We start from the raw sequence: 288,358 nt of genomic DNA, 5'->3' as shown, positions 1-288,358 counted from the left end.
TGACCCTGCCAAACACACGTAAACTGGAACTGGCAAGCACACGCCAGTAAAATTCTTTTCACCCCCGCACTCCCTCTCTGAGCAATTTTACTTTTAATTTCAGTGCCGCTGCAATGAAATTACTAATAGCATGCAAAAATATATTCAGCGTGCATATTGCACTTGCAGATTACATTATTGTGCAATAGTCTGGACTTCTCTGATAGCGAGGCATGTAGGAACATGCTAATGTCAAGTTGTGAAGCTGTCTTACCTTTTTTATGTAGAAACAAGTAAATCTGTTAATACCAAGTGTCATTTACTTGTAATTAATGCAATGAAACAAATCTTCACTGGGGACTGACATGAATACTTGTAGGTATGCTCTCTCTTCTGAAGTGTGCACATCTGTAGCTTCTGCTAATTGACCCTGAGCAATGCCATCTTAGCTTGGCTCAACTGGTAGCACGCCAGGGTCTGAGCTTGGCAGAAACTCCAGTGCAGTACTGTGGGAACTCTGAGCTGTTGGAGATGCTGTCTGTCTTGTCTGTCTGTCTGACTGTCCGTTGAGGTGGATGTTAAAGATTCTGCGCAAATCAGAAAGGAAAGGGTGCTTTATTCTGCCTCCTCAATCATTGCTCATTCACTTCACGGCTGTCTGTTGCCGTGTGTAAATTGGCATTTGCTTACAAACACACAGTCACTGCACTTGACAGCAATTACTGGAGAAGCGCTTTGAGAGTTTTTTTTTATCATTTGGGTGGAATATCAAACGCAAGGTATATTATTGTCTTCACGGGCCAGTTCTTTACATAGATCTCTTTGCTTCCTCCTTCAATTGGCAGAAAGCACCACCCAGTGGCCTGACTGAGAAATGATGATGTTTGTCCCTATCACATCGGATAGACGCTGTTTCGGTACACATAAATATGCATCAATGCAATTGACATATTCCATTGAATTTCCATTATTTCCATCTCTATTACTGTCACATTTACTTTAATTCTTTTTTGATTATTTTCACTACCTTTGTTTCAGTGTCACATTGACTCCTTTGCTATTATGTACACAGAAGAAAACAAGATTCGCCATAATACATTTACAAGTACTTATACTCTTTTCCTTAAAAGAGTTATATTTTACTATGTTCTTGTCTCATCTGATGTCAATGCTGTCGGCTCCCTTTTTAAATGGAAATTTAGGCACACTCTCTATCACATTAAAATAGCAGTAACAGAGGAAATGTTATTATAAAATTGTTCTTATCAGTTTCTTTGAAGAATAACAGTACTGAAATGAAACAAAGGTAGTGAAAAAATCCAAAAAGAATGGAAGTAAATGTGACTTCTGCAGGAGATAACAAAAGTCAATTAATGAGATCAAGTGTATCAAATAACAGATTCACCTCACATTCTTTCAGTGGAGTATCAGCCTTAAAGTAAAAAAAATTGGTCACTTCAATCCGCGGCTGATTGTGGGACACTGCTGTGCGCAATTGGCTGCTGCGTTTCGCCCACAAAATATACAGTCAATTCACTTTACAGTATATTCTGTGAAGCGCTTTGAGACGTCTCGAAGACTTGATAAGGTGCTATACCAAATGCAAGGATTATTATTATTATTAACTCTGTTGTCGAATTTCTGTAAATTCTTCAAAGAAACGCACAGAGAGCTGGCCCCAAAATGAACATTGTATTTAACAATTTGCCAAGTTCTGCTCGCGCAGAAATACTTCCTAAGTAGACCCAGGTGGAATTTGTTGGAAGAGTTATGTTCTTAAGAGGATTTGAAAGGTAAACATGATATGCACATGTACACAGTGGTCCCTGCACTTTTACTTACCATTTTACCAATGTGTCACCTGAGTAAAAAATATAGAATTCATTCAAGAAAGACTAGCAATTTTAATATCCAGGTTGTTCACTCGAGATCAAGACCAGGGATTGTATTCAACGGATAGCATAATTTGCGCACATCAATCAGCATTGCTTTGCAATAGGTGTGTATGCGTGTGATGTGTGCGTTTTAAAGCGTTAAATTACCATTGAATGCTTTATTTGTGAAAATAAACACAAAACAAAACATCAAGAAAACATTGCTTATGTGATGGGCTGCGAGCAAGTAAATAATAAATGGGTATTCTGAATATCATATGGCTGGTGTTCGCTCTATGTACATAGATAAGGCTGTTTTCTGTCAGCTGCTCAGACTTTCGTTGAGCACAGAACAATAGCTGAGAAATGTGATGTTAATGCTTCTACACCTTCACCTAGAGCTATGTGAAAATTGAACATTTTGACAGCCTTTTTGTTTCATCTTTGTCACCTTGTTGTGAATGTGAGCCGTGCAGCAGCTGATAGTTTCTCCTGACACAGTCGCTGTTAACGCTGCCAGCGTTCTGGAGCTGTCATTTTTCACAATGAAGACTCTGCCCCTGGAGATCATTGCCTTGGCTGAACAGAATGGGACCGTCTTCAGAATTCACATGACACCCCCTGGTGATTGTGGTCCATATGCTCCATAGGTAGATTCAATTGAAATTGAACATATGTTCGAGTCTTCCTGCGGACAATGGAATATTTTTTCTGCCCGTTTCTGTGTTGTTTTTTAAACGTCGGAAATGTTTCCATTTGCAGTTTTATTTGGGTCATCACGTTCAGGGTCTTGATTTGCTGCTGTAATGTGTTATTGTTCCCCCTTTTTTTTAGTGTGTTACAACACCCTGAGGTTAACACACTTATAAATACTACATGCATTTGATAGAGCACCTTATCAAGTCAATGTCTCAAAACGCTTCACACAATGAGTTCCTCTGAAACCTCACAACACACACTTAGCCACATAGTGAGGCAGATGGAGAGAAGACTGTTTGCCAACAGCGTGGGTAGGCTAGAGGAGGAAAGGAGCAGTGGACTGAGAGCAGAATTCCCTGGATGCTGTTAAATGAGCAGGAAAAAAAAAAAATCGATATTATGAGGCACTCACTTCTCATTTAGTGTAAGATTTAGCTACCTAATAAAGGGGATTTGGAAACAACATTGAGAACACAGTTCTCTGATCTGGCTGCCCAAATAAACTTTCCAACCGGGCTTTCACTGGATAGCAATTGGAAGGAAAGATTTCCTCTCCTAAACTCAGGGAGATTGAGATTTTAATGCTTCTAAATTTTAATGTCCAAATGAAGCCAATTGGTGATATCCACAGTGACCAACGGTGATGTCAGTCAAGCAGCATAGATTAATAAATAAACATTGGACCAGAGCACACAGTAAGGCCTGAAATTCCACCTAGTCTTAAGCAGTAAGGTCACTTTGTCTTAAAATTTAAGATTGAACAGAAAACTCTTAAATTCAATCTTACTTTGGAAGTCAGTCCATTTTAATACCTGCAGTAAACTGGCGTCCGAGTTAGAAGAGAGTTTAAGAATTTTCACAATTCTAGGTGGTCTTAAATTTCAAAGAAGGTAAGTTAAAATATAATGAGTTATATTCGCTTGTGCTCTCCTAGAGGATACAGCTTGGACCTAAGGTAGAGTGATCTGGAGTTAGGCAGAGTAGAGAAAGTAAGGCAAAGGACCACGTTATTGTGAGGGTGGCTGCTCTCAAGGTGAAGAGCACTGTATTTTTTACAGCTTTCGTACCTTGAAATGTTCCTCCCTCAGAGAATTGTTCGGCTGACGTCAGGGGTGATCGCTCTTGCTGATTGGCTCCATCGAATCAGTGGGGATTTAAAGCCTACGTTTTAGCTTTGGATGTTGATCCGGAGCCCATCAATCACGTTTAAATTTAGTGCAGATCGAGTATTGGTGTCCTGGGGTGCCACTGGGTTGGACTCTGCTCGTTCATACATGGCTGTCTCTGAAAGTGGAGTAAAAGCCGTTCCACTTCATGTTGCTAACATTAATAATCATTGCATTTGATGTAGCATCTTATCAAGTCATTGAGATGTCTCAGACCACTTGAGACGTCAGCTAATAACCTCACAAAATAAAATTGGTCATTCACCTCGCCGCTGTTTGTGGGGCATCGATGAGCACAAATTGGCTCTCATGTTCACCAACAAAATACACAGTCACTACATTTTACAGTGAATCCCGTGAGGCATCAAGAGAATCTTTTGAGACATCCTGCAGATATGAAAGGCACTGTATCAACTGCAAGGTTATAATTATATTAATAATAATAATAATAATCCTTGCATTTGATATAGCGCTTTTCACGTCGGGAGGACGTCCCAAAGCGCTTCACAGAACACACTGTAAAGTGAATTGACTGTATATTTGTGGGCAAACGCGACAGCCAATTGCGCACAGCAATGTCCCACAAACAGTCTTAGATTGAAAATGACCAATTTATTATTGTTTTTGGTTTTTGGAGGGATTATTATTAGGCTCTGTGTGGAGTAAGGAAACTTGCCCAAGGTTTCGCCCTCTGCCTGGAATTGAACTCAGGTCTCTCACTTGCAAAGCGAGTGCTCTAACCACTGAGCTACAGGACTCCAATAAGAATAATGATAATCCTTGTATTTGATATAGCACCTTAGCACGTTGTTGAGGTGTCTCAAAGTGCTTCGCAGAATATATCGTAAATAAGATTGACTATGTATTTTGTGGGCGGAATTCTTCAATTTGCAAACTCAGGCTGTCACCTGGATAGATATTTGTTAGGTCAGGGTATTAAGGAATATAGGGCAAGGACGGATAATTCGACTTGAGGTACAGATCAGCCATGATCTTATAAAATGGCAGAACAGGCTCGAGGGTTTGAATGGCCTACTCCTGTTTCTGTGTTTCTATGTAACCGCTGTCAGGTTGAGGGTGAAGTGACGGCATTATAGCTGACCTTTCATGACAAAATGGATATGATCAGAAGTAGGATTCCTTCCTTGGAGTCCAAGTTTCTACATCTTTAAATCCATCAATTTAATCAGTGAACGATGTAAATCATCCTTACGTTCAATAAAAATTAGAGATAATTTCTCTTCCTGTGCTTTGATTGTATTCTTATTTTGCTTTCTTTTGCATTTTATTCATTTTAATCTGAATTTTGCGTAAATAATCAAGAACCGTCAGCAGGTTAGAAAAGAAATCATGGTCAAATGTGCCATGTCAGGATTGTGTCACTAGGGGTCAGCAAATCTACAGATATCTCAGCCAGTTAAGCTGCAATACACTTTTACATTTATATTTCACATTGGGAAAGACGTCTCAAAACTGAAAGTGGGCTGATTTTCACTCCTCCTTAGCCCCTGGGCACCGCGGCTCATTGTGGTGCCCTTATTGCTAATCTGTCTGAGATCGCAGAGATTTCCTTCAGCTTTGAAGTACAATGGAATAAGGAAAGCTCATTTGGTTCATCATTCTCCTTCCTGCCACTGCCTGCAATTTGCCTTGTCATGGATTATTTGCTCACTCCGCTTGTTTAATCCCTGGCTGGAGGTGCCCCACATAATGTCTGGTCCAGTCGAGGAGGAAAAGCTTTGCCAAACGTCTTCCTGTTTCTCCAAGGCAATTTTGCAAACTGCAGGTTATAAATCTAACATTGCACCAAGTCTGGACTCTTCAATCCTGACTTGTTGCATTCCACAGATGGCACTTACTTGGATGAAATGTAATGAAATGCGCTGTATCAAATGCAAGGATTACTACTATTATTATTATTATTTTGATAAGTAGATGCATGGAAAGTCCTGTCTCTCCTGGGCTAAGCAGTTCTGTACATTTGTGGCTCGCACACCGGAATGTTGCAAAAATATGACTAATATTATTATAGAAGTATTTATTCATTTTATCTTGGGGACTGTTGGCCAAGACATCGGGCAAAACTCCCTTCTCTTTTCAAATAGAGTCACGGAATCTTTGACATCCATCTGAACAAACACAGACAAGACCTCGGTTTAAAACCTCATCCGAAGGACGGCATCTCCATTAATACAATCCTCCCCCTGGCATTGTATTGCAGTCTCAGCCTGGATTGTGACTGATGCTTACAAACACAGCCAACTATCAAAGGAGCAAGCGACCACTTGGGCAAAATCTTCCTCGGGTCTTGAAGAGTTAAGAGTTAATAATTCATCTTTATTAAGTAATAATCTGTGTTTTGGGGGGAATATTTTCTCTCATCTCACTGATGCTTGTTAATTTCATACACGTGTCCTGTAGTTCGATGCAATTGGGACAGTTCATTTACATTATGTCCGCCTTTCACTCACTTTAGAAATCTGAACACGTCCCTTATCAATCCTTATATTTGCTTCCAATGAAAACGAGTTCAGTTCCCTTAAAAGCTGCCAAGTGAGTGAGTGAGAGTGAAATCTCTCTCCCCAAGTGAAGTTAGAATAACACACGGTGAAATTTGCGACGTCTCAAACCGGTGAATAAATGACTAATCCTTGCAGTTGATACAGCGCCTATAATGTCAAGAACACCTCAAAGCGCTTCCCAAAGTGTTTGTAAAGTGCAGTGACTGGGTAGTTGTAGGTGAATGCGGCAGCTAATATAAACACAGCAATGTCCCACAAACAGTTGTGGAGTGAATGCACAATTTTATCTGGGGGTTTGTTGGTCAGGACACCGGGAGGAACTCCCTTCTCCCTTCAAACAGTGTCATGGGATTTTTATTGTTCCCTTGAAGAAATAGATGGGACATTGGTTTAACAACTGATTCAAAGCTCAGCACCTCTGACAATCCAATGCACTCCCCTGGAGAGTTGACCTGGATTGTGACCGTAATGTATATTGATTACATTGCTTAATGAAACACTAGAGGTGACGATTGCTTCTCGAGCTCTGCTGATTGGTTTCTTGTGGCTAATATCCACCGATTTGTAATTGGCTAACAGAAGGCAAGTGAACGCTCCATCCTGGAATACAGTGTTACCAGTCACCGCCTGACATGACCAAATTTAATCCATCTATGGCAGGGAGACTGTAACAAATGGTAGCTAGCAAACAAGCACGACTGCACTGGTGTTTGTGAAGCTCGCAGTTTGCTGTGGGAAATGGAAGCCTTGATGGGATGCTGTTGCTGTCACTGGGTTGTGTGTTCCTTGACCCAATTGATGGGCAATGAGTCCCCCATTCCCCAACTCACCGTCCTTCTTCAGAAATCAACCTTGACCAGTCAATGTGTAGGCTTGCACCTGGGCAGTTGCTTCAATGAGGAAGTGGCTGCCATAGAAACAACATTGAAATATAAATGGCGTGGTTTCTACAGCAACAGCGGGAAGATGAGTGCAGCAAGAACAAGTAAACATCTAAAGGCTCGGCTAACGGAGAACAAGCAAAGCCTGTTGCTAGGCTAATGAGGTCCTCATAGATTGTTCCCTGTTGCCCTGGTGATATGATAAATAGGCAGGTTATTACCAATGGACAGATCCTGAAAGTAGTTCAGGATTTTTTTTTGCTTTTCCTGAAGTTGCAATTGGATGAAATTCAAGTTCATTAACTCCCAGAGTTTGCTAAGCGTGGATGCGATTGAGATCAGGAGTGGGAATTGTGGCTGAATTTTCTCCTCCCGAACCTAGAGCGCTGAAGCCAATTGTGACTCACCAACTGGTGCCCTGGCAGAAACAACAACAACAACTTACATTTACATAGTGCCCCTCATGCAGGGTAGTGTCCCGGAGCTCAGCTAACTCAACACTGACTAGGATTCCTAACATGCCTAGCTCTACAACAGCCAGTGGCTTCACGCACTGCAGGCCAAGCAGAAGGGGTGACAGCTCCCAGTGTAAATCCATAATACAGGGTTTTATTTTAAACCCTTGCACACAACTCCAACTTGCGTTTCTGTGCAGCTGCTCTAACTCCTGGGTAAGATGCTATCAGGTTTATTCTGCGATTAAAAAGAAAATACACCCTCACATGTGTGCGCGCACACACACACACAAGGATGATTGTTGCAGTAATGAGTCCGTGCAGGCCTCATTAAAAGCAGGATTGAAGAAATTAAGTGCAATCAAGAGCCTTTTAATGGCAAGAAATTAAAATTATCACTAAACTCAGCGAGTGCCACTTTTTCAGTGAGACATTAAGGCAAGAGAAAATTGTGGAGTTTATTTGGGCCCAAGTTTTGTCCGAAAAGGAGCTGTCGTAACGAAATGTTTTGCTCCTTTACTCCTATGTGTTTTCTCTTTATTATTACATAAAGCGGGGGAGTGATTTATGTTCGCTAAGGTTATGGAATGAGTGTTTGAATTCCACACTAGTAATCGCTTGTTAAACCTACTGGCAATGGTAAACACCCACTGATTTCTAATCCCTCGGAGCCAGGCTGGTCTGGCCTTTCATTAGATGGCTGGCGAGACAATGCTCGCTCAGGGCTGGGGAAGGGATTAGTTGCTAACCGATATTCCAAAGAGGGTCTGATGGAGGGGATGGTATGGGAATTCTGCGGGATATTTATCAACAGAACTGTTGAACAAACCTCTCTGCTTGGGAGTGGGTGACCCCAGGGTTGAAGCTTCCATACTTTTGTAACTTTTAATTCACAGAAGGCAGGAGTTAGTTACTCCTTTTTTTTTTGTTCAGCCGGGTGTCCGACACATGCAGAAACCCGTCACCGTTGCTTAAGAGTAACCAAACCAGGCTGAGAATTCCAGGCATCCCACCTACACATGGAAATTCCGGAGATAGATTGTTGGAAAGGAATGCGCCCTCTCTCCCTGGAGGGATGCAACCTGCTTAACTAATTCCGGAGAGTATTAGGCGCAGGTTGGCAAGAGCCAAGGCTTGGGGACCCCGGAGTGTGTGTTGGGGGTATCTGCTGGTTGTCTAACCAGCTAAAATCGGATTGCTTGCCATTGATATTGCTGTCTGGCAAGCTTTCCTGCTGCTTGTCCATCTAGGACCACCCTACCCATTACTGCCTTGAGCTGGGAACTGTCTTTTCTGCCCGGTTAGAAGTAACACGGTTAACTCCTGCAGCATTAGTGTCCCAGTTCAAGTAGACCACTTTGCAACTAAAAACTAAAGTGTTTTTCCTACCAACATCCAGGACTCCAAACGATAACTGGGCTGAGCTTCCTCCTCAGTTAAGATTTACTCTTATTTATGTAGCAATTTAGAGAGTCCAGAATCTGGCAAATTGTTTAACTGAATCTTAACTTAATCTTAAATTAAATTTCAGTAATGCTTAAAAGAATCTCATCTATCCAGCATCCATCCCACTGATTTGCTATTACCCCATCAAAGCTGCTTCTTAAATGAGTTCAACATCCTAATATCTTACTATCAACATCTCCATTATTGTAGAAGGTGGCAGAAGGTGAACTAGGTGGACCTTGGTCTTTTTTCGCCTATCAATTCCTATAGTCTTATATTCCTGTGTACCTGATGATCTGCTGCAGCTGGTAATTCCCCTCTGTATACAAAATACTTCCTGGTGTCTGGCCTAAAATGACCTTTCACAGCACCTGATGTCCGTGCTACCCTGATGTCCACGTTGAGAGCGAGCGGAGGAGCCTTCCTCCCAGCTACAGCCTGGTGTGTGCCGTGACAGTCAGTCTGGGTGGCCTTGTGCGAACAATCGCTTTTCACGTTGAAAAAAAAGGGAATGGTAATTACCGGAGTTCACCGACTCAGTTACTAATTGCGAGATTATATTGACGAACAGCACAGCACACCATCTCCCTTTGTGCTGCGTCTCACCCTGTCAGGACACGCACTCGGCTTTGCTGAAGAAGCCCTTGAGTGAAGCTGTGCTCTTCTTGCTGCAGGGGACTGTCCTTCAACCTTCCTGTTTACTGAGAAGACTTTTATTTTCGTCTTTGGAGACAGCTTTATCACTTTGTTCAACTTACAAACTCTTTCATCCTCGTCATCGACTCCCCAGGGGAATACCTCTCTGCGTTTACTTAGTGTTCTTCTGAACAAACTTCAAAGTTCCAGGTTTCTCTCTGAAAAGACCTCATCCTTAACAATAGTGTTGGATGCCGCTGAAAGTTGGCCTGCAGTTGAAAGTTGGTTGAGGCTTGCAAACCGTAAATTGGTGCACGCAGATAATCTTGAAGTAATGAGAAATTTTCAATAATCTGTGATAGTCATGTACAGCGTCAAAGATATGTCTTTAAACAAACGTACTTTATTTTTAATTATTGAAGACCAGGTTTGATTTAGTGTGCACCTATGAGATCAGCAGTGCAGAGTATAAACTTTTCATCAAATGACTTGCACGTTATAATTCAATATTTTCCCCTTAAAATGAAAACTTGAACCGATATACTGTATATCATGTCAAAATATCTTCACGCCTTGAACAGAGTGAGATACTTTGAAGTGGTGTGATAGTTGGTGACCCCGGCAGCTAATCTGCACCAATAAAATGTGATAAACCGTTTTTCAATAACTGCCTATTTCTTTATTGGGGGTTGAAACTCAACGATGTGCTAAGGCGCTATACCAATGCAAGGATTATCATTATTATTATTATTATTATTGGTCGGAGCACCAGGGAAACTCCATCCTCTTCTTTGAAATAGTCCAGTGGAAATCTTTACTACCCATTGGAAGCATTCAAAGGGAACTTGTTTAACATTGGATGTGAAGGTTGGGACCTCCACCGGTAGTTCTCATCTGGTGTGTCAGTCTGTAGTCCACGTCCTGGTATTATTGTACCTTTCAAGACTTAACCTTAAAACTTTATAAAAAGTAATTTTGAGGTGTTATATTTATAGTTATATGTCATAGCAAATGGCAGCAAAGAACGCTTGAAGCCTGAAATTCCATTTAGTCTTAGCCTATTAGACTACTTTGACTCAAAATTTAAGATCGCGAAAAATTCAAGAAAATATTGTGAAGAAAATTCGATCTTAATTTACTTTGACTTTTTCAAGAACTGCAGGAAACCAGTTCCCAATGAAGACTGAATTGAGAGTTTTACACAATTTTAATAATAATCCTTGCATTTGATATAGCGCTTTTCACGTCGGGAGGACGTCCCAAAGCGCTTCACACTGTAAAGTGAATTGGCTGTATATTTGTGGGCGAACGCGGCAGCCAATTGCGCACAGCAGTGTCCCGCAAACAGTCGTGGATTGAAAATGACCGATTTATTATTGTTCTTGTTTTTTTGGAGGGATTATTATTAGGCTGTGTGTGGAGTAAGGAAACTTGCCCAAGGTTTCGCCCTCTGCCTGGAATTGAACTCAGGTCTCTCACTAATATTTTAAATATGAAGACAAAATGCTCTTACAAACTAAGACGAGATGGAAATTTCTGTTAATTCTTTTAAGAACTGCAGAAAATGATCTTCAAAGTTAAGACTGATTAGACATAAATAGAGCAAATCTAGACCTAAGCAGAACTTCTTCACAGAAAATTGATTGCGGTTATCAGAAACAGGTCAGGAGATGTCAAATATATGATCTGATAATAATAATTAATACTGTTATGATCTTATTAGAGGTAATTTTTGCCAGTCATGCCAAGCCCCAAGTCTGAAAAAATATGTTAAAATTTAATGTTACTTCAATGTGGAAAGACTGACAATATTTATATTTTTAGTCTATTTTTGTAACACAAAACAAACACACACCTCATGTTATAAATCATTCACTCATGGGAATCTTTCTAAACCCACACAGAGCTATTCACAGATAACAATTTCTCTTTTAATGAAGCAAATTCGTCCGGTAATGAGACTAATCTGAAAGATGTAGCTGTTAACACGCTGAAAGTGATGTGCCAGTTAAGATCACGTTGTTCCATGATGAAAGATGTGAGAGAAGATTATTTTATTTACTGAATTATGGCCAGTGAGCAGGCAGCTAACTTTATTGGAGGTTGAAATTTACCCAAGCACCTGCTGCTTGCTATAGTGGAGCATAATTCAGCACAGCATTGCCAAGCAATCAGACACAGCAATAGGTGCAGGTCTGTGTTGAACATAAAAGAACTTAACAGTTTCCTGCTTTAACCTCAAAAGATGTAACTTGGGATTGTTGATTGAAAAAATATTGAGGTGAAGTGACAGAAGAGGCGAAGGGAATGGACGTGATCCCTAAAGCGGACACTTCACCTCCTATTAAATAGTTAATTAACACTGCTGCTTCCAGGATGGGGCAAAACCTCACACAATACCAACTTCAAAAGAGTTTCTTCATTTCCCTAGCTTGACAATTTATAGCTTCCACGCTTTTATCCAAGGTTGCCAGAGGCTCAACTGTTCCAAGAAGAGGAGAGAGCTATTTTCCTCTCTCTCTCTCACTCTCTCTCTCTCTCTCTCTCTCACACACACACACACATACATCCACGTTAAGAATGTTTGGACAATTTTAACGTTTCTTAAGGATAAAAGAACTCTTCCAGCCTGGCACAGACACGATGGGCTGAATGGCCTCCTTCTGTGCTGTATAATTCTATGATTCTATGACAAGTTGATTTCTGATGCGGTCTTAATGATAGTGCGTAGCTTTCCTTCCCCTCTGATTAGCCAGGGCTCTGGTTTGCACCATGCAACCCTTCTGTCTCATCAGCAGTCTGGTTGTAATGCTTGACGTCCACTCCTGGGTCCCACACTGTAATTGGAAGAGAGAGGGCTATGTACTGTAGCATTACACAAAAACACATCAACCCCAGTGTCATTACACATGAGTACATGCCCAAATCTTGCTCTCAGCGGTTCCTGAACTTGAGATCTATAGCCTTTGAGGGGATCACTTTCTTCTCTGCCATGACAAGGCACAAAGGAACTCTGCAGCCTTAATAAAGGAGGAATGGCAGCTGAACCACAGGAACCGGTTCCATCTTAGAAATTAGAGTGGGTTTGAAAACCACTCTTTTAAACAGGAGCTCTGTTGTCACTGATAATCTTATAAGACTGAATCTGACACCAAGAGAGACAAGAACATTTCGAGGGCTATCCAACCTGGTAGTCGTTTTCACCAATTAAAAGTGTTCCCTCCCTCCCACACGCACCACACACGCATACATTTTTCTCCCCTTTTCTCCCCTGGTGGTTGGTTTCCTGATCCACCGTATATCCTCCAGCATGGCGTATGTCACCTCTGCATGAACATCTCAAGACGTACCTTGTTAAATGCGCTTTCAGTCATCTTCCTCCCCACCCCCCTTACTCCCACCCATTTTGCTTCCCACCCTCCCACTTGGATGTGGGACGAGATGAACTGCCAATGTGAAAGGCAACATTTTATAATCTAAATTGTACTCATTGTATTTGACTTCCCTGTCTGACTGCAGCCATGGTCACCTCCCCCTCCTCCTTGTCACTCACTCAGTGTCCAACCCCTCCACTATGCAGCGCTCCGAGATACTGGATTTATCACCCCCCCCCCCAATCCTTTCCTAACTCACTCTCCCCGCACGGGGACTGATATATCAAGAACCCATACCCCTGATTTATCTCCCTCTTTCTAGCCTGAAGCAAACAAGACCAATTACGGTGTCTTTGAGTTGCTTCTTAAACAGCATAAAAATAAGAGCCTGATGCAGTTGACACTGGTGAAAATAGGGACTGAAAGGATTATGTTGTGGGATGTGAGGGGTAGATTAGTGTATAGCAAATCAGGTGAAGGCTTTGCGGTCTCAAGCCCATTCCTCCACAGACCACTGCGTGACTCATATACTCCTGTACAACCTCCCCTAATCCCACCTCCCTGCTATCCTGCCAAGACCCTTAATATTTTTATTTCCCCGAGTATCTATTCCATCTCTCTCTTAAATCCCTCAACCGATTTCACGGTCACTTATTCAGACCAGCCAGACGGACCGCAATGTTTTTTTTATTCCCAGGCCCATAAAATTCCTCTGTTCCTGGATGGTTAGGCTCCTCGCCACCATTGGATAGCCTCGAATCAGCCGCAGAATTAGTCACGCAAAGGTTGGCTTCAAAGATGATGCAGCCCTTTTAAATGAGCTAACTAGAAGTGCTTCAATAAGTCCCAGATCAAACATAAGCAAAGAAACTGCATATTTCTGTGGACACAGCCACATCAAAACTTATAGAGATATTTATATATAGGTACCTTTTATAAAGGGCACAGGGAGTGAATCCCAGGGATAATGAACCGAAAAATGTGCTTTAAACCAGTGTAAGCATGTTAGTGTTTTCTTTGTTAAGAGAAGAAGGTACAACAGACATGGAGGGGAGAGAGAGGGAAGTTATTCTTTCCCTTATTGACTTAGAATAGCGGGAAAATAGTCCCTGTGGTGTGCTAATACCTAAATAAATGAACACCTTCACATTTACTGGCTTGTTATTTAAAACATATTAAAATCCTTATTTTTCTTTCATTGTATGACTTGAGAGCAGCAGCTTTGATCCCAAACAATGATAGTTTCTGAGGCTGTGTACTTATTATGGATGCCCAGTTCTTCTGAGACTGCCTTTGATGAATTCCTGTAATATAATCTCAGATAAAGACTCAAGTAGGGCACTGGTTAATTGCACACTATGTTAGGTCCTTTCACATGGGACATGGCTGATTCATTGCATTGGAACATTGTCTTTTATCTCCAGAACCTGGGTTTGAATCCGACCCAGACAAAGGGTCCAAATACCTTGTTTATTAGTTGCAAATAGAAACTGATGATTTTTTTTTATTGGTGAAAATCAAAGACTGAAAGGTTCAGCTCTCACTCGCCACTATAAACATCCAGGACTGGGTGACGTAAGGAGAAAGAAAACTGAAATGAGGACAGGCAAAGGCATGGAATGAGAACAGGCCATTTAGACCATTAATCCTGCTGCTTTGCACCCCTGAGGAAGAAGGGAATAGAAGGGTATGGGAGAGGAGATAGCAGGGGCGAAGACTCACGTGGTGTATAGACATCAGCACACTGTTGGGCTGAATGACCTGTTTTCGCCCTGTAACGTTCCATGCAATTCTATGTTCTGTGTAATTAAGTCTCTCTGTCCTAGCATGGATGTATATCTGTTCTCGCCTATTCATGTCGGGTATATATTGTGTTTTTCTCGGTGATTTGAAACCTATTGCAAACTGCTGATTGCAATGAATTCTATTGCAGTGAGAGCTATTGCAGTGAGTTCTATTACACTTCAAATCCTATCTCTTTGAACCTCTGTGACTACTTCTTTCTTCCCCTGCCTCATCTCCCTTGCTCAGTGTCCAATTCCGTCCCTGTAAAGTGCTCCGAAATGTTAACCTACGTGAAGGGCACTGTGTAACTGCAAGCTGCTCTTGTTGTTGTTCTGCACAGACTTGAAGTTTAAGGCAGAAACGCCTTCCAGGGTAAGACTAGATGGAATTTTCAGGTGTCAGGCAAACCAGCAGCTGCCATGTTCTCCTTTGACCGACCGCCGTGATCATTTCTCCCTCTCGTTTGTAAAACTGAATTAAAGTTTCTCTCGTCGCAGAGGCAACTCTTCAATGCTTAAGGTCGACGTCCAAACAGGTCACTTAATGTAACCGAGCAAATTCTTCTCTGATAGAAACTAGGTGGTGCATTGCGACCTGTCACCTTTGATGCCTGGGTTTGAATCTAGTCTAGTCCCAAGGTGGTGACAGCCTTTCTCTCTGATGCCTGTTAATGATTGTAAATTAAATCAATGATTGAACGGTCTTTTAAAGGCACGTGGAGTCTTTTTTTAGGGGAAAATACAGAATTCTCACAATCACCTTGGACAGAAACGGTTAAAGAAAAAGAATCCGATCATCAACTCTAGCATAATTTTTCTTTACGGCTAAAAAAAACTGTTTCAACGATATATTTGGAATACCGTCCCATGTAAAAAGTACTCACAGGCTTGTATTGCTATGAGCATTATTAAATACAATAATAATAATCGTTGTCTTTGATATAGGGCCTTATTACATCGGAAGGACATCTCAAAGCGCTTCACAGGATTTACTGTGAAACAGAGAGACTGCGTATTTTAACACGCACAGCAGCCCAATTGCACACAATCATAAAGTAAATAGTTTGGATGAAGAATTAATCATTAATTCCAATAAAATTGGTGATTCACTACATGGTTGTTTGTAGGACGTTGATGTGCATAAATCGGCCTCTGTGTTCGCCTACAAAATACACGGTCACTACACTTTAAGTGAAGCTCTTTGAGACGCCCTTCTGACGTCAAAGGCGCTATATCAAATGCAAGGGTTATTATTATTACTTCAGATACTGCGTATTTGTTGACGGTTGTCTACAAGTACACAGACACTACACTTTACAGAAACTTTGTGAAGTACTTTGAGACATTCACAACATTACATTACAGGTGCAAGGATTGTTATCATTGTTATTAATATTTCTTATCATATTGATGTTATTGCTAGAGGCATTCATCTGGACCTCATCAGACACATCCTAAGCCTTCCCGCAAAATTCAATCGATTGTAACAGCAGTCGCAAGACTGTGCAAGACTGTGACTGTGTCTCGTGCAGTTTGGTAACTTTCACTAAAATAGTAGCTCCACAGAATGCCTCCAGGGGTCAGTGCTGCATTTCATTGCTCTGTTGCCCCCACTCGGTACGGAAAAATGTTGTACTGAAGCAGATTTTTCATTCCCTTAGGAATGGGAAGTGGGAGATTTCTGAGTGAGAGATTTCTGCCACTCCCTCGACATGAGTTCAAATGTTTAACTTTTTTCTCCAACCAGCTTTTCGCCCACAAAACATAAGAGTCAATTCGCTTTAGTATATTCTGTGAAGTGCTTTGAGAAATCTCGAAGATGTGATAAGGCGCTATATCAAATGTAAGGATTATTATTATTTATTATTGTTATTATTTGGAGTTTAAAGCGCTAGGCTTTCAGCCCTGTCCCCAGCCCCAAACCAAACTCATTTCAATATATTTTGCCAACTGAAATAACATGGAACCCAATTTATTTTGTCCCCAAAATACTACAAAAAGAATCAGGCAAGGCATTATGTCCCACACTGGGACTTTGAGCTCCTATTCTAGGCTGATGCCTCCAGTACTGTGTCTTCCTGGGATAAGGCTCGGTGGAACCTCAAACCTTCTTTGGATATTTACTTGAAAAGAAAACATTTGCAAGGCTGTAGGGAAAGAGCGGGGGAGTGGGACTAATTGGATAGGTTGGTAAAAGAGCCAGCACTGGCATGATGGGCCGAATGGCCTCCTTCTGTGCTGTAGGATTCTATGATTCTATGAGTCCTTCTGCAGGTGCTTCACAACTGGCTAACGGCAGGTGCCCCAGGAGGGGGTGAGACCTCCTCAAGATGGAGCACTCTGTACTCTCATCCAACGACGTAACCGAGAACTACTAACCGTGTGCTCTCAAGAGCCGGGTGTGATGAAAGCCGAGGCTGGGCTTTGAAACCAGAGCTGTGGTTTGCGGTTTTAACTCCCTCTCATTGTTACCTGCTCAGTGTTTCTCCTCCAGCCACGGTATCTTGTTCTTTTGCTCTCGTGGCTTCAAAACTCTGTTTGGGCGCGACTGAATTTGCTCTTTTTTTTTACTCTGGGCTTTCCTGGAGGTGAAGCTTTTGCGTTTGCGTTTATAAGAAATTCCGGGTTTTTTCTGGGTTTGTGTTCTGTGCATGTGAGAAACATCCCCACATCAATTTCGTCAGTAAAGCAAAGCTAACATAAGAAAGGATGAAATGGGAGAAATTTCCTCTGTTATGGAGGAATGGTTAAGATTGGAGGTATTGAAGACATGGATCAGGGTCCCAGCAGCCCGGTGGAGGTCAGGGAGGGAGTGTTGGTAGGGAGTCTGGCTCCAGCCTGCTGCTTGTCCCTCGTTCCCCTCTGCTCCACCATCCATCAGCCGTGACACTCCAAAACTTTAGAGCTCCTTCCCTCAGCCTTGCCCCCTCCTTCCCCATTTTCAGATCATGCCTGAAGACCCTCCTCTTCAACCGTGTCTATGGCCACTTCTCGCCTCCCCCTTCAGGCTCCGTCACTGTTAAGCGCTCTGAGACGCTACCTGCGTGAAGGGCGCTATATAAATGCAAATTGTTGTGATTGTTGTTGTTGTTGTGGTGGTGGTGGTGGTTGTTGTTGTGGTGGTGGGGTCGGACTTCGTTACGATGTTACACAGTATCCACAAAGATAATCAAGTAAAAACTCCAGAATACTAGTCCAACTTTACTGTTGAATTAGAGCTGGACTTCCTGCAGAAATAATATTCCCAAGGACTCCAGAAGCAGCACATACACACACACACACACCGTGGTCTCTCGGAGTGGCTGACCCTCTCCGTCTGTGTGCTATTTGCACAGCTTTTGAATACGAATCCAATCGTCTTTTGAAGGAGGTAATCTAGATGGAGTGAGCTACTTTTGCTGAGTATCTGTTCCAGTACCCTGTGGCAATAAGGCGGCGGGGTGGGGGGTGCGGGGTTGGTATTTTCAAATTGGTGCAAACTGGGTTTGAGACCTGCTATGTCCTTACCAGTTACACTCCTCCTCCATGCAGAGCAGAGCAGAGCAAATTAGCGTTCTCTAACACTGCTGCAGGTGGTGCTCTGTGATCAGGCAACTGGCGGTTTAGTGTGCGTACTTACATTTCCCCCTTCGCTCCCGAGATGCAAAGCTTTGCTTTGCTTTAAGGATAGATTAGCGAATCCCTTTCAATGCAGCTGTGTAAATAAGATACAATACAAATCAACTGCTTCACATGAGAAAGAACTTTCTATTTTAATAGACTGAGGCGGAGTAAAGATCACAAGATCAGTTCAGGTGAAGAAAACACATTTGATCTCATCGTTCCAGAATACCCACTGTACCATCCTCCCATCACAGCATTGAGACGCTTCTTAAATGAGTCCAGAGTCCTGGCCTCAATGACCCTTCCTGGTAACCCTGTTCCAGTCGTTAATTACCCTCTGAGTAAAGAAATCTTTCCTGCGTCTGCGATGAAATTGCCCTTTACGACCCCAATCCCGTGCCCTCTTGTTCTGCTGCCTTGGGTTATCTGAAAGTATTATTCTAGGTCAACATTTGGAACTACTTACATTAGCCAGACAGACCTGTATATTTTTTCTGAAGCTTAGGATTCATACGTGTCCATTCTTTCCCTATCATAAACACTTTCCAAACTCAGCACATCGAGTTTGAACAGTTTTCCGTTTCTATTTCACAGAATTCCTTTATCCAAGCCTTTATTCAAAACAAATTCCTTTATTGTGAATTTGCTGAACCATAACTATTGCCAGTCCATTGCCTCACAGGAAGAGAGATTACACCTGGCTGTAAATTTACTCTACGTCCTTCAGTATTTTGGAGCGATTAGAAGCAGCAAATTCTTAAACTCAGTCTTAATTGTGAGGCTTCTTTTCTGTAAGTTCTTCTTTGAGAACACAGGAAAAACTGCTTCAGAGTTAAGGCTGGATCCAGCAATTTGCCAAATTCTGCACGCTCTGTAATGCTAAGAAAATAAAGTGAATATGGAACCAGGTGGAACTTCCACCTCCTCCCCTCGTTTCTAAAAAATCAGCAGCAACGTGTTCAAGTTCTGCTCTGTCACCTGCGATCACCGACTCACGCGTGAACGATTGTTGCGGGGGATAATGCGGGAATAAAAAAAACTCTTAGGTTTGGTTGCAGAATGAACAATAAGTTAATACTCCTCACAGAATCCACGCAGAAATATTGCAAACAGTAAATTTTCCATACACCACAGATGGAAGGCATAAATAAATAAACACCCTACAATCCAAAATGTATTAATCTTTAAATTCAGTGTATTCCCACCGAACACAGTTTTGTAAAAGGCTCAATTCCCCCCATTTGTTCTATAGGCATCCTCCGTCTGTTAAGTCTATCATATATTTAAGCCATTTTCCTTTTTAAGTGTGTATTTTTCCCAGTTCCTACGCACACTTAAGCAGCAGATTAATGCCCCTATTCTTACCTTTGCATCTGCTAATCTGTTAATTGTTTTTTTTTCTAAATGGGTCATTTTGACACTTCATTATTCACTCAGCAGTGGAATCCAAAAAGAGTGGTTTTCTAAATAAATTAGTGTTTGTACTACATTGTACTGTATCTGCAGCTTTAGGTCTCCTTGAAGTGATGATCGAGAAGCAATCTGGGTCAAATTAAGACCACCCAGACATTCGAGAAGACTTAACCCATCGATGCCGGCTCTATTCATTCCTCCCACCGCTGATAAACGGGGACTTGCTTGAATTATTTAATATTTAGACTTAATGGGATTAGAAGCGCCTTTCCCTCTGGAGGGATAATTATCCTGGGCTACTTTAAAAGACTTGCTGTGAATTCTATTTGCGCAAATTATGACCTTAAAACAACTCGTAAAAGCGCTAACTATAGAGCGCTTATCTTAGGTTCTTGTGAAAACCAACTCTGAGGATTTGATCGGTCTAGTAATTTAGTGGCTCCTTTAGAACTTCGGATTACATGTAAAACGGGTGGGGGGGGGGGGGGGGGTGTGTGGAGCCATCCAAATGTCTGAGCGGAGATTGCATCTGTACAGAGGGTCACTTGTCACTGCATTGCAGGCTGGTTCTGTTTTTTTAAGCCTCAGTGATAAGCTAACACTGCTCCCAGCCTGCTCAGGTGTCAGCCTGGCTCATTTGGTATCACTCTGGAGGCAGAAGGTTGCGCTATACAGTGTGATAATTGTCAGTGATGATGATCACATCACCCACCAGATTTTTTTTACCCCTCAAAATGGAAATCATCTTGACAGAGAGGCGAGGGGGAGGGAGGGGGGAGGGGTTTGGGAGGGTGGTGGGGGGAGTCTAGTATGTGTGCTTCAGATGGGGGATGGCAATCCTATTTTTTCTGCTGTGTTAAACAACTCCATTCCCTTTAAGCCAGATAGCTACCTACTTGTACTAGACTGAGCAGAATAAGGGTCTCGCGGAGGATTTTCTTATGATATTGGTTGTTCAGAAACCATAACAACAACAACAACAACAACGTGCATCTGTACAGCGCCCTTGACGCAGTATAGCGTCCCAGAGCGCTTAACCACTGTTTAACTAGGCACTGGTCCTGTCTGAAGATACTCCACCACTGGCCAGATGTGCCTCTCTGATTCTCTCTGAGCTGTCTTTTGCAAACTGTAAAGAGCAAAATACAACAAAGGGCAACAGAGGCTGAAACCGCGACCAATGCTCAATAATGGATTTTGATCCCGGGCTGAGAACAGCGGGGAGTTAGAAAGACTCACCCTATGGTCTTAATCATTCTTACATTTGATAATGCGTCTTTCACATCTGGAGGATGTCTCAAAGCGTCTCACAAGATATACTATTAAGTGTAGTGACTGTGTTTTGCTGGCAAACACCTTGCTTTTTAACCAATGTGTCTATCCTTAACTCCCGAGCCCGGTTAGCTGACCATTGCTACTTAATACTTCAGTACCCGGGTAAGTCTGGAAGTCTGCCAGATTTCTATCCCAAATCAAGGCGAACACACCAGTAGTCACAACAGTTAGCAGGGTGCACAGAAGGTATATGATAGGGATATAAGAGGGTTTAATGAGCAAATAGACCCTTGTGTAGGTGCATCAAAAAATCAGCCAAAATCAATTCTCCCAACAAATTTAATTCTGCAACTGACATAGAAAAAGCTATGAGATTGTTTCCATTGTTATTTACCCCAGAGCTTTTAACCGAGTCAATTACTGGGGTACTTTTAGATGAAGTGGAAGGTTATATCCATCTCGCCTTTGTAAATTGGACGGGCAGTTTCCTTTCGAAGAGGATTTAAAGGAATACAATTGCTTCAATATATTCAAATTGGAATCGAAAGCATGGAGGTAACCCCCTCAGGGATTTGCATTAGGTGCTCTGTGTTTCCATTTATGATTAATGACTTGAAATGTGATTGCCAAATGCTGAAATACATTGATGACACTACAGGGTTGGAGGATGGCAGTCATTTTTCAAATTCCCTTTTGCTGAGTTCAGGACCACCCTGAATGTCTGAGAGCCAAGGAGGTGATTAGGAATCTTTTTAAAGGCAAAAGGAGTGGATTTGTCGTTCACAAAAAAACAGCGCACTTCCAAGCTTCATTGAGAATTTCTCCGCCAAAGAGCGGCTCAACACGGTAATGCTGAATGATGGAATTGGATGGCACGTGTAGATTCACTGTGTTGGAAAGGGAGGATGTTGATTGCAAGTGCCTTAGAGAAAGCTGGTCTTAGTCCTGAAGATTTATTATTCTTTTACAGAACAATGAATGAATCCGTCATGAAATCCGGCCAGCTTTTGGCATTTTACATTCACATCTGGAGTTAACACCCGATCATTCGGAGTTAATCCAGAAACCAATCTGTGAGATTTGAAGCTTCGGAGGTGGGGAAAGGTCGGAAGATTAAATTGCAAAGAGAACAAACTTGTACAACAAGATTATTTTAGGGCACCACTTATTGGTGAAAGATGAGGTACGGATTGTAATCTGACAAACCAGGACAAAAGGATAATTCCGATTTCAGAAAGGAGAGCTACAATCAGGCCTCTTGCTGATGCTTTAGTCAATGCATTGATGTTGGCAAAATCTTCATTACAATCTAAGTAGTGATCCTTTCATGAGCAATGTCCCAAATACAACTATGATTAGTGCGTGACCAATTTTTTCTAGGGGGATTATTGTCCAGGACACCGGGACAAACTCCCTTCTCTTTTTGAATAGCGGATCTTTAACATCCACCTGAACAGGTAGACACGATCTCGGTTGTCCCATCAGAAGGACGGCATCTCCAACAATGCAACACTCCCCAGTACTGCCTGAAGGTCATCTTAGACTAGTTATCTCTTAAAGAGAAGTTTCAGCTTTTTAAAAAATATTTTGTCCTCCCTGTTTTAATACTAATAAATAATACTAATATTTGTTTTTGATATAGCGCCTTATCTCTGTCTTTGAGACGTCTCAAAGTGCTTCGCAGAATATACTGGAAAGTGAATTGACTGTATATGCTGTGGGTGAAACGGGGTTGTGGGTTTTCACATAGATTGAAATGTTTCTTAACCCAGTGTGGTTTCTGTATAATCTAGGATTTATTTTGGAATTTGTACATAACCTCAGCCTTTAAAAAGATTTAAAAACTGTAAAACAAACAGTGATGGAAGGGAGTTTCTGCCAGTATCCGAGCCAACATTCCCCCCAGATAAAACTGGTCATTCACTTAACAGCTGTTTGTGGGACATTGCTGTGTGCAAAATTGGCTGCTGCATTTGCTTACAAATACACAATCCTATAAATTGCTATGAGACGATTCAATGGCATGATAAGGTGCTATATAAAATGCAAGGATTATTATTATAACAGCCATATGTTGTATCATGTTCTGTGGGTATGAGTTCATAATCTAAGGAGATGATTTCCTGTTAATGTCATTCTCCTGTAACATGATGTTCTTTTCAATAAAAATGTGCCTGAATTTTCCAAACCCCATAAACAAAAGTATGAAAATCAATCCAAACAGCATTAGTGCCTCCACAATTGCACCTGTGCCAAAATTCTCGTGTCTTAAACTTATTTCTTCCACCCCCCCCACCCGCTGCCACCCCCCCCCCCCCGAAATTGCCAGTCGCGATTGATATTGAGCATTTCACAGATGAAGGTTCGGAACTCGAGCTGAACAGCTAAAATTGGTCGTTCACCTCCTGCCTGTATAAGGGACATCGCTGAGCCTAAATTGGCTGCCACATTCACCTACAAAATCCACAGTCACTGCACTTTCCAGAATATCCTGTGAAGCACTTTGAGACGTACTCCTGGCCTTATATCAAACGCAAAGATTGTTATTATTTTATCATCAGTTGGGGGTCGGACTGTTTAATTAAAACTTCGCTCACGGTGCTCTCATTCAAACATACTCCTGATGCTTAACCTATGATTATGGGCTGGTTTGAGGTGTGACTGACTTCCCTCCCTCCTCGATTTAGCCACAGTGTTTTGACCCGAAGCCACCATCGTTGATATTGCTGCCAGCATTTCAGCGTCACTTCACTGAGCACCTTAACTCAATCAGAAACCCCTGAGTTGCGCAGGTTGTGTCAGTGAGAGTTCACCTTACTTCAAATTTTAGAAAATAGATGGACATTTAAAAAAAATGTACTCTGCAGGATTTATCAAGGGTATTATGTTTTGGCGAGAGAGAACAAACTTTTGTTGAAAGCAAAAGTAAAAGTGCGGTGGCATGTTTTGGATTGGCGCAACCACAAGAAAAGCATTCAGGCACACTGAACCTTGCCTGAAAAGTGATACAGCTTTACAGAGCTTTCCTTTTAAGTGCTGGGACTTGAGCTCTTAAAATCTTGTAACAAATGCGTGGTGTAGCGAGTACTTGCACCAATTCACTCTCCCAAAGAACCGAACCTATAGTCTTGGTCCTGGCAAGCTAGCACGGGGGGACAGTGATCTCAGGAACCCAGTCCTTGGACCTAATGTATCGCCTTATTTTTTGAGACGTCGCAGTGCTTCACAGAATATACTGTAAAGTGAATTGAGTGTATATTTTTGGGGGGGCAAACACTGCAGCCAATTGTGTACAGCAGCGTTCCACAAACAGTCATGGAATGAGTGACCAAATGATTATTATTGATTTTTTTGAAGAGATTATTACCCCCGGAAAGCGATCAGCCATTCGACAAACAACCAGGTTCCTCCTTACTGGTAGATAAACAGAGGCATATGGAGTGGGGAAATTGCCTTAGGTTTCGCCCTGCCCGGGAATCAAACCTGGGTCCTCTCACTTGCCAGACGAGTGCTCTAACCACTAAGCTACAGGACACCACAGGGTTGTTGCTGCTGATTGATATCCAATGACCCTTGCTGGAAAGTTTTCCAAATGGTTTGCACAGGAAACCCACGCCTGGTTCCAGTCTCACCCAACGCCCACATTCCAGGTGGAGTCTCTGTCTTATGATCAGGGGCAGGAACCCTGGGTGATGTTTTCCTCCCTAACCAGGCACTGAGAAGCCACGAGCAGGCCAAGGTGCTGGTCTGAATTAGATCAGCTAACACAGCAGTGAGTGACGTTTGAACTTGCTGCCTTTACCATCCATGGAGTTAAGGGAAGGATTTTTAAGTCTCCTTCCAAAACCAAAGCAGTGTGAGGCATTCCTCCAGATGTGTCATCGAACACCCAGGTGGGAAGTGAGATATCATTCCTGTTTAATCTACAATGTTCTGAACTATCACTTGGTTACATCAGAGCTACATTACCGCACCAGTGACTGATCCATTATGTGAAGCCTGGCAAGCAGCCCTCCGACACTCCACGTTTGCATTCGGTCACTAACTCAGATTAAATAAACGTTCATTAAGCGTGTGCACCCTGTGTATGCCATGTGCAGGAGTCGAGATGACCTCAGGCTCGTACTTTCCAATATTCCTCGTAGATTTGGAAGCAGACTTTGGAGTAGTTTCACCAGCAGTCTGACACACTGGCACAAAGCAGAGAATAACCCCAGTCCTTGTGTGACTGACCTCCCCACAGCCATTTTTGATCTTCACTGACCGTCTCCAGGAAGCAGTGGTTCTCCATCACTGCTGTCACTTCCACAGCTGGAGGCTGAGCCCTAGACTGAGTGATTGAGTTGTACCAAGATCCAAAAACTCCATGCCCACTGCCGCCCTGATTGTCTCGGCTTTGCATGGACTCCTGCCCTCCTGCATCAAGGTCTTAAGGCACTGTGCCTCCCGCCCCCTGGAACCCTCCCAGTTTCACTTTACCTTCACCGCCCGCCTTCACAATTCTCCAAAATTGGACCCCGTCAAAGCACGCTGCAGCTCGGATACAACGAGGGTGAGTTGTGAAGCTGCAGGACACCGGATGTGCCGTACACTGATCGTCCTGTTTCCTGGGCACAGCTCAGGCTTGGTAACATCAGCAGCGACTCAGCCACGGGATTAAGAATGTGGTACTCGCTGCCCGAAGCGGTGGTTGAATCAGAGGAAATAAGAATTACATTTTAAAAATGCACAGCATTTCTGTACAGCAGGGAAACAGGCCATTCACCCAATTATTCCTTGGTGTTTATACTCCATGAAATACAGGGTGACCGAAAAGTTTTATTTTTCAGTTACCCATTTTCTAAAAATATCATCATATCTTTATGACTTATTAGACATTGTATTGGGATCACAGCTTTTTGATCACCCTGTATATGGTGTTTATACTTTGAGCTACCCCACGTAAAGGGTGCTATATAAATGGAAATTATTGTTATTGTTGTTGAGTCTCCACCCTCTCCTTACTCCCTCCTTTACTCTTCTCTTCCCTTCTCCTTCACGTGTATATCTAACTTTCTCTTAGATGCATCTCAACAGCCTGTGAAGAGCTTTGAGGCGTCTCGATAATATGACAACGCATTTTAACAAATGCAAGGGAACCATCTCAGCCAGGCTGACAGCTAAGTTAATAATAATGATGCTGTAATCATAATAATGATAATTTTATATAATGCCTTAACATGTGGCTGTGATCTCTCAAAGCGCTTCACAGGATATACTGTAAAGTGAAGTAACTGTGTGTTTTGGGGGTGAAATGTGGCAGCCAGTTTGCACGTGGCACTGTCCCACAAACAGCCATGGAGTGAGTGACCAATGTTATTTGGGGATTGTTGTCCAGGACACCGGGAGAGAGAAACTCCCTTTTTTTTTAAATAGCGCGGTGGGATCTTTGACGTCCACCTGAAAAGGCAGACGGGACCTCGGTTTACTGTCTCATCCAAAGGATGGCACTTCCGAAAATGCAGGCTCCCCCAGCACTGCATTGGAGTGTCACCTTAGACTACGTGATTCCAAGTCCTGACGTGGGGCTTTAACCCACAACCTTCTGACTCGGAGGCAGCTAAGTTAGCAGCACTGCAGATGAATGGATAGTCCTCCTTTCCACTGTGAAGCACTGTAATACAGTTTTTGTGCCTGCGCAGAAGAACAGATGTTAATAGCAACCATAATATTCTGCCCTTGATCCTAGTGTTCAGGAGACAGTTATAAACCACTCAGGCATCACACTTTCGGTCTTTAACATTATCTATGTTTGTACCAACATCTTGTAACTCGTTTCCATACATCTGTTATTCTTTCCAGCAAAGTGTGTGCTGCGTTTCGTTCCATGCAGCAAAAGATTGAGTCGTATGATAATTTGTCGGAATATATCAATCCACTTGGCTATTATGCTGTGACGTTATAGTGAATGCAAGATACAAGATTCCGTGACATAACTAAGTGCAAGATATCAATCACTGTAGGTTGTTGAAGGGTTTTTGTGGGGTTTGTTTTGCCCGTGAGGGAGATTCATGCCTCTATTGTAAATGAGGAAAACGCAAGGATTATTACGATTGTGACAGAGAGGCGTTCAAAAAACTTTAGCCTAATAAAGGATCTTGTGGCATAATAAACGGCAGGATTGAAGTTGAAGCCTTTTGAGAAGTGTTTCACCGTTTTTCTCTTCCCTAATCCGAATCCAGAGTTTAACTCTCTCCCATTTGTTAGCCAATTGTTTCACAATTAAAGTTGTACGGCGCCTGTGTACATGCTACGGTTCGACGTAAAAGGTGGAACTCACAGCATTACAGGGATTGACGATGTTTGGAAGCGGTCCAGTGTCACCTTCTGGCTCACAGACGTTTTTTCAGCACTACACAGTTTCATTAATCCTGCAGGGCATAACACAAATAACATCTTGGGGAAGACTATAAAGATAAGGATTACTTTGTAGGGGCACTGATTAAATACTATTCACTCCTCTCCATCTCCTCTTTGTGCTATACTAGAGTTTATCCTGATCATCAATCTTCCAGAATTATAAAAAGGTCATTCCCTTATAGATTCACAGATAGTATAGCTCAGAAACAGGTCATTCAGCCCATCGAGTCTGGCTGGTGTTTATACTCCACACAAGTGTCTAATTTGGATCCTATCCCCAGTCCGCGTATCCTACCTTTTCCCCCAATACCCCACTTCACGGTTGTTCGCGGGACATTACTGTGCATAAATTGGCAGCTGTTTTAGTTTACAAGCAAACCATCACTACACCTCACTATGGCATTACACTGTAATAAGGAGTTGGCTTTGAAATCTGCCTGTTATTGATATTTCAGTAATTTTTAAAAAAAAATTGTTAGTATTTATTGAACTTTATCTGTTCAATTTTCTTTACTCCCTGAACACTACCAACTCGATTAGAGGTTTTATTGATTGCACAAATCAAGAGAGTGAGAGTACAAACCTAACTAAAGGTTAACATGATCTGGGAGGCATTATTTTTTTGGCTTGAAGCATCAGTGAGGGTTTATTGCAGGGGAAAGGATTCAGCATTATTATTATCATTATTGGTGACTCCACGCACGACTGTTTGTGGGACACTTCTGCGCGCAATTGGCTGCTGCGTTTCGCCCACAAAACGCAGAGTCAATTGAATTTACGTTATATTCTGCGAAGCGGTTTGAGACGTCTCAAAGACGCGATGAGGCGCTCTATCAAATGCACGGATTATTATTAAAATAGCGCAAGTTGAAGAGCCCGAAGATTTCAGCAATGCAGGGGTTAAGCCCGAAGAGCGGAGAACAAAAGGGTTTCGCGGCCAATCTGCGTCTGCCAAGGTTTTGAGGCGCTGGGAATGGTTGCAAAGTGCCCTATCAGGATGTTCGTGGGCAGATGTGTCAAAGCCACGTGGGGGTAAGATTAGCTCCAGCTATTTACACAGCATCTCAACCCCTTAGACAGCTTGACTTGTCTGTTACTCGCATTCAGCTGAATGCCTCTCTGCTCGGTGGCTAGACAAATTGTCATTTAGTGATATTTTAAAATTCATTCTGAGATATCTTTAAAATATTTAGGAACAGCTTTAAAATCATTTCCAGGGTTTTTCGTGGTTTTACTTTTTTTTTATTGTCGCTTGGATTCTGTCCACATACACGCACACCCGCACCCGCATACACACGTACACACACACACACACTCTCACACACACACATAACATGACAATAAGCAAGACTTGACAATGTGGAATTGAAGGATAATCCCTCGGAATCTACATCGATTCAGGAATAAACTGGGCTGGATTATAAAAACGTTTTGAGAGCATTTTTTTAAAAAAAAACCTATCCTCAACGAAATTCATGTCCATTAAATATTTACAATACAAACACAATGCAAGCTGGATCCTGAACCTGTGAATGTTTATTTAAGAGACCTGAAATTGGGAATTTTTTCAACATGTATTTTGGAGGAGCTGCAAATCTCCAAGCGAGACTGAGGTAGTGCTGGAATAGCTTAAAATACTGACGATACCTCTAAAGGATTTAGGCTTAAATTACTCTTAAATGAAGTGCTTTTTAGTGACCTCATTGGCAGTTGCGAATGTGCAGCTATCGATACAAGTGTACGCCTCACAGTGTTATGAATGCTGATAATATTTGAGTTTCATTTGGTGCCTTTCACCAAATGCGGAGGATGTCTCAGATGGGCTTCACAGAACTGTAAAGTGTCCTGACTGTGGGCAAATATGGCAGCCAGTTTCTGCACAGAAATGTCCCACAAACAGCCATGAAGTGAATGACTAATTTTTATTTGGAGGATTGTTGACCGGCAGAAAGACTTACTCTTTTGTAGGACTGCCGTGGGATCCACCCGAACAGGCTGAGGGGACCTCGGGTTAACATCTCATCCGAAAGACAACACCTCCGACAACGCATTGTGCCCAAATTAAACGTTTAACATATTTCTTTCTGTTCAACCTAACTGGATGTAGGCACAGTGGGATGATTTCTGATGTGTTTGGTCAGCTTGCTTCAGAGACTGTACATTAAACTACTTTGTGAAAATACACATTCTATTTTGTTGTGGAGGGAGTTTTTTTTTTCCCCAGGAACTTGTTATGTGGAATCCCGTAACGCTGTGGTTAGCTCGCTCGTCTCGCAAGTGAGAGGACCTCGTTTCGAATCCCGGAGGGGACAAAACCTTAGGCAAGTTTCCTTATTCTTCTGCTTTCTTAGCAGTAAGTAGGAGCCTGGTTGCTAGTGGATCACTTTCCAGGAGAAATAATCCCTCCAAAGCAAAACAAAATTTGTCACTCAATCCACAACTGTTTGTGGGACACTGCTGTGCGGAATTGGCTTCTGCTTTTCTCCCACAAAATACACAGTCAATTCACTTCAGAGTATATTCTGTGAAGCACTTCTCAATGACGTGATAAGGTTCTGTATCAAATGCAAGGATTATTATTATTATCTTGTATTTACCCTCCAGGATATCTGCTGTTCCAGGGTTGCATTAACTATTTGCCTCGCTCGTCCCTTTTATCGAGATTCCTGTCTAAACCACAAAACGTGTAAATCATTTCACAGCAACAACAATAATGATTTAATAACAATAATAAAACCATGTGGAAATATGGGCCTCGGATTACCTGGGCAGAGTTTATTGGGAAGAATGTGAGGGAACCAACAACTAAGCAAGTGAATACAGGGAGGGTGCCATTGCCTGGACATTCTTGAGCACATAATCATCAATAAAGAATAAAGAATAAGGGCGGCTTTCTCAACTGAAAAAAAATATTCCTTAATATTCATGTCAACACACATTTGACTGTTTTGACTCTCTTGTGCAAAGAGATAAATCTGATGAAAGTACAGAGCGCTGTAGCATAGAAAATCAGACAACTTCTATTTTATTGGAAGAAAAAAAGTGATAAAGTTATCATAGGAAACCCCGTCAGAGAGGTGAATGTTTGCTCATTTTTACTCTTTCAGCTGGTCTTAAGTGCTTCTTTTCATATTTCCTCGCGTGCCAGTATTATGAAAATATGCTGATTCGGAGCTATTTTACGAAACAAAGCGAACTCCTGCAGGGTATGTAGGGCTTGACGGGCCCATTGTAAAAGAAAAAGGAAAAACGCCAACTTTTAGTAACCCTTAGAGCTGTTGGTTAACCCAATCTCTTTCTCCTCTCTCCATCATGCGAACCCGCTGATGTTGGGAGCGTGAGAAAGCAAACTGAACTGTCTTTCATGTTGTAGGTTATTTAGCTTATGTGGGCTTTCGTGCGTTGATCAAGTGACAGCATCAAGTGCTCGCAGGTTAAATATGCCACAGGTCAGAAGCAGCACAGAACTGCTCCTCAGGTGTGGACTGATGACGAGGGAACGAATCTCACTCCCTAATTTCTCTCCGGCAATTACAGCACACACCTGCGCGGAATAATTGGGGAAAAGGCCAAGGTGTTTGGGATACTGCCGTTCTTCTACGCACTCGGTGTGCCCATATTTGGTGTAGCGAGGTTGCCTTTGGAATGGCGTGCATTGAGCATAAACCGTCTATTGCTCAAAAGAAAGAGGGTGTTCTTCTCAGTGTCCCTAATTGCCAGCACGTATAATTATTTTTGTAGGTGAATGTAATAGCTAATAGGCCTAGAGCAATGTGCCACACACAGCCATGGACGCCGGGAGAAACTCCTTTCTCTACGAAGCAGTTTACTTTGAGCTGCAGTGATGGTCACGTGGGCCAACGCAGCTTTTAATCTATGGCAGTGACGCCCCAACAAACAGAACTGAGACGAGCAGCCAATTGATTGCGTTGCAGAAACAAACCCGATTGAAGGAAACACACAGCGATTCGTGGATCTGTGTTCCACACGTGTTTTGTGTATAAAATTATGCCTGTGAAAACCTGATGGAAATATTTAATTCAATGCAGTTGCCCCACACCCCCCCACCCTCTCTACGCTATGATGAAGAACATAGCACTGTGTTCGATGTAGCCTGGTGTTGGTTTTCTTGTCGATCACTGAACGCTGTGTACGCAGACATGCTCTGAATGCAGAGTTTCCAATATTGTAAACTTGTTCTTATCAGCAGTGTAGTGTATTGCTAATGCTCTCCTTTCACGCCAGCGATGGCACAGTGCGGTGGGAGACTGGATTTCGCAAACATCAAAACTCAAACTCATTAGGGGGGGGAGGGAATCTCTACCCTAATAACAAGCCCAGGGAAATAGTAAGCGATCACACACGTTCGTTAAGTGTTTGTTTTAGATACAATTTCCATGGCAATGACCAGGGTCCCTGCTGTGACTGGTCATCCCCATGGAAATCCTGTTTAGCCAATTACAAAACATTGATAATCTCACAAGCAAACACACGTTTAAGACACCGAATCAATCACGGGCTCATCAGCGACCACAGTCAATACCTTTTCATCCCGACTGAAATTACACCAGAACCAAAATACCAATCGCGCACAGCAGTGTCCCGCAAACAGTCTTGGATTGAGTGACCAAATTTTTCTTGGGGGAAGGCGAATTATTACCCCTGGAAAGTGATCTGCCAATCGACTAACAACTGAGTTCCTGCTTCCTGCTAGGTAAACAGAGGTGGGTGTGTGAAGTAAGGAAACTTGCTTAAGGTTTCGTCCTGCCCAGGAATCGAACCTGGGTCCTTTCTACGCTATGGTATTCCCATGGTACTATTATAAAAACATGTGGGGCCTAATTTGCGAGTTGTGCTAACCACCAAGCACGGTATAGGTGCTTCAATTGTGGAATTAACTACCAATCAAAAAGGATTACAGAATTCTCCATTAACATTTTCATTGGCTTTGAACGACACAATTGAGGTAGTGTATAATTCCCTCTTACACGTGTGCGAAAACACAACTCGCAAATTAGATCCCAATGAAAAGATCACAATTTTTTGCTTGTGTTGACAGGAGAAAGAGCCCACTGTCCAACACGTTGCGAACATTTTCCACTGCTTCGCTCTGCAATAAAGTAAAAGGCAATTTGTGAAATAAGATTGAGACTGCATGGGGTGATCTGCAATTTCTAATTTCTTCTAACATGCCAGTTTCAGAGAAAACGGAATGGTTTTCAGCTGGTGGAACGGATGTCAATGTTTCCAGTGCTTGTTAAAAGAGCAATTATGCAGCAAAAAATCAGTCCTTTTCTCATGAACTATTGTCAGGATATATTTGCTCTGCAAATCATAGCCTTTCAGGAAACTGGATTCTCGCTGTTTTACCTGGCAAAATATCAAAGTGTATAATCTATATAGGTTGACATTTAACAGAATAGAACGAGGATTAGCTTTGCAATTTGTATCCTTCCAAATCTGCACACACGTTGAATCTGTGTGCTGTGTGCACTTGGTACAGTGAGTTTAGAGTCTGCACTGTTATTACAATGCTGGAAGGGGCGAAGTGAGTAACAAAGAGGAGTTTTGTGAGAGGAATTGAGCTTGTGGCGGTAAAAACACAGCCACGCTCACTTGACTGGAAAATACACAGTCACTACACTTTACAGTAAATCCTGTGAAGCGCCTTGAGGTGTCCTTCTGACGTAAAAAGGCACTATATCAAGAGGCGAGGATTATTAGTTGATTGGCAGAACGCTTTTCCGGGGGTAATAATCCCTTCAAAATTAAAAATATATTAATTATAATTTGGGCACTCAATCCACGACTGTTTGTGGCTAACTGCTGCGCGCAATTAGCTGCCCACAAAATATACAGTCAATTTACTTTACAGTATATTGCTTGAAGTGTTTTGAGACAACTCGAAGATGTGAGAAGGCGCCATATCAAAAAATGCAAGGATTATTATTATTAACTGTGGTACTGTCTGTGTCACTGTGAGATCTGTTTATCACGTGGAGTCCTATAGCTCAGTGATTAGAGCAATCGCCTCGCAAGCAAGAGACCTGGTTTGGATTCCTGACAGGGCAAAACCTTGGGCAGGTTTCCTTACTCCACACATCTGATAATAATCCCTCAAGAAAAAAAACAATAATAAATCGGTCACTTCAATCCACGACTGTTTGTGGGGACGCTGCTGTGTGCACTTGGCTGCGGCGTTTCGCCCACAAATATACAGTCAATTCAGTTCACAGTATATTCTGTGAAGCACTTTGAGACGTCTAGAAGATGTGAAAAGCGCTATATCACCATGCAAGGATTATTATCATTAGTTGCTGATTAACTATGGATTTCCTGATATAAACTCATGCCACCAAGGTCCATAGATTTATTGACCAGTGGGGGATGTGATCTTCTCACCCATCAACGTTAATAATAAATGTACCAACAACTAAAGATCTCCCCTCACCCACCCCCCCACATGTGTAATGATTTTGCTGGAAGACCAACTAGATGTGTTGGTCAACCATCCAACCTGGGTACCCTAGGGACATTATAATAATAATAATAATCTTTGCATTTGGTATGTCGTTGAGACATCTCAGAGTGCTTCACAGAAGTGTGTAGTGGCTTTGTATTTTGTAGGTGAACAAGGCAGTCGATTTGTGCACAGTGAGGTCCCACAAAGAGCATGGAGTGAGTGACCAGTTTTATTTGGGGGATTTAGGCAACACCATGAGAAACTCTTGTCTTTTTTCGAATAGTGCCACGGGATCTTTAATATCCACCTTAGCAAGCAGAGAGGACCTCGGTTTAATCTCTCACCTGAAGTACAGCATCTCTAACAATGCAATCCGCCCCCAGCACTGCCCTGGAGTGTCAGCCTAAACTACGTGAGTTTAGTTTGTCTGGACACGAGACTTGAACTAACAACCTTCTGACTCATAGGCTAGAGAGCTACCAACCAACATTTACCAGGCTAACATTTCAGCAAAAAGTAAAAACATAGCCCAAGTGATTAGTATCTCAATCGAACACTGAACCAAAACTCATTGAATATATCTTTCCCTACATTATTTTCTCAAAGTGAGAACAAGCCAGTGAGTGCCAAGAAGCAATTACTGTACAATGGTGATCAAAATCCACCGGCCAACTCTGGGTCTAAACATCGCTGTCATCTGGCTTTTTACTAGGGAGTTCTGATTCTCTCTGGATTGTAAAGCTCCGTGTAAATAGTACAATGGAGACGCGAGGTGAGCCTCTCACTAATTTAGCTTAAATGAATTAGCCGGATGAATATATTTCCCAGACAGGTTTTAGTGTGGAGCCCCTTACCTTCCAAACACCACCAAATTCCCCCTCCTCCTCCTGCTTCCTTCGTCCCCCCCTGCCCCCCTTCTCCCGTCTCTCCCTGCATGTTTCAGCTGCTTTATTAGCCTGTCGGGAGGCCGTTATAAATCTCCCAATCTGTTTGACCCAGGGCTTGCACACGGCTCCTGCCTTGTGTAGCAGCCCTCGCAGCCAGGCGTGATGGATGCTGTCTCAGCGTGATACTTCCCTTCGGAGCTCTCCAAACAGGCCGGCTTGGGGAAGGAGTCTGTTGGCTTGTTTTGGCACATGGGATAAAATATTGTAAACCTGCTCCCCTCTTAGCTATTTGTCTTCCGCCGTCTCCTAAATGAAGGAAAATTGGTCAATTTGCGCGTTTGCCTGGCTCTTTAGTGTGCTGTAAACTGTGTGAAGACATCTGAATAATTTTGACGGCGGCTGGATGGTAGTTCCTTTGAGGAAGGCTGTGAGGATTGCCTGTGTACAGACTCACTGTGGAGCTTGCTGTACAATAGCGAGCCTGATGTAAATCATCCTGTCACTCAGGCTGAAACATGCACTTAGTTCATCAAAACAGAATACTTATTACAGACTAGCTTTAACAACTTACTCTGTGATTCCCTCTCCTGTTATTTTCTTAACCCTTTCAATACCTCACTTGCTTCTGCAGTCCAATGATTCCTTACCCGAGCAATTCAAGCAAAGGCAAAAGAATTAAAAGCTACGGAGTTTAGAATGTTATCCGTTTGAACAAATGTCTCGCTTGCAAAAGAGATGCTGTGTTACATCTTCCTGATAAAAAAGAGCTTTGGAGAATGTTCAATCCCACTCTTGTAGGTCAACTCAAGAAAATTAATTTGTACTGTATTTATTTACAAATCTTTTATAATAGAATGCATTTGCATTTTTAAATCTGTACGTTGACTGCATTAGTCCTATTGTCTGACCTGGAACTGAATGTTTTTCAATGCAGTGTGGTTGAAGCGGTTATTTAATCAAGTTTATTAATAATAATAATATTCCTCGTATTTGATATAGCACTTTTCATGTTGTGAGGACTTCTCAAAGCGTTTCCCAAGATTACTGTAAAATACAGTGACTGTGCGTATTTTTTAAGGTGAAAGTGGAAACCAATTTACCCAACTTATAATGCCAGACCAACTAAAGCCCTGAAAAGATTTGAAAGGAAAAGTTAGAACAGACACCAGGAAGTAAACACCGTAATGTGAAGACAGTAGAGTTTGGTATTCCTGAGGGAGAAGATCAAATCTCTCTGTGACTTCTTCGTCTAAACCTCTTTTGTGATCTTGTGAATGGACTACATACCTGAACAAATATTAGCTCCTTTGTTTAAGTGCTGCATTGAAGTTGTTCACGTGCCTGTTAATAATACAGAAACTGGTTTGAAGGGATATATCAAAGCTTTTCCTGTGGCAACATAATTTTATGTCAACATTTCAGTTTGTGCGACTTGAGATACTGAGTAAAGAATCCATACGGTTTGTAATGCAATTCACAGTTTAAACAAAGAAAGACCAGGTCAGGATATCCTCTTGCAAGGTGCAGTGTAACATCAGCCAAGCCCCAAGAATAACATTAAAAGTCCAAAACGCTATCAATTCATTATAATGAAAAAAGATTTATTACATAAAAAGGAAAGAGGTAATACCTCTTAATCAAATGACTACAAAAGTCAGGCAGCCACATTTGGTGTTACTGTAGCGGTGGAGATTTTGATCATATCAGCTTTAGGAAAAGCCTTTGAACATTCACCTCTGACTGTTGGCACCAGGAGGAATTATCTATAATACCAGTAGATAAGAACAGTTTATGTAGAGCAAAAAATAACAAAAGTGAAGGAATTAATGAGCAACAACAACTTGGATTTATATAGCGACCTTCACGTAGGGTTACATCTCGGAATGTTTTACAAGGGATGTGGCTGGACATTCAGCAAATGGTGAGGTGGGCATAGTTGGTTCAAACAGGGAGGAATTGAGGCGATACGTAAAGACAGAAAGAGAGAGGGCCAGGACGGAATGGTAGTTACAGAGATTTGTGACGTAGGAACTGATCAATAAAATAACGGAAGTGAAGTGAATGAGGTTGTGTCTTTATTAAAAAGTACCAATTAATTAGGACGTGCAAAACCAATTAACAATGGGTGAAATGCACCATTAGGTCTCAAATCGCACACGTGCAGTGTGGCGCACACACCTTAATCCAGCAAACAAAGTGTCGAAAGAACCGACTGAAAAAAAATACTTTCCCTTTTTTTCTTGGGTGCTGAGAGTTTTGAAGCAATAGGCAATTCCACAAAATCCAAGGGAAAAAAAATGCACAGAGGAGGCGATGAAAGTTAATGGGTGCAGCAGAATAATATGGTGCTTTGGATCAATCATTATGTTTCTTAGCATTAAGCAGCAGCTGCAAATGACAGCAAAGCCCAGACTCAGTGGTGAAAATAGCCTCTAGGATCAGGGCTTTAATTTTAAGACCATATTTTACCACAAATGTATTCAGCAAAGCCCATATTTCTATTTGCTGTGCTTAGATTTGACTGATCCGAAGGCAGAAAACAACAACAACAACAAGATTACATTTGTATAGCGCCTTTCACGTCGGGAGGACGTCCCAAGGCGCTGGACAGAGTATAGCAAAAAGTGAGACAAGAGAGAGAGAAAGAAAAAAAACTACTTTTGTAGCACCTCAAATGCTGAAATGCCTCAAAAGGCTCTACAGTAATTATTGGCGATTGTAATGACTTTCTTGGTAGTTAAACGCTGCAACCATTTTGGATGCAGCAAAGTTCCACAAACTGCAATTAGGCAAATGACCAGTTAATAATAAATAATAATAATAATTATAGTGTAATCTTGAAGGATTGTCAGAACATTAGATAAACAGGTATTTTTGTAGAGTCTTTTGTATGAAGATAATAATACTAATAATAATCCTTGCACTTGATACAGCACCTTATCACATCGTTGAGATGTCTCAAAGCGCTTCACTGAATATATTGCAAAGCGGATAAAATATATTGTATAAGATAATTTAAGAGCTACCACAACAACAACAACAACAGAGAGCTCAGTCAGTTAATACATGGGGTGAGAACCATAAGTGAGGATGAGTGGTAAATAGGGGAAGCGGACACTAACTGCAAGCGCAGCCCCTAACAACCCCATTAGAGGCAATGGGTCATGCCTGTTTAGGCTGCTGAGGTTTTCCCTTGGGTTAATTCATGTACCAAACCTGTTCCTGTGCGCATTCAGTATCTAAGGTGTGCAGATCTGTTGTGTCAGGCTTCTGGAGAAAAGGGAGGTGAAAGAAAAAAGGTGACACTTTTGCAGATCACCAGACTTTCCTTGGAAAGACCGTGGTGGATTCTTCTCTCATTGCCCCTTTTTGATTGTCCCCGGCCTATTCAATCACTACAGTAACAGCTTATATATTTCTAAGCTATTATGTTGATATAAAGGTCCCTCCCTACCCTCCGAGGGGATGATGCATCTTCACATTTTGAAAAAAATTAATAAGCGGCAACATTTGGCTTCAAGCTATAATCTGAACTGAATTCTTTTTTGACATGACAAACAAATGATAGAAAAGAAACAGGGTGTAACCACAACATGGTAACCAAGCAGCCTGTTTTCTCTGGTATCTTATTGGTAATACAACAAATAGCAAGTGGATGAACGCACATATCAGCTCATGTTTTCACCTCTGAAAATTATGAGCAACAATAATAATAATATTCCTTGCGGTTGCCTTGCCGTTTCGTAGAGATATCTCAAAGCGCTTCATAAGACACATTGTAATGCGGGGAGACTGTGGGGATTTTGTGGGGGAACACCCTTGAGAAGCCTTTTTAGAAGCTTTGGAAACTCACCTTTTTTTTCTCTGGGGTTCTGAAAGCCTGAAGTACGAGACACGGCATCAGGTTTTATTATTCTGTAAAAATTGGTGATGGCAAAAGTGAAGTGGTCCGGGCAAACCGGCACAATCACGCACGCGCGAACACATTCACACAGCAGAATTAAATCCTCTGACGTTACATGAAGGGGAAAATTGCAGAATATGTTATTATCCCGGTGACATTATCACATTCTGGAGTGTTATAATTATTAATAATAACAATCATCCTTGCATTCGACGTAACGTCTACAACGTCTAAACTGCACTGTGTATCTTCAAGCTTCATATTCTGTAGGGTGTGGGAATATTTTAATGTCTGGCTTTGCCTCAGTGTACAGCTATTGCTGCTCCTGAGCTGACTCTTACTCCTGCTCTCAATGCAATTACTTGTTGTTGACTCGAGAAGCCTATAAACTGAATGACTTTGCTTTTCAGTTTCACAGTGAGCTCCAGTTTTACAAGACAGCAGTCTTTGGTCCTTGATTGACAAAGAAACTTGTTAGATTGATTTGTGGTTGACGGGATCCAGAGTAAATGGAAGTGCTGCTCCGTCTGTCCGCAAAAAAACTTTAAGATGAGCAAAAGCCAACCTGTCCAACTTTTATGTTTTTATATCACTATTTTTCCCCCCCCATCTTCCCTAAAGTGGGTCAGTCTATCTCAGCTTGGTAGCACTCCTGTCTCTGGGTCAATAGGTTGTGGGTTCAAGCTTCAAATCAGGGACTTTAAGCTCACAGTTCCTGGTGAGAGCAACTTAGAACAAGCATAAATCAGGTTTTCTGCTCTGAACCTATGTACTGAGGGACGTGATGTCAAATCAAATGGCCCCCAGCAGTATCAAAGGGCTATTGAACACTACCAATGCCCAAAACTGGCTGGACAAAGGTGACTCAATCTATGCAAACCCCTTGAATGTGCAATGATGGAGCAGGAGAGGCTCTCACGTTGTGGTGTTGACAAACGCCGTGGTTGGCAGGAAAGGAGAGCATTCATGATGATAGCTCAAGTAGTCAGCCGAATGGGGAACCGCAGATAAAGGCAGGCGACCCAATGGAAACAACGCCACAGAAGTGGGTAGTAAGGAAATTATCGGTCAACACAAGTATTCTGCAAAGAATATGACTACAACACTTGGGCAAGTGTAGATCTCCAATGGGAGATTTCTTCTCCGCTTATTAAGTCTAAAAATATACAGTCAACTCCCTGTACAATATATTCTGTGAAGCGCTTTAGTTTCAACGACGTGATAAGGCACTATATCAAATGCAAGGATTATTATTTTATTACCAAGGTCCTATCTGCTGTTCAGATGGACATTAAAGATGCCAAGGCACTATTTGAGAAGAGATGGGAGTTTCTCCTGGTGTCATGACCCAACAACCCCCCTCTCCCTTCCCCTCCCCAGTTACAATTAGTCATTCACTCCACAGCTGTTTGTGGGACACTGCTGTGCGCAAATAGGCTATCTGCAAATACGCAGTCACTATATTTTGCAGCAAAGTCCCGTGAAGTGCTTTGAGATGTCACGACCACGTGACGAGGTGCTATATCAAACACAAGGAGTAATATATTGTAACGTGGTTGGTCCCCAGTAATCCTCGTGCAGCATGTAATTCGATCCGGTACAACTTCACTCCAGAGACCTTCAGTGAAAAACTGAAGCCAGGCCTTGCATAAACTTATACTACTGGCTTTCAATCGCAGCTCACAGAGCCCCCCCACCACCCACCTCCGCGCTGAATCTTACGGTCCTGAGTGTGGGGAAAAGAGAGATGATGCTTGGGAGTTTGGGGGTGGGTTCTTGTCCAAGTCTCTTGTGTGGCCGAACATATCTTTTTAATTACAACAGATACTGACTGTGCTGGTGGGATTGTCCGTATACAGATGCACTTTTCGATTACCAGTTCTCTTTGACGGGGGTGGGGGTGGGGTGGTGTGGGGGCTGCTTGTGGGATATCGCTGTGTGCAAATGGGCTAATGTGTTTCCCTGTAAACACGCAGTCACTAAATTTTACGGTAAAGTGCTTTGAGGTGTCTCGGTGCTATATCAAACATTGAGGGGTGGGTGGGGGCTGTCTGCTATGGGTCCCTACCCCGCATGAAGGGCGCTGTTATAAATGCAAGTTGTTGCGGCTGTCACATCCACCAACAAGGTGCTCCACAATTAGCTATTTCAAGAAGCACTTAGTCTTAGAGCTGTGAACAATGTTTTCTCCCCCTTCCTTCAGGCCAAGTCACTCCACTCCCACCTTGTGGCCCAGCTGAGAAAGAGTGAGACTGATCTCTCTGATCAGCGGCACAGAGCCGGGGAACTCAGAGCTCTCTGGATTGTGAAGCCCGAACTGCTTTGTGCAACACCACTGGGATTCTGGTTCAAGAGTCTCCAATGTAAGCATATAATGTGTAACAGAAGCTTCCAGGCATAGAACAGTTAAAGTGTACTAGATGTTCACAGGACCTACAATTCTATTATTGGTGTAGCACACTAGGATCAAAGGAATCTAACAACAAGAATGCTCCTGTGACCACCTGGGCTTTGGTTAAAAGGTTGTAAAGGAGCAGAGCAATAAAAACACTAGGGCCTAATGCTGCTGAAGCATTTTACAACAGGCACTTGGAGTTAACCTTATATAAACACTACATCACTCTAGATATCTTCATTAAGGAAATGGTTAACAGATTTAACATGGTAGAGTATTGGTATTCTTTTCTTTCGCCTTCTGTCCATCCTAACCCTCCTCCCCTTCCCCCTACCTCCCCACACACGTGTATTTTTCTTAAAAAAGAGTCGAAATAATTGTTTTGCGATGCAGTCATCACAAAAATAACCTATTACCTCAGTGCGTAGAACACCCTCGCCACAATCACAAAAGCATCTGAATCAATATGTCCTCTATGTGTACATTAGAGCCATGCTATATTGATTTGATCACGGCAACATCCTTCTAGCGGTCATGCGTTCAATATCATGCATTACTTACACTGCAACACTTGTGACATTACAGGGAGCTCGGAAAACTGGGAATATCATTAGGAATTACAAGATAATATTCACAATCATGCATTTAATATCTGGGTTGGAAGGATGTAAGGTTCAAGCCCTTACAACAACAAGATTACACTTGAATAGTGCCTTTCACGCAGGAACTTGAGCTCAGAGTCTAGACCTGGGCTCTCCAACACGGTACTCAATGAACAATGCATTGTCATAGACACTGTTGTTTCAATGAAGCATGTTCACCTGTTCAGGTAGACATTAGAGATCCCGTGACTTTATTTGACACAAGAGAAGCGTGTTTCTCCCAGGGTTCAGACTCACCATCCTCCATCCTCCAGAAACATTGATCATTCACCTCAGGGTTGTGTGTGAGACCTCGCTAGTTCAAATGACTGTCTACAAAAATAACCACTGCACTTGGCACAAAATGGCTGCAAAGCACTCTGAAATCTTTGATGTGAACAAGGTGATGTGATAAAAAAAAAGGTCTTTCTTTCCTTGAGTTATAACTGTATAGAAACGGAGTCGGGACTTGCATGTAATTGGAATAATCTCTCAGCTCTAAGCCAGAACAATTTTTGGAGTAGCGGACACGAGTGGAAATATAATCACCGTAATAAAATCCATTAACGTCACACCTCTACCATACCTACTGCAACGTTTCATGGTAAAGATATAACATAGGCGCTCAGGCTGCAACAGATGAACCATTTGACTCCAGGCTGGAGAGTCAGTAGTCCTCAGGATTCGTGGAACCACACTTGGGTCCTGTTGACAGAGTATTATGAAGCAGCGTTATTGGAGCTCTGCTCCAGACGAGACCAATATATTGCTTTATCTGCACGAGTGCAGATGAGTGGTGCCAGTGGTGGCTGTAATTCGCATCGGATTTGGGTTAGTCAGGCCCACTGAGGTTGGCCATTGTTAAACTTGGATTTAATCTGTTTTGATCAACGTAATTAAACCGTGTCCCTTAAACCAGATGCCTACATCTTCTGAGTGGCAAGACTATGCTGAACAGTTCTGTCCTGTGCGGCCAAGATCACCAGGAGCTAAGGTGAGAGTTGCTCATATTCACACCACATGTGGGACATTCACAGACAGCAGACGGAAGAGACTTTCACGACCGTCTTCAAGCCCAGCTTCCAGAGGCAGAAGGACAGTGAAAGGACATTGTGGCATTCTGTCTCCCAGCAGCCCGCGATTCAACATTAAATATTAATCACTGTTCCATTTACACTTTAGCAATCTTAACATAATGTAATATAACAACGACATGGAATAAACATTGTTTAATAGGCATTTTCATGTTTAATATTCATGATCTCTCAACTCGAGCTTAATAGAAACACACAGAGTCAGAACGCAGTCTACAAATGAGTAATGAGAAATGTAAAGGCTGGCTGTTAAATATTGCAAGTTTATTCTTAAACTTACAGGAAAGATAGGAAAGCATGTAAACTGTTTAATATCACAAATAAGCCAGAGACATCTGGATACTATTTCATCGTTAGTTATTTTAACGCCTAGGGCCCTTTTTTTTAAATCAATCAAAGTTCTTGAATATCATCCATAGTCAATGTCCCTATGTGCAACTTGCTATACTAAAAGGGATTTGCTAATGTTTCAAAATGATCTAAAAACTGAGACATAGGCATTACCTTGTAGGGCTCTCATGCCCACTGTAATATATATTCCTGTTTGCAAAGCTTAGAAAAAAAATTATCATTTGAGCTTGTGATTTTTAGTTGGGATTCTACATGTGAAGTCCTGTAGTTCAGTGGTTAGAGCACTTGCTTTGCAAGCGAGAGACCTGGGTTCGATTACCGGCAGGGCGAAACCTTGGGCAAGTTTCCTTACTCCACACGCCTGACAATAATCCCTCAAGAAAAAAAAACAATAATAAATTGGTCACTTCAATCCACGACTGTTTGTGGGACACTGCTGTGCGCAATTGGCTGCCGCATTTCATATACCGTCAATTCACTTTACAGTCTATTCTGTGAAGCGCTTTGAGACGTCTAGAAGACGTGAAAAGCACTATATCAAATGCAAGGATTATTATTATTATTATTATTATGTGACAGATAACCCAGCTGACCAAATAATACAAATAAAAGATGTCCTGGTGATGTTATGTAATCAGGGTTATTGGTTACTTAATAATGTCTTTGGCATCAATAAGAATCTCGCACTGGGATTATTTATTGGAAAACTCAATTTGCTCGTGTTCGTTCACTAATCAAGCAGAATTCACTGTAAGATTATTTCCTTTACGCCCATTCTGGAGCCTAAAGAGCCAACATGAGGCGAATGAATACCTTCTCAACGTTACTGAACAAACCAAATCCTTTAGCACTTTGTCTTGTCCTGTGTCAAACCTGAACACAAGTCCCCCCAGGGATGTTGCTCAGTATTAGTATGGATACAGATGTCTCCATGCGTACACTCAATACAGCATAATATATTGACAATTCAGATCGGGAGATGGCAAGTTTAATGCATGGTGTCATTGGTGTTGTACATATTGTGTTCCATTTAATTTGGATATAAATTACGCTTGCACATTGCTCTTTAATCCCACCTCTGTTGCCCAATAGAGTGACCCTGTCTCTTAACCAGCGCGGACATGAAACACAGAGTGAGTTTAACGTTAATGAAAAACTCCCTCACATCTCATTAGAAGAAGATACAAGGCCTTGTTTAATGAATAATTAAAGTTCCCCATTGGTTTGTGGTAGTTAAAAACTAATTGCATTCATCCTGTCTTGTCATTTGTAACTGATAGAACATCACATTTATTGATCAAAGATGTGCGCTGTCATAATGTATCTTTGTTCGGTGTTTTTCGACACAGAACACTTCATCTCAATCACACGACTCAATGTTTTTGTTAATTTTTGGGTGCATTTTTTCATTTTCGTTGAAGGAACGTTACAAAATTCTAAGGTTAAAACCTTCTATTTTGGGTTGTCTTTGGACCGCCTGAAAATATACATTCCTCGGAGGAAGTACAGGGCTTGGTTGATGTCAAAGTTCAAATTGAGTTGTGGGCCAGTCTCACCAATGGATTGTATTTATCAGAGCTACGGACTGTGTATGACATATTCTACTTGTCAGCCTGGCAAGGTTGGTAGCACTCTCACCTCTGAGGTTGTGGGTTCAAGCCCTACATTGGGAATGTGAATTCACAGTCTCGGCTGACACTCCAATGCAGTGCTGGGAAAATATTGCAACATCAGACATGCTATTCTTCACTAAAGACCTTAAGTCGAGGTCCGCCTACCTGTTCAGGTCATTTGAAACTATTCTATAAGAGAAGAGAGTTTCTCCCAGCTAAATTAACTACCGCGTTCGCCTACAAATACACAGTCACTCACTTTACAGTATAATGCTGTGAAGTGCTTTGAGAAGTCTCGACGACGTGATAGGGTGCAATATGAAATGCAAGTGTTATTATTATTATACATACACCACATATTGTTATGAAAAGGCTAAATTAATTTAGTAACCTTAAAGTGATTTTGTTTTTATTGAGGGCCAGGGTGGGAGACTGAATTCTGATGCAGAGGAGGTCTGGTGGCAGAGGTTAGAGGTTAGAGGGAAGTATAGGCAGGCAGAGGAATGCATCAGGGAGTTAGTTTACAAGCTCTGCCGTCAGTTTATTATTGATGTCAGGAAGCTGCAGACAACTCCTTACAAACAGTTTGACAACAATCCCTATGGATGACTATATCATTTATCCTCATTTCATCCCCTAAGTAAACTGTTACATTAAACACAATTAATTTAGGAATTCTATTATTACATGTGAATTCTTTCCATGTTATCTTTCCCTCCTCCCTAATGAGCTTCCTCTTGCAGCTCTGTTTATAGTGACTAAAGCTGTCCTCACAAAGTACAGTCTGTGAAGCGCTTTGAGACATCTCAACCAAGTGATATCAAACTATATCAGACGCAAGGATTATTACTGTATGATCTCGGCCTCTAGAATTCCTACTTTACCTTATTCCCATTACAGTATAAGCAAATTCTTATTTATAGTAAGAATAAACCGTTGCATTTGGTTTGGCTCCTTATTATGTCTTTGAGACATCTCGAAGCGCTTCCCGGGATTTGTTTTACTGTGAAGTATTGTGAGCTTGTATTTTGTAGGGAAACACTGCAGCTGTTTTTCGCACATCAATCTCCCACCAACAGTCATGCATTGGTTATTTGGATTGTTGGCCAGCACACCGGGAGAAACATCTTTTTCTTTTCAAGTAATGCCATGGGATCTTTAACGTCCAGCCCAACAGGCAGACGAGATCTCAGTTTAACATCTCATCCGAACGACATCACCTCCGATAATGTAGTGCTTCCCCCAATACTGCAGCTTAGACTGTGAGTTCAAAGTCCCAACTTGGGGCTTGAACCCACAAACTCCTGACTCAGAGCCGAGAGTGCTACCAACAGAGCCAGGCTGACGTCCAATTCTTAAATGAGCCGAGATTTTTGGCGTCCATCACCATCCCTGACGGCCAGTTCTGGCTGTTCACAAGATTGGTTTGGATGCTGAAGGCCCTTCAGCCCCTCTGATCTCATTTCTTTCAGAATACCCACCCTACTGTTCCCAAGTGCTTTGTTACCCTTAGTAACAAAGAAAATCAGCCAAGGAGCAGTAAGAGTTTTCCCCCAATTCCCAGAAGACTCGAAGATAGCTACAAGGGTGCAAAACAAGTCCTTGTGGCCTTACAAATGTGGTTGCAGATTTCCGCAGCAAAGGAACACATCAACTTGGGTTCATTATTAAAGATCAGACTGCGGTAGCTTTGATGCAGAGCAACAGTAAAAGTTGAGAGAAAGAAAAGAAAATTATGTGTCTCTTTACCGAGCTTGAAAGTCACTGAGTTTGAGAGTTAGGGTTCCGCTACATGTGAAATGTCTTCCTGGGATATGAGTGTGAGCTGAAAAACTCAGTGACTGAGTTGCTATGAGTGGATTCCATTGCTAGCAGTTACTTTATCAACCTCAATATGAGAATTGTATAATATTGTACATAAATCTGTCGATTCACATTGATACCCTCCTCTCAGCCTACAGCGGCCTGTTTCAACTGCTCTTTTCGTCATCTTTTCCCCCTCTCTCCCCCCCCCCACCCCCCGCAAGCTTGGATTCCCAGTCAGCTGTATGAAGCACATTAGGAATTCCTCCTGACGTTAAAGATGCGTTAGAAATATAACTAAATTGTTGTTCACATCCTTTGCATTGGCCTTAAGACTCTTTACTTTCAGCCGGTACATTTCGAATGCTAGTTTGGAACTTGGTAGGAATTTCAGGATTGCCAAACAATTGATTGATCCAATATCGCTTCTCCCAGCATTTCTTCCCGTGCGTCTACATTTCACTGATGAGTTAGCGACCAGAGGATCCTCTGAACCACTGCTCTTTGTCTCTGAATGCTCCTCCCGGTGTTAAATTTACCTTTACCTTACGGCTCTCCAATAAATGTTTTCCTTCGGTTTCAAGTAAGGGTAGAGTGGAATAGTTAACTAAAAACATGCAAGCGGGAAAAGCCAAAAAAAAAACCTGAATTTATTGCATCCCAAGTAGTGCAGTATACTCTTGAGAGTAACAGGCAATGAATCAGTCTTAATGTGCATTACCATTTGAGAACTGCTGACCTTGGTTATTGGGGAAGCGGAGGGGAGGGGGCGGGGTTGGGGTTCAGATCAGCCTGACATTCCCCACTGTTATGCTGGCAGACGTCCCACGTATCAGATCCGACGCCAGCATGAGACTTGCCTCTCACGGGTGTTTACGCCAGTATTGATTTGCAGTGTGAACGCGAGGTTGCTTATAGAAGCAAACGGAAGGACGATCTCCAGATTGAACGCGACCTGCCTTTTTTTTTGCCAAAGTAAACAGAGTCAGCCGCAGAATAAACTGAGCTGCGGTCGCTCGATCGATTGCGCGAAAAGCAACTCAAAATGAAATTGAATTCGAAACGGCCTTCGGGAGAACCCAGAGCACAGTACATCCAGTCTAGTTTCATACACATGGTCATCTGGAGTGGTTTAACAGTGTTTGTGAATGGGCCTCGCTGCAACCGAACAAGTTTGGACAATTAATTCCACAGCTTGCGGTGCCAATCCCTTTCATTGCAAATGAGATAATTGACATTGTCTCTGGTTACCTTGCAGTAACTAGGAACCCGGTTGTTAGTTCTTGGGTAGATCTCTTTCTGGTGGTAATAATCCCTCCAAAAAAAAATGTGGTCACTCAATCCACGACTGTTTGTGGGACACAGCTGGTCGAAATTGGCTGCCCACAAAATACACAGTCAATCCACTTTACAATGTATTCTGTGAAGCGCTTTGAGACGTCTCAATGACGTGATAAGCCACTGTATGAAATACAAGGATTATTATTATAATATCAACTGCATTGTTGTGGCATTCAGAATGTAATTGCATGACACGTCAGTGTGAGAGCAGCTAAAACCTTCCTTGACTTAAAGTTGCTGTGCGCAAATTAGCTGCCAGGTTTGCCTACAAATACACAGGAGCTTCACAGTAAAATCCCTGTAGGGTGCTTTGAGAAGTCCTGATGACTTGATAAGGTGCCATATCGCATGTAAGGAAATACATTATTATTATCAATAATAATAAATGTGCCTGATGATATCAGGGCTAAATGCACCAATAACCACAGTTTGGATAACTGGCTACATTTCATGTATTGTATTAACCCCTAGACTTTTTTTTTACTCCTGTGGAGAAATGGAAAACTGTTATATTCAGTTCATAAAAGCAATTAGGAGGAGGGGGTCAAAGCAGAAGTATAAATTATCCAACTGTTTTGAGCCTGAGAGTGACAACCGAGATTTCTAGCTGTTTTCATGACCACACCTATAGTCACCTCCCCCTCCCCCTTCTCCACTGTGCAGCGCTTTGGGATGCTTTTCTACGTGAAGGCTGCTATATAAATGCAAGTTCTTGTTGCTGTTGAAAGGTTCTGGAGATAGTGCATTCAATTTATTCCCGGATGTCACGAGCGTGACTCAGAACTATAGGGCTTCAGGAACCCTCAGTGTTTCAGTCTTTCCTGCAGAGTTGTCACGCAGAAGACAATCTAGTGCATTTGCACGCATTAATAGGAATCCAGCAACAATAATAATTGGAGCCAAATGCTTTGTTTATACCGGAGCTCTGAAGCTGTAATCAGGCTTTAGCATTTGCAATTATTGTCGTCGGTTTCGGTGGAACTGCCCTGGTTCTAGAGCCAAGCAGTTCTAACGAGAAGCTAATCATGTGCTTAACCACAGGAGCCTCACCTCTCTATCACAAGGCACGCCAGCCCATTTCCCAGTCTCTCCAATCCCGTGCGGCCACTGCCTCTCTCACCCAACGTGCAACATTTTAGAGTCGTGATCTGAGGGCTTAAATATCTCATTGTTTTAGCCTAAAATCACATAGGATACCACATTTTGGGGAGGCGTCATTCGGATCAGACGTTAAACTAAAAGTCCGGTGTTCCCTGTTTGGGTGGTGGTTAAAGATCCCGTGGCCACGATTCAAACAGAGAAAGGAGTTTCTCCCTGTGGTGTCTTGGCCCACAGGCCTGCAGATTAATTTGTCATTTCACTCCCGGCTGCTTATGGGACGTTGCAGGTGCAAAAGGCCTGTCATGTTTGCCTCCAAAAATAACAGTCACTGCGCTTGAGACGAATTCCCTGAGAAGCGCTTTGTAACATAACAAAAATGCAATTTCTTTCTTCTTCAACAAACTGGTGGCTCACCAACGTATGATTCTTCCGCGGACGGAGCTTTAAATCCCTGTTTATTTTTCATTCCTCTTCCCCCCACCCCCCACCAGATATTCCAGGGCTGAAGCAAGGCAGGCTCCTCTGGATGGTCTCCAGGCTACAGCATCTGTAGCAGTCAGTCAGTCAGTCACACGTCACCGGGTTATGAATCACTAATCCTCACATCACTCCTCACTTGGCCGCCTATCACTCTTCACTCAATCATTCAACCACCGAAGTCGACGTAATCCCCACAATGTCACTACGCCTTGAACTTTGGCTCCTGATGTCACAGTTTCTTACTGAGCTCCCACTGAACTGAATTCACTGCTGCAGAGGGCCTGCTGCTAAGTAATTTCATGTTAGAACAAAAGATGGCTTTATTCTGCTCTGAACTTTGACTCCCAGCATTGAAAGCACTGTTGCTCACTTGTGTAATTCCAGGATTAATATACAGTATTACTTTGCAGCCCAACAAATCCATGTTGTATTTAGATATTGTTTCCAGGTGCACAAGTCTAAATGGTGCTACTTGCTACCTATGCCCCCTTTGTGTAGGTGAAGCCAGTCTGTAACCTTTTAATTGCTCAGCCTGTGCTGGTTCCTATTCTCGAGTCACTTAAACTGGTTGCTAACCCTAGCAATTACTTTCCAAATTCTAGACACACAGGCAGATCTCAATTATATATAACAGGCTTTTTTTTTGTCGCGCAAAAGGAAATGTGGTCCTGAATTTTCACACGACCGCTAAGCATTGCTCTTGCCTGTTCCACAATATCAAAGGCAAGATTTCATTTGTTGTTTACTTATTTTTTGCGGCCCATTTAACTTTCTGAAAAAAAAACTCCCAGCAAAAATTTAGTAAAATTCAATCCCAGTAAAATCAGAATCAAAACTCCTGTAGTCTGGCAACTCTTTGTTTTGTCACAATTAAGGTCTGGTCAGGATTGACTGAACAGATACTCTAAAGCATAGTGATAGGTTTCTGCATGTGTCGGACACTTGGGTGACCCCCCCAAAAAAGCGATGATGATAATTAAAGTTGCTCCTCCGACAATGCAGCACACCTCAAGCACCGTATACATTATAGACTGTATGGGTTCCAAGTCCCATATAGTCTATGTTGATTTCCAATACTGTGAACCCACAATTTTCTGACTCAGAGGCACGAGTACAAAAAGGATATTGGAGAAATCAAGACGATACAGAGGAGGGCTTCCAAAATAATGGAGGGAATGGAAGGACTGGACTATGAGGAGTGACTACGTAAATTGGGGATGGAAAAGAGAAAATTGAGAGACATGATTGCTGTCTTTAAGATTCTAAAGGGGCAAAATAATATAGATCATGCCAGGCTGTTTCAACTTGTCCAGAATAGTAAAACCAGAAGGCCTGTGATTAAAGGCGGGTAAAATTCAGAACAAATCTACGCAAACACTGTTTCAATGAGCGAATAGTGAACCTGTAGAACAGGTTCCCTAGGGAGACGGTTGAATCAGGAAGTGTTGATTCTTTCAAACATAGTTTTCTTTTAGGAAACAACATTATGGGATATAGTATATAATAATTTGGGACATATATGCAAGCGACCGCCAGGAAGGTGGAAGGTGAACTAGATGGACGTTGGTCTTTTTTCGTCTAGCATTTCTTATGTCTTTATACTACCAATTGAGCCAGGTCCCATTCCCTTGATGCAGACAACAGTGAAGTTCTCATTTATTCCTGATGCTAACACAGCTTATCTCTTTCTTTTTGTACATCGCCCAGCGAACCATTAGTCATCGCGTTGGACAGACACCTTGACATTCAACTTTATGAACATTGTGTAACTATGCTTAAACATTTCCTGGATCACCCTAAGGACAAAAAGTGGCCAAACCATTGTGCAACAATATTGGCTATGATCATAACTCAAGATTATTAATTCAAGTTTTACTAACTGCCTAGGTCTTAAAGGGAGTGTTCTTGGAGCTTTACTGTAAACGAATCCATTATAAAATTCCTGCAAAGAAAGGCATCTTCAGGAAGTACATATTGTTTCCCAAAAAGCGCAGTCTAAAATCTGAAGCCAATAATATGAATGACTCTGGTGCAAAAAACATTCCTGGGCCTTAGTCAATGTATTTCTCCAATTGATGACATTGCCTTGAAGGGGTCTACATTTTGGCTACTGCCATTCAGCCCTGGTGGGTGGGGGGGGGGTCACTGTCTATGGATTAAATATTTCACAACAAAGGTGGGAAGCAATGTCAGATTTCTGACATACATGTATGGAAACACTGTTCAACATCTGTGTCCTCAGTCTTTATCCAGATTATTTAATGTCCTGGAGAGAATTACTCTTCTTTCTGAGCACATTTTGCATAAAGCCAAGTCTCAGCAAAGGCCAGATAGTCCAATCAAAACTCCCTCATTTAGACCTTCAGATAAATTCTTATCGCCAGATCACAGGACAGGTTTCGATGAAAAAGCCCTGTCAGCTCATTTGATCTCATGCATCCAGAGTACCCAACCTCCTAAAATCAACTCAGAACATAGAGCTGCAGTGTGTTCATTATCACCAGTGTTCATTGTCACATCATGGATGAATGCAGTCAAACCAGTTAATAAACTGAGTACCAGGAATCCTTACCCCCCCAAACAAAACTTTCAGGAAAACCCCTTTGCCTTAGTTATGTTCCCATTACACTCACTGAATTCTTCCTCCTTTAGCTGTAGGGAGGAGTGGGTAGGACTGTGGATCTATCTCAGTGGGCCATGTGGGTGCGGTCCCATGATCAGCTGATAGGGGGAGGCCTTTTCATGGTGGTGGGTGGGGAGGTGAATAGGATGGGGGTGGGTGAGAGGGGTCAAACCCTACAAGTTATTTCGTGTTCCTCAGCTCAAACTTTCTGACACTGCAGAGGGCTCCACCTTGTGGTCTGCAGGGAAACGGGTGAAGCTTGATCGGCGACTTTCAATATCATTTCAATTAGGGTTTCCGAGTCCTGCTCTCCTCGAGTTGGGAATGCAGCAGAAAATCACACCTGGACGAAAGTCAATCGCGGGCTTTTCAAATTGCATGGGCATCCCAGTGAACCCAATATAACTGCAGACAAGCTTCTTACGGTGTCTCATTTTCAACTTACAATTACACAGGTGGACTGGAGGAGTGCCTTGTGAGCAATGAGATAAAATGAAGTTAATACCCACAATAATAATTGAGATGAATATGCTTTTTATTATTGGGAGCATCACTATATATGTTCGTTGGCCTGTTGGGTACCACTATCGCCATTGAGTCAGAAGGTTGTGGGTTCAAGCCCCATGTCAAGACTTTGAGCTCACAGTCTAGGGCGACATTCCAGGGCAGTGTTGGGGGAACTGCATTGTCGGAGATGCTGTCCTTTGGATGAAAAGTTAAATGAAGGTTCTGTCTGCCTGTTTGGGTGCAAGTTAAAGATCCCATGGCGCTATTCAAAAAGATAAAAGGAGTTTCTCCTGGCCAACAATCTCCCAGATAAAATTGATCACACACTTCATGGCTGTTTGTGGGACAGTGTGGTGTGCACATTAGCTACCAGGTTGGCTTTCGAAATACACAGTCACTACACTTTGCAGTAAATTGTGTGAAGCACACTGAGATGCCCTCCCGATGCGAAAGGCGCTGTAACAAATGTAAGGATTATTATTCTTTGTTATATTGTTCAAAGGAAGTCGCTTTATGTGCCATGTCTACACTTGCCCGGTTTACCATGACCTTCCGCAGCCATGTAAGCTTAGATGCTTGCACTTGACGTGTGTGCTGGATATGCCGGGCAGGCACATCTATTTGCTCATTACTGACATTGATGCACATCAACCAGTTTACATGTACTCCAGATGTCCCAGTAAATCAGTCACTGCACTTTGATCGGACACTCTTGTTGTCAGCTCAACCCACTTATTCACATGCGCATGTGATGCAGGAAAGATATGTCACCGGACGAGAGATATGTTCTGTGTCCTGCTCAAGTGAATACACTCTGTAATAACCCTCTTCAACTTGGTTTTCAATGATCTTTATGGACAGGTGGATCTCATTCAGCTTTAAGTAGGAACCGTTGGGAAGACGAGTTTGGCACACAATACCTTTCAATGTATATTCCCGATCTGAGTACATTTGTTCAATGTAACTTCCTGTCATGTAAATGACCCTGACTGCCACTATTTATTTGCTATTATATAACACAATCTCGTTGTGAAAATACTGACCTAAGCACAAAACTGATCCAAAGATAATATTTCACAGTAAATGGTTGTGTAGTTTCTCAGGTGCTCCAAACCTTGGCATTTCTCAGGCTTCTCCTCACAGTGCAATATATTTTGAACCAAAACAATTCATTTTGGGCCATGTGAGGCGCCCTAACTTGGGTGGGGAGGAGGTAAACAATTTTGCAGCTGCATGGATTAAATATTCCATGTACCAAACCCATATTTGTCAGGATTTATCTGAACCTGCACAGAGCAAACAGAGGAATGGAACAGCGTGAATCTCTTTCAGTATTCAGCAAGTAGGAACAGGTTTGTTCTCTCTTGACTAGACAATGGTTAATATGCCTGGGATGACAAAGCCAGGCTCAACATTTTATTTCACCTCAGTGTAAAATCCAACAAATGTCAGAAATGGTGTTTGCATTCCAGGTGATACGATCATCAATTTAAGTCGATCTTTCATCATAATCTTATTTGACCTGCACACGGAGCAATAGATCATCAGGGATTGTCTATCAAGAACAGCAAAACATCCCCAGGATTCACTTGAGTGTAACGCAAGTAATGCAGTTGTTGCCCAAAACTCACATGGCAACAGGAACGCTCAGTTCTGAGAGAAATCAGGTAGGCACTCCCAAATAATCGCTAACACCAGCCTGGAGCCATCCTATGCCCAACCCAAGTCTTGAGGGATAGCCTGCCTTAGGGAAGAAAATAAAAATCCCATTTAAAATGGAAAATGATTAAAAGATTATTTTTCGAACATGGAATCTATGTCTGTGGCCGGACAGCGTGATTCAAACCCATTTACAACAACAACAATGAATCCAGAATTGCCACAGAAATGTTATTGATTGAGGGAGGATTTTAATTTTGATAGTGTGTTATCCCGGAGTTTCGGTTATTATCACTAAAATAAAGGAAATGCTACTTATTCCAGACCAAAGAATAGATGTGTCCTGCGTCCAAGTATAAGATGATCGGGACTCTCATTGAGTGACATTGCTGGTCTAGAAAGAAATGCAGGTATCATCAAGCTCCTTTGACCTTCATCCAGTTTGTCAGACTTATTTCATCTCATAAGTGAGGTGAGATAAGTCCTTGGGACGTCCTCCCGAAGTGAAAGGCGCTATACAAATGTAATATTCTTGTTGTTGTTGTTGTTGTAAGTACTTCTTAATGTTACATTACCCTCAATTGTCACTGCCATGCGTAAGACAGTAATTGTTCTGTTTTTCAGATAATATGAAAACATCTCACTTTCACTTTGTGGATAATGATACCCACCGTGTGCATGATTTTAGCTGCAAGGCTGCGTGGAGGTTGCGATGAGGGATTAAAATACATGAAGTAATCGCTGCTTGATCGGTTGTTACTGGGAAGATCTGGTTGTTTTGTTTTGGCTGGTGAGCGAGTGAACATCTGCCAAGTAAACAACCCTGACAGATGTAAAAGATAAGACAGCAAGTAATTAAAGACGGTTTGACAAAATTACACCTCTTTAATAACGTACACTGATTTCAACATTGGTTACACAACTATCGAATCTTACAGCGCATAATGGGATCTTTTGGCCATTTGTGCCTATGGCAGCTCATCGAAAGAGCTAGCCATTAAGTCCTGCCTTTTCCCCGCACCCTTTGATACGTTTCTTTTTCGATTATTTGTTTACTTCTCTTTTAAAAGCGATTAGAGATTCTGCTTTCTCGTAGGGGATTCAATGTCCTTATAACTCTCTCTGTGTAAACAAAATACAGACCCACTGACCGTTGGACATTACTGCTTTCTGAACAGCTGATACTTTCAGAGGCTTTGCGTAATGTTCAGTGTCAGTTAAGATCCAAGACCATATTGCCTACGACTGAAGGGGGGTAAATTCAGAACATATCTGCAGAAACACTACTTCAGTGAACGAGTAGTAAACTTATGGAACAGGCTCCCTAGGGAGCAGAAAATGTCATTTGTTACGACAACAAATCAGATAGATTTCTGCTAGAAAATAATATCTCAGGATACAGTGTATAGCTTGGGACATGACATGTCAAATGACTGCCAGGAAGGTGGAAGGTAAACTAGATGGGCCTTGGTCTTCTTTCGCCTAGAAAATTCTTATGCTCTTATGTTACCTAGAGTAATCAGTGCCTGACAAACAGTATACTGTATCACACTTATCTGCTCATTATCTGACCCTCAGTCATATCCTGATATCACATTCTTACTGAACCAACAATGAAACGTTTATCTCTCTGGCTAGATAAACTAGACAATCTCTCTGGCAACATCAACCTCCATGGTTGCACACTACAACTCACCAAGCCAGTCAGGAACCTCAGTGTCTTGTTCGACCCTCAACTGTCTTTTCTCCCCCACATTCAAGCCATGACCCGCTCTGCCTTCCCTCACATCCGTAACATCGCCTGATTCCGCCACTACCTCACCCCTCAGGCCACTGAAACTCTTGTTCATGCCTTCATCACCTCCAGGCTCGACTATGCAAACGCTCTGCTTGTCGTCCTTCCCAATTCCTCCCTCCACAGGCTGCAGATAATCCAGAACTCTGCAGCCCATGTCCTCTCCCGCACCAAACTCCATGACCCCATCTCCCCACTCTCGCCCGACTCCACTGGCTCCCTATCCTTCAGAGGATCCAGTTCAAGATCCTGGCCCTCACATACAAAGCCCTCCATGACCTCGCCCCACCCTACCTCTGTGACCTCCTAACCCCCTACCAACCCACCCGTTCCCTCCGCTCAGCTGGCACTGGCTTCTCCAAGTCCCCCGATCCACCCGCCCCACCATTGGCGGAAGAGCCACTCTGCCCTCCCGATGTGAAAGGCGTTATACAAATGTAATCTTGTTATTGTTGTTGTTGTTGAGGACACGTTCCTTTGAATCAAAGGCTAATCTGATAAGAAGCCTGTAATCTCCAAGGATAAACACCGACTGAAATCCTGAACTCAAATTATATTAGAATCATCAAATGTGCCAAATAGCAAACGTTGACCCAATTTGGATACTTTGATGTTTGTAAATTCCCATTGCTGATTCCTGAAGGGACTTGGATAATCTTGTTGCAATTCACACCAATTTGGATTTAGAACAATGCGGATGTCTGTCCCGAATCAGTAGATTAACACGAGGGACTGAAATCCTGGTCCTTCCAAATACACTCTTAGAGAAGTTGAAATTCTACTTGCCCATTCCACGGTACACAAAATTTCTGGTCCTTGGTATTGTTAACTCCATTTAATGTGTCGCTGTTATTTCAACCAGGTGTTTAATTTCACATTTAATCTACCTGGGACGGTCACTGATTGATTGTGCGGTTTGCAAGTGTACAGATGCTAACGTTAGGACAGGTGTGTTCATGTCATGCTAACCTTTCCTTCAAAGTTTCGACTCTAAAGGAAGAATCAGGGAACAAAAACTCGCAGGTTAAGTTAGTAACCTGTTTCAAGAGCAGCACTCACAGCAAGATTCAATAACCTGGTTATTGTCATCCAAGCTCTTTACTCGGCAAAGTAAACGTTTGTGTTTGATGAATAATATTCAGTTAGTTCTGACCAAGAGACCTAAATTGTGGGTGTGTTAACAATTTGCACTTTGAGTAAATTGTGTGCAAACAAATATTACGTAATTAACAACCGGCATAAAAGATTCCTGAACTACTGGTGATCTTTCCTATTGGGATGCTAATTTCATAATTAAGGGTCTCTGAATTTCATCTATGCACAGGCATTTGCACATGGCACATAGCTTGTGACCCAAATCGCAGAATTGGACTGAATGTTGGGCACGTTTTATGGGAAGAATGGAGATCGCAAATACAACAATCTTATTGTTTGAGGAGAAGAACAACCAGAGATGTAAATAAATAGATAAAGAAGGCAGCGTAGACGGATAACTGCCCTTTGAGTACTCATGAGATCAATCGCATTATCCATTGGTACTGAACTCACCATTGGAATCAGTGACCTCTACCACCTCAGTGTCCTCCCAACTTCCAGTGGCTTTCTCTGTTGAACAGGGTGACCAAGCTACCACGCAGTGCATTCAACACTCCTACACGGAGATCTTCATCATCGCTCGTGACGTGCCAAGCTCGATCCCGGAGTGAATAACAGTTACATTACTGTTCTGTAGAAACAAGTGTGTTGCACAAAATTACCTTCATGTTATGCCACTGAAACTGTGTTCCTGAAATAAGCTTTTGGGTGTGGGCCAACATTCCGTTGTGCCTAAAATTCTACAGCACTAGGGGCCTTACAGGGATCACCTGCACACTGGATATTGGCTTACTGTTAAACAGCAGAAAGGAACCATTACACATCAAATAATGAGCACTTCTCTGTGTGTTTTGTGAAATGCAAAAATTGCCAAGACATCCTCATTATCGTAGGAATGTGGGAACACGCAGGGCCAGTGAAGATAATTTCAGTCCATATGGCTGGTTTGACCTGAAATGCCATCACTTCCCTATCACATGTACACACTACCCAATCCTCTCAGTCATCAAACACCTCTTCAGTCAAAGGCCGAGAGGGGATGTGAAGGTCTTTAACAACTGGTTTGGAGAATCCCAAGCAATGAATCTGCAGACAATGTGCTCTATTCGCGATCAATAATGCAGAGCTTGCATCTCAAACAGCCAAGAAACTAGACCTTTGAGCACACACTTTTCAGATCATGTCACCTCCTTCATGGAAGGACCATCTGTTCCGGCACAAGGTCCTGACTGTTCTTGTAATAATAATCCTTGCTTTAAAAAAAGTGCCTTATCACGTCGTTGAGACTTCTCTAAGCGCTTCACGGGATATACCTTAAAGTGCATTGATCGTGTGTTTTGTCACCAAACACAGCAGCCAGTTGTGCACAGTAACGTCTCACAAACAGTCATGGAGTGAGTGACCGGTTTTATTGGGGGAATTGTTGGCCAGGACACCGGGGGAGAGAAAATCTTTACCGAATAGTGCCGAGGGACCTTTAATATTCAGCTGAACAGGCAGATGAATCTTTGCTCTGAGCCCTTTTCCTTGCCCACACTCTGCCAGCCAGTGTCCCTGAACAGCGCTTCCTGATTTTATCAAATAACCTGCCCTCCAGCTCAACATTGGCGCTTTCCCTCCAGCGCCCTGTGCTAATTCCAATGGAGGTGGGGGAGGTAAACACGGCTCGTGAGTGGAAATAAAAGGTTTCAGATAATTTACATGCGGGCCTTTTTGCTGCACCTCGCTGTACCTCGGGACCTTAGATTTCCAGTGGAATTGGCGAGAGATTGGCATCAAGTATTAATGATAGTCTGATGTAAATCTCCTGCTTTGTAGCCCTGGAGAATACAGAAGAGGAGTGTAAACTCCCCCCACACTATTGCAGCATTTGATCAGTTGCTGTAAGTCTGTTGCACATTTAGAACTCAGTAAATTTTCTGCTTAGTTTTAATAGGAGACAAAACCTCTGTGTGACTTAAAGGGCTGCAGCTGTAAGCTAAAGGCAGCCGGGAAGCAGTGAATTTGTCTTTAATGTAAATTAAATTTCCTCCCGAAGTACAAGCCTCAACTTTGAAAACTGCCGTTCGTTGACAAGAAATAAAAACAAGTACTGTACTTAGTTTTGCAAACTGCTTGCCTGATTTTTTTTAATCGTGGGTTACTTACTGGAGGAAATAGCCATTAATACGCTCTGTATCAATTTCAGGATCTGCTGCGCTTTGAATAAAGCCAGGCTGCACTCGTTAAGGACATTGCAACCAATTCGGACCCTTGATAAGAAGTAATTGATGTAAGAAGTCATTCTTATCAACTGATATCAACCTGATCAAACACTGCAATAGTGGGGGGGAAAGTTTACACTCCTTTTCTGTGTGCATGCTTGTTCCTGACACATATCCTAATACTTCCCTCAGCCACACAAAAACAATAGGAACAAAAACAAAAACAAGGGAGACAACAATAATTTAGCTACTAAGCACCGAGATTTCATCCTGGTGCTCTTGTAAGTTCACAAAATACAGTATCAGATTTCCTGGGGAACGTGATTTACACTGGGGAAAGATCTATCTGCTGATGTGGTCCTGGACAGGCAAACTGATACCTCGTGGCTAAAGCTCGTGAGTCTCATGTTACAATTATCTATCAGACTTCAGGGAAGCGACTTCCAAACTGATCGCAACTTGGGTCGAAGGCACCAGGTTAACAAAAAAAGTAGGTTGATATAATCGATGTCCACACAAGTTGTATGATATGAATTGTTATTTCGGTTGCAAACAGGAGTTCTACTCAACAACATTAACTTGTATTTATATAATAATCCTTGCAGTTGATATAACGGGTTATCACATCTTTGAGACGTCTCAAAGCGATTCGCATAACATACTGTAAAGTGAATTGACTATATTTTATGGGCGAAACGCGGCAGCCAATTGCGCACAGCAGTATCCCACAAACAGTCCTGGATTGAGTGACAAAATTAACGCCTTTCACACCGGATACCATCTCAATGCGTTGCACAGGTGGTGGGGTTGGACAGCAAGCAAGGGAGGAGGACAAGTGGGAGATGACCATAGGAGCGGGGTGAAGACGTAGGTCTTAATTTGGGATTTAAATATAGATAAAGAAGGGGCGAGGCACAGGGATTGAGGCAGGGATTTCCAGAGGTTAGGGTCACAGTGGCTGAAAGATTACTTCAGAATAAATATACACTTCTGTATGGACCATATGGGTGAGTTTGAGGAAATTTCTCTGAGGTTGAATTGAGAAATGGTTGAAAAAAATGTATTGGGTATTGAAGGATATGATTGGAGATTTGTATTCAATTAGGTGGACTCAAGGGAAGGAAATAAATCTCAGACTTGATGGACTGAATGATCTGTATCTGTGAGGTTGTGAGTTATGTTTTGCGAAGAGGCAGAACTTTGGTGTTTGCCTGAGAACTTGTGTTCTGCAGATTGTTGTCCCAATTCACTGACTCGGGAGAGGTTAGGGTGGGGGTCAGGTCAGTGTCAGGATCATGCATTATACCAGAATGTACCTAGCACTGGAACTTATGGTGAAATAAGTTGGAGCAGTTTCAATCCATTTCCGAGTGGGTGCGACTCCACAATACAAAGCTGCCTATAATTCAAATCTAATTGGCGGTAATTGCCAACCTGACTCAGAGAAGCTGATGGAGGGCGTGCGGAGGAAATAGAAGTGTCAGACTGATGCAGTGACGGCTGGCTTGGTAAAGTTCTGCCTTTTTAACAGTGAAGCGACAGTTTTAACACAACATTTCACCCCTCCCCACCACCCCCAGCCGCCGAGCGAAACAAAGCCAGGAGGGTCTAAGTCGTGATCATTTCCACTTGGTCCAAGGGTCCAAACACTTTACATTTTCTCACTTTCATAGGGGCAGAAGTTCATTTGGCACTTAAATGTACAACAATCAGTTTCAGCTGAGCCTTTTACGTATAGTAAACCTTCCTAAATGAAAGCAAAAAACAACAGCATCTCAGTTTGTACCATTGCATTGCTAACGAGTATTCAAACTAGACTTGAGTTTGACATATATCACTTGGGCGAAATATAGCCACTTGTGGTAGTTTATCCTACAATAGTCACTGTTTTCTGGAGGGGAGGAGTGTGTATCTCTGTGTGTATGAGTATGTGTATATGTGTGTGGGGGAGGGGGGGAAGACGAAAGGGAAAGGGTCAGCTATGCAAAGTTGTTAATAAATGTGGCTATCCTCCAGTGGAGTGTAAATTGGAGTTAGATGGTTTCAGGTGTTGGGAGGAGACGCAAATGATAAATAATAAAAATAATAATAATTAAACCTTGCATTTGATATAGCCCCTTTCACATCAAGAGGACGTCGCAAAGCGCTTCACAGGCTTTGCTGTAAAGCGTAGTGATTGCATATTTTTTAGGCAAACACAACAGTCAATTTGCACACAACAAAATATCCTGCAAACAGCCATGAAGTGAACGGAAAATTTTACCTTTGGGATGGGATGGGACGGGGTGGGGGAGGGACATTGAGGGAAACGTGCAACGCCTGTTCTTCCACCATTATTCTCAGCTGCAGAAAATAGAAACTGACTGTGCTATTATTTACAGCACATTTTGTTTAGTCTTTCAGACACAAAGCATGTGAAACGTACCAGTGCCAAGAAAGAAGAGCCCGAAATTGAATATGGTTTAAACCTTTTGTGACTATCACAAACATATAGAAAGCTGCCAAGGAGGGAGATTTCCTTTGACATGTGCTGCATCAGCAGGGCCATTGTTCTGAGACTTTAATGTTTGCGGAATGTCAAACTCACAATGAGAATAAGGATGAAGCAAATGATTCCGCAGTCCTAGCATTGACTTGACTTGAGGGTATGGGTGAGAGAGAAGCACGCACGCACACAGAGCGAAAGAGAGAGAGAGAGAGAGAGAGAGATGCAAATGTTTACCCCGTACCTTATGGTCGATTGAGCTCAGTAATGATATAGGCTCCTCTTCCACATCGATTTTCCTCCCCACCTCCAGATGGTGTCGCTCGTTGGGTACGCCTCTACTTCTGAGTGAGTGAGTGAGTGAGTGGGTGGGTGAGTGTTTGAGTGAGTGGGTGATTGAGTAAGTGATTGAGTGAGCGTGCGAGTGAGTGAGTGAGTGAGTGAGTGGGTGGGTGAGTGAGTGAGTGAGTGGATGGGTGAGTGAGTGGGTGAGTGAGTGATTGAGTGATTGATTTACTGAGTGAGTGAGTGAGTGAGTGGGTGGGTGAGTGAATGGGTGAGTGAGTGGGTGAGTGAGTGATTGAGTGATTGATTTACTGAGTGAGTGAGTGAGTGAGTGGGTGGGTGAGTGAGTGTGTGTGTGTGTTCTTCATGACTGGGCTAGATTTTGTGGGCAAAGAATCGGCTCTTGCCCATGTTATAGCTGAACCCAGTACTGTATTCATTGAACATATAAAGCCACATGTTTTCTAACAAGCATCACTTGATCATGATCAAGAATGGAACCTTGATTGATTTTGTGCCCGTCCCACCCTCCTTCGAGTCTTTTGTTTAACTAAAAATTGAGAACTTAGTTCAAGAGTCAAGGCCCACTCAACGGGACAGCAAAGAGGTCAAATCAAGAACACAGAAGGGTGGTAAACGCTGACTTGGTTAAGCTACGCCATGTTTTATAACCCAGTAGATTCCAGGAGGAAGGAAAGAATGAGTTACACTCTATCCTCTTCCACAGCGCTGTGTGCAGATGGCTGCCGCGTTTCGCCCACAAAATATACAGTCAGTTCACTTTACAGTGTATTCTGTGAAGCGCTTTGAGACGTCTCGATAAGGCGCTATATCAAGTTCAAGGATTATTGGTATTTAAGACCAGAAGAACGGTCAAGTGGGTTCTCTGAAAGGATGGGAACCAATGGCCTGACAGAACCCTTTATCTCTGCTACTTTTGCGATCGTTTGATCGCACATTCCAACCACTCATTGAAATTTCCTGAGATCTCTGCCTCTTTTGTTCCAGGTTCCCCTCAGTTTGTTCTGTAAAACCCAAACATTTTCCTGGTCAAACTTTGATGAATTCATTTGGGGGCGATGCTTGCAATGTTAATAACATGTCAAGTTCCGGGAGTAATAATCCCTTCAAAAAAAACCATGTGGTCACTCAATCCACCACTGTTTGTGGATCACTGCTGTGCGCAATTGGCTGCCACGTTTCGCCCACAAAATATACAGTATATTCTGTGAGGGGCTTTGAGATGCCTCGAAGACGTGATAAGGCGCTACATCAAATGCAAGGATTATTGTTATCATTAAGTTAAGATTCAAACGGTAATGAGTTCACTGTAACAGTCAGCTTTCGGTTGAGTGCGTTTTGCTGATGTGAGCTGACCGCAGAGTTTTTTTGTCGAACGAAAGGAACATCTCAGTCATGGTCAAAATGAAAATACACCTCTGAAAGAGACAAACCCAGAGCTGGAAAATACAGCTCAACACTGCAAGAGCATGAAAAGATAAGACAATTAAAGCAAACTAATCCGCCTGGAACTAGTGATTTATTTTACCATATTGATTTGATGCTAAGTCGTGCTTTCATGCCGGAAAGTAAAATTTAAATTTAATCAGTGTTAAATCGGGTCAGCATCTCTCGTTGGTGTAAATACAGTAACAGATATTAAACTCGGTATGGACTGTTGGAAGCAACCTTAATAATCAAGTATTGTTACTGGCAAAAAGATAATAAAAGTATCTTGTAGCTACACTGGAACTGAGCAGACTGTCAAAATGATATACTTCCTACACACTGTACTAAATAAATAGAGGAAACTGAATGGCAGTCTGTATAATACGCTTTTTATTTCCAGGAGTGAGTTATGGTCAGTCACATAAGTGAAAATATATATAAAAAATATTACAGAGATTCAGTGTTCTGTTTCCAGCACTCCTGTTCTGTGTTACATTTAAAACAAACTGGACTGATGACAGCTGATAGTGAGACGTGTCTTTGTGGGTTTCATTTGCATTTTCTCTCTTGCTCTGTACATATTTTCTCCCGCTCACAAATATACACACATTCACACACACACATACACACATAGCACTCACATATTTCTCCTGCTTGTTTTCACACTCTCTCTCAGTCTCACATGCACGTACACACATTCATATCTCCAGTTCTCTCTCACGCATACATACACTGACACACACGATCAACTACATAAGTCTCTTGGCTACACACACATCTCGCAATTGCGCACTTGGCTGCCGCGTTTCGCCCACAAATATACAGTCAATTCACTTTACAACATATTCTGTGAAGCGCTTTGAGACGTCTAGAAGATGTGAAAAGCGCTATATCAAATGCAGGGATTATTATTATTATTATTATTAGCTCCCCACATCTTCCACGCAAACATATATATCTCACTCTTTCACACATTCCCACCTCAAACACACACACACACAGTGTATGTCTCTCACTTTCACACTCTTCTCTCGCATTCATACAATTACGCACACGCCTCACGTACACAAGTCTGTATCTCGTTCATATACACACTCTCTTTCACACACGTCCCATAAACACACGCACACGTATCTCACACACACGCACACAGACACTCTCTCTGCAATACCATATGCTCACATACATGCACATCCAATGTGCCCTTCGCCATTACCCTACTACACACAGAAAATGAACTCCGTCATACACATAATCATCGCGACAAGCTCATTAATTCAATTACCATCAGATGTCACATCAGCAGCTGCTGCATTTTCCACCAATTCTGCGTTAATTTGTATTAAAATTCTTGTTTTAAAGAACGTTAGAAATAATTTAGTGTCATATAAAAAACATTGTCATTGTGTTTTGGCAAATGTCCAGGCTAATTGCTTATTCAATATGTAGATTATATTCCGACACTTGTGCATAGCCTCCTGCAGACAGAGAGAGATTACAAGCAGAAAGGGCAGGACCGTTAAGATGTTCCATAAGACGAGAGAGCTGTGTCTGGTGAGGTAAATACTTTACGGATCCCATCCTGATCTGGTCTGCGGTGCAGACAGGACATTTTTTTGCTTTGATGCCTTCCAGACCTTGCCAGTGTTTGCTTCTGGTGCCTTTATGAATATTTGTGCCTTGTTTTATTTAGCGTGTGAGATCAAAATGCATCTGAGAAAATAAACTTTGCTCTATTCAGAGCAAAATACAATTAGGGCCTTTTTAGCAGGAATGTAAAAACAGAACAGACAATTCAAACAAACCGTCTTCCCAACATTTGTGGAGTCCTGTAGCCCATTGGTTAGAGCGCTCACCTTGCAAACTAGAGGACCTGGGTTCGATTCCCGGGCAGGGCAAAACATTAGGCAAGTTTCCTTACTCCACACACCTCTTTTTACCCAGCAGTAAGTAGGAACCCAGTTGTTAGTCGATTGGCGGATCGCTTCTCCGGGGGTAATAATCCCTTCAAAAAAATACAAAGAGATAATAATTTGGTCAATCAATCCACGACTGTTTGTGCACACTACTGTGCACAATTGGCTGCTGCGTTTCACCCACAAGATGGACAGTCAATTCACTTTACTGTATATCCTGTAAAGTGCTTTGAGATGTCTCAAAGACGTGATAAGGCACCATATCAAATGCAAGGATTATTATTAGCATTATATTCAACCAACAACTGAGATAAAGGTTTGAACCTGCAATTTTGGGTGGTTCTTTTCTCAATTCAAACTTTTGTTTTGCGTTCTGTGCTTAATCCGCCTTTGTATTGTGCTGTAGGTGGCATCAGTTAGCAACCCAGTTTTAGCTTTTAGTCATAAACGTGTGGATTTCGCCACAAAACGTTCACACTTGGTGACTAAGTCTCAATGGATCGCTTTTGGAACTCTGCTTGCAAACTGGGAAAAATATGTTTGGTTGTTTTGGTCAGCCGGGTGTCTGAATCATGCGGAACCCCACTGCAATGCTTAAGAGTATCCAAAGAAGCTGGCTGAGAGTTGCACTCGTGTGTGTCACTTACATGTGAAAAATGACACTTGCTCAAAAGTAAAATGTGCACTTGAAAGCAGGCAACTTAATACACTGGCTTCGATTGTGGACTGAAAGTTCCTGTTCACCTTGATGTTGCAGAAAAAATCACTTGGGAGGGGGAAAAACACATGTGGATATCCCAGTACCTCTCTGCAGACTGGGAAAAGGTAATAATAAATAATAATAATCCTTGCATTAGATATAGTGTCTCAGCACGCCATTGAGATATCTCAAGGATTATATTATAAAGTGGATTGACTGTGGTCAAGAAGTACTCTATCCAAAAAAGAAACCGTGCTTAATAACTCACAGGAATCTGAGATGATTCCCTCTTCTGGTTTGAGACCTTTGCTAACCGAAGATTTTATCAGAGGACATATAAATCTATCTGTCGTCAGAGACCATTTTTCCGACCGAACCTTTGGTTGCCGTTGCTCGGTTGTGAAAAGGTCAGGAAGGTCACGGGAGCAGGAAATGGAAATTGCGAGCTGTGTTTTGAAAACCTGAGCAGGTGTGTGTGTGCCTCTCCTGTGCTGTGGTTTCTGCATCGCTGAAGGTGCTTCAAACTTGGTCACACACAGAGAGAGTCACTGTGCAGAAACCCCATCCCAGCACTTAGCCTCAGGCTATTATGCACGACTGCTTGTGGGACACCACTGTGTGCAATTGGCTGCCGTGTTTCACCCATAAATTATACAGTCAATTCCCTTTACAGTATATTCTGTGAAGCGCTTTGAAACGTCTCGATGACGTGATAAGGCGTTGAATCAAATGCACGGATGATTATCAATTATTATTATTATTATGGAGCCAGTTGCGTTTGAAAGCGGCTGAAATACTCAGCGAATCAAACATGCTGTCTGTCTTTTAATAGCTCCGCGAAGTGCCTCTGCACTGGCCAAAAGGTTACTTTCAAATATTAACTTTAATCGCTAAGAGTAGTGTGGACTTTTTTTTTATTGAGCAGTAAAAACAGAGAACGGTTTGGCGTTGTTTCTTCGCTTTCGTTGCTGCCAACTCCTTGAACATCCATTTCTGTGACAGCTGTTTAGCACTGCACGGACTCCTGCTCAAACACACACACGGCTTTGATGTGTTACACGACTAACATCTCCTGGTTTATGTCATTCATTTCATTGTTTGATGTGCCCACTTACCTCATGTTTACCAAACGCCAATACTGGCTATCAAACACGTACAATATTTAGGTTTAACACATTTTGCCTAGATCCACAATAAGTTGTATTTAATTCTCAGCAAAATCCCTCATGAGATCGATTGAATGGTGCAACATTTTTACAGCTTTTTGGGAAACGATCCTGTTAGCGTAATTAGATTGGCATTCCCAGGTCAGTTACAGAATCGGTTGGATTCAAAGCCGTGCTCCCTTCTTATAATAATAATAACACCATTCTTTTGTTTGAAATCGTATTTATAACATCCAAACGTTATCCAGCGTTTCACAGGAAATTGCTGTCAAATGTAGCCTCTGTATTTGCAGGCAATGCGGGCAGCCAATTTGTACAAGCTTCAAGATGTGCCACAAGACAGTTGCACAAACGAGCTTCACTTTTCAAATAATGTCACGAGATCTTTAACGTCCAGCTGATGAGGAAACAGTTAGACTGGACCTCGGTTTAACTGAAGGAAAGCATATCTGGCATTTCTAGCACTGTACTGGAATGTCAGCCTGGACTAAGTCTCAATTTGAGGTTTAAAACGCATAACTTTTTGACCCACTGGAAACAGAGAGCTACCAAACCCTCTTTCTGGAGGATTGATTTCAAGATCTTTATTCTGACCTCCAAATGCCTCTGTCTTTGCCCCACCCGACCTCAACAGTCTCCTCCAGGCTCACTTTCTCACCTACTTCCTCCACCTGCTCTATGTCCGCCATCTATATCAATAATCATAATCGTAAGCCTTGCAATTGATACAGAGCCCCTTCAGATCGGCGAGACATCTCAAAGCGCTTCACAGATTACACTGCAAAGTGAATTGACTGTGTATTTTGCGGTCGAAAGCGCAAGTTATTATTCTTTGTTCCATTAGGCATTCGATCCATTTGATTCCATCCCACCATCCTCCCACCACATCATCAAGCAACTCAGTGCAGCTCAGAGATCGAATGCCTGTGAAATCCTTTTTTTGACTCTGAAAAGCGGTTACCTGATAGCACTCGTTCACAGGGAGCTAATGGAGAAGAAAAACCTAGGAAGCACAGGGACAAATATTGGCCTTTCTTCAATTGCGTACACAGACCCACGTACATTCTGCTGAGCAAACACCAATAGTGAACACATCCTCCAACATACTGCTATGTTGTAGCATTTGATTTAACATCTTTTTATGCACCAAGTTTTAATGGGGGAAAGCCATTTAAATCACATAATAATGAAGGAAGCTGCATTCTTGACCAGGCCATTAGCATTGGACACATGTCAATGGAGCAGAGTAAAGGAATGTAAAACACAAACATGAGAGGTTTTCCAGCTCAAACTTTCCCTCATGTTTATATAACAATAATAATAATCCTTGCATTTAAAATAATGCCTTATCATGTCTTCGAGACGTCTCAAAGCGCTTTTCAGAATATAATAATAATAATAATAATAATAATCCTTGCATTTGATATAGCGCTTTTCACGTCGGGAGGACGTCCCAAAGCGCTTCACAAAACACACTGTAAAGTGAATTGACTGTATATTTGTAGGCGAACGCGGCAGCCAATTGCGCACAGCAATGTCCCACAAACAGTCGTAGATTGAAAATGACCAATTTATTATTGTCTTTGGTTTTGGAGGGATTATTATTAGGTGTGTGGAGTAAGGAAACTTGCCCAAGGTTTCGCCCTCTGCCTGGAATTGAACTCAGGTCTCTCGCTTGCAAAGCGAGTGCTCTAACCACTGAGCTACAGGACTCCAAGTGAATTGACTGTATATTTTGTGGCAAAACCCGGTAGCCAATTGCGCACAGCAGTGTCCCCAAACAGTCGTGGATTGAGAACCAATTTATTATTTTTTTTAAGGAAGGAATTATTACTCCCGGAAAAGCGATCCGTCAATCGACTAACAACGGGTTCCTATTTACTGCTAGGTAAACAGAGGCGTGTGGAATAAGAAAACTTGCCCAACATTTCGCCCTGTCTGGGAATGAAACCCAAGTCCTCTCGTTTGCGAGGCGAGTGCTCTATCCATTAAGCTATAAGACTCCACATGTGACCAAAGCTCCTAACTTACCATCTCTTTCAATCGAGCAACTTCTTCCCAGCATCTTGTCAGGTCCTACCGCTGAGAGCGGCAGTTTTGACACATTTTGGCTGCATCTTCCCCAAGTTTTGGCAGGCTGCGCTGCTCACCTCCATGTTGAGCACGTCTTCTCTCCACTCCCTCCCACACTCCAGCAACACTTGGCTCATCTCACCCCAGGTCCTGAGTGTAGGAGTAAGACATTCCAAGTACATTCCTAACTCAATGTTAAAGAAGCCAAAATCGAAACGGAGTTGTTAAAAGTAAAAGCAGAATACGTTTGTGAAAAAATTGGAAAGTGGCTGATTTCTGAACGTTTGGGTAAAATTTGTAGTTTTTCTTAATAAGGAATCCCCATGGCATAAAAAAGGTCTTGTCACCTCGACCTGCGAGAAATCTGCTCCAATAATATTAATACTAATAATAATCCTTGCATTTGATACAGCGCCTTATCACGTGTTCGAGACGTCTCAAAGCGCTTCACAGGATACATTGTAAAGTAAATTGACTGTATATTTTGTGGGCGAAATGCGGCAGCCAATTGGGCACAGCAGCGTCCCACAAACAATGGTGGATTGAGTGACCAAATTATTATTGTTTTTTTAAGGGATGATTACCTTGTCAGCAGAGTCTCAGTACGCTTTATACTAATAAGGGACTTCCAGCTACTTAAAACATTGGACTATTGCCTCAATTTAGATTTGCTCCACATTCTCCATTCCAATGTGAAGTATGTGGCGTTGGTTGCTATTGCTATATCGTGTGACAATCCTTTGAAATGATGAGTGGTTGACTTCCCTGACACAGCTCCCTTAACTTATGCTTTCCTGGCTTCCCATTAGAGGACAGCAAACTTGATGGTGGCTTTTTACTCCATCCACTTTACCGCCTCTGGCAGCAAGTCAATAAAACCTCCTCATAAAGGCTCAGTTTTAATGGCTGCAAACAAAGATTGTCTTCACAATGAAACTACTAGTTTGAAATTTGGGGGGAGGAGTGTGGGGGTGGGGGTGGTGGGGTGGGGGTGGCTGAGAGGGGAAAAAATAACCTTCTCAGTGCAGGAAGCCAGCTGCTGATGAGGATCCGTTTGCCTGTGTCTTGTTCTCACTATTCAGAGCCGATGAGGGTAATTTCACTGTAGTAAATTATCAGGACAACTGGGCAGTGAAAAATTACCCGCTCAGCGGAAGCGAAATACATTTGTTATACTTTTTAAAATATCGGCCGATCGCTTTCGGATAGTTTGAAAAAACTTTGGGCTGCGGAGATCAAAACAAAAGGCACGCCGTCCTTCAAAGCGTTGAGGTCGTCAACACTAAAACTTTACAATCTTCATAACTCATTGTTTCGCACAAAGAGCGCAAGAGGAACAAAAAGGAATGTACTGCATTTGTGGTAATGACATGACATCGTAAATCACACGGACTAGATATAGAGCTGCCAAGTTTGGACCAAAACCGGTTTGGACAAGTTTTGGGGAACGCTGGGCTGCTTGCCTCATAGGCGAATGAGTAAAAACCACAAGATTCTTCCAAAGGCTGCTCATTTTTTTTTGCCGATGTTCTCTCACTGCACTGGGAGCACAACTCCACTGGAGCCAGGTGGCTTCTAGTATCTCACCCACGTGGGCTTAAAGGGTTAAATTATTTTATAAACTTGGTCTCTATTCCCCTGAGTTTATAAGGTTGAGGGGTGATCTGATTGAGGTTTTAAAATAATAAAGGCATTGCCAATTACACCACCCCCACTGCTGCCTCAACCCAGATCAGTTAACTGTGCAAAGCCATTCATGACATTCCCTTCGCCTTGCTCTCTCCCTTGTTTCTTTCAAGACTCATCTCAAGACCCTCCTCTTCGACCGTGTGTTCGGCCACCCCCCTACCCTCCCTGCCCTCCACCTTCCCTTACCCCGATTAACTAGGGTATGTAATTGTCACAGAAGATTACATCTTTGAAGAGCTGCAGTAACATAATGTTACACTGCTTTCAAAGCATGAAAAGCTTCAAAATTATCTCTCGTTCCCCTTTTGCTGACTGCTCTTCATCACCAATCTAGCCACGGCTGGGAAGTTCAACAGTGGACAATCACAGCAACATTGACAACTTGCGTTCATATAACGAATGACATATCACGTTGTTTTAAATGGAGCTCCAGCAACAGACAACACTGAAGCAAGCTGAGGCAGATGATGTCTATGTGTCCTGTCCCAAGGCAGCATGTTCTTTATTCTGTTGAGTGATTGTCGTGATTCCACCTAGCAACTCAGGCACAGTGATAAACACACCAAAACTCACCCAGCCAAAGCGAGCATGTCTTAGTCAAAGCCAAGCCTGGCACTCGCCTCTTTCAACCACAAAACGCTTGTGAAAATTGCGCTGTGAAAAATTCTCATTTGAGAAAGAATAATCTAACTATCTGATCGCATGAGTCACAGCTAGGATAGCGCTGGCCATACAAATGGGGGAATATAAAATAAAAGCTGATTGTTTAATGTTAAGAATATGGCAGTCACAACATATCCACAAGAAAGAGTGTAGGAGTCCCCCTAAAACAGACACTATTTATGTCCTAATAATGGAGTTTCTACAACTGCCTAGAACGGATGATTCTTCATAGTGACAAAAGCCAGAGCCAAATGGAAAGTGCATTCTCAACTTCATTCATAACATGGTTGTTCAATGTAAACTGCAGCTTTGATGCTGTCAGATGATGCTTTAAACTGAGGTCCCATCTGCCTGTCCAGGAGAGACATTAAAGTGCACATTACGCTATTCGAAAAGAGAAGGGATTTCTCCTCTCCCCCCCAACACCCCCAACCCTCACCTGGGGTCTGGCTCAACAACCCTGGCACAAATTGACTGCCACTTCCGCCTACAAATACACAGTCACACACTTGGCCTCAATTATCTGTAAAGCGCTTGGAGATGTTTTGACATTATAGGTATAATATCAAAGGCAAGGATTATTATTATAGACACGGGCACTGGATATCTGCACAGGAAATAATGACTGCACAATGGAAATAATTGCACTTGTGCTGTAAATTGTTCTGCTGCGTCTGAATTTTCTCCTAAATTAAATGAAACCTTTCAATAGGCAAGTTGTGTTGCAAAACATGGTGAAATACAAGACGTTTGCTGCAGATTCTGGAATTATAATGAGAACCAAACACAGAGCAAAGATAGCCTCGTTGCCCCAGGATAAGATACCTTGATAAGTGATTTGAGGGTTTTCATAGAGCAATGTTGATGAGTGATGGATGTATCTGGGGGATTGTTGGTCAGGACACCAGGAGAAACACCCTCTCTCTTTAGCACTATAAGGCATTACACTCCCTCAAGGCAGTATAAAAATGCAACTTCTTTCTGTTTATATTTCAGGATCAAAAGCGAAAATTAATCTGTCCCTTGACCATCCGCGAAGACCCATTGTGTTTTACAATCTTAACTCTTTTGATTGAAAACAATTTTGAAGTTAATTAGCTAAGTTAAGTTAGCTTTGAAGTTATCTAATCACATCGCGCACTAAAACCTCCTTCCTCTTCCCCCGGGTGAGTTTCATAGCAGTATCACTACAGATAGTGCAGTGCGAGTAGACAGACAGTGTGACACCAGCCTATATATAGGCATGCTGGCTGCCCCCCTGCTAGTATCTGTCACTCAGCTCCTAGAGTAATGCTTTACAGTGAGGAGAATGCCCTACTGTGAAGAAACAAGTCTTGGGGCCACTGCAGTCAGGGTTTATCCATTGCATTGGGAATGGTTCAGAAATTTCCCATGGGATTCAAACACAAATGTTCAAATGATTCCAATGGAGCCCTCATGTGATCAGTTGCATTTTGTGAAAGGATAGTGCAATTACCACAAATTTGATCTTATCTGGAATGTGAAAGAATGCTGTCCTCTTCATTCATGGTGTGTAACAGCCTCATCTACGGCTGTTTCCCTTCCCGTGTTTTCACCTCCCGAAGGCTGTGATTTTCTACCTGGGATACCAAATACCTTACTTTTCACATCTGAGCCCAGACAATGAGTGTTAACAGGCGAAGCAAGTTTGGTGTGAGATAGGAGAGGAGTCACAGGCAAAGCTCAGTGCTGTTGTCATTCATCATCCACATCCTTCCAAGCAGGACAGCAATCAGGAGTAAGAGCCCGGGCTGATGTTTCGCCTTCCTAAGCCTGACAATTCTGCCTCCAGTGTGTCTGACTTTAGACTGAAGACTGGACCAGGGATCTCCCTAATCTTTACTCCTCAGTATGACATTGGGCAGTGTTTATCTCAACCGAGCTCTGGGGGACAACGGAGAGAACCATGCTGCTGTTATTGTCAATTCCAGCCTTTAGCATCACTCAAAAGCTCCTTTTCTTGAAAATGTGTTATACATTTAGACAGGAGTCAATGTCAGAATGGAGTAGTAATGCCATCCAGTTAGCACCTTCACACACCCAAACAAAATCATCCCGCCCCCATTGGAAGCAGTGTTAAGATGGAGCGATGCAAATGAGAGATGATCTTTATATCTCAGTAGACCTCTCAGGAAGCGGTAGTCTGTGTCGTAGGAAATTCCTCACTCTGGCGGAATGACCTGTTCGCCCGTATCCTCTCCCGCACCAAGCTCCGCAACTCTTATCACCCCCAACCTTGCCCGGTTCCATTAGCTCCCCATCATTCAGAGGAAGCAGTTCAACAACAACACCAACAACAACAAAATTATAATAATAATAATCCCTGCATTTGATATAGTGCTTTTCACGTCTTCTAGACGTTTCACAGAATAGACTGTAAAGTGAATTGACTGCATATTTGTGGGTGAAATGCGGCAGCTAATTGCGCACAGCAGTGTCCCACAAACAGTTATGGATTGAAATGACCCATTTTGTTTGAGGGATTATTATCGGGTGGAGTAAGGAAACTTTCCCAAGGTTTCACCCTGCTGGGAATCGAACTCAGGTCTCTCGCTTGCAAAGCGAGTGCTCTAACCACTGAGCTACTGCACTACAATTACATTCAAGATCCTGGTTCTCACTTTCAAAGTCCTCCACGGCCTTGCTCTTGCCTACCTCTGCGACCTCCTAATTAACTTGAATGTTCCTTTAACGTTTACACAGAATTGTTGCTCTCCTGTAAAGAAAGAACAGTAATATCCACACAGCCCACATACAATGACACAGGCAGCTCCGACAACCTTGTAGAAAATAGTATTCATCTCACACACCAAGTGAACTGATGCTCCCAACTGATCAGCACCGAGTAATGCTTCATAAATACAGCAGTGTTATACGTTTATAAATATATTAGCATGTATAAATAAAAGAATACCTTAACCTTTAGTTAAGGCAATGAACATAGTAGCCTGGGACTGTTGATGTCCTTCATATAATTCTGAAAATTTACTTCCGACTTTGGAAACACAGGAGTCTGTCACTAGCTGCAAAAGAGGCATTCATTTCTCTAAGAGTTAAGTCAACCATGGCCTTCCTTGGAGTTTAGAATTTAGCACTGGACAGCACACAGCAGGTTTTTTGAGGCCCCAAATAGAACATATTTTGTAACTAATATTGATCAACAGACAGGATACTGAATAAACAGGCACGTATTCTGTTGGAAGCAAAGAATATTTTGATGGCCCAGAGGAGCGATCATTTATGCAGGCGCAAAAAAAAAGTAAGGCAATTCACACGTGGGAATTCAGCACTGAATGATCAGCCGGCCACAAGCCGACAGAGGTCTTGAATTTTAAAATTTTAATAGTTCCTACTCAGATCTGAGGAATCTTTCGTTTCTAAGAATAAAATGAACATTTCCCCGGTGATAGCGAGTTCCAGGCTCAATTCTTTCACTCAGACAAAGATGTATATAACAAATGATTATGAACAGCAATGGGCAGTTCAGATGCTTGGTACATCATGATCCAAACTGGCCCATGTTTCTTAAGATCAGAGCCACGATCCAACTGCTGGAAGGAAAGCCTTACTGAAACCGATACGATATGTAAAAACTTAGCCCAACTCCAATCCTCCCCCCACCTCCTCGCTTAGATCATTTCAAAAAGGCATCTGAGACAAATTGAAAAGGCAAAATCTATATTTGTTCAGAGTTCTGACTTCAATTTGAGTTGCTGTCCATTTAAAAACAATGCAGATTTCCACCCTGGTGAAAGAAACACCGGGGCTCGTTTTCTTGAATTATCTTGTCCAGAAGATAATGCGGAGGTTCGCAGAAGCAATTTTACATTGAAATTCCATGCCAGAGAACTCTGGGAATCTGGCTTCCCAAATTATAAGAGGGAATGTTTAAAAATTCCCCCCCCCCAAAATTCTGCACGATCTTAAAGTTTAAAGAAGTAAAGCAAAAACCATGACAAATGCCATTCCTCAAGGGGAGCCATGTGATACAGTAGTGAAAAGGGGCGACACAGAATTAGAGTGGTAAGCTTCAACACTATCCATTCTTCCCTGCCATTGCCGACAAGTATAATTGTCTTCCCAGTGATCTGGCCTGTAATCAATGTTCTGTTTGCTCGTAACCACAAATTGTATTTATATAGCTCCTGTCATGTCGGAAGTACGTTCAAAAAGCGCTGGACTGTCAAGAATTGGACCCGAGCTGTGGGGTGGGGTGTGGGGGGGATGGACTCGTACTTCACCCCTACTCTCTGGAAATTCATGCCGAAATCCCTCCGACTGGCCCCTTCCCTCACTCCTTTCAAGGTCTGTTTCAAGACCTTCCTCTTTGACCACACCTTCAGTCATCTTTCCCCTCCCCTTGGCTCCCACCCCCTCAGCTTGGATACCAAGCCAGGACCGTCAAATGGCTTGTGACGCACTCCCGCCGAGAAAGGCACTTTATGTAAATGTAAATTTACGTTGTATTTGTGTTGTTACATTGAACATGGGAAACGTTCTTTCTTTCAGAAGTTACATTTTGCTGCGTTTCCGCCACTGAACTCTCTTTTTATCTTCAACTTTATCTAATTCCATCTGGGTTTATTTCCCCTTTTGCTCCAATAGTCTGTTTGCAATTACAGAGGAATTCCTTCTCCTTGACTGTTGTGCTTTTTTTTCCAGGGGAAGATACCTTGGCCAAGAACTCAATTGCTAAACACACCTCCTTCCAGAAAATAATGGGCAGAATTTGGCAGCTGCCAGGTAATTTGGCCAACGTGTCCCCAACTGAGCCTTCTAATTGGTACAACAAGTACAATCATTGAGAAAAATGGCCCTTAATGTAACATTAACCAGGGTGATAAGACAAAGGGCTAACATATCAGGAAAGAATAGGGATCGGGAAAAGAGCCAAATGTCTTCAAATGATACGCAAAGTGAAAGGAGATCTTGTGCTGGAGAGAGAGCGACTTGTAATGAGAAGCCAGATTTCTATTAACCACTCCAAGTCCAAATTAAATTGAAAAAAAATGCAACTTGGTATATGTGTCAAAACAGTGTCTTAAAACAGTATATGTGTCTTAAATGCATTCCCTTCCTTAATTATCGTACATAGTTTAAAAACACAACTATGTGTTATAGGGATACCTCAATTTTGTCACAACTGAAACTTAACAAAGTTACTCTGAAGTTATGCTGAAGTGAAGTGTTGTAATGTAGGCAGAATGCACCAGTCAGGTCTATAGGAAGTACTGAGGCCACTTCATGAACCATCTTTACCAAAAGATGATCGCCATAGAGTCAGAAATGAACTGATAGAAATATAGCCAGATAGATTCAAGCCCTTTGAGACATCCTCTCGATGTTAATCACAGTCTAATGTGATTTGCAAAGAAAAGACTGAATGTTTTTTTTGAAAAAAATCAAATCTAAGAAAATCAATACACAAACTACAAAAAGGATATAAAAGTGTAGCAGTAAATTGCAGCACATTAAAGCCTCACATCAATTTTATCAGCAATTTTTTAAAAATAGATACTATACAGGCTGTTCCTGTTAGGGGTGGGAATTGATGCTGGGTTAGGACAACTGGGTTAGGACTTGGGAAGCAGTTCTGCAACGTAATGGTCCCCGTGATCCTCATCCTCAAAGCTAACTTGTTCCAAGTACATGACTTTGCAGTGGATGGGGAAGAGTAAACGTCTTAGTGTGAAGCCAAGATAAGTTGGAAGGTTGAATTTGTTTCTTTGCCATTTGTCTTTATCCACGAGCACAATAATTAGTCCCACTACGTACAACGATAACATTAACCCCTTCCCAACAAGAGGATTGCTTACTAGAAGCTGGTTGACTTTTAAACCGATTGCTTTTTTTTCCACAAGTAACAGTAATAAAAATATAAGTTATGCACAGCAATAACAGCCACTGTTGGTAAAGGGCCGGGAGTGTCTCCTGGTATCCTGGTCAAGAATCCTCCAGATAAATTGATCATTCACTTCCACGACTGAATGGTGGTTGCAGTGCACAAATTGGCTGGTGCATTTGCCTACAAATAGACTCGCTAGACTTGACATCAATTGCTTGAGGTGCTTTCATGTTATTGGGCTCTACATCAAATTTAAGGATTATTATGGGGTATGATAAAAGAGATCAACTTGACTGAACAAGCTAATCAACCAGCCAGTGCGGCTTTGGGGGAAGTAACTGTGACAATCAAAAGATTGTCACAGTTACTGGATTTCTTTGAGGGAAGTTACAAACTAAGTAGATAAGGGTTTGAAAAGGAGGATTATTTTTTGTAACTTGGATTTCAGAAAGGTACTTGACATTGTTCCTCAATTGAGACAACTCTGGCCCATGGGACAGATGGCAGTGTATTCAGCTAGATTGCTAAATGGCTAATTGGTAGAAAAGAATGAGTTGTGGGGCAGGGGAGGTTTCCAGTTGGGAGTGAGTTGCCAACTGTGTGCCTTAGGGAGTGGTGTAGGGAATGCTGCTGTTTATCATTATTATACAGGATTTGGAGGCTGGCTATCCTTAGTGCACAAACATAACACTAAAGCACCAGCAATATAAAAATGAAAAATTGCAGCATTTATCCTTTAAACTTGTCTCCCATCCAGCACTAACATACATCTACTGGCAATAGATAGAGAGTTGTGAACTACACAACATCATTGTCTATATGCGAAGCATTGGGCTGGACACACAAGCCCTATCTGCAATGCCGTCGTGCCAGCAACAATAACTGATATTGTGATGTACAATTATAAGCTTGACAAGCGCTCGTGTGACTCACTATAGGTCACGCTGTGAACTTGTTAAATAACTTTAACAAAAACGAGTGAGGATTGAATCTCTCATTGGGCTGCAGCTGTAATCCCACTGTAAGGAAACACAGGCTTGGGGGTAGAGATGATGAAGTGTTGATAAGCACGATCTATTTGACGAGAACTTTGTTTTATTTCCTAACTGAAGTTGCTTTTGTCGAACCAGCTTGTTAATTTTATGGCTGGTGGATGGGCGGGGAGGGAGAAATGCCGGCGTTGTTTAAAATGCCAGTCTTTTTCGTGACATCTGATCAATGAGCCGCTCTGACATGGTTACGCAGCAATCAATAATACATACCATGGATTACTGCGCGACATTGTCTGTAATCTCTGGTATATTTTATTGATTGCACTGTAAGAATGTCAGGGTGACTCATTGGTCAGGTATCATCCTGGCTTGTTTACCAGGACTTGCAACAGAGGTGGTTTAGAATTCCGTAGCCAGACCCTGGCTGTGATTAATTGGCCCTTTGCAGGCAGAAGACAGGAGCACCTTGTAAATAATTGAAAGTTCAAAGCAAAGCCTGGCACACTGAATACTGCAGATGATGAATGAATGAATGAATAATCATGGCAACACGGTAGCCACTTAACGTAGGGCATCTCCCGGCAAATCCTTGCCTTACCTTCCCTATGCTTAAGTTGTTGGAGGGTGGCTGGAATTCTTTCCCAAGAAGATTGGGCTTTGTTTGTGAATTATATCACTTGCGCAGCTCTCAAAGCTGTTCGGGTGTTATCCTGGCTCAGTTGGTAGCACTTTCACGCCTGAGTTACAAGGTTGGAAGTTCAAGCCCCAAGCCAGGTCTTTGAACTCACATAGTCAGGGCTGGCACTCCAGTGCAGTGCTGAGGGAGTTCTGTGTCATTGGAAGTGCCATCCTTCAGATGATATTAAACCAAGGTCCCATCTGCCTGTTCCGATGACGCCACTCAAAAAGGGAAAGGAATTTCTGCTGGTGTCCTGGTCAACAATCCTCCAGATAAATTAATCATTCACTTCATGGTTGTTTGTGGGAACTTGCTGGATGCAAATTAAATGCTGCATTTGGCTACACTTCACAACAATTACTTTTAACAGTTTCATGTTGTAGGCACTACATCGATGCAATGATGATTTATTACTGTACTGTGAATAATAGGATGTGTAACAAATTCAGTTTGTAGGTAATAGGCCGTAACAGTTTCCCCATCTCTACGGAAGCATCATTGGATTTGCATCAGATTCTACAAACCCCCCAAAAACAAATCTCCTGTTTATCTGTGGAATGGAAAACATGGCCCATGTGAGAGGCAAGTAACTTAATATGGTTTGAATAAGCCGATCTGCTTTCGACCTTAACATGATCTCACAGTGGAACACACTGAAAAGGGTTGGGTTAATGGAAAACAGCAGGGCTCATCTGGTGGGGTAATGATAATGCTACATTTGTGACCTGAATTGCAAATTTGGGCACTGTGGGGGTCGGGTGAACAGTTAAATTCCGGAAAACTAGATACCTCTGTGCATTGCACGTTATAATTACCCCAAACTTTCCAGCTCGAATCGTTCTTGAGATCAGACATATGTATCTCTTTCCTGACAGTTTTCGAGCTGGGATACTTAGCCTCTGACAATCTTTTGGAAGCTCGAGGGTCCAATCTCTCTATTATTATTATTTTGTTATTCTGGGAATTATTTTTATCCGTGGCAGTTTAATGTAAGGGAGTACATGTCTGACCTGGGGGTGTGGAAGAGGCAATTTTGCTAGGCAAATTCTGGAGACAATATATCCCTGCGGTCTTCTGCCAGCAAAATATATTTTCAGCTGATTTACGGGCAAGTGTATGTGTGATCTACTGTCGGTATTCTGGTCTGACGTCTGATCCCTGGCAATATCCAACAGAGCTTGGCATGGGATATCTCAACTATTCAAATTCTGGAATTGTTGCAATTGGATCCAAAACTGAGAGCTTAATTCTCCCTCTTGCTCAGCAGGTATTCACTCCAGGTACTGGGGCTGTTACCAATAAGAACTTTTAAAACATCATTATCTCACAGTAACCTAGCCAACGTGTTGATTTTGCTCTGTCTTTCTAGGTTGTAAATGTTGGCGGAGGCACATTTAACCAGAGAGTGGACTTATTGCATTGTCAGTGCATACAAACACAAGGCATTATTGATTTCTTGCCATGTCTTGATGGGCCCAAACCATGCGCAAGGGTTATGAAGCATTCTTTATGCATTTGTAATTGTACTGTTTTTATCAAACTGAACACTAACATTCTCACGCTCACTCGCAAGAGTCTGTGATAGGTTTGCAGGACAAATGACGACAGGGATGAATGGAGCGTGATGGAAAAAAATGGATTAGATTTCTAGAGTGGCTTCAAGAAAGCCAGTTGGCATGAACGGGGTATTAGCTGTTTCGAATTAGGGTAAATTGGAAGCTTGGATTTCACTTTTGAAAAGAGATGAAGAAATGAATCACTGTTGAATGCTGTAACCGCCTCCCAAATAACATGTCTGCAATGTAACCGACGAGGATAGGTGACGTAACAAACCACAATGACAAGCCTCAAGCATTCAGCGATGTCAGTTGACCCCTGACATTAGACCTCAAACATATAACCTTGAGAGGAGTACATTAGTGTAGCACCACACAGTCGTTTACTCTATACTTAGCGGAACATCAAACAAGTGGTTCTAAAAGTGGCCCACAGAGGAAATGACTGGAAATTCAAATTTGCTAGGACTAGGCTAGAATGTTTAAGTTCCTCAGATTCAGAGCTTTGCACCAGTGAGTGAAGATACTGCCATACAGGCCAAAAAGTTTAGACCATTTCTCCTAAGGAAGGGAAGGGTTCTTGTTAACAACGACCTGTTGGTCTAAGGCATTTATCCACAAGGAAAAGTTATAAAGTGTTTTTTTTACCTTGGTTATAACAAGCACCAAGTGCTCCCACCTCGCTTCCAGTCAAACATACCCTACTGAGCATGTGCAGGACCTTAAATAGTTCCTAGGCTCAATCACCACTGAGTCTGTTTCCCAGACTCTATCAATATTCTCATGAACTTTACTTCTAAAGGGACGAGAAACAGAGTCTCTGAAGAATTGTATGGTTCGGAGAATAGTCACGCATGTATGAGATCCTAGATTATTACCTTAATATAATAATAATCCTTGCATACAGCCAAAATATACAGTCAATTCACTTTACAGTCTATTCTGTGAAACGCTTTGAGAGGTGTAGAAGACGTGAAAAGCTCTATATCAAATGCAGGGATTATTATTATCATTATTAATACCTTGAGTACGCAGGTTTCCGGAGCAAAGTTACAGGCCCACTAACCGCAGAGGGACCAGTGTAAATGACACAAACTTTGTGTGGTTCAGGTGTCAGAGTAAGGTGCCCTGGCTGTCTGAGGCAAGACCATTTCAGCAACTATTCTGGATCAGGTACTCAAAAGCTTGTTTCACCCACAAAATACACAACCCATTCACTTTATAATATATTCTGTGAAGCGCTTTAAGACATCTCGAAGACGTGATAAAGCACTGCATCAAATGCAAGTACTATTATTATTATTGTAATAATAAAAGGACATCAGTGATAGACATCCTCCTCCACCATTGGAAGCTGGCACAAGGACCAAAGCTCATGGGCAGGCTGAAAAGGTTTCTATGCTGTACGGGCACTGTACGGTCATGTCAAGCAAAAGAAAGTGAAGAAAGCCCCATTTGCACTGCAGCTGGACATTTACACTTGTGGATTCACAGCTGATCAGCGGCAGAACTATTAATGTGAGCCATGTGCCATTATTTACTCCCGTCGGCAGATCAGAGTAAGAGCTTCCACCTCTGGAATGTCAGATGTAAGTCAGCTGTGAAACAATGGGATTTGGATTGCGTCAGACTTTAGTAAACAGCCCAATGTAAATCTTCTGCCTTTATCCGGCGGGGAGAAAACAACGGTGCCTCGTCCTGGCTGGTAATGGAAGACCGCCAAGCGTGTGAGCTGAATCAGGCCAGGGGGAGTGTAAAAGCCTCGGGACTGCTTTTAAGTTTGGAACATTCTGATCTGAATACGGTTTGCAGAGCTTCAAAAGGCACATTTTCCTGCAGAATATGGAGAGGAAGCATTTAGGTGCAGAGAGGAAAAACAGGCGTAGACTTAAGGCATGCAGTCAATTTCTTGCCTACAGGCTTATAGGGAGCTAATTATCGCGTAGAAAGCACAGCTTTCAAAGCAACTACATTATAAATACATGAATTATTGATTAAAAAGTGCCTTGCACAATTATTTGTAAACTATCTATTGCAGATCTTGAGTGCTCCGCTGAGTGTCTCAAACAATGCTTAACCAGCGAGTGGGGGATGAATGTAAACCCCATCAAACCTTCTAATTGCTCTGAGTTGCACTCAGTGGGTTGAAAACTAATCATAAGCCCTGAATTTGATATAGCACCTATATCACCTCAAAGATAATTGCTGTAAAGTCAATGTTTCGCCCACAAAATATAGTCAATTCACTTTACCATAATATTCTGTGAAGCGCTTTGAGACATCTCGAAGGCGCGATAAGGCGCTATATCAAATAAAAGGATTATCATGATGTATATCTGCAGGCGAACTTAAACTTGGCTTCACTTCTAGTTGTGTAAACTAAATTGGAATGCAGTATAATGAGATTTTCTCCCAGTCTCCCAGCCAACATTCCTCCAGATAAAATTGATCATTCAACATCACGGCTAATAGCAGGGAGTTTGTTGCCACGAAATTGGCTGCTTCATTTGCCTACAAAATGCCCACTTTGCACCAATTACCTGTGAAGCGCTTAGAGATGTTTTGACGTTTCAGGTGCTGTACCAGGATTATTATTATTATTATCATTATTAAATGGGACATTTCATAGCAGACATATCTGTCACAAAACGTTTCTCACCTCATATCTTTACATTTCTCTCCCCATCACTCCTTTTGCTCACTACTGGAGTATGTGTGGGCGTTTCATCTTACAGTCAATTCACCTTACAGTGTATTCCGTGAAGCTCTTTGAGATGTCTCAACGACGTGATAAGGCGCTATATCAAATGCAAGGATTATTTATTTATGTTATATTATTTATTAACTGAACGTAATGGTATTTTGTTTTTAACGAACCGTCACCAGACTAATGAAAGGCAGGATCTATATATGCCGCAGTGGGCTGGTGCACTAACACGCCGTGTTAGAGACTGGTCGGATGTGGCTTCGGGCCTTTTGATTGCCCAGTTCCAGGCAGTCCGATGGGGGCAGATGATGGATGAAGGTGAGATGCAGGGGAGAGAGAGAGAGAAAAAAAAACACTCCGGGCTGCTTTATCGCCACTCCTACTGGTGACTGATTACAGAGCAGTATTGGCAGAGACCGGGGAGCAAATTACCTGCCCGTTCTTTTGACTGAGAAGAAAGGGGGGAAAACAAGTTTAAAATAATGAATAAAAGCACCACAAAAATACGTGCAAAAACAAACTCGTGAAAAAAAGTGTTAAATCACATGCTTTAAAGGGACTTAACACCTCTGCCCCACAGCTGGAGCTCTGACCTTTTTTGCCCCTGAAGCTGTTTTTGATTTGAAGACACCGTTTTACATGTGGTGCAGGCTTTCCACAGATGTCTGTCGTGTCTGGGCTGTTGTGGGTAGGGTGACATCAGTGAACTGGAACCTCTCTCCACACAGGCCTCAGAAAATAACTGAATGCCAGGGTGACTTGCAAATGAAGGAGAAAATAAGTGCGTCTCTCTCGGCTCAGCCCCCACATCCCACGAAACAGAAGGGAAAAAATATCCTTTGTGTTTCGGATCTAGCAGCGAAACGTCTCAAAGTGGTTCACGGGTAATTGATAGCAAGTGGCAAACGGAGTAGGGGGCTTGTGCCTAGAAAGGTCCAACTAACAACCATGAAATGAACGATCAATGTATCTGAAGGATTGCTGGCCCCTTCTCGCCCCCCACCCCTTCCCTCCCCCATTTTCCTTGCTCGGCATTTGCTCACAAAATATACAGTCAATTCACTTTACAGATTATTCCGTGAAGCGTTTAGAGACGTCTCAATGACATGATAAGGCGCTATATCAAATGCAAGAATTATTATTATTATAAATGCAAGCTACTGTAGTAGTAGTTGTTGTGTTGATTAGGACAATGGGACAAACACTCTTCTCTTTTTGAACAGCATGATTGGGACCTTTCTAATAATAATAATAATAATAATAATAATCCTTGCATTTGATATAGCGCTTTTCACGTCGGGAGGACATCCCAAAGCGCTTCACAGAACACACTGTAAAGTGAATTGACTTTTTGTGGGCGAACGCGGCAGCCAATTGCGCACAGCAATGTCCCACAAACAGTCGTAGATTGAAAATGACCAATTTATTATTGTTTTTGGAGGGATTATTATTAGGCTCTAACCCACCTGAATAGCAGATAGGATCTTGGATCAGTATCTCATTTAAAAGACGGCACCTCCAACAATAGCCAGGGCTATCATCTCAAATCCCTGGGGCTTCAACTCCCAAACTTTTGGTCTAAAAGCAGGAATGTGACCAACTGAGCCAAGCTTGCGATATTTCTCTCTCTTTCTCTCTCTCTCTCATACCCATTTTTCCTGCAGCGCTTGCTTTAGCTTTCAGATCTTGCCTGTAATGTGTGAACCAGTATATTGTAGCAGCAATGCTGGTTCAATGCTATGTACTGCAGTCAGAATGCAGTCATCTTCAACCATATGATTAGATCAGTTTTCAGCTGTTCTTAAACAGATGACAATGAGAGATCCGATCTGAATGGTATTGGTTGAAAAATCGACTTTTCTGCCTTTGAGTTTTCCATCCTGGTACCAATATGTTTTCTATGGGAATAGACTGACCATGACAAGTTAGCACCTCTGACACGCACTCCATCATGAACAGAATGGGAGATGGCCAACTCTCACAGAAAGTCTACATCTTTGCTCAACAGAAAGGATTGTTTGGCCCATATATCTTCGACACACACACCCACGCACACTGGTTTTCCAATATATCAAAGCCGTTTTATCTCAACTACAGTTTAACAAAACAAAACTAAAGAAAGTGTTAAATCCTTATACCTGAGGCCCAAACTCAGATTTACTCCCATTCATTTAAATCATTGTTAAACCAATGCCCATTGTCATAGTTCACATTGAATCTACAAAGGCTGAGGGAATAGCAAAGCTGGTTTCACCCAGGCCCAGACAAACATTTCTTTTTAATTTTTGAAGGGACTCAACAACTGACCCCACGATGGAATGAAGGGTGGTGTCATGCTCCGCCACTGTCAAGCGCTGGCACCCAACTCAGCGTGAGTCATGCTATATAAATGCAAGTTGTTGTTGTTGACAGTGCACCATACAGAGGAAAGATACCAGGCGTCAAAGGATTATAAAGGAGCAAGTGAGCCTAGCTTTATACTGACCTAGAGTCCATAAGTCAGCCTGTGTGTGTACTGTATTTCAGAGGTTGGATTTCAACTGATTTCAGGCCTGACACACAACATCCAAAATACATTAACCATGGTATTACATTACCAGCCCACTGTGAGCTCAGTTCCAGCCCAGCCCAGACACTGGGGGAATGAAGCGGGTCAATCAGCTAATCAAACACGTGAAAAGCGCTTTGCAAGTTCAATTTATTCACCCATAAATAATAGCATTAAAACAGAGGAAATGGCATTATAACAAGGCCTCTGAACATGTGACAGACTCTGTATGTTGTTCTGATTGATTATATGGACATAAAGGGCTCTTAATGACATCCTTATTGAAGCAGAAAAAAATTCTGAGAAGGATTTAGGAATTTCAGCACGTTCCAGAATCGTCAAGTAACTTCTAATGCATTTTGTTTGTCACTGTTTCCCTTTGTTTAAACTCCATGTAGGTGTCAGCCTGACTAGAGAAACCTGGGGGTTCAAAGACCCATGTCAGGGCTCTTAGTCCAGGCTGACACTGCAAATGCTGTGCTGGGGGAGCAATGCATTGTCGGAGATGCGGATCTGCACCCGAGATACTAAGTCAAGGTCCTGTCTGCCTGTTCAGGCAGATGTTAAAGAGTCCCATGGCACTATTCACTTGCATGGTGAATCATTCATTACTGTGCGCAAATCGGCTGCCATGTTTGCCAACAAGATACACAGTCACTTCACTTGACATTAATTCCTTGCTAAGAGTTTCATTTTAACATTTTAGGCGCTACAGCAAATATGATTATGTAGATCGTTCCTGCCACGATGGTGCCTCTCTATCACTGAAGGAGGTTTGATAACAGTCAAAGCAGCAGCTGGATACTGGGTCATTAGAAATCACTGATTTCTATCGAAACAATATTCAGGTGGTGCTGGTGCTGAAATGCCACTTTACACCCCATTATCAAAGATGGCAGAGCTGATAGCGTCCATCAAAAACAAAAGGAGTTGCCGTTCACTCCTATCGGAAGATCAGTGTTCACATTGCTACCCAGAGGAGAGATTCCCATCAGATACACAAACAAATACTGCACTTAATTTTAGAGGATGTCCATCTGTTTTGAGTTGGAGATCGGATCCAGATTTGGACGCAAAATTCTGTCCAACCTCAGACCCGCCAGGTCTGAACCAGAAGTTCAAAAATGCTCTCTGTTACAGGTTCTGTTCTCTTAACTTAAAGTGAAAAAAAGAACAGGCATTTCCTCACACAAGATGTTTGGCATGGGCAGGCTCCCCGAACTACTAGAAGAATAAATGCCTTGGTTAGGCATCCTCCTTAGACTTAAGGGAAAACAGATGCTTTGGATAGATAGTGTTGTTTTCCGATATAACAAGGGAAGTGGATGCAGGAATGATCACTGTATGAACTGTGCTTTGGAGATCAGACTTTGGCTGATTCGGGATCCAATCTGACATCCTAAACATATATCCTAAACACTGTAACCATATTACAGGATTCAGCAGTAATTCGGCCCATAAATATGTAGTCAATCCACTGTACACTATATTTGTGAAGCGCTTTGAGACGTCTCAACGACGTAATAAGGGGCTATATCAAAAGCAAGGATTATTATTATTATTACTATTATTATTATATAATGTCGAAATGACTCAAAAGAATTTCGCAGGGAACTGCTACCCACATCCTGGCTGTTTTTGGGACATTGCTGCGTGCAATTGGGCTGCTGCGTTCGCCTACAAACAACTACTCCACTTCAGAGTCACTCCATTTCACAGTAAATTCTGTGAAGCCCTTTGGGATGACCTGATAAGATAGCCACGATACCAAAGGTGAGGATTGTCGGATTTCTGCTGCCAAGAGTGTAGTGACTATGTGTTTGGAGGCGAAGGCCGACAGAAGGAACCACCGTAATAGACACGTGGCCACAAGCTCGCCACAGAAATAGACTGGAGCTGGAGGAGAGGGTGGAGGTGCCCCGTAAGGAATGTAAAATTAAAAGTGTTTAGAAGACTCGGTTCTCTCCCAGTTGCAGACACTAAAGGGCTATAACAACTTGCAATCACATAACCCTTCACGTCAAAAAGAAGAGCCCTGAAGCGCCTCACAGAGCGAAGTTAATTAGAAATGAAGTGAATGTGAAGTGTTGCTAACCCTGTTAAGTGCGTTGAGAGGAGGGGGCGAGTCAAATAGGCTGGGCCTGATGTTAAAATTAGAGAAATTCTTCGATGGATTGATTATAAATCTGTGCATAAAATAGCATCTATTTTTTTAAAAAATAAATTTGCCTAATTTTCAATTTTAATTTTTGACGGGCATTCCCGAATAATGAAAGAAAAATGTAGTATATTTCTGCAACTTTTCATTTCTTTTATTTTGAGCGAAAAAGAAAGACCTTCTAAAGGTCACTGGGAGGGAGGGTTACTCTCCAGTTGTGGGCACATTTATGGACTTTGGAGGTCGATGTCTATGAATTTATGGACGAGTTGGCAAATAGGATATTCTCCCTGCCAAAAGGTCTGTAAATTTACTGGCGACCCGGAAATTCAGATTCACCTCTCAAGGTATTATCCTCAAACCTGCTACAGAGACGCACACAATATGATGAAACCAAAGGTCTAGTTGTTTTGAAATGGTTGAATGGGTAATAACCGGGCAAAATTCCCAAGCTGTTTCAAATGTACACGGAGCACATATTTATTTATGTTTTTTAAGAAATAGTGACAAGCAACGCAGCTCAGTGACAAGATATCTGCCTCCCATGTGCGGGAGCCCTGAAATGCGTTCCTACTCGACCACAACAACAAACAACAACTTCCATTTATATGCAAGGGACTGAGATTCACGCTAAAGTTTCTCCTTGGAGGCGAGTCTCACCAGCTGGATACGTTAGGGGAGGTGGGCCGGGAAAAGGGGGAGGAATTAAGATGCTGACTTGGACTGCTGTTCCTACAACACGAAAGCACCCCTCCTTGCGCCCACAAGAGATCCAGTCAATTTACTTTACAGTATATTCTGTGAAGCGCTTTGAGACGTCTCGAAGACGTGATAAAGCGCTGTATCACATAGAAGGATTATTATTATTATTGTTGACTGAGGAGCGTCAACAGAGATACAGGGAGCTGTGACTGAGTTGCAAAGGGAAAAATATCTTTAAGATGCAATTTTTGACGCTGTTTTAAGATTTTATGCTCTGCTTCAAGATTATTTACGAGTTAATGGCCGTAAGGGTTAATCAACCCGTTTCCATATAAATCGGCGTGATAGATTGTGCATTGAGCACTTAAAATGGGAAAAACAATTTGCCCTTCCAGCGATATCAGCACGATGCAAAGACTTTGATTCCCCCCACTCACCCCCACCGTATTGGTGACTGTGATTTATGTTGAGAACTCTGAGCTACAGCTGTTGTTGTTGTGCTTAAAGATGAGTTTCGTCTACAATTTTGTTATTGAACTGCACATAATTTTTCCTGCCTAACCCTCTGCTAGAATGCTGTCAAGTTGCTGCAGAGAATCTGGCCTGCAGCACGCTCAGGCGTAAACAATACCATAATGTGACGCATGGCAGGATAATATATTTGTGATATATCTACTGTAGGTGACAAACAAGTGCTGATTCAGGCCTTTTACCAGTCGCTGTCTGCTCTCGCTACTCATCTAACGAGCTAGGGGTCAGTGTGCGAAATATAGTTCACCGGCAGTGTCCCTCTGACTTTTCTAGTTGGGAAAGTGCTCGGCGTCAGCACTCAGTAGGTCCTTGTCTTACCCGTTTACCATCTGATTTGGCTGTTGAGAATAACTTCTCGCTACCCCACCGCTCTGCTCCGCCGCCTCTGGCTCACACACACTACAGGCCAACAGTAAAGGAGGCTATCGCAAAGAATAAATCACACAGTGACTCTCCTCTGATGGCCTGGAAAGCACTCGGCAATAAGACTCAATGCCCAAGCCTGGTTCAAATTTGGACTGGAACAGAAATAGCTGGAATTTTGGACCAATTCAAACATTTGGGAAATGCTGTGTGCAATTGTTTGCCAAGTTTCGCCTACAAAATATACAATCAATCAACCGTACAATATATTTCTGTGAAGCGCTTTGAAATATCTCAACGACTAGTAAGGCGCTATATCAAATGCAAGGATTATTATTATCATTATCTGACATGGAAAATTTCCCTCTTCTAGCATAAAACTGCCACTTCAGCAATCTCCTACCTCTACTTCCACAGGTTGGTGACTTGTTGGAGTAACTGGGTAGACAAGGGTGTTTGGCTTGGCATTCTTTTCCCTTTTTTTTCTCTCTCTGTGAAATCTGGTTCTAAAGTATTTGTTTATCGTGCCTCTAGATTCATTCTCTGTTTAGAAGTGGCCATGTGGCTAGAGCATAATAATTATAAGCATTTGATATAGGCTATCAGGTTAAAACGTCTCCCAGTGCCCCACAGGAAGTTTCTGTTAACCGATTTGCTCATAGGCATGAAGTGAATAACTAATTTATTCCGGATGATTGTTGGCAGGACTTCGGGGGAAACTCCCTCCTGTTTTCGAACAGTGCCCTGGGATCTTTAACATCCACCTGAACAGGCAGATGGGTTTTTGGCATCTGATTCTTTCCAGTGCATTTGATCACTCGCTAATGTAATGAAGCTGATCCATGCAGGTTAATTGACAATTAAATGCTCTCATTCATTCATTCATTCCCATTCTACTGAGATGTACAGCAGGTTTTCAACTGATTCGTAACACATTGAAGATCCCCAAACTGACTTGCTTTTGAAATAACACTTTGAACAATTTTTCTATTCAGATTTGCACCACTTGATTCCTCTCTCACCCCTCTCCACACCCACCCCCCACCCCAAAGTGGTACGAGAGGAATTAATTTCATCTCATGTTCATCCATAGCTAACAGCTAACAGGACATCAGTTTAAAAGTCAGAGAGGGAATAAAAAAATCACCCAAATTAACTTACAACAGATGTAACAATTGTTTGCCTAAGTTACAGTAACAGCTAAAGTGGATGATTGAGTAGGTTCTACCCTTGAATTGGAGGCTGGGTTATTTACAAAAAACTGGAATCATTTCATACTTTAAAGACGTTATATATTGTGAAAGAATCTTGCAAAGTAAAAAAATGAGGAAAGAAATGAGGGAAAAAAGCAGACACGGGGCCAAATCCGTGCGACCAAATCATGTGTGTCCAATATAGCATTGAGGCCATCTGACCATTGAGGCCCCTGCAAATTCCACAATAACCATGTTCTCAACGTGATCCAAATTGCTGCTTTGAAAGCAAACCGAATGCAGTTATCACACAGAAAAAGAACTGTTCTTTATTTTTGCTCTTGATGGAGCCCAGGTTGAGAAAGATATCGAGCGAACATCACTGCGATCAAATGTAGGCAGTGCTAACTCGCTCTGCATTATAATAATCCTTGCATTTGATATAGCATCTTATCACGTCTTCAAAGCGTCTCAAAGCGCTTCACAGAATATACTGTAAAGTGAATTGACTGTATATTTTGTGAGCGAACGTGGCAGCCAATTGCACACAGCAGTGTCCCAAATTATTATTAATGCCATGTAATCCCAATAATTGGATTCACATTTCAGATTAACAAATAATGTAGGCTTTTGTTTTATTTCCAAGTAATGCTGTCTTTAGGGGCCATGCAGAAACCATTGTACAATTAGAGTATTTAACCTGGTTTCTTTGTTCCTGAGGAACTGATTCTAATAACATGCATTAGAATCAGTGTTATAAATTAGAATAATCTCACATAGTGCCTTTACTCTGAGCTCCTACAAAACAAATACATTTTGACAGTTGTTATGTTATGTTTTTGTTATGTTTTTGGAAAAAGCTGTTGAGTTAAGACCAATGGAGTGTAAAACACAAATTACTCTCAACAGAAATCCAAATGTCTTCTTCTTCTCTTTTCTTCTTCTCCTTCTTCTCCTCCTCCTTCTCCTTCTTCCACGAATGTAACATATTCATTCCAAAAAAAGTCACAAACCTCACACCATTTCAGTTAAAAGAAATTGGCACGAATTGAAATTCATCCCAAAAGTGTTTTCCAACAAAATATACTTTTTTCATCATTGGTAGAATTCTTATGTTCTCACCTAGCAATTCTTGTGTTCTTATAGGGAATAATATCTCAGGATACAGTATGTAGTTAGGGACATGACATGTGCATGCGACTGCCGGGATGGTGGAAGGCAAACTGGATGGACCTTGGTCTTCTTTCACCGAGCAAATTCTTATGTGCACATTGCAACCTCCCATTCGGTGCACAGTTCACTTGAAGCAAAGTTACAAGCATCTGAATGTTCCGCTAACTTTCTGTTTGTTTAATTCTGTTCCACTCGAAAATACGGAACAAGGACAACCACAATGGACCCAAACTCTTCTTCTCCTGTTCATTTCATCGATCTCAAAGCTCATAGCTCCCCAGTGAGCACAATCATCACAGGCTATTTTTTAGCGGGTCAGCCAGATGTCTGACACATGCGGAAATCCATCACCATGTTTAAGAGCATCCAAACCAAACAGGCTACAGCTTTCAACAAACGGGAAAAAACGAGGGGAAAATTCTCAGAGGTTTTTTTCTTCCCCTTTGAAAACTGTCGGTGTTTTGCTTGGTTTCAATTCCATGAGCGATTGATTCATGCGTGCATCAAATCCCCAATCTCATTGCAAGCGTCTTGAATGATGAATATTGAAATGAGCAAAACACAAAGTTAAAGGTGTGTGAAGGTGGTACACAGTGTGCAAAGGTGACTTGGAAATCGCTAAATCCGCTTCGCTCTCACTGAATGTTTTAGAAATTCAAATGAGTTGTAAATTCTGCAGGTGAGGCGTACTTACTTGCCCCCGGTTACATAAATTGCAGAAAAAAACAACCGTACAAATGGGAAGAACTAAGCAGTGTGTGTGAAAAATATTCATTAAGCTTAAGGAAAAACAACGTATTATTGGAACTTGAAAAGCATTCATTTAAGATCGCAGCTCCCGTAACACCAAATATACAACTTTTTTGTAGCTATCCTTCCAGCTGGAGTTAAACAGGTTTCAATTTCACTCAGCTTCTATTTTTTCAATAAGAGGATGGCATTGGATTTTCTAGCGTTACATGTATAAATTTCACAGGTGAACACATATAATAATAATCCTTACATTTAATGTAGCGCCTTTCTTGTCTGGAGGACTTCTCAAAGCGCTTCACTATAAAAGTGGAGTGACAGTGTGTTTTGCAGCCAATTTCCACACAGCAATGTCTACAAACAATAAAGGTTCCAGGAACAAACCAAGGGTAGGATATTGCTACACAAGCACACCTGGCCTTGTGAAATATCGAAGAACGGGCCTGAACACGACAAGATGAGGAACACAAGTCAAGCAGTTGTTGAGATGATCTTGGAACGCAGAGAACATAGTGCAGAGAGAAAAGAGAAGATAGGGACTCCTGCAAGGCACTAAGTGTGGAAAGGAGGAACAAAGGAAAACTTTCATTTAATGTAACATATTTCAACCTGTTATCTACCAAGATTGCACACATCTTTTCCAGTCCTTTATTGGGAGGAATCCTAGAATCTGGAATAGTTAATATGGGATGGTTGGGCCAAATGACCGAAGCGGATTTAGCGATTTCCTCTTCTTAGAAATTCTTATGTTCCTGGTCTCTCAAATCATTGTATGACATTAGATCTGTAATTTCAAGCTACTTTTTATGGAGGACAGAAATATCATTGCATCATTAAATCGGAACATTCCTTGAGGTTCATAAGAAGATCCTAATTATATCTGGGTCCTTTCCTGGCAGCTGTGAGGATCATTTCCAGAATCGCTCATCCACAGTGACAGTTCAGCAGCAAGTAGCTAGTAATCTGCTGGCCCTGACCCAATCTCCTAAAAGGATTCCAATTCACCTATAATTAACCCAACTTGACACATATCACCCCAATGGCAGTATCAAGGTCAATCAATGTGCAGCTCAAGACAGAAGTATCCTCAGATCTGCTCTGCTATTCCACCAATTACAATTGTGTGCGCCTAAGACATTCATACACAAGACACACAGTCACTCCACTTTACAGTATATCCTGTGAAGCGCACTGGGGATGGCTTCTTGACATGAACAACACAATACCAAATGGAAGGATAATTATTATTATTTTGGGGGCATAACACTCTTGTAATTTTACTGAATTCTTTCTGAAGTCTCTTCGGTTCTGTTCCAAATATAAGCAAGTCCTTCAAACGTGTAAAATGAACATGAAGAGGACAGTGCCTGACTGAGACCCGCCCATTTCAGAGCTCTAGTTTTTTTTTAAAAAGAAAGAATTGGAGGAAGGAGATAATTGTTCCAAGGTAAAGAACAGCACTCAGGGTTTCAGCAAAGTGTAAGTTAAGCAAATACAGGTGTTCTTCATTCTTACCCAGCTGTTCCTGACAAGTAAATAACAACCAGACATTGGAACAGTTACGGTACTTTACTAACATATCAACACATGTGCACATCATAGGCTGCACAATTCAACTAACTAAAATCATTTGCTCCGGACTGCAACATGCACATCAGTGTGTACCTGAAATACAAAACGAACAGTAAGAAAAGAAACGGTAGTTCCTGTTAGGACTGGAAGAACTTTGATGCAGGAAAATTGAATGAAGACCATTAGGAAACAGTCTTACGACACCTGTCAGCTCTGGATAGATGGAACATAGCCAATAAAGCCCATTGGATCGCAACAAAACAGCCTATTGAATGCTAGTAAACAAAATATCAGCAGTTCCTCTAAAGCAATAAAAAAAATTCTGTGTGCCAGCAGCAAAGCTCTCCATAAATGACTAACACACTGGGTGAATCGTTAATGATAAGCAATTCAAACTGTTTCACGGTGAACTTAGCAGGATCGAGCACTGGGCACTACAAATCTTAATCCATGTGAGATCCAATATCAGCCCAAGACAGTTGGAGCACTTCTGCTAATAATCAGAGAAAATTGTAATTTGATTGCTCCAGAAAGAAGGTTTGAACTTGTTTACTTCTTTAGTCTGATCCACAGGATCGAGACGCATTGCTTGTAAATAGTTGACCTTTAGCGCTTGGAAACAACCGCCTTCTTACCTCCAAGAACTGTGTGTTCCACATCAAGAAGAGCGTAACTGGCTTAACTGGTGGAGTTCTATAGCTCAGTGCACTCGCCTCACAAGCGAGACTCCTGGGTTCGATCCCAAAATGTTAGGGAACAACAACAAAATTACATTTAATTTTCCTTACCACATATGCCTCTGTTTACTTAGCAGTAAGTAGGAACTCGGTCGTTCGTCGATTGGCGGATTGCTTTTCCGGGTGTTAATAATTCCTTCAAAAAAATAATAATAATAAATTGGTCACTTCAATCCACGACCGTTCGTGGAACACTGCTGTGCACAATTGGCTGTCACGTTTCACCCACAAAATATACTGTCAATTCACTTTACAGTCTATTCTGTGAAGCGCTTTGAGACGTCTCGAAGACGTGATAAGACGCTGTATCAAAACAATTCAAGGATTATTAACATCTCCGTTTTGCTTTAAACCATGCCAAAAGTGGTGTCCACAGTTTTCCTTACTGCACACGCCTGATAATAACCCTTCAAGAAAAAAAACAATAATAATTTGGTCACTCAATCCATGACTGTTTGTGGGACACTGTGTGCAATTGGCTGCTGGGTTTTGCCCACCAATATGCAGTGAATTCACTGTACAGTACATTCTGTGAAATGCTTTGAGACGTCTAGAAGATGTGAAAAAGCGCTATATCAAATGCAAGGATTATTTGTTATTATCAGGATATCAGGCGGAATTCTTTGCAAATCTTGAACAGTTATCGCTTATTTTGACATCTCAACGGAAAGACCAAGAATATAGCACTCCCCTAGTACCACACTGGAGAATCAGTCAACAAAACTAAATCAATTCCTTACATAGGCCTTGGACTTGCAAATTATTTGTTAATTGGCAGGAATGTTCCCCAACGATAATCTGCCCTTACGTTGTTATCCTTATTTGTCCGTTACTTGGTAGAAGGGAATGATTTAAAGATTTCAGAAGAGAGTTCCAGAGGCTGAGGGTAAAGTAGTTGAAAGCTCAGCCTCCAATGGTGGGATGCAGTGGTGAGGAGTGTGAAGCAGGTGTGAACAATGGTGAGTAGCGTCCTGGGGAGGAACTGCCCAGGAGATCGTACACTTGGGGTGGGGCAAAGCCATGGAGGCTTCCTTAGTAAGAGCTCTGAAGGTAAGAACGAGGATCTTAATGGTGATTTGCTAGGGCTTAGACAGCCGGTGGAGCCAAGTGAGACGGGGTGCGGTGGTGGTGGGGTGGTGGGTGGCGATAGGATCGCAGACCTAACTGAGCAGGCTGGAGAGGGAGCTAATAAGCAAACAAAACCAAACAAATAAAGTACAAAGAACGACATCCTGTCATTTCAGTGTTATCATGTGATCTGTGTTCTGCCGTCTTTCATTTGTAAACAATGGCTTCCTCGCAGACCTTGTCGGTCCCCAAAGCAAATATTAATGTGCAATTATTTAGAATTAAATACCAACATTAATGCTGGGAACAACTTCTATCCAACCATTTAATTATTTCTTTGCTCTTAATATGAAACTACCCTGAAGTGACAATCAGACAGGAATTAACAGGATGAATTAACAACACTGTCAGGTTAAATGAACAGAGCACCATTTGAAATGTTCTCTGCAAAAGCAGTCACTACACTTCACAGTAATTGCTTGCAAAGTGCTTTCACATGCTTCAATGTTGTAATGTGCTGTAAAAACATAAGTTTTTTTTCTTTTGGTAAGAATTGGAAAAGGGTATTTAACCCAACCCAATGGGGTAATGCCTTATCAGTTGATCTCCACCTTGCCGCCCTTCTATTCCCCTCACTCCTTTGCCCAGATACAGAGCGAGCACTTGTAAGAAGATCTAAAATGCTGTGATTTCCAACGTGATTGTTAAAGACTCTATATCCTTAACAAGAACTATGAGTCGCAAATGGAGACTGTTTGGGGATAGAACTGTGTGTTCCACAGTTAAACCATTTCCCCCTGCGTGGCATCCACCTCTGCAACCGTAAAGGGCTCCGAGATGTTACTCTATGTTTAGGGCGCTTTGTAAATGTAAATTGTTGTCGTTACTGGATAGTAGGTCATAGTGGAGTGGAATTCCTGTGGGAGTGAGTGATGCACTTTTAGTTATTGGTTTATACTGTGGTGATACCGTGTGCAGTAATGAAGCGATGGATATCAGGGAGTCTGGCTTAAATTCCCCCAGTTTTCATCACATTGTCAGGAGGCAGAGTTCTGATGTCCAGCTCAAGCAACTCTTCAATCACATTAAAAATGCTTCTTGCTCAAAAACCGTTGCTGGGCAGAACATGAATCAAATGCTTCAATCGTTTTCTACCACAGTAACTCCCAAATCCCTTTCCTGCCCCGCAGTTTGCTCTCCTGCCCCAGTCAGCGCACAAGAAAGAGATGGCACACTATAAAAAGCCTGACAATAGACAGGAAACGACGATAAAAGAGATAATAAGTAAGCTCCACTGTGTTGCCATCCTGCCATTGTTCCTTCCACATGTCGCTACGAGAACAGGTGGTGGGTCCATTCCCATCCAGATGTTGGGTAATTAAAATTGGAAACAGAAGATCTGAGAACGCGGCAGCTTAAATCGAGAGAGAGAGAGAGAGAGAGAAAAAGCATCGCAGAAGCTACAAAAATCGCGCTCCATTAATTATATGAACAAAGTGAGTTATATATAATGATATATTTATCTTACTCATCGCTCACCATACATTTCAACACACTGTGGGTTCAGGTGCCATTTAACACAGGAGTATTTCATCCGCGCAGCACATCCTCATCCACAACACATTCCTACCCTTGTTAGCGTTTAGATTATGTGTATGTGGATTATGCTGGGGGGGAGTGGGGTAAAAACTGTTTTCCACACAACTGAAACTCCAATCCTCCTTATCCAGAGAAAGCTAATCATTCACTTCACTGCAATTCATAAACACTTTGCACTGTTTGTTGTACATTTCTGTGCACAAATTGTCTGCGCTGTTGGCCTACAAATCAACAAACAAACAAAAACAACTTGCATTTATATAGTGCCCTTCACGCAGGATAGTCTCTCAGAGCACTGAAACAGTCTCTATAGTTTACACAAATTCCACGTGAAGTGCTTTGAGACATTATGATAGTTGGAAACAGAAGATCTGAGAACACAGCAGCTTAAATCGAGAGAGAGAGAAGAAAAAGCATCGCACATCAAATGTAAGGGTTGATGCTAGTTTGCCTGGAGAACTATACGACCCTTCAGAAACTGATTGTCGAAGAGTTTTTGCAAAGCTTCAGATGAAGGAATTACATGAAACGTAAACAGATTTAGGGATCGCTCAGAAACAAATGATTCCTCTTTCTTCTGCTTCTCATTCTACTTTCATTTCCTCTTCCTATTTCTCTTGTATTTTTTCTCTCTCCCTCTTTTGTTTCCTGTCCACCGGTTTCCTGTTTTGTCAGCTTCACTCCTGTCTCCGTTTATACTCTGAAACACTTGTGCACGCACACACTCACCCGCACTCACCCACACATATGCACACACAAATACACACACAAACACTCAATCGCATACACACAGAGTTGTAATTTATTTGGAGTTAATGAGTAAATGCAGAGGCCACTATTAGCTTCATTACCTTCCATTCGTCACGGTCTCTCCTAATGGAGGAACCTGCATGCTGCGATCCTAATAGCTATATTAAATTAGAAACTTCTCTCGGTTCCTTATTCTCTCCCAAGAAAAGAAAAATCTATTGTGATGCAGGCAATTTCTTCTTCAGCTGATTAATCATAAGGCGCACTCTTTGATGCAGAACATGGATTCTTCTGTCAGGTTCAAATGTGCAGGAACTTGCCCTTTTCAGATGGCAAAGAAAAACAATTGTGTCGACTAATTATATATTTGACCAGAGTTAAATGGCACTGCCTGAATAGAGGCAAATTAAGAAATAAAGTTTGTGAATTAAGAGGAAGGCCATTAAAGATTACCTGAGGGGAAAGTAAACGCAGTCTGTAATTTCAGGCTTGTATAACACCCATCAACCTCTAAATCCCTGTAGAATTTAATTCACTTGACAGCGAAATCTAGTCCTTCGTTTTATTCTCAGCTGGCTCTTTCTCTCTTTGTCAGTTTACACATGTCTGATGTATATTTAAGTTGTCTTACCGCTTGTTTTTGTCCAAGTGTCTCTGAAAAATTCAGCAAGCTGCTTTTAATAATGAGAAATAATAATAATAATGATGATGATATTAATGATAATCATAATGATTCTTGCATTTGATATAGCGCCTTATCACGTCTTCGAGACATCTGAAAGCGCTTCACTGAATATAGTCTAAAGTGAATTGATTGCATATTTTGTGGGCAATATAACACCTTGTATGTCAGGAGGACATCTCAGAGTTCTTCCTGAGATTTACTCTCAGTGTAGTGACTGTATATTTCACAGGCAAATGCTGCAGCCAATTTTGATGCAAATTGTGAATTCATAGCGTCTGAATTGGATCCCGTTGGTCTATTATGTTCCTGGAGGAAACACAGTAATAAAAATGAGCTCTAGGATGCTATCCGGCGTGGAGGGCACTGTATAAATGCAAGTTGTTGTTGTTGAGCTGGCTAATGGATTGTCCTATCCTTTGAGATGAAATCCCTTCTTCTTGGATGGTTCCAGTCATTTTCCTCAAACCTGATAAAACTCATTTGACTGGTGCGGGTACATTTGATCAGTTGGTGACATTAAGAGTTCAAGCTTATGACCATTTGACTAAGAGGAAGTCACACTGTGGTTACTTCAGTGTTATATTACTCTGAGATCTCCTCCCATGCACCTTTTCTTTATAGATGGGCCAGACTGGGTGAATTTGGAGGGAATTGAATTTGAAAAAGATTACGTGATGTATAGGCCAATAAGCACAAGTGATTGAGTATTTTCTGCAAATGTCTCATCTTCTTACATGCTGACAGGAGCTTTGAAATCTCCAGACTAATATCTCAGGTGTGGAATTACAAGGTTCTAAAGACTGCCTCCACAAATGCTGAAATTTGCTAATTTTTGCTCATTAGCAGATATGTTCATCCCTACAAAATCAGGAGCCAATTCCCTGGAGGCTCGAATTCTTGTTGCTTTGTGCACTTTCAAACATTGGGCTACTGGGATATTGCTTAAGATTATCATGTAAGCCTGGACGTGCATGAAACTGAATCACAGCACAAACTCCTGAACATCACATAACAGCATAAAAAGTGGAATGCACTGCTTACTGCAAAAATCTGTATGAGAATCAAAACTGCACTTCAATCTGTACATCTCGTGTGAAATATACTTTCGTCTCTTTCAAATAGTATGCAGTAAATCCTGCATGTAATGGAAACCAGTCTCAGTCATAAAAAAAAGGACTAATTGGTCATTCATCTCATTGCTGTTTTGGGTCTTTTTGCAAATGAGCTGCTTTTGTTGCGTACACAAGTCATTACTTTTCAATGTAACTCATTGTACAAAGACTCTCTGAAATATTCCATTGTGAAAAGGAATCACAGTATATCTAATACAAGTATTATTTTGCTTAATGATTTAGATCATCTCTTAATGATTTAGATCATTTCTTAATGATTTAGATCATTTCCAAACTCCCTGGTATTGATTTGTTACCATACACAAAGTAATAAATATGTATGGTACAGGTCAGTGCTCCAACTGAGTCTAATGTTCTCAATGAAAAATACATCTCTTCCCAAAGTACAACTCCTCCATTGACAGGCAGTTTGCATTAAAGAGTCAGTGTTCCTTCTAACCAGCTCTCAGGAGATGGTGTCAGAATAGGAAGCTCCACAGTCAAAACAGTACAGAAACGTAAGCAGTAAAACCATGAATTCAACTGGAAAATAGAGCCGGACATTTTGACCACTGGGGTCACAACTTATAGTTTAACAATCAGAATTCCTGAGGCTGTGGGACTCGTAAACAAGCAGCTTACTACTGTTATTAGAGAAATACTATCCCAGGCTGGCTTCACTCATGGATCCTCCTCTGTACTACATTGTAAAGCAAGCTGCGTGTTGTTTGCGTGTCTTGCTCAAGTAGACTTCCAGTCAGAGCTTGACTGGGGAGACAAGGAGACAAGCTACAAACAGTGATATGATAAATCAGCCTCAAACGGCACAATGATTACAGTGCTTCTTGAGGCTGAGCCTAGATGTTATGTTCCAAACAAACATGTGTAGAACACTCTTTTATTTCAGCTCGCAAGTTACAAATCCGAAACAGTTAAACCAAAAACCCTCTGCTCAGTTCTCCTGCTTTCTATTTTTCTACCTCCTGATCCCAGTCATTTGGTTCTTATTGTCTTAATGAGTATCCAACACTAGGCAGGTTCCCATCACCGATATAATAATGATAATCCTTGCATTTGATATGGCGCTTTATCATGTCTTCGAGACATCTCAAAGCGCTTCACAGAATATACTGCAAAGTGTGGAAACTGTATAGTTTGTGGGCAAAATGGGCAGCTAATTGTGCGCAGCAGCATCTCATAAATAGTTGTGGATTGAAGTAATCAATATACTATTTTTTTAAAGCAATTATTACCCCCGGAAAAACGATCCACCAATCGACTAACAACCAGATTCCTACTTACTGCTAGGTAAACAGAGGAGTGTGGAGTAACAAAATTTGCCCAACATTTCATCCTGCCAGGAATCAAATCCAGGTCTCTCGCTTGTGACTGAGCTACAGGACTCTATATTGCTCACCAAGGACATTGCAACAAGCAGCGTGACTCATGTTTCCCCACGTTCATAAGAGCTAAATTCTCCCTTTTGCTCTTGTCCCTTTTCATACCCCCTCAAAAAAATCCTTTTTTGCGATTACAGTGACAGTGATTTCAGACAGTAAGATCCCCATTGGCGCAAATGCTTTTACTCCGAGTGGGGGACAAGGTCTAACTTCTTTTTGGGATCCTCACCTGACATACTGAGTACCGGGTACGGTTTATTCATCAGAAAGTATTTTCATTGAATGACAATGGTGCATCATGTCTGCTGTCACCTTAAGGCCGTCTGACAACATTGAAGTGATGACAGTGATCTGTTGGCACAGTTTGCAATTGGTACCATATTTCATTCAGGGGAATGTCAGCTCAGTCTGAAACCCTCAGGCGATGGACTATGCTTCCTCCCTGCAGCACCTTGTTGCTGGCGATGTTAGATCCCAATTGCACTCGGACTCTTAATGACTGACTGTTGTTAACCCTGAAATTTGTGATAGAAAATTGAAAAAGCATCAATTGAGCCCCTGATCAGGAGATGATTTTGCTTATAACAATTCTGCCACCAGTCATTAAGCACAGTTGACAATCCAATGAATGCACTGTGTGACATTCAGTGGACCTTGTAAAATCCAATCAAAGTTTATACCAATAGCAAAGTTTACTTCTTTCTAACATAACGATTTTGCCGGCCAATGCACAGGGTAAATAGAGTTAAGGCGCATGAGATAATTGCAATAATGAAATAATTTGGGATTTTTAAGAAATATTACTGCTACTTGTGTTTGGTGTAGTGTTTATAACAGGGTAGACATCTCAAAGCACTTCACAGATAATTGCTGTCCAGTCTAGTGATGGCAGAGCATATGTAGGGAGCCAATTTTCACATGCAAAGGTCCCATAAAGCCATTTGTGGAGTCCTGTAGCTCAGTGGTTAGAGCACTCGCTTTGCAAGCGAGAGACCTGAGTTCAATCCCAGGCAGGGCGAAACCTTGGGCAAGTTTCCTTACTCCACACGTCTAATAATAATCCCTCCAAAACCAAAAACAATAATAAATTGGTCATTTTCAATCTACGATTGTTTGTGAGACATTGCTGTGTGCAATTGGCTGCCGCGTTCGCCCACAAATATACAGTCAATTCACTTTACAGTGTGTTCTGTGAAGTGCTTTGGGACGTCCTCCCGACGTGAAAAGCGCTATATCAAAGTGCAAGGATTAAGTGAACAAACAATCTGGAGGATTGTTGGCCAACCAGGACACCAAAAAGAACTCAGTTCTCTTTTCCAATGGTGTTACGGATCTTTAACGTCCACCTGAACAGATAGAAGGGATCTTGGTTGAAAGTCTCATCCAAAGTCCTGCATTGTGACATATGCACAAAAGTGAGTTATTGCCAATCAAATACTATACATTGTACTTAGCGTTGCATCTGCACGGGTCAGAAGAGACAGGACATCCCATTGCAAACTTCCTCTCCACTGTTTATTTTGCTACCATTTCCAATTACAAATGAGCATCGCAATCAAGGACATAAAAAGCTTTGCTGAACTCGTAGGCCTGAAAAGACTCTTGATGAATCTCCAGGGTTTCGTCAGGATGTGTATTGCATTCCTGCAAAGTGGATGGCACTCCTGATTAAATCTCATTCATATTCTCCCTTTACAGCTGCCAATGTTTGCTGATAACTTTAGACCAATGTCACATAGTGTCTGGACTATAATTCAACCATCACACTCTATAGAAAGGTCAGACATGGAGGTAGAAGGATGGGGGTTGGTGGGGGTGGGGCGAGAGAGGAAGGAAATGAGGCACCAATGTGTGTTGCAGAACTTTACGATTCTGGAGAATGTGCTTTATTGTCTATCTAAACAAGACAGTTTGCCTCTTCAAGATAATTTAAGTACCATATGGTGATTTTGGCCCATTTGACATAATGCATATAATTTTGTCCCACATCAAAGTGCTTCACAGGTTATTGCTGTAAAGTGTATACAGATGCTCCAATGCAGTACTGGGGGGTGAACTCAAAAAATTATCTTGTGTAAACTGCACTGCATGGGTGCTGTCCTATGGATGAGACTTTAAACTGAAGTGCTGTCTACCTATTGAGGTGGAAGTTAAAGATCCGATGACGTGGTTTGAAAAGAGACTGGGTGCTGCCCCAACAATCCCCCAAATAAAATTGGTTACTTACCTCATGGCAGATTGTGGGACATTGCTGTGTGCAAATTGGCTGCTGCATTCGCCTAGAAAATATAATCACTACATTTCACAGTGAAATCCTGTGAAGCACTGTGAGATGTTCTCCTGACGTGAAAGGCTCTCTATCAAATGCAAGGATTATTATAATATATAATATAATACAGCATGTAAAACTTTTCTCCAGCCATGATATAGTCCCCTGGAGCAGTCAAAGCAAACGGTGGATGGTTCCAGTTTCTGCAGATTAAGAAAATCAATAATTCCTGCAATTTTTAAGTCAGAGTTAGTTAAAAAAANTTATCTTGTGTAAGTAAACATAAATAGAGATTTGTAGAGAAGATAACATGCTACTTAAAGTATAATGTGGCAGTAACATTATTTTGAAGAGAATTGTGATGATCACAGGCCCTGAAGCTCATTACACATTCGAGCAAAGTGAAAGATGATAATAAGAGTCTGAGACTCGGTAGTGACTGTAATGACTGAACAAAATAACTATTTAAAATGTTACTGCTATTACAGAGCACTCCACTTAAGTGTGGAAATCATTTTCCACAACACTTTTGCATGTTTACCAAGGGAGCTGAAATAAGATATGCAGCAGTGCAAAATCACAATTTTTTTAATATCAAACACACACAAAAAAATTGCTGAGTTTTAAGCACTTAAGAGTTTAGAACTGGATTACATACAAGAGGATAGTCTTGGTACGAACAGAATAAAACTTTGATAATAATTTTTAATAATGGACGTCTCGACAACTTGATGAGGCCCTGTATCAAATACAAGGATTATTATTATTATTGTTATTAATACTCCCACCCCCATTGCTTTACCTATTAACATTGGCAAAGGTGAAAATGAGAATAATAACAATAATCATCCTTGCATTTGATTCAGCGCATTATCACTTTTTTGAGATATCTTAAAGCGATTCACACAATATACAGTAAAGTGAATTGACCGTATTTTGTGGCTGAAATATTGTGGGCAGACATTGCGTTAAAAAAACTTATTGTAACCCACTTAATAGATTGTTCAATACAGAAGCAGAGAAAATGGTGGGTGGGATTTGTTCTTTAAACGAATGTAGGTTTAGGAAGCATTTTCCCAGGGCTGGCCACAGGTCCTGTGAGTGTCAAAACCCGCCAGTCTGAACACCCTGGTTTGGCATTTTTAAGTCAGTAGACCTTGTGCACTCTTGGATTAAGTAGCTTTTTGCGATTGGTTAAATTATCCCTGGAAAAATTGATCGTTTTTACACTTCAGGAATTAATGATGGAATAAGATTCCTCATAAAGGGCAAATGAATCCAATGAATGGAAACAGGCAAGTACAAAACCAATGCATCAGCGCTGAGACTCATGCTGTGATCTATGCATGGCCTCCCGACGTGAAAGGCGCTATACAAATGTAATTTTGTATTGCATTGTATCAGACATGGCCAGAAAGAATTTCAGGGCAAAAAATGTAGCTTCTATCCAAAGTTTCTGTAGCTCACAGTGATTTAACTCGCGGACCACACATCCATCTAATCGATCCTTATGCTGAACCTCAGGAAAAATAGCCAAGCTGATTTGAACAGGCTGATGTGTACTCAAGGCCCAAGCTCTCAGTTTACTTTAAGCACCTGAGTTCTCCTTTGCAGAAACAACATTCCCTGATAAGACACAATTGAAACCAGACTCACATTCTCGATTTACTTACCAGTTTGATCTCAACACAAAATACCCAATTTATCAAATCACATCCCACTCACTTCTATTAAACTAAGCAGAGCTCTTGTTCCAAGGATATTATTTTCTTGGTTTGAGCAGAAGGATTCTTTATCCATTCTCCAATCTCAGCTGAAGAGACTAGACCAAGTTAACTGTATTTACGCTGCTTTTCTGATTGCTTTGGCGCTTCTTTTAACTTTGCACAGGGGGCTACAGGGAAAATCATGGTATCACAAGGGGTAATGGATGCTGGAGTGTTGAACCAACTTCACTTATTTGACCGAGGCCAATACATATCTCCATCAATCATACCATCTCCTGTGAATGGTCTCCCTTCAGGCTGTGAAGAAAAACACAATGAGATCACATACCTCTAGGTCATACTGTCTGCATATACTGGGCAGCTCTGACTAACTCTGAAACTGGGAATATGATTCAGTGCAACACTGAGCTGAGGGAACACTGCACTGTCAGAGGTGCCGTCCTAAGGATGAGATGTTAAACTCCATCTATTCAGGAGGATTTTAAAGATCCCATGGCACTATTCAAAAAGGAGAAGGGAGTTTCTCCTGGTATCAATTCTGGCCAACAATTCCTCCGGATAAAAAAAAATTAGTCATTCACTTCATGGCTTCTTTTGGGACGATGCTGTGTGCAATTGGCTACAAATAGAAATACACAGTCACTACACTTTACAGTAAAACTCTGTGAAGCGCTTTGAGAAATTTCAGCATGACAGAGTGGAACGTCAAATGCAAGGATTATTATTGGTATAAACTGGCAGCAGCACTGAGTACAAGGCGGAACCCACGTAAAGCACGTCACAGAGCAACATGCTCGCACTTACACAATGGCGTTCCGTGTTTTGGAGCAAACTGGAGCAGTGATTGTAGGTGGCGGAGGCGGGAGAGGCAGTGTAATGTGATGTGCCTCCCTGGTGCCAGTCATTTTAATACAATCCAGCTCAGTATTTGAACCAATCCAGGCGGCCTGAGTCGATACGGTCCATTTACGCTTGTAGATTTCAATGGAACGGGCCTGTGACTCTGATACTAAAAACAAAAATGCTGTTCGCACGGGTGTGCTGCCCGCTCTGTGTGCTCTTGCTTGTGTGCAAACAACCTTTTCCTTTTTTCTTTGTTTTTGGCAGGCCAGCGCAGGGCTCACATAGCTGCAAATCCCACAAAGCGATGCTGTGAACATTTAAACTCATCTACCTCAAAATTGGCACCAAAATGACATCTACCCCAGAGGCACCAGGGCTGATATGTGCAACTGGTTAGGAATGTAACATTTATTATATCTACAGTGCAGCGGGAGGTTGGATTTTGGCAAGTTTTAAGTTCAACCTAACCTGCCTTTACAAGTTATGTTTTTTATACATTGCTAGTTAATATATCATGTAAAAGTTTATTATTGCCATTACTTTGGGAATTTACTTTTCTTGTTAATTTTGCCCACAAAATGCAGTCAATTCACCTTACTATATATTCTGTGAAACGCTGTGAAAATCGAAGACGTGATAAGGTGCTATATCAAATGCAAGGATTATCAATATAGTGTATACTTTTGAAAGAATTAAGGAACCCGCTCGTAATAATTCTTTCATGGAACCTGGTTTTGAATCCAGCCCAGTCTGATGGGATGAAATCACCTTGGCCTGTGGGTTTGATCTCATAATATAGGCAGTTCAGGAGTGAGGGAGCATTGCACTGCTGAATAACCCATCCTTTGGATGAGACTTTAAACCTAATTGCTATTCTGGTGGTTTAGTTGGATGTTAAACGTCCCAGAGCACGATTTTAAAAGAGAGGTTATGAGTTCCTTTCCTGAACTGGCCAATACTCCTTGTCCAAATTTATCAAAAATACAAATGAAATAAAGGTGGTCATTGATCTCAAATTTGTTTGTGGCGCTCCACTGGCACAGATTAGCTCTGGCACATTTGTCTACTGAAAAATAGTTAACTAATTTTGTGAAGTGCTTTGAGACGTTTTAACATACAAAGAATTTATATCAAATTCAAAGATTATTATCAGGATTTTTAAACGTGAAAAGAGTTTGGGATGAGTCGACAGCACACAACTGTCTCTAAATCAGCACAAATTGGAACTAAATTGCCAGCTCATAGGAGCCATAATGATGGTATTATAGAAAATGGAAATATTCTGACTGGCTCAGTAGGGGGTGCCCTTCTGAAAATGGGGTTAAGAATATTGTCAAGGCAGAAAAGAATGAGCTTTGCATCTACTTTCTGCTACAGCTGAGCTTAGAGTATTAGCTGCTGACACTGGAGACTAACCTAACTTCATTCCGCAATATATGAATAATATTACTGCTTGGCTCATCTTACTGACTGGCAGACAGACACCGACTTGTCTTGTCAAGCACTCAGACCCCGCTCGTACAGAAAAAATACCTCCCAATTACAACACAGCCCAGGCCTTTTTCACAACTTCAGAAATCTGATTTACAAACCAAGGCTGAATTCAAGAGGTTTTCATAAGTCCCACACAATCTTAACTTTTAAGACAGAATAGTCTTAGAGGCTAAGACTAGGTGAAGTTTTGGGCCTCCTATTTCTTGCAAAATTTGTTTAATGTGCCTAATCTCTAAATCTTAATAACTGAATCTTTTTGGTTGACAGGAACTTGTCTGTTTCCTCTTTGATACCTTTGGTAGTTCCTTATACTGTTGGTACTTGTCTATTACCCTTTTGCTAAGAAAAAAATCTTCTGCTTTTCCTATTCTCTTCTGTTTGACAAAATAAAGCCCTTGGTCTTATACTTTGGCAGAAGCAGAAAGTAGACCCGAATTTAAGTTGTGCAAACCTTTCATTAAACATATCATCGTCTCCTTTGGTCTTCTCTGTATCGAGAGAACATCCCAGGGAAGCCGAACGTTTCTCTTTGCTCTGTCCCTTAAATTTGGGAATAAATCCTATTATCCTGCCACTAAATTCCCTCCAGCAACCCAATATCCTAAGATCAGCATTGTGCTTAAGTCAGGTTAGCTACATTTCTCACGGACACAAATACTGTTCGAGACTTACCACTTCTCTCTTAGTTAAAGCAAGGGATCAATACAGAGTGACTGCAGCAAAGGTCAGAGGCAGTAACAGTTATTTTAATGGTTAACCAACAGTGATAAATTTTAATCAAGTGTGGTTTCAGCTCTTTAATCAACCATAAGTTGTTGCACCTGTACAAGTTTATATCATCCACTGGGTCCCTGAGCCACCCATGCTAATAACTGCAAAAATTCACAACCAATGCAGTCTCTATTGGAGCGATCCAGTGACAGTGTTATAATAACTAAAGATATAAATGCATGTTTTGATATAAGAAGTGATCTCTACGCATTTGTCCATTTCTCTCCTGACAACTTTCAGCGTTTCAAAAACTCCAGGAAGCATCTCCATTAGTTAGAGGTTGAAACTGTCACAGGCCCTAGCAAGAGAAAATGCAATCAAATAGAAATGCTTTATGACAGATCAAATCCGTGTTCAATTTTACCGTAAAGTATTTTAATCAAATACATCTCCGCATAATGAGCTAGGAAATAAAGGCATATGGTAATGCCCCCAGTGAACTCCCAAATTGTAAGGTCATTTTGTGGTCAAAGGATAAGGGTTGGTACAATATTCACCATGTTCTGCAATGGGAGACAGAAGAATCCTTTGTTTTCATGATCAAAGATCTCGTGATCTGTTTTTGGTGCTGAACTAGCTCTGCAGTGGGCACGGCTGGAACCAAACAGATGAAGATCTTAGCTGCAAAACACCATCTTTGGTCCCAATAATATGTAACATTTGATTGCAAAATAGCCAACCTGTCCTAAATTCCTGAAGCGACTGGAAAATGTGAAGGCTCTCGTGCACATGACTGGGATACGCAGACAACATTCTGCCTCGCTGCTCGATTGACTTGTAAGGAAAATTAGGGGAGATCAGCACACACCACCTTTGCTTGTGGATAGACAGGGTACCCGGCTGCAGGAATTGTGTCTTGAATGTGTTTGAATTGAAGGAGCCGAACCAGCAATGCTTTACTGTTGCACTCAGTGAAAATCTCATCTGCGAAAGGACTTCTACAGGTAGAGCTCACTCCAGTTGGGAAAGTGAGTGTACAGATCATGTACACCCCAAGGAGTTCCTGGACTTGAGCTTAGACTGCATGCTGCTTGATCATAGTTACTGGATATACTCTATTTGCTGCACTTCTCTGTGCAGTGAGGCAATGCTGCTTACTAATAATGATCAAGAGACATGTTACTTGAAGACCGACCACAAGACCTGGTAGGTTGAGGATTCTGTGGTCACCTTCAGTCACTGCTTACACAACTCTTATTCCTCTTGGTACCTACTACATGTTTAGCAGGAGACATGAATTTGCAATCTCCTGGGATTCCTCTGGTGCAGGTTTCGAAACGCCAGACCAAATTACTGGAGTTGAAAATTGGCTTTCAAATCCCATTCAGCAGTGCAGGAGTCAGATCAAAAACAACTGTCTGCGGGACTGTTGATGAGTCATTGTTTAGACAAGAATACTATGACCAACCCGTTACCCCCACACCAATCTGTCTCATGCTTTCCAATTTGCCAAATCTCTACTAGACTCAACAGTTGTGCAGAGCAGATAGTCACAGAGTTGGTTGGCAGTCTTCAGTCAGCACTAGATTTATATTGGAATAATACTTCTTAGCAGGGCATCGCAGCAAATTGCCTGCTACACACATATATATATTCCACAAATATACATTTATTTACCATACACAGCGGTTGGTTTCCTGTGTAGAGCTTTGAGTTGAGGTGTTCTACGAAATGCAAGGTTATTATCGCGCAAGGTACATTTTGAATGTGCAATCAAGGCAAAGCAGAGGCGAAGTACAGTGCGACAACAACTTGCATTTATATAGCATCTGTCATGAAGGATAACATCTCGGAGAGCTTCACAAAGAAAGGGTTGACACTGAGCAAGGGAGAGGGGAAGCGAGATGAGGGAGGTGACCATAGACATGGTCAAAAAGATAGGTTTAGGTGGATTTAAAGACTGTTAGAGGAATGGGGGAAGACAGCGGTAGAGTTGCAGAGGTTAGTAAAACAATGCAGTAAATCAAATCAAATAAATAATAATCTCTGCATTTTATGTAGTGCCTTTTACATTGGGTGGCCATTTCAAAGTGCTTCACAGGATTCACTGTGAAGTGCAGTGACTTGTGGATTTTGTAAATGAATGCGGCAGCCAAATTGTGCACAGCAATGATCGACAAACAGCTGTGAAGTGAATGCCTGATTGTATCTGGGGGATTGTTGGCCGGGACGCTGGGAGAAGCTCTCTTCTCTTAAAGAATTGTGCCATGGGATCTTTCACATCCACCTGAACAGGCAGACAGGACTTTGGTTTCATGCCTCATCTGAAGGACGACACCTCCAACAATGTAGGGTTTCCCCCGACACTGCACTGGAGGGTCACCCTGGACTAAGTGCTCTCCAAATGACTGCAGAGGATATTCAGCACACACAGCATCCAAACAATGACACACTTACCAAACATTTTTTAAAATATTTATTCAGAAGCAAAGTTATCTATAAAAATCTTAATACTAAAATGCTTTTACATAGAGATCGTGTCCATAAAACTTATTTTTTTTTAGTGTTTACACAAAAAAACCAAGACCATGTTCATACTTTACACATTTACAATAGTTTTTTTTACTACATTTAAACACTTTTTTTTAGAATAACAGTTCCTTCCATTTCAACAAAAAAAACTCAAAACGAAACAAAAAAAATTTAAAAAAAAAAAAAAATCGACAGGCATAAAAAAACATCTCCTGGGCTTTCAGTTCAAAATATTTTAATATCTAGTAAATAACTCTGTAATATTGTAGTTTTTAATGTATAACTTTTTTTTCTTAAACTTCTCCTAACCACTTGTAGGATTAAAACACTATTGAGCAAAGTCTCAGACGGTCCTGCGTCTCACTTGCCCATTATTTCTTACGATGCATCACAATTCCAGTCTCCAGAAGCCGCCAATTCATGAACAACAACAACAAAAAAAGGAGGAAAAACAATGCGAAAACCCAGCCCACAGTGAGGAAGTATTGCACTCGTGTCACTGGACTGAACAAGTAAGTAACAAAACGTCCTAACAGATTGATCCAATGAGGACATCACATCAAGTACCATTTTGGAGCACAGCTGGACCTTACTATTGGAGGAGAGAGGGTTGCATCCACATTATTCTTCGTTAATCAACCCCTCATCCCCCTCCGCCTCTCCCTCCTACCCCCGTCTTTGTTTTAATTTAGATACAAGGCCACACTCATCAAACCCTTCAATAAAGAGCTGGGTCCTCTCGGTTAAGCTGGGTCCCTGTTATACTCTGTACCTCAAAAAAAGACATCGCTATCAGGAATTTCAGTGGGTTTACAAGTTTGAGATTGCAGTATGCCTTAGCAAGCAATGTGAGTCTACATACAGCTTGGTGGTCAATCCAGAGCCAGCAATGATGTAGCCCATCTCCATATGTACGGTTAATTGTTTTTAAAGCCAGTTAATGCAATGATGAGGCACATTCAGAAGGGTCTCAACCGTCTTTGCTGTGAAAAATTTGCGGCGATCTTAGTACTTTACATTCACCTGTGACGACATCGTTTTGATCGTGTGATTTTTAAAAAAAAAGAAAATCAATCATCAATCAATCAATGTTTGGCTTGGAAGCCAAGAAATTCCAGACAACACTGCTTCTTTAAAACCACTGAGCTGGGGTTGTGGGACAACAATAATTTCACCTAAGGATATTATACATCTTAAAATTTAAACAATCGGTCATTTGTTCTTCAAATAAAAAAAGTTAACTCTCTCCATTCAGTATTTTCCATAAGACCCCAAAGCATCAAAAAACTGTATAAAACTTGGTTCTCTTAACCTTCCGACGCCTGCTATGGAACCACTCAGTCTGCTTTGACCCACTGAAAACACAGGGTGTGACATTGTGAGACCTCACTGCACCAGGCCACACGTTAAAAATACACAGTCGTCAGTGTGAAAACGGTTTGGACGTCGAAAAGTTTTTCTGACTACACAAAAGCAAACTGCAATCGATCGGTGAACACATTTTTTTTTGACATGCAAACAGGCAAATGGAAATAATCCTTCTGGAGGGGCAGTTATATTTATGCAAAACCACATGAGGTGTCACGACTAAGCTAATGTTTTATTCTTGAAATCCACGGTACCTACATGTCTGTCTCTCCACGCTGGTGCTCAGACTAAAGCATTAAAAACATTAGAAAAAAAAATCCCGAAGAACTGAGATGCAACAGTTATATACTGTGTGTGTATATATTTTTATATATATATATATACATATAAAAAGAACTTTTACAACATATTAGTGTTTGAAAGGCAACAAAATATTACATTGATAACCTGTCAGGCAGTATCAAAACATTAACTCAAAGTTTTAAACAACTTTTGTAAACTGTGGTTGTGATTTTCTTATATAAGGAGACAGAATCCCTTTTATGATAACCAGGCAGGTTGTACTTTACAAACTCGCTGAAAAGCTTACCAACAAGTAGCGGGAGTCAAACCGCTTTTCAATCATTCTACTACACTGAGATGCGTCCTGATCACCCAGCACCATCACAATGCGTGGCAACGTGAACATGAAGCTGTTCCAACCACTGCTCCATCTCCTGCACCAACAGAATGTCAGCCTTGCATTGAGATGCTCTGGGTTTTGTTCACTCTGCGTAACAAACTAAGTGGAGGCCACTGAAGAGGATACAAGTAGCACCTTTCTGAGTTCAGGACTACTAATGCCTTGCTAAGTGATTGTGTTGCTTCCCTGGAAAACCATTGTGGCATCTCATAAAACATACAAGGGCATTTTGCCTTTCCTAGAGATAGGCAGGATGTGAATACTCCACCAGTACAGAGGGAGTACACTGTTTGTCCCAGGATTAAGTCTCCACAGGCATACAGGAGTGACAGTCTTGTGTAATTCTATGTTCCGCAGGACCTCTGTGGACATCCCTATTCCATTTTCTATCACTGTTCAATTTAGTGATGGAATATCAAATGGTATTCCATTGACCAGCTTTATCACTGCCAACTCATGTGATGATGGCATGTTTTTTGCCTTCTTAGGAGTTAACGATGGATTAATGATCTGAGCACTCCACTGTGCATTTACAAGATCTATCGTAATGCCCTCACAAATCTCTGACACACCAACGGAAGCTTTCCTGCAATCAACTACGGTTGTAACACCCTAAAATCCAGCATTTTCCCCCCTTTTCCTGAATGTAATCGGAAGAAGAAACGTAACAAAAGAGGACCCTCGCACAGATGGAACGTGCTCTTTCAGTTTGGCAAACTCGAAAAACAACCTTTTAAAAAAAATTACAAATAATAAATCACATTGAGGCAACAAGGCTTTCAAGAAAAACTCACTTCCTCATGCTGATTGTCCTATACGTAGGTCGATCTCTTTCTCGCTAAGCCAGTAATGGTGAATCCTGCTTTACGTTAGGTTTGTTTTCAAAAAGCCCAATCACTTTTGACTTTTCCTGCTCACTCTAATAGGACCAACTGTAGCTCTATGTCCATAATGCAAGGTGCTCGTCAGAAGTAGCTGTTTTTTTTTAAATGTTGGGAGGCAGCCATTCTGAAATAGGCCGATCACTTTAAATAGATATGACGCTTCCAGAAACCTGGCCCTATCAGGATCAACCACAATCCTTGGGTGTTGCATTAGAAAATAAGTTGCCTTCAATGTTTACCGAAGGCTGCCTAGCGCACTGGCTTGCATCCCAATACTTCTGGTCCTCATGTGAGGTATTCCATAGAGGTTTATGAAAAATAAGCATGTTGATATACCTATATACCTATACCTATTCTATTGCCTTAAAATGTAGTCGAGGGAGATACTTCTCTGCCATCTTTATTGGGTTGTCCTTCAGTAAGCATTTGCTTTGTTGCCTACAGTGTATGCCATCAGCACAGTCACAGCTGAACAGCTTACGTCAGAGAAGAGTAGCTTGGTCTATTAAAGAGCCAGCATCCTTTGATTTTGTTGGCCTTCTGAAGTTGATGAATTAAAACGTACGGCTGCAAGGATCAAACAGACTGGTGTTCAAATTAATCCTGCGTTATTTTCCAGTTTACCCACACAATCAGACATTATGAGCTGCCATCACTTCCAGCTACAAACTATATGATATAATTGATAAATCACTTGCTGGATGGTTGTTTACAGAAAAATTCAATGCCTCGGGAGATCATTACAACCCACTTAACACAAAGTCTCATGGGTTACATGTGCTGTGTAAAGTCACTGCGTTTTTTTTAAATGACAAACCAAAACACACTATTATTCATCCTCCATTTCTTCCGGTAAGTATCATCCCCATTGTTTTCAGGACCGAGAACTTAATGTATGTGTTACGAGCGGATTTGCTCTAAATTTCCAACCCCGTTAATTTCTGTGAGACTTGCAGTTGTACTGAGCATTGAAAGTTTCAGTGGATTGTCGACATTGATCAATAAAAGGGAGACTGCCTCTTTAACATTTGTGCAACATGGAGGGAACTGTTCCCTACATGTATATGGAATTGAATCCAATTTTCAGTGATAGGGATCGTAACTTTCTTTGCCCACGACTAAAAAATAATGAACTGTTTTATCCAACAGAAAGAGCGAATGAAACTCACTCTCAATAACTGTTCACTTAAGAGGTTAGTATTAATAGGACTGAATGACGCAACAAACTGCTTTGTGGCTTCTTTCAGAAAACAGTCTTCTTAAAAGACAAATCTCTTTTTTTTTTACTTTCTTCTTCAGAAGTTCCAGCTAACAAACACGGTCTCAGCTGAGCTGAGTAATGCAGTGCATTATAAAAAANTCCTGGGTTTTTACAAAACTCTCCAGGAAACAAAGTAACAACAACAACAAAAGAAAAACACATTAGACCTGATTCTGCTTTGCAAAGCTGAAAGCAGACAGAGGTACTGGGAGTGTATGGCTTGTATGATGCTTGCTTTTCCTTTCTCCAGTCGACACGCACACACCCACACATACGTACACACACACACTGAAATAAATTCCATGCTGTATGACCCATGGTCGAAACCCAATCTGATCAAGGTCTAGTTCCCATGTGTCCATTCCAGCTTTCTTGATTTTTTTTTTGAGGCCCAGCTCTCACATCTCACAAAATCCTAACTCCTCTTTATTCTTTGAGGCCTACTTGTCTCATGTGCAAATTCAGCCTGGTCGACCCATTGATGCTTAGAAGTTCCAGCCTGTTGATGCCCCAAGGATTCCACTTTGGTAAATCCAGTATTACTGATCCTTGAAGGCTTAGTCCTCATTGTGTTTCCAAAAAATCTTTCTGCTCGACCCCTGGAGGCCTCGCTGCCGTGATTCCAGGATTGCGTACTTGAGCTTCGAGTTACTAGAGAGCATAATTCCAGATCCAGTCCATCTTGCATCATCAGAAAAGTTCATTAGGTTAGTTATTTTTGTTTCTAAACAGAGTAGTTACTCAGTCCCTGTTAGTGTGGTGCAAATCCAGGCTTTATATTAATTTATACATTTAAGTGTTTCTTTTTTTTTAACAGAGACTGGGTACTCCATCTGCATTAAGAATCCTGCCTATTGTAGGGTCGTAGGTTCCTGCCAGGTAATAAAGGTCTTGACTGTCCTGGTATTTCTTGGTTTTTATCATTTGTTCGTACTGCTCCAGGTTGACCACCTGGCACTTGTGGGAGATGGTTTGCACGTCGTTTTCATCTTCGTGGCAAGATTGGTACAAAGCTCTCTGGAAATGGCAATATAAAAAAATACATTAGAATAGAGGTTTTGTTGGTGTTGCTGGTCTTACATGTTGGTAATTGGCAACTTTTAAAGTTTCTTTGCACAGTGTTATGTATTAACTTCAAACTGTTAATGCAGTATTTCATTAGATCCCATTATTAATACAAGAGACACCATTCAATAGCAATTCCAAATGACCACAGTGATATCTAAGGCACTGTGGGATTGCCTTTAAACAGGATACAGTTGGGTTGATACTTCACTGTTCAAAGAATCATACAGCACAGAAGGAGGCCATTCGGCCCATCGTGACTATGCCAGCTCTTTGAAAATAGCTACTCAAATCAATCCCACTCCCCCGTGCTCTCCCCATAGCCCTGCAAACTTGTCCTCCCCAAATAATGATCTACTTCTCTCTTAAAATTTGTTATCGAATCGGCTTCCACCACCCTTTCGAGCAATGCATTACAGTTGACTGCTGAGTCAAAGCCGCACATAATAGCACCCTGAGTGATACCAGCAAATGATAAGATATAGGCACTGTATAGTTGCTTTTGTCAACACATTTGCTTATGAAATCTGTTAAGAAATACCATCAATTAGTCTCCATATGCCTTGGCCTCAATCTCAGAGGAGGACCCCTTTTGCAACCATTTGGTTCGTCCAGTTTTCCAACCCAAAATATACAGTCAATTCCCTTTAAAGTATATTCCATGAAGCGCTTTGAGACGTCTCAAAGACGTGATAAGGCCCTATATCAAATGCACAGATTATTATTATATTATTATTATAAACCATTGTGGCTTTTATAAGGATGGTCATCATCATTGGACAAGACCAGCTAAAACACATATGATCCTTGAAGGTTCCAGAGAAAGACCTTTCAGCTCATCATTCTGACTGGATTCAAACCCAGAGTTAAGCAAACAGTTTGCTAGTTTGCTACAGCACTGAACGTTCCTCTTTGCCTGTGTTTCTTTTTAAAAAATAAACTTAATTTGAATGTTAAAATAAACAAAACATTGCTGAATTTTGAGCTGTGGCTAGAAAAGCTATTTGGCTTGATTTACAAAGTTGATCTTAAACGTGCATAGTAAAAACACATCCTTAGCTTTTATTTTAACCTTCATACCCACAGTTTTCACAAACAGCACGCACATTTTTCCTGACATAAGACCTCAAGTTAAACAAGAATTTTTTTTAAAGCTTACTTAAAAAGGGGGATCTTTAGTAAACTGCAATGTTAAAAACTCTGAATTTATAATTTTAGATCACATTTTGATCAAATGCAATTTGATTATTATTTATAATGATAAATATTTATAAATTATTTATAATAATAAAGTTTATAATAATAAAATCAAATTCTGTGACGTGCTTTGAGACGTCTCAACGGACGTGATAAGGCGCTATAGCAAATGCAAGGCTTATATATTATAACAACAGGCTCAATAAATTGCCAGAGTTTCAAAGGTAAATCCAATAATTATGTCCATCAATGGAAGTGCTTCTCACCTTGCCATCATTGGATTTCTTGCCCAGTTTTGTCTCTTCGGGATGGTAGAACCATTTCACTTTCACTACCATGTTGCTTCCCCAAGATTCCCACATGCTTTCTATCCGACCAATGTACGGCAGGTTTGGGCGTCCGACAGAGAGGAACACAGCACAGTCTCCCACACAAATGGTCTCTTTCCCTCTCACAATGGCTTTATAGTAAAGTTTCTTTGCTTTTCCTTTCATACCTCGCCTCTGTAAATAAAACAGGTCTTAAAATAAGTCCCACAGAGCTGATAATAAACTCCCGTTTTCTCAGAGAAGTCCCTTTAGAAATTACAGCCTTCTGGATTGTACCCCACACAAATTCGAAGCTTGGCATCAAGCTAACCATGACTTCGTAATGTATCTAATCTTTCCTCCTACTCTTTTCAATGTGTTGGTCCATCAATTTCAGCCTTGGCCCTTACCTTAGGTTTCTCATGAAAATAAACAATGGATAAGACGAGGTGATGAATTTCAGAAGAGTTATTAACTGAGCGGTGAGGCATCACAGCCAAGTTGCAATCTCTTAACATCTATATAGATGGATTTTCTCGTAGAGGTCTTTGGACCAGAAGCATAAGTCCTGCCTAATTCCCTCTACTCTGTCCAATGAAGCTAACACTGACTATAGGATCTTCTCTGCAGCCCCAGCTGAAATGAATCAATTCTGAGTAGACCAGACCACTTGCATTTTTGAAAAGGACAATTAACAAAGGTGCCATAGTATAAATGCATAAGGAGCTTGACATATAATCAAATGGATTTAAGTCCCATGGAATATCGCTATAATGTATTTGCCTCAGTTGGGTAAGTTTCGTCAATTGGTTACAAAGCTTCTCAATGGACTACAAGACAAGAAGAGAGGCAATCTATCATACGGGGAGGGCAACATAAATTAAAGGCTGGATCGGTGTAGTTCAACCCACTTAAATAGATTTGCCAAAGGAGCAGCTATGACTCTGGATACACCAGACATGTCCCTTCCCTCCTGCCAGGGAGAGATAGAGAATGTCTTCCTTTCATGGTGTGGTGGTGTCAAATGCACAACCCGGGGACTCAAGCCAAGCTACACAATTCCACATGTTATATATGGCACCTCATTGTATTTGGGGACAAGAAAGGTTGGCATCAGCATGAGAAACATATGGAATAAATATCATAGAAACTGTACCTGAGTTGGTTTGCCAGACCATTTCCAGAGCTGTCGTGCTGGCAGAAAGGAAGAGATTTTTGGACGATTTTCCACAGATGGTAATCTTTGCCTCTTTGCCAGCTCCTTGGCCTTTTGAAGACTCAATTCCTCCTGTCTCTTTAGCTTGGCTTTATTAGTAGGCATCACAGACTTCGCTGAGAAAGAGTGCGGTGACATTTTTGTCTCTGTTTGTAATGGCTCAGAGGGCGCCAGCATTGCAGGCACAGGGTGGGTCATACAAGTTTGAAGCAAGAGCGTTGAGTCATCGTCAGAGCTGTAGGATGAGTCGTCGTTGTCTGACGAACACAAGCTGGATGTGGAGGTAGAACCAGATGTTGAAGAGGATGAAGATGCAGATGATGATGAAGAGACGGACAACCTGGACATATATCTAGACGTGACGCTGTCTCGTAAGTTCCCATTTTCATCCTCGTCGTCCATATCAGAGTAGGAACTATGACTGTCACTGTCACAATCCATGCGGAAGTCTGACTGACCGGTGTACTCGGTCATGGCTAATCTGAGTGGAAGGTTTTGAAGCTGAGCATGTTTTCCTTTCAGAAGGTCTACCCTCCCCTTCCTGTCTTTACTGACCAACACCGACTGCGAATAGCCAGTGTTGAGTTTGACTCCAAACTCCTTCTCGCTCATCAGTAAGGCTTTTCCGTTTTTTGTTTTTGGAGACATCACCCCCTCGTGATCTAATTTGACAAGGAATTCCATTCCTGATTTTTTCCTCCCACCTTTGGGTGCCAACATGTCCAGCTTTTCCACCTTTCTGGACTTCAATGGCTTAGGATTTGCTGCCAGACTTGGGCTGCCACCAAAAGGCTCCAAAGGTGTTGGCAATGCTGCTGAAAGAGTCAACCTCAAACCCACTGCTGAACACAGGCCGAGGAAGACCATGCATAGGAAGGAATCTCTCCTTAACCTTCATCCTCCTTGTGCTTCCGTTTAACTGAAAGAGGTTTTCTAAAATAGCCGTGTTCTTATTCAAGGCCTTTTTCTTTGTCTGGGCAATCCCAGGCCAGTTTATTAGTGCATCTGTCTTCTTACCGAGCACATGTCCCGCTCTCAACAAAGTCGATACCTCTGAATTTAAAACTCCTTTTCCTTCGGAAAAAGAAAAGGACAATGAACATCCTTGTCTTGTTTTGTTTGACAATGAAAACATTTTTACAAAAGCTTATGAGTCATTCCTTTACATGGATTAAGGTACCACAGCGATAGACGATGATACTTTTTTNCATGTAAAGCACAGTTAGTGTATCATAATACATCGGTAATCCTTACAGTGAAATACCATTAATCCTGTTATTATTCCTAAAGGTTTTAAAGATTGTTTTTCCTGTTAAACAAGCTTTGTTAACATAAGTCTTCTCAACCCACTTCATCCTGAACTACTTCAATAGTTGTAGACGGTGATATTGTAAAGAAGGTAATATTACAAAATGTTAAACGATGTTCAATTAGCTAAGAGGCTGTCAATTTGTACTCTGGATTCTTGTCCAATGCCCAGAGCATTTGATTTCGGAGTCCTGTAGCTCAGTGGTTAGAGCACTTGCTTTGCAAGCGAGAGACCTGAGTTCAATTCCAGGGCGAAACCTTGGACAAGTTTCCTTACTCCACACACCTAATAATAATCCCTCCAAAACCAAAAATAAAATTAGTCATTTTCAATCTACGACTGTTTATGGGACATTGCTGTGCGCAATTGGCTGCCGCGTTCGCCCACAAATATACAGCCAATTCACTTTACAGTGTGTTCTGTGAAGCGCTTTGGGACGTCCTCCCGATGTGAAAAGCGCTATATCAAATGCAAGGATTATTATTATTATTTCAGGTAGTGGAAAAGCAAAGGTCCTTTCCAATAGAGTAATAAATAAACACATTAGCCAGCAGCATTAAATACTCTGTGAAAAAGAAGTGTAGCCTGAAAAATTAACCTTACTCTCTGGTTTGAGCACTTAGATGTTATCCCGCCTGTTCCAAGGGAGAGAACATCTAAGCGCTCAAACAAGGTACCAAATACGGTTGTATATATTGTGTCACTGATGAATGGGATGCCAACTGGAGACCACCCCATCCTGAGGTGTGTTTCTGCCCTGCTTCTTTGGAGGCAACAAAATAACAGAGCACCACCCCTCCACCACCTCGAGATCTGGCTGAAGGAAGAAGCCAGCAGATTGGTGTTCGCAATCCTTTGTAGTAATAATAATAATAATAATAATAATAATAATCCTTGCATTTGATGTAACACACTTTGTTGAAATGTCTCAAAGCGATTCACAGAATATATTGTAAAGTGTATTGACTGGGTATTTTGTGTGGGCGAAGCATCATTGTACACACCTTCCCTAACCAGTAAGCAAATCAGAAACTACAATCAGAATTGTTGGCTTTTCAAACTGCACATGTGATTGACTTATTTCCTTGCTACGAGTGCTATGGATTCTGGCCTACAATGTGAATGGGGGTAATACGCAGCACCAACAGCATCGGGGAACTGCAGTGGAACTTCTGTAAACGCTGCTTGAGACAACCAATTACAAGGATAGTGCTCTCTGAACAACAACAACAACAAGATTACATTTGTACAGCGCCTTTCACGCCGGGAGGATGTCCCGAGGCACTATACAAAACACTTCTAAATAGCAGCACCTGGTCCAGAACCAGAAACATACCAGCTCTCAGAGTTCAGATTAAACCTCTTTAATCTATAAAGTGCTACATCAAATGCAAGGATTATTAGTGCTAAGGCTACACGCACTATTGGATGTTTGTTATCGGTCATTAGCACAGCAGGTGGATGAACTGGAGGGAGCCTCGACAATTACAATGGGATTTCAACATTGTGGTAATATAGAAATCTAGTCATGTAGTGGACACACTTGAAGGCCACAATTGCTAGCTATGGGCATACACATATGATGCCAATGCATAACAGTTTCTATTCCGACCTTCTGTCATTCCAATACTATTTGGAACGAAAGTTTCCTTTTAGCCTCTCAGCCCCGAGGCTCTGGAACTCCATCCCCCAGTGCCTTCGCCGCTTCCTCCCTTTCCTCCTTCAAGGCCGGTCTCAAAACCTTTCTCTTTGACCGTGCCTTCAGCTCCCCTCTCGACTCTCTTCCCCCTCCGCGCTCCCTCCCTTCCCTCCCCTCACCCTGACCATTTCCCCCCTCCTCTCTCCCTCCCTTCCCTCCCCTCACCCTGACCATTTCCCCCCTGCTCGGGTCATGACCCAACTGTGCAGCGCCTTGGGACGTCCTCCTGACGTGAAAGGCGCTTTATAAATGGAATCTTGTTGTTGTTGTTGTTGTATTGCAGACTCATGTAAATTGATGCGAAATAGTCAAAACTATACTTCCACTTGTGTTTGCTCCTCAGCTAATTCTGCTTAGTGTTTATACTACTATGACTGTTTGAATTTACTTTATCTGTTTTGGGACGGAACCTGTGTTTAAGAGTGAGCCATCCAACCATATGTCTTTTATAGGCACTACAGCTACCTAGTCTTTGTAGTCTCAGCCTGGTTGCCAAGAAAAGGGAGGGTCGTTCCCTTCTGCTGTATATTCAAGCCAACTATCTTTACAGCCTTGAATTAATTTGCATTTATTGCAGTTGTTTGACTTCTAAAATAGTCAAAATATATACAGTGAGTCATATTTAGTTTCAGCAGAGCAGTCAGTATACACTGGACCCTGTCTGCTGTCCTGGCCACTGCATCACATCCACTGCCAAAAAGATTTGTTATTTCCTTCAACAAGAAATCTCTGTAAAGTCTGTTTTCCTACTTGATTCCTATTCACCGCAGGAACATCGGATCATTTCCTGGTCCTTGTTTACATTTCACTAGGACTATCATTATCTGTTTTTTTTTTACTTGATGTAATAATTATTTTTTTCAAAAAAAACTCAAGAGAAAGCCAAACTTCTGTAACTTCCAACGCACATTTGGTCAATTGCTCTTCTCTACTGGAAGAGCAGCCTTTTTGCCAAACTAAGTCTTACCTTCCCTGGTGGATTGTTCACAAAGGAGAGTAACAGATAGTAACATTATGGGGCTTTGTGGATGGTGACTTATTAGTGTTGTAATAACCTTAATTGATGGTAAGGAATCAAACACAAACATCTGAATGAGCTTGATTGACACATTATTATTATTATTTCATAATGTTATTATAACTAGTTTTACTGAACAAACCTGCAGGAGTCTCGGTTATACTGTACACTGACCACTTTAAATGTACTATTTTAGTTATCTGGAATATAGTTTGCTTATAAACAACATAGGGGAACACACAAGCATGCAGTCAATTTACCAATATTTGTTAATAGACCAGCCGTGACACAGATCTTTACGTTGTGTAGTTTGTAAAGTAGATCTGATAAGCAAGTCACTTCCATTTACGTGAAATTTTGTGCAGTGCGATTGCTTTATTGATACAAATACTGGCAAATAATGACTGTATCTTGTCTAAGATAAACTCACCAGCTTTTCCTTTTACTGAAGTCTTTCTCCCAAGGGTTTTGTTCAATTGCAGGGAATGTTGTCGAACCGGACGGAAACTGCTTTCCGCACTTTCCTGCTTCTCATTGCAGAATCTCCTGATCCGTCGCCTCCCATTCGATACCAGCAGAGCGGGAGAAGGTTCTGTACCTGTTACAATACCCACAGAGCAAACGGTTGATTTTTGCTTTTAGCATTGGTACGCTTTCCACCCATCACCCAGCTCTAAAAGCGTAGGCTGAAATTTAGCCTCATGCAAAAAGAATCAAAGTTTCCTTTTTTCCGTTATACATACCCCAAATATTACCACCCTCACTCATATTACCGCCAAAGATTAAGCTGTGCCTTTTATAATAATAATAATCCTTGCATTTGATATAGCGCCTTATCATGTCTTCGAGACGTCTCAAAGCGCTTCACAGAATATATTGTAAAGTGGAGTGACTGTGTATTTTGTGGGCACAATGCGGCAGCCAATTGCGCGCAGCAGTGTCCTGCACACAGTCGTGGATTTACTATTAGCGCAAATGAGTTTTTAACACTGTCACTGATTTAAGTCTTAAATGTTTCAACAATTTTTTTTATTAAACCGCTGTTACTAGTTCCCTAGCGAGACGTAAACAGCTTGCATGCGTGCCAAACCTCCAAATAATGCAGCAAGTAATGCCTAAAACTTTAGCGCAATACCTGCTATCAAGAACAATGGGAACGGGAAAAATAATTGGCTCACCGGGGAGTGGCAAATAGAGGTGATCGTTCACACAGACCAAGTGGCTGCATAATTCCCTCACTCGCTTGGGGTGCTGTGAATTATGGGCCTTTCACACTTGTGATGTGTGGAGTCTCCTGCACGTGCATATTTTTAGCGTTGGAATTGTTTTTCCCTCTTTCCCCCAAGTTAATTTACTTGGTGCGTAATTCGGAGCGTCAGAATTTAGTTTCATTTCTCTCTTTGATAAGATACGGTGAAAATAATCTGCACTAATAATGAAATATATTGTTACATTTAGGGGTGAAAAGACAACGGAGGGGAAACTCAAGTAAGGCTGATCAGAGAACTTAAATAAGGCTGATCTCCGACCAGACTGTTTTGTTTTATTTTTGCAGTCGGTCTTTATATCTCTTTTTTTAAAAAAATCAAGGTTTGATGAAGTGTTACCCCCAAAATAATATTCAGACAAATTAACAGAATCCACAAATAAATGAGCAATGTATAGAGATAAAGAAATGACTGAATAAGTTAATCAATATTTCTCCTAAAGATTTATTGGCTATTTGAGTGTTATTTTCCTCTGAGTCTGAAAGTATCTTGCGGTCAAATAGATGGGCAATCCTTCAATAAACAAATAAATGGGAATTCTTTGACAATACAATTTATATATATTGCTTTTCACTCTGGGAGGACGTCCTAGGTGCTTAACAATCCTGACTGGGCACCCGAGCTGGGGGTGGGAGCCGAGAGGGATGGGCAGGGAAAAGGTAACGAAAGTGCAGTCAAGGAGATAGATCTTGAGATGCATCTTGAACGAGGTGAGGTAGGGAGCAAGTCGCTAAATTAAAAAATGGGCATTCCATCATTGGTTTGTTTCCCCGATGCTACTCACATTGTATTTTGTATTCCGGTGGAAGGAGCCGGATATTTGATAGTGAAATGCGTCCTACATCCCCATCATCAAACTCCACAGTGACAAAATCATCTCCGCCCTCCTCATCTTCCTCATCACTGGAGCTGTCAGCTGAACATAGTAAGTATAAGAGAGACTGTGGTTAACAAGGGTGATATTGGCAAAAGGCTTGACAACATTAAACTGACATTTAGGTTCATCCAAATAAATAACATATTTTATAGTTAAACAATACAGAGGATATTGAAAACTAATCTGAATGCTAGTCTATAGAAACTATAATGCAGTGTCTATAAGGAATACATTATATTTCTGTTACTAAATTGTATATTTTTGTCCAAATCGCTTTCTTACTTAAATACTGCTACTTCCAAAATACTTTCCTTAGGACATTTCTTCCATGTATTTTACAAATCGGAAGATAACATCCTTGCAAAGATATCTTTGATCAAGTGAAACTAGCAATGGTTCTTCAAGCTAAAATCAGGAGGCATTTTAAGCCTCTCGAGTTCAAACTGAATCTAAAGTAAACTGGATCATAAAGTATCCCCTTAGCTCATCTTTCAGTTTTTTTTAGCAGAGTAGACTGACGGTGCCTGTTGTTGAGTGTCGAGGGATTGATATTTGCCCGGTAGCACAAGCACTAAAGCATCTGCCTCCCAAGCAGATGGTTGAAGGCTCCAGTCTCACTTATCACCATTTGAGCGAGTGAATTTAGTCGGTCTTGTTTATGCCACGAGATGAAGTGTTACACGACAATGGGATGCTTGTCTCGGGGCGGGAAGGAGAGATCTGACACGTTAAGATTTCCCACAGGCAAGGAGTGCCAGCCACAGATGTCCGCAAAAGCAGGCTGGCTGCCACAGTGAAACGGAGGAGTATAGGCATGATAAAAAAAGTCACAAAGCCGTTAAAAGTAATAATAATGATCCTTGCAATTGAAAGAGCTCATTATCACGCCGTTCAGATGTCTTGAAACGCTTCACAGGATGTACTGTAAAGTGAATTGACTATAATTTGTGGACAAACAAAAGCCCTGAGGCCAATGTTTCAAAATTTAAGATCGTGAAGAAGTTTTAAAATATTCTTAAGAAATTATGTCTTCACTTGAAAGCCTCTTATTCTGAAGCTTTTCCCTTTGTAAAATAGCTTCAGATCCTTCCTGCACTTTCCTCCATTTTAAGACAACGGTCTCGAGGATAAGGCCATGAGTGCACTTCCGAGCTTCTGGCCTCTGTTACACGAGGAAGCAGGTTCAAAGACGGTGCGAATTTCAGAGGACGGCAAATGCTGCTCTTACTTCAGGAAAACGTCCTGAGTCAGAGAGAGTTAATAGCACAACTTCCCAGTAGGCTTTGATAAACGGCATCTGGATCTTGTACTCCCCAGTCACATTCGACCTTGGAGCTCGTCAGTGACGGATATGACCAGTCTGTTTTCATCTCAAACATTCATACCAGAGGCATTTCTCTTCTCTTCACTCCAATATTATCAACATCCATCACCCCTCTCTCAATGTGAGCCGCGGCATCATTTACACAGCTTGCAATATTCAGCATGCTCCACAAATCCATCACCTTAATGGAGTACTAATTCAAATTTAAATGTTTGTGCAGTGGCTGTGGAAGTGGCCTTCGCTAGATAATTATATGATATTGTTTTTTTTTCTGCTGACAATTGTAGCAAAAATCAGACCACTGAGCTCCTCCTTGGTCCTTGATGGAAGTCTGCTAACCAGCTTGCTCTCCAAGCCCCCACCCCACTCCTCAGCCCGCCACTTCACCCTCCCCATTCAACAGCATGTAACATTCATTCACCAGGCACTGCTTTCAGGGGTGAATGAGTCACAGGATTGCCCTGTATCTCAGTAACACTGCATTTTCCTGACCTGGCTACAGGGATGAATTGCTTAAGCCCAACCACAAATGTTGTCTTGTTCAGATCAAGCCTGGGATGTGTTCTGAACCCCTTTCCTTTCCTGTGCTGAGCTGGACTGTGAAATCGGTTTGTGCTCCATTCATTTCATTTAAAACCAAACACAGATTTGCTCCATTCAGTGGTCGAGCCAAAGTCCTTAGCCATTGCTGGCCAATTGGTGTTTCAACCAATGTGTTGCTTGATAACGTTTGCAAATGTTTGCCAGTTTGCAAGTGAGACACAGATACCAACGTTGTGTCGGTGTGGGGAGGGGTGTCCCTTAAATCAAGTGTAAATATGGCTACAGGCATCTCCCTAAAAAAGATTGTGATAACGGTTCATTCACATGAGCCAAAACGGGTTTTCAACAGTTCGCCAGGAGTTGAATCCCTGTCTCTACAGCAGTACTGCACAGTTTAAGCTAAAGATGACAAGCTCCACTGCTGAAAGTGGCCCTGTGTGAGCTGTAGTTGGTCACATGGGACAGTGTTGACATGCAGCCCTTGTAACCAACAGAAGAGCCTCAACATAGCTGCCTGTTGGTTGGGGGAAAGCAAAACACAGTCAGACATAAGAACATAAGAATTAGGAGCAGGAGTAGGCCATTCGGCCCCTCTAGCCTGCCCCGCGTTCAATAAGCTCATGGCTGATCTATTCTAACTCCACCTCCCCACCTTATCCCCATATCCCTTAATCCCTTTATCCACAAGAAATCTATCAATCTCAGTCTTGAATATGTTCAAGGACTGAGCATCTACAGCCCTTTGGGGTAGAGAATTCCATAAGTTCACTACCCTCTGAGTGCAGAAGTTTTTCCTCAACTCAGTGTGAAAGGGCTTACCCCTAATTTTAAGACTGTGGCCCTTGGTTATAGTTTCTCCAACCAGGGGAAAATGTCTCCCACTATCTATTCTGTCGTGCCCTTTAATAATCTTAAAGGTTTCTATAAGATCACCTCTCATTCTTCTATATTCTAGAGAATATAGGCCTAAATTGCTCAACCTATCCTCATAACTCATCTCCCTCATCCCAGGTACCAACCTAGTGAATCTACGTTGTATACCCTCCAAGGCGAGTACATCCTTTCTTAAATAAGGAGACCAAAACTGCACACAATACTCTAGGTGTGGTCTTACCAGGGCCCTATACAGTTCATTGCTGCCTTTATTGTTCGCAGTTCAGACTAGACTGCATTTGGTATGTTTTGAAGGAGAGATCTGAATAAACAGACCTCGTGTTTTTTTGTGTGTGTGTGATTCCTGGAGCCACATTTTTTTGCAAAACAGCTTGATTCAACTCGACATGCTATGCCTCATTCCGCAACAAATCATTGTTGAAGTTAATGAGACCATAATAATACCTTATTGTGCGTGGTTATTAAAATCATTACCAACGTGATTAGAATTATACCACGGGTTGCGTCGGCTTAGATCATGTCATGTGGGGATGGGGAAAGAAACCATCTCTGGTACATCACAAATGGTAACGTAATACCATTTGAAAATGAAATGCTTAAACTGTGGTTCAGTGCCATTGTAATTGGAGGTAGACGTCACGTGGCTGTAAAAGCACAAGGAAACCATCAGTGTATTTTGCTGTACTGCCTGGGGCTCTACCTTTATTGTTAAGAGAACACCTGTAGCATCCAGGAGCAGTCACTGTAAGTAATAAGCTCGTCAGTGCTGTACATGAACCTTGTCAGTGTTGTCTTCTAGAGTAAAAGATTTCTGAGCAATCACCCACCTCGGTCCTCCTCAACACCCAGAGGCTTTTAAATAGCTGCTTGGACTCGGCGAGACTTTGCAACAAAGGAATATTCACGGCAGATTTAGCTCCACTAGTTCCCAGATCTGGCAGCCGTATGTCTCCTCCCACCCCACCCCCCCCCCCAACTCCCCACCCAACCCCACCACACACCCACAAAACTAGGCTGTGTCAGTGACGCCCCCACTGCTCCTCAAAACACAAAACAATCCCCGCAGAAAAGCCCTGAAAAATAATGCAATACAATTTACAATCCTATAACGCTTTTCACGTGGGGGCGTTCGTCTTCGAAGCGCTTGACAACAGCAGCGCCAAAGCTGGGGGTGAGAACCTGGGGGTGGTGGGGGAAGGGGAAGAAAAGATGACCCCGAAAGTTCAATCAAGGAGGTATGTTTTGAGTCGGACCTTGAACGAAGGAGGGAGGGAGGGAAAAATAAAACTGTAAACCTTCCAGTCAAATGTCCGACACTTCTCCTGCCAGTGGTGAAATAACATCCTGGATTCACAGTCTGACCTCTGACAAGCGATACTCTTTCTTTTTCTCTCTTTCACCCCAGAGTATGGTTTTGCTGCTGACTCTCCTGTATTAAATACCAGATCAGATGCCGCTTCCTCTTGTCCCAGGAATATGATATTGATTGTCTCCTAACCATTGTCAGCTATATCTTTTAAGTCTGACTGACGGTGGTTAGATTGACCCAGGCTTAAATTACAGTCCTCTCTCTCAGAACCACAACAAGGGCAAGAAAGCAGGGGTGGTGTTGGCAGGGGGGTGAGGTAGACAAAACCCACAATAATACCACTGTACAAAGGGATACGAGTTGGAGGAAATTATTTAAAAAATAGTCAAGCCAGTTCCAATTCCAACGACGCATCTGGATAATGGATGCCTTATGGAACTAATTCTCCGTTTTCTCACTCACTCGCACAGCTATGCTCATTTGGCTTTCACATTCACTCGCGCTGGTTTCCGATTTTGCTACAAAAGGGGCTCCTGGTGGCAATTCGCTGCAAGATCTTTTGATGAAAAGTGCATTAAAGCTGATGCCAGGAGACAGGTGCTTGGAATTTGAAACCACGCTCTTTTTGTTGGGGATTTGTTTTCCTAGTAATCCCAGGGATGATGGTAAAAACTTGTTTGTTTCAGGCTGCAAGACCAGCACCAGTCAAGGGCAGGCAGGAAGCACTTTTACGCCTTGTTTATACTGGTGGAAACGACGCCAGAGCAGAGGAGAGATGTGGAACTCAAGGCTTGATTTACACTTCCCGCTTCTCATGGGATTGCTGAGAGGCTGGTTGAAAAAAAACGACTAGCAAAAATATCACAGGTAGTAGTTTTTCTACTGTTATTTAGCTTTTCATCAAAAAAGGTCCCTGAAAGTTCTCGGGCAAACTGCCCTAAAAGGTTCAAGTTAAAGTATAATCTGTGAGATGTCTGGAAGACATGATAAGGCGCTATATCAAATGAAAGGATTATTGTTTGTAGTAGCGTTTTGTCATGCGTGCCTAATAAGCCTTGCACTTGATACAACAACAACAAAATGACATTTATAGAGCGCCTTTCACGTCGGGAGGACGTCCCAAAGCGCTGAACAGTCAGTTGTTTGAGCCCTAGCATGGGGAGGGGTGGTGTAGGGGCGAGGGAAAGCAGAGAGGTGGGAGGGAGACCAAAGGCGCGGTTGAAGAGAAATACAGCGTCTTATCGCGTCTTTGGGACGTCTCAAAGCATTTCACGGGACATACTGTAAAATGTATGGTCTATGTATTCTGTATCCAGGTCAAATGGCATACCGGGTTAATATCCCAGCGCCTTGGGACGTCCTCCCGACGTGAAAGGCGCTATACAAATTTAATTTTGTATTGTATCACCTGGGGTGGGCTTGAACATGCAAACAGCTGTGGAGTAACCAAAGAGGAACCTGTATTGTATGGTTCCTCCAGCGACTCTGTGATGAGTGGATCTATCCAGTCAATCTGTCTTTGGGAACGAATGTGACTGACAACAAGATCAACATCCTGAAGGTCACGCGGGAGGGCAACTACAATAATGTGCGTTGCTTCACACATAAAACTAAATCTTGTTGTCACATATGCACTCGACCTTTGTGCAGCACCCCTGCCAATATGCATAGCATTTGCAATTATTTCTACAGCTCAAGACAAGGCGTTGAGTTTTACAGCCTTTGCCATTTGAAGCGTAAGATCCTTAACATTACCTGATACAGAATATAGTGCTAATAATAATCCATGGGTTTGATATAGCGCCTTATCATGTCTTTGAGACGTCTCAAGGTGCTTCACAGATTATACTGTAATTTGACCGTATATTTTGTGGGCGAATATACTGAAACTAAAACTGACACTAAAACTGGCCCAATGTTATTTTCAGAAATCTTCGCTATTACACTAAGCCCATTGGTGATTAACAACAGTACTCAAACATAAATTAAGACTGGTTTATGGTGAGCGGGACAGATTAATCTGAAGATGAACATGTAATGCAACAATGAATTAAGCGTAAATTAACTTTGCTGCTGAAAGTACAAGCTAGTGTTTTGATTTAAAGTGACGAGAGGAACGCGAAGAGTGGTGAGTGGAGAGCAGCAGTTGGTGCCCGCAGTCAGCACCTAACCCTTTCCCCTCACGTAGCAGAAATGGCAGAGTGTCAAGGTTTGCGAATCAATTGCTACATTTATACATAGTTATCATAAGTTTACTGTTCACAAAAAACATTTTCACAGGGTCCAGTTTCAGGCCGCCTTCAAGTTGACATAAGAAGAGGCCCTTCCAAAATATGAACCGACGCACAGTGCAGCACACACAGTTCAGAGCCGGATAGTGCAATGCCATAACTCCCATGGAACTCGCGAAGTGAACTGCGGCAAACCGAAAAAAAAAGACACGCAAGCCTGATCTTAAAAAAAGATTCTGATCCTAACCACCAGCTCGGGTGCAAATCCTTAGCTCAGCGCCTTGGGACGTCCTCCCGACGTGAAAGGCGCTACACAAATGCAATTTGTTGTTGTTGAAATTAACATGATAATCTCGTATCCAAGCCCCCACTCTTTTATTTTATTCCCGAACGTTCTCGTTCTCGTTCTTCACTGTGAGGCTATATCATCCATGCATCTCTTTTGGATTCATTCCAAGCAGTTAAAGTTCAAGCGAGTATTTTTTTGGCGAGCGAAATTTCAGCAAGTTGAAAAAGATTCCGACTTGCCAAACGAGAAGCAACTTTCGAAACATTTCTTTCCCGAGTTGTGCTGCAGATTTGGAATCTCCGGCAGGTCAGAGAGTCCACATGCACAGCAGATGCTGCTATCAATGTATTTCTCCGAGTTGACTGAGCACATCAAATGTTGCAGAAATAAATCAACATGCAGGGCTTCTATGGGGTTAAGATAGATCAACGTCACGTAAAGGCGGCATGTTTAAGATTATGAAAGAATTCGATAAGGTGGATTTAATAAGCTGTTTCTACTTGTTGGTGAGTCCAAAATGAGGGGACGTAAGGATAAGATAGACCAGTAACAGATCTAAAAGGAGTGTAGAAGGAAGTGCTTCACACAGAAGGTGGTGAGAGTGTGGAACTCGCTGCGTGCCTGAATCTTTGGTTGAACAAAATGCATCAACATATTTAAGAGGAAACCCGATGGGTGCATGAGAGAGAAGGGAATAATTGGAGAGGGGATTAAGAAGGGCCCACACTCATCTGAGTACAAACACCAGGAGAATTGCACTCAGGTGTGACTGTGTTCTATTTTCTTAAGAGTTCTACCTCATGCGGAATTTGGCAAATTCTCAAATACAGTCTTCATTGTTTCGAAACATCCAGAACCCAGAAAAGTTTATAATCACGGTCTCAGCCTTCAAGCTGTGTTTCAGCTTCAACTTTAGAAGACTGTATTGAGACATTTTGCCCTGTTCCGGACATTCCAAAACTCTTGTCAGAAAATAAGAGTAAATCGAGACCTGTGTTTTTTTTAAACTCAAGATGTTTTAAATAATCAGTGCAGAAAAAGTATATTCAGTCACTAACCAATTCTGATTAATAGTCTTTGCTGCACTGCTGGAAGCGAATCAATTCAATTGGTGGGAAGCCAAATTTTGTATTTGGCTTGTCGATTTTTTTAAAAACCTTTCATAAAAGTGATTTTTTTCGTATAGTTTCAACGATGACTTAAACAGGGAATTACATTACAGCCATGGCGCCCATTAATGATACACTGGGGCTGCGAATTAATGTCCAGAGCAGCTAACTCACACTGCAGGCTCGGGATGGAAGGTGCTTTATAAATGCTGGTACCTGGGTTCTGAAACCTTTCGCTCAACATTCCACAGGAAATGAATAACTGAGCTACACCGGAAAGTAATGAGATCGCAGAGCGGAACGAGGGAAAGGGGGGGAAAGCTTCGGTAGACAGAGTTTCTAGAAGCACCTCTTTATTTCTGCTGGCGTATCTTAAAACCTTCAATTTCTTCACTCGTACAGTGGAAGAGGCAATGTTAAAGTGTTTCACTGGCTCCCAGCTCAGCAGGGCAATCATCTGCTGGACGGTGCATGGAATGTTTGAGGGTAGAAAGGTACTCGTTTAAGCACCTTCAGTACTTTTGACAGTCAGATGCCCATCCAGTATTGTCAAGCACTTTGAGATGTCCTCCTGACATCAAAGGAAGGGGGGGGGGGGGGAAGCTTAAATTGTATTGCTGCCTGGGTTCCCGAGCTAGACAGAAACAAGAGTCAGGCAATGAACCCCTCCAACCACCCCCATTGAATGAGTCAAGAATTCTACTAAGTTTCCTAGTTATACCCCTTTGACATTTGAAAGTCGCTATGTAGCCCTGGATTACATTAGACATTTGATCCCGATTTTGGCCGGGAAACCAACTTGCTGCGTTGGACAGGGATCATTTTTCTCCTCCCACTGAGCTGGTTTTGGATCATTATATTACACGGTGCACATGAAACTTTTGAGTAAGTATTGGGTACCTACTTTGAATTACAGTTCCTGGGTAAAGACAGCGGGATTTTTGACTCCAATACGCACACACCCTGGTGTCTGGCGGCAGGAACCGTGTTGAAGGCGGTCTGACATCAAGTACCTAACAGAGAACAAAAATACTCTCTGTAAGTAATGGCTTCAAAACACCGAATGCTGAGAAAGGAAATTTAAAACGTATGAAATGCAAAAAACATCAATGACATCTGGATGCTGGAGAAATCTGGAATAAAATGAGATTAAAAAAAGCTGGAAATAAAATAATAATAATAATAATAGTGCTTACATTTGATTTAGCCCTTTCACATTGGGAGGACGTCTCAAACGCTTTGTAGGATATACTGTAAAGTGCTGTGCCTTTGTGTCTTGTAGGCGAATGCGGCAACCAATTTGTGCCTGGCAGTGTCTTACAAACAGCCACAGAAGTGGATGACCAATTTTATCTGGTGGATTGTTAGCCAGGACACCAGGAGAAACTCCCTTCTGTTTATGAATAGGGCGGTAGAACCTTTAATAACAGTGTGTTTAAGGTCACCTTTCCCCTCCCTCTTCCCCGACTCGTTATCAGACTCTACCACCGTGAAGCGCTCCGGGATTCTACTCCATGTGAAGGGCGCTATATAAGTGCAAGTTGTTGTCTTTGGACAGGCAAATGTTGTGAATCCATAGAACGTTGGAAATGTAGAGGCCAGAAGGTGGTCATGAGGCCCGTCATATCTTGCTGGCTCTTTGGAAGTGTGGTAAATCAACATCAACGTCGAATCAGTGTGTCAGCTATATCCCTGATGGTTGTTTTGCTTCTTAGATCAGATATTCAATGACTGCAATCATTTATTTTCAGACATCAAAAGATCCTTAATGAATTAAATGTCCTTCCCTCCACGCCTCAAACAAGCGATTGAAGTCAACCTTGCTGCCAAAACACCAATAGCTCTGAATACTCCAAGTTATGAAAATGAAAATCTTACTGATGTTAAAGGGAGTGGTTAGGATTTAGTAATGAATCCTGCCATCTATACATTAAGATGTCTGTCTACCTCCACCCCCCTAACCCCGTACACCATTTGAAAAAAAACAAGCTTGCAAAGGCAATCGGGCGTGAATCCAAAATACTTTCTAAATGAAAACGTAAGGAGAAACATATTCCAAGATAAAAACACAACTCAATGTTCAAATCGATGGGGAAAAGGCATGTGAGCGTCACTGAATGGACAGACACAATTTGGGTGAAGGGTCTTCTATGTGTTACTGTAAACCTCATATAAGTTGTAACAGTGGGGACCATACATTTAGGATGACTTATGCCAAGTATGAGTTGCAGAACTTATAGGATATTTAACGGGACTTGGGCAGATGTAGGACTTAGGCGATCATACGATTTATACAGACTTATGCAAGTTTCACTGCATAAAGTTCTATGGATCTATATGTTTCAATTCTTCAACCCCTTACCCCCCAATCTGCTAATTTTACTGTTAATGGCATCCTTTGAAATCAGCACTGATCCTCATCCCCTCCACCCCCTCCCCCCAACTCAATCCCTCGCTCCCCCTCATTCCCCGCAGATATTTTCCAATGAAACTGTGGGTTTCTATGGAAGTCTGTATGGGGTGCTGTGCTTTTTGAAGGAGCTGAAAGGAAAATAAACCTAATATCATCTCTAATTATCATTCATAGGAAAGGGAGGCAGACGAGACGAGGTCTGAACTGGCTGCGTTGGGAAGTGGGGCAACAATCGCACATGGAACTCACGGCTTCCTGTAGTAGTTGCTCCAGGGAATAGATTCTTTGCCGATTTCCTCTTTCCCCTTCAATCACAACACTGTAGCTGTAAGAAGCAAAGAAAAGGCCAGTTATTTGTACGAGGTGTGGATGTGTCATAGTCTGCACGGAAACATGAAAGGAATATGTAATTGGACGGGATAGAATAATAGATTGAGGCAGCCCTTTAAGTGCTCTCTTCAGTTGGTGAATACTTTGGGATGTCCTCGTGACGTGAAAAGCGCTGTATAAATGTAGTGTTCAGTGGTCCGAGATGCTACCCTGCGTGAAGGGCAGTGCGTTAATGCAATTTGTTGTTGTTTTACTGAATTATAATCTGGAAGCTAATCTAAAGTCTAAAAGCTAAAGAAAAGATAATATCTTCTGCATATTTTCTTAAACATTGTGTTGCGTGTACGTCTATGTGTAAGTTGGTGGGCAGGGGAGAATTTCAGACAATTTTAAGGGCCATTGGCCAAAGTGTGCATGCGCTAATATTTATGTGACTTCCCCTAACAACAAATTATAACGTTACAGGTTTGCCAAGATTTGAAAGAAGTCCTGCACCAAACTAAGAGGTGTGGTTGGCAATTAACCTTTCCTCCGAATCTCTTGTGTCTTCCCTACCCTCAAGCATAAAATTGGGAGAGAATTGGAAACTGAATGGGGTTTTTACACGTCGATGCCGTTCATTCTTTTTTCCCTGTCCATCCTGATTCAAAGTCTTCCTCGGGCTCACTCCCAGTTACAAATTGCTTCCAATTTCCTCCGTCGAAGGGTGCTTTCTTTAATTTAATTTTAATTGCATTTTCAAAAGGTGAAAGAGACTATGGGAAGTACTTAACCTCTCTGTCTCCCACAGTGTTTAAAGATACTAGTAAGCTCCTCTCAGTGGTAAGCCTCTCCACAGAGCTCAGATGACCTGCATTTGGTAAAAGCAGATGCCCCCCTGCTGATATTGAGCCGCGAAGATTCATGAAGAATGCATGCTTTCAGCCCCTCACTGAGTCTCGCATAGTTTGTATTCTTACAGACTGATTGAATGCTATCCTTTGATTTTTTAAAATGGTTCCAATGGGTTTTGCTGTTAATTTGATGGGGAGGGCATTACTCCCTATTGATCTGTAAATACGCAGGCCATTGCCGGGCTCAGAGCTGACAGTCAGTTTGCTTGCTGTATGGAGATGCCACTGTCTAACATGAGTGGTCAATGTGGCTAAATGGGGGAGCCCTTTAGAAAAAGGTTACTCATGAACTGGAAGGCTTATTTTTAAATCAATGCGAGAGGATTAAGAGTAATTTCAATACGCTGTAATCTCTCTCCTCTTCCTTGCAAACATTGCTGTTCTTCCCTGCTCCCCCATTCTTTCTCCTTCCCAAATTCCACCTCCCCACCCCCTCCTCTCCATCCCTTCTCTTTCTTTCTTGAACACGCCCATCGCAATGGGAAATTTACTCATGGAAATAATCCTTGCACTTAATATAGCGCCTTATCACATCGTCAAAGTATCTCAAACTGCCTCAGAGGATTTTACTATAAAGTGTGATGACTTGAAGTATTAGTAGTCAAAAGCAGGCAGCCAATTTGCCACAAACAGTAAACAGCCGTGTAGTGTATGACCAATTTCATCTGCGAGACTGGTTGTTGGTCAGGACACTAGGAGGACATGGGACACTGCCACCCACTAGTGGAGAATAAGGTGCGTTGGCTCACCCGGGTCAGTATGTGTTAACACTTGGGGAATGCACCCCCCCACCAACACACCCCCCCCGCCACTCCCCACCCATAGGCTAGTTGAACTCGTCGGTAGGAGACTCATCCATGTTTCTAATACTCATTAGTTACTAAGCCATAGCTTTATAAGGCTCTTATATTCAGCAACACACTCTCTGCCCCCAGGGTAAGACAGAAGTATGCCTGCAATTCAGACTCTTTCTTCTGTAATTTGGGACATGATTTAATGTGCCTTTCAAATAGACCCAAATATTTTAGAAGCCTTGAAATTCTGTCATCCCCAGCTAAAGGCAACAAATTGCAGTTTGCACTTGATATCACAAACGTTCTCTGTCATGCAATCAGTTCAGAATTTACTGCCAACTGAAGCTCAGCATTGTGGTCAAATACCTGGAATAATCACGAAAACACATTCGACGAGAAAGCTCGCTCATTACAAGCTCAGGATTTGGCTGAAATCAGGGCCAATTTATTCTGCGGATCGGGAAAGTCTGAAATCTGGAATTGGTTTAGTCGTAGAGAGAAATGAAACTGGCTTGGGGGCAAAACCTCTCGTCCTGCCTGCCTCTTATTTGTGCTCGGGTTGTTCCATTAACTGGAGCAGCGAGGTTGGGACTTGGCTAATTTGCAATGGGGGAGACCTGCTCGTTGGGAGAATCTACACCTGATGTATTCTTCGAAAGGAAATTACGGTTGGTGGAGAAAAAGCAAAGAGCTCAAAGGAAAAAGTGACTCAGAATTCCTGTGCAATGCAACAGGCAAAGTTGTAATCTTACATGTCAGGCGACTGTAGAATCTTGATGCATCCTGCGTACAGCAGTTTGTCTTCCTTTGGTATAAGAATCTGAAGGCCTTCTTTGAGATCCTCCTTATGGATGGCACACGATCGAGGGACTGCGAGAGAAGAACGCAATATTTGTTAGACTCTTTATGAGACTTTCTGTGGCTTGGTGCAGATATTATGTATCTTGGTATATTATATACCTTGTATTTAATATACACCGGTCACATATCACTGTTGTACACCATGTATACATGGTCATAACAGAGACTTGAATAGTGTAGTACTAGTAGGTAGTTTTATCACTACCCGTTTTACGCTTGGAATCTGCTCTGTTTTCATCTTGGTTTCCCCCACTCTGTAACTTAAAGCCGTTAATAAGGGGAGGGGGGTGGGCGGGGGGGGGTCACTTACGGTGCATCTCTGCCGAGCAGCTCACAGAGGCGTTTTCATCTTCCTCAGAAAAGCTGCTGTCTTCATCAAATTCAAAATCATCTTCTGCAGCAAAGCTTTCCAAAAGTTTACTGACGGCTCGACCCTTTACCTGCACAAAAAACATAATTTACAGATGCATCTAGATTCCAGCTTGTGCTCCAACTTATTTCCCTTGCTCTGTTTTAGGACTTTTAAGAATAATCCTTGCATTCGTGTCTGGAGGACCTCTCAAAGCACCTCACCAAGTGTATTTTGTGGGCAAGTATATTTGTGAAATTTTGCAATTTTCTTCCTCTTAATGTTACTGTAACCGGTTCTATGCTAAAGGCGAGGTGGTTGTTAGTTAACATTACAGAAGGCTGAAATAACCTCATCATCTACCTCCTTCGTCTGAAATGTCTGATAATTTAAAGACAGCACAATTTCGTAACTGTTCAAAATCAGACTGCAATTTAAGGCTGTTTTCCCAATTTCCGCACAATCTTAAATCATAAAGACTGTGGTCCTGAGCCTAAGAAAATGACGATGTTCAGGCCCCTGGTGATGTCTGCTCGTACACCCTTAACAGAATAATCACTGGAGAGGCATCAGTACCAGAAACCCTGGCTATTTTCTTATTCCTTCCCTTGCCCAAGGCTCCCGAGGTAAATTGCAACTCACGCCCCATTGCACAGCTGAGATCAGCTAACTCAACTCCAAGATAGCAATGGAAGTATGTCCAGGTAACCAGCAGCATAATGAAATACACAGCTTTCTGGTCCCGCTGTTCACAATATGTCGGGTGGTGCTCCATTTGCACAGGGCGGTTAGGTTTTCTGTTGCACTTGGTTCATTCATTCACACCGGTTGCTCTGCCTCCTCACCTCTTTTACTGGCAGTTTGCTCTTCAGTTTGTTCAGCCTATTCTGTTTGTAGTCGATGGGTTTCGTTTCTTTTTGCGAAAGGCACAGACCGCTTGATTTCTGGTGCAATGAAACAAAAGCGAAATGTAGTCAGCGCATTGACTTACAGCTGGTGTAAGTCTTGTAAGTTAAGCCTTGTTTTACAGGGACACATGGCTTATATCGAAGTGAGTTTAACATAGAAGCATTTTGCAGCTTTATCGTAACAGCAACACCTGCTGCATTTATATAGAGCCCTTCACGTAGGATAACATCTCAAAGGACTTTGATCCACTGTCAGCACTCAAAGGGTTATGTCTGTCCTGGAATTATTTTGCTGTGTAGATAGTGAGTTGTTATGCTTCCCATCACTACCTCTCCCACCAGTGCCAATAGGGTTGTGAGGGAATTGGGAATTTGCCACGTTGCAAGTTGGATGTTTCCTATAGGACATGACGGAGGTAGTTTCTCTGAAGCTGCTACCTCTGAAATCCTAGCCGACAAGTCTTTAATCTGTTCACATTTGTAACTGGCAGATCAAGTGTCGGCCAGCACTGGGACTTCAGTTTATGGCCCTGGAGATGTAAAGTGAAGCCCTCAGCACTAGGGTAACAACCAGTCGACAGAAATTCTAATTATATCGAAATTAAGAGCGAGACCTTTCAAAACCTGCAAAAGATGTGTGAAGAACCTGCTAACGCAAAGTCTAACTCCAGTCACTAGTCACTTAGCATTATTATTATTATTATTATTATTATTATTATTACTTAGCATTTGAAGGAGTGGCTTTAAGCATTTCCAACATTTTTTGTCTTCGGCTATTTAAAGTTATTTTCTCTGAATTCAGCAACTTACAACTCGGGAGCCACTCGTTTTAAAACAAAGGCAAATTTAAAATAACACATTTTAGCGCTCGGTGATCTGATCAGGAAGTCGTTGCACTGTTTGCTGTAGAAAAAACTTTCATTAATACACAGAGCTCTTTCTGCAAAGAAATGTCTCAAACGAGTAACTAATGCCAGGTGGAGTGACTGTTTCTTTGGAGGCAAATGTGGAAGCTGTTTGTGCCAGGAAGGTCTCACAAAGAGCTAAGACCAATTAGGCTGAGAGAATGTCGGTCAGGACACTGATAGAACCTCCCTTCTCTTTTACAATAGTGCCTTTAACGTCTCAACAAACAGGTGAGACCTGGGTTTAGAGTCTCACTTTAAATAAATACAATTTAGGAATGAACGTGTTCAGCGTTTGAAGCTAATCATTCTGTTTTGGGGCGGACAGAGCAAAGCACAGTTAACATACAATACAATATATATACAATACAATATATATCGGGAGGACGTTTCAAAATGTTTCACAGTGCTGAATGGGCACCTGAGCTGGTAGTGGGATCTGTGGGCAAGACAAAGATGACCGAAAGCACGGTCGAAGAGGTACGTTTTGAGACGTGGCTTGAACGAGAGGAGGGAGACAGGGAGGGAGGGACGGAGGGGGCTAGTCGGAAGAATTGTAGGATGGAGTTCAAAGCACAAGGCACAAGTTTTAAAGTGCATCAAATCTACACATTAATTCACAAGCAAATCAAAAGAAGAAAACAGGAAGGATTATTTTGGTTGCCCAAAGTGCCCTCGGATTCCTTATTCTAAACCCACCTTGAAAGCGGCCTGTAATACTTTGCTTTTTCTGGTGATCTTTTTACACCTGTTGGCTGAGCCTTTCTTGGCCTGACTTCTAGATGCCATTTGTGTAGGCACAGAGTTGGCACTGGGAAATAATCTCTCTCCATACAGCAGGGGCCGCAGATTAGATTCAAGACGCCGCCAGATTGTCACCTCTGCTCCGCCTTTTGCATTCTTCAGCTTTTTGGGCTTCTCTCCCATTTTGATTCCTTTTTTCTTGTTTGCTGGAAGCTTCTCCAGCTTTTTGACCGTGCCGCTGGAGTCCATGCCTGGCCTGGCCGGCCTCTTCTTGATCTTCACGTCCCCGTCCGCATTGCAAAACCCGAGAGTCCCTGAAAAACATGGGAGGAATTTAATCTCCGCCATCCTGTAGCGGAGTCCTGCAGCTCAGTGGTTAGGAGTACTCGCCTTGCAAGCGAGAGGACCCCCGGGCTCGATTCCCGTGCAGGACCAAATGCAAGGTGACTTGTTACTCCACACACCTGTTTCCCCAGCAGTAAGTAGGAACCCGGTTGTTAGTCGATTGGCGGATCGCTTTTCCGGGGGTAATAATTCCTCCGAAAAAAGAAATACATCTTTTTAAAAAATAATTTGGTCACCCAATCCACGGCTGTTTGTGTGGATGCCGCTGTGCGCAATTGGCTGCTGCGTTTCGCCCACAATATACAGTTATTTCACTTTGCAGTATATTCTGTGAAGCGCTTTGAGACATCTCGAAGACATGATCAGGCGCTCTATCAAATGCAAGGATTATTATTATCGGCCTTTGCGAGAAGTGCATCAGGGAACCTTTTCCATCATCTGAATGGGAAGTCTTTCCCATTAATCAGACACAAGGAATGTCTCTTGTGATGCTTAATCTATTCTGGCACTGGCTATGCTAATGTGACGAGAATCACCAAGCGTCTTGATGCATGTACAAAGGCCGCATTGAGGAAGCCCAAGGTTTGTGGGTTTGGTATTATTTCTGCGATATTTATCTTAAATTAGTGAGCATCTCTTGGGCAGTTTGTATAATGGGGGCTCTATTGTACGACGATATCTGTCAGCGGCAATCATTCAGATACCATAAAAAAGTCCTTATTCATAGATAATCCCTCCGCACAGCTGTAAACTGAAATAAACCCTGAAATAACTTAACTGTGCCGTTTGCTCAGCAGCACCAGCTCTTGGGGAGTGCCTTTACAGGGGTCATTGGCAAGCAGTTCTAAGTGTTACAGACCAAGTTGGCTCCTTGTGACCAATTTTTTTTTGCAGTGAAATTATAAATAGGGTTCTTATCAGCAGTTACAGTGGATCCCATCGACAGATGTTGTGATAATGTGATAATGGATTTAGGGAGAGATTTCCAGAAGAAGTGTTGCACAATATGAAGCCAATGTTGATCAGATGCATTCCCTGAGCCCATAATGAAGCTCCGAGTGCCTATAACTTACCGAGAAGACCTTGCCTTTCTTTCTTCTTCTTCGCTTTCTGATTAGCTTCGAGCTTCACAATGGAGGAAGGTGAGGGGCCGATCTCAGCAGGGATCGGTGCTGGTGAGTATTCTGTACGGAGCCCCAGTTCTTTCATGGGCAGTTCCGCGATGCAATCGCTGCTGTCTGCACTGTTATAGTTGTCATCGTCGTCACTCATATCTACAGAGTGGAGAGAGAGAGAGAGCGAGGGAAAGAGAAAGAAAAAAGTTATCCAACAGCTTTGGACCATGTGCCTGTCCAGTTCTGACCTTAGGATATGAAAGCACTTGGACCAAAAGTAAATCTGTTGACTTTAGCACAACACGCTGAGCGAAAACTCATCACCGTGCATTGGCCTCAAGTCAATCTGTGCTGCAACAATGGTTTTGTTGCGATTCTGTAATCGGAGTACGCAGAGCAAGATTTCAATGTTGGTTCCTCTTGAGAGTCAATCCCTTGTTGTGTTGCTACACTTATACCATGGCCAGTAAAGCCATCCAGTGCATCTGTATTTTAACTGCTTCAATGTATTTGGTTTTGCAATGAATCTAAGAAGGGGAATGTGGATAAGGCAGGTGAGTGGGATTGAATGAACACCTTACTCTGAGAGCCAGGACAGACTCGATGGGCTGAATGGCCTCCTTCTGCGCTGCAAATGTCTATGATTCTATCTCTTTCTTCCGCAAACTAAGCAGCATACCTGCGTCTGAGGAGAAGCCGTCACTCTCTGTAGACAACCATTCCTTTTCATTCACTGTGGGCTGAATTTCCTGTTTCTGCTTCTTAATTCCTGCTTTCTGCACTTTGACCCCAATGGCCCTTCTCTTGGGTTGAATGATAGGCTTCTTTTTAACCAGGGAGTTGACCTTCTGGGCCACTTTGTTTCTGGCAAAAATAGTTTTCCCGCTCGGTAAACGATCTTCCTCTGCCGACTCCATTTTCAAGGCTAGAATTTGAAACGACATGAGCACCCGCGGTCATTTTATCTTTTGCTGTCGATCTCATATCTTACCCGAACATTATACGTAACAGGCAGATTTGGTCTAATGAAGAGGATATTTAAGGGCAGAGAAACGCCTACAATTCTTATCAGCAGTTATAGCCAAGCTTCCTCAAGCAGTAAATATGAAATGTATAGGATACCGGCACTGAAACGTAAGTCTTTCCCTCTGCGCATTTGCTCTGTAAGTAGTTTTTCAAAAGTCATTGCTCTACCCCAAAAAAAGGGGAACTGTGTGCCACTTTGGTTCAAGGCCCACTCAACTATTCTGCTTGATACAATTATCAGGGGTATCATTTAACAGGCTCTCGGGGGAGAAATTGCACCTGGGTCTAGATTTACTCACTCGTGTCCAGAATTTGGCAAACTGTTGGCCCTATCTTAACTTTGAAGTTGTTTTTCTGAAAGTAGCAGTTCTGCAATTTACAAGAAACAGCTTCAAAATTAAAGCAGTGATCGTGGATGTCCTGATATGATTCATAAAGGGAGTTAAATCTAGACCCAAGTGGAATTTCTCCTCCTGTAGCTCCTATAATTGTTTGCTGCAGTTGTGCCAGGTACAAATTCTTCTTCTATGATACACCAGGAGTGGTGGGGGGGGCAGGAGAGATGATGGGGAGAAAGCTGTAAAGGAGGTGGCAGAAATCGATCCCAATATGTATAACGTGGTAAACGATTAAATAAAGTACGTAGCTTTTTTTTATTATAAAAATAAATTAAAAACACGTGTGTGCCGATCTGGTTCGTGCAATGCAGAACCAAAATGAACAATGATTAAAAAGAGCGCAGAGCATTCTCGAGTCTGTCTTATGCACTCTCTGACTACTGTACATGTAATGCCCTGAAGCACTCAGTAAGTGGCTAGACAAAAGTCGCTCCAAATTTTTTTTAAAAAGTGCCAAACACTACATAAAGCATTAAATAGAATTGCAATCTGGAATGTGGATACTGTGCAGCAAAGGGAACATTGGCAAATGCATTTGAGAATCGGAGACCCTACTTCGAAAACCGAACACGAGACAGTGAAATTCTGTTCCTTGAATACTCAACTTGACAGTGAGAACTATTCATATAACCAGACTAAACAGAACAGCAGACTCATCTCACTGAGCTCTAAATCAATCTATTCAATCATCTGATATTTAATAAAATGAATGTCACTGTATAGTATAACAATTAATATCACTGGTGCGTATAGGTTTGGGATTGCAATCATTAAGGCACTGGTAACATTCTGATCCATTTTCCTGGTATCTAATTGTAAGATGATGTGCGTACCTGTTTCTGAAGAAGCAGTCACATGCTTTGCTGTATCTTTCCTGTACGATATTGATGAGGTCTTTGCTTTTGCCATTTTTTTCTGGATTTTAACAGACTGCGTTGACTTTTTGACTCCGAAGAGACTGGTGTTGGCAGACTTCAGAATGGCTGTCGTGTGTGTTTTATTTGCTGTTTTACCTAGTACCTTTTGCTTTGGCTGCGAGCTTGTTCTCCCCAGCTTTGATGTAAGCTTGGTTTGAGAGACGTCCTTCTTGTTCGTTCTTGGTTTTGTCTGAAAGAAAGCATTCATCATTAAAAGTGCATCAAAACGTCTAACATGTTAATGACTCTGGTTGTCAAATGAACTGCTCCATTAGACTCCTAACTCGTGACAAAATTCCTGAATGCGCAATATTCCATGAGGCATTTAGAGCATTCGCCTCGCAAGCGAGAGGACCTGGGTTTGATTCCCGGGCAGGGCGAAACGTTGGGCAAGTTTCTTTACTCCACACGCCTCTGTTTACATAGTCAATTGGCAGATCGCTTTTCCGGGGGTAATAATCCCTTTAAAAAAATTATTAAAAGCATGATAATAATCCGGCCACCCAATCCACGACTGTTTGTAGGACACTGCTGTGCGAATTGGCTGCCGGGTTTCACCCACAAAATATACCGTTATTTCACTTTGCAGTATATTCTGTGAAGCGCTTTGAGACATCTCGAAGACATGATATGGCGCTATATCAAATGCAAGGATTATTATTATTTATTATTAAAGGCTTTAAAAAATAAAACTGAAGTACGAAGGTGGCCCTTGGACATGCCTTCTCGGAGCTTTGCTGACAAGTGATTCGGGAACTCGCTGGAATTTCTCTCTGAGCGAAACCTTTGTCGGTTGCCACAAACAGAGAAATATGGTAACTTGAGGTTAGAAATGACCCTGTGCATTTGTACGTGAGTCCATAATGTTGGGGATGGTGCAGTGAGAAAATGTTATGACAAGCCATTGGGTATGTTAGAAAATGCTCTTTCAATGAAACTCTTCGACTGAAATGGAGTTCAACCATCAGCTATCATTTTTCTGTCCCCCCTTCTCAGTCTCCTTCCCCTCTGGTAAAGTGGAGTGTTTGCTACTGTGTGTGCTACCATCACAAGATTAATTGGTTTACACTGACAACAACAACAATAAAAATTACATTTATAGAGCGCCTTTCACTTCGGGAGGGCGTCCCAAGGCGCTGAAACCAGTAATGGCGTATTCTGGCCCACAGTACTTGCCAGATTTACTCATGGTCCTGCAGAGCTCCCTTTTGCCAAAGGATGGGAAGGTTTATTAATAAAATAAGGGCATAAGTCCTTCTCCCAATGACCGAGTGGGTAAAGGTATCACCTGGAACAGCAGTAACCATACGTACTCAAAGGTACCAGGCTCTATTGGAGAATCTTCTATTACATTTCTAATTGAAATCACTCGCAATGGATTTGTACCCACCCTAAACTTGTCAGCATGTTAGTGAAGTAAGCACTGCCAGCTTGCATTTATTATATAACCATTCAACCTGTAGTTTAATGTTCGAATACTTAACTACAGTTTGTAGATTACTAATCAAAGCAAACACATCTGGAATCAATACACCAAGCCCTTGTTGCCATCAGATTGGTTGTGAATCTCTTTGTAAAGCACGTCTTATAATCCGCACATTAAACAAGTCTTTTTTCATGAACAGAGATACAATTACTGACCTCTGACCCAGTCTTACTTCCACCGTACTCCTGCTCTTTGCTTTCTCTCATAGAAACTTTGCTCTTCTTCGGTTTGGGCTCTTCTACGCTCCTCAGTTCCTCACAGAGGAGGCTCAAGCCTGTCCTCATGGATCTGGAAATAAACAAGGAGAGGCTGCCTTCAGTCGCTCGCTTTATCCAAGGCAATTACTGTAACAAACGTGTCTTGACAGGACTAGCTTTATCCTGTCGCGCAATGACTCAGGCTGGTGTGGTAATCTCTGAATCACTAATTAAACTAGATTACCTTTACTGTATTCACTGCAGTTTTAGCACTGCTCCAATGATAAACCGCTTACTTCAAAAGATAGATTTCGGCAAACAGCCACTCAGCATTAGGTTGACCTACGGGATGTCATTTACTCTTCGAAGAATTTGCTAGTTTCTGAGCAACAAGCATTTATTCCATTAACTCCTAGTTGCAAAAATTACACTTTGCAATAATTACGATGCTGTATAGTGTGCAATGTTGCATTAAAATGTACAGACGGATAATTTCCAACAACAATAATAATAATAATGATAATCCTTGCATTTGACATAGCATCTTATCATGTCGTCTAAGTGTTCCAAACACTTCAGAGGATTTTTATTGTTAAGTGTAGTGACTGTGTGGTTGTAAGCCATTGAATCAGCTAATAAGTGCACTTGGGGTTCACTGTCGATGTTGTGTTGCGTTTTAGCACTGATGTTGAACAGCATTGCACACGTGCACACTGGAGATGCCAACGATGAGCTAACAATGTGTTGCCTCAGGCTGCAAGAGGTGAGAATATGTGATTACCCAATGCAGACAAGGTGTGTCTACGATCAAAGGCCTGCCAGGGCCAACAGGTGAAGAGTGGCCACTTAGGTGAGGTTCAGGATGGCAAATGTCACCTATAATAACGGCCCCAGTAAAGATAAAAGAAATCAGATGTGGGGTGTATGTGTGGAGGGTGTGTGTGGGGGGGTAGGGGTTGGGGGGGAAGTCTCCCTACTGTCTCTGAGATGTACTAAATGCAGATTTGAGGCTCCCACTCTGGTAGCCTTTCCCACCCCTTCATATGTTACTGTTCTTACCCAACATCACTTAATACATTTCAGAAATCCTCAGAATAACAAAACAAGATTCCTCCCCCCCACCAAAATACGCTCATTGTTAATTATGATGAAGCAATAAGTGGGTGACTTGTGAATTCTCCTGCTTTTGAAGCCAATTTTTTTCTATGTTGCCTTTTCTTTGACCCACACAAGATGCTCGTAAATCAGTTGCAGTCCTGCTATGGGTAAATTTTCTTTCCATTTGGCTTTCAGTAGCTTCCAGGGCCCTGGCTATTTTCAAAACTCACAGCATCTTGCTGTGTATCTTGCAATGCTCCATGTGCATCCAGCCCCTCTGGTTTAAATGTGACGTGCAGATCGCATGTCATGTGCTCGCATTATCCAACATTTTTATTATTTGAGGTTCAAAAAGGGAGACAGGCAAACTCAGCCTGGGAAAAAGAAACATACTGTACATTGGTTCAATAGAGACGATGGAACCTCAATTATCTGCCAATTATAATTACTCTACTGGGGCCCCTGCATCATAGGAATGATCAGGGCTCCGATGATTATATGAACGATCGTTTTTATAGTGAATAGGACCGCAAATTATTAAGAATGGGAACAATATTGCCCTGTCATTTCAATGTGGGTAATTGCGAGTACATAATGGGGGGGTGGTGGGGGGGGTGGGGGGCGGGAGTGTCAAACCCAAACTGTTTGATCATCCTCAGTGGCCTTTCCCTCACACTGACTGACAGAGCACTGGCTACTCAGCATTGAAACGCAGCTCGTGACCTCATCTGGATCCCATCAGAGCAATCTCGTATAGGAAAGCAGCCAAAACAAAAATGCACTTCTCGAGACTTGGGTAGGTAAGGTCAGGGAACTGAAATGTGACCCCCTTGTTGTTTTGATGTTGTGCTTCAACTTTCCATCTGTTTGCCATTTGACTCATAAGTTGTAATTTTGTTAAAACTCCTGTTCGATCGCATCTGTTTTCTGTGCGTTTTCTTAGCGAGGTTAACGCACAGATTGGAAATGTCAGCGATCGCACAGGAGTAAGAAAAACAGTCAAAGGAACCTAAATCACTGGGCAATGGGGAGGTGAAAGCTGCTTCTCAGGTGCTGCTTTCTGTGGCTGTTTCACCGAGGCTCACAACAGCCAGATTCGAGTCAAGTGGGGAAAAGGCAACGTCTGCTGGGAATATTGCAAAAATAAAACCCTGAGTACCAATTGTTGAATAGAAATCTCCAGCTTTGTTTTGCTTGGTGTGTTTTGAAATGCGCTTGGTTTGTATAACAGGATAAGTAAGTCCTTCAGATGAGACATTAAACCGAGATCCTGTCCAGGTGGACGTTAAAATCCCCTGGGCACTATTCGAAAAGAAAAGGGAGTTTCTCCCTGTGTCTTGGCCAACAACCGTCCCCCCCCACCCCCCACTCCCACACTCCCCCACCAATAAAACTGGTCATTCACTTTATGTGTGTTTGTGGAACATTGCTGTGGGCAAATTGGCTGCTTGTTTGCTTACAAAATGCAGTTACTGCATTTTACAGTAGTAAAAACGTAGGGCTTCCTGTGGACACTGTCACATCACTTGCTACGGAACCAAATGCTTCATCCAAACCAGGGCTTCTGTATTCATCGCACTCTGTTAATTCAAAAGCTGCTGTGCAAACAATCCAATTATCTGTGTTAAAATTTGTGCTGCTCTTTAAATGGGAAGGGGCAGATAAGCGATTAGGCTTTCCAAAGAACAAGTCCAGGTATCTTCATTTCCCTGGTAAATAATGGAAGACTTGTGTAAGTCTTACACTGAATAACAGGTGAGAGAGCAAATGTAGGCTCAGGTGGGGCAGATTCAGCTTTTTTGCCTCAGCCACGTTTTGCAACCGGTCGCTTTGTGAGCATGTGGATGGCATCACTGTTACTAATTATGACCATGTATGAATGATCAAACATGCGTCGCTGACTTTGTCATACTTACGAACAGGGCTCTCTCTCTCTCACTCTCCCTCTCCCTGGCCTGAGGTTCAATTTTCTGGGCTGGCTCTCGGATTCAAACATAATATTACCGCTCTTTAGGACACATTATTGCGTAATTAAATACCAGCTTAGACCAACAAAAGAGAAACTGTCTCCATAATTTTAAAGTTTTATTTATTTAATTTAGTGCATGAGCAGTCTGTAATCTGATTCCGAAAGAACTGAGGCATGATCCCAGATTTAAATAACACAGACAGCCTACGTTCTGTTAGCAAATCTCACATGACTGCTCTCACGCTGACCTTAAGACCTCCCCTGCCCTTTGCTAACCTCACAGCCAAGTGTCACTAATGTCCTAAATTGTTCATGCATGTGAAAGGGAGAAAAAGAAGGGAAGCCTCCTTTAACTGCAGCAAAGTTAACTCTTTCTGCGCTAGATAAACTGCATACTGCTAAAATAATAAAACTGCCGTGTTACTTTGTATTTATGGTTTAAAAAAAGGTTAGGGGCGCTCTTTTAGCTTGTCGAGTTTTAACTATTCAAAGCAATATTTTTTGTTTAAACAAAGCAGAGTCCCACTGTGTGAAATTCAACAGCGTTATGCAATGCAGGACTCTTGAGTGTGAAACTGACTGGACCAGTGCTATGCGCAAATTAACAGCTTAAAAGACCTAATCCTAAAGGCCTAGACGTTAAAAAAAAACTAGTGTATTTTAAAAATTCTCTATCATATTTACAATAATATTGCATTTAAGTAAGCACCATGCTTACTTCAGGTTATTGTACTCCATTCACTTTAGAGATCGTAGCATCAAAGGCCGAGGTCTCCTCGGATCCCCTTTATTTTACATTTAGCCACGTGGAGAATTCAGAGTGCTGACAATCTGACTCACACTATAGTGTAGTGGGTGTAGGTTCCCTGTGGGTATCTGGAAGGTCCCATTGTATAACAGCTGAGGGCAAGGGTGCCCTTCACGCCACCGGCTGCACTGTCTAATGCTGAACTTCCCATGCAGAACATTACAGGTCAGATAGCACACCTCGGTCAGTCTCCGAGGCAACAACAACAACAACAAATTACATCTGCATATATTCGTATCGCGCTTTTCACATCGGGAGAACATCCCAAGGCAACCCTCAGCTCCCTCAAGACAGTTCTTCTGTCATACCCATTTTGCTCAAACCATTGTTATCACTGTCACCCTACGTGAGGAGGTATTTGCTTCAAACTTCTGTACCTTCTATGAATCTCTTTTGAGTTCCAGCGATGCCCTCTCCTCCTTCGCTCCCGATAAGATGGCCATATTGGCTGCCATGCCCACGCTCCCTGGCAGGAAACGCTGTACTATTCCCTTCTCTCCCTCTTCATTTTCAAAATCTCTGTATTAGACCTCCGAACTGATAAAAACTGATCCGCTCGTTGGCCGAGACACTGGGAGAAACTCCCTCCTCTTTTGGAATCACGCCGCCGGGAACTTTTAGATCCAGAGCCGGCGAGGGGTGAAAAAGCTGAAGAAGGTCAAAACCTCCACCGATTCCATCCGCTCTGGCCCTCACCACAGGCTGAAGGTGTCTCGCGTCAATCATGTTAAGGAACCTGTGCGGCGCAGGCCGTTTCAGGGTGAGGACTGTGCACTCTGTTCACCAAGCCTGCACTCCATCAAGTTCTTTGCATGAGCTGCAGACGTAACTGCATTTTTCACTCTGTGTCAACCAGGCTCAGTAAATTTTGGCCAGGAAACATTTACTTGGGGGTAGAGCGTATGATGACATGAGTAATGTGCTTGTTAGATCTGAGATCATTAAGGTTACGGTGCGCTTTTGCTGCACAACTGTAAATTGTAAGTTAATGCATTTAAATGTATCCAAACGAACACCTTTGGCTTGATGAAAATCTCTCCTTTAATGGGGAGAATCTGAATGCAGACAAACATGACCGGTGCGCGCGGGAGAACTCTGCGTAAGTGGTCTGTAAACAATGGGCTGTTGTCAATCACGGCGAGGTCTGCTGAGCACATGGCTGAACAGGTGCGGCCTCCTGTCAAGATTGCTATCGGGGTAAATAAGTGGGGCCCAGAACAGCGTGTTTAAATCACGCGGAAGAGTTTTGCGACTTGCGGTTGTGGGAGTTTCAAAACTCTGCTCGAAGCTGCGCTTATTCCCGAAAAGGGAGGAAATGGCTCTTAAAAAAAAAACGAAAGAGAGAGGGTGTATCGTGTGCAGGGTCGGGCTTTGACGAATGTTAAGGGTAGCGTTCCCGACTATGCAACATCCCACCGGGCAGCCAACTAATAAAACAATGGGGTGCAAGAGATGGGGTAGTTTTAAAGAGTGCTGTTACCGAGGAGATGGGGCCATGTGATTGCTGCCGGCCTCAGAGTACGGTCTAGTTGGATCCTCAAGTATGCGTCTGTGAACGTTTAATTTGGGAGTTTTTTTTTTGCAAAGGTGTGGAATTTCTATTGATGACATTCAGTGACACTAATGTGATGGATTGCAAGTGCAGAAAAATACCCACTTGCCCTTTCCTGCCTTTTCCAAGAATTATTAAAGAAAATAATCGAGTGAAAAGTGAGCCGCCCTTTCGGTGGAATTGCATCCTGCTTAGCCTTCTCACCCGTCCGGTCTCTCTCTAAACTCACTGCTGACACACTGCTTATAGTGGAAGCAGAGATTTGAGGAGGAGGAGGTGGTAAATGCAGAGTAACTCAGTCCAGAGATTAACCACAGAAGGAGTGAATTTCCTTTAGCAGATTCAGTGAATATCAAAGGTTTTATTGAATAACACAATCTAAGGACTCCCTGTGGGTTTGAACCCCTTCCGCTACTCCAGTACAATGGTTGGATGAGAGACTGATTTTAGTCTCGAGGCTGATTTCAGTGAAAAAATCGCACATTTCAGCCTGCAAAATGCTGGAGATTGGGTCAATATAACAATAACAGTAATAATCCTGACATTGGATATGGCGTCTTTCACGTCGGGAAGACGTTTCAAAGCGCTTCGCAGGATTTTACTGGTAGTGTGACTGGACATTGGCAAATGGCTGGAGCACTGTGTGTTAACACTAGCGTCTCTGACATTATTCTGGTTCTCGTACACTGTCCGGTCTAGAAACTCCTCCCCTCGGTTCCCTTGATGAGGTCATCACCAGTTATTGCACATAAATATTCAAAATGTCAACAAACCTATGAGGGGGAAAAAAAGGATGTTAAAAGTTAATTATAGGTTCTCTTTGCGTTTGGTTCTAAAGGGCGTACTGATGGCAAGACTCACAGTAAGATGGCTCTCTTCCAATGGCAATGTTTACATTCTTTTCACATTCCTAGTGTTGAGGCAGCGTTGTGTTTAACCCTGTGTTACTCACTGTGATAACCTAGCACCTTCCGTTCCTCATTCCCACAGGCAGAATATTACAGACGATATCAGAACAGGCTGAAAAACCCAAACCTTTCGAACAGATTTCATTACAGCAACGAAATTAAGTAACAAAGACTCAACCTTTTTGTTCCGATGCTCAGGACAGAAATATAATTCCAGTAATAGAAAATAAATCAAATACTTTACGAATGATCAAGGCAAGGTTCTGGGAAAAATAAACATATATACAAGCTTACTTAAATGGCATCAAGATTTGTGGTTATTGATGTAAGTTGTTCCAGTACAGGATTGTTCAAATCTAGTTATGCCCTCTATAATTTACCGATATGAAACATGAACAAAGTTACTGGTGACCGCTGATCAATCTCCCACCCGCTTATCCACCTATCTCCATTCAAAAATATAATTTCCTTCACGGTAATGATTCCATTCCCTTGTGGGACTCTATTGTTGGGCAGATTGGCCACGGCGTTTTGCCTGCAAAATACACAGTCACTACACTTCACAATAAATCCTGTGGAAGCACGTTGAGTGATCTTCCCAACGTAAAAGATGCTGCATTAAATGCAACGATTATTAAAATTATTGTTTGCACTCGCCTCCCAACACTGAACACTGCTCTCAGTAACCTTGTGGATACATCACATTCAGAAAAGAAAATCTATAAGAATCAAGAAGATATGGGCTTAACATTTTACATGCAATGTTCCTTTATGAGCCGCGATCAGCCATTACCCAGTGAGAGCGAGATCCCCCTTCTTTATACTGGACAATTGCTTCTCTTTCTTGACATTAGAAAAAAGAGAAGCAACAGATCGTCTCAGGGTAAGATTTATCTGCATTTAGTTTGTGCCACTGTGATCCTTCTGTTCAAATTCAGTGACATTCTGCCAAAAGGAAAGCTTGAAACAGGTGCACATCCATGAACAAATTCCGAAAAATTATTTTAAACCTGTATTTTTTTCCGCACCACAATTCTTTCAAAGTGTTTTTTTCCGGTTAATTTGGAGCCTGCAGAGAATGAGCGAAACCCTTCAGGCCACCGCGTATTTCCTTCTCTTTTAGGATATGCAGAAGAAAATTTATCAAAGTCCCCTGACTGTATCGGGCTGTGCCAATTAACCAATATAATTAATTTCGATTTTTAATTCATACAAAATTTTGTTCATCAGTTCATTGGCCTGTCATCTAGCCAGCCAGGGATGGTGTGGCACAGAACACAATCACTGTGTTTAGATCATATTGTACAGAAAACTTATAACTTTACTACTTGAGAGTATCACAAATTGGCCAGAACCCTTACTGCAAACGTCTGTTTACTCCTGACTACGCAACACACTCGACATTTATTTCGCTGTGATGTTCCTTGTGATGTATCCAGGCATTTGACCAATTATGTCAATACCTGATGGAACATTCCCTCTTGAGAAATAATGTATTGTGGAAGGCACACAGCTCTCTGAAAAATTATGTTCATATAACAATGAGTTCATCAAACAACACTTCAGAATGGTCTGGATGTTACTGGTACACAGCACGCTCTCCAGTAAATAGCAAATGCAGGAGCCTGACACGAAAAACATTCTATTTGTGCCATTGGGAGGTAAGATTAATGCTCTACCACTCAAAGTGTTTATTTTGAAACAAGTCCTCATCTGACTTTCAAAGTAGACTAGGTTTTCTAATTTGTTTTCTTCCCTTCAATTTTTTCCCCTCATACAGTGGCACTTGATATTGATAATAATAATAATAATAGTAATAATGATAATGATTCCTACATTTGATATAGTGCCTTATCATGTCTTCGAGATGTCTCAAAGACGCCGGGGTCGTTCGTGGTAATTCTCTGTTATTTCACCCTGTTTGGTTGTCGTTCCACAGGTGAATGGCTGACCGATGAACAATGAACCATGAGACAATCACAGCCAAAGTCAATGCTGGCCCACTCTACGACTATACAACTCCCAACTGAGGTCACTGGATAGCAATCAGGAGCAGGACCTCTGATCACTTGGCATCCTTAAACTATTCCTAATGCCATATATTTCCATCCAGCCAGCCAGGATGTGTGGCACAGAATGCAAGGATTGGTTCTATTCCGATGACATTCTTTTCAACTTCACTTTGAGAGATACACCAGTAACTCTTTAAGTACTCCTGCAAAACTACCAGATGTTTAAAGGTCTAACAATTATTTATAATTGGTTACTTTGATCTATGACTGTTTGTGGGACACTGCTGTGCGCAATTGTCTTCCGCGTTTTGCCCACAAAATATACAGTTAATTCGCTTTATAGGATGTTCCGTGAAATGCCTTGAGATGTCTCAAAGATGTGATAAGGCTCTATATCAAACGCAAGGATTATTATTGTTATTTATCCAGCAAAATTGGAAATATAATTTTGTTTTGTCGCTCTGTTAAATCCCAAATAAATTTTACAAGACGGTTTAGTTATGTGAAAAACTAACTTTGCATATATTTGAAAGGGGGATGGGGGCTTCCTCTAGTGTCCTGGTCAGCAATCCCTCAACTAAAATTGGTCATTAATTTCATGGCTGTTTATGAGATATTGCTGTGTGCAAATTGTTTGTTGCGTCTGTCTTCAAGATACACGTCATTACATTACATGAATATCCTGTGAAGTGCTTGGAGATGTCCTCTTGATGTGAAAGTTGCTATATTAAATGCAAGGATTATTATTATTATTATTATATTATTATTATTTGTTAACCTAGTTTTTTTTCATCTTCTTGATGATATATTTGCTCCCTTTGGGACATTTCTAGATAAGCAATAAAAACCCAGAGAGAATATTTAGTGCATCATGAAATCATGCAGTTGGCTTGAAATTCACAGATGCTAAAGAAAGAGGTATTCCAACCCATCAATATGTGCTCTAAGACGCCATCTGGCATGAAGGGTGCTAGATAAATGCAGGTTATTGTTGTTGTTGGACTTTAGTAATACAGTAATACGTTGGATTTAAAGGGAATCCTAAAGTTTTGCCTGCCTTCAGCTGCAGTTTGAGGTGAATATCAAAGAATTGAGATCTCATTTCCATTTCACTTCTCTAAATCAGCTCACTAAAGTTAATGCTGTAACTTCACTTACATTTTACGACCTTATCGTTAATGTGATTAACGGAGCACCTTTCACGTCGGGAAGATGTCTCAAAGTGCTTCACAGGATTCACTGTAAAGTGTAGTGACTAGGTATTTTTGTAGACCAACTAAGAATCTACAGAACTAACTTTTGCTAAGATGAAGACAAGATAATGTTTTGTTTATTTACTTTTCTGCTCACGACTGATAGTGAATTTCCTAATCAAAGCCTCCATTGAACTGCATCTGTTCCAGATGTACGTCAGTTACAGAATGCCAGAATGGGCAAAAGATATGACCACTTCAGTGAAAAGTAAAGCAGCAGGGTGAAGATAATACACAGCTTGTTGATGCTATCGTGAAAGCTCTCTTCCAGTCGATACATTTTCCCTTAAGAGAACTTAACGTGGGTTTTTCAATGACATTTCTGATACCTTCATATGTACAACAGTGTTTCTTGCAGTCGAAACACACAACTGAAAAGATCAAGAGCAAGATCCAGTAGAATGAAACAGTAACTGTGAAAAGGATCCAAGCCATTTGCAAACAGTTCCCTACTCCCCCATTTATACGTACGGTACTAGCAAAAGGCTCAGGTCATGAGAGCTGAACACATATTTGGTGTCAAACAGCGAATTTCCCTAACAGGATTTGACTGTCCTATCTCTTCAATTAAAAATATGAGTTCTGTGGGGAGACATGACATTCTTTATAACCTGAGGGGTTATGCACACACTCAGCAATAGAAGGGAGTGACTTGTGATGTACATATCACCCTTCCCCCCACCTGGTCCTAAATGAGCTGCATAAAACCTCCCTCCTCTTCCCCTCCCTGGGTTTGTCGCTTTGCTTTCCAATTACTTTGATGTCAGCAGATGTGAGAAATCAGGCATCAGAAAGTGTTGACTTCATCTGTCCCAGCAGAGTAATTATCTTTCAGATAACACCTCCCGTCATTTCTGCCTACAAATATAAACCCTGCTGCTTTCAGGATATGGGAACACTTATCTAAATTGAAGCCTTGATGACAAGGAGTAAATGAAGCAAATTGAAATTGACTTGATCTGAAAATCACTCCACCGCCCTTCCTTTTACCCGTATCAGCAGTTACGTCCCCACTGCAGCCTAAGGACACCATTCTAATTCCAAGGAAGGCAAGTTTCTCCACAGGCGCCGTTAATCCACATGATGATCATCTGTTCTTGAGCTATCACCTCTGGAAATTCCCAACCCTGCCAGAAAAGTGATGGGATGCAACACTTTCTGGGCGGGGTGGGGGGGGGGGGGGAAGGAGGGGGGCATTTCTCAAACTGATAGCTTCTCAAAGTGGCTCAGCTGGTATCACATTTTTACCTCTGGCTCAGAAAGTTTGTGCGTTTGAGCCCAATGTTGGGACGCAGACACTCTATCATGGAGAGAGGGATAAGTGTGTTGAAAGCGACTGAAAGAGTGCTACATTGCTGGAGTCGCCATACTTGGGTTAAGAGATTAAATCAAGCCTGCCTGTCGAGGTGAATGTTGAAGATCCCACGATTCTAATGGAAAAGAGGAAGGAATTTCATGAGAGCTTCAGTGTGCTGGTATTGGCACTTCTAGGTAGTCTCTCTCTCTGGAAAGGGGGCAATGGAATCTTTTCGGTGGAGTGTTTCTGAGGCCTGCAGCTCTCAGAATTCCCTGGACACCATCCAATCGTGCCCTGTGGTCACGGTCGGTGCCTCGTCTCGAACCTCGTCTCAAGACCTTTATAAAATGGCTCGTTTTATTTTCCGTGAAGCCGCGTGCTTGGATTAAAACGCGACCGGTTCAACTTCAGGCAAAAGAGCACAAGGCATCATGAAGAATTTCATGATGGGAATGGCAAAAAACAGGTAAAATGTCAGAAGCAGCCACAGGCAAGCAAACAGCATAGTCTCCCAATGGGAGGTAAATTATATCACTGGCTATTTTCATTTGAAAAAAAATGGCCTGCCAATACAACTACATTGCTCTAAACTCGGGCACCATACAAGAGTGAGCCCTTTGTCCTCGCCTGGGAGATGCATTGATGGTAGGTTTATTACTGATGAGGCCAAAAGGGGCTCAGAGTTTTACCGCATAAACCGAGGTTCAAACATCAAACGGAATGCAATCAATTAAATTTTAATTATTAGGTTTTCACCAGGTCTACTGAGCTGGAATTCACAAAAGCAGACTCCCCATTCTTATCTTCTTTAGCCTGGGTCAAGGTTCAAAGGCTACTCCATCACAGAGTTTTCTTTCTGGAGCTAATCTCTCTACGGATTTCCCTCCATTAGCAGGTTGGGGGAAAATGTTCCAGGTCAGCTTCTTTGTGACTCCAATACAAATTACTAGCGGAATACAAGAAAATAAAAGGGGACTATCATAGCATTCTGTTTGCTCATCCTGACAGACTTTCCTTAGGGAAGGAAGCAAAATACTACACAGTAAGATGTTACTCAGTTGGGTTATGGTTCAGGATGGCTGAGCCATTCAGATAAGATTTTCAATTAGTCATATAAAGCACTTTAACATTAGTACTCAGCATGTCGATGCTGGAGCTCACTGCAGGTACAGGGCTGATAAAGTTCACAGCTGCTCTCTTTTACATTATCGTTGCCGCACAATTTGAACAAGAGACTGCAGGTTACACATGAAATGCACCAATTCCAGTGAGAAGATGTCAGAAACCTTGTGTCTGCACTGCTAGTCAGCGCCACATGTCATACCAGAAACATAAGGACAGACAGACACTTTCTGTCTTTCCTTGCTCTGCACTGACTAAGGAGCAACATGAATTACACATTTCAGGAGTGTTAGTTTTTTTCCTGTTAACCCTAAAGGATGCCAGATTTCAAACTTTGGTGGTTTTCACTGCCACTTTTATTCTGGTGTTTAATTCATCCCAAATACATTCCAGATTATTGGAGAGAAAGCGCCATTCTTTATTTAAAAGACATATTAGGAGAGATCATGCTGATGTAACGGTGTCCTGTAAACTTGCGTGGACTGAAACTTTTTCATGAAACACATGGTTAAAACTTTATGAGCCCACCTTCTATAAGTAGTTGATCTGATTCCTGCAGGTTTCTACAAAATGTGTAGAATTCGCGCACAAAATATACAGTCAATTCACTTTACAGTATATTCTGTGAAGCGCTTTGAGACGTCTCGAAGTCGTGATAAGGCGCTATATCAAATGCAAGGATTATCATTCTAATGCTAAACGACTGCGTGTTTGGCTTGTGTAAATCATCATTGCAAGCCTTCAGTCACCATTGCAGTTTTAACCTGCAGACACAATCCCATTTGTTCAATTCCCAGGACTATTTCTCCAGAGGGTACCTGCAACCGATCTTTGCTACGGTTGAAAAGTCAGGTCCTACCCAACCCAATGAAACACTGCAGCTGCAGACAATGCAATTCCCCCTTTGAACTGCCAGGTGGCAAGTGAGAACAATGTGAGAAAGATTCTCTCTTCCAACCCCCCTACCTCCACACCTCACCGCCCACCCATCCCTTGAGATTCTCCTTCCTTCTCCAACTGCAGAGACACACCTAACCCGGGGGACAAACTGACTGCAAAGCTGGGCTGAAACAAGAATTTGCTCAGCTGTGAGTCTGCCGCAGAAGCACTAACAATAGCCGAAATCCGATCTTTTTAACTTTTCTGTCCTGACGCACACCCATTTTGTCTTCGAGACTGAAGTGTTTTGTCAATCAGTAACGTAGCCCTATGGAACTCAAAAAATAGAGCAACTGTCCTGCCCGGCAGATGTTTGAGAACGAAGCAGTTTGTGATACATTGTGAAAACGACTGGGAAATGACCAGAGAAATAGCGCTCATTATATTAACGTGCCTTTTATCCCCCCCAGAATTACTATTTGACCGACAGTACCTGAATTTAAAAAAATTCTATGAAAGGGTCCAGATTTCAGCTCCAGTTAAAAATATATCATTAGTCATTACATTCTCAATCTTATGTTTACTGGTGTTTGTTTTCCCTGAACTATTACTTTTGACAAAGTCTCCTACTGGGAAACTAAACATTCATTTGTTCAGCTTTAATGCGATCGGTTGTTTGGTACAAATTGAACTATCTTTATTGAATCAGTGAGCTTGATGCATTACGTACACCAATCAACTTACTGACTAGTTTTAAGGAATTATGCAAATATACCTGCTGGGTGGAGGATGGGAGTGGGGGGGGGGAAGGCAATTTGTATCAGAAAAGGTCCAATTAAACAGGGTTTCTTCAGTGTGAGAATGCCATCGCTGGGCAGATAATGAATGATAATGAGTCCCTGTAATAATGAGCACTACCACAGCGTAACCAATGACTTTATCTTCTGCAGTGCTGGGAGTTTTATGCAAGACTGGTCAATGTTTCCAGGTTGCATTATTGTGCACTTTGATGAGTGTGCCAATGGAATGTCAGCCCTGTCTTTAACTCCTAAAAAGCTGCGAGTCTTTGGTCTTCATCATTTCGAGGCGTTTTTTTCTTTCTGTACGTTTTCCCCCCTCTTTTTAGGAGAAAAGCACGTTTGGCTCTTAATATTGTAAAGATTATTCGGAAACACAATGCAGTACAAATTTACATTTTTATAGTGTTTTACGTCAGGAGGACTTCCCGAGGCACTTCAAACTTTGTTTGTCGCAATGAAATAAACAATATCGACATTGTCATGGGAAAATAATACAACCTGCTGTGGGAAATTCTTACGGATTGTTTTAAATCAATATTTTCTAGTAGTTGAACTTTGAGAGGGTTTCACCTGCTACACAGACCTACAAATGTGAACGCTAGCCTCTAGATATTCAGTCTCAGCATCCTTCACCAGATGAGTTTCGCCAATTCTCTTCTAGGTCAGATACTGCAACGTTGTGCAGTGGTATTTAACGGTATTTTGTGTTAAGTTGACAAAAGGCACTCCCGTTGTTGAATGAGATAAATGAAGTTCTGATTCTTGCTCTAAGCTGGAAACTTAAGAGACTCATTGCAAGGCTAAGAACTTCAAAACAGATCTTCGGAGGGCCATTAAGGGGAGTGCATAGAGTAACACCCAACACTTACACTCAGTGCAGCTGAGATAAGATCCAAGGGCTTCGACATTTACACAACTATAGACCTCGAAACCTTTTACAATTCATTCAACCAGACATGCAGGATGGATCACCACACTGTCATCCCCGTTGCCTGGGAGCGGAGATCAAAAGTGAACCTTGTTGTTACTCCAAGCATTTATTTACACTTCACTGGCACCAAGCTAATACTAGTAAAAGCCATGGTTACAGGAGTGATTTTCTGTGCTGCCCCGTGTGACAGGAAGATTGCTTCTATACTACAGACTCCACTTCAGATTTGAATACAATCCAGATTCATTCACACTGAAACAGGTTGTTGGGTCTAATTTCTCTATATAGACAGTCACGAAGAAAGTGAATGTAGCTAGTAGGGAACATTTTCACGTTCAGGAGCACTTTCACAGCCTGAGCTAAGTCGGTAGCAATCTCGTCTCTGAGTGAGAAGGTTGTGGGTTCAAGGCCCAGGTCAGGACTTTGAGCTCATAGTCTAACTATGACGAGCAATCCAATGTAATACTGGAGGAATGCTGCATTGTCAGAGGTTAGGTGTTAAGGAGCATATGACACTGTTCAAAAAGAGAAGGGTAATTTCTCCTGGTGCCCTGACCAACAATCCCCTAGAGAAAGGAAATCAGGCATTCACTTCATGGCTGTTTGTGGGATATTCCTGTGCACAAATTGGCCCCCTCATTCGCCTACAAATATACAGTCACTACACTTTACAGAGAACTCTATGAAGTGCTTTGAGACGTTTTGACAAGAAAAGCAGCAGTATCGAATGTGAGGATTATTATATATTATAATGTAAATGAAGTGAGAATACCATTCACCCTCACGCTATTTAAACAGGAGTGACCCAGAATATAGCTGATTGGAAGTTAATGAGACATCTAGGCTTTCAGCGTCCAGCTTTTGTTGTGCCACAAAAGGAGCCACAGTGCAGATGTGGTTTCTTCAAAAAAAAATCAAGAAAATGCAAACCTTTGAGTATGGTTGTTGCCTGTGAAAAGCCATTCATCACTGCACAAAGAGGGTAGCAAGGACACCCAGGATGGGTTGCGATCATACACCAATTAATGATCGCTGTGCAGCCCTCTAAATGTGGCCCTGTGGTGACAAATTTGTCACTTATCATCAATAAATATATCAGTCGATATATTTCCTAAACTCTATATCTGCAGCCTAGTCTGGCTTCTGGTACCAGATATTCTGGATTTGTAATTACTGGTTGCTTCTGGTTTGCCTTACAGATCAAGGCAAATCTCTTTATCTGGGTTTAATTTCCATACCTGTTCCAAACTGACTAATACCCTACATCAGGCTGCAAGCACTGAACTTCACCTGATGAATAACCAGCACTGTGGAACACTAATACTTATTGCGTATTAAAGCAATGGACTTACGTTGCTTTTTTGCCCTCGCATTTGCCCAGCTCACTGAGCTGCCCGAAAGAGGAGAGGACGGTGGAAAGAAGCTTGCGTTTCCTCGGCCGCCCGGGCCCTCGCCTTGCTGGGCTCCTTGAGTTTTCGTCTCTCCTATTAAAGAGAAAATAAACAACTCTCTTATTGTCTTGTCACCAGGGGAAATCGTACGCTTGTCATGCATTTGTCTCCTATAACTCCCCTTACGATTTGCTGAATACCAGCACTGAGTAAAATGACACAGCACCAAACAGGGCCATTTGGTCCAACTAATCCGGGCTGTGTTTATATTCTAAACGAGCCTCCAAGCTTCCTAATCCCCTCTCCTGTATATCTCCAATTCCCTTCTCCCGCATGCATGCATCAAGTTTCCTCTTAAATGAGTTGACGTTTTCTGCTTGAACCACAGCTTCCGGCAGTGAGTTCCACATTCTCACCACCCTCTGTGCAAATGTAAAGCAGTTCCTCCTAAAATCCCTTTTTACATCTGCTGCTGTCTGCCTTATATTTATGCCCCAATTGCCACATTACATTTATGCCACATCATATTATCTTGATCAAACGCCTGTGGTCTATGGAAGGACTGGACCTAATGGCCTGAAAGGTCTTTGGCATTCTAAGCCTTCCGATATCCCTTGAAGATAATACATTTCCTTCTGGGGAAGCAAAAAGAAATGCCACAGCTTGTAACACTACTAGCACACCTGCTATCATCCATGCCGTGAATTCAACGAGTGAAGCCATGTTAGAAGCCTGTGGCACTAGTCTATCCTGTTCTCCTGGATTAAGGGGCTGCAAAGTGGGAGGAGAAGTGGGGAAAGGAGGGTGTGAAAGTGAAGAACAAGCCAGTGGTGAAAAGAATTAGAGGAAAGATTGTAAATCCCCTCTAATGGAAGAATTCCACCGCTGAGAAAAGTGGTTGGCAATTTCTTTAACCATATTTACCCACAAAGGAGTCAACGGCAAGGGTGGTGGGGAAGGGGGCAGGCAAACGGGACTGAAAGGATTGCTCTGAGAAAGAGCCTGCACAGAAACGATAGGCCTAATGGCCTTCTACTGTGTTGTAAGTGCTCTGGAATGCTACCCTGTGTGAGTGGTGCTATATAAACACAAGTTGTTATTGCTGTTGTAGATTTCTTGATCTGAACTGGCCACTAACAGGATTCTTTACTGAATGAGCTGAATTGGGTTTGGGCTCGAGTCACGCGGGGGAAGATGCTTGTACGAAAGGGCACTCACTCGTTATCATGCCTCCGCTGAAGTTTGGCAAGTTCTCGCTGTTTCTCCTTGTACCGACGCTGGAGTTTGGCCAACCTCATTCTCATTTCCAGCTCCTGGGTGTCCATCCTGTCTATAGCAGCCTTCAGAGGACATACCTTGAACAGAAAGCATTGATATGAAAATAAGAACCATGTCCTTTTATAAAAATGTCACGTAACCAAATCAACCCTAAGAACATAAGAATTTGCTAGGCAAAAGAAGACCAAGGTCCTCCTAGTTCACCTTCCACCATCCTGGCAGTCGCTTGACGTGTCGTGTCAAGATTATTCTACATTATTCTAACCTTAACATCTAAATCTTATAGATGTGTGAATAAAAACGATAATGTTTACATATTGATAAACGTTGGAGGACATCTCAAAGCTTCACAAGATAAATTGTAAAGTACAGTGACTGTACTTTGCAGGCGAATGCTATGATAATGCATATCTTCCTAAAGCTAGAATAATGTATTCCTTATACTTTGTCTAAGTGAAAGCAAAGGTGATAATAGCTGTAATCTTTTTTCCCTCCCATTTGTGTTAATTTAGACCAGGACATTCCTTTTCCTTGTAAAATTAACGTAGGGATAATAATTTTATTCAATCCCGAATTTTATCTTGTGCCCATTTGGCATCTTCTCCCTGAAGCAAGACATACGTTGACACTTCAACAAATGATTGTCTGATGCCTGCTTATAGAATAGAACTGAAAGCCAGATGGACATCTGAATCCATCTGTTGAGTGGATTACTGACTTAAGTCCCTGTGACTCACAGCTACATGAAAACAAGGTGTGCAGTTCTGCCAGCGCTCGGTAAATACGTGTATAGCGTAACGGTTGTGTATTTCAATGCAGAATCGATGAGTATTCGAATTAAAAATGATGGCTCATTTCAAACTCTTCTGTCTCCGTCCTGCACCCATCAACTTAGTGGAGTAAATTTTTCATCCAAACGGTTGCTGTTTTGTGTGTGTGTGTGTGGTGTGTGTGTGTGTTGGGGACACCCGATGTAGACCAATGAGGGGAAGGACCCTTCTAAGTGCAGTGGACTTTATAACCCGTTATCACACTCACCGTCTCTGCCTTTGGACTCCACGAGTATTTCCTTCGTAAATTCAGCACCCGCGGGATTCGGACCGGATAGGGTTTGCTCTCCATGACTTTGTTCCCAGGGTCGCCCATCTCTATGGGCACTGCCTCCACCAGCGAGCGGGCAGCAGCAATGGTAGCAAGGCTTTGGAGACCTTGATTGAGGGCGGCCTCTTCCTCCCCTGTGTGCGAGACCATTTTGGATATCATTAGCACATTCGCTCACAAAACGTGGCGCGACAATTTTGACCGTGTTATTTAATCTTAATCACTCGCAGCTGGCATTGGTCACAATTTCCTTAAGTACCACATGATATTCAAATAACCTCATCCGACCTCTGGAAATCCCTGCTTCTATCACTCCCTCCCCTTTGCGCCCTTCTCTTTTTGTCTTCACATCCCACCTTAAAAGCTACCTCTTCAACCATGCCTATGGTCAGCTCCCACTTCCACTCCTCTCTTGCTCAGTGTCCAACTCTGTCACTATGAAGCACTTTGAAACATCATCCTATGTGAAGGGCACTGTATCAATGCAAATTGTTGTGGTTGCAGTTTGCTTTACTGCATAGTTATTATAAGCAGTTCATTTCACCTGGGTTATTCAACTGGGTAAGTTTGGAGATTTATGGCTTACCGTTATTTGTTGGGGTTAGAGGGGCTATATTGAGTGAGGCAAATAGTCAGAACTAGTTACAAAATGTAAAATCAAGTTGCCTTATTAAAGAGGAAGACAGGTTAGTGGTGTCTAAAATGCAGCATTCGGTAGAAACAGCAAAGATATTCCGTTCAGCTATTATCAATAGATAAATAAGAATAAGAATAATGTTTGCATTTGATGTGGCACCTGAACAGACCACTGATGTCTGGGTCCAGTGTGTCAAACTGAGATTGGAAATAATGCTCTTCGCTCAGGTAACAAGGATAAGATGGATTCCCTCCAAACCTCCCCAGGCGCAAGAAAGGAAAAGGCCATTTCTACACGGTCATCACATAGCGGACCTGGAGAGATTAGATCTAATCTATCACATGTGCAATTGCAACACTGACACTTTATTAGAGGTTTCATGGCATTAATGGAGAACTGAGTGGAAAGTCCAGAAAAAAAACTGCAAGCCCTGAATAGAAGAATCGCGTTGCAGCATTAATGTTATTGTACAATAGGACCATGGGAAATGTGTATACAATGTTGTAAATATGTGCTGAAATGCTGTACAGACAGAGAAATATTATCAATAATATACAAAGGGAAAATAAAACAAGCTTTGGGAAATTCTCCTTAGGGTCTATGGGAAAGACGGTATATAAATGCAAATTGTTGTTGTTGTTATTGTAATAATTGTGAAACTAATGCGGAGCAAGAGAAGGACATGGAGGAGAAACAAGTGGTGTGATGCCCATGTCTGAGCATCCTACCCCTCCGAAAACAATTTGAGAAGACAACAGTGCATCTGTTTTTGAGGGACAAAGAGTTTTCAAAGATGTGGGAATTGTTGAACTCGGCAGAGTAAACCACTATGGCTCTCTGCACTCTCAGGTTGCCTCTCCTCCCTCCGTTGTAATATTCCCCCAGTTATGTTTTCGGATACAAAGTCTTCTGCACTATTCACTTTCCCGGTGACACAATGAAACATTTCCCTTTAAGTTTACAACCTGCGGTTGAAATACTCAATTCCAACGTGCCTTGTTTAATGCCTTTTAATAACCCTTTAACAAGCTGAATTCCTCACCCCTTCAATTTCCATGAGAGCCAAGAATACTGAGAGCAACACCAAGCGTGGATGTCGTAATATTCTAGCATTCTATGCCTATCTGCGCGAATCATTTTTTGCTAAGATAAGAAAACGCAGGAATGTTGCACCCGTACACCTGAGCTCTGATACCTAACCCTGGATTTATTGCCATCTGAGCTCACTGAGTATTAAGCAGATTGCCTGACGTTGGTCAGCGTGCACTTAATCCATACAACTGTCATCAATTCCTTTCCTGTACTAAACAATAATGAAGGCTATTAGCACTCTTCTCATCTTTCTGCTCATACCCAATCACCCCCACGGCTCACGCAAGACATATTAATCACTGTCATGACTCGGATTCTGGTACAGACACAGTAAACAAATGAGTTGAATATTCACACAAGAGACAATTTCCGTGAGTTGTGCAGTAAATGATAGAAGTCAAAATAACCTTATCGCCAGACAATTGTGATAATGTAGAAGGTGCTCTTTTATTTCACTGGGAAGGTGAATTTTAAAAAATAAAATCGATTGGTCATTGATTACTATTCCTACCGTGTTGGCTTTTTATGATAACCTTTTTTGCGGCATAAGTGTATGAAAACAGTCATGGCTCCATTCCCAATTTTAAACCATATCTGTCAAAAAATCAGAGCCATGGTGTGATTTTTATACGAAGTACTAAAAGGGTGAACCCAGAGACAATTGTATTGATTCCAGATCTGTTGTACAAAATTGACACGAGTAGTTACTCAGGAAGAAAAACAAGGGCAATTTGTTTCAGGTGACAAGCATCAATCCTAGATCCTTGCCACGCCCTAACATCCTCTAACAACCTCGATTAAACTCTACATTCACTTTTCTTTGTATCTGGGGACAGAGTCCAAGGTAGCAAGACTGCCTCGTTGAGAGGTTTTCAGGCAGAAGCCATTGCCACTCATATGTCACATAGAAATTTTAGATTGATAGAGATATAACAGGTCTTGCATTTCTGGCATGGATGTGAGATCTTACTTAAGCAACTCTTGTGCTATTCTGGTCACGATCCTTCAGACAACTAATAACCTAGTTGTACCTCTCCAACGCTGTACAGCATGAGTCTTGGCTAAGAGGATACAAGTCTTATCCAGATCATGGTGTTAATTAGTTTGAACTGTGCTCATTTTGAGGAGCAAAGGATAGGTTTGCTCTGCCCTTTGCCAACAGGATTATAATATTTTGTCATGAAACGGATCAAAGTTTTGCAAAATGTTTTGGATGCTGATGGCAACCAGTGTGGTCAAAACAGTCATGCACTCTGTCTGCTATCATTTGTTTCTAGAAATGCCTTAATCCGTTTGCCCAACAAGGTCTGGGGATGCGATTATCACCAGGTAAGGAGTGCGAGCTTGGTATCGTTTTTAGAGTCGCAGTGGGTAGGTGACATTGTGGACATGCTTGCTGGATAGAATTATTGACAACAATCAGCACATGGTTGAATTTTGGGCTATTGGATTCATGGTGTGTTTGAGTAAGAGCACCACTCCTGACTCATATTTATACGTACAATTCTCCTGGTTTGGTGGGTGCGGGGGGAGAGGAGATGGAGGAAGAGTTGACCAATTCTGACTATACCTCGGTAAGATTTCCTGCAAGTCAAGAGGCTGTTGAACTTTAGTCTATCATGAGGCCCACCTCTATAGGTCATATTGCCTCTCATGCTCTCTTTGATCTCTCAATTTGTGTTAATGCCATTCAACATAACATAACACAACATAACATTTGCCCCTCTTCTGTGACCATTACCACATCATCTGGATCCCAGACATACCTTTTCTCTCTCTGGTCTGCCTATTTAGTTGCAATTTTTCACCCCCCACCACCCCCCCTCTGTTTTGCATTATTACCACCTCTATTCCCCTGTTCTGTTGCACACCGTCCCTTTATTTTGCATCATTAACACCTCTTTGACCCATCATCCTCTGTCCCATTATAATAATAATAATAATCCTTGCATTTGATATAGCACTTTTCACGTCGGGAGGACATCCCAAAGCGCTTCACAGAACACACTGTAAGTGAATTGACTGTATATTTGTGGGCGAACGCGGCAGCCAATTGCGCACAGCAACGTCCCACAAACAGTCGTAGATTGAAAATGACCAATTTTTTTTAATTATTGTTTTTTTGGAGGGATTATTATTTCTCCTTTGTCTTCCTTGCCCTACCTCCCCACTCTTTGTTAGCTCTTAAAAGCATCTCCCTCCCAACATGCCCCAGTTCTGATGAAGGATCCTGGACCCGAAATATTGACTCACTTTCCTTTCTCCATAGATGCTGCCTGACCTGCTGAGTGTTCCCAGCGACTTCTATTTCTGTTACAAATCACCGTGTTGAATAGGGAGAATCGTACTGATTCAATGCTGGTATGTTAAACTTTAGATTTTTTACTGAAATAATATTGATTTCAATACCGATTCATATTTCAGCGAAGACAAAATATAAAATCTTTTTGCCGGAATTAGCTCTGACATGTTTTAGGTGAGGTATGTAATGTTACCCAACTTCAAATCTGATCTAAACTGATTATTATTTGTTCTCATTTTTGCCTAGTTCTGCGAAAGGCGAATAGAAACAAGGTAAAAGTACACTATTGATCCTTTGATCAATAAGACATCAATAGACACATTTTCTATCACACATTTGAGTCTGGGCAAAACTGAGCTTCTTTCAAGCATAATTCTGACATAAATAATGAATTGTACTGGATTGTTTCCATTTATTGCCTCTATCAATCGAATGAAAAGCACACGGTCATCCATTAGTAAAAAGACCTTTGGTTCTAGGCTTCTCCCTAAGTATACCTCACCTAACCATTTTGTAACAAAAAAAATCCTGGAAAACTAGATCACTCTCGAGAAATAATACTTGCATTTGATACAGCACCTTTCACGTCGGGAGACTGTCTCGAAGCACTTCCTTCACAGGTCATATTGCAAAGTGGAGTGACTGTGGGTTTTGTGGGCGAACGTATACTAAATACAGGGTCCCACGTTTAAAATACGCAGTGTCTCAAAAAAAGTAACATCTGAAGGAAAGCGTTCCGATCCCAAATAGCAGAACGCAGTGTTTGAAAGACGCACAGTCTATGTTTCCATATGGAGAATTCACTGACTAATCCCGAATAAAGAATGTAATCAAGCACTCCGGGAAGCTACTCTGCGTGAGGGGCGCTATATAAATGCAAGTTGTTGTTGTTGTAATCTTCCGACGCTTCCTATTCTAGCTGGCGATTGCCGTTGCTAGTGCCGCGAGGGGTTAAAAGGCGAACATCAGCGCTGTGCTTATGTGGCACTTTAAAAAGGGTCAGAGACTAAAACAAGCAAATGATGTCAGCCAGTCCTTCAACCAGACAACCGGTATGATGTCATAAAACAGTGCAACACAATGCGCACTCTCAGGTTCCTGGTCATTTTATCCGAATGACATCACCTTTTCCCAAATAAAAAAAATCTATAATGGATTTGACGTGTCCTAAGATGCTTTTGAGTCAGTCAATCATTTTGATTTGAAATGATGGATTGAGTTGATAAGAGTTTTCATTGATTTTTTTTAATATAAAACAGCAACATCGCTTGCACTGTCTATTGCGGTACCTGCTTCTAATTTATATGTGGTGTGTAGGTGTGAGATTGTTTGAGAGAAGAAAGTAGAGAGAGAGAGAGACTAACTATGTGCTGTATTTTCATCCAACTATTGAGAATTATGTGTGGTGTTTTTCTTGGTCAGAAAAATCAAGCATCACCATGTAGCATAAATAAAATTACTTTTTTGTCCAAAATAAAGTTCAGGCTACATTTTAAAAACTTTCCATGTAGACCTGACATAAATAATGCCTGGGCTCCAAATCTATTGCTGGCTACAGTGGAGGATTGCTGGCAGTAAAATGACCAAAAGTGTCGGCTTCTATTTTTACGTTTTGTGATGAATTTATTACCTCAAAACTGTTTCAAAGAAACCTTCCCACCGAAAATTAATAAAACTGCCGCTCAGTTAGCTGGCACAATAGCCACGCAATATAAAGTGAATTGTGATTCTTTCACATCTCCGTGCACCAGGCACCACTTTTTGGCAGAGCGAGACTCTTGGATGAACTGTTCCCAGGCCTTGGCTGTGTGGCCGGTTGCCAGGCAATACTAGATTTTAGCATCGGGAGACTTGCAAGTTACTTCCCGATGGTGATGCAGCCTAATCCTTGGTCGTATGGCTTTCTCAATGGGGGCTCAGCCACCAAAAATGGGTATATAGTAAGTGGGCAGACATTATGTTGCAGGAATTTAATGTACTGATCAAATACATAATGCAGCTATCTCCTTGTATTTTACAGAACTGGATAATTTGCTTGGAATAAAGGATATGTCCTGGATAGGTCACACCTACAGGGAGCACAGCCACACATCAGCTCTGTGGAAACCGCAGGAAACCACTGCAGTCAGGGATAGCAGAAGGAAGGTTTCACCGTAAGTGAATTTCTGATAAAGAGATGGCCTGGAGAAATCTTTTGCTCATTTCTGAAATAAGATTTTTTAATCGGATTTTAATCATGAAGATAAATGTAGGCGCCTAGAGAAACTTAATGGAACTGCGTCAGTCAGTAATATTTTTCTAAATGAGGCATTTATCAGTGAGGCCTTAATTCTGTTCCCTGAACGCTGCTTCCACCAGGAAGTCAAGTCATTTCCCCATGTGAACCTGTCATGTGAAAACTGTAGGAAGGAAGTGATCAGTAGATGGTTGCTGCCACACAGGAGGAAGTGTTTGATTGCACTAGGCTAACATCACGACCATTCGGGCATTGTTTACCTCCTGTGTTTTGGGACCAGAGTGAAATACAGGCCTTTGGGGAGATTTGCTTTACAATACAGAATTTCTTTATCTTTTTACAACACAAAGACATGAGAGGTTTCAGGCTCTGAAGAATTTTTTTTGGCAGCGGTCTGTTGGGTTTTATGTTCAGGAAATAAGCTATTGTTGCATTGTGCCCACGTTTGTTCTAAAAATAGCCTCCCAAACAAGAGAAAAGTCACATGAATGTGAACTGTGCTGAATAGAAGATTATTATTTTTTTAAAATTTGTTTAACAAATATCCTCAAATGCCCCAAATTACAAAGTAGCTTTTAATTTTAATTAATTGCATAACTTCGGATAAAAGCCAGACAGCATTTTATTGTGGTTGAGGAACATTGATAACTCATTGGTTTTCATTCAATGAGCGCGAGAAGCCTTGTGAATTGTGATGCAAAATCTGGGCAAGGACTGAAGCCAATCCATTATGTGTTTGAACAACTGGCTTGAAACCTGCTCCTTGTTCCTAGTCATTGGTCAGCAGAAATTATATCAACTTCAACTCTTCATTAGCATGATGCAAACAGAATATAGTTCCGAGTCTAAAACTGGATCCACGCACAATCTCTCACCTTAACATTCTCTCCTGAAGGAATTCATCACAGTTCATTCAGATTTCTTTGTTTTTCACTCAAACCCAGGCAAAAAACTAAGTTCAAGCTCTACTGAATAAACAGAATTCAATAGCTGTCGCCAAAATCCTTTCATTTCATTAACCACTTTTTAAAAAAAACGAGAATAACTCTTCTAGTGAATACAGGGCATTAAATATGATCTCAGAGAGGCCATAAATTGCTAATCTTAACACTCTGCAGTCATCATGGTGACAGCAATATCAAAGTGGAAATGAGACCGTGTAACTTAAGGTTCCATTACCTTGACTGGTGCCATCACCCATTTGCCTCTGGTGTTCAAGGTCGGCCAATTCACTCAGCAAAGCTATTCCGTGCATCCCTGAGCAAGGGTAAAAGGTCGAGGTTGTAGTGTGTGAGGATGGCATAGAGGAGCGGGGAACCTCAGACTCCAAAGCGAGAAGCTCTCCCATGCTGAGCCCAGCAGCCACCAGCGCATCCATCCCGGCCATGCAATCCAACCGCCATTTGAACACTTCATCCCTCTCGTAGGCGTCATGGGCAATTTCCTCCTCTTCCTCGTCCTCCCCCTCTTCCTCCTTCTCCTCAATCACCTGTTTGGCAATGTTCCATTCCTTTTTAAAATCTGTGTCGATCACTGGGCCAGAATTATCTGAGTTCTGTACGTCCACTGGGTCATTGGTTAAAGTCGTGAACTGACTACCTTGAGGAGGTGGCTCCGTCAAAGGACTTCCTTGTCCACTTTCGTCTCCTAGAATTTCCGTGTCAGTGGCTGTTCCCTGAGCAGCTATCAGATGCCTCGAGCATTCCACCTTCTCCTGCGCAGACGACTCAAGTTGCCCCTGGGTTGAATTCTCTGCTGGAAATGTACTTCCCGCCTTCTTTTCCTCCGGGTTACGCAGGGTTTTGCGCGGATTTTGCTCTTCGGGATCCAGCTCGTTTGCGATAACGTGTCTGTCGGTAGGACTTGCATCTCCCAGCGTGGTCGACTGCTGAGTTTCACAGTGAATTTGCTCACCAGGCGTAAACGTCCTGGCCTGCTCTGGTTCGGCCGCCGTGGAGACCGGTTGCATAGTTTGAGGGTCTGCAAGGTCGGCAGAGTGCACAAGGGGAGTAGGGGATGTGTAGCCAATGGCAACATTTGAGTATGTATAGCCAGGTGGGAGATCTAGAGAGAGAGAGGGAGAGAGGGAGAGAGACACTTTTAATGGGTTCAGCATGATTTGAGAGTAGGATGATTTAGGATGATAGGATATGAACTCACTTGCTGGCCTGCTGAATACTCTCCCTCAATCCCTTCGCCTTGCCCCCTCTCCCCTTTTTCCCGCCTAAAAACCTTCCTTTTCGACCGTGCTTTCGGTCACCTCTCCCCCCCACCCACACACAGCCCCACCCCCAACCCCATAAGAATAATAATAAAAATAATTGAGGATAATCCTTGTATTGGATATAACGCCTTTCACATTGGCAGAACATCTCAAAACACTTCACAGGATTTACTGTCAAGTGTAGTGACTGTGAATTTTGTAGGTGATCATCCATTGTCAAGCAGATTAATTTGCCTTTCATTCAAACTGCTTATGTACCTTTCTATGATAATTGGAAACATGCTGCTCTCCAAAAAAAGACACGGAATGCAGGGACCCTCAGGCAATGACAATAGGCACTTTAGCCTTAGTGTTAGTTTGTTTTTCTCTTTCATGGGACCCAGGCCAATGCAGTGGGCACCTCGGGTTTGTTTTTTGGTTGGTTCTATTTTTTTCCACCTTTGATAAATTGAACCATGTCCTGTTGGTGGAGATGTTCCTATTGATGGCAATCGTGACTCCTGTGATGCTCGCTCTACGTCAACCTCTGAACCTATCATGAGAGCATGTTTTGTTCAGGCGCCCTGCCCTATCTTCGCAAAACACCAAGGGGAGGCGGGGGGAGCATGGTGAGATTTTTGCATAGAATGGGAGGAAGGCCGCAGGCCAAGCCTGGTATCAAGGTTAGACAGCTTGCTTGGGAACCTTATGCAGGGTTATCGATTTGTTTACCCTGGGGGAAAGGGTTAAGCCTGGTCCCTGAAACGCTGCCGCCCTGAGCTGATAACCTCGGCAATGTCTGATTACACAGCTGACACAAGACCCAAGAAACAAAACAAATGTTAGCCCTCGCTCTCCCCTCCCCCTCTCTGAAGGTGCCCCTGGCTTTACTCTGCTAGGCAGCATCCTGACTACCTTGTCATCAACTGAGTGTTATTAATGGTATCCATCCGCCTCTTTGACATAACTGCCAGATGAATATGTATCCTTCCACCAAACTGCTTCCTTCCCAAGGTCTACTGAAGGATAAAGGTTTGTGCCTGCTGGGTTATGCTGGCTTCTCGCTCTCTCTCTCTCTCTCCCTCTCTTATACAAAATGCAAAAGGAATTTCAATAGCTGTACATCAACTAACCTTGACGATTTGTGTGTTAGACATAATAGCTGAAGTATGGAATATTTCTGAGGCGGTCTGATCTCATTTTTCATGTCAAAAGTTGCAACATTTAAGAGTTGTATGGAATATTTACAGATTAAAAAACTAGAATAAGTTCTTAGCTCTTATTTAGGTGCTGATCGAGGGCTATTAGTACTGTCTCTTCCAATTTCAGGCTCCCAGTATGTGAATCAAGGATTCCCAGGGCAGGTCAAGTATAGATAGGCGTAGACTAAAACTTCCTCTGCTCTGCCCCTATCAATAAGTCTCACCTCCAACCTTAGAACAGCACACTGTGACATTTTCCACTTTGCACACCAGCCACCTGGTAAACTTTACAGCCAACAGACAGAGAAAACACTCATCCTATCAGTCTATGTTAAATTAGAGCCCAGGGCCCAAAGGTGAATGGCCAGGTTGTTAGCTCACAGTGACCCCCCCTATTTCTCCACTGAGTACTGTAAGAGGCATGATAAACACTCCGAGACGTTATGCCGTGTAAAGAGCGCTGTATAAATAAGTTGTTGTTGTTGTCGTACGTCGGTTTCAAGGCACTTATCGATCCGGTGATGATTCTCCTTAAAGAAATGATACAATATAAATCTATATTTCTATGGCACCTTTCACATTGGGGGGACATCCCAAGGTGCTACACAGTCAATCCACTTTACAGTATATTCTGTGAAACGCTTTGAGACATCTCAACGATGTGATAAAGCGCTATATCAAATGTGAGGATTATTATTATTATTATTACTATTAACAATACTGGCCTGGCTCCCGAGCTGGGGGTGGGGAGGTAACTGGTGCCATTCGTCTACTCAAAGTTATTTTGTGTCAGAGCTGTATAACCGGGCTCGTACCTGGCTCGAATGACTGTGGATAATCCTGAGGCGGTTGTCCTTCTGTTCGCTTTTCAGCGGTCTCATTTCTTGCGGAATTCTGGGATGGAGGAGAGATGATGGCTGGGGACTGAGCGACGATGGCAGGAGTAGTAGTAGGGCAGGAAGGCAAAGGGCACATCGCTGTGGGCTGGGGGGTGGGGCACCCTGACTTGGGTCTCAGTGACGGAGAGTGGCGGCACGGAGAGAGTTTGGTCGAACACATGCCGGGTGGGAGTATGACGGGTGAAGAATGACTCTTGGGAGAGTTTAAGGCAACTGTTTTGTGTGATCTCCTATTCCTCTCGAGAACGGGCTCCTCCATTTCCATTCGGCGTTCCTCCGCCTTGCGTTGATCCTGAGGAAAAAGAACCAGGATTCATCCGAGATTGTTAACGTCAAAAACGTTTGCACGCTTCCTTTAATCTGGCATTATGCTAGAGCAGACCATATTGGAAGGTTTGACTCAACCTTAGACTGGTAACAGAGGCAAAACTCGGCTGTCTAGACACATGCACTTTGTATCAATGAAACAAGACATTTTTATAGAGGTTTATAAGCCGCACTGGGGGATTCTGACCTCCAATTTGACGCTGTTTTCTCGACAGTTACTTCAGAACTTAAGAAACCCCCAGGCACTGTCTAATTATTCCAGATCTGTTGCTCAGGAGTGGGGAGTTCAGAGAAGGCAGATGCCATCAAACCAGTGGTAAGAACCTCCAACTGTGATTACAACCTTGCTAACAATCCTTACTTTCCGCTTTGATTCAAATAATACTTAATCATTTTTGGTCATCAAATATTTACTCGGGAGTAACAACTCTCACATCAGATTGCAACTGCAAGAAGTGAGGTTGTTCTTCGTGAATCAATTTGTTCAGCAAGACTGTGGGTACTGTGGTAATAGGGGTTGAGGGGATTAGAGTGATCGTATATGTGGGTTAAAATTACGCTATTCTTAAATGTGTTCTGTTGCTTATTAAAGGACTGGCGTTAACAAGTCTTTTTGAAATATCGCCAACTTCTTAATAATGGGCCAACCAGGCCAGATGATTTCAACGAGGCCTTGACTGCAGTTTGTGAGCACAGAAAGTGGTCTCTTTAGGCTTATTAGTGGGCTTCAGCCCCAACTTATTCAATCAGACCAGTATCCCATGAATAAGCTTGGAACAGTCATCTTTTGTGACTCAATGATAATTCTTCAAGCTAAACAGCAATGCCCACCCTGGTTATGCTCTTCCTTTTATTCAGAAATCTGTGAGTGTCATGCTTAGGGTGTGGGAGAGAAGGAATCCAACATACATTAAAAATTATTCCTGAAATAAGGAATTGAATATGTTTAAGATGATCACAAGCTTGACTCCATAGACCTGACATTCCATCTAACCTTAGCTTGTAATTGTTCTTGTTGTTGTTGTTGTTGTTGTTGTAAGGCCATTTTGTCATCCACGTTCTCGACCCTACAGAACTATGGAAAGTTCCTTATTTTGGAAGCCAGCTCCGTTTAAGAAGAAATAGCTTGCAAATTAAGATTAAATATTTAAGAATGTTCTGCAATCCTGTGCAATCTAAATGTTTTGGCTAAAAATTGTTTTTTTTTACAAGCTAAGACTAGATAGTATTTCAGACCTCATATATATAATATTATGTTATATATATATACAGTAAACTCTTGATAACTCATAACATGAAGGGGAAAGGGCTCATTGCCGAGTTATCAGGAGTGGCGAGTTAGGCATATGTACCAATACATAAATAAATGCGGTTGGTTTGTTGACAGCGTGATGACTTAAGTGGTAGTGATAAGTTAAACCATGGTCGAGTTATCAGGAGGTCACATAGGTTTTGGAAGGAGGCTGATGTGGTGTATATACACCAGCACGGATTAGTTGGGCTGAATAGTTTATTTCTGTGCTGTTCTATGTCATTTTTTTTCATAATTGACACAGTCAAGATTCACTTTGTGTATTTCTCACCACTAGTTGTGAATAGCGATGGAGTTCCATGGCTTGTGCCCTCTGCTGCTGTTGATGCTGCTGTTGCTGTTGTTGCTGCTGCTGCTGTTGAAGCATGTAGAGCTCCTGCTGACGTAGAAGCTGGGAGCGGGGGTAGACTGAGAGCTGGCCTGGATGCTGAATGTGTGTTGTGGGGGCTCGCGCTGGGTAAATAGATGGCCAGAGAGAATGTGCAGGATCAATCACTTCAGCTGGAAAGGCAACAATGGAAAGGAGAGGAAATTAAGCATAGACAATATGGTGGTAGAACATTGAACAAAAGATATGTTCTACCACCTTTGACTTTCCTTCTCTTTGACCCAAACTCAGAAAAGCATTACCCTGCCACACAGCCGCACGCACATCGGGAGTGTAACATTTCCATTTTCTGAAACAATCATTCCTACGGTCTCTCTGAGTGAAGGCATCAATTTCAACCCCAGAATTGGTGCAGCGGTGTCCTGAACTCAACTGGGTTTGAGTGAAGAGCTTCTCACCCCAGCATCTCTGCTTCTCAAACGAGTCCACTATCCTGGGAAAATCCCCTTCCTGGTAAACCTATTCTAGCTGTTGACCATCTTTCACATTAACAAATTCTTCCCAGTGCTGTCCTTTAACCCGCGCCACCTCACCCCCACCCACTTGTCCCGTTGACTTGGCATATATGAAAGTATTGTTCTTTCTGTTTTTTTTCCTGTATTCCATTTCCTTGGGGTTCTCTGAATGAGAGAGCATGGTTGGTGTCAATTCATGACAGATACCAATAGTGGCTTTATGATGCTAGTTCACATCATTGGGAGTGACATTGAAATGGGCTCGACCTCAAATCCATGATACTATTGATGGGCGCGGGGTTGAATTAATAGAAAGAGATACTGTGACTTTAAATCACATGGGTGGGGGAAAAACATCTATTTCTTTTAAAAGTTATTTTACTTTTTTTAAACAGGAAACTTGTTATAAAAGCTGTGGGTGTGTTAAAAACCGAACATATGGATTTGATTTTCAGTCCCGATTCTAAATATGGTCCAGTGAAACATGCCAACTCAAAGTGATACTGAGTCATATCAACCACAAGGGAAATTGTTTAGTCGTTACAGCATTTTGGAAAGGAATATGTTTCACATCATCATTAAAGCAGGGACTTCACGATATGCAAAACAAATGGTAATCGTAACATTGTCCTGCCCTTGCTATGATAAATGGCCATTGTGTTTATTATTATGTTAGCCCCACACAAGAATAAATAGGAAGGCCGGAACCAGGGGAAGTGTACCTGGACTAACAAGACAAATTGTTTGTCCACAAAACCCCTATTGTGGCTTCCCTTAGCTATCATATAAAGTCTATCCTATCTTCTTAAAGAGCCAGGCAGCGCAAAATCTATTAACTGTGAATAAAATTGGATGCAATTGTGATCTAAATCAACAGGCAAAATTGTCAACATTTCTTTTGTCTTTCTTCGGGAGAACCGAGCACTCATTGATCCTCACCCTCATCCCAAACTGAAGCAAGAGAACCCTAATAAATGTGCATGGCAGGTCAATGTAAACACATTACCAAGATGATGAGGAGTAGAATGAGGCGCGGGCGGCTCAGTGGGCAGGATGACAAGCTGAGCCGAGGGATCCTGGGAAAGTGGGAATACCGTCTGCATGGCACTCGGCATCGAAGCTGGAAAACCCGGCGGTAGATTGGAGTGCAGAGCTGGGTGGCCAATCCCTGTATTAAGAAAGAACAGAACCCATCGTTTGACATGGAGTGTTTGATTATCCTTGTCTGTACCTATTCAAATAGTTTGCAACTTCATTCCTAACCTGTTTTTTTATTTGAATGAGTTAACCAGTTCACGTTTCATTTCTTCAGGGAGTCTGTTCCACATGCACGTTACTCTGTGGGAAAACCATTAAAATATCCTTGGGGATTTTCTACTGAAAAAAATACTATACTCAAGAATAAAGCCATGATAACTTCATGGCTGTTTGTGGGACGTTACTGGGAGCAAATTGGCTGATTTGTTCGTCTCCAAAATCCAGTAAATACGCTTTACAGTATATTCTGTGAAGTGCCTTGAGATGTGATAAGGTGCTATATCAAATGCAAGGATTATTATATTATTATTGACAGTAAAATCCTTTAAAGCACGTTGAGATGTCCTCCCGACTTGAAAGACGCTGTACATCTGCAAGGAATATTATTATTATTTAACTAGCAGCAGAAAGTGTGATCCAGAAATGAAACGCGCAAAATGTTTTCACGGACAATGGCTTTGAAGACAGTGTCGGTGGCACTTCCTAGGGCACAGCCAGGACATTTCTATGGGATACTTTAGGAACTTTCGTCATTTAAATCACCAAGATTCAGTGAGACCCCGATATTGCAAACGTAGCCTGATCGATGAGCTTTACAAGGTTAGAAGAATGACTTTCCACGCAGTCAAACTCTCCAGATATACATTTATACACAATTAGCCTTTTGGATAAAAATATCATATTGACTGAACACATTCAGTAATCAGTCAATATTTACGCCAAACCTTTCCCCCATCACCGGGCATGTGTTTCAGTTTTTTTTTTGCTCCGCTGTTTGCAACCTTACCGGTCAGGTTTTGAGAAGAGAAAAACAAGAAAGAAAGCAACCAAACCTACAGAATAGAGATAGTGGTCGGTAAATTTATCAATGGAAGGGGATGGAGTATAATCCTATTACAAGTTCACATTGCTAGGTCAATAAATTAACCATTGATTGGTTAACCAACCCCATGGTCCCCATCCACAGGAAGTTAGGAAGGAAGTATAATTATAGCAGTGTTACCAAAGCGATAAAGTCAAAGTCAGAAATGGCAGTGAAAATGCAAACTACCGCAGGGTGTGATAAAAGAGAGTTTCAAAAATACCCCGTTTCCCTTGGATAATAAAAACTTCATTGTGAGAGATCATGGCAAACTTCCATTTTTTCCCCCGTTGGGTTTGATATTCCAGACGGGATACTTTTTTTTGTGTGGAAATGTAAACTTTCTTTCCCTCCTGCCACCCCCCACACCCCAAAAAAAAAACAAGAAGTGTTTTGAAGTGGCCTTCCAGAAGGAAACAAAGGGGTAAAAAAAAGGGAAAAAGGTGGAAAAGGAAACGATGTCAGAAACACAAACAAAGAATGAATGAAAACTCAGAAGTGCGGGCAGTGCACCCTGCGATGCAACGGAGGTTTAGATAGAGAGTAGAAAAGAAAGGAAATTAAAGGCAGATGAAACAGACAAACATAATCATAAAAAGCAACTGAATAAAAATAGGAAAGAAGACACAGAGGCCATGAGTCATGCACCAATTATAGAATTTATCCTGTTTACCACTCGAATCACATATGATTCTGTTCTGCATCATGTCTTATATGGCTTCTGTGAGATTATTTTGACAGTCTGCCAAAATGCAGCGCATTAAAATTAAAATAACAGGATAATGCGTATCCTTCTACTTCTCCCTTCGAAGGAATCCCTTCCTTTAGTTGAAACTTCACCACAAGTTATGCGATTAAACAGGTGTAATTGCGATGTTGCAAAACTGCTTTGAGCTGAATATCTTTAGTAAGTGACCAGTTTTTACCCCCCCATGTAAAAGACTACTTGTTGTTCGCAGTGAGTGATTTAGCATTGCGAGTAACATTCAAATGTTACCGATCTCAAGTGTTGCTTTTAAGTTTCTTCTTTGTTTGTCAATTAAAAAAATATTTATATCTATTCTCCTGCAGAAGGGCGTTTAAATGAATTACAACTCAACGTGGGTGGTCGATACACCGTTAACTAAAGATCGTGGATGATATCGGTGATAAAGTTGTCAATCCAACCCCAATGCAATTTCTGGAGATGCTTCAAGATGATAACGGCAGCAGTAAGCACACTACTGCTGCTTTTAGGGATAATTGAAGAAGCATTCAGAAGCAATGACTGTGAAGGGCACAGCGACCATCCTCAATCCAGCTGGGAAGATTAACTCTAGTTTGGAACAGACTGAAAATTAGCCACTTTGACTGAAGGAATAGCTGGAAAAGAACCCACGAAATGCTGAGGAGGAAACGTACAGTAATTCAGTCAATGTTGTTTTTATGTATAATCTGAATTGCCATGCATTAGTTACACAAAGATATTAGCTGATGGAGATGGGCACAATTGGAAGCAACACCATATTACGCAGTATCCTGTAAGGCTGTATTTGTTCTGGATATCAGTAAAGGGCAATGTTCTGAAACTATGCGGAAAAGTTGCTGCACTTTCAAATTCAGCAAAAAGCAGAACTGCCTTTCTAATATATTGTGAGAAGGCTTAAGCTTCAGACGTAGAAATCAGATACTTCCCCCCATTGTAATTACTGGATTACTTTGGCACTAGAGATATAGTGATGTATGAAAGAGCACATTCTGGAAGCAAGACCTGATGGTAAACCTAACGTTATTTCATTTGCTTTCTTTGGGGAACTTTGGTCCCCTTCAGTAACGTTGATGCTGACACATTGGGTCAGTGATTGATCTGACAAATCTTTGTTCTATTTATATTTTTTTCACTATCGTTTCGAACTGTTTTAGCTCCGGAAGGAAATGTATATGTTTGATGCTTTTGCATGCTAAGTCTTTTTGCCCACAACAAATATACAGTCAATTCACTTTACAGTATATTCTGTGAAGCGCTTTGAGACGTCTTCAAGATGTGATAAGGCACAATATCAAATGCAAGGATTATAATTATTATCATCATCAGAATAAAGAGCTCAAAATTGTGGATTTCGCCTTGGCGATATGTTCAGATCACACTCAAAACGTACCGCAAAGACTGGAGGAACCGACGCCAACACTTTTACTCCTATAACTAGACAAGAAGATGTGACTATCTTCCACAGTAGAGGTAATTCTATGTTCTAATGGCTTCAAGGGAAGTTCCCTTCAAAACTGTCTCCTTTTATTTACTGTTCAGAGTACATTTAGCTCTTCATTCTCCAGATCATAATCTCTATGATTACTACCTTTGGGATCATCTGAAGGAGTATGTGCAAGCTGACTGGCAATTCCCTAACCTTGGAAAATTAAGAGAAAATTAAATTCCGAGACACTTTGGTTGAGAGAGAGAAAACAGATAATAATAACAATAATAATCCTTGCATTTGATTTAGAGCCTTATTACGTTGTGGAGACATCTCAAAGCACTTCACAGAATATACAGTAAAATGGACTGACTGTGTATTTTGTGGGCAAAACACAGGACCCAATTACACACAGCAGTCTCCCACCCACAAATAAGTCGTGGATTGAGTGACAGACCACATTATTATTATTTTTTGTAAAGGATTATTACCCCCAGAAAGCAATCCGCCAAACGGTAATAAAGAGGTGACTGCTAATTGGCTAATTGGCTAATTGGCGCAGTCTCAGACAACATGGAAAACATTAAACTGGGGTGTTGTTGGTTGAGCAAGACTGACCGTATGAATGTCCACCCATCCACACAGAGGGGCTGCCTGTCCTTGGCAGCCAATGCGGAGGGGTAAGGTGGGGGTGTGCATTGTGATCAGTTCCCAATTGACTGGCTTGAATGGATGATCCTCCAGTGACCATCAGGTTTGGATTCAGGTCTCCAGGACAACCACTTGATGGACGGATTCGTGCAAACTCCATGAGCTCTTTGTTTTCTCTGAAATCAGGACAACCCCGGTTTGAATTAGCGATAATCAAAGCATTGGGGAAAAAAAACATAAAATATTATTACATTAATCTTCAAGTTACAGGGCATCATCACATACTGCTTTCATAACGTACAGGCAGCCTTAAGACAATGTGATAGTATAATCAGTATACCTAGGGGTATTCCTATCATTCTACAGAGAATATGGGTGGAGGATAAGGAAGGAATTCCACCCTAATGTTTTGGGCTTTACGTTCAAAACATTTTGATATCTTTGTGTATTTCCCTCGAACAGGAAAGATTGCTGATATATCTGGAGAGTTGTGTGAACACGTCTGATTTTCTTTTGCGACTGGAATGTCTTACACGAAATGCGGAAATATTATTCGGCAAAATATCCATAAATGTGACTGCATTCTCCAAAGAATGTTCTCCGTCACAACATGTGTTGGGAGTTGGGCGGTGAAGCTCATGAGCCGTTATCCTACATGAAGCGCATTATATAAATAATGATAACAATAATAATTCTTGCATTTGATATAGCACCTTATCATGTCGTTGTGATGTCTCGAAGTGCTTCACAGGTTATACTGTAAATGTGGATTGACTGCGTGTTTTGAGGGCCAAATGGTACAGTTACAATTGTGTCTGTGGAGCACCTGGTGCTTCTGAGGGCAGCCTGAGATAAAACAATATAGGTCATCATTCTGTGCTAACTTCCTCTGAGCTGTTTCGTATTTTTCGGAAGTCAGCTACAGAGAGAGGGTGGCCGTTACAAATGCACGTTCGCTACAAACACAGTCACTACACTTTACAGTGTAAATCCTGTGAAGCACTCTGGGACACATTTTTGCGAATTGATAAGGTGTGATATCAAATGCAAAAAAGATTATTATTATTGTTAATAATATCATGTGAGAGGGATGAATCCATTATAAAGATCCTACCGGAGTAAGTGCTCCCTTTCCCTGTCCAGGCGTGTCAGTCCCATTCTTTCCTCACGGAGATGGTTATTCTCCTCCTCAGCTTCCAGGTCTATAATGTAGGTTGAGCGGGATGGACCTGTGTGAAACAAAAGGAACACTTGAAGTTCTCCGGCAAATCTGTACGCAGGCTTTTGTGGTAGAAACCACTTTGGATCAGTTCTGACATGTGTCAAAATAAACGATTGCAATTGACATGGAAAGGAGTTTTGTGTTTCACTTCATGGGATTGCAAAGCTTGGCTATTCTTGCTGAATTAGCATTCATTTCAGAATTAGCAAAAAAAAGGGGGACCATCAAGGTCAACGTATTCTATCAAAGAGTATAGCCTGCCTTCTTCCTTCCTAGTATTTTTTTCCAGTTTATTTGTTTTTTGCTTGTTTAGTTCTGACATGAATCACTGTTCTCTGGTCACGTCCAATTTGGAAACTGCCCTTTCGCACTCAGTAAAAGAACCGTGAAAACCAGCTTCAAAATTAAGGCTAAATTTAATAACTTTCCATATTTCTGTGTGATCTTAAATTTCAAGACAATGATGAACCTCAACCAACCAAAGGGGAGCCTGAGTTACAAACCTGCAACTACTTTGGTTGGGAGTTCACTGCTTGATTAGCTTGGAGGCAACAAAAAGCATTACTATACTTAAAACGATCTTGCCTGCACAATGGTCACTTAATGGATGGAAGGAAAAGGTAGCACACTGGTGACCTATTCCTGGCAATGCCATGGAACAATACGTATGGCAATAGCAGTCCATCTTCAAAACAGTTCATCTAGGTCCTTGAGGGTGTCTCACCTTTCAGACCAGGCATGTGTCTGCTGTGTTTGCTGGAGTCAGGGCCACAAGGCATCTCGTGCTTGTTATGGGTGTCTTTTTGCCTCGCCACGGCAACCGCGATCCCCACCGGTGGCTGCCGCACCTCTCCGTCTCCGTGAGATGGCTCGCCTTCCCTTCCTTTGGCACAGTCCGGTCGCTCCAAGTCCAGGTGTGACTTCCCGCTTTGGAATTTGATTTCCTGATGGACGCAGCTAGCCCTGATGTTCCCCAGGCCTCCGAAAGGGGTCTTCTGGCCGACAATCAAGGTCTGTGTGCCGGGAGGAAAGGAGCTGCTGTATTTTAACAAACTCTTCATGGCTGAGACCTCATCAGTTTGACCTAACATGTCCTGGTTTAGCACAGATCCTTGCGACAACATTGATGCCTGCTGTAAACTTGAACTAAAAGGGTCCAGATAGGAGTTCTTCCTGTCTTCACCCATTGGGATCTGATGACCCTGCCACGGTGGTAAGTGTGACCCATTGTAGCTCATACAACTGAGCTCTGGTGGCCTTCTCTTCATCTCCGAACTGCTTCCTATGTGCTCCACCTCGGAAAGCTTATGGTGCTGGTGCCTTATCCTGGCCACTTTTTGCCCGTGGGAGTCTTTCGAAGCTCTCTCGTGGACCTCATGGCCGTGCTCCCGGTCCAGCATGTAGCCGGAGTGGGTAAGCTTGGCACAGCATGTCTCCATCTCCTTCGAGCAGAAACAATCCTGAGACTGTGGCATAACGTAAGTGCTTCCTTTCCCTGAGGGACCCTTGGCTGCCTGAGGTGTGAAGGGCATCACCATCTGTGCACCAGTGCTCCCACACTGCTGTTTGGATTTCATGGCTGAATTGTGGGCCCAGTCCATTCCCTTCCCGTCTGCCTTTAGAAGAGCGTGCGAGCTGGGAATCGTCCTGATATCTGACCGGTCTGTGCCTTTCTCGTGTGTCTTCTCCTTGCCTATGCTTCTGCTGACCCTGCAATTCTCCGCCGTGACCTGGAAAGGCCCTGTTTTGTCATGGAAGTGTCCCACTGAAGGCACAAACGTAGGCCCAGTGACCTTGAGCTCCCTGCCAGCCTTCTCTTGATTGGGGTAAAAAAGGTCTAAGTTGGAATGAACCTGCAAACAGGGGAATGTTCCGGAGGCTGTGCTGGATGGCGGAGGAATGTTGGAAAGAGAAGAAGGGACAGAGTATGCTGAAGAATGGTGTGCAGTTTGCCAACTGTCTGAGCACTCGCTGTGCATTGGACCACAGGAACCATTTTCTCTGAAGTCCCTCTCAAACCTTAAGCTCTCTTTGGTACACCTGCCTGGGGTATGAATGTCCATTTGCCTTGGTAAAATCCCACCGATATTAGTGCAGCTTGATAATAAATTCTTACTGGAATCTCCGTTCATAACTTTGGAGTTTGTTAAGCAGCTGTTGAGATGTTTGTTCCTGTTGTCACAAATGCTACCGTGCATACTTGTAGTGTCGTCCTTGCATCTTACATCTGGCATCAGTGGCAACACGATCTTATGCCTGTCTTTCCCATCTCCTTCTGAATGCCTCTCCTTTTGTGTCCTTTGACTGCTGACAGAAGTGCCTTCGCTTTTGCTCATGCGTTCTTTCCCGGACTCCTTGGCAGATAAGAGCCGTTCTGATTCTTTGATGCTTTTCTGGGATTGGCTCACCTCCCTGTCTCTGCTGCAGGAATTGGGATGGCCAGGTGCATTTCGTGGTATGGAAGGAAAACCATGATTGGTTGAGAGTAATGTTGGCTGTCCTGGTAGATTCCTCAGATAGAAACCATCTGTAAGATAAGAAAGAGCCTGATAACATCAGCAAAGCCAGCTGGCTCCATCTTCTTTTACACTCCTTTTTTTGCTCAACTGAAAACCCACATTTCTGTGGTGTTTTGCACAATCGTCTGCAGTCTATCTTAATCAGACACCACCCTGCGGTGTTGTATTGTGGTTTCATGGGAAACACGGCAGCACAGGACTAAGGCTTGATGAACAAGCAGCACAAAGCAGAGGTGTGAAGATAAAGATAAATTTGTGCATAAACACAAATTTCCAGTCTGTGAGATAAGCAGTTCTCCCCTGTTTAACAGTTTCATAGATTCAGATAAGGTACAGGAGGAATATTAATTGGGCGTCACTCTGTGTTAAATGAGTCCACCTGAGCACTAATGCAACAAAACAACTTGTGCTTATTCAGTCAGCACTTTTCATGTAGGACGAATGTTTTGAAGCACTTAATACTCTAGACTGGAAGTGTAAAACCTGTTCAACTTCAGGCAGCACAATGTATCTATCTGAGTATGGCAATGTACGAACATGTAGTGCATGATAATGACGAGTGGTGACTCGCATACTAATTATTCCTCCTATCACATCGCAAAGCATCAAACTTAAGCTCCCATCCTCCACGGATGCTAGGAGTAGAATTACAGACTTGCTACACAGAGATTCACTGGTGAAGCAAACCCATGCTCCCAGCACAGCTTGTTAGAACACTTGCGCTCTGCCAAGCTCCTCAGTTTTTTGTTCTCGCTTCATCTTATTTCTTATTCCTCTTTATGAATTTTCTGGCCACTCCCTCGCACTTTGCTTCTTTGTGTCTCTATCATCTCTCTTTTTGAGAGGGTCCTGACCCAACCGTCCAGCGCCTTGGGATGTCCTCCCGACGTGAAAGACGCTCTATAAATGGAATCTTGTTGTTGTTGTTTTTGTTAATTGCTATCTTCTCTTTCTCTCTCTCTTTTTTATTGCCCTCTTGTTTATTTTTTCCGTTCTCTTTCTGCGTGTCATTTGTTCCCCCCACGATCAGCAAAAGGTGGCATAATACAGTAGTTCTATTTCCCGACCTGCCCCGTCCCACCCATTATATGTTTTCTGTCAAGTTTGGTGACTTTGCCAATCAGTGAAATTTTACTCCCTAAAAATTCAGGGGATTGGGAATAGAATCAGTTAATATCCTGACTCTGAGACGAAAAATGCTCACTTTGGGCACTAGAAGTTGCCACCTCCTCCAGCACTGGTTGCTAGAAACTCTTTCAAGAGGGATGAACATGAGAACATAAGAATTGCCAGGCGAAAAAAGACCAAGGTCCATTCAGTTCGCCTTCCACTACCATCACCATCAGTGGCGTGCACAAACTATATACTGTATATCCGAACAGAAATCTATCTAACTTGTTCTTGAAAGAATGGACACTTTCGAATGAAAATTGCTTTAACCATTTCCGGAGGGCTTCTGAGGTACAGTGCACTGTAGTTCAGTTCGCAGGACAGGTCACTACAGGGATTGCCACAACACAACCTCAGCCAGTACCAGATCAATAAAACCGGTCAGGCTGGTTGGTATTTCTCAAATTGTGAGTGTCTCAAAGGCCCTGTACAAATATTGCAGGTTGGGTTTGGTCTACAAGCCATTTATGGCGCAACACTATCCGAAATGTTAGAATAAACTCTCGCTTTGGTATTAAAAACATAATATAAATCAATGAGGTAATGGAATTCGAATTGAATTAAATATCAGAAATGCAATAGATTCATTGCTCTCCCGTGAAACGAAAACAGTTGAAATAATTCACCAGGAATTTTTTTTTGTAAGTCACGCTATATTCAAACTGAGCGTTCCTGTTTAAAAACACAGTGTCACATTACATAGCAAAATTATGCCCCTGACTAGTTGGAAATGATACATAGATTGAGATATACAAGATCAGGCTGGGTAAATAGTCATGGATATTTATGTTCCATAAAGCCAAAATTGCAATGAAATAGAAGAGAGTTTCATTGTGGGTCAGAAGCCATGTTTATTTATGAGCCAACTACGGAATAAGTTGTGTTTGATGGGCTATTTTACTCGCCTTTTTGTGTCTCGTAGAAGTGGTGCTGACCGTAGAGAACACTGTTGCCGTTTCCGTGGTGATCCAGATGGCTCATAGGGAGGAAGGTTGAGGCAAGACTGCCAGAAAACCTGGAGTATCCTGGAACTAATGGAAATGTAAGGTTAGCCTTTGATAGTAACAGTTGCTAAACACAAGGTCCCGATGTTTCCTCTCAGACTACACGTTTTATAGTGTTGTAATTTTCCCGTATCATAATTCAAGCAATAAAGTGGTTCTCAAACAAATATAATCGTGTAATTGTAAACAGACTATGAAAAAAAGACCTCAGAAGTTTCAAAGCTTGTGTGCACGATAAAAAGAATAACAAAAGATATAATCTCTACGTTCCCCCTGTATTTTATTTATGGCTGACGCAGAGGATTCAACTACTGTACTTTTTTTACATCGTAGTCTGGCAAGTTGCCCTTCACATGAGAGGACTGGAACTCACACCCACGAAAGTATAATTTACTACAGGTCACCTCTCTTCCTCTCTGAAGACTATTTAAAGGGAGACCATGCTAAATTATAATTGTGGGCTACTTATAAATTCACAGCCCCTGGTAATCTTTCCTTCCAAGTGTTCTGGCTGCATAACAACACAAATAAGCATGTATATAGCACCCTTCATGTAGGGTAATCACTTTGGAGTGTTTTACGAGAATGGGTTGGACACTGGGCAAGAAAGACAGGGGAGAGGAGATAGGTTTTGAGGTGGAACTTAATGCAGAAGGGGTTGGGATGGGGTGGGTTGGCTTTGGCAGGTGTGTGTAGTTAAAGGCATTGACAGAGGAATTTCCAGAGTTTAGTGGCGTAGGAACTGAAGGCCTGGTCACCCACCGATGGTGACACAGAAAGGGTGAGGGATTTGCAGCAAGACCGAGTTAGCTGAGCACAGGAGTTGGTTAGGAGAAAATAGCAGATGAGTTGGTTAGGAGAAAATCAGGAGAGATAAGGAGGTGCCAGGGATTTGTAGAAGGGAGTGAGGATGTGCTGGGATTAGAGATGTACGGAGCCACCTGAATTACTCAAAAGCTTAAAATTTTTGACGTTTATTCTTCTCGGGAGGCGTCGGAGCAACAGCAGACGGAAAGTTCCCGTGACAGACTTTCCCTTTCCTGGGAGCGACTGAGGTTTGCAAGTCGGTTTTCCACGCAAGCTTATTAGAAGGAATTTGAGGAAATCATTGAAACGAGGCTTCCTGCCTTCCACAGTAAGTACTTGCGTTTGGAATTTCCTGTGCTGGGCTCTGTCCCTGCAAGGAGGGCACTGTACGAATACATTTGTCACAATCCTCGGGTGGACTATGTGTGCAGCTTCTGACACCAGGGCATTTATTGAGCGGGACAAGAGCAGAAACGGCATTTTAAATGCTGAAGGATCTTCCTGCCCACACTTTTTTTTGAGGATTTTTTTATATCGATGATTCATATTTTGTTTCCCCCACAAACATTTACAGGCCGTCCAATGCACAATGTATTCTTAGACGTGTTGAGATGTCTCAACGACATGGTAAGGCCCTATATCAAATGGAGGGATTATTGTTATTATTATTATTATAAGTTACCTTTGAGAAGTCAACAGTGGGGATTTTGTTTACGACAGCAAAACATCTAATTGTGGTAACTCCATTTATCTGGGTCAATGAATTATTTGCACAGGCTTCACCTCAACTCATGCTCCAGTTAATTTTCGAGTAACTCTACCTTCAGGGATTTGTTTTTTTTATTTGGATTTGTTCCAAATTTACGATAAACTGCTTTGCTTTCACAGTTGTTTTATACCACGATTCCCCAGGCTAAAAGCATGCTTTTTACATTCTGAGTGTTAATGGGTCTCCTGTTAACCCATGCCCCACTGTGGCGTCTACACTGAGGGTGAAACAGGCTTCGCTCTTCACCTGACGTTGACTTGTGTTTCTGTTTGCAATGCTGTTTTATGAATGTTTTGCTTGAGCGATGACATTGCACACATGACATTCTGTAACAGCAATTAACACAATTCACGATTGGTATGTGTTTTTTTTTGTTTTGTTGAAATGATCAGTAACATGACCATAAAACTGGAGGATGATGTTCTGTGTGTCCTCACGTTCAGTCAACGTAAGAAAAATATGTGCCTCCTGTAATCTTCCTGCCTCAGCTGGGTCCCTGTCCCTTTGTGGATGGACTTTATAAACCCCATCCTTAGCTTCAAATGCATTCATTGCCTTGATTTCCTGTGACTTTACTCTCCGGCCATCTTCTCCACTCCATCAACCCCGGCCTGCTCCCTGCCCCCACCCGCTCTGCCCCACCATGGTGGGAAAACTTTCAGCCCTCAGAAGCTCTCTTCCAACCACCAGCTCCCTCCCCCACTCACCCCCACTTTGCTCCCACCCATTCTTGTTTTCAAACCCCATTTAAAGACACGTCCGTCTCTTTAACTGAGCCTTCCACCACCAGCCCTTCCCCCAACTTCCTCCGAGCTCGGGATTCCCCCCATCTCTGTGAAGTGCTTTGAGATGTTCTCTCTGCACAAAGATTGCTGTATAAGTGCAAGTTATTGCTGTTGATGTCTCTGGCAGGTGCAGTGACTGATACAGTTGGAATATTTAGGCCGTAACAGATCGATACTTAGTACAGTATCTCTCTTGTCATCCCACATCAATTGCTACCTAGTACTCGAACGAAGACGATCACACAGAGATAGAGATGACACAGTCCTCGTACCTCCTGTCTGCAATCAATATTCTGAGGCTCACCGGTTAGCAGAAGTATAATTTCACTTCCATTTTTTTTAAAAAGTAGGAAGTTTAAGCAAATTTAATGTTCTGCATTGTTAACAGTTGAACCAGAATATTGGCAAATTCATAATCAATGGCAGATTAAGGGATGTCCCTCCTTTAAGAAAACAAGCCGTGTTATAAGTTTGACAACAGAATTAAGATACAGACTCGGAACTCAAAACATTTGCGTGTCGCAATTTAATTTGGGTATCCATTACTTGTCAGGGCTGAAAGAGTTTATTGTGCATTTGGCTTAAATTTTCAGTTCTGCCATCTGACTCCTTGACAACTATGCAGTGTAAGATTTCCGATGCAAAGTCATTACTTTGTTCGTGCTCAGAGGTGTCCGGAGACAATGCCTCGTTGGCTTGGTGTAGTGTGCGTGCAGGTTGTTCCCTGTTACTTTGGGGTTTCTCTTGTGATGAGCTGTTGAGTTGTCCATTAAAGGCAGACCATCTGGCGTGAGTGAAAGCACTTCCCCAGAGGGTGGGCCAGGTCGCTGGAGATGTTATCTGCAGATGCAGAAGAGTTGGCTTTCTCCCTGCCTTTTCATTTGGGTAACGGTCCACAGCACCAAGACATCGGGCAGAGGTGGATTGCATCAGAATTGGAGGAGAGGGGGGGAATAACATTACAGCTTGTTTTAAAAATCAAAGGCGAATTCAAAAATTGTAGAATAAATCACTTTTTTTTAATACATTTTCTGTAGCAGAAATGCAAAGAATTCAAACAGTCTGTTAATAAGATGCAAACAGTTCCAGATGAACTATTCCAGTCTCCGCAACAGCTGACATTTTACACGCAGCTCGGTAAATCCTGGTGCGGAAAGAGTTAACGTGTGCAGTTGGTGTATTGAAGCCATCTCCTTTAATTAGGGGTTGTTAAAAGTTTAACTAGTCCCACTAAAGTAAATGAGAGTCTGTGAATTCCAACTGCAGATGCCTGACTCCCACTTGCAACCGCACGCCCTTCCCCCTCCGAAAGCCACTCCCACTGTGACAGCTGGACAGTAAACATCTGCGCTCATATTACAGTGCACCCCGTACAATTAGTCTTGTGAGGATCCATGAAAACACCATCTCTACAGTCAAACTACGGAGGATACTCCTTTAAACTGTAATTTCGTCAAAATCCCATGCAGGGCGTAGATTAAAAAACAAGCTGTGGATGTGATAAGCATTACACTTGCGCGCAGGTTTATCTGCGTGGAGGATTTAGACGTTCCCAGTTTTAATTTCATCCTCAACAAATTATCGATAAATTCTGGCACTGGTGATGCCTAAAATTATATGTGTATGTGTTAACAAACGTTGTTACCTAAGTGTACGTAGTGATATGAGGGACCAGGACACAGTGAGGATAAGCGTTCGACTTCCCTTTAGTTTGAGCTTTGGTGAGGCTTTTACAGCAGTGATAAATTGGAAGATAAAACACGTTCTCTGTAAGGCAAATTGCCTGGGTACATCGAGCTAGTACAGTAACGCAGAGCTGCTCAATCACCGCAAGTACATCAGGTGGAGTTGACAGTACTGGGGGGGTGGTGATGTGCATTGGGACAGCCGGCTGATTTATGTAACGGAAAACTCCACCCAGGTCATACTCCCAAAGTGGGAAGCTTGCCAGAGCAATTCAATTTGTCTTGTTTTCTTTAATGATTGGAATGTAATTTGTTTCTAATAAAAGTTATTTGTGTGTCAGTAAGTGATAAAAGGCCTGCGTTAGCACTTTACTCTACCGCTGGGTGGAACATATCTATTTTCAAGAGCAATCAAAACACAGGGTTTATTATTTTTACCGGATCTTTGTTTCTAAGCAGTGATGTTTCATGTGTGCATGTAAGAGACACGGAGACCCTCTTCTCTGAAATGTTCATGTTAAGTAACTGCCCACAACTGCCTACAGCAATGCTCATCTAAGATAACTACATACAGCAGGTGTAGTTTGAGAATGAGTATTGACTTGGGTCAAATCAAAATCACCTATAATTCCTCACGACTAATAAATAAGTTCAATGTTATCAAAACCTTAGAGTTTTTGGAGAGACTTAAGGAATCTGCTCCAGATCACACATTGAGCAGCAGGTCATACATCGGGCTATTTTATTTTTCAGGTAAATTGTAGCAAAGTTGTTATATTCATGTGCAAGTATTATTATTGCAAGGATTATTATTATTATGCACAACATTTATGTGTAGATATTTACAGGTAATCATTTTATTAATAGTCCATGCATTTGATATAGTGCTCAACTAAGATAGTTCTACATGAAACAGGTGCATTTTGTGTAATATATTAGTGTGACTGTGTGTATTTTGTGGACGAATTTTCTACAATACCTAAAACAAAATAATGAATAAATGTAACCGAGGTTTTCTTGCTAATCATTTTCAGGTTTGTTTCTGAAGGGAGAGCTACAGCTTTAAGATTGAGGAGGAAATCTCTGATACACAAATATGCACAGTTCTGCCAAGACTATTCTCCAGCGCTCACTGGCAGCCACTAACACACCGGAGAACAATGACTTCTGTATTCAGACAGGGAGAATGCGAGAGAGAACAAGTCTGTATCAAAAAAAATCATTTTTAATAGTAACAGCTGTCCCTGGAGCTGTGACCCTCACAACATCGGAACACTGGAGCCCATTCAAGGAGTGACAAAATAAGCACCGATGCAGCTGTGCGAGGGAACTCATTTACAGTTCAGGCAGATTAATGCTCATGCTCTGAATAGGAGACAAGAATTCTGATTTACGGAAGCCAGAGATTAACTCTTGGGGGTCAGAATAATGCTGGTGCAGAATGAGCAATTTACACACAGGCGGGAAGACATTTCTGAGCACATTCAAGGCATAAATAAGGGGTTAATTCCAGTCACTGTAACTGCACCATTGTTAGTCGCAAGGGCAATTTCCAATTCAGAACATAAAAAAATATACAAACTGAATAACATCTCTGTACATTCTCTCCTCCTCTATTGCACAACAATAAAACTTTCAGTGGTATAGTGGGCACAGAGGATTTCGGTGATATTGTGTTATAATGCATGTGGATTTTGAAAGCTATTCAGTGTCCAACAGGTTAATCCCATGATTAATGGCTGTTCATTTCAGCTTTCAAAGCTGCACCTTTCTTTTATACATCAGCAAAATGTGTCCTTGGAACATAGTTCTGGCAACCAGGAATTTTGAATGTTATAGTGCGGTGCTTGCTAGAGTCACTGGCTCATAACAAAACCAGCAGGTAAGAAAGGCAGGTTCCTGTACAAACGACACAGGGTGTGCTGCATTCTGAAACAGATGTGGTGACATTGCATTTACATTTACAACTATTGTGAAAGGGGAATCAAAGGAAAAGAATAGTTTTGCTCTTCCCTGTAACAATGTGAGTGGTGCCCTCAAACAGAATACTGGACAGACCTTGCGATGTCACTCAAAGGAATGTTCCTGGCTTGTGGAAATGGACAACATCTGGTTCACTACCTTTCACACAGGTTCCCATCATTTTATTTTCACTCTGTTTTGCTAATACTTTACAATGATAATATAATAATCCTTGCATTTGATATATCGTCTTATCACGTCTTCGAGATGTCTCAAAGCGCTTCACGGAATATACTGTAAAGCGAATTGACTGTATATTTTGTGGGTGACACACGGCAGCCAATTGCGCACGGGAGTGTCCCACAAACAGTTGTGGATTGAAGTGACCAATTTATTATTTTTTTGAAGGGATTATTTAGCATAAAAAAACGAATGTGATCACTGCAATGCAATGCTTTGTTTTCGATGTGTGTGATGAGAGATTTCGTATTGCTGCAAGACCTGAGCGACAACTTGAATTGTGTTCCCATCATACTTGTTGACAACATACTTGCACTGCCCTGCTTCTTCGCTTAAAGTCACAGAGACCAGAAACCCTTCACGGTGTGCTCAAAGCAGACTGGTCTGTGATCTTTTGTCTTCAGTTGTTTCGGTGGCACATTGCCTCCTTCATCGTTCAAAGAGCCAAATTGTTCATCGGGAATCTCTTGCGCAAGTTGGTAAGTTTTAAGAGTTTCTGGAATATCCACTTGCTGTTTAAAAAAAATCCCAAGGGGCAGTTTGTCTACGAGAGTAAAGAAACTACGTTCAATCACATCCAAAATCTGGGCACCGCATTTCATTCTTGTATTCAGACCCCAGGCCTGAGTGCTGAGAGGTAGCGCCTCTTGTATCTATATGCTTGGTGTCTCCTCACAAATAGAAAGGGAGAAACAAATGGACACGTGTGCAAAGACGTGTTTTAATTCCCACATTTTTGCCCCCAGTGCTGACCCCGATCAGAGCAAAAAGGTCAATCATTGTAAAGCACGATTTAACCCTCCGAGCACTAGGATAGGAGATGGGCTGTGCTAATCAACGCTGAAACATTCAGTAGGTGGAGCCCATCAGTGTCTAAACTGCTGGAACGATTTGTATTTAATACAATACACATCGTTTGCGGTAATAGAAATCTGCTAAATTAAAAAAAGATATATTTTTCCAACTGGACTGCATTTGTTATACACTGTAGCCCTCTAACTATGGACCTTTGCTGCTGCAGGAATGTGTAATATCCTTTATATACATGCAAAACAGTGTAAATAATAGCCACTGACCCTGTACCAGGCTGTGCAAACAGATGAATTCTCGCTGTGCACTTTTTTTCTTTAAATGGAGGGAATAAATAAATGGAGGGGGATATTAATTTAATAATCTTTGAGTTTGATATAGCCCTGTATCATGTCGTTAAGATGTCTCGAAGGGCTTCACATGATTTTCGTATAAAGTGCAGACCCCTCCTCCTATGTTGCAGGTATTCAACTGCTTTTCTCCTCTCTCTGAGGCAAAGTTCCACAGGCTGAAACCCAGTGAGCTCCTGAAACTCACCAAAGCGGCCCCGATTTATTCAAAAGTCTTTATAAGTGAGGGTTAGTGGGAATCGCAGGCAGTTTAGCTCCTTTCAGTATCCATTGGCCCACTTCCAGCAGGGGTCTCTAGTTTCTCATCAGGAGAAGGAACTCTGGCATTATCCCCTCTGAAGCCCAGGGGGCACTGAGGTCAATTGTAGCAGCCCTCCCCTCCCCCCCACCCACACTGCCCCGACTGAGATGAGTTAACAGCACAGATCGTGATTCAAACCTGCACCCTCCTTCCGTCCGGCCTGTTGACCCAGTGCAATATTAACCGGTGCTTTCGGGTGGAGCTGCGAAAGTGGGCGTTAATGCAAACTTAAGCAACAAAGCCCGTAAACTGGGCAATTTTATGTGAACTGAATGTTTAACAATGTACAGTCTTTAGTGTTGTTCTGTCTTGGCCAAGTTGAGAGCGGGGTAAACAATTGAGAGATTTAATGTTTGTCCTTCATTCTGGCTTTCCTTCGATTGGCAGCAAAAGCCACACGGTGGTCCATTTTTGGTTAATGTGCTTTTGTTCCGGAAAATAAGACGGATGGAAGAATTTAGTCAAGAATTTTTGACTCACAAATGACTAAAGTTAACGAAGATGCCAGCAATAACCATAATGTGCCAGAGACGTTTACATGTCCCCAGACACGTCAAAGAAATTCTCTTCTGAAGAAGAAAAAAATAGTTCTCATTATGGACGTTCCAGAAAATAAGTCAGGCAGGAACGCAACTCTTATTTTCCTTCTAAAATGATGATGAAAGTTATTAAAACTGACTGAGTTGTCCAGAAATATCGCAAGAAAAAAATCCCCTTTTTCCCCAGGCGGAAGAAACTTTTACTTTGTGGGAATGATTGTTATTTTCATTACTTGGCCAAAGAATTATTCATTCGGGGAAATAGTGCTGTGTAATACCACTTGGTTATCACTCGGTTGTCTCAGCTGCTTTCAATGCTCTGCAGCAATCCTTAGCTTACGTACCAAGCTCGCATTCCTTAAAGGACTTCACACCCATTAAAGCCATTGAATAAATAGAGCACGTCACCGGTCTGAGAGTGTGCTAGCAGTATGCTTTCGTTGGGAACACCAATAACTCATGTTATTTCAATTATTTCACACTTTGGGGTCTAGTTTACAGTGTTGTTTTTTCAACGGGATTCCTCACTGAGTCGCGCAAATGGCTACCCGCTCTGGGAACCAGGAAAACGTCAAGCCAGCCTGCGGAGGACTCCACTCTGATGAGATAATAATATAATAATAAACCTTGCGTTTGATATAACTCGGCATCACATCTTCGAGACGTCTCAAAGCGCTTCACAGATTATACTGTAAAGTGAATTTAGCTGCATACTTAGAGGGCGAAACCACAAAGTATCTACTTCCGAAGCAGAATTGACCAAGAATTCTAAAGGAATTCCTTATTGAGGAATGTGTTAAGAAAGAGGAACCATTTGTCTTTTAAAAGCTCACTTCAAACATGGCTGAAACACGTTTATGTCACCTCCTGCCTAGAATTTTTCCAACACAATCTCCAATGTCGGTCTCGCCGGATAAACAAGGTCGAAATGGTACAAAACATGCCACCCATGTCCTTACCCATGCCAGGCTCCCAACGCCATCAATCCATTTTTTTGCCAGGCTCCACTGGCTCCTCGTTGCAGAACAAATCAATTTCAAAATCCTCACTGTCATTTTCAAATCACTTCCTGGCACCTCCCTATCTCTCCAATCTGCTCACACCCAACTCAACTACCCGCTGCCTTCACTAAGTTGGCACAGGTCTTCTGCATGTATCTCATTCTCTCCATTTCAGCCACTAAGCCATGAATCAGCCTGGTCTGTGAGCTCAGGTCATAGCATTCACCTTGAGTTGAACAAACTAAATAGTTGGTTGGCGATAAGGATTCATTTTGAGCATAAAATCAGTGACTTCCTGGTGAAGAATATCTTCGACGAAAAATATTGCTTTGACACCTGACCAAGTGCATTGGCTTCCCAGCCCACAAAGCTTCCCCAATGACCACGTTTGAAACGAATCACAACTTGTGAGAGTCATCTATCCTATAAATATGCCTTACATTGTGTTAGTTGTTGTGCTCCCCTATAAAGTTTACTTCGGCTAACATAAATTGCCTTCACCTTCATTCCATCCATGCAGCTCTACATCAAACTACTATTCAGTTGACCTTTATTCTGCTACAAATTTTGTTCAGGGCAGAGTTGACCTTCCTTCTTCTACTCGATTGCTTGTGGTATTGGAACTAGCTTCAGGGTGGGACTTGGACTCATCTGGGCTGACATCTGGATTATGCCCAGTGAATTTCAAGCCTTTGTATAGGCATCTTTGCTTGAATTATGCCAAGACGTCAATTTGGATGGAACTAGTTAGCAGTCGGGAATGCTGACTCACATCAAGTCTACGTAAGAAGCAACATGTTATTCTTTCCAATTAGTTTAGTCCTTTACTTAGTGGCTGTGGTTGGGGATATGTATGGCATTCACATTAATAAGGGCAGACAGAAGAATCAAGCTTCCCTGCTATTTTCCCGAATTTTCTCTGTCTGACCCCAGAGTAAAATAACACTTTGCCTCTTAGTTAGTAACTAAGGCTTTAGTGGAATTGGAAACCACAGATGTAAGCCTCATTTTATGAATGTTGTTGGGGCTATGGCTTAAAAATTATCTGCATAATATGTAGTTTTAGTGTATGCACATAGTTATTTGTACATGGGCACCTTGGAAGGGTGGGGTCATGTACGCATTGAGCAAGTTCAAGATGAACTGTTTCTCCAAAGAAAGGTTATATTTTTTTCCAGCCCCAGCAAATCCATTGACCTGAAAGGATAATTAAAGAGCATATTTGGTAGCTCGGGCATTGATTATGTATCCAATTTTTTTTGAAAAGGAAGATGAAAGTGAACTCTTGCAAGCGCTATTCATATTGATAATGATATCAGAAAGGTACCCCAGCAGAACATTTATATTTTTTCCGACACTGAATCTCCGTAAACCTTTACTGGACAGATAAATTCTGACAGAAATTGGCCTGGGGGGATGGGGGGAAAAAATGTGAGACGTGATGTGATGATTATCACCGGTGCTAATTATTCCTGGTGATAATCAGTTAACAACAAGATTGTCATTGATATGGCTGAAGGCTACTTGAAGAATATAAATGATACAACAACAAACCCAAATTAAATTGAGTTTGGCATTGAGCAGATCTGGGGAACTCAGCAAAAGACACCAAGGTCAGAGACAAGTTTTAATACCCCCGTTTGAAACTGTGGAATTTATTTTATTGTGACTGCCTGAGCCTTTTAAACGGAAGAAAGTATTCCCCATTCTTAGGAATGCTATTTCTGTCTAAACGTCTAGTTTGAAATGACGCTTGTAAAACTGGGGTTATTTTTATGGTACACAATGAGTTAAGGATGGCTCAATGGGAATTTCTAAAACACCTCCTGTTAATGTTACAGAGAGACTTGAATCTCCTATATTATGAAACTGGTTACAATTTATAGTGATGATCCCATTCATTCATTCATTCATATCACATTGACTCAAACTGAGCAAACATTTAAGCTCTCTTTCTCATGCCTGTGTTGATGTTTGGGGACAGTGTCAAATGACTAGCTCTTATATGTACAGTGCCGGGTTAATTTTTCTCAGAGCAGCGATTGAACAGGGTTTAGAATCAGACTGTTTATGCCCTTCTGATTCAAAACTCATTGCTGTACAGCTGGCTTTACACTGGCACCAGGTGGAGGGAGTTTTACTCAAGAATAAAGAGCTCTGCACCATTTACATTGGCAAGTTTAATGCACAACAGCTGCAGACACAGAACAAAAGTAAATTTGCAGTTGCACTGTAAACAGGGACCGAGTCTTTCATGTGGAATTAGTTACAAGCCGAGTACAGCACTTGGAAAAAAAGAGAAACATGTGCCGGAGAATGATTTCAAGTTGCTATAGGAGTTTGTGATAGAACGCAGGTTTGAAGAAGTTTGCCCGTGTGAGATAGCCAGAGTCCAATCTCATGTCCTGAAGTTGGAGGAATTCGTTTAATTCTTGGTTATAAAATAGTGAACTGAATGCTGCAGTGTTTAATGCTGCAGTGAGCAGAGTGCTGAGCAAAATGCCTACTTACCTGACATGTCTGAATCATGTTCTTTCATTATATACAAACATGCATCCACTCCAAACGATAGATCGAACCTTGGTTCAGACACCTGACGGTACAGGAACCGGCCTAACTAACCCCTTCTCTGCTTTTCACTCTCTCCCGGGAATTACAGATTACAAGCCTGGATGTTTCTGTAGAGTTGGTTTGCAGGTAATCCAAAGCGAGTTCTCTAGACATATTCTGTTTTTTTTTGGTAAGGAAAATATCCGGGTCCTTATCCCAATCACGTTAGAAGTGAACCTGTGTTATACGAACAGGGTTATAACGGGCGTTCTGCTGTACTAACGACCTGAATGTACTAATGCCGGCTTCTGATACATCAGAGCTCCATCATCAGCCCTAACTTATTGATTTGAACCACATTCAAACCCGCAGCATCTGAACACTGAGGCTTTTCTGATCAGTGACGTTCTGCTCTGTTGGCTGAGCAAGAGGACTGGATGAAAAAAGAAACACCCTGCAGTGATGGAGAGAACATTCAGCTTAATCTTTACAAGACCAAGGAAGGTTCTCATTTATAGTGAACTCTGCCAAGTGCCAAATCTGACAGAAAAAGTCCCTTTCACCAAGAGCTGGGGACATTCTGATGGAAAAATTGTGACTGAAATCTTACCCTCGCTCCCCATTGTCTCCTCACAATGAACCCATTTTAGACAAGACAGAGTTACAAAAAGAAAATAACCTTTTCAAGACTGAACTTTCCATCCGAAAATAGTCTCCGTCAAATCAAAAGGACTTTAACCCCGTCAGGACCAAAGTACTCACTTCTGGTATTTATTTTATTATGCTCCTTTAAGATCTCCCCTAACAAAATATTGTCGAATCCTGCAGCTCAGTGGTTAGAGCACTCATCTCGCAAGCGAGAGACCTGGGTTCAATTCCCGGCAGGGCAAAATGTTGGGCAAGTTTCCTTACTCCACACACCTCTGTTTACCTAGCATTAAGTAGGAACCTGGTTGTTAGTCGATTGGCAGTTTGCTTTTCCAGGGGTAATAATTCCTTCAAAAAATGTTTTGAAAAATAATAAATTGACTGTTTGTGGGACACTGCTGTGCGCAATTGGCTGCCACGTTTCGCCCACAAATAAAACGCTTTGAGATGTCTTGAAGATGTGATAAGGCGCTATATCAAATGCAAGGATTATTATTATTATTATTATATCAAATGCAAGGATTATAATGATAAGGATTATTATCACGCTTCTTCCCAGTCTTACCACACAATGCTTCTGACGTGTTTAGTACCTTCATAATACCAGTCCCCTTCCAGCTCCTCCCCGCACTCCCCCCACCCCCCCTGCAGGTGCCTTGTAACTGCTACCTTGAGCCACACCATAAAACAGGCTGCCAAGTCTGAGTCACAAACCACTCATTCCAGTCAGAAAGCAACCTTTCGTACAGTAAATGACAGCTCATAGCTGAGCCTTTTAATTTAATTTAAGATGTTTCCGCCGTTACTTATGCAGCAGATTCTCTTTTTGCATTGCAATAAAGGCAATGCTGATTTATTTTTTTGACAAACGCACATACGCACACACACACACACAACTCATTGGCACAGCATGTTTATACACTAATGTGCTGAACCACATATTGGCAGGACACATGTTTTTAACTGCAATTTCCAACATAGTGAAATCCTGATTTCAATCAGACCATCTGGGAGAGGCACAGCATCAGCGGGAGAGTTAACATGTGCCATTCTTGTAATGTCAACTTAATAGAGTCATCAGCCGAGGCAGGGGAACAGGTTGCCAGGTGGGAATGGCATGGGGGAAGGGAGCGAAAGAACACATACAATGAGGCTCGAAAACCATTTGGTTGTTACGTTTAAATCGGCCTTTCTATTCAATTATTTCTTATTTAATTTGACTGGTAAGCTGTGGGGAAGCCCCTGCTGTTTGTGCAGGGCAGCATTGCTCAGTGTCTCCGATAGCACAGCTGGTAAAACCACTGCCTCGTGTTAAGCTGAGCCAGGCAGACCGACCAGGGAGGTCACAGGTTCAATCTACAGTCGGTACTGAGCTAAGAGTTGGCATCACGCCTTTCACATTAGGAGGCCGTCTCAAAGCACTTCACAAGATATACCGTAAAGTGTTTTGACTGTACTTGGAGGTGAACAGGTCGGCTAATTTGCTATGTCCCAGAAACAGCTATGAAGTGAATGTCCGATTTCATTTGGGGGATTGTTGACCAGGGACACTGGGAGAGAGAAACTCTTTTTGAATGGTGTTACAGGATCTTTAACATTCACCTAAACAGGCAGACAAAACCCTGGTTAATGTCTAACGTCTCATCTGAAAGACAGCATCTGCAATGATGCAACGCACCCCCATGACTGCATCAGAGGGTCAGCCTAAACAGTGCGAGTTCAAAGTCCCGACATGGGGCTTGATCCCACAACCTTCTGATGTAGAGGTGAGAGTGCTACCAACCGAGCCAGGCTGGGAACAAACAGCAAGAGCTCTGCTCCTGATCTATATCCAGTCAGCCTCTGCTAGTGGTGTGCAGGGATTGGATCGTGATTGGCTTTGATGCTCCCCCATGGTCAGATAGCCTGCCAGCACTCACTGTGTAACCTCAGACATGAAGAATAGTCCTCACAACAACGTCCCAGCAAGAGTCAATGCCTTCAGGGGAGAAGGGAGAGACATTTGGAGTGAGTGGGAAAATGTCAGTGCCTTCCTATTCTCTACTGTAGCGACTTGGGGGGGGAAGGGGGAGGGGGGGGGTAAAAAAACAGCAGATTTATTTTCTCAGCAAGGAGTTTGTTCATTGAAATCTTGAAGGTTACAGCCATTCTGCCACAAAGTTATGTCTAGTGTGAAAGTGATCCGAGAGAGAGAGAAAAATTATATTTTAAATATGTATCACGCACCACAACCACTTTAACAAAGCTCAATTAATCCTGCAAAGTTAAATATTTTTCAACTGGAACATTATTGATTGTTTCCCTGCCTTAACGTTTGTGGTGATTTGGTGAAGATTAATGTGAGTGCAAAGCAACAAGCCCTGAAACATGGAGTCGGAATGTCCTGTGATTAGATTCAATCCAAGGTTTATTTTACAGGGCTACTCCACTGATAGACACAACATGTTCGTAAAGTCATTCAGTTGCTGGCATGGCTGAGTTACAAAAGCAGCCTAAACTCTCCGCTAGCCTGGAATATCGTTTGTGCTGCTGACGTGCTTTAACTTTTTTTTAGCACTGCGCCAGATTAAAACGTTCCGCTGTCTCCAGACTGTTTTTTTTTCAGGTCTCTCTCTCTCTCTCTCTCCTTTTAATAAAAAAAATTAACAGTGCTTTGCAGAATCCACGTTGCCTGAAGGTGATACCTTAAAGCCCCACTTCTCTCTTCCTGGTCCGTGTCCAACTTATACTAGCAGACCACTCGACCGTGGTTTGGATCTCGTTATTTATACTTAAACCAGGAAATCACGAAAGTCAGTGCGCTGTGGTGTCTTAATTCAATTCTCGTCCCTTAAGTGAAAAATCATCATTTCTAATTTATCAAATATGCTTGATATTATAGTATTAGCCTCAGACTTTCAATTCTCCAGTTGGAGTTAAATACAAACACTGAATTCCGCTATTGAAGTGGTCCCGTGTCAATATTTTCAAATCATTTGTGCCCCGATGGTTTACCCGCCCTGTCTTGAAGGGGCAAAGCTCTGCTGAATTCAATCGATAGGTAAGCCAGGGAACGGATCGAGAGAAGCTTAGCTGCCTGTTCATCAACCATGGAATAAGTTCCAGACAAGGCGCTGGAGGCCAGAGAAAATGATTTAGCTTCATCCTCACGCAACATCCGCACATGTCTTCAATACGTTACAGTGCGGGTCACTGCAAAGCGATGCAGAGCAGGAATCCAGGCTGATCCCCCTCCCCTCCCCCGCCACAGGCACTGAAGCCAGTTGTGGCAGTTCTCCCTTGTTGCATTTTTTTTGGCAGGAATGAGGAACAAGAAATTTGGATTTCCCCAACTCTCCAGATATTATTATACTTTGTTTTTGTCCAACAGACTATTTGTTTTTGTTCCCTTAATTGATGTTCACTCTCAATTTGATTTCACGTTAAGAACTGGAGCGGCGGACGTGGCTGGATTATTCGACTTCAGTGCAAGCCTTTAGTGACGCTTCTAGTTTTGGAAATGTGGATCAAAAGATCAAAGTGACCCCGTCAGACAGTGCAAGTCATTGCTCGCTGATCCTTAATTAGCGGCGATACATTCCACAGGCAATTCTGCGCTGCTCGCTCCACAACTGCCGTGGCTCTTTTGCTCTGTGATCAGTGGATAGATAGGAGGTGTGCTCACAAGCCAGACAGGGAAGCCAGGACTACTTTACCTTAAAGGGAGTGCTGATTCAGTGAGGGATCCTGTCTCTTGCCCCAGCTGAGAACCCCCCAAAAAATGTACTCACAACAATGGCAACAACAACAGCTTGCACTTATATAGCGGCCCCCACGCAGGGTAGCCTCTCAGAGCGTTTAACAGTAGCGGAGCCTGACTCTAAGCCGGACCAGGGGAGGGGAGGGTGGTGGGGGGAGGGGGGAGGTGGCTGTAAGCACAGTCGAAGAGGAAGGTCTTCAAGTGGGACTTGAAAAAGGGGAGAGACTGGGCAAGGCGGAGGGATTGAGGGAGAACGTTCCACAGTTTCGGGGCGCAGTGGCTGAAAGCGCGACCTCTGATGGTGGGGGGTGAGGGTGCGAGGGACGAGCAGGAGCTCGGTGCCAGTCGAGCAGTGGTGGATTGGCGGGTGAGGAGGTTGGAGAGGAAGAGAGGTGCCAGGGAGTGACGGGATTTGAACACAAGTGTGAGACAAGTTGACTCAAGTGTCTCATCCCTGGGTCTGAAACTTACAATCATGTGGTTATGAGACAGGTGCTTCTCTGTGTATACCTCTGTATCAGGTTTCCTAAATCATATAAAATCTCACAGAAATAGACTGGAATAAGATATAGTAGAAGTTCGCAAACCTTTACAATTTGCATTTGGAGCTTTTCCTGGCCTGCAGGATGCAGGAAATATGGTCTAATTATTTAGTTTACAATTTGCCCACTTGCAACGCAAACAAATAATGTTAAAAAAATCTGACGGATTTAGCTGTTTATTAGTTTGGCCTCAAAGAGATTCATTTCGAAATTCTGCTTGTTGTGAATTTTGTTCTGATGATTCAGCATACAATGCAATTTATATTTATAGGGCGCCTTTCACATCAGGGGGTCGTCTCAAACCACTTGATGCCATCGGATAGTGTGTCGGCCTGGCTCAGTGGTAGCTCTCTCGCCTCTGAATCAGAAGGTTGTGGGTTCAAATCCCACATCAGGACTTGAACTCACATAGTCTAAGCTGATGCTCTAATGCAGTGCTGACTGTGTGTTGCATTGTCAGAGGAGCCGTCTTTCGGGTGAGACGTTAAACCCAGGTCACTTCTGCCTGTTCAGGTGGACGTTGAAGATCCCACGCCACAAAAAGATTTGAAAAGAGAAGGGAATTCTGCCAGTGTCCTGACCCACAAACCCGCTGATAGAATTGATCATTTGCTTCATGGCTGTTTGTCGGACAATGCCGTGTGCGATTCTGCTGCCAAGTTTGACCACAAAATACACAGTCACTTCACAGTAAATTGTGTTTTGAGACGTCCTTCCGACGTGAAAAGGCTCTACACCAAATGCAAGGATTATTATTATTATTATTATTATTATTATTATTATTATTATTATTATTCTTGGCTGAGTTGCTGGCAGTCACCAAAGGGTTAAGGGAGCCACGCAATATCCAGCAACTCGTCAGACAGGCCACCTCCCGAAGTAACTGCGGTGATAGACAGAGAGACAGGCATTGTTGGCACGGTGCATTGAGCACTGGCACCGAGCCCAAATCAGGTTTGAAATGGTGCCAGCTGCTGTCTGCGTGCCGGGGCCTGCTCGCATGAAGCATGTGGCTGCCTAAACTGCATTAGCGGAGCCCTCATTGAATCCCAGTCTGTCGAGCAGTGGAGAGTAATCATCTTGAATGGGGCAGTCAGAGCCCTAGTGTTAATGATGACATGCTTCAGTGGGAAACAGAGGTGATTAAGATTCACTGAGTTTTGCAGAAGGGAAGAAAGAAACAGGCCATGGTCCTCCGTTGCTAAGATCTCCTCGCATTTTACAATAGAACTAAAAAGCCGAGTGATGAATTTGTTCCGATAGTTAGCAATCTGGGACAATCCAGGATATTTTTTTTTAATTCAGCTGCCCACTGGCAGGGGATAAGCAGGCCATTCTGTTTATGACTTGTTCGGTCGGGACAAAGCATCCGATAACGGGCACTGATCTCTTTCAGCCAATAGAAAAGCCAAAGCTACAATTCCAGCAAAGGGAACTGCTTAAGCAAGTGACTCGATCTTGCCAAAAAATCGAGGAGGTTTTGGCACATCTACAATATCATCAACAACAACAACTTGCTTTTATATAATGATGATAATCCTTGCATTTGATCTAGAGCCTTACCACCATCATGGAGGTGTCTCAAAGCGCTTCGCAGAATATATTCTAAAGTGAATTGACTGTGTATTTCATATAGCGCTCTTCATGAGAGATACTATCTCCGAGCACTTAAGTGACTGGAAATATCTCACCTCTTACTTATTTGCCTTCTGACAACATATATAATAATCCTTGCATTCGATATAGCGCCTTATCACATCATCGAGGCGTCTCAAAGCGTTTCACAGGATTTTTCTTTTTTCGGATAGTGTCACAGTAAAACGGGAGCTTTGCTTTGAATATCTGAGCCGATGAATGATATGTCCAACAGCGCATCGATCTGCCAGCACTGGAGTGTTAGCTCAAAGTCCTGACGTGAGACACGTGATTTGAGCCCATAACCTTAGGAACTGATCCACAGTTACAATGTATTATTACCTTACGGTTCTGCTAACTCTAGCACGTACAATAAGCACTTACAAAAAGCATTTGCACGTACATAATCACATGCTGAGAACCCCTCTGATCTGCAGTGTTTTAGATGTGGCACTGTTTCTTTTTATAAATGCCTGTGGCTAAGGGTGTGCAAAATTAGTCTCCAGCCTTTAGATTTGGGGCAATTCCTTTGATATACTTGCCTTTGATCTTTTCAATTGGCTTTTATTTTACTGCAAGTGGGTTAAAATTGTGCAATTTTATAAAACAGTATTCTCGCCAGATGTTTCATTTCCCTACGTGAGGCTGACTTAACAGTATATCATTAATAGTAAAAATTATTTCCCCACTGATATTACTGCTGCAAATCCTTTTTAACCCTGGCTACAGACTGGTCGGTGCAGTAGAGTCTGAGCATAAACATGCTGTCACCTGAACCTGCCTAATCTGATCCAAATCACCATAAAAAACAAAGCATGGCTGGCAACAGGGGAGAAATATCTGGTTACAAGAAACTGTGTAGGAACCCAATCACCTACCGTACAACTGAGGAATTAAGCTCGTTTCTTGTTTTCCTTCATTACGCAGGTTGTAAATTACCCAATGACCAAAGGACGGTTTCCGAAATTCTTTAATTGCCCCTGAAGGCTATCTATCTATGATGGACAGGCCAGGAATATCATTATTACAACCACCACTGTTTTGCTTTTTGGGAAAAAAGAAATCAAATTAGAAATGTGTAGCTGAAAAAAAACCTGAAGGGAAAAAAAGGGGGAGTCAGTTAATGGAAAGGGCAGGACAGGGGAAGCTGAGTGCAATGATTATACTCTTTGACTTTGCCTTCACTGGGTTTGAAGCTGGGCCTGACAAGTAAGGTATAGAACAGGATGTCTAAGCTGTAGGTTAGGTGTGAGGGGTGGTCACCTGTTTTGGGACACACAGTACCCACTACTTTTGGGGGATACTTTGATTTTGGTTTACGATCTGTACAACAACAACAAATTACATTTGTACAGGGGCTTTCACACCCCAAGGCGCTGGTAGGAAGAGAAAAATATTGAAACTTGGAAAGCAACTTACACCGTCGGTGTTTGCCGTGGAAAACCAATAATCAGCTCGGACTCGAATGTTGGACTTTTCATTCTCATATTCTAAAATTGCATCTCAATTTCTGCAATTTCTGTTTTCCATTAATCCCAGCCAATTATCACAACAAGCGCGTGATTCGTATAAGAAGGTATTAAAGTACAAGACTGCTGGTTCTCAGCGCTTTGCTGTTTTTTTTTGCCCTATGGAAGGTTTCTGCTCAACCAGTGCGACACGACATCTAGATGATATTCAAATAATGAATATGGTGAACGAGTAACAAATTGGTCGCTTTGACTGTTGGAAAAGCGAAGACGGACAAACAACACAGCTCGCTTTGTTCCTCAACCGCAGGTCAGTTCATAAATATATTCCTTCGGGTTTTTTTTTGTTAATCTGTACATTTAAAACCATTATCTTTTAAGAGAGAAAGAAAACGCTTTCAATTATACGTTCAGTGCTTGTTATAATGTCAATTCCACCAAGGTCAGACCATGAAAAACAGGTCAAAACTCCTGGTTTTTGGACACTTTGCGACTTTACCTGGGGAATTCCATTTCTGCTGGAATCTCCCTGAAGCAGAACACCAATGCTAAACATTTGCACAAGTTCAGCAAAAGAAAAACAGAAACTATGCAAACTTCAGAAGACAAACGCTGTTTGCACGAGAACATACACGTGGAACATGGGCTCTCATGGGTGTTAGTAATCCTTTCGTATGAGACTTCAAACAAGATCCCATCTGCCTGTTCAGGTGGATGTTAAACATCCCATGGCACTATTTGAAAAGTGAAGGGCGTTTCTCCAGATGTCACAACCAACAGTCCCCCAGTTAAAATTGGGTCATTCACTTCATCAGTATTAGTGGGATGCTGCTGTGTGCAAATCGATTGCCTAGTTTGCCTCCTATATACACAGTCACTACGCTCTACCATAAATCTTGCTATATGCAAAGGCGCTATATCAAATGCAAAGGTTATTATTTATTATAACTTGTATTTCCACATGCAGCGTATTCATGTTCTCATATCGATCTCTTTATCTGTATCCAGAACGACTATTGAACTATAGAACTATAAGCAAGTTAAATTAATATTTCCATCTACCAACATATCTCCACATGTTCTCGACCGACATTAGCCAAAAAAAAGCATAATGGAGAGTGCTGATCAAACCGACTTACTGTGTTTATCTTTCTGTAAAGTGCTTTTAAAAAGCTGAAATGCTATTTTCAATAAACAATGGAAACAGATCATTGAAATACAACAGTTGCTTTTACAGCTTTGAAGTGAAATCGTCTCATATGTCCAGCACAGCAACATTGTATGTAGCAGAAAATTGCTTACAATTTAAATAAGTTCCTATTTTACTTTGAGGAAACACGCAACAATCAAGCCACAAGGTTTCCTTTCAAATTGTTTCACTTACATTGTAGAATGGTTGGCTGATGGAGAGATAAAGACAGCAGTCTGGACAAAACTTGTACACTAAGGCCATTTATGGAATTGTACTGTAGCATAAATTACTTTAACCAACTTCACTTTATCACTTTTCATCAAATGACACAGAATTGGTCCGTTAGAAACTTGAAGGGCAATTCATGCGATAAACTATTTCTCATTTTAACGAGATCTGAAAGGAGCTGCAAACCATGGCGTGCTCTGTTTACTTGTAAACATGCGTGATCCTCTGTAGGCACATATGTAACCGTGGCCAACAAATGCTGAATTGATTCAACACCTGATCTGAAAACGGCTTACCTTTTAAACCTCTTTCAATCTGCCTACAAATAATCCCAATCAGTGAACAAGGTGTAATATGAATTCAGTCGGACCCCCATTGTAAGACAGAGGGTTTGGGGGGGGAAGGGATGGGGGGGGGGGGCGGTTGGTGAAGGGTCCATAAGAATCAGATCTCACATTATAATGGGTCTCGCTAATAAGAGGCTGTTGGCAGCTCTGTGATGCCAGGTCACGTCACTGAGCTGTGCTCTCTCGAAGCTAGCCGTGTACTGCACCAACAGTATGACTGGGGATCCACATTGCACTGTGTTATTCACAGACACACATTATACTGATATAACGGAGTCTGACTGTACGAATGGTGTGGCACTGATTGTGGGTCCACAAACCTGTCACAACCTGAGAGGCGCGCGTGGCTATTTCAAATCCATTCCACCCGCTCAGTCTCTCTACTGCTGGGAGGGGAGTCACACAACTAAAAGCAATGTAAATTAACTGTAAATTGCCACATAAACAGGTAAAACTTAGTTGCATGTCAAAACATCCTATGGGTTGGGCTGCTATTGACTCTAAAGCTATGCTCATGTCAGCAACATCAAAAAAACAATGTTACAAGGTGCAGCGCCTTTTGAATTATATGGAAAGCCATTCACTGTTGGCCGGGTTTAAGTACATAAAGATTTCTTTGGGGGCTTAAGTTCATAAACGTTTCTTTTCCCAATGATCAAATAAATTACACAACAAATCAAAGAAACATCTGCTGTTGGCAGGGTTCTTTTCTTGAAAGTGACTATAGAGCCTGAAAACGAACATGGCGCAAAAATAATATGGAAAGCAGATGCAAGGTAACAAAAGGTATAAAACGAGACAAAGTCATTACCTTTTTTTCTAAAATTTAAGAAAAAAATTCCCGAAAGGCACTGCATTACAAGAAAGAGGGCAGCAATGGGAAACCAATGCTGGGAGACAGAAAATGAGAAAATAGGGATAGATACAATGCAGAATGGAGGAAAGGCAAAGAAGCATTATTAACCTTAGTTAGCACAGGTCAAAGGGTGTGAGCTGAGCTAATCAGATGCAGGTTAGTCAGAAGGTGGTGCCTGAAATATGTTGAGGCTGGTTATTTTTTTCCTTAAGCACTAAAGCACAATGCTGACCCCACACCACCCGATGTTGTAGCGATTGTGAAATATTGCCCGAGACTCAACCCTTTGGACTTTTATGCGATGCGCAAGCCGGGCGCTCTGTTCAGCTGTGAGCTGAGTCTATGCTGCAGGTTTGGCGGTGGGTGACTTGGCGTAATACTGGCTGCGATTTTTTGTTGCAAAACGTGGGGTGTAAGTGAGGAAAGCCGTACTGAGAGGCCAGTGACTGGTGGACCTGCACAGTTCGGGACCTCTTGTTCTTCACACCATCCAAGGGATGATTCGGAGTTAGTGCCTCGCACATGGTTATAATATTAAAGTGGAGACCAATCTATGTGATCAGGTGACAAGTACCAGAGCGATCAAGAGAATTCAAAGAGATCTGAATCAATTTAGGAAACTGCCTAAGGAGAGGCAGATGAATATTAACATGAATAAATGTAAGATAATGGGACACTGGAACAGGAAACATGAACCATGTGTGCACAATGAATGGAGAAGGTGGAAAAAAGGATTTAAGTGGAATTACTGATCATTTGCAGTCAATATCAAGCCGTTACCAACAAAGCTAATCAAATTCCAGGCTGTGTCTTGGGGGCTTTTGTCAATAAGTCAAAGCAAGTTATTTCAATCCTTGTATAAATTACTGACGAGGCCACATTGAGAATGTTCGAGGCACCCTACCTTCAATAAGTCTTTAGTAGACTGGAGAAGATTCAAAGAAGAGCATCAAGGATGATTCAATGCTCTAAATTAGGAGAGGTTTGCGGGGCTGAACTTGTTTTCCTTGGAGGAAAGAACGAGGCATCAGTTGGGGTTTTATAATACTAAGTGAAATAGACAATGTAGATGCAAACTGTTTGACCTGATCTGTGAGCGTAGGGCTTATGTTAAGCCAGGTACCAACATGCTGGATCGATTAAGTCCTTCAAAGAGACGCTGGGCAAATTATCTGATTGGGAATAAGATTGAGCCCTTAGTAATAGGTGCAGACTAAGAGTCTCAACAACAATTTGCATTTATACAGCGTCCTTCAAGCATCCCGGAGGACTTAACACTTGACACAGTCTGACACCAAGCCAGGGGGAGAGGGAGGCAGGAGGTGACCATGAGCAAGAACAAAATGGAAGGTCTTATGGCGGGATTTGAAAGTGGGGGTGGGGACAAAGCGGAGGGATTGAGAAAGAGAGTTTCAGAGTTTCAGGGTATACTGGCCACCTATGGTGGAGTGGAGGGGTTGAGGGATGAAGAGGAGGCCGGAGCCAGCCGAGCAGGTCAGCGAGTAGTGAAGTGGGCAGAAGGGAGGTGGAGAAGCAAGTTGGACAGGTAGGGAGTTGTGAGGGCATGAAGGGAGAACTACACTGTAGGAGCAGGAGAGTACCTGGGTTATTTTGGCTGGGGAGGAGGGGAAAAGAAAGAGATAGAGAGAAGAGTGGTTTAGAAATGGCACACAATGCTTCAAGCCAATGTGATAAAAACACATTGTAAATGTTCGCGTTGTAACACGAGCATCTGTGGTGGTGTGATCAAGCTGAAGGAGGCAAGACACCAGCATTGCAGGGGAGATAATAGGGGAGGCGGGTGAGGCCTGATGGAGGAACTGGGCCTGTCTGCTGGAAAATCCCGATGACTGCAACATCACCCTGAGCTAATTGTCTGTCCTCAAAGTACGTGAGGAGAATATTCCCACCAAAACCTTCCGATAAATAGTAGTGTCTTACCCTCTGACGTCGTGTTTGATTGGAGTGATTTAAAAAGCACTTTTAGCAGAAATAGAAAAAAACAATATTAATATTTTAATATTTGTTTATATCCACTCGGTCAATGTGGTGACGCTTTATAAATCATTGTGTCCTGTCAGGACAATTAATAGTGACCTTTAACAATAGGAGATTACAAGGTAAGATTTTCATTAACGCCCACACTGGTATCAAAGCTCAGTTACACAGAACGATGCTCCAATTTACAGTGTGTGTGTGTTGAGTAGGGGGTCTGCTGATCGCACTTATCCACCTAAAATTCAATCTCAAAAATGAAATGCTTTATTACTAGGCCTTTGTGTTTCCAAGAATACAGTATTTTATGTTTCAGCCGCACAAGAATGATTTCTTCTAAAAGACGTTTCCAAATATACGAAAAGCAGCTAAGAGAATGCTCTCACAGAGTAATAGAAAAATAACCCTTGCGTTTGATGTAGCACCTTATCGCGGTGTCGACACGTCTCAAAGCGCTAAGCAGGATTTTACTGTGAAGTGTAGCAACCGCGTGCTTGTAGGTGAATGCGGCAAGCCAAAGTGGCGCAAGGCAATGTCCCACGAACAGCTGTGAAGTGGATGACCAATTTGATTTTATTTCATGATGCAAGGTCCTCTCAAAAACTTTGGAAGTACTGTGATTTATTGCTTGTACTTACAAACCAGGGCGAGGACACAGAGATCACAGCTGGGCTGAGTATGAATTTGTGAAACTGAACAGTAAAGGGGAAACTTGTCATTGTCTTCCTTCTGGTGTGCCTGGCCCACTGCTGCTTCCTTGGAAATAGTCACGTCACAACTTAATTTTACTATAGAACAATTCCAATGAATTTAGGCCCATCGAATGAAAATAAATGGGCGTCATCTTCTATCCTAATTGGGAATTTACCTAAAAATGTACACCGTTCTATGGAACTCCATCACAGAGTCCCTCGCTGCCTTCCCTCTGTCAAGGCTCGTCTCAAAACGTACTCCTTTAACCGCGCTTTCGGTCATCTTTTCCCCTCCCCAACCCCACTGTGAAGCGCTTGGGGATGTTCTCCCGACGTGAAAGAACACTCTAAATTATATTGTATTGTATATTGTATTGTATTTGCGTCTCCTTTTTTCTCTGTGTGTGAATTTGTACTTTCTACGATTCAGTACACAAACAAATATTGATTTTGGCTGCTTTAACATATCCTGGTGGTGAATTGTTATCGTTTCCACATGCGGTGAAAACGCACCTTTGACATATTCCAAGGCAGTTACATTTGCGGCGTCTCTCCTTGTGAAGCGTCCCTTTGACTCTGCTAGACGGGTAATGTTTCGGAAAGTCAGTTGGCGTCTCAGGAAGTGGGACGTTCACATCGGTTTAACCATAAGAATCACATGGTACAATTGCGGCGCTCATGAAACTTGGGGGTTTTGACATACTTTTTATCAAAATCTCCAGCAAAAACCACTGAATAACACCAACAGACACAGACGCACACACAAACAATTATTATATACAGTAGAAAACTGTATACTATAAGGCAAAACTAAATCTTCAAGGACATGGTGTGCGAAAGGCTTTCAAACTTGCTAATAAAGGGATAATTTGGCCTCCCTGTTTTACAATGTTTCTCGTTCTTTCTCGCTGCCTGATATCGATCACTGTATGAATTGTGAATGAGTTTTGCCAGATATGCGAAGACTGAACGAGTGGGAAGATTGCGGAGGCTCGAGAGAAACATTTAAAGAAGTGGCAGGATTGAAGAATGCCAACATGATCTCATGTCGGTACAAAATTAGCCTGCATCAAGATAAATGGGCTTTTGATTGGCCTCAAATGAGATTTCAATGCGTCACCGATGTGTTAAAAACATCCCAGAGGGAATATTTCTGGCTACATATATGAGAATCTAGTACAGAAACTGAAAACAGCTGACCTCTTAAACTACATCGCATACTGTATCAGCACAGCCACACGTAAACTCTTATTCAGCAAGAATTGGGGCAAAAACCCTCTCTCCCCTTTTTTTCTGTGTGTGAAATTTGTACTTTCTACGATTCAGAACACAAACAAATATTGATTTTGGCTGCTTTAACATATCCTGGTGGTGAATTGTTAGCATTTCCACATGCGGTGAAAACGCACCTTTGACATATTCCAGGCAGTGGTTTGTTAATTTCTCTCGAAACGACATAAATCACGATTGGAAGAAGAGTACTGAACTTTATTATGCCCAGTCTTAATGGAGTGGTTGCAACCAGTCTCACTGAAGTTATTATAAGCAGTGTTGATGTAGAAGGAAGAGAATTCAGCGCTCTGACATTGGGACAGTATTTCTCAGTGGAATTCCTGGTTACAGATCCACTTCTGTTAACACTGTAGGAACTCCACTCCACAACTAGAACGCACTGGATCATGTTTCAGCTCTACCTACTTCCAGTTACAGGAAGGAGTCCCCATTTGGGTAATTCAGATTCCGTTAGTAAAGGATTCCGTTAAAAAATACTGCAAACTAGACACTTATCATCACTCTCAAATGTTTTGGCGAATTTGAGTAAAAGTTATCTAAATGCTCTGCTTGACTTATGCTTTTGTGCTCCATGGGCATAAGGAAAGACTTTGATCAGAAAGGGCCCTTCAACAACAACAATAACAACTTGCATTTATCTAGAGGCCTTCACGAGGGTCAGTGTCTCGGAACCCTTAACAGTGGCGGTGTCTGATGCCGAGCTGCGGGGAGGGAATAGGTGACCGTAAGCACGGTCGAAAAGGAAGGACTTCAGTCGTGATCTAAAAGAGGGGAAGGAGGGGACAAGACAGAGGGATTGGGGGAGAGAGTTCCAAAGCTTCGGGGCACAGTAAAGTCCGTTTTACACTCATTGTTGCATTTGTAAAACCAGGATAGTTTTTCCCATTGTAACAATAAAACTTGTTTGAAAATAAAACTTCTAAAGGAAAGGTTAACTTGCATTCCTTGTGGCATTCCTGCTGCAGTAAACTGTTGGTCTGTTTCCCCCCTTTCTTGGACACTGCTGTGTGTGACATCACCGGAGAAGTTCAGTCATCGGGGGAAAAGCAAAGCACTAACAGGAGCCACAATTCACAGCAGCCCACGCTGCAATCCCACTCATAAATCTTCCAGCTCCTTTTTTCTCTCAGTCTCTGTTGTGAATGCGTGTGGGAATCTCACTGAAGACCATTACATATAAGCTCAGGGCCACCAACATCTTACCTCCCAGGCTCCTACAAAGTGCTGGACGGACACTGGTTTGCTTCAGCTGAAGCGGAAACGAATCTCCACAATTTGGACCCCGCACAAGATTAGAGAAGCCCCTTGGGTTGCCGCTCGTTCATGTCTCTTACCTTCGTGGGAGTGGGAAAACCAGATCTGCGACGTGGCCGAGTGGGGGCTTCGAAAGGCGGGCTCGGAGGGGGAAGCCGTGGGTCCCGCAGGATGGGCGGGTGCTGACCCCAAACTGCTGGCGAGGAAACTTCCCATGAACGTCGCTGATGAGTTTCCCATCAGTGCGTTGCCTGGTGCATCCAAAGCAAAGACAAACAAAGAGAGATTAACACCGCTGTTCGATACGGACCACAATGACACATCCTCCCACCCTCTACAACTTTCTGGCCCACAATTTATATATATATATATATATATATATATGGAACCCTGTAGCTCAGTGGTTAGAGCGCTCGCCTCGCAAGCAAGAGACCTGGGTTCGATTCCCGGCAGGGCGAAATGTTGGGCAAGTTTCCTTACTCCACACCCCTCTGTTTACCTAGCAGTAGTAGGAACCCGTTTGTTAGTCGATTGGTGAATCGCTTTTTGGGGGTAATAATTCTTTCAAAAAAACACTGTTTGAGGGACACCGCTGTGCGGAATTGGCTGCTGTGTTTCACCCGCAAAATATACAGTCAATTCACTTTACAGTATATTCTGTGAAGTGCTTTGAGATGTCTTGAAGATGTGATAAGGCACCATATCAAATGCAAGGATTGTTATTATTATATTGCCACTACCCTTGTAGGTTTGTGCACATACAGACAGCCTAAGGCAACATCTAAATGCATTTAGCCTTGGGCACAAGTACAATGAAGTATGAGAAGAGTCCAGGACCGAATAATCATTAACCACAGGACGTAGTCATATAATCGCCATTCTTTTCCATACTGTGACATCCACAATAGAACCTGTTATACCATTTGCATTAAGCTTGCACTTGTATTTAAATAACCATTATAAATTCTGATACCGGGACTGGAATTAAAGTCTCTTTTATTCTTATTCTTAAATCTCATTCACAGAGATCCTGAGGAATTCAGCCCTGTAGGAGCAGATTAGGGTGAGTACACCATTAGAGGGAAAATTTCAGTGAACATTATTCATTGCCATTGGCGATGTGGGCCACTCTTTGTGATATCTTGGAATTTCCCTTTATGGCCAAAGATGCTAATCAGCTCTTTTTGGGGTAGAGAGAAGGACCTTCCTTAGCTTTGCATCTTGTTGGCTCTATGAGATGTGTGTGTATGTATGTGCGTGTGTGAGGTGTGTGTTCCCCATTACTGCTGAGAGAAGATTGTTCAATCATGACCGTAATCAACTATTGCAAATGGCACACAGCCAAAACACTGATACAATACAACCGACAAAGAAAGGTTTCAACATACATCTCCAAACTCCTTCCCCAACAACAGTCCAGGAACGTAAGAGCAAGACTCCAGTCCATATTTTCACAATGCTGATTCTACATTAAATAGTTCCAATTAAAGGCACCCATCACAGTTAAAATTATCGACAACCCCAAAAAGGTCTGTGTTTCATTGCATCCAGCCATCTGTGGAGGCCAGCCAAGGATTAGACAGGGTAGTAATAATCCTTATATCCTGTCTGTTGAGTGCCTTAGGATATTCTCCTGAGGCGCTATACAAATGTAATGTGTTGTTATATTTGATATAAGCACCTTTCATGTTGGGCGTACATCTCTATGATCTTCACAGGAATTAATGCAAAGTGTAGTGACTGTGTATTTTGTAGACAGCCAGTTTGCACACCGCAATGTTCCACAAACAGCCATGAAGTAAGTGACCAATTTTATTTGGAGGATTGTTGGCCAGGACTAGGAGAAGCTACCATTCTCTTTTCAAATAGGACTACGAGACTCTTGAACAGGCTACCTGAACAGGCAGGTGAGATCTTGGTTTAATGTCACACCCAAAGGATGAAGGGTAGAATTGGGGGCGATAAATAAAGCCCCTTCTATGTCACTAGTCACTGCCTGAAGCAACCACATGGATGATTAGTGGATAAAATGGAGAGAAGCTGGTATCATATGTCCCACTTAAACTAGCGTCAATTCAGCTACAGGCAGGAAGAACAGGTTTTACTGGATTTCGGAGTGCCTTCTTCACGTAGCCCGAGGCTAAACTGTAATCTATCACTCAGATTTACAACCATGCAATACAGTATTCAAAGAATGTTAGTGGGAAGCTTGCCTCTAGCCCTCCCCACTCCCACTCTCTCTCCCTCCCTCCTTCCCTCCAGAACTTATTTGCACATAGCATTTGTCAGACAGTATCTGTTTTTACCCAGTGATGCTGTGTGGGCGTTAACACATGCAGAACGCACCAAATGCTTTTATTAAACAATTTAGGCTATTATCACTTGACTGCCGTGACTGTGAGTGATTGTTAATGAGGGGGAGGTGGTAGGCAGAGGCCACGGAGAAATCAAACTTTGCCAGTTTTTTTGTGTCCTTCTCAGTTTGGCATAAAATACAGATGTCGCGAACACAGAGGCACAAAGCTCAGCTATGTGCACAGAACCTTCACTGTTTGTTGGTAACAAACGTCTGCAGTTTCAAGTGACAGCAAGAAATGCAAATGTGGACGGAGTGACCTGGAGCCACGCAACACACAGCGAGTGAGGTTTGCATGTATTCACGGTGCTCCAGTGTGCGATAGATGCTGCGTGCACCTTGACTATCCATCTCTGAAAGTCTGAGTGCTTAGGCTCTCGAGAGATCAGATTGCAAGCGATCACAAGAGAGATTCTGGATGGAGAAGGCTCTTTGGCCCATTTCACCCTCTCGGAATATCAACCTCAGCATTTTCTCAATATAGCACCAAAACTGGTTCATAAAACTGGTTCATGAAACTGGTTCATAAACAAGTCCACTGTCCTGGCTTCGACCACCTTCTCGGTAACTCGTTCCGAGCTCTTGATTAAATTCCTGGCTTTTGGGATAAAACTTGCCCTTCACAACTTTGAACCTGTGCTCTTTTGCCCTATTGCCTAGTTGCCTATCTGAAAGTATTGTTTCTTTTTCAAAATCCCTTTTTGCCTCTGATACACCTTTGTGAGATCCATTCCGAAATGCCTCAACTCGAGACTTTATAAGTTAGTTACGCATTCCTTGCAGTTCATCGCTTTAGCCTTGGGGATCGGCCTTGATTTCTCTACCCCGCCTCTCCCCACCCCCCCCACCTCAACCTCTGAGGAATCTAGCCAGACTTCTCCATTTCCAATTTAATGAGCTGGATCTTTCAAATAGCCTCGTGAGCTGTTGAAGTTAACTGTGAACCAAGGAGAGGTGACACCTGAAGGAATAACCTCAACCTAATTTCTCTAGAGATCTTGAGGAGGCGCCCTGGTTCCTTTTTCTCTAACGTACCACTGTCTCTGATGTAATGTTATTGATAGTTTGTTCATTATGCAGAGACTGGATGAAACATCATTTCTGTGTGTTGACCCTCCCCCACTTTTTGCAATGCTCCAAAAGACAGCGTTTTAGAGCCTGTCTACTCTGATTACTAAGTTCAGACATGTATTATCTTAATCTATAAAACTGTGACATTTATAGATACTAGGAAATTTTGCTCCCCTTAGGTTGTGCATTTGCCTGCCAAATGCAATAAATTGTTTTGGTTGCGAGTAGGTTGATGATTATGACAAACATTTCTCCGAAGCAGTAAACTTTAAACGCAAGGAAAACGGGGAGACATTTATGTACATGATTTTACCTGCCTTTTATTATCACAGCCTGTGGGAAGAGGGGAATGATGTGTTTATTTGGTGGTGACTTTCTTGGTGTTATTGTAAACAGTTGAAAGACTGTCCGACTTGAATGGCAACGACAGTGGGCCATTTGCCCCTGAACTGGAAGTAATGCACATTGCCGAGCATCACCGCTGAGATGGAACATTTATTTGGGGAGGAAGTTGGAGGTTTGCTACTAACAATGATAACTAATACATAACAACAACAACTTGCATTTATATAGCACTGCTCATACAGGGTAGCTTCCCAGAACGCTTAGCTGTGGCGTGTTCTCTAACGATAAATAATACAACAAGTCACACTGACAGATCTCCTTTCACACAGGGAGAACATCTCAAAGCACTTTACAGAGAGCAAGAGCCTGAGCTGGGTGGGAGATGGGGCCAAAGATAATTTTTAAAAGACTGGTTTTGAAAGCCGAGAGGGAGGAAGCAAACCAGATGAATTTTGCAAGAATTTAATGATGTTGTTCTACTTAAATGTCTCTCTCTTTAAGTGTATTCTGAAACCTGGAGAAAGTTTTTTTTTTAAAAATAGCTCCAAGACCACAATCTGTCCTGGGAATAACCAAAAGGAACAGATTTGGTAATGTATTTGGTGGTAAAATTATGCACAGTTTCAGTGAAGTTAACTGCAGTTAAGATCAGAAGTCTGAACAGATGCCAGAGTTGAACCCCAATTATAATATATAACCTGGGCTGACATCAGTACGCAATGCTGATACTATATCCCAGATTTACCACTGGCTCCAAACTTATATGCAGCACTTGCATGCATTGACAAAGCTCTGTTCACCAGAATATCAGAGCTCTTCACTGAGATGAGACAATATAATATAAAGTCATCACCACACAAACTGTTCAATTTTGAAAGTCGAGTTAACACAGTTCGCTTTAACATCTGCTACTGTTAAAAATTACAGTAAAGACTATCTGATTGAAGTTGACATCTAGCTGACTAACGCCTATTGTTGTTGTTGTCCATAATACACACATCTCTCACTTTAAACTCAAGTTATACTGTGTCAATTTGATGCCAATATAGGATTATGTTACATTAACGCAATATATATGTTGGTTTGGGTAGAAAATCAAGATGTACTACAACATGCCTTGTGAATACAGGTAACAAAATGGTGCCACATTATTCCAAATTAAAAACGTATTTTTATGTGGAACACAAAGGTTTCCTCTATTGATACCGTCCAGAGGTTTCAATTACGTTCACTTTCACTAATGAATCGCAGATGTATTTCTTTAAAAGCTGCGTGTGTGTTTGATGGGTGAGTGTGTGTGTGTGTGTGTGTGTCTGTATGTATGCGTAGGGTGGGATCTGTGTCGGTGTGTTTATGGGGTGAGATGTGTGTGTGTGTGTGCATGTGTGTCTGAATGTATCTGTCTGTGAGTGTGTGTCTGTGAGGGGAAAGATGTGTGTGAACCTATACGAGTGGGAGCTCCTTTGTGGGTGCATTGCAACTGTGCAAACCTGTAGCCATCATGAATGAGAACTTGTAAAGCAAAATAAGTTCTTGTTCGGCCCTAACCATGTTGACATCAGGTCATCCCAAAATAGCGTTTTTCCCACTGCAGATATTCAGCTGTTTTTATGACCCCATCTCTCTCTCTTATACACACACACACACACACACACATTCGGACTCGTTCTCTTTTGGAATATTTATTTTGGGTTTTATACTCAACGTTTCGATTCCTCCTTTTTACCCTGTGGTAAAAACATTTTCCAAACATCAGGACAGGGTTTTGGCTTTTCTTTCATTATGTACAATGCTTCAGCCTTTACACACAGACACACACACACACACACACACACCGCCCACTCTCACTTACACACACATTTCCAGTTACTGGCTATTAAAAAGCAGAGCAGGAAATCTCCAAAACTTGGAGCTTCCTTGTAATCAATGTCATCAAGTGAAGTCGGCCAGAATCAATGCCAATTCCACTTCCTGCATTGCCGGCCAATGCTGATTTTATAACCCTGCGGATTTTTTTTATTAAAATGGACCACCGTGTTACTAATAGAAAGTACGAGACTTGCTTACACATCTTTCCTTTCTTCCTTAAAGGGATACAAGCTACCCAATGAGCTGTCAAATGAGTGGCCCGGAAAGTCTGACGGTGCCTTACTTAGTAATGGAGCAGAGGGTTTAGGAGGGGGATTTTTGAACACAGAGATCAATCCCCAATTACCAAAGCTTTCCTGTATTTTGGGCAACACGACTTGACTGCATTTCCCAAAGCACAGGCCATAAGTTGGAAAAAAAACGGCCACGTCCTCACCTCCAGAGACGCAAGATTGCACACGCACATCCTCAACCGTTTCATGCGCCAACATTGTAAAGTAATACAGTAAATGGCCAGGAAATGAGCCAATTCTACTGCCTAACATCAGGGAACCAGATACAGTCACACAAGTGAACCATTGGGAACCAGATATAGTCACACCAGTGAAATCACACCAATGGGAACCAGATGAACAGGGAACATAAGAAGTGCTCAGACTGGAAGCAAAAACAGTTAAATAAAATCATGGCCACTCAGGTTGAGGGCCCAAAGCTCTGTAAAGGAAGTGACGCTATTCCAAAACAACCATTTAAAAAAAAAATTCTTCCTTCTGATGACTTCCCCAATACCTGTGCGGGCAATCTCTACAAGAAACGAGTAAACCCCCTTGTGTTTCTACCGTTCAACTGTGTTTTAGCATCTCTTTTTGCCCCTGGTAAAGTCACCTTAGATTAAATGGAGTGATTTTAACGGCAGCCAAACTGGATGTACAATCCACGACTCTGTAATATACCATACAGGTTTACAAAATGCGTAGTTTAATTTGCTGACGTTATTTTAAAACCCGAAGCACCACACTAACTGCACTAACAGCTTCACGGTATCTCTCCCAACTGATTCATCGAGAGAAAGTGTGGCAATTTGGGGGTATTTTTGTCGTTAGTTAAGCATCGTTTTGCAATTATTACATCAATGGATTCTTCAGCCCCTCTCCTCCCCCTACTAATTCATACACTCAGTTCATCTTTATTGTAGACTGAAGGCCTTTTCTACCTTCTGAGAGAGACATGAGCAAAGATGATATCTCATTTCACACAGTGGAGGAAACCCAAGATAATGACGTACAGACAGCAAACACAAGCCTCCTCTCCTCTTGAATCGTGAAGAAAACTCAACAACAATTTTCCTTCCAACTCTCCCTCCCACTTTTGTTTTGAAATACATTACAAATCGCATATTACATATATTTTTGGAGGAAAATGTCACACCCAATTATTCTATTATTGTTTTATTATTTTCTTTCGGGGGAGAATTCCCTTTGAAAGAAAGGGGTTAAATTGGGAAAACTGTGAAGCATTGAAATGCTGGACTTTGTTTTCAATGGTTTGACCTTTGTGATACAGTTTGAGGAAGATCCCTTGTTAATGCTGTTTCCCTCCACCCCACCCCCACAAGCACTGCAGGTGTCAAATCCTGTGGATTTGGTACATTTGTATTCACTTAATTGCGCAAGCTACACCTTTGAACTTGGAAGATAAAGAAATAGCACTTATCTGCTGTATGTTTTGTCAGGTTTCTGCCTGGAAATGATTGCTCACTATTCAGAGCTCGTTTTTCCAGCCAAGGAAAGCTGACCCATGCTGTCAACCAGTGCAAAGAGAAACGTGTGTCACCTCAAACACGACACAAAAAAAAACTTGGCTGAGGAAACAGGTGAGCGCAAAGGCTTCTGGTCTTATGTTTTTTACCAAATCCGTCTTTTGTTGAGTGTTTTCCCCCCCCCCCAATTTGAAATATTCGCCCACAAAATACACAGTCAATTCAATTCACAATATATTCCGTAAAGCGCTTTTGAATACGTCTCGAAGACGTGATAAGGCGCTGTATTCAAATGCAAGGATTATCATTAAATTGTACTGTTAATAGGGAACATTTCGAGGGTCGTTTTGAGCAACTGGCATTGAACTGGATCGAACTAAGGACTAAGGACTTAACCGTGTAAGGGATGAAGATACGTTTCTGTGTCAAATTACAACCTGTTCCTAACATATGATTTTTCAATTTATTTTGCAGGATGAGAGTCAGTGACTGTTGGTAAATTATTCAACCTCATCCCTGTGCTCAGCAAATATCTACACGTGAGCAGGTTGCTGGACAGAGATCAAGAATGGGGTCCCTGGCTTCGTTTCTCTCTCTCTCTCTCTCTATGGGCTCATTAGACTAGTTTTAGTGTCTCCTTCTGCTGTCTGCTGAGACAAGATCACTGGGTACAGACTGGAGATTGAACCCAGGACTTTCCTTGTTTGCATGGGTCTGCTCCACGCCATGTGGTTCGTTTACCCAATCATTCACTGGGGAAACCTTGTAAATAAGTTGCCATTTTGACATTGCTGCACATAAAGCCATCCCTCAGTCCTGATGTTGACAGGTTTACTAAACGTACGTGCTGATAATAGATATACATTTAAACAGCACAATTCTTACACTCCCAGACCGCAAGGAAAATTCACACGGTACACATCTCTATTAAGTGGACGGAAGTGATTTCTGATGCCTGATTTCGAGCCAGAGCCTTTATGGCCAATTTTGCCGTCAAAGTTAAGAATCATGGAAAATTTAGTCTGAATTTAGAAGCACGCTTTCCCGCGGTTGTTAAAAATTCCACAATTAAGACAGGGTTTAAGAATCGTGAGCAAATTCAGCTGCCGTCTTAAACTTTAAGATTAGGTTAAGAGAGAGTGGAACTTCAGGCAGACATCTGACCAGAATGACTTTGGAAAGCTGTCCTGACACTGGATGGACAATAATGATTTATATAAAGTGAGAATCCACCACTGGTCTGATAACATCTGTTCTTAACTCCTTAACTGCACTGCAGAGCTGAAAGGTGTAAACACACAAGAGGGAACCTTTGGGAACATCAAATCACAGATACGAACCTCAAACCAGACAACTGTGAAACTCAAAGGGATCTCCACAAACGGTATTTAACCTCTATTTAGGACACAATCCTGTCTTCCTTGTTTTGTGTATTAACAGTAAAACATCTCTGCACACAACGAAGACCTGATATACACTTGCACGTTGCTTATACGACTGCAGGTTGGATCACTTGTAAGTGTGACTCGCAACTAGTACACAAACCATAGACATTTTCAGTGCAGAAGGGGTCCATATGAAATGCAAGGATTATTATTACCTTATTTACGCAAATCTAACGTGTTGCTTTTTACATTAAAAAGTACCTCTAAACTCAGGGGACACGGTGGAATCAATGCTGCTTTAAATTACCTCACTTTGAGACGTCCTCCTGATGTGAAATGCACTATATCAACTGTAAGGATTACTATTATATGGCAGTATTTAATGTTAAACTACCTCAGTGAAAGACTTTGCAAGCGATCTGACTTCCAGTAGAATAAGCAAGTTTGAGTGTATAGAAGGTCTTTGGTGCGCGCAGTAATGTTTTACTGTTAATACATTAAAAAAGAAAGACAGGGTTGAGGGCTGATATCGCTCAAATTCTTCCAAATAGCATTTTTTATTTGGAAATCACACAATTCTGTGTCTTCTATGTCCCATTAATCATACATTCCAGATTCTGGGTGGGGGGGCGGGGGGTGGTGGGAGGAATTGCTGTTGCCGCTCCCAGTACAGCTGCCTCCACTCATAAAGCCCTTATTATGCAGCCTGATGGCATTGTGAGAGAAGAACATAGGATATCTTAGACCTTTATTTTGAAAATAAGAAAAAGTGGAACTGAAGACATATTCAAAGTAACATTTCTACGTCGCGCAAATTGAATCAGGATGACTTCAGTCATGCTGCTGGATTTGCCAGATACATTCTGCAGAAAGAAAGAAAATAAATTAGCAAATAAATGGCTTGCTATTGATTTGTGTGCAATGTTAAATTAAGAACATGGACCTTTTTTCACTCGGAGCACATCCCTAAAGAATTACAGACCAATTAAAAATTCATCTTGAACACCTGTTTCCAGCACCTTTGGCCCCTTAAAACCATCATCATAATATTCATTAATAATTAAAGGCTTCAGTGTCACATGTGTGTCCTTTCCTGTTCAGGAAGCCTCCTACTTCTCTGCTCATTTGATATCTATTACACAGCACTTGTCTATAATTGCTGTACCACAGGATACTCCTGATATGAGGGAAGTGGAGCTACATTTTTTTTATTGAAGCGCTGCAGTCAACGGTAAGGACCTTAAGTTGTTAAAATGCAACACCGCTTTTGAAACTTTCATTAGTGACTTCATTAGATTTTACAATCAATCTGCCTTCGGTTAAGTTGCAGTCGGGCTGCAGGGAGCAGGGACCAGTTGTCTGACATCACAAACAAAATGTATCAGCAGCGAATATTACAAGATAAGTTTGTGAAATGGCTCTTCCCCTAATCCCTCCGAACCGTGCCCTTCGTTTAAAGGAAAAGTAGGATTTTCTGCAAATAAAATGCTTTCATTGTACGTTTGTCTTTTTCGTTGTGAGGGTGCATCGGGAGCTCATTTGTTACCAAATCTGCCTTCTTGCTTCACACCATGGTCACTATCATCATTGGACAGGGCTGGTTTCAGCAGACTGAGTGCAAGCTGAAACAAGTAATCACACACTAATGAAGGCGTTAAAAGAATATTAAGGCTATTATTTTTCATTGTGCCAAAAATACAATTGATTGCTTCCTCTCCCACTTTCTGCAAGCTCTCCTCTCTACCCCGCCCTTGCCTTGTCTTCTCTTCTCCTCTCTTCCCCCCACACCCCTCTTTGTCTCGTCCCAACCCTTCCTCTCTCCCTACCCCTATCTTGTCTCATCTTGTCTCATCCTTTCCTGCCCTACCCTTGTCATCCATCCTGGAAGGAGTGGTGTTACTATAAAAACAAACAAACACCTGCTCACGGCCACCTGATTTTCAGCAGTAATGAAGACACTGCTTAACTCTTTGTGAGTGCTGAGTGGCATTTGCAAGCTCAGAGATCTGAGAAAGTAAGCCACAGAGTAAAGCACAATCGAGCTTTCGATAAAATGCATCTTAATCCATTGTCTGATTGAGCAGAAACCAAATGGAATCATTGTCGTTCTGGTGCTCATTTAGGAACAAAGAAAATGCCATAAACAGTCCGCATGGGGTTAATGTGGCACGCACACCGTTTCCAACAAATGGTGAAAATTACTTCCTATGGAGTCTTGCGGCTTTAAGAGTGTGAGATTAATTCAGTAAATAAGTAAGGAAGTGATCTGACCTGCAGCCAGCAACCGCCCACATAAGTCCCAGTGCTTGCTGAATAGTTATGGGATGAATGTGCTGGATGTGGTTTACATTCCTACACCTACAGACACAGCAGTCTCCACACCTGGTTCTGCTGTCTTTAGGCTATGGTTGTGAAGACCAGCCCTCTTCAGCCCCTGCCATCCACTGACAAGGCTTGGGAACAGCCGATGACTCAGCGTTAAAAAGACAGGGAGAGCAAGAGCTTTGCATCAAGTCGTTTCTATTAACCATTTTGTTGCCAAAGTTGTTATCCTCTTATGGGGGATGGGGTGTGGGGGGGGGGAGAGAGGCAAGCGGGATCTCCAAGGTGGCATATTTGACAAAAGAATGTCGGAGTCGAGCCAGCCCTCTGTGGTGATCTCGGTAGTCTGGTTCCTGAGCCAGGTGGATCTGCAGTATTCCAGAGCACTGGGGGCAGGGAATCCTCCCACTCAGCTCCTGTTAACCCTGCAAGCCAAAGCCCTAATGGGTAGGGTGGTCCAAGCTGGACAAGAAGCGGGAAAGCTTGCCAGACATTGCTATCGATGGCAAGCTCTGCGGCTTTAGCTGGTTAACGACTCCAGCAGTTCCCACAACACACACCCCAACACCAAAGCCTTGGCTCTTGCAAACCTACGCCTAATACTTTCCGGAATTACGTAAGCCAGATGGGTCTCTCCAGGCAGAGAGAGCGCATTTCATTTCAACAATCTATCTCTGGGATTTCCAAGTGTAGGATGGAATTCTCAATTTGGTTTGGATACTCTTAAGCACGGTGACGGGCTTTTGCGTGTGTCAGACACCCGTTTGCCAAAAAAAAAAGCACAGGAAGATCTAATTTGGGGTATAGAAAGACTGGATTGGCCATGCTATTCCGGTTGTGAATATCAAATGACATTTAATTCGCAAAATTTGAAAAATGGCTCATTTCGCTTAATGAAACCTGACAAAGTGTGATTAAAGGCTGGTCTGTTGTTTTTTGCTCTCCCTGACTTGTATTTCGCTGCCACAGCACATCCAATTCCTGTTGCGATATTTGTCATGCTTTGCGGCAGGAAGAATTTTGCTTCTTTGACGTGTTGACTCCCTTTTAAAAGGGTGAGGATAACTTTGTGGACGTGTGTTCCATTAAAATAAAGTGACACTGCACAGAATTCTTCGGTTTGGTGCTGGATTCAAACCAGGTGCCAGAGAAGAAAGGGCAGTGTGGTGACACTCAGTCCGAGTCTCCCATTACGTTACCCTATTGCTTGTGCTGGATATGAGTGTGGGGCTTGATGCCAATACCTACTGGAATAATCTACTGTTTGCCATTTTAGCTCTATTCATACTGCATTCCTTCCAATAAGTTGTAATTTTGCGCAGATTTCCACGTTTCTTATTGCAGGTAAATCACGAATGGGCTTTTATTGTAGTCTCTCTTAAAATAGCTTGTCATCTTTTGCGTTCTCAACGTACAGATCTTGCAGGTATCCAGGGACCAGCCCTGGTCAGGATACTTAACAAAACAACAATATTTGCAAGTGTTCTGTAATGTTGGGCATGAGGCTGTCAAATAAAGTACATAGCAGTTCTGGTTATAATCCCTTTACAGGTCCACCTGTCAACTCTCGCCCATTAGTTGTGAGACTACTGGGATGAACATTTTCTCATCTCATGCAAAAGCTAATGGCCTAAAAACATTCCTGAAACAACCTTGTCGGCAAGGCAGCCGAGAGTTTAGAAGCTCTGTAACCGCGCGGGGGTTGGGGTTGGGGGGGGGGGGGTGGGGGCTGGGGATTGGGGGAGCAAGAAATTATCTATCAATTATTCTCAACAATTCCCAGAGGAGATGTGGATAAGTCCTTGTCCCCTCCCCATTGGAAATCAATGGGATCAAGCCTCCTCTATCTCCACTGCCAGTCTCACACGCATATCGAAAGCTGATTCTTTCTGTCTCTCATTTTGGTGACTGAAAAAAAAAGCAACTCAGACAAATCCACAATTATTAATTTGGCTTCACCTGCGAAAACGTCTTAGAATACTTTTTCAAAGTTGTAAATTGATACAGATGTAATTTTTAGCTTGCAGCGAAAACGTAAAACGGAGACCTTTAACAGAATAATACTGTATTTATAAGTAAAACCCGAGGAGACAAATTGGAAAGCTGGAACCGGGATTACTTTCCAGTCACGTCAAATGTACAGAAACACATTACATTTTTCATCTTGATGTGTGAACTTTGCTGAAAACTACAGCAATCTGACAGCCCTTTTATAGGATTCTGTACGAGTACAAAAACGGAACTGAGAGCAAATAAGAGTGTAAAGATAGAGCAGCGTATTTCAAGGTAAACCTGCGGAACATTTAGAGCGATTCAACGGCTAAATTCAATCTGAAAACAGAGCACACAATATCCTTCTTTATAATAGCACCATTTTTTTTGGTGTGTGGGAAATTCTGCCGCCTGAACCGGGAGCCTAAAAGGGAAGTCTGTCATTTTGAATATATATAGTACCTCTTCAAACGTACACCACAAAGGGGAGATCGGGGGGTTTTAAAAACATGAATGTTGGATGCTTCAGATTATTACAGTATGTGTGTTCAATTACAAAATTGAATTCAGATTTCTGGGGTTTAAAATTTCATGCCACAAGTACCAATTCATTCACTGCTTTCTGAGAATTCCATTTAACCTTCGAACTTCCGCTCGCCAGAACTTTTGTGAGCACAGTCATACAGACGACACACATCAGTACTGCGAGAAAGATGTCCTGGGGCTAAGGGGTGCTTGCGGGGTGTAGAAGAGAGGCATTCGGCCTACAACGCATGAGAATTTCTTCTACATACAACCAGAAAAGAAAATATGCATTTGCTTGTTAATACATTTTGGCTTCAATAGTATTGGGTTGAGGGTCTGTTTAGGTGCAGGCTCTCCAAACCATGGACTGCTGACCTGAAGTTTTCACTGAATCCAATTTTATTGCCAATAATTAAGACTGGAGCAGTAATTCAAGTGCTACAGCACCAAACTCTGTCCAGAAAGTTGTACTGGGGAACCGTGACTCCATAATCCTGCTCTCACGGCTAACAACACCACCAACAAATTACATTTGTGTAGTGCCTTTCACGTCAGGAGGACATCCCAACTTGCTGGACAGTCAGGGATACGCACCCGAGCTGGGATCAGGAGGGGTTGGGATCAGGAGGGGTGAAGGACCTTGAAAGCAACATGACAGCCTTCAAAGATTACTTATCTGTCCAGTGATATTGAGTAGTGCCAATTAGGTAATACCAAGGAGAGTGTTATAAGAAAGGAATTATGAATCTATTAAATACATATTTTGTTTTCTGTTAAAAACAAGATGCTAACTTGTATTTTTGGATCTCTGTTCTCCTCTTACGAGTTGGTAATTTCACTGGTTGCGTTACTCTGTGCACCTGATATGTAACTTTGTGATTTTAATTTCTTAAGTGACAGACTCTGTTTACTTGAAACAGACATTTCAGGCATTGGTGTACTTACTGTCTGGTATTTAAAGCCCTAGGGAAGCTACTAGACGAAAGGTTTCTACAGGAAAGTTGTTGTATTGCCCAGAGCAAAGTCTTACGTTCCTTACTAGTGCGCTTTAAGCATCAATCTGATGGACTATTTCAATGGCTGCCACGGTTTGTAGTGCACAGACTCAATCGGTTTTCTGCTCGTCCCAGCTGTCAAGTCTGGCAATGATTGGGGAACTGGCCTAGGTTAAAAATCTTACAGCTCAGAAGTTGGGAGACAACGACACATGTTGGTTGCATGAATCCATGAATAGGAGTCCGCCCACACAGTAAACGAGTAATATCCAGGCATGAGCAATCTCAGGCTGTTTGAAAAAATGTGCCGACTGGATACCAGTTCTGAAGTAGACTCCAAGCCAATGTACAGTCTTTATCAGAAATATCTGGATTGCAAGCGGGAAAAAAAAATCTTCTGCCCGGACGATATAGTTAATTTAGTTCATCAAAAGTGGCGATGATAATGAAAGCTCACCTTGAATTCTGACCGAGAAACATATGCAGAGGAAAGCACACAGTTGAGGGAGTGAGTTACAATTTTATCTAAGCATTTCTTCACACAGAGGAGTGTGAAGATGCGGAAACCTGCTCCGGAAAGCTGTAAAGGTGATGTTTGGGACAACAAGGGTGTTGAAATGAGAGATAGACAGATATGTGAGTAATAGAGGTATTAAGGGGTATGGTAAAAGGATGGGGCATAGAGATTAGAATATCTGCCAATTTCTAATCAACTGGTGAAACAGGCTCGATGGACTGAATGGTCTCTTCATGTTCCTGTGTTTCCTAACTTGTAGGACTGCCGTGTGATGTGTGATTCAATGAGCTGCTGTTATCCTCATATGCTAAATAACAGCAATTTTGTGCAATGAAAAATGTCCTAAATGTGAAAAGAAATATTTTGTGGAGTTTTCAGAGATTTTTATTTTTATCCAGAATTGCTGGATGCCTATAATTCTTTGGATGCTATCAGCGACACTCTTAAGAGATCACTGTTGTCGAGGTACTTGTGAGATGCAAAAGATATTTCAGCGATGAAACTGCACTCATCTTAAGACCAATGTGGAATATGATCCATATACTTTATAAGGAACTTGGGGATTTAAAGAGCATGCTTGGAAGAGCAGGAGGATATGAGCAAAGGATATGAAGAGGAGGAGGGGGCTCTGGGGAAGGGAGAGGGAAGGGGGAGGTTGGGGAAACGGCATCACAGACTTATAGAGAAGGAAGATGAGTGGGTGGGGGAATGGGAGTGTGGGGAATGTGTGGTAACATTGCTATCTCACATACACTGTGAAGTTGCTGAACATTATTGGAATCATGGAGCAGTTTTGCTTTATTACAAACACGAGGGGGTGGAAGGAAGAGAGTGAATTACTGCCTTCTCGTGCACTTAGCAGTTGCTGCGCTCCCCTGCGTTTTCGAATAATTTTGCACTTTGTGGCCAGTGTGTGTCTACTTTTTTCCCCAACTCGACTGGTTTTTATTAGAAAGGAGAAAGGACTGTTCAAAATGCTAATACCAAAAACAATGAGCCCTTATAATGATAATGTATAAATCACCGCTGTAACATCGCAGCAGCTGCTGTTGCTAGTCCTACTCTAATATTTACAAAGACTTTTCATTTTTTCTCTCTCCCACGACACGAGTATTAGAAATCACCACGATCAAAATCAATAGCAAAACAGTAATCTCCAAAACCCATGTCAAGGCCAACTCTTAGTGTGCTCACTGTTTGAGAATATTGAAGAAGTGGGGCACATGAGCGAAGACAATTTATTGGGGAATCTTCTCACTAAAAGTATAAGCGTCCTTATTAGCCAGCAGATACTGGAGTTACTTTAATCACAAAACCTTTACCGTGTAAAACACACAGCTGGAAGAGGGAGGCGTCACTACTTGTACAAAGTTGTTGGACGAGGAGTTGTTTTGAAGAAGCTCCATTCTACAATTTGAGACCTTCACAGTTTGATTGCACATCAGTAATAGATAAATGTATAGGCTTGTTTTTTTTTCCATGTCAGTGTCCAAATCCTACAGCATATCTAATGGAGCACTCCATTATCTCAGTCAGAGTGATTCCAGATTCTCAACAGTAAGATGCATTAAGAAGTTCTGTTCCCACAGTCTTCAAATCATTGAACATCAACAGACGAACAGTGGTGAGCTCTTTGTTTTTAAAAAAAACATAAAAAATATCCCAGGCCACACATTTATCCAATACATCATACAGGAACATTTCTTGTCATTTTTAATAGTGGCTGGAGATTCCAAGGGAATTTTTTTTCAGTGTAATGAAGTTCACAGATTGCTTTAGTGTTTTAGAGACTTTCTTTGGAACTCTCCTCCTATCGTAGATACCTGCCAACTTTCTGCAAGGGAAAAATCTGGAAGTGGGTGGGGTGGGGCTGATGATGTGGAGGGAGGAAGGGGGGAGTGGGTGAAGAGCAAATCGGAGCCAACGGGACTGTGGGGGAGGAAGGGTCATTCAACAGCATGTTTATGACATTAAATGCAATGTGTTCTTGGAACAGCAATAATGCACCACTTTACATTGCAATGTTGCTCACATTTAGCAAGCACTTCACCAACAATATAAGAATTTCACCATTCTATTCCTTTGCTTCTCAAATTTATTGTTAGTTTATGTTGCCGCTTAATTCGATCAAATTATCTTTCATGTTTTACTTTTCCTGCCACGTATGATTCCCATCGCATCCATCCTTTCCATTTCTATTTTTCTTTCTACTTTTCAGGATCTCCTCTCGCCTTCCTTCCTGCATCATTACTTTCATACTTCCTCTCTTTCAAGGTTTTCTCTTGGCCTTCTGCAAAAAGAGGGAGGGAGCGAGTGGGAAAAGAAGGGAATGGGAGAAAGAGAACAGAAAATCTAATTGGCAATGATGTGCTATGGAAATAAAGAGAGGGCACTGGAGGAAGGACATCAAGAGAAAAAAAAATCCCAAACAAGTGAAAAAGTGAGACATTTTTAAAAAAAATCAAGGAGCCAAAGGAAAAAAAGGTACTGAAACAAGAGATATGGTAACAGAGAGAATGGCAAAGGGTGGAAATAAGAAAAGGGAACTCAAATTTAATTCTCTCCTCACCCCCCCACCCCTCCCCTCCCCAAATGACAAAAGCAACAATCAATCCACCACCCAAAGGCAGGATTTCTTAGTCGTGTTAGCATTTACTGTAACAAAAGTTTAGATGAACGTTGTGAGAGTTGGATGGGTGCACTGCCAAAGGTACTGCCACATAAGCCATTAAGTCATCTTTCCCAATGAAGGAGTTCAATGTTTCATTCCTCTTAACGTGCGCAGGCAACAAATATGAGCAAGTGGGAAATCCTGAAGTGAACTCAAAATGTACGCAGCTTGTGCAGATCGGGAGTCAAGTGAAAGAAAGAATCAAGCAACTCTACGTTTATAGACAGGTATATATTTAAAATGTCACGCATCTCTTTTTCTTCCTTAAGAAGAAGTCCATTTGATCTCTCCTGCTGCTACTAACTGGGATGGCAGATTGCTTCTCAGAATCACTGATGAAAACGCATCACGTAACACTTTGTTACGATGACGTCAAATTCTACACTCCCAACTCGATGTCCGCGGAAGAGCAAACTGAATCCAACCGAAATTATTTCAGGCAGACAAGCCCCGGAGATTCAAAGCCAGGTGCAAGAACCTATCAATTTGTTTACAATCCATTCTATTTGTTGCACAAGAAATGGAAAACACTCAATCTTTCATCTTCCATTCGTTTCTGCTCCTTTTTTGGATGAATCACCAACTGAGCAGCTCTTCCTTGGTCTCTCACTGCTCACCGCTCTCCAACCAGTAGATACAGGAAACCCACACTCTGAACATCACACTTGCATTATTGCATGACAGCTACTTGTATTATTCGGTAACAGCCACAGGACTATGCCAATTGTTACTCTCTCAAAAGGAAACTAATTTAATATGATGTCCTAATGCATACTTCAGATTCAAAATCTGTGATATACAGAGCAATGTGATATCCCTGTAATCCGCTGTAGATTAATTTCCATTAATCCTCCAGCGATATGCCCACAAACCTAATCTGTCAATAAGACAGTCGTCACACATTAACTGAATGAAGTGTCATGGACATTAATGTTGCCTATGGCACCCATCGCCCAAAGCAAAAAGCTGCCTTTGCACACAGCATCAACAGGTCAGATATAATTATAGATGAGTGAGGACAGGATCGAGCCCCACCTCTCATCATGATCAACAGTCTGACAACTGTGCGGGTTTCCGCATTAAGATTGTTCACTTGAGTGAGGGATGGGCAGTAGAACTTTACCTCAGCGTGAGTCAGTAACTCCATAGGGTAAAATTCTAACTAGGGTCTTAAAATTTAAGATTGGGGAAAAATTCAGTCCTAATTTGGAAGAACCGCACGGTCCTTAAAAAGAATGAATTAAAGAGTTTTCCACGAATCTGCAAAACATTACATTTTCAGACAAAATGTCTGAACAGGCCAAGACTAGGTGGAATTTCAGGCCTCAGGAGAGGTTAAAAGGGAGGGTCAGGGTGGGAGGAACATTGAAAAGTACTGCCATACTGAAAACAAGAATGGGTGTGTGGGAGTGATTACAATGAAAAGAATTTGACTTCAATGCTCCAATAACTAAATTGTTTCAGATTTGCTCTTGTGGATTACAACTTCAGACAAATCCCTTCGATGGTATTATTTCCCGTAATTACTCTCACCCCCCGTCCATTATTCTCGCTGTAACTTCAGTTTAGCTGTCTTTTTTCTTCATTAAATACAATCTCACCCTAAGCTTGCTAAGTGTCTTTCTGCATTCCGTGCCTTGGACCTTTTGTAATGTTGCATTGCTCACTGCTCAGCTGTGGCCAGTTAATGCTGGGAGTGTTAATACAGTATAATACAAAATAACATTTGTATAGCGCTTTTCACGTCGGGAGGACGTCCCAAATCTGGGAAATCGCTAAGCAAAGTCATAGAATCATAAAATTTGCACACAGAAGGAGGCTATTCGGACCACCGTGCCTTGCCAGCTCTTTGAAAGAGCTATCCAACTAGTCCAACTTCCCCGCTCTTACCCCACAGCCCTCCCCAAGTCCTAAGTGATTTTTCATGATGAGCGAGAGAGAGGGAGAGTGAGAGAGGAAACTACCCACACAGTGGCCCAGTGGCCCCTCTCTCCGTGGTCAGCAATGGTTCAAGGTGCAGAGACCACTGTTACTGTGCTGCCACTATTATAGGCGCGTCTCTATTGCAGGGAACAAAACGTTTTTGCGTCTCTACAAAAAGAACAAAAGATGGAAAAGTGACTTGTAGAGGTGACCGCCTATGTTTATATAGTTAGTCTCAGGTTCTCGGAAGAAACTGATTGAATGTGACTCACTAATGCACAAAATTATAATACGTAAAGCAATGCTATATCCCCTTAATCCATCACAGATTAAATTCCAGACTTTCCAAATCTTTGCATCAGACAATTGTTCAACTGAGTGCTCAAAAGGTCCATTACACAGGGGACACTCCCTGCTTCTCAACACACAAGCGCACAAAAGATACCCATCTCTAAAACAGAGATAAGAACTTCCAAAATGTTCTAAAATCTCCCAAGACAACCTCTCAGCGTTCACAACCTACCTGTCCCAGTCTGGTATGGTTCAGCATCATTTAGCATGGCCTCACCATTGCAGGACATTTCATTTTAGGAATGCGCAGAAGATCATCATTTCTGAATCCGACTGAATTCAACTCTGTTGAATTTCATTCTGGATTCCTGGCTCTAGCCCTGAGACAAATTGCATCTGTAGTCTCTCACACTCTCCTGCCTCCACTGAACATCTGACTCAAGTGCTGGCACCAATCTCACTCCCAACACTCACATAACGACAGCAGTCCAGAGTTCAGCGCCAGTTTCCCATCCTCTGCAACCAATATCCTGTTTTCCTAAAATATTCTTAACTCCTTTTTTTAATAGAAACACAAATGTGTTTGCACTGGGGCCTCGCTGGCCCCCACAGTCACGGAACAAAGGGAAATGTGATGACTTCTGAAGGGAAGTGAATCTTTTCTTGGTTTCTCCTTTCGTTAACCTCCGTGTGTAAGAGTTCGGGCGGAAGTGCTTTTGAGATATGGATTCGGATCTGCTTGCCCAGCAGCAGTAACAGCTGGACTCCCGAAAACAAAAAAAAAGCACCTATTTTTTTACAGTTCAAAACCAAACACGCTCTCAAAAGCCCAGTGCCCACCGTTTTTAAGGGAATGAATAATGAATCTCTTTAAACAGCTTTCAAACGTGTCACAACCGTAAAGCAACTTTAAATTCTGCACTCTGCAAAAAAAACACCACTGGCAATTTTACAAACGTGATAACGTTTGAAAGTAGTGGGAAAGGGTTTTTCTTTTGGGCTTATGAAAAAAGATTCAGCGTCATTCAAAAACGACATGTTCTTTGAAATATGTACTTACTGCATTCTTAAAATAAGAGTTCAAAACTAATATTTTGCGCAGTTTTGGCAAGGAAGGCAATAAAAATGTAACAGACAAAGTCTTGAAACTATCAAATTTGCAGCTTGAATTTGAACTGTTTTTCAATATTTTGGAGCATCTCTTAAGGGAATATAGTGACCTCTCTCTCTCTTTCTTGCTTGCTTCGCACAAGCTGGGATAAAATCTGTCAGGAATGCAGGACCTTCTGAATGTGTGTGGTGCTTAATAGTATAAAGTAGCAATAAGTAGTACAACCCCTCAGAAAGCTTTTAACTTTGGCGTATTGGAGTAAACAAAGGATAATTATCATGAGCTCTCTTTGAATATAAAATTACGCCTACAAAATACACAGTCGCGATACTTTACAGTGAATCGTCTTACTGATGTAAAAGGCACTAAATCAAATACAAGGATTATTATCACTATCATTACTCCAGTGCATAGTACATATAGAGTAATACATATTACTCTTTATGTATTCAATGAAGTAATGAAACAGAGTGCCCAATAAAAAAATTTGAAGATGAAATAATGTCTTCGCCTAATGCAACAAAACTCAGCTTTTCTGTAGCTTAAGTTTCAAAACTATTTAATATACTGTTTTTTTTGAGCGGTAGGATTTAAAAACTACAGATTCTAATCCATACAATGCAACATTTGACGAATGACGCATAAAGCAAACACAGATTTGTAGGTAGAGGAGGAGGGAGGGAAGCTACATGAGGCAAACGAGCAAAGGTGGATTTATTTTGTTAATTTTGTCAGTCTTTATATTGGAAAAAACACCATAGGAAAATGTAAAATCAGCGATCATCCCAGTAAAAGGGGTGGATCTGGACCCATCACCATAGGCGATTGGCAACAAGCATGTGGGAGGTTTCGAGAATTTGATTGGTAGCTTTCCCGAGAAAAAACTGTGCATGGAAAATAGATAAAATAATAATAATAATCCTGAATTTGACACAGCACCTTATCACAATGTTGAGACGTCTCAAAGAGCTTCAAAGGATACACTGTAAAGTGGAGTGGCTGTATATTTTGTGGGCGAAATCCACTTGTGTTTGAATTTTGACTGAGGGCTAATATTTTCATGAAGCGTTTTGGATTTGTCAATATTTAACATTTTTTTCAGTGTGTGTGGGTGGGTAGGGTGGGGGAAGAACCACTTAAAGTGGGTTACATGAAAATAAGAGGAAAGCGAGGATGTGTTGGCATTTGAAAGTGACAAACTATTTAAAATCAAAATCGGGGAATGTGAGGAAGGCAAATAGCAATCAGAGAAACTGGTTCAGAAGAGTCAGTTGCAATGTGAATTTAAACCAAGAAGTTAGAGAGAAAATGCACAATGGCTTTGAGATATACATATATAAAAAAAAATTAAATCTGTGTTTCTTCTAAATAACCCACGTTCACAATTGTGGTCATTGCAACTGTGTTTCGATTTTTTTTACACAACAGAACTAAAATTAGTTGCAATAATGACTTGTTATACATATTAAAATGTTTATGTTTTGCCTTCTAATTATGTCTTCTCTGAGACATGTTTAAAGCTATAATTATCATTGGAAATGTAGACACGATTTGCATCGCGGTGAAGGAGAGCAATCTTGCTTTGAGCCCTTTGCAGTAGTGAATCACAGAGACGGAGGAAAATAAATAACAATCCTTGCGCCTTAGCACATCGTTGAGAATTCTCAAAGCACTTCACAGAATATACTGTAAAATGAATTGACTGTATATTTAGCAGGCGAAACACCCATAAAGATCTTTTTTTAAAAAAAAAGCATTTTGCAAATAAATGGTTAACAGATAAATTAAATTGAAATAAATAGTTAAGCACAGAAAGAATAAAGAGTTTAATTACAAAAACCTCCTTAAATTAAAACTGCACAGCTACTCAATATTCTAAATTCCTTGTTATCCTGGGCTCTTCCAGCGCTGACTGACTGAAAAAAAATAATTTCGTCACTCAATCCACGGCTGTTTGTGGAACACTGCTGTGTGCAATTGACTACTGCGTTTTGTCCACAAAATATACAGTCAACTCACTTTACAGTATATTCTGTGAAGTGCTTTGAGACGTCTCGAAGACAGGACATAAGGCTCTATATCAAATGCAAGGATTATTATTATTTCTTAAATCCAGGCATATGCTGATGAAACCGTTTCTACATAGTCAGCGTTAACTAAGATCAAGTGAGTTAACATCACAACGCGCTGGATTCTGAGTGATTAAGAAGTGACTGAGTCTTTGCAAACCGATTCGGTTGCAATGCTGAAAAATTCCATCTGCTATTATTTTGAGTTAAATGTTTAAACACGCAATTTATCTTGGGGGACCAGATTGTGTGAAAGGTTTACATTTCTGAGTCCTTCAGTTTTTTAAAAAAACTCTTACAGCATCAAGATATCATTATTAATTAACTCTTTGGGTAAATGAACATGTTTTTTAGCCTTTCGAGAAGAGGCACAATTTATGACATGCGGAGACACAAAAAAATCGACGTCCTATAAATGTTTAATGGTGACGTGAAAATAATACTGAATGACACGACTTCATGGATGTTTCTAGGATGTTGCTGTCACAAATTGGCTGCTGTGTTCACCCTATAAAATAAAGTGACTACTTTATACAGTAAATCCTGTGAAATATTATTAATATTATTAAATGATTTGTCGGGGGGATTAGGTCTGATTCCATGGTTATCCTTGTTTATAGACAATATTCTACTCACAACTGTTCGAAATAAAATTAATTAACCAAAGATAGACCTGTGAAAAGGGATCTCAGAAACTGCAGTCAACATACAAGTAAGTTGTTAAAATGCAGAAAATCTGACCACACCAAAAAAAATAAACCTGCCTTAAATCTTTGCAAATCACTATTTTCTCTATCGATGCAACATTTCAGAATCTATAGATTTGGTAAATTGTTGAATTGGGGTTTTAACTTTGAAGCCTGTTTTTTTTCCTGTAGATTTTTATAAAAAAAGAAATGTCATGGGGAAAACGGGGCTTCAATTTTAAAGACTGTATTAAAGAATTTGTCAACTATCTGGATACACACACTCTCCTTGTCATTCACTAATGAGCAGTGTTCACATGATTGTGGTCATTGAAGTTCAGACAATGAAAATCTCTCATCTGATTTCTGCAACTATTCACGGTTCCTGGAAGCAGTTAAACCCGTTTCTGATGGACAATTTGGGGGTTAAAACGAGCACAGTTTTGACTGGTATGAATTTTTAATTTGCGTTCAGCTCTGATAAAAAAAAATCCCCATTCATCAGCATGAAACTGTCACGGGGAATACAGACTTCCATTCCACCCAAATCAATGATATTCTGAGTTTGCAGGCAGTGGTCCATAATATTTTTGAAGTAATAAATAATAATAATAATCAGTGCATTTGATATAGCGCTTTTCACATTGTTGAGACGTCTCAAAGCGCTTCACAGAATACACTGTAAATTGAATCGACTGTATATTTGTAGGCAAAATGCCTCGGCCAATTGCGCACAGCAGTGTCCCACAAACTGTTGTGGATTGAGTATAGAAGCAACAATAAATAATAAGAATAATAAATAACGTTTTTGTTTTGTGATAAATATTTTCGTGCGGTTTCTTGTTGTTGGGTACTTGTTGTTAGGAAAATACCCAGCTGCAATATCAATATCCTCTTTAAGTAAGGAAGTGTGTGATTACAATCCAGGAGATGGACACAGCAAGCTATTCAGTTGGTACTGTAGCACTCCCAACAATTAGTCAAGTGGTCATTGGAAGTGCACAGGCATTAAAGCTGCTCAGATCTTTGGGAATTAGCAGTTGCTAAAGATTGCGAGTCCAGATGTACAGGTGGTATCCTGAGACTATTGAAAACAATATGTTTTTTTTGTTACAATCACAGCGGAGTTGAACTGTCTGTAACTTTTACTATAACTAATCGAGCCGCTCAATAAAGTAGGCGAGCGTGTGGGTCTATCTAGTATGTTCGGGACTTAGTCACAGAAATGTCCTGCTTGTTAGCCAGACATTCCTGATGACAGGGGCTTTAATGCAAGGTCAAGTAACGGCAGAAAATTACCAGCACCCAAGGGGCAGCAGATTTGCTATTCCTCCCTTTCTGTCAGAAGTCAATGAGACATTTTGGCGAGTTTGGTTCATTGAGTTTTCATTCCAGGTATTACAATACATTACTTGGCTTCGATATTCCACTCCAGCTCAGCCTTGGCAAAAACCCGTGCACTCCTCAAATGCAGAAACCTTTCAGCAATGTACAATATTAGACTGAGAAATGACAAATATCTGGCTTTGAGGAGCAAAGCAATCGACCAAGTAACAAAACACAAGTGAGGAACACACACACAATGATGTTAAAATGCACGTGAATGGTTTTCAGCAAGATTTGGAAGGCAGCAGAGTAAAGCCATTTCAAATAACTTGTGGTGGGTAGACACATGCAAGTCTGTGCATGTTTTAAAGTGTTATCCTGATCGGTAGTGTGTGTGAGAGAGAGAATTCCTTTCATGCAAAATATAGGACAGCAAAACACACCATCAGCCACATGATTCAGGGTAATTCTCAAGATGCGCTCTTTATTTACTTGCAGTTTCTACTGTTATCTGGTTTGCACGAATCGCTCTCTATCTACAGTATTTGTTGCTGAAAATAGCACCCTTTTTTTAGCACCAGACCAGTGAGCATTTTGCCTTTATTTCAGACCCCTCTGCTCGTCTCTAAATGCTAAAACTGCTGAAATGCATCAATTAAAGTATGCATGTTTCCTGTCTGTCGGATTACAACACTGACTCTCTAATGTTCGCTATGATAAAGTATGATTAGAAAAATGTAGTCAACCATACATCCTTTTCTTCACACACAGTATTTAGACAAACGGGCAAATCTCTCAAAGTGGCTTAAAAAAGAGAGAGAAAAAAAAGTTCTGTAACGATTCCCATGTCACTTCACATTCTGTACTTTAATCCTGTTTGAAATAAAAAGTACATGATTTCGCCGCCTTCCCTCAAACGCAGCTAAGATTTAATTTAATCCAGCCAGATATAATTTGTATCAACTGCCCTGTTTTCTTTACGTTTGATACCTCAAAGTGAAATAAAAAGGATGATGATAAGACAAATTCTGATGTTGTTCCTATCGATGTGAATTGTATCTGGATCACTGTGTGTGTGTTAGTATTTCTGTTTATTCTGTCCGTTCGTTCGCTATTGTTTTGGGTTTCTTTTTCGTGGCGAAATTAGAGTTCTTTGCTCTACTAATTAGTACGGTCTGTTATTAAATAAAACTGACATGTTGGTGCAACAACAACCATGCAATGTTTCCCAGGTCCCAGTCAGGCTCTTGCTCGAATCATTCCAACTCCTTTACACGTTATAACCCTCAAATCTAGTGTCACCGTTGCTTGTGCCATGTGCTATTATGTACAAAGAAACCGACTTGAAAGATAGCGAATAAGTCAGCAATTTCTGCTGTTGATTTCAGGACTTTACTGGTACAATAATTGCTTTTATTTTTACTCCAAAGTGAGGGGCATTGCCCAAATTGGTGGCCAGCCTGACCCATAGCTTTTATAGCTACTGCTTTGAATATAGCTCCTCTGCTGCTCAGAACAGTGCCTTGAATCAGCTATGATTACTGTCTAAAATTGGTTGTGCTTGTCTATGTATAAATTTACGTATACATAGAATTGGAATTAAACATTTGCTGGCCAGCACAACGATCTACGCTGGATTTTATTTACGTTTGACCTGACGCTAGATCTTATTTCTTCCGTGCAAACACACGCAAAAAAAACTCTTCAATCTGTGTACTACACATCATAAACCAGCTGCTGTCAAAATTAAATTAAAAGCAAGTAACAGTTTTATTTATGTATTGAATAAATCCAAAGGGGAACTTCAGGCATCATTTCACGGCAACCAGATTTCAATCCTCCTTGCACATTGTTCCCAATGTTTCCCCTGTCTACTAAAGTTACTGACTCATAGGGTTATAGTTGTCTGGGCACCAGCAGTCCTCTCCTCTAAATACTCAACTGAGCCATTCTTCATGTGTGAACCTGAGCAGGGTGGATGGTGTCAGCAGTCTGCTTGACCCTAGGGGAGCTTTTCAGCCAAGCCTGATCTTGTCCTCTTTGCAATGATCGTGCACAAGGATGGATCCTGGGATAGCAATCAGGAATGGCAAGCTTCCCAGACCAGGGAATGCTGAGGATAGTTGTAAAATCTCCACAGCCATTGCCAGTCGAGCTAGAGGAATCCAGCCCACCCCCCCCACCCATGGGTTCGAACCAGGGTCCTTCCTGCTCTACATGCTTCAGTGCTCACCCACTGAGCTATTGGAGAAGCATGAAGCTTTTGCAACGCAGCTGTAAATCCATATTTATTATGCTTTTACAACTGATTTCTAGAGTTGAGCTAAAAGTGCAAACAGAGCAGTTATTTAGTCAAATGTCAGTTTGGAGTTAAAAATGTCCACCTCCTGATACCAGTTTAAAGCCAGCTACAAATCACAGTGATTCAAATTACACTGGTGTAAACAGTCTAAATAAAACCCTTGGTCACTTTGGGCCCCGAGGAAAACCACAGCATAATAGGACTAACAACATTAGGTGTTTTATGTCAATGAATACTTTATGTACTATACATGAAGTGTGATATGTGGTATATGTTTATGCAGTCAGTTGCCTGGGATACAACACAGATTACAAAATAGTTACTAAACAGCTCCCAGTGCAACTCACAATACAGCGACTAGTATATACCAGTTAGCACAGTTCCCAACACAGTAATCAGCATAACTCCTTACATCCATCCCAAAGCAGCTCTCAACAAGCTCAGCTTTATAGTTAAAAATATGAACTCAGGAAGAAGAGAAATGTTTATCAGACTCTCAAGGAGTATTAAGTTTGTGAAAAACAAATCCTTTCCTTCAGACGTAAACCTACACAGTACCAGCAACCAAGTTAAATATGTTTCCTCCCTTTGAATAACATTGCAAATACAGAAACGTTCTCTCGCTCTTTTACATTTTTACAATTCTTCATTGAAATATTTTCCAGTGCTCATAATAAATTTAAGCAAAGGGTATGAAAACTGCAAAGTATGGTTAGTTTAGAGGAGTTTATGACCATAATGGTCCTTTCTCAGTGACAATTTCAGGCCATTTCTCAAAATAGACAAGTCAGCATAACACAACACTCTTCTGTAGCGATAATCTCACCCAATCATTTTAAAAGGCAGAACATATATTTTTTTAAAAATCAAAAACACCTCTTTGGAAATGTCACTGTTCATTTTTTCCAACCAAAACGTTGGGAGGAATCAAAGTTTATTCGAGAATAAACTAATATATGCGAAAGCAAAAATAATTAATTGGGCAGCAGGGTAACCTTTTTTATTATTTACAGCAAACTTACAGTACTATGCTTCTGTCTATTTTCACAGTGGAATTGTACTCATGGATTGGATTTGTGACATAATAAAATGTTTCTCGTCATGATGCATGACATGGACTCACTAGCCATGTTGGTGATACAGTTGGTTATGGCAATGCAAGATAACAAGATAGCAGAAGCCATGGTGAACCTCCACTGTGAAGAGTTAGCAAAAGTAGCAAAGTTTACAAACTGGCTAAACTATAATTATTATAATATATTGCTTGGGCGTTTACTAAGAGTGTAACGCTGTACTTTCTCAGACACGTTAAGCTGTTCCAGCATCAAATCACCCAGTTTATGGCATTTGACAGTATCCAAAGACCTCGAATGTTTTAAAACCTTGCGATAAATTCCCAGGGGGTAGAGTGGTGAATCGTAGGCAAATTGAGGAACCATAAAACGACTTTTTTTAAAAAAAATCTTTAGGAATATGTCAGAGCCGTAACAGCAAATAGTAATAGATGTTTTATTTCTACCCAATGTTCGAGGTTTAGAAATGGAATTGTTAATACTTTGCTGATAATAATTTTGTGTCAGGTGTAAAATGTATAGTCAGTTATTAAATATAAAACGTAGATTTATTAGAACTAAAATGCAGATTTTTAAGTAGGACTGTAACATTTTTAAAAAGAAATGTTTCACAGTTCAAGTGGTTAACAATAACATAAAACCATCGCTAAATAATTGCTGAAACTGGAAAGACTGTTTTTCTCGATTATTTCCTAATTCACGACTTGTTATGCAAAGAAAATCTACTTACTGTATGATATTGGTTTAAGTTCGCTCTTTCCTTTTAAAACAAAATAAATACGTTCGAAACTAAGTTATCCATCAATAATCTTATTGTAACCTATGATAAACGTTTCAATACATAATTATATATATATATATATATATAAAAACACAATCAATTCACTACTATAGATAAACGTAGCAAATGGATAACAATGTGTGCAGTGTGCAGTCCCTTGGCTAAATGGTTTAAATAGTTAAATAAATCCAAGATAGACTGATATTCTCTAAAATATCCAATGCAGTGCAAAAAATGTTCAAGAAAAGGTGGGATTATCCTCCCCGTTTGATTTAGAATAGGGGGAATAGTCCTTCTGTTTACTTTTTAGTGTGTAATCTTTGCAAACTTGGAAATCCATCCACCAATTTAATACTATTTTTTGAAGAAAAACTCGGGTCGGATTTAATGCGTTGGAGATAAAATTATCCCTTGTTTGAAAGGGTTTTGTCGAAATGAAATTTTAAAATACAATTGCAATCCGAAGAGTTTTTTTTCCCCCCCACCCCCACTCCGTGGAAAGTTTGGAATATTTTTCCTGAGTTACAAACGAAAACGTGAGTTTTTTTTTGCCCCCCAAAAAACTTTTGCAAATAAAAGTTGCACGGATTCAATCGCGTGAGAATAAACCAATATAAAAACGTGCTGATTAAAGCCCCCCCTTCCCACCAGCACCACCACTTTTTTTTTAAATGAGATCTATGTAAGGGGGGGGTGGGGGGAAGGGTGTTGCAAATGTGAGAGAAAATTATAACAGTCGATGCTTTCTCTGAACAAGAGAGAATGAGACCAGCAGGAATTGGGAGAGTAAATAAATAAGTGAGATTAGAGAGGGGAGGAAGGAGGGGGGGAAGCTCAATGCAAACCCAACACAATACAACAGCTCCACAGCTTTAACCAGCCACCCCGACCCTGCTTTTACACAGCAGAATATTCCAAAGGAGAATTCAAATGAGCACTTTCAGTGCATTGCCTGACAATAAAGCAGACAGGAGCGCACCGGCTTTTAAAGCAGCTCGGATTTCCCTTCATAAGAGCGACAAACCCCCCCACCCCCCCCCCCAAAAAAAAAGGTTTCATTCCAATGGGAGAACCGGTTGAGGGTGAGGCTGAAGTGGATTTGTGTGTGTGTGTGTTTTTTCAATGTGTTTTTTTAAAAAAAAATCAAATTGCTGATTGCTTTGAGGTGTTTACTTGCTTTTAACACTCTCTCTCTGGGGTTTGGTCCCTTTTTGAGTTGACATTCCCCCCCCCCCCCCCCCCCCACCCCCCCTTGGACTGAGAGGAGGATATCTTATTTGTTTCGAAATGCAAAAGTTTTCAGAGTTAATCATTTCAATCTCACGGCCGTCGATATCTAATGGGTATCTTTTATTTGCGACCCACGAGTCGCCCTTCGCGTTGTGTTTTGGTGAATAGGACCTATTGCGTACTTATTAATATTATTATTACGTGTTCCTGGGGTCCTTGTAATATTCCAAATTCTCGGTGGGAGTGGGAGGGGAGGAAGTCGACAGGACAGAGAGGTCTTGGGAGTTGGGGAATCGGATCAGTTTCATTCTGGGTTTTCAACCGGAATCCTGAGTGTCGATGCGGTTATGAAAAGGCAGTCGCCTCAATGGAAAAGAGCGCAAAAGGGATAAAGATGCCACAACGTACACAGTCGCAAACAGCCCATTTGCAAGTCACTTTCAGAGTCACTTCTCTGATCCTTCCACCGAATAAAAGAAAGGCAGAGGGATCGACAATCTTTTACAAAGCAGTTTTTTTTTTGCAGGGTGGGGAGGAGGAGGGTTGTTATCACAAACAGTGCACTCAGGTAATAGCACCCTGTGTGTGTGTGGGTGGGTGTGGGTGGGTATTTAACCAGAGATGCTGTTAAGTTAGTGAAGAGCTCATTCTCTTGTCTCTTATCATCTCTCTCTTTCTCTCTCTCTCTCTCTCTCTCACACACACACACACACACACGCGAGAACATAAGAATTTGCAAGGTGAAAGAAGACCAAGGTCCATCCAGTTCTCCCTCCACCATCCTGGCAGTCGCTTGCACATGGCATGTCCCAAACTACATACTGCATCCCCAAGATATTATTTCCTAACTAACACAAAACCTATTTAATTTGTTCTTGGAAGAATCCACACCGTTTCCACCGTCTTGGGACACACACAGACGCACAGAGAGAGAGAGAGAGAAAAAAACACGTTTCTATCTTGAAGTTGAATGCTTCCACTGATGTTATAATCATAAATAGACTTTCCAACCCAATAAGTTTTTTTGCTGTGAGCTGAGAGCTGAACGAGTGGCCTTCACTCAGATACTGACTGCACTTCGCTGGGGCTGTTTCTTTTAAACACACACACACACACACACGCACACACACATACATACATACAACAGCGAGAAATGTCTTCAAGAAAATTGTTCCCGGAGCTCGTAAAAGTCACAGAACCGAGGATAAATAAATTGCCACGTAAAAGAAGTCCATTTTCAAAGCGTCAAAGCGTTCTGTTAACAAAGAGTGGGTTGGCCAAGTTTCAATGAATTTTTTTTAAAAAGAATAAACATTTTATCTTGCTTTCCCAACACATGTGTTGGTCCACACACACAGAATGAATTTCCAAGCTTATCTGTGTTCCCCCCCCCCCACACGCCACCCACCCCCCTATTTGTTCATCAGCAGAGAAAGACTCCCAATTTACAGTCTTAAGGTGTGTGCAGCAATCCGCCTGCGCTTCGATGCGGATAACAAAACACTCAGTGTTCGTACCCAACCTGTACAATTCAAACTAAGACACGTTTTCCACAGGAACTGTGCACCTTCTGCTGTTAAGAGGATAGATTGAACCACTGGAAAAGTCGCGATGCCTATACTTGATGTGTGCGTGTGTGTGTCTGTGCGCATAATTTCTCCACAATTGTCCCAACTTTCAGAATGATCCCGAAAAATCGTCCCCAAACACAGCTCTGCGTTCTGACACGTTGACTCGCTTCCCTTTCTCCCTGGATGCTGCCTGATCCGCTGAGGTTTCCCAGCTCTCTCTGGTTTTGTTTCAGATTTCCAGCATCTGCAGTCTTTTGCGTTTCATTTCATCTCCCCCCCAACCCCCCATCCTCCCCCCCCCTCCCCCAATTCTATTTTGTGGAGAAGGAGGAGAAGCGGTTAAGCGATGGGGGGGGGGAGGGGATTAATACCCCCCACAGTTTGCAAAACCTGGAGCTGCCTCAATAAATCAGCCGACAACACAGATAAAAGAAAACTCGCGACAGCCCACTTCACAACCTGTTAGTGGTGGAAAGGCAACGCAGAGGGAGGCACTTTCTGCTCAGTCTCTCTGCCACCGAGGACAGCTACTGAACACACAGAGATCTGGAGATGCACAAATCTCCCCCACCAAGACCCATCGAGCTACCTGATCAAACCTCCGCCTTCCCCCAAACTGTATGCGGCGCAGACCGACTGTACAGCTTCTCCCCCCAAAATTGCATTAGCGGTGTTTCCTTTCGTATTCAGCGGAGATTGAATTTACGCTCATCTGATCAACCACTGACACTGTAGAGTCACGATGCCTCCACTTAATTCGGATCACTGTGGAGCTGGCGCCTATCGAGTGTAAATAGTTTCATCGTGTATTATCTCTCATTTCATGATATTGAGTTGAACTTTTCTTACCTGTTGTGTGTGCACCATTTGGGGTCATGTTGTGCCCTTTACCTTTAACGTGTCGGATACCAACTACACGCACCTATCTGCATCTCTTAATTATCTGTTTCATCTGATAAATGCAATAAATCAACTCCTCAATCGACTTGTCTGTCCAATAAATCTATCCGGCTAATAAAAACTATCTAAATATTGATCTACTTGCCTATTGACAGACAATTTCACAAATAAAATAGGAAACCTTTACAAGCGAGCAGTGAGCTGGAAGCAAGAGGGACTGAGAGCAACAATAAAGGCCAGACTGAGAAAGTCAGGGTGTCTGACAAATCAGCAATCACAGGACGGGTACAAACCGAGAGAAGAATCCTTGAATTCTTATGAAATCGCCTCATAGGGAATATGAATTATAAATGCAAAGGAAAAATTAAAAAGGGGCCAGAGAGGAGAAGAGTGGGTTAAGATGCAATGGTAGATAAGTGGAGTTAAGATACATCTGTGGACGTGCAGAGAGGGAGAGAGGGAGAGAGAAAGGCCTTGACTTAACCTTATGAAACCCCTTGGCTTTGGGATGCGTAAATGGTGGATTTAAAGGTTTCCCTGTCTGCTCTTTTTACAACCAATTTGTAAAATTGAAATGATCCAGCGAAGGGGGGGGGAGAAAAAAACATGCACGACGTCTTGAGAGACTCGATCCTGTTTGCAGACACCAGGCAAAATGCTGAATATTGTGTGTGTGTGTGTGTGTAAAAAAAAACATGCAACTGTAAATCCACTACTTTACGGAATTCCAGCTCTTTCCCGATTTTCCATTTGGTCTGTAAAGTAATAGTGATGCATTCCCAGGCTCTGGTTCGAGCGAGGCTGTTCCTGGCTCGTCTATATCTGTACTGGCGCGTTACAAAAATGTCCCATCCTTTTTTTTTAAAATATAAAAACAAACCATTGAAAAATCGACCCACCATTGATAGATCTCTGTAACTGTGAGTTGGGACTCCCAACCACAAACCGAGAGGGAACGGACGACCGTAAGGTAATGCAACCAAAAAAAAACTTTTGAGTCAACACCCCAAGGTTTGCATAAAATTCGACCGAAGCCCAATGTCGTTTCCGAGGGTTTTCTGTCTTTCAGTAGTTCACTGTCCTGACTGCTCACGTTGAGGTTCTCAATAAAAGTGTTCTGACCGATGCAAAACGCCTCCAATTCAATTCATATAAACTGAACACACGCCTGAACACTGAAAATTATGCTTTTGAGCGAGAGAGAGAGAGAGGGAGAGACATTCGCGAGTGTTAGCTGTTACTAACCGTACTGTAAAATACCCTCATCTGTGTTATTTTTTTAAACAAGAAAGCAATTAAATGATATTATTATTTAACATCTTCTGACAACGTCTTCATAGAAAGCTTCATTCCTCTATACTGAAATCCATAAAGTACAGTATATATATATATAATATATATAAAATTCAACTGCATTGACCGAATTTTTACGGTTTTACATTTTGTGTTCCTTTTTTTTAAAAAAAAATGATGCATTCCCTACCCAATCCCGGTGTATTTCGTGCAATGTGATTAGAAGCACGAACAAAAGACACTGAGAAACTCGTCTCCCTCAAATATTTTCTGAACGCCAGTAGTCGCTCCTGATATCAGTGCGATGCGTTTAGCCGAAATGTGAATGTGCGTCCGCCATTCAACTGAACACCCCCCAAAAAACCTCTAAATGCCCCGTTTAGATTAGTGCGGGTGGTTTGTGCACATTTAATGAAATGTCTTGGACTCGGTGCCAATTGAGGGAACCGAAACAGTTGAAAAAAAGCGTATAATACATCAAATATTGCACAGCGTTGGCTGGTTTACAAACCGATTCAATGGGTTTGCTGATTGGGACACTACCTATGGTTATGATTTCTGAAATCCCTAATGGAGACCCTTCATCGGAATTAGAATTTGAACCGTGTATTTAAGGATTTGCACAAACAAACTTGCACCGTGGATCTTAAAAAGTCCACCACACATCATCCAATGGTTAGAATGAATCCCAACACTCATGGGGGGGAGGGGGGGGGAGAGAAAGTGTGGGGGGGGGGAGAGAGAGAGAATCCCTCATTTAATTAACCAAATGTCCCCCAAGCAAAAATGCCACGAGATTCAATATAGCTTGTTTAAAATATTATGCAGAAGGCCTAATTCTTTGGCAATAAAAAAAAATTCCCCGTTGCAAGAACTTTTGACTTGTCAAAAAGATCTCGGTCCTGTGGAACTGATCAAAAACTCTCACACGGTGAGTGAGCAAAAGCGGACGGCGGCTTAAAGCGACAGTAATTTAAAGCATTCTCTCTCTCTCTCCCTCTCTCTCTTTCTCTGTCTCTCTCTGTCTCTCTCTGTCCCCCCACCGAATGTGCAACACATTCGGGATAATTTCGTGCTGAGACACCCACCACCTCGCCACCTTGCACGCCTGCTAACATGAGCAAAAGACAGCAACAAGCGACCTGTTGTGTGTGTGTGTGTGGGGGGGGGGGGGTTTCTTTTTCCAAGAGAGAGAAAAAAAAAGGGAAATCGGTTGCTAATCTCGACCAGGAACAGAAATATCGCTGGGGGTTTTTTTTTAACAGCAATGTACCAAGCTCCGCCAAAGCACACACACTGGGCAACTCCAAGAGAGGTTTTGTGTTTGCCTTTCTTTTTAAAGACGAAACTCGATCCAATCTATATACTTAGAAACGCTAAAAGGCCATCACTGGAAAAAAAATCAGATACACCCGTTACTCAAACCATCTGCTTTTGACAGAACCGAGAAACTGACAACTTTCTGTATTATTGTTATTGCTATTACTAGCACTTCGGAATGTCGAGAAACATAACTAATTTGCAATGAAATGTAACCCCTGCAATCAGAATTTCTATATAAATAGGAGTGACTGAATGGAACAGTGGGATTCTGTTGCCTGTATAAATCTTTATTCAGATACGACTTGCACAACGGTGAACTGTACACACATACATATTCCCATTAAACTTCGCGTTTAATGGGATGTGTATGAACATAACGTTTCATCCGCAAATACACGTTGCAATGTATCCCGCGAAGCGGTTTGAGAGGTAACAAGGCGCTGTATCAAATGCAAAAAAAAANTATATATATATCATTTGATTAAACTTCGCGTGCAAGAAAATGCTGTGCCTTTCTCCAAGATCGAGGCTAAGCTCAGATACCGTTTAGGGTTTCATCCATCCCAGTGCAGACGGTAGAACACATTTTTTTCCCCAGCCACCCACCCAAACTACCCCCCCCCCCCCTTTTACTCTAACGCCTGTGCAGTATTTGTTTAACAGAATACCAGCAACACTTGACCAAGCTCCTGGATGTCGAGTGAACCTATTTTCACCCTCGCACTTCGCAAACCATTTTGGAAACGGGATTTTCAAGCACTGGCTCTCTCACACACACAGACGCACACACACAGACAGGCAGAGACACACTCACACTCTGCCACTCAGCCGACACTCAACGTGACTCCAATCTCTTTTGAATAGCTCCATTCAATATCGTTTTGCACTATTATATTTCTGCAGAATGTGCAGAACATAACGTTTACACACACACACACACACATATATATATATACATATATATATCGTCTCTCCCCCTTTGCTACATGACGCGAGCTTAATCCACACAATCTACCATCAGCCTTGTGCTAAGTAACACGATTTAAAATATGGGATTTACACTGAGATTTTTTTCCCCCTTCTCCACAACATACAATGTTATATATATTATATATATACATATTTTATATACATATATATATACATACATACATATACATATATATATATATATATATATATATAAAGAGTCGTGCATTCCCGGATCTGCTAATGAACCCTCCAGATGTTAGCAGTAGACTTTCACGTCAAAGAACGATGCTGTTTTGTTTTGCTCACTGACCAGTCGCTCTTTGCGAATTTCGGCGATATTCGTGTGCGTAAAACCAAACGGAATAAAAGGTTTGGGCGAATGCATCCGTGCCGTGTGAGTGTGTGCGTGTTATCCCAACCCCCCAAACCCCCCCCCCCAACCCCCCACCCCCACAAACCCCCCCAAACCCCCTCCATCACTGACCTGAATGTGTCGGCATAGGCAGCGGAGAAGAGAAGTACTTTGCGGGCTGGAAGTGGGCCGGGTGCGGGGCGGCGCCGTGTCCGGCCGAGGCGATCCGCCCGACGGCTCGGTGCGCCAGGGCTCCCCGCTCCCGGGCCGCCTCCACGCCGAGCGCATGGGAGAGGAGGTGAGGAGGAGCGAATTCCCTGCCGTCCATCGCGCCGCAGAGACGGGTCCCCAAGTACAGATCCACAAAGCCGAGCGAGGTGTCTGGGAGGGTTCGGGCGGACCCGGGCTCATCTGAGTGTTCCGCTCTGCAGCCCGGGCGAGTCTCCCATCCTCTGCAACAGAGTTTTAAGAGTCAGTGCAAACGCTCAGGGCGACCGATTCGCATTGCAAAAAGCTCTCCCGACAGTTCAATTCCCCCACCCCACACCCCCCCCCCCTCCTCCTCTCCTCCTCTCCTCTCCTCCTCTCCTCCTCCCTCCCCCCCCGAGCAGAGAGAAACTTTGCGAGATGCTTTGCTTTTGCTTTGCTTTTGCTTTGCTTTTGCTTTGGCTTTGCTTTTGCTTTGCTTTGCTTTTGCTTTGCTTCCTCCCAGGCGCCATACTGCTAAACAACAAAACCACAACATCAAAAGAAGCCCTTGAACCCCTTTTCCCTTCCCCTTTCTTGAGCATCGGTAGGGCAGAGGAGGAGGATGGGGTGGAGGGTGGAGGTGGAGGTGGGGGGGGGGGGGGGGGGAAAGAAAAAAAAATCGCTTACACATTTTCAACTGCACATTTCTTCACTCTTTAACACACGCACACACACGCACACACACGCACAACAACAACCCCCCCCCCAAAAAAACGCAGTCAGAGATTGACCCCCCGACAAAAAAATACTGGTCTGAAAAGGAAAAAGTAAATCTCGTGCAAAATGTGGAGGCAGTCGCAGATGTTTGAGCAATCACAAGAAAGGAGAGAGAAAGCTCGCCATTATTTTTTTTGTGTGATAATTTGCCTTCTTTTTCAAAATGAAGACACATCATATCCCCCCCACCCCTCCACCCCCACCCTTATAAATCGAGCGTATTTACCTGCACACTTAAGCAATGCCAACAATAAAAAAAAACCGAAGCAAAAAATCTGCCACTATATAGAGGCTGCATTCAGCTCCCGAGGACATAAATTACTCCTGACGTTTAGAGGATTAAACAATGAAATGTTTATTAAAGGCAGTTTGCTTCTAAGACGAATTGGTTTGTAGCACAGAAATTGCACTGTGCTTTTGCTGTAACATTTTAAACGTATACACAGCCACAGAACAGGGCAGACGTGCACAATAACACTGTACAGCCGTGTGGTGCGTCTGTCGGCTACTGAACAGAAGACGCTACTAAAAGGTTATCGCCTCTTTGCACATTGTCACCGGGTTTCCTCTTCGTTCTTCCCCTCTCGCCTCCCTCCTGCCTTTGCTTCCACTTGACAATCATTTTTAAAATTGAATTACAACTTGCACCATCCTCGAATAATGCAAAATACACCCCACGCGCAACGTTTCGGTGTCCTCAACACAAGTGTCATCAATGCGAAACGTTGGCAGTTAAAAGAACCGATACTCCCTTCCCAACTACACAATCTGACTTTGTGGTTATTTTTTTATATTGTATATATATATATTTTAAAAAAATAATGACTAAAATAAGACATTTAAAAACTCCCTCCCCCAAAAGTGGACCGCATTGAGCATCCAAGATTTCAACGTTAAAAGTGCTGGTGTTTCCCTACCTCTCACTGTGCATATATGTAAAGTGAATCGCAAGTAAAGAACAGGCCGAAAAATGGTACAATTAATCCATCAACCGATATACAGATTAAAATAATAATCAGAACAGCGATGCTGTTAAGCTCCCAGTATTTGTAATGTAGGGACTGTTAAAGAGACATTAATTTAAGAGCACAATGTGAGATTGCTCTCCACTGTCTCCACGCTGCTGCGTTTTTCTTTTTTTTAAAAAAAAGAAATTTTTAGAAATTAATAGATGAACTTGGGTGAGCTCGGAAAGCTTTCTTTTATTTCTGAAATGTGGAGGAGTTGTATCATACCACCGAAGGCATTCTGTTGCAAATGATAACGTGTCAATATAATATTGCACGATTGCCATTTCGCTCCCTCTGGAGAATCTCTCCACGAGAATTTCTAAGGACAGAGCGACAATACTGTTTATATTTATTCCTTTCTGGGGTGGAAATTTGGGGAAATTAGGGAATTTGTGTGGGTGGTTTTTTTTTTGGTGGTGGGGTTGGGGTTGGGGTTGGGGGGGGGGGGGGTGGGGTGGGGGGGGGGGAGGTGAAGCTTTGAATGAATGGATTTGAGAGATCCTCATCAATCCAACCGAGCTGCAGAGCGCACATCACCCCCAACAAGAACCGTTGGCATTAAATAAAACTCTATCTCTCTTTTTGCACAAGTAAAACAGGGGTGAGGGGGTGGGGGTGGGGGGGAGGGGGGGGGGAGAAGATGTGGAGGGGGGGGGGGGAAAGGGAGAGGGATGCTTCACAACAAAGGGCAGTTTTATTGAAGCGATCGCAAGGCTTTTTTTTAATAACAACCAACAGCGCCGGAAATACACTTTTTAAGTCACAATTTGCAAAAATAACGCAGGGAACAAATAAAATAAAAACTCACATTTTGAATCTATTTTCTCTCTCGCTGTCTATCTATAACCTCTCCCTCTCTCTCTCCCTCTCTCTCTCTCTCTCTCTCTATCTATATATATATAAATATCTCTATAATAATATAATCAGAAAATAAATGTTTCCGATGTTGACTTGCAATGCATTTTACATTTTGTAGCAAAAACGTGTACTTACTGCAAAATCCGAGTGTACACTGGCTTTATTGTGAGTGAGAGAGAGAGAGAGAGAGAGAGAGGGAGAGAGAGAGAGAGAGGAGAGGGAGAGAGACAACACAACACAGAGAGAGAGGAGAGGAGAAGAGGGGGAGGGAGGGAGAGAGAGAGAGAGAGAGAGAGAGAGGAGGAAAAAAAAAACCCACCCCAAAAATACTAAATTTTAATTATCTGGACGCTATGTGACATGCTACACCTCTGAAAAAAAGGTTGCAGTCGAGCACGAGCACTAAAAAGATTTCTTTGCTCCCAACAACTTGTCCGCACAATGAGGCAGCGCACCGCGAGCAGCGCCGGGGCCGCTGTCAGTCACACTGTGTCAACACGGCTCCCATTGGCTGGCGGCCCGCCAGACCCCCGTCCGTCAAACTCTGTCAACAAGCCTCTGATTGGCTGGCGGCCAGTCCGCACCCCGGGGGGGTTGGTGGCGGGGGGGGGTTTGCATGGAAAGCAATTAGGGTGCGGCGACGGTTTCCAGGCGCCCCCTCTCTCTCTCTCTCCATCCTCCACCCACTCCCATCTCCACCTCCTCATCCATCTCTCCTCTCCATCTCCCTCTCCCTCTCTCTCTCTCTCTCTCTCTCCATCCCCTTCTCCAAGACGTTACACTGGGCCGGTTGGGCATTACAGAGAGAGAAGAGAGAGAGAGAGAGAGGGCACATACACACACACACACACACACATACATACATACACACACATACATACACAGACACACACACACACACACACAAGTGGCGGTTTCCAGGCGGCCTCCGAGGAGACCCCATCATGGTTGTGGAGCATAGAAAGACAGACACACACACACACACACAGAGAGAGACACACACACACACACACACAGAGGGTGGGGGGGGGGGGAGAGGGGAAAAGAAAGGGGGAGGGAAGGAGGAGGAAGAAAAAAGAGAGAGAGAGAGAATGAATGAATGAATGAATGAATGAGAAGGAGGAGTGTAGTTTGCAGAGCAGGAAGAAGGTGAATCAGAGAGAAAAAAAAGAGTAATTGCAACGAGAGAGAGAGAGAGAAAGAGTGTGTGTGTGTGTGTGTATGTGTGGGGGGGGGGGGGTCCCCTCAGTTCCCCCCCTCCCAAAAAAAAAGTAGCTTTGCGAGAAAGAGAGGAGAGATAAACAACGTGGAAGAAAAGGAGAGACACTATGAGAAACAATCACAAGAAACAAAAGTGCTTGAAAGGAAACAGGAAGAACGAGGTGACAGACTTTCCCCCCCACTCCCCCCCCATCACCACCACCACCAAACACCAGGAAGGAGGTATAGAGATAACTGACGCGAGAGAGTGAAATGATTATAAAGAAGAGACAAAGAGACGGGAATGAGGAGAACGCCTATTATTTTTTTTCACCCCCCCCCCCCCCCCAAAAAAAAAAAGACTACTCCCGGGTTTAAAAATCAGGACGTGAGAAAAGAGGAAGGAAAATCGTAAGAGAGGCGACCCCCCCCCAAAAAAAAATGGGTGGGTGGGGAACCGTTTTTTTTTGGGGGGGGGGAATGGCATTTTAAAGTCTTAAAAAAGAGTTTTTAAAACGGACCAACAAGATATTGGGGGTTTTTTTTTGGGGGGTGTGTGTGTTTTTTTGGGGGGGGAATGACTGGAAGGTGGTGGGAGAAAAGTTTTACCGCTGCAAAAAAGAAAAGGAGAGACAGAAGTTTGCGAGAGGAAAAGAAAGGCACTTTGTGCACAGGGCAGAGAGGGAAGATGTGTGCAACTCGCGCTCTTATAACGTCGGTGTAGAGCAGAGGAAGTTCAGATGGGAATGTGTGTGTATACATATATATATATATAGAGAGAGAGAGAGAGAGATAACATGATAAGTTTGTGTGTGTGTTAGGAGTATCCGCGTGGAACAACTTTATTCCTCACTGTAGGAATTTTCCACACACACACACACGCACACACACGCGCGAAAACCGAGACAAATCGGTTCCGAGTTTCTTCGCAGATTATTTTGAAACGTGTGTGTTTTTTTTCTTCTTCCGATCTGCCCGCTCCTGCCTTCCCCTGCAACTGCTGCGGCCTCTCACTCTCCTAACCATCTCCATGGAGCGCACAGCAGAACCGTGCGAGTGTTTGGTTCACTCACACCACCCCCCATCCCATCCCCTCCCTTCCTTCCTTCCTTCCCCTTTTTCCCCCTAACTTGTAATCCTCTCCTTTTTTGCCTATTCTTTCTTTCTTTCTCTCTCTCTCTTCTCTCTCTCTCTTTACACACAGTGGAGCCCTGTTGAAGCCTGGAGGACCAGCGGATAGGATAATTAATGCAAAATGACTGATGGCTGTTGAAGAAGGCAAGTCCTGCAAAGAGGATTGTAAGTGATCAATGAAGCATCACTGACTGACAGTTTCCTTCGATCTTACACCCAGATTCAACTACCGGAACGAGGATTTGTCACCAAAGGCCGGAGGCTACTCTATGTACATGCTTTGCTATGCAATGCAATGCAAAACGCGACAAAAAGAAGCTTCTTCTTTTTTAAAAAAAAAATTACAGGCTTTTCTGGCCATAAAAACGCAAAGAAAATGATAGGTATCGCCCCCCCAAAAAATGCAGCGTTCAATTCGATCGGAGAAATAAGTAGTTCGTGTCTTTTGCGGTGCATTGCATGTGGGATTCAATGTGTTTTATTGTGTAAAGTTTTTTTTTAAAATATAAAAAAATTGCAATGGTCTGTGGAGCTGTGGAATTTGAGGCAGTGTTGTGTAGTTTTTGAAGATCTGGGTAAAGGAGATTAATGCTACTTAACTTAAACGTGTGGAGAGAGCTGCAAGCACCGGAATCCAGCTTCCCTTGCGATAAATTGTCAATTTTAGGTCGGTTTCATGAATTCAGAACCAACCAACCAGTGATCTCTGGGCATTGGCTCATGATTTGGAAGCGTGACCACCAGAAAGCAGTTTACTGCAATAAAATGGCAGTGCTTTACAGACAGAGAGAGAGAGAGAGAGAGAAAGAAAAGGGGGAAAAAAAATCCTGGAGATGAAAATAATTACAGAAATTCAAATAGGACACCAATCAGTCATGACGTTGGATGTTTTCCATGTCTTAGGTTGTTTTTAAATAAAATAGGCCTTGGAAAGTGGAGGGAGAGGGGGTGGTGGTGGTGGTGGTGGGGGGGGAGGAAGGGAATTGTTGTTTTTAATTCAACTGGCTTTGAGTTAAATGTGAGAAATCTTTCTAATAGGGCACTGCATCTGTGTTGCATTATAAGCTGTTGAGGTCACTCTCGTAAATGGTAGAAGCGATTGGCGCGGCCGTTTCATTACGAGGCGTTTTATTGAAGAGAAAAAAAACGTAAAAGTAAACGGTGCTCGAAAAGACTGCAAAATAGGTCTTCTTACCACGGCGGGCACAAACCTCGCCACGATTTGACCCGGGATATATTGTATATGTGTATATATACATATTGGTGCTTTGCTCAATTGTGTGTTGGAGTAGAATTCCGAGATTTAACCTGTTTTGAAAAAAATAGTGCATTTTTTTGGGGTGGGGGGGAGACAGACAGAGAGAGAGAGAGAGAGGGGGGATTCTGTTTTTTTTTACCTTTAATAAGTTGGAACCTACCTATTGCCATAAAGGCCACTTTTAAACCTCAATTAAAGGAAAGTGTTCCAAAGGTAAACCAGATGTCTGCTCGCACTTCGTATTAAAATTTTAAGTGATTGTTACGGCAAATCAAAGAAAACACATAAAAATCGAAATGGCTCGTAAGACCAGACATTTCCTTTTTGTAAAATAAGATCCAACAGACCTTTATCAAAAAATGAAAATACAATTTGCAACAATGTGCCCTGTATTATTATTATATGGCGTTTTTTTTAACACAGTATCATAAATTTACTAACATGTAATCACATAAAGGGAGGCTTGCCAAACCGATTCAAGACATTTTTTTTCAAAGAAAAAAAAAGGGGGAAAAAAAACTTTCCAGATTGCAACTGAGCTCTCTCTCTCTCTCTCTCTATCTGATCTTCGCCAGAGAGAAAATAAGTGCTGTAATAAAGCGATTTTGTTTTGTTCCAAAAGGAGGCGAATTTGGGAATTAAAACAAAGGCGAGGTGTCAAGAAAGCACTTCTGCTTTAATTGTGTGATGTAGTCCACGACCAAACCCGACAACACCAGTGCCAGTTTCTTCCCCAAAACCCCTCCACCAAAAAAAAATACAGCTTCCAAGAGTAAACAAAGCAGTCGTGCCATGAGATCAAACCATGCACAACTGAATCAATTTCATTTTGGAACTCGGTCTGGTCCAGATAATTTTGCTTTTGCCAGACTTCTCTCTCCCCTCCTTCCCTCCCTCCCTCCCTCCCCCGTTTGTGTTTCTCGTATTGCAGTTTTTTTCTCTCGCATTTATCAATAGAGCACGGAAGGATGTACTGTATTCGAAAGAAAAGGGTGGGGGGGGGGGGGGGGACAGAAAAAAATAGCAAGAGTACAAATTGTGCAATGGCGATTTCTATACCAGCGCGTCTCCTCGACTTGAATGCATTTATTTGTATGTTTCTGTGGGTTGATTTTTCCTTGTCAAGGAAGCCTTGTTGAATTATACGTTTGGTATATGGTTAAAGTAACCCCCCCCCCATCACCCCCACCCCCACTCACACCCCCCCCCCACACACACACTATGTGACTGTCGTGTTAGTTAAGTCGCTTTGTGGATTGTTTGTGGATTCGACGCTCGAGCGTTCAAAAAATACAACCAAAGTAAACACTTTTTAAAAGAAAATCCTCATAAAGCCAATCTCTTTTACAATTCTAAAGGAAATCGCGTTCCCATTGGCACCTGAAATTTACAGTAAGGAACCCCAGACACCTTTATGGCTAAGTTTATCACTATGCTAATGTTTATATTCACGTGCGTACAAGAATGCACAAATACCATTTTCGATGTAATTACTATTTCGGCAAACTCGTAGATACTCGACATGTCTTTGCGTCTTTGTAAAAATGTATATTAAATCTGTTTAATATCAAATGAAACCGTATAAATCGGTCAATTCTAAAACCATTGCAATTAGGGTTGCGTGGAGGTACTGCAGTAAGTTTGAAGCCAAGAATCTCCTCCGATTTGGAGACCATTGGTTTTTTTGTATGATCAATTGATTGTTTGCAGTTTCCCATTGTAAATTTAAAGGATTTATGAAAGAAGGGTAACAAGTCAAAAAGCGAGCTGAGGTATTTTTATTTAAAGGGGGCTTTATAACCCAACTTTTACAAATTCCCTTTGGTGAATATTGGCAGATACTGCGCAGAGAGTGAATTTGAAAGGCCAATATGTGTTTCTGTGCTTAATCGTTTATCTATCTGCGTGTGTCTCCCGTGACTTGAGTGGGATACAATTGTGCAAAAGATGTGCCTTTTATGCCCCTTTATTTTTTTCACGCGTGATTTCAGCATTGCTTTCTTTTTTAAAAAAAAATCGTGCAACTTTTTCAGATGTTTTGATTTCACACAGTTCGTGTTTGCCACGCATTTTTTTTTTCCCCCCCTCTCTATTTGGTTACAAACAACTTGTACTTCTAAGTGTACAATTCGCCAAAGGTGAATGTCTTTTTTAACCTCTCTTTTTTAAAAAAAAACACTAGGGTGGGTGGGGGGGTGGAGGTTGCGTTGTAAAACTTCAAAACGTTGCAAATTATTGTAGACGTATCCAAAAAGCCCCCCCCACACACCCGCTGAAATTGAAGCTTTTTTTTTATAACATGTCATTCTTGTTAATTATTAAATATCAATTTGCTGTTCAGCAGCAAATGACGAAAAATACAATCGACCCACAAAATGCAACATGGTTGTTAGTAATCGCTGGCTCCTGATGAATTTGTCTATTGTAATGAATTAAATTAGCGATCTAAATGAATCATATGCACATGGTAGTTTTAATATTGTTATTGGGCTTTTCTGGGGGTCTTGTGCTACGCCTAAGGCGCCTTTGGACGGTTCTGGGAATGAACGGCGAGTCAAGGCGACCTATTAAGAAGGACTTGCAACCCATACCGGTGGGATCTCCAATGACCATCGCCTCCTCTTTAAAATCGGGGACGATTCCGAATTAATTCACCGCTTTCAACCCCTTTCCTCAGCCGCCGGGTCCGTTTGTAAATACGAAAACCCGAGGAAATGGGTCAGGAATTAAAACCACCTCAGTCACCGACTCACTCACTCACTCACTCACTCACTCACTCAACTCAACTCAGTCTCCTTGAAGTCGTGCAAATTCCTATTATTTTTGAAATGAAGGGGAACACTTTTGTGTAGCAATCTGCAACAATCCAGGAGGGAACTTCTCTCTCTCTCTACATATATATATATATATATTTTAAAAGGTATAAAATACTTGGATGGGGACTGGAGCTCATTTGAGGGGAAGATTTTCTTTGCATTTGTCCAATAAGGTCCACGGTAGGACGAGTGGGGTATTCTGTTTGAACGGACGCTAACCTTAACTTGTTGGGTGCGCGGTGCTGCGTGAATACGCTTTCGGTTTCAGATCGTTATCTGTCGGGAGAAAAAAAAGCGACTGGAGAACTGGGACTAAATATCTGCAATTTATCAAAATTATCAACAACAAAAAAAAATTGCGTGAAGTGCACATGGACTGACGAGGCTTTCACAGGAAGAGAAACGGGAGGTGGAAGGGGAGGGGGTTGGGGGGGGGGGTGGGGGGAGAGAGGGAAACAGGAGGAGGAGGGAAAGAGAACGGCTGAGAAGCGACAGAAGAAAAGAGAGACGTGGAGAGTGGGAGAAAAAACAGAGAGAGAGAGACACACACACAGAAAGAGAGGAGAGATTGCAAGGGTGAGAAACTGCAATGAAGCCACTACAGTGCCAATGCCCACTTGGTTTTCTGCACAATACTGAGAGGGCAAAGGTTTTATACGACATGATCAGCCTGACACACAACCAAAGGGGGGTGGGTGGGTGCGTGGGGTGGGGGGGGGGGGGGGGAGAGAGAGGAAAGCGCAACGTGTTTTTTCTCTCTCTCTCTCCCTCCCTCCCTCCCTCTCTAGGTTGTAAGTAAGCTGCAAAGGAAACATGAAACCCCGGCGTTCCTTCTGAACCTATATCTTGCAGAAATCCCCAACTCATTTGTCCTTAAAAAAAAGTCTGGAGAGCTCTTAATTTTGCTTTGCTCTGCGCTAATGCACCCGACTCGCCCTCTGCTCAACAAACTGTTGTGAACAGGAATATTATTGAACGTTAAACAAAGGACAATGTGTGTCCCCCAAACCCAAAGCGACTGCTTGTATATCCAGCATTATTTTTCTTTGGTGGGGGAGGGCGAGGGTAACCGCTTCCCTCTTAAAATATCCCAATATCTTAAGAAATGCTGCTGATTGACCGGAAGTTTTTTTTTTGCCTTTGCTATTTTAAGAGACACATGCCTTTTCTCCCACCCACACCCCCCCACCCCCCACCCCCCCCCCCCCAAAAAAAAAGTGGATCCTATTTGAAAACGATTGCACCAACCCGAGCCAAAGCCAAAAGAATTAGGAAACCAAAATTGCTGCAAAAAATGCAAATGTTTTGCAATTTGGGACCACCTGGATGTGGAATAAGTGTTTTAAATACATTCTCGTGTTGTTTGAGGCCACGGACTTGCTCCCTTGCAGCTGACAGTGTTTGCTGGCTGTTGTGTTTTTTTTTTGGGGGGGGGTGGGGGTTGACTGGGACCCCCGGGTCGATGCTCGCCTCTCGCCCGCCCTAAGCGCTCTCCTCCTCGGGCCACTCATCACCCATTCACCGCCTCCTCTTCCACCACCCGCAGAAGTCCTGAACAAAAGTGCTCCAACACATCCACATTCTCTCTCTCTCTCCATTCTCCCACATCCCCCCACCCAACGCCCTACCAGCACAAACACCCCCCCCCCACACACACACACACAAAAACCTTCCTGCTGATGTTTTAAACTTGCAGTTTCGTGCATCCTATTTTTTTTCCTGATGTATGTATGTACAAAAATAAAAATCCTTAACAATGGTGACTTGGGAGAAACCGCAGTCCACACACACAACACACACACACTACACCACACACACGTGTGCTCACCAACATCCAGGACAATATTTACCAAACAGCGTTGATAAAAAACCAGGGGGGAAAAAACACACCATTTTTTAAAAAAATAAGACTCTTGTAGGAGGTGATTTTTTTAAAAAAAATAAAAACGACTTGGAGAGAAAGGAAAGCAGTTGATGAATATAAAAGGAGCAGAAAAACTAGATAGGCGAAGGAAGGAAGGAAGGTAACAAGACATGGCTCCACTGAATGCAAAACAGCTTCCATATTCCCAGTCCCTGGTTTCTTCTTCTTTTTTTTGGGGGGGGGGGGGGGGATAGTTTCTAACCTATTTTTATACAAATGACGATCTCCCTCCCTTCTATTATCTCTCCACACAAGCGCTGTATTTATAGATAGCTATATAAATGGGGCTGCATTATCCAGTCCACCTATTTTTTTTTGCTTTGTTTTTAATGCAAAAAAAACACACACAGACACACACACAAGCGCCTACATTTTTTTAAAAAAAATAATGATCAACCCCAGCGTTTGCCCAACAATAAGATGAGACTTTATTACACTCGCTCCACCCCACCAACGTCGCAACAGCAGGGATCTCTCTCTCTCTCTCTTAAAACCCCTTTCTGTTTTTGTTTAAAACACAATGGCCAATAAATAAATAAATGAACGAAATAAAAAAAAGGGGTGGTGGGGGGGGATGGAGATGTGCTGCTTTTACTACTCAAATCCTGCTCGCGTTTCCCTTAATGTGACTGCAATCGACATCGTGATTTTATTCATCAACAAGAGTGTGTCATTTCAAACCATATATACACACACACACACATATAATATATATATATATAGAGAGAGAGAGAAAGACTATTCAGATAGAGAAGGGATTATAGCGTTCTGCATGATTTCACTCCCTCCGACTGTCTACTATCTTTTCATCGAATTTCTTCTCTAAATTTATTTTATTTTTCTCAAACAAAAATACATGTGAGGATCTACGGAGGTGCAGCGGTTGAGTCCCAGTCCTCGTCTGTTTGCTTTTTGGGTTTTTTTTTAAAAAAAGATATAAGACAACGTTTGAATTCATCTGATTGTCAAGTGTTCAGCTGCGTTTGTTTTTGCCAAACATTCCCCGCTGTTTTCGAGCTTTTAAAACTAGTTTTTTTGGGGGAAAAATGTTAAGATACAGAAAACAGACGAAAAAACCCCGAAACACTGATGGCGAAGTCTGGACTTGCAATATTGTTGGGACATGACATTAATGTGTGAATAACGCTGCGCGCATTTTTCTCCCACTTTCTCACCAACTATTTTATCACCAGAGCTTATATTCTGCAACAGTTTTTAATTAACGTATTTATCACCAAAAAACACATTTTTTGGGGGGGTGTGGGAGGGGGAGGGGTGTGTGATTTCCGAGGTATTGGTACATCACAAACTAGTCTGGAAATCACGAGGATTTTATTATTATCCTCCACCCCCCACCCCTCTCCCATCCACCCAAATAATAGATCACAGGCGAAATAAACCCTGCCAGATAAATATGGCAAACCTTTCATGATGTTCAAAAATATAAAATGCAGCGGGAATTAAAAGCTTTATTTTAAATGACTGCTAAATAACATTTGGTGCATCTTATTTTTAAATGATAACACACACACACACACACACACACACAAGCAATTTCTCGAATCAAAGTTCACAGGTTTGATATCGACAGTTAACATGTTTCAAGGTAAGAAAATAAAGAGCTGCATCATCCTTTCTCACACCAAACACATAGCCCAACATGCCCAATGGAAACAAACGGAGATAAATCAACCAACTGTGGAAAATCTCTAATTTGCTTTAAAACAAATCCGATTTTAAGAATTCCTACGTTTCCCCCCTCTCCCCCTCCCCACCCCAAGAGTTCCTGAGCAATATTAAACAATGATTCGGTCGGTTTTGTGTGTTTCTTTAGCGTTTTGGAGCGTGTTCTAGATTCAAGGTTTCGTCTCTGTGCAAAAAAAAATACACGCCTTGTGATTGCAAAATTAACACTCCATCTCGCATTCCTTTGCAGAGCAAAAACACTCAGTTAAATAATAACCTTATTCTGCATGTTATTAAACGACCGTTTGATTAATGATTTTACAGCACGCTATCATTTAAGTTGCGTTCACATGTGTAATACATATAACATATACATACATACATACAGTGTACGTTTCTTTCCTTCGTTAACAATCTAATGTTTATTTATAAACCGCAGAGAGAGTGGAAAAAATAAAAGCCAAAAAAAAAAGCAAAAAAAGGACATACCGAAATCACGCAGTCGGCAGGACTGGAGAATGTTTTCTACAGAAAACAGCCCACGTTGTAAATATCTGGAAGATTTGTATTTTATCCCGATTGATTCTGTTTTTTTTCCCCCTGATAGATAGATAGATAGATAGATAGATAGATAGATAGATAGATAGATAGATAGATAGATAGATAGATAGATAGATAGATAGATAGATAGATAGATAGATGGACGGATGGACAGATGGACGGATGGATAGATAGATAGATAGATAGATAGATAGATAGATAGATAGATAGATAGATAGATAGATAGATAGATAGATAGATAGATAGATAGATAGATAGATAGATAGATAGATAGATAGATAGATAGATGGTGCTCAAAACAGGATTCTCTCTACCTGTCTCTCTGTACAGTATGAGAGTGAATGAACTCGGTCAAACAGATGCGTTCTGCGCTGCCACTCTGATCAGGAATTTATGGCTATCTGACGCGCCTCTCGCTCTCCCACAATGGAGCCGCTTGACATTAAGCATAAAATTGATGAGAGAGAAGCGAAATCTAATCTCTTTTCCAGATCCTCTTTGCTTCACCCCCCCCCCCCCCCCCCCAGTTGTGATGTCCTCCCCTCTCTGGTCCTGGTCAGGCAAGCTGGGCTCTCCCCCTTTGTTACAACCCCCAACACCCCCCCCCAACACCCCCCCACACCCCCCCACCCCCAACCCTCCCCCCCCCCCCCCCCACACACACTCACACACAACCACCCACCCACCAGTGCTTTACTATCAATTAGTTTTTGTGTTTATTTTTTAGCAAGGGAGAAAAAAATAAGTTGTATTTTTTGGATGTGTGTGTGGGGGTGGGGTGGGGGGGGGGGGGGTGTGGGTGGGTGGGGAGAGAGAGAGAGAGAGAGAGAGGAATCCAATCCAATCCTGGGAATCCATAAAGAGAAACTGCACTTTTTTTTCCCCCCAAAACTTCCTCAACTCACTGGAGCAATTTTTGAGTGGTTCGGTTTTTTTTAAAAGAGCACCGAGTTCACAATCATCAGCAGAGATTTAAAAAGAATCACTGTAATGAACCAGGAACCCCCAACCCCAACCTCCCCTCTCCATTTCCCCTAAACAAAGCCTCTCCCCCAAAAACACACACACACACACATCTTAAAAGAAATGAACATACAACAAACACACACACACACACACATATATACATATATATACAAAGGATTGTCCTGATTGTGGTTTACTTTTCCAAAGCTCATATGTTTACCTTTTCCTCCAGTGTTGACTATATTCTGCGATAGCAATCACTCCAGTATTGATCTATCAGTGCAAAGAGAGAGAGAAAGAGAGAGAGAGCCCCTACGCTCTCTTTCCTTCATTCTTTCATTTTTTCTCCCTCTCTCTCTCCCTCTCCCTCTCTCTCTCTCTCTCCCACCCCCCACTCTCCGCCCAGGACGAGAACTCCCAGTCTGGAGTTTATTGTCCTGAACTTTTTTTTTGCAGAGGTCACACGAGCCTGGGAAAATGATGACGTATTTTGGGGGAATCCCCCCCCCCCTCTCTCTCTCTCTCTCTCTCCTCAAGCCTTCCAATGACATCACTCTACCACTCAAGTGATGTCATAGGCCACTGACATGTGGGGGGGGGGAACCCCTCTTGGAGATCCCTCTGTTGCCTGGGATGACTCCTTTGACTGCACCCTCCCTAAAGAGACAACCTTGTCTTGCACCGTGTCCAAACATCTCATAGCGCTTCACAGTAAATGACAGTCAGATCGTCGTCGGGTCTTTGTTGTAGGCAATGTTGCGCACAGCAAAGTCCTACAAGTAGCCATGTGTGGATGACCCAATTTATAATGGAGGGCTGTAGGCCAGGAATTTCCGACTCTTTTTCATTCTAGGTAACACACACATGTGAACAGGGAGATGGGACCTCATCTTAATATCTCATCCAAACAACAGCACTTCCAACAACAGCGTGTCAGCCTAGACTGCGACTCTTAAGTCCTACCATGTGGCTTGAACCCACCAACCTTCCGCCCAAAGGTGTGAGGGCTACTGAACCAAGCTGCCACCTAAATAAAGGCGTCTTATTTAATACCCCATATGAAAGCAACAATATTGTTTTATCCAATATTATGTTGGATATAAAAGAAAGCTTTCCATTATTTTATTTATTGCTCAGAATAGTATAGATTAAAACACTGCCATGCTCCTCATTGCAACTCCTCATTCTTATTTCCACATCATTTCCAAGGTTGAGGTGGTGGGGAGCACTGAGGCTTAACGTTTTAGTGCTGACTGGATTATAATATATCCTTGAACAACTAATCAATTTTCAATCACCAGACATTGAAGACAAGTGTTCTAAACAAACACAGGTAAAGTAAGCATCATGGGGAGGTTATACCACAAATGGTCCGTTATACAAATAAATAAGAATATAAATCTGTCATCCGTCACTGTAAGGAATGGGGAAAGTTGTGGGAGGTTTTGGTTAGGTGCGGAGACATGGCCCAGCCAATTCCAACCTCTTTTGATTTGGGAAAGGATGGTTTCCAATGGGAAGCTACTTTTAACAATTTTCACTTAAATGGCACCTTTCATGTTGATAGGACATCCCAAAGTCCTTGACAATTCCAGCTGAGCACCAGAGTTGAATAATCTAAAAGTTTGGGAAATTATTTTGATTTTGAGGTGGGAATTAGGTGGGGGGAGGGAGGGATGAGGAGGGGAAAGATTTTCATAAATGAAAGAGAAAAATGGGGAGTATTTTCAGACTATTTTATGCTGTTTCTTACAAACAATGAATGTAGTCAACCTTACAAGATCTTTTGTTTTATTTGCTCACGTACTGATTCTTTGTATACCTCTTCCTGAAAATAAAACATATCAATGGCATGTTTATTCTTTTACTGTGGTATGGCCTATTCACGCTAGATTGAAGTTTTTTGATCATCTATTTGTCCAACTGATTTGAGTTTGAATAATGTGGTTATTCCACTCCAATAGCAATTTACAGAGAGGATAGTTGGTAAATTAATGGCTTTAGTCAAGAATGATATTTGCAAATCAAAACGATTTCGGAAACTTTTTATTCAATTCTTTGCAAGATTTCAACTGTCCTTCGTAAAATATGAAGACTGTAACTTTGACTAAGGACGTGCAACCTTGAATACTCAGTTGATTTCTTGCGACTTAGTGTCAAATGCTGGCCTGCAATAGAATAGTCCACGGAATGGAGTTGATCTGCCAGCTTTTCATCGTGCTTTGTTAAAGGAAGCCATGGGCACTTATATGGATGTGCTCTCCAGGGTTTGAAGGCTGATTACAATTTCAATGTGAGTGCCTGTTTCAAACTGTTCAAACTTTAGCTTTCCTTTTAAACTTTCCAGTTAAAGTTTAGAAAAATTCCCTTCACACTGACTGCAGAGATCCTTGTGGGACTTTCACAATGCTTCTCTTAAGTCAACTTGGGTTCATAAACCACAGTTACACAACAATTTGACATAAGAAGTCAAGGCAATCACAGATATTTTTGTAATTTGAATAATCATTTCGAAAGGGGGAGAAATTGTTCTCAATCAAGATCCTAAAAGGGTTCAGATAAACTGAACATTAATAATATGTTTAACAGGCATGTATTTTACAACAATGCAATACGGTAGGAAAGTGAAGAGTTTAAATTTAATTACTTTACATCGAGTGGTGAATATTTTGAATAGACTAGTTAGAAGGCAGGGAAGTTGATTGTTTCAGAAAATTCAGAAGGAAATCAAACAGCTATTTGGTGAAGAAATCGATTGAAGCTGTAAGAAATGGAGGAGCATGTAACTTTTTTTACATTATAACTGTCCAGATGGACCACGATCGGCTTTTTATTTGGTCCTAGACATTCCAAACTCCATACCGTAGCATAACTTTCCACTGACGTCTCTGGGTATTGCTCAAATTTCTGCTTCATAAATTTTATACCATATTGAATTTATTGCTATTATGAGAGAACTTTAAACAATAGAAACATCTAACTTCAAGATGTTTCTAACTTCAAGAAACCTCGTAAATTAAAAAAAAAGCAATCTGTACAGCAATTCTATTTGCTGATTATAAATTGAAAGTGAAATTAACAGTTAATTTAGGCATGGAGAATGTCATCCTTACCCTGTCTACAAGCTTATTATTTTTCAGTCTGAAGGTGTCAGGCTCATTCCAGACTGGCCAAGTAGGTACAGGCTAGTTTCTTGACAACAATTCTTTGACGGCTGCTATCGTTGATCATTGACTCCTTGGCATGTAATATGAGTCCAATCGATTGGAAATTATATGAGCCAGTGTCTAGCTATTCAATTCATGGACATCTCCATACATATTCACTAAAAGAACATGGGGATATTGGTCGTATGTGCCCAAATCATGTTAAAGATTGTGGTCACTGGCAATATGGTGCAGAACTAGGTTTACCCAATGGCACACCTTTAATCTGTTATCAATGTTCCACAATAGTCTCACAATGAATATTGGTATCAAATTGCGATCTAAATCTCTCCTGAAATTGCTGCAGCCTCCACGGGTAGTTTATTCTGGATGTTTACCACTCTCTGTGTAAAGCAATTCAATCTTAACTATTCACCCACCTTCACAAATGAATTCCGCTTCTCCTTATTTTAGATTTAAGTTCACACCGAAGTGTGGATAATTCTCAAATTCAGTCTCAATTTGTAACCCGCTATTCTGCAGGTCTTAAAAAATCAAACCGGCACTCTGTGTAAGTTCAATATAACTTCCTCTGATCCCAACAAAGTGCAGGAAGAAGGTAAATGTAACAGTTAATCGTTAAGTAACATTTTTGTCTGACAGAAGATGATCCCAAATAATGTAGGTGAACTGCTTCAGATAGCGTGTTCTATTGCAAAAACCCGTTTCCAACAATTATTGCATTTGATGGTTCATCATAAGAATTTCAGTTGCAAATATCACCTGATGGTGCATGTGAAGGTCACAAAGCAATTATTGTGAATTAGAACAAAGTATCTTTGAATCGCATTACAACAAGCTTTTTATAGTTTTTTTTTGTGTGAATAAGAGGCAAGGAAATGATAAATAATGTGAGACAGATTGCAAGTAAAGAAAGGTGCATGCGTCCCATTAAAGGTGTGCAGCTTGGTTGAGTTGTTGGCATGATCGCCAGCCACTGAGTCAGAAAGTTGTGCGATCAAGCTTCACATCAGGGACCTTTAAGCACATGGGTTAGGCTGATTCTCCAATGCAATGCTATGGAGTGGGGGGAGAGGAGAGGGAAGGGAGAGCTCCATGGTTACAGGTGCTGTCCTTCAGATGAATTGCTCCAACGTCCCCTCTTGCCTATTCAGATAGAGGTTAAGGATCCCATGGCACTGCGTGAGAAGAGAAGGGAGTTTTTCCGGCTGAACTCCAGATTAAAACTGATCATTCTCAACTGTGTGATTGAAACGTCACTTGCAGCTAGAGTTAATGGCAGTGGTAGGTAAAGAGACATAACATTTAGATCTCACTCTAAAGTTTATTATTTCAAGTAATCGATTGATGGTGGGGTTGCGAAACTGGTTAAAGTTACATTGAAATTGCCACTTGGAGTCACTAATTTCACGGCAGACTGGGCCAGACGTCAAAAGAGGAATCAAGAGGCGAAACCACAAAATCAATATTTTGTTCATAGTGCCGTTCTCGCTGTAAGTTTTCCAACAAACTTTTTTTTACATCGCAATGCAAATGTCTTACACACCCAGTTTCAGAGTACCATTTCAATAATTTATCTTCCGAAAGAATATTCTGTGTGTTCCTGCAATACTGCTCTGTTAGACAGATATTTTAAGAAAATCACGGGTGCTGTAGCAACGACAGGTGTCCTGTTATAGGAGGGAGAGAAGAGGTGACAACAAGAGTGACCAATGATGGAAGCCTACAGGGAAGATTAACTTCAGAAGGGACATACACTACTCTGAGGCTCCACTGTCAGAGATGGTGAAGCTATGTAGATTTAATAATAATAATAATCCTTGCATTTGATATAGAGCCTTATCACAATTCGAGATGTCTCAAAGCCCTTCACGGAATATATTATAAAGTGAATTGACATATATTTTGTGGGTGAAACATGGCAGCCAATTGTGCACAGTAGTGTCTCACACACAGTTTGGATTGAGTGACCAATTTATTATTATTGTTTTTTTTTAAGGAATTATTACCCCCGGAAAAGCGACTCGCCAATCGACTAACAACCGGGTTTCTACTTACTGCTAGGTAAACACAGGCGTGTGGAGTAAGGAAACTTGCCCAATATTTTGCCCTGACGAGAATCGAACCCAGGTATCTCGCTTGCGAGGCGAGTGCTCTAACACTGAGCTACCAGACTCCAAGATTTAGCTGATGAGTAAAGTTTTAAGATATTTGAGATTACCTAAAGAAGTTATCACTGTGGTTTGTACTGCACTCAGCATGGCAGGCTAGCTAGCGTGAGAGGACAGTTCCCATGATGTACTTCCTTATTTAAGGAATCCCATTAATGCACCACTTATTAGAGCCCATGCACAGAACCTGATGTAGCAAGGCATTCAATACTGCTACCCGTAAAGAAAAGCAATTACATTACATTAATGTAGTATTACATGGGAAGTAAGGCTTTGGCAACAATATTGAGTGTGCAATAAAAGATAATTTATTATTTATATTGTTATTATGTTATCAGTGTGCTAGAGGAGCATCATTTTTTTTCATCCTCAATGCTGCGCTGTGCCCTGGGTAATGGCGATGTTCCTCGTGTGTGCTTTTCTCAGCAGCCGGAGACGCACCAGCACACTTGCAGGCAACTTCATCTGACTTATTGCAGTTCTGTCCCAGGTGAACGGGGCTAGAAGGTGAAGGTTGTTCTGTGCCTTGAGTCACATCAACAGCAATTCCCAATGGGTCAGAGGTAGATGGCTCATTACCTTTGTTCTCTCCGTCGCTCAGAGGCATCTGCACCACCGCCTCAGAGCCACTGGTTGGAAGGCAAGTCTTCTCCAGTGCTACTCCTTTGCACAACAACAGAGAACAGAGCATTGGCCAATGTAACAAATCCCTCAGCAATCTAGCTCCTCGGCGTTTTGGAGATGGAATGCAATCCTCTCTCCAAGTCCTCACCCAAAGTCTGCATGCGGGCAGCACCAACAGTTAAGTCAGCTTCTCTCCACATTGTCTACAAGATAGCACGTCCTGTTGTAATCTTATTTTTATTGGGCTTTCTCCACAGCTCAAATGGTCTGGTCTTGTGCAGGTCTCATACATCAGTGGACTTGTGAATTCTTATGACCTGCAAAATTACTCACCTATAAAATACACAGTCACTACACTCTATGGTAAATTCAAAACACTTATGGTGAACTTTTGTTGTGCACTTCAGAGAGACTGAGGGGCAGAGACAGGCTATGGAGCAGAGTGGGACTGAGGAGTAGGGAGGTGCTGATGGGTTGGGAGATGATGCTGTTCCTCTCACCCAACACCATCAGTTGCTGCTGTGGTCGTACCAGAATCTGAAAAATCCAAAAACTGAGATGCACATGAGCAACAAGCAACAGAATTCCCATAACAAGGTAAGCACAATGCATTACTGTTAGTGTTTCACATTTTTGTTTGAGAATTTCATTAGATCAGTCACGTTGTCCAATGGCACTAAACTCACCATTGGGGTTAGCGTTCTCCCCTAAACTCAGCGTCCTCCACTCCCTCGAGCCCCTCTTTGTTGGAGAGGGCGCACTAGCATTTCCCAAAGGGGAGTGGGTTAGGGGAATGTGTTTCCTCCTGAGCTTCTTTGGCTTCTGTTGTTATATGGCAATTTAGACAGCTACAGTACCATTGGTGTTCTGTTGAAATGAACGTATCACACAAAATTCCATTCATGTTCTAGCAATTTAACTGCATTCCTTACATAAGTTTGGGTTTGTGCCAATATTACAATGCATACAGACTCAAACTGAATGTACTTTGTATGTCCAATTGCGTAGCCCCAGGGCCCCACAGCCCTTGTCTGTGCATTGGTGATTGGCTTCCCATTATATGGCATAAAGAAACCATTGCGTATAACAGCCTGTGTTGCAAAATTCAAGGCTAGTAGGGGTAAATGTTCCCATAATTTTCTCATCATCTTCATCGTCTATGAAGGGCCATCGAGGTCTTTAGGAAAATCAGAAGGGCACGTTAAGCCTGAAATTCCAATTCATTTTGGTCTATAAGACTATTTTGTCTCAAAAATTGAAGCTTGGACAGAATTGTGGAAATCTCTTCAATTCAGTCTTAATTTGCTGGTCAGTTTTCTGTGGATCTTAAAAAGAATCAGCTTCCAATTTTAGGTTTACCAACTGGATCCACTGCTCAGCTAACTGAGTTACCTGTCAGGGTACATGGACTTTGAAGTGATGTAACATGGAGTGATGTAACATACCTTCACGTGAAGGAAGATATGGAATTAACCCAAATGAATATGCTTTTCTGCCTTCAGCTTCAGTCTATGCTTGCTCACTCTCTCTCTCAGGTGTCATCTTGGCTCAGTTGATAGCACTCTTGCCTCAGGGTCAGAAGATTGTGGGTTCAAGCCCCCATCATGACTTGAGACTTGTAGTATAGGATGACACTCTTTTGGAGTCCTGCCTGGTGAGACGTTAATCCAAGGCCCCATCTGCCTATGCAGGTGGTTGTTAAACATACCATGACACTATTTGAAAAGCAAAGCAAATTTCTCTTGGTGTCCTGGCCAACATTTCTCCAGATAGAATTGATCATTCACTTCATGGCTGCTTGAGGGAAAATGCTGCAGTGCAAAATGGCTGCTGTGTTTGTCTGTAAAAGCAGTCACTACACATGGCGGTTGCAACTATGAAGTACGTTTAGACATTTGAGATGATTTCTAGTTGCTATAAAAATCCAATTTTTTTTTCTGCATCCTCTTTGACGAGGCAAATTTGTTTTATTTTTAAGCTTTTTCACACTTCACTTGTGCAGAATATCACCATTTGCATCATACACTTTTCTTCAGTGTAAAAAAAGATAGGTCACATTTTACATGCACCAACTGGGAGAAAATACTTAACACCACCCAAATTAAGTGTGCTTGCAGTCAAACTAATTTGATTAGAAAATTCGTAATAGCACAGTTTAAGCTATGTTTAAACTAATGGAAGAAGGATATTTACAATGACTTGACTCGAATAGTGATTTACTTCACATTGCGTTATCTATGTTAGTTTAAATTACTTGTGTGGGGGGGCACAGACCATTAAATAAATTTACTGTTATTCGGTCTCTACTGTAGAGTTTGTTCAGGGCCGGAACTGGAACTAATTTCCTACTTCGCTCATTTCCAAGAGTACCTGCAACATTTCAAAAGGGCATAAAGTTCAGTAATTTGCCTCAATCGTGTATCCACTGGCTCATTGCAACAATAAATAAAACTGTATTTCCTAAATTGTCAGCTTGTGAAGGAAGGTAATTGAGGAGGGTGTTTGCCTTATCGTCCATCGGTAGTAAAACTATTTGCTGGCAATGCTGTTTATGTTACCCCCAACCATTCTCAAATTTAGCTGAATTTATGCGCTCCTCATTCAAGGGGACAGATGCCAGTGCTGGATATTTCCATTTTTGGCATCGTTTCACTTGTAGATTGGCCAGATCCAGAGAAAAGCACCCTCTGCACAGTCCAAGAGTGGAAATCAAGTGTAGACTTTTCTGCTGGGTCTGTGTCCTCTGCCATAGCTGTGCTGAGCTGATCAGCATCAACTCCGTTCATTGCAGGTAACACCATAGCATCATAAGAAGGCAATGAGTTCCCTGGAGAACAACATACTGAAAATGTATCCAGAGGTCACACAGGTGTACTGTAATCTGTTATTGCACCTTGAGATGTCAACAGTAGCCAAATGAAAATATGCCTCATGATTTTGCTACACACTCACACACATACACACACCTTACTATTCACGTCTGCAGCAAAATCACAGAGCACGATGTGGAATTATACCGGACCTTGTTAAAGACTGAATAAATATCCACTTCAGTCTCCATCTGTGTCCCTGGAAAGGTAAAAGAAAGAATGTACAAGTGTATTCCTGATGTTGTTCAATGGGTTCTTTCTGATAACCCAGGCTACAATTCATTAATAATACAGTATTACAGGCACAATTTAGATTCAAACATGAAGATTTCAACACTAATAAGGATGGCCTCTGGAAGCAGAAAATTGCCCTGCGCCCTTGCTATTTGCTTTTTGTTCCAGCTGTACCAGCATTGTACTTGACGTTACTTTGATGAAGAAATCACACCAATTATTGGGTATTTCATTGTTGAGGAGAGACTCCAGAGAGAACATTGTGAGTAGAGAATCAGAGCCTGGCTTTAGGGCAGAAAGAACCCAGCACCCAGGGTATCCTGAATCCGATACTAGGAGAAGTGGGATCTCAGCAGACTGAGGCTCTCACAAGAGAAATCCAGATTAAGAATACCCTTCAGCCCATTTGATTTCATTCTTTCAGAATTCTACTCTACAGTCCTCCCATCACAGAGTCAAGCTGTTTGTTTTAGAATAAGTCCAGGGTCCTGGTCTCAACCATCTTTCTTGGTCCAACCTGTTCCAGCCATTAATTAGCCTCTGGGTAAGGAAATATTTCCTGGTGTCCGTCCAAACATGTGAACTTTTACAAACGTCCTCAACAGTGCATTGCACCACTGCCCCAACTCCACTGGATGCTGGAATGGTCACACTGACCCTCGATTGTTACATTTTGGACAGATTCCAAACCCCTTTAGGTGACATTAAAAGTTTGCTAGGTTTATATGCCCCCACCCCTCCCCCCTAAAATAATTATCAAAATGACGAATGCTTTATTTAGAACTGTGATCGGGACACATTTGTTTTGACAATAAACATCGTCAAAAGCTGTTGAGGCAACAGAGATGTGCACAAATTGCCGGTTTCCCTGTAGCGCAGGGGTGATGGACTACACTCATGTGGCTTTTAGAGTATCCACCCACAAGCCATTTGCTTTTCACAATAGGAAGTGATTTAATTCTACTAACATGCAGATAATTTGTAACTGCAACCACAAAGGTTTACAAGTCCGGATTGGACTTATTATGGTCCATTTGTCCTCCGGTGTTGAGGATTCCCTGAATTGTTCAAAATATACAGTCAATTCACTTTACAGTACATTCTGTGAAGTGCTTTGAGACGTCTAGAAGATGTGATAAGGCGCTATATCAAATGCAAGGATTATCATTATCATTATATCAGAGAGGAAGTGATGAATAGATGGATGTTGAGTGACAAGAGATATGGCCTCATACTCATGATGTCTCCCCTCCTCTCCCCCCATGCAGTGCCAGAATGCAAAAGCAAGCAGGTGTAAGCAAACCTAAGTATGGGGAGCACCAATACTTTTAAAGCGACCACACTGATGGTTTCCTGGTGTAGAAAACAAGATACTCTCTGATAAGTCCTTGTTGTTGTCCATTGTGTGTTGTGCAACATTAGGTTCTGACGGCGTTGAACTGTGCCGCGGTCTGGTGGACGAGATCAAGGAATGGATCAGGGCTCTGTCTGTCCCCTAAGCGAGCATTCAGTCCAGGCACCCACCCCATAATGTAGCACCAGAAGACTGGGACCTTTTTGGCCTCCACAAGGCTCACTGTGAATATAATTCACCAGAACACAAGGCAACTTCAACAGGCTCATTAATGCTTGTATATAATTTTTGAATCAAAAGCCTTTCATTAGGCAATTCATAAAAAAATTGTGACGTTACCCAAGCAAGTTGCATTTTATGCTGGTCAGGTTTGCTGCAGGCAGCATGTCGCATTGACATAAATAACTGTGTTGCATGAGATTACTGCCGTGCAGCAGATCGTCGCATTGATATAATCACCAAACTTACAATTAGAATAATCGCCAAATTTGCAATAAAAAATCTAATACAATAATGCAATCCAGAAAGCAATAAACTGAAACCTTATCTACAATATAAATCATTTATTTAAGAACAGAGAGGCGTTTAATGCGTTCAAACTTCAACGGCATAAACTTTAAAAGCATTCAAGCAGTGTAAGCATTAAAAGCATAAGCGGCAGGCAAAAGCTATTTTAAAATAAGAAACACCTGGTTAAAAAGAACAGTGGTATCTGGACTATGCGTAATGGATGCAAAATAAAGTTTCCCTTGGCATCCTGCCCAGATCAAGCTTCTCTCATGTCAGCTGTGTTCATATTTGTTGATGTCTTGATGAAATCATACGGTATCGTTACGTAATAATATTTTACAGAGCGCACCTGTTATAATCCTCTGTTTTGGGTCCGCAAAGTTACATCCCATATTATAATACTAATCTAATAATAATCCTTGCATTTGATATAGCACTTTATCATGTCTTCTAAACGTTTCAAAGTCCTTTACAGAATATACTGTCCAGTGAATTGACTGTATATTTTGTGGGTGAAACACAGCAGTGTCTCACAAACAGTTGTGGATTGAGTGACCACATTTTTTTTAAGGGATTATTACCCCCGGAAAGCAAATTATAATGGGTCAGTGGAAAAAAATGCTATCAATCCCATTTACAGTCATCAGGTCTCTCCAGGTTTTCTAGCACTAGATATGCTCACAAGAGCGATCGCGGATGACCAGCAAAGCTTCCTGTGCATTGCCAGCTACTCCATGCCAGGAAGTGTGCTGCACATTCTATGACACTATGATACTGTCCAAACTCATGTTGTAGAAATGGTCTGTTGTGAATCAAATCACGTCTTTGTCATCGAACAAAAATGTGCTGTAACAGCGATCGCAACACGAAGAATTCAATCTAATTATTTTATTAGTATAGAGCCACGGACAACCATTGTGTGTTGCACCAGAAGTCCCTTATACCAGAAGGATACTGTAGATCAATTAAACAGAACATATGTGAAGTAATCCTCATTATGAGATATCTATGAGGATTGACAAATTCATTTTTTAATCTGAGATTCATTTTTATTAAGGTTTGAATTTATTGTAGAGCTCAGTTAGCAGCAAAGCCAGGAACAAAACAACAACAACAACTTGCGTTTACATAGCGCCCTTTACAGCGCCTTGGGACGTCCTCCCGACGTGAAAGGCGCTATACAAATGTAATCTTGTTGTCGTTGTTGTTCATGCGGGGTAGCGTCCCGGAGCAGTTCCACTGAGGGTCAGACATGGAATTGTTCTCAACATAGTTGCTGATATGAGCAATTGTCCTGGCCAACAGCCCGACAGATTCATTGGATGCTCACCTCGTGACTCTTTGTGGTACCTTCCATTGATAGCCAATAGCCAAATGGCTATTGCGTTCGCCTGCAGCAAACAGTCACTACGCTCGACAGTAAAGGTTTGTAAAGGGCTCCGAGATGTTTTGAAGTGATAAAGCACTGTGAACACCCCCCCCCCCCCCCCCCACCCCCGCCACAACCCCACAGTTCATTTTGCAATTCACGTTGTTTCATATAAAAAGCAGCTCTGCAATAACAAAGGCTCCCAGTTCTAAGGAATTCGGCCCATTTACATGATAGCGAGGATCTTACAGAACAGGCAGTGACAAAGGAACAACTGTTCTGGTGGAAGCTTGAGCATGTAGTTGTTCCAAAGTGACGACAGTTACACATCCTTTCAGACTAGCGATCATTGGTTTGTATGGATAAGGGTCTGTCCTTTAAACAGAAAACAAAGGTAGAGAACAGAAGGCAGTCTTTACCTTAGTGCCTCACAAGGCACAGAGAAAAACACCTCACAAGGTGCCCCTGGAGGCAAACTTCACTGCCACCAAAGGCAATGCTGTTGTCAGCTACTACAGCCCTGGAAAGCAAACAAAGCATAAGTCTTGCTCGGTACTGGAATCAACTCCATCTCCCCTGTGTATTCTGTTTATATTACAGATAAAACAGTCATAAATTACTATTAAGATTATTTAAAGAAATACTTTTGATGTATGTGGAAACGCATAATGACAATTATGCTCCTTAATAATGTCATGATTAAGCTGTAATGATATCAGAGCTGCTTAATAGCTTCAAAGAGAAAGCACAAGTTAAGACTTGTTATTCAACAGCCGTGTTATTCAATAGTTTACATTGGCACACCATAAAATACATCTATATGGGTACAAGAGGTAGCAGCGGTTCTTGTCTGACAAATACCTTCGACATGTTGCTATTGTACTGTATTGTCATCGAGCCATTGGCATGTTGCTATTTATAAAACTGTTTCCCATTCATCACTTGAGAAGGAAGCATGGGGCTATTTGTTTGAAATGTAACTATAGCCAATAATAAATTCTCATGCTTGGAACCTCGTGTGATGATTAAGACGTTCTGTGTAACCACCCTGCTCCCCTGGGCTTGCTCTCCTCCAGGAATGCCAGCAACACACAGCTACAAAACTGGACTCGGCAATGCTTTTTTTTTCATACTTGGCCAGGGGCTGACGCAAACTGAAACAATCTAAAGTGCGTTTATGTTTACAACCTACCTGTTGTGGGCTATCTGTCCAAATAATAATAATAACAACAATAATAATCATTATGTTTTATCAAGTACCCTGCATGTTGTGAGGAAGTTTGAAAGTGCTTCACAGGATATACTGTAAAATGTAGTGTCTGTATTTTTGTAGGTGCACCCAGCAGCCAATTTGTGCAGAACAACGTGGGATTTCTAACGTCCACTTGAACAGGCTGACGGAACCCCGGTTTAACATCTCATCTGAAGTATGGCACCACTGCCAACACAACGCTCCCCCAGCACTGCCCAGGAGGGTCAACCTAGATTATCCAGATTCAGCTGGCATTGGCAGTTGGATGAAATCAATGCAAAATCTATTATTATTATTATTAGTGTTATGCTGTGGCTGCTTTGAGAATTTGTCCACACCATCATTATTCTGTAGTGTTTGATACATCAGAGCCATTGAAAGAAGTAACGAGGTTTCCTTTCCTTAATCTCCCAAAGGGCACCAGCCAGTGGAGGATTACGAGCTTCTATTCTCAGTTGACAGTGAACCACCTAGTCTCAAATGGGGAAACATTTGAGGTACTACAATAAGCTTTAGAGTGCCTGGACTGGGGAAGTAAAATATTAGACAAGGATACCACTTTAGCTGTGCTGGGAAATATATGTCTGTGTATGGCCGCATGTATATGTGTGTGTGTGTTGTATGTGTGTGGGTTGTATGTGTGTGTGTGTGTGTGTGCGTGTGTATGCACATCAGCTGATGACAGAATTGGGCTCAGCTGTGAAGCTCTCCACAGCAGAGCAGTGCCGCTGACACTCACTGCCTGGCCTCACACATGAAGAATGGCCACTTGGCTGGGGTTGTGGAGATGAACCATGCCTTCAGGAGAGCAAGAGGAGGGGAAAAAATGAGAACAGAACAAATTAATAAATTGGAACTCAGAACAAAGAAATGTCACTGTAACTCTGGCGAAGTGCTCAAGATCCAGGATGGTCATCCCCTTGCGAATGTCTATAATTTAATTTGTCATGAATGCCCCCCCACCCACCTCCTCACACCCCCCTCTCAACAATGAACCTGCTTTGCTCCCCATTAAGATTAATGGAGTCTCATAAATGTCAGCGTGTTACTAGGATGACAACATCACTAGCTTGTTGAAGACATCATTCAGTTAAATCAGTCGTTGCCTTTCCTAACACAGCCTTTTCATTAACAGTTTGAGAACCGCAGGAGGATTTCAACATGAGAATCAAACACAGAAGAAGTATTACAGTTTTAATTGCTTTATTAAACAAATGCCTCTTATAGAAAGAAACGTGCCGAATTCTGTACCATTCTCAGATTCTATTTTCGGGTGTTCGGTATTAGAAAATGACCAATAATTGTTTTTGCAAATACTTAAAGGGCATAAAAATATACATTTTGTCAGTGGCAAAAGGCATGCCGTTCTCAAAAGGTTAAAAATGTTATTAATATTCTATGCAGAAATACTAAATAGCGATAACATTTGAGTCTGCATTTATAAATCGTGGCAATAAAAGTATTGAAGTATAGAAAATCCTGCCTATAATAGCCACCCAAGGGACTACCCAGAAATGATCTTTATAGACAGGTAGTCCATACAGATAAGATTTGTTCATATATGCAATAATGGTAGTGGGACTAAAGCATAGTGGCATTTACAACCTTTTTTGTATACTTAAACCTTATTTACACTATTAGCTTATTTTTTTCTACTGATCCTCCTGCTTGAATGGAATTCTATTAATATTAAAATGACCAGAAATTCACTTCTTCCAGTGTAAATGTTGCCCTGATATTAAACACGCAATTAATCCAATAATTAAGACAATGGTAATGGTGGGAAAATCTCAGCAGCATTTAAGGCAATTTAACGGTGGTCTCAGTAACAAGAGCACAAGAAATCATTGAGAGAGACTCTGTGTTAAAATTGCCCATGCGATTTGTATCAGCTGTATTGGAGATAGAGGAAAGCACCTATGTTTACTTGGCTTGTCAAGTCTCACTTATATTCAGTGAGACATACTGATTGTTAGGGAAACGTGTCACTTGTTTCCGTGTTTCTCAAGAGGAGAAAATTGCACATAGCTCTATTTATTTCACCGGCTCTTCAATCTGTCTCAATGGTTTTCTTTTTTTTCAAACAAAAAACCTCACCCTGGTGGCAACATCCTGACTTTGACAAATAGATTTATGGATCTTTGGAACAATATGGCTCTGACAGAAATTCCTAAGGCTTTTTTTTTAGGCTCGGTGGACAAGCTCATAAAATAAGAATTTTCATAAATGCAAAGTGTAGCAACATATCACAATCATTTCTACTGTGCTGCTTCGCACCTATACAATATCATTTGCCAACATCTATTGTGTATCTAACCATCAAAACACATTACCATATTAATAAACACCTACCATGTCAGCAAACAGTAAGCAGATAAGAGTTGCTAATTTTTTTTAGTAACTATTCAAATATAAACAAAGCGTATGCACCTTGAAGCACCTTCCAGAGCGATGGCTGAATTTAATTACAAAGTTAACTCTTTAAGTTATGTCAACAGAATGCAACTGAACCAATTGCCAAAATGAAGGGCGGGGGTGGGGGTGAGGGGAAGTGGGGTAAGTAACATTTTAAAAAGAAATAGATCAATTAAAAACAAGCCGTTTTACCTGTTCTGTGCCTCGAAATACACAGCAATTCTAGAATGTGTCACTTCAAGCTTCCCCGATGAGTCTTCTGCTTTCATATGATACCTGATGAACAGTAATTTCGAGGTCTGTGGGTGAAGGTAGCTACGGAGAGACAAGTTGCTTCAGGAGCCTGACCACAAGGTCAACTTATCTTCCAGTCAGCTTCCGAGTGTGTATGTGGGTCGAGGTGCTATTCATGAAGCCGAGTGAATCTCCAGTCTAGTTTCGAAGCATCATTTCACTCATTTCCAGAACAAGATGAGCATTCCCTCCTGGAATCTAAGAGCACTGACTGACAGCGCTTTGGGATGTCCTCCCAACGTGAAAGGAGCTCTATAAAGGTAATTTTGTTGTTGTTGCTGTTGACGTGGTGAAGAATTCATTTCTACTTTCCAGGTGTCACTAAGCTGGACTTCTTTCAATTGTAGCGTCGCTATTCTGTGAAGAGTCTTGGAATAGTTTACTCTTCCTCCAGGGCATATCTAAAGTGATGCCTTTAAGGTTGTCACGTTACGATTAGGTTTATCTCAAGATTGTCTACATAGGTTACAAATGGCCATTACCAGCACATAATTGGGATATCTGCTTTATCATTCAATTTACAACAACAACAAGATTACATTTGTACAGCGCCTTTCACGTTGGGAAGACGATATTATGGGAACTGTTAAGAAGCATTTTGCATTGGATGAATCATGGAAATGATACATAGGCAAGAATTTCAAAGTGTAGCCACGTAGACAATTGGGCAACAAACATGTATCGATTAAAACTTCATGTACTTTTAGTCTAGTATTTGAAAGATCAGAGATGGTGCCTTACTGTTTCTCCACGGTAAGGAACACTGCTACAATACGTAATACAGTACAAAATTACATTTGTATAGCACCCAAAAGGAGGGTCAAAATCCCTGACTAAGGTCATGCTAAGCTACGAACAGCACATTCGAGGTGAATGATTTGTTTTTAGCAGCATATCCAACATTGCGGTTAGAAATTTGCTGCCCAACAGCCCTTTTCAAGTCTGTCAGATGCTTGTTGCAGACTTCCCAACCTGGTTTGATTAGCACAGTGCATTTATTCAATGTTATTTCACCCTGGCTGTACTGTGTCATGTTGATGTGGTGACATGTTTCTCCGAGAGCCAAATATTTAATTACTTTTTAACAAGAAGCTACACTTTAGCCTCTCTGAAGGTTGGTTTACATGTTGGCTTTCCTTTCACTGTTTTACTGTCTTCTTGGCAGTGGAGATGACACCAGGCTCATTTACAAAGATCAAGTGACTCACATTCGGGTTGTTAAACTGTTCATTTGCATGTTTTCAGTGTGCATTTGATTGGACAAATAAGCTTAGTGTTGCTATTACTGCCACGGCAACAGTGAAGCTATGTTAGACCTTTGATGGGAAATGGAATGGAATTTACTGGTAATTTGTGGCTAAATTCTTCAACATCCACAAGAACACAAAGTGGGCCTATGGAAGTTGTTACAAAACATTGAATAACCTGTGCTCACTGCCTCTATTCCTCCCCCTCACCCCTCTTTATTTCTTTATCTATCCTTAAATTTCTCCCCGAGACTTACTTCTTTAACTGCGCCCACGGTCACCTCACTCACCTGTGCCCAACCGTGCCATGGTGCAGAGCTCCTCGATGCTCTTCGGCCATATAAAATGCAACTTGTTGTTGTTCAATAATATTAACAATAATAATAATCCTTGCATTTGATATCGCGCTTTTCACGTCTTCTAGACATCTCAAAGTGCTTCACAGAATATGTGAAGTGAATTGACTGTATATTTATGGGTGAAATGTGTGCTGAAGATAGTGTAGAACCACATTCTTAAATTGTCTCAGTATTAAAAACCTCTCTCCCCAAGAAAAGCTTTCGTATTGATGGGACTCCTACATCAACACACATGTGAACATGGACCCAGAAGAACATCTGGACTGTGACAGCTGTCTCCTGCCAACAGAAAATATATTGGAGAATGCTTCTCACTGCATTGTGTCTGTGTGGTACACATTACAGGTACAAGAAGCGATTTTAGTGCAGTCGCCACTGTTATCATTGGACAGAAAATTCTAGTGTTTGAAAATTTGTGGTTTTGTGAATGCAGATTTTACCTCTTATAGCCATTACCCAGACTGAAGCACGTTGAATGACTATGGGTCAGTATCTATGGATATAGGCTACAAGGTTGTTGATTCAGATCCATTATGAATCAACAGTGGTGGCTCAGTACATCATTCAATTGATTGCCTGACGTCCAACTAGAAGGTCATGTATTCAAGTCCCAAGGCTGCCCGTCACTCACACTCACTTGGCTGCGTGGTTCAGTAACATCCCATGCAAACATGAAGTGTTCCAATTCAGGAGAGTGCAAATCTCAGCTTGCTCTGTTGAAATTTTTACCTTCTGGTTAGTGAATGATTCTGAGAGTAGTTATGGAGAGATGCATGTGTCACAACGCACTGTGTTTCTGGCTGGAAGAGAATTAATGATGCACATGAGGGAGGGAGAGTAAGGAGGGTGGGGTGGAAGTGGGGGGTGGGGGAGGAATGATTAGAAAATTGGATTTGAATCCAATAGCAAAAAGATTGAATAAATCCAACTTTAGCAAAATTGAATTAAAAATCCATTAAAAGTTGTGTTGGCTTCAGAAATAAGGCCAAAGTGTGAGTCTCATCGTAATACAAGCTGAGGAACTGGATTGAGATAAAGTTATCTGTAAAAAGTTGCATGGCTGATAAAAGGAGCGCATAACAACAACAACAAAAACAACTTACATTTATTTATATAGCGCCCCTCACCCAGAATGACCCAGAGCACTTAAATTCAATGTGTTCAGTTTAACCAACTATAGTGAGGAAGAAAACAAAGCATGCTTTTGGGCGAAAAAAAAAGATCTGGATGAATAATTTGATTCAGTTTTCTAAAATCCTATTTAACTTACAAGAAACATATATATTTGGTCATGTTTGTAAAATGTTGCCTCTGATTTTAATAATAATAATAATAATCCTTGCATTTGATATAGCGCTGTTTCTCTCTCCTCTGCGGAAATTGCTGACCGACTTCTCAGGTTCAGTCCCATGGAACCTCCATGAAAGTTCTTGTAGCCTCGTAGCCGCTGGTTTTGCTGTGATCAGGATGATTCCACAGAAGATGTGCTGCAAAGAGAGAAGGTTCATGTCTGTGACAACCTCTCCTGGTCGACCCAAACCTCGTGATTCACTGGTTTCTAATTACGTTCAGGTATGTCATCCTTTCTCTGTAAACCTGTTCTCTTTGAACCTGACTGCCAACAAGTCATCCTTCAAGTGCAGGTTTCTTTTCTGATCCCACTTCCACTTCCACCGCATTGTATGCAGAGCCAGGCTACTTGATGCACCCATCATGATTCCCAGGCAAAAAAAACATGTGTTGAAGTGTGAATCAAGCACTTGTACTGCAGCCAACAGAAACCAGCAAAATGCTGGCGTTTTATAACACCCCCAATGACTGCCAAGTGAGGAGTGCAGAATCCCACAGAAACCCAGCACCACACCATTAACAAGTCCTTAATCACCTAAGATCTTCACGAGGAACTTCGAGCTTCTCCTGAAGACTTCTCAGAGAACTAGCGGTAAATTTATTGGAACGTTTCAAG

The 288,358-nt window shown here is 41.9% G+C and overlaps 1 protein-coding gene and 1 long non-coding RNA gene across 2 annotated transcripts; one reads left to right on the top strand and one right to left on the bottom strand.

Annotated features, from left to right (window-relative positions):
• Positions 1-40,479: 40,479 nt before the first annotated feature.
• On the top strand, positions 40,480-43,029 carry LOC103175485. The gene is made up of 3 exons (XR_487492.1): positions 40,480-40,528; positions 40,964-41,123; positions 42,716-43,029. It is a non-coding gene; the product is annotated as an uncharacterized LOC103175485 (long non-coding RNA).
• Positions 43,030-113,051: 70,022 nt separating this feature from the next.
• Positions 113,052-254,475, bottom strand: bahcc1b (BAH domain and coiled-coil containing 1b). The gene is given in 29 exon segments (XM_042342592.1): positions 113,052-116,817; positions 118,329-118,565; positions 119,527-120,372; positions 120,374-120,660; positions 124,043-124,210; positions 125,665-125,796; positions 134,361-134,469; positions 136,119-136,194; positions 138,639-138,756; positions 139,058-139,187; positions 139,942-140,040; positions 141,609-141,967; positions 143,072-143,272; positions 143,793-144,038; positions 145,371-145,644; positions 147,096-147,228; positions 163,119-163,250; positions 164,376-164,512; positions 165,474-165,670; positions 172,983-173,867; positions 176,024-176,399; positions 178,018-178,247; positions 179,596-179,757; positions 183,501-183,709; positions 184,648-184,762; positions 185,480-187,282; positions 189,350-189,475; positions 217,218-217,388; positions 254,280-254,475. Coding segments are annotated over 29 exon segments (8,361 nt in total). The 3' UTR covers positions 113,052-116,610.
• Between the last annotated feature and the right edge of the window lie 33,883 nt (positions 254,476-288,358).

This window comes from Callorhinchus milii, unplaced genomic scaffold (assembly GCF_018977255.1).
Source record: "Callorhinchus milii isolate IMCB2004 unplaced genomic scaffold, IMCB_Cmil_1.0 Scaffold20, whole genome shotgun sequence".
Classification (NCBI taxonomy): domain Eukaryota; kingdom Metazoa; phylum Chordata; class Chondrichthyes; order Chimaeriformes; family Callorhinchidae; genus Callorhinchus; species Callorhinchus milii.
The sequence above is the reverse complement of the archived record's forward strand: the minus strand, read 5'-3'. Positions and strand labels throughout refer to the sequence as shown.